Source organism: Schistocerca gregaria, chromosome 3 (genome assembly GCF_023897955.1).
Source record: "Schistocerca gregaria isolate iqSchGreg1 chromosome 3, iqSchGreg1.2, whole genome shotgun sequence".
NCBI lineage: Eukaryota > Metazoa > Arthropoda > Insecta > Orthoptera > Acrididae > Schistocerca > Schistocerca gregaria.
Genome location: NC_064922.1, coordinates 59,663,747 through 59,952,104, shown reverse-complemented (window position 1 = coordinate 59,952,104; position 288,358 = coordinate 59,663,747). Strand labels below are relative to the sequence as shown.

The window sequence follows — 288,358 nt, the reverse complement described above, 5'->3', positions numbered from 1 at the left end:
GAAGGGAGCGGATGTTATTGAACAAGATACGGTGCTGTCGCGCCATGATGGGAATTTAGACGAGGGTGTCAAGACGGGAGAAGGTGAAGTGAGCCTGGTTATGGGAGTAGGTGGCATAGGTATTGAGATGGAACACGGAGCATGCGGTGAGGGATATCTGCTGGAGGGTGTGGGGGTGCTGAAAAGGATGGACGTTTTGGAGGACAATGGTGACAAAGCGGATGATGTCCTCGGCGGTGGGGGGGGGGGACGAAGTGAGTTACCAGGGGGGGTAGGGTCATCCAGAGGGCGGACAGGGACGGCGAGTTCAGGAGTGGAAGGGGCTGGTCTAGCCTTGCATTTCTGGGAGTATGTGGGGTGAGGGAGGTTACAGGTGTTGCAGGATGGAGGGGACTGAAGGTTGCGGCACTGCCGGAGGAAGTGAGCTTGTTTGCAGTGCGGGCAGACAGGGGCCTTGCGGCACTCAGATGTTGGGTGTGCATTATAGTGCAGGCACCTCTGGCATCGGATGGACTGGGGAGGGGAGCGGGAAGGGTCGACCTTGTAGCGGCGGTTGAAGAGGAGGGCACCCTCCTTAAGGAGAAGGTCGATCGAAGGAGCGTGCTCAGAAAAAACCCGCATAAGGTGGGTGGGGCCGGCAGGGTTGTGGATCCAGCGAACGGAACGAAAATCGAGGTAGGGATGCGCCTTAAGCTCTGCCAACACCTCCTCCTCCGTGATCGTCAGACTAAGCCGAGTGATCACGGCGGTGAGGGTTGGCGGGCGACGCGGGGGTTGGGGTTGACGGGAGGAGGAAGAGGAAGGAGCAGGGGCGAGAGAGGCATTGGGGCCGAAGCGTGTAATGGGGATGAAGGATAGGATGTCGGTGTGGAGGGTGGGGCTAGAGGAGGCGATAAGGACGGAGTCCCTACGAGGGGTGAGAAGGGAGATAGGGGCGCCAGGAAAGTGTTGGCGGAGGAGCAAGGTGAGGTTGCGGGCCTCCAGGAGAGAGGGATATGGATGGGAAAGGAGGTATCTGTAGGAGGGGGTGGTAGAGGAAGCGGTAGAAGGGGCGGGCGGGGAGACATCCATGACATCTTTGGGGGGAGGAGGGGGAAGGGGCTGTGATTTCTTGGGAGTGGAGTAGGCAGTGGTGCCACTTGGACGTTTTACAGGAAGGGAAGAGGGGCGGGGTACAGGAGCAACCAGGAGATGGTGGGAGGAGGCAGGTCCCGGCAGTGGTGCTGGGGCCGGTTCTGCAGATGATGCAGGTGCGGGCGCAGGTGCTGGTGCCCGTGCTGGTGCTGGTGAAGGCGCGGCATGGGTGGTGGCTCTCCGAGCCACAACCCTGGCGGGGGCTGCATGAGCGGATGAAGTGGCGTGGGGGAGTGGAGGGAAGGGGTCAGGTGAGGTGGCTGGGGGAGAAGGAGCGACAAAGGGAGCTGGGGAGGGAAGGGTGAGGAGGTTTGGGATGTAGGGGCGGGGGTTTCTTGAGCACACCAAGTAATGGTGGTGGCAGCTGCTGAGTGGGAGGTGTAAGTTATGGCTGTGATAGTGGCGGTGGTTGTAGGGGTGGTCATGGTGAAATGAAACAACTGAACGGGAGGAGGGAAAAAGAAACACTAAACGAAGACGAAGATGAAGACGAACACTATACTACACTGCACAAGTCCAGAAAGACGAAGACGGCGGCGGCGGCTGCTGCTGCGACGGCGGGGAGCGGGGTCCGGGGCCCCGCCCTGCTGCTGCGGCGGCGGGGGCGAACGGGCTCGGTGGCGGGCTGGCGGAGGCGGCGGCGATGACGACGAACGTGGCAGACTGCGTCAGCCGGCGACGAGAACGGCGAGCAGGAAGGGCTGCACCGGCGACAGGAGTCGCGCTGCGGGGGCGGCGGCTGCTGCTGCTGCTGCTGCTGCTGCTGCTGACACTGGTGCCTGCGCTGCCGGAACTGCGACGGGAACCGCTACTGGAACTGGAACTGGAACTGGAACTGCTGCTGCTGCTGCTGCTTCTGCTAAACCTATCGCTTCGACGATTGCGGAAATCAATCCTCGAAGGGCGCAACTCTCTCGAGTTCCGCCGAAGAAAGTATGCTGTACCGCTTTGCAAATGCTTTATCTGCGCCATTCGCCTTAACCACATCTGAGAGTAATTCTTAATAAAACACCTGTCGCTAATTGTTCGTCATCACAGATACTGTTTGCTATACGGCCATGACGCGCAACTGATTTCCAAAATTCGTCTTCCTCCTGTGAGGAGGGAACTTCCGACCCCTGGCTTGCTAGACCAGTGCTCTACCACCTAGCGGTACTCTTGCGTACTTCGGCCTCACTGTCGTCCGCATCATTAGACTTCAGCTGACAACACACTTCATATTACCAGCTTATATTTGCAGCTATGGTGACCCATTACTGCTTGGCTACACATCTGACACGTGACCGATGTGTTCTCCAAACAACAACACTTGCATTTCAGAACATGTCTTTCACACATGTCTACAAAATCACCTTCACTTTCAACAAAGTTTCCTTGCGACTGACAGAGACGTAGGCAAAGTTTAATGTTGCTATTTCCATTACATCACGTTAACCAGAAAAACGGTAATTTACATCTGCAGCGGAACAAAATTCCGTTCCGCCCAGCGTGAGGCACGAACCCACGACACTGATGTTAAGAGCCTCATCCTCTACCGACTTTTTTTGTTTTTGTTTTGTTTTTTTAATTTGTATAGTCGTTTGTTTCCTATCCATCCTCTTTGCTCGTTTCTGCTGTCTGTTTTGCGCTTTTGTTTCATTCAAAATGCACCAAATTTAATATGTCGTAGAAATAACTGCTCCTGGGAAGGACATAGTCTTGATCTCATACGTGGCTTTATTCATAATCTCAATGAGACAAATGGAAGTCTTTGCAGTGAGTATATCCTTGATTGTAGTACAGGAAAATCTAATTGTTATAACAGATATGCATGTTATCCACGTCCTACGGCATCTCAAGGACGATGTGAAGAAAATTTTGAAATGTTGACTGATACCGGTGCCCATATTTGTTGGTTGTGCGCCAGTGTTGGTGTGAGAGATATACTTGAAAATTTAAGACATTAGGGGCACTGCCGGACAGAATATAGTGGATAAAATGTCCCATGAGCCATAGGTAGCTGTTATGTTTGGCTGCAGGGAAGAGTCGGTAATCCGGGCGCAGAATGTCGTGGATCTGAATCGCATGAGGCGGAGTCCGGTTGAGCACAGCGAGTTTTTTGCCCGTCCAATTCCAGATGTGCCCTTGATCCTTGCAGACAAACAGATGTGCAATAGTCTCAACCATGTGGCACAAGTCGCAGTAGGGACTGGGTGCAAGATTAATCCTGTGCCGCTTTTCTTTCGTCGGAATTGTTTCAGCGACCACGTCATACCATTTGGAGCGAACATCTGTCGCAAGCGTTGGATTATGGATGTTAGCCCAAACGAGGGACCAATTGCAAGCCGGATACTTCTTTTCCAAGGGGCCAGGCAGTGACGGCCGAAGTAAGTGGCGGTACAGTTTTACTGTCGGCTTCTTGAAAAGCTCGTCGTCGAGATAGCTAATTTCAAGGTAATACAGTGCTATATGCTGAAAACGCGGGCCGACGTGGCCAATGTCCACAGGCGGAGATAAGTTTCGAGGGCGGGACAGTTGATAGAGCCGCTTCGTGACGGTGTCCTCGCTGGCGGTGAGTATCTGCCATGAGCGTTTCAGATACAGAGCCAGGGCATGAACGCCGGGGTTTTTCAGCCCAAGGCCTCCCATATCGCATGGCAGTGCTGTCGTGGTGAAGGAAACCTTAAAAATATTGAGCTTCCAGACGTACCAGGCGGCCGCCGCTAGGAGTGATCTTGCTACTATGGGTGGCATAGGTAGGACGGCGGCAACAAGTTGTAATTTGGAGAGGGCATAAGAGTTGACGAAAAAGGCTCGCTGCAGACGATCGAGGTGTCGCATGTTCTGGTCGCGCAGGAGTGCTTTTATCGCCTGAATTTGGGGTATCCAATTCTTGTGAGACATGTCCAGAGGCCGGGCAGTGACGTAGAGACCAAGGTGTTTTCTAGTCTGTACACAGGGCAGCCAAGCGTCGCCTGTGATAGGTCGTTCTTGACCAAGCGTTAAGGCGGCGGATTTATTGACGTTTAACATGGCACCACTATCTCTTTGGAATTCCTCAAGAATGCGTTTCACTGCGGTGACATCGCGGACGTCGTTAAGAAGCACGCTGACATCGTCTGCGTAAGCTTGGACCACAGACTTGATACCATAAAAATGGAATCCAGGGAGGCTATGATGTAGATGGCGCAACAAGGGTTCCATGAGGATCGCATAGAGCGTCGTTGAAAGAGGACAGCCTTGCTTGATACCCCGTGAGAGCTGGACGTACTCCGTCAATGTATTATTGATCAGGAAGCGTGTACGGGTACCACTGATACAGTTGTTGATGAGGTGGATAAAATTAAGACTAAAGCATATTGATTCCATCACGCCGCTGAGATAGTGATAGTCAGCTCGATCGTAAGCCTTATCGAAGTCAAGAAATGCTATGGCCATAGGAGTGCGGGTGGCCCAGGTGAGGGAGACGAGGTCCCGATAGAGCGGCAAAATGGTGGACAGCGACCGACCACGGATCGCACTCATTTGGTATGGTCCCAGAAGACAGGGTAACAGCTGTCGTAATCGGGCATTGAGGGCGCGCGTCAGAAGCTTAAAGTCGGCATTGAGCAGAGTAATGGGCCGCAGATCTTTGGTGGTGGTCGGCGTCGGCGTCTTAGGTATTAAAACAGTTAACCCCTCTGTGAAGGCTGGGGGTAGAGCAATCCCATGTAGTACTTCATTGTACATCTCCGTGAGTTTGTCCCCTAATATAGGCCAATATTTGACGTAAAACTCGACAGAGAGCCCGTCCGTGCCCGGAGATTTATTTCGTGGCGCAGCAAGCAGGGCATCCTTCAGTTCTTCTTTGGTAAAGGGAGCAAGCAAGTCCCGATTGAGGTCGTCGGTAATGCGATACGGCGGGGGTCCAGAATGATACCATTCTCGCACTTTCTCATGAGGTACACCAGCACGGGTGTAAAGTGCAGCAAAGTGGTTGGTAACATGGTTTTTGATGTCTCGCTGTAGGGTATAACAAGCACCGTCTGCATCCTGCAACTTATGAATAAGTTTCCTGCGCGCTGCATGTAACAGTTGGACGATATGATGGACAGACGTGTGCTGTTGCGGCAAGTTTGTGAAGTCACGTGCTCGAATCTGGTGGCCGATGGCGGTGCAACCCGTCAAGGATGTAATCTTGGCTTGGAGTCTGCGTACGTGCGTGATGTTATTAGGCACCTGATGATAATCCCGGTACAATTCCCGCAGGGCACAGAAATAGATTTCAGTGATTTCCTTCTCACCACGCGCACGAAGCCGGGCGTGGTGCTTGATGCAAGTAATGAGTTTCCCCTTTGCATGAAGCGTCCACCAATCAATCCACGTGGGGTACGTGGGCCTGCTTGATGTTACGGAGTGCCAAGCTGACAGGATCTCACGCTCTAAAGTGGCGTCTTGTAAGAGGCGACAGTTGCGTTGACATCGTCCGAAGCCTCTATAAACTTTCTGCGGTGAGTGATTAAAGACGATGTGGTAAGCGATATGGTCACTGAAATTAACGGGCCAATATTCGCAAGTTCCCACGTCGGCTAAAAGACCGCGTTGCACATATATGCGATCTAACCTGCTGGAAGACGTCTGCGTAAAGTGAGTAAAGGCAACTTCATCTGGGTGTAAGGTCGCCCACGTGTCGACTAACTGCAATTCTGTAACTAGTGTTAGCAGTTCTTGGCTGAAGTTAAAGTTCGGCGTTTGATCGGTGCGGCGCAAAATGCAGTTAAAGTCACCACCCATAATAATACGCAGACGCAAGTCGGTGATTAGATTCGGTATCTCTCCCGTGTAAAACTCCCTCTTCGCCGCTCGCGCGTTGGAACCGGAAGGGGCGTACACATTAAGAAGGAGTACATCATGGAACTGTGCGGCAATGCCTCGTCCGGTAGGTAACATGGACAAACAAGAACATTCAATGCCTTCCCGATACAGAATGATCGTACCTGCCTCCGTTCCTACATTGACAATGGCGTCATAACCGGGGACGTCGGCTAGGAGCGGAGTCAGTGCTTCCTGTACGAACGGCCCGTAAATATTGTCGAAGGCTGTGGATTTTTGCTTGAGAGACAATGCGGTTAACATTCATGGTAGAAATCTTATAGGATTGTCGTGAACGGAGCGATGTGGGACGACTGGTCATCTGCAGATGAAAACAGGTACGATTTTTATCCCTTCAACAGTCGTCCGCTTCGGAGGTCGAATAAGTGTAGACGTCGCCGTCCGTGGACGCTGCATTGCGCCGAGACGTAAGCAGCGTATCTCCAGTTGCCATCGGTTCTTCACGCTCGGTATTGCCAGTCATATCTTCAATATCATCCTCCCAATTATCGACAGACACAGCCGTCGTCGCGCCTGCTGCAGCAGTTCCGGAACCGCATTGCGGGCCGTCACCCTGCACATCTGCAACTTAGGCCGTCCGCGATGGAGCACAAATATGTGCCCTCCCCGTGTCAAGGTTGGAGACATCATCGTCAATATTCATGGGTGAGGCCAACGACGGAAGAGAGTCTTCGGTCCCCGAAGTGTCATCGCAGATCATGCGGCCCGCGTGTTTGGCCTTTTCACGCAAGGGAGGTGCCGATTGGGCTGCCGCAGGACGAGCGATCCGATTTTTCTTGTGCTTTTTCGGGGAGGACCTACTGACAGAGGCTTCCGCATTCTCTAAAGGAAGAGGAAGAGTCTCTGTCTCTTGCTGGCTGTCAGTGGCGGTAGTGGCCGCCTCCACAACGTCAACCCTGGCTTCCTCACGTGAGGCATCACGGGGCACCGCGGCTAGCAAGCCAGCGACCGGCAAGGCTTCCTGAGTGGTACAGATTTCCATAGGTACATCTCCGCCATTCGTAACATCGGCCACACTAAGTCCGACTTCCGCAGCCGACGCAGTGGGTGTATTTGCACGGACCGCCGCTACATAAGTAGTCGGTAATATTGTCAGTTGCGGGGGAGGGCCCAGTTCACCCGCAGGCAGCTGCGTTACATGTCGTTGGATGCACTGTGCCCGGACGTGTCCCGTGGAATTACAGCCTGAACATGTACGAGGCTGTCCCTCATACATGATTATCGCCCTATATCCACAAATCGTTAGGTAGGATGGAATATGCCATTGCAATTCGATCTTAATTTGCCGCACACCGTTCAAAACAGGGTACTTATGGAACGGAGCCCACTTTTCGGCAATTTTACTGATAATTTTGCCGTAGGACTTAATAGAAGCATTAATTTGTTCAGCCGTGATTTCAAAAGGCAACTCGAAAATCATGACGGTGCGAATACCAAGACCAGCGTGGACAACAGTCACCTCACCAACATTCCCGTCACTGTGTCGAAATTTATAGGTACCGCCACATGAATCGATGCTTTTGTCGCACAATTTTGGGTCACGCAATTTGATATAAACTGTGCTACTGACAATAGACAAATGGATACCAATGCTATCGGTGGGAGGCAATTTTACGTCTTCATCGCGAAATCGTTCGACTTCGTAATATTTCGGTCGAGAAAAACTTCCATCAAACATAAACCTCATATTATCTTTCCGCTCTGGGTGATCCATGTTAGGTTCTATTCGTTAACAACAAGATGTTATGCGCGCCGCAACGGCCTTCGACTCACCACGTGCCGCACCGCAGGACCGCAGCTGAGCACGTAAACAACGCTCCAGGCACGTCCGACCTGCACGACGGCCGCGCCTCGACACTAAATTTAAACTTTTCACTCGAGGGAAGACTTGAACCAAGGACCTCTCGTTCCGCAGCTGCTCACGCTAACCACGGGACCACAGCGATCTTCGCCGACTGAGCTTGCAGGCTGCCTCGGTGAATACCTGCCGGGTAGCACGTCACACAGTACTCGTTTGGGTTGGGTGGTCCCATACAGAATCTCTCCATGCTGCCTAATGTTGTCCTAACGTCACACTCGTCACGTACTTCACTTTTATTTCATAATCATTTCTGAGAGGTAAATGAATTGCATGACAACATGCAGAGCTAGTGGCGTCAAAATTAACACACATACTTGAAGTGACTCAAAGGCCGAACGAGTTACTCTCCGACGTTGTTTTAAATGTGCAAGTGCCAGTCAAAACTCGCGGTGACGGCACTCTGCCGACCATTTTGCTAGTTAAGACAGGTTTTGTTGTGTGTGTTTCAAGCTCAAGATCATCTCCAAGCAGAAAATGGTCAACAACAACATTCAGACGGTTTCGTACTGCTCAATTGCGACATTAAACGGTATGTATCTTTTCAGAACTGGAAAAACACAAGCGTGACAGCATTCGAACCTGTAATCTTCAGATCCGAAGTCCGACGCCTGATCCATTAGGCCACACGGTCACTGACGACCAACTATAACTTGTATACGACTCATCTCGAAACGCTCACACCCCTGAGGAATTGGGTTTTAGTTCAACACTGCTGCTGCCCCTTGCTCTTTCCCACCCATTCGTTACACTCAACCTCTTACGAGACCGACCAAATATAGACTGGGAAACAAGACCACACACTTTGTGCATTCGGAATCGAAGGCAGGCCGTCCCTCGCCGCATTTGCTACGATGGCCATTTGCTACTTCTGCAGAAGCGGCGACGACGACGACGACGACCGCGAAAGGCTCTGGGATATGTGAGAAATACATCTACAAAATGTAATTCAGACTGCCTCGTCCCACCTTATGCTGTACCGCTTTGGCAAATGCTTTATCTGTGCCATTCGCCTTAATCACATCTGAGAGTAATTCTTAATAAAACGCAAGTCGCTAATTGTTCGTCATCACAGATACTGTTTGCTACACGGCCACTAAGCGCAACTGATTTCCAAAATTCGTCTTCCTCCTGTGAGGAGGGAACTTACGACCCCTGGTTTACTAGACCAGTGCTCTGCCACTGAGCTAAAAAGGCGCGGTAAAGCGGTAAGTATCGTACTTCGTCGTTATGGTCGTCTGCATCATCAGACTTCAGCTGACAACACTTCATATTACCGACTAATATTTGCAGCTATGGCGTCCCATTACTGCTTGGCTACACATCTGACACGTAACCGATGTGCTCTCCAAACAACAACACTTGCATTTCAGAACATGTCTTTCATACATGTCTACAAAATCACATTCACCTTCAAATACAGTTTCCTTGCGACTGACGGAGACGTAGGCAAAGTTTAAACTTGCTATTTCCATTACATCACGTTAATCTGAAAAACGGTAATTTACATCTGCAGCGGAACAAAACTCCGTGCCGCCCAGCGTGGGTCCCAAACCAACGACTCTGGGTTAAGAGTCCCACATTCTCCCGACTGAGCTAGCCGGCTGCCTCGGTGAATGCCTGCCGGGTAGCACGTCACACAGTACTCGTTTGGGTTGGGTGGTCCCAAACGGAATCTCTCCATGTTGCCTAATGTTTTCTTAACGTCACACTCGTCACGTAATTCACTTTTATTTCATAATCATTTCTGAGAGATAAAGGATTTGCATGACAACATGCAGAGCTAGTGGCGTCAAAATTAACACACATACTTGATGTGACTCAAAAGCTGAACGAGTTACTTTCCGACGTTGTTTTAGATGTGCAAGTGCCAGTCAAAACTCGCGGTGGCAGCACTCTGCCGACCATTTCACTAGTTAACACCGGTCTTGTCATGTGTGTTTCAAGCTCAAGAGGATCTCTAAGCAGAAAATGGTCAACAGCAACATTCAGACGGTTTCGTACTGCACAATTGCTACATTAAAACGATATTTTTTTTCAGAACTGGAAAAACACGACCGTGACAGGATTCGAACCTGCAATATTCGGATCTGAAGTCCTACGCCTTATACACACACACACACACACACACACACACACACACACACATATATATATATATATATATATATATATATATATATATATATATATATATATATATAAAGCTAGTGTATGGAAGTCTGAAAATTCCAGCGCCGGCCAGGTTTGAACACTGGCCCGGCTGGGGCGAATAGCCCCAGCCGAGGCGCTGGAACGTTCCAGACTCCTTACCACTTTTTTTTCATTTTTTTCATTAGTTAACCCTTTTATGAAATGGAACTAAAAAAAAGAACCAAGTGCCACCGCCACTTTTCATCCTAAAAAAAAAAGAAGATAAATCTGTTCCACTTCAGGCGTTGGCTCCTGACTGAACCTACCCCAGAGAGCTGTCTATCTACCAGGGTAAATATAGGAAATCAAGGTTAGGGCTGTCCTTACAAACAAAACAAAATCTTATTTTTTCTGAATTTTATTTTTTTATTGTTGCTATGTTATTTTTTTTGTTTTTGTTTAGTTTTGTTGTGTCATTGATCAGAGGCCTTCTGCGCCCCGCTGGTAATATGTTGAGTCACGTCTTCTCGAAATTTATGTGTTCTGTTCAATTTCTCAGAAATGTTCATTGGTTCAAGCAGGAAACGTTCCTCTCTCTTGAATTAATACATTCCAGCTGCGAGGCGGGTCGTGGAAAGCACTCCCAAGGAAGTTCGAGAAAAATTGTTTGTATTTTGGGTGACGGACAACGACATAATGACTGTCATTGAAGTATGTCCAAAAATCGAGTACAGAGTCTACAGTTTGTCCAAATAGGTAGTGAATGGCATGTCCGCGAATCCAATTCACAGCATTGGTCTTTGTCCGAGGAAAATATTCACGATCCGGAAATAATAATGAAAGGGGAGTAATCCGATCCGGAATGTCCCGCGTTAGAAAAACGACAATAAGACGAATGAATTGCCAAACCTCCGCCGCCGGTCCGCAAACAAACCGATGTTCATCATTGTCTGGGACTCCGCACGTGGAACAGAGAGGTGATTGGGCGAGGTAGATACGATGAAGGCGTGATTGATTGATTTTCTTACCATTGACAGTTAGGTACCAGACAGATTGAACATTCATGTCAAGGTAATGGGCGAAAACCGCGCGCCATACATGACGCCAGTCTATCTGGGGGAACTTTTGTTCAATCGGGTTAGGTGGACGACCTAATTGGAGGACATTGTATACTGCCTTTGTCTTGAGTAAAAGCTGTCTTGGTAAGGTGAGGTGTAGATAACTGAGTTCAAGAAACAAGTATCGTATATAATAGAAATGGACCAGAACGTCCTAGATCATCACTGGGGCTGACAGTGAGACCGGCGTATATGCCGTCAGGAGGAGACCAGTGAGGCTCATTGGGCATCGTGTCCATACCGTCATCTGGGAGCTCACAAATAGGGCGCAAGCTCTATCCAGCACGTGAAACACATCTATCCCACCTCATTCATGGGGAAGAGTAAGGGTTCCATAGTTCACTTTGAACAACAGCCCAGAGCTGACGAAAGATGCCATCGCTGCCAACATGCGACGTGCCATAGTAAGCGGGAAAGGTAGAACTGGTACTACATGGGGCACTCGGGATGCGATATATATATTGACATATCGAGCTCCTTGGAGAATATCTAGGGATCGAAGACGATGATCCATAAGACCTGCTCTGATCATTAAAAGGAGGCGTCTGCAGTTGATGGTGGCTGAACGCCTGAGATCAGATGAAAAGTCTATTCCCAAACAGCGAATGGTATCAACGGTGGTGAGAGGTGTAACACACTCCACAGGGAGTCCCGTGCCAATGAACATAACTTGTGACTTACGTACCTTTAAAGAGCTACCTGACGCCTCACCATAAGTCGCTACCCACGTCAAAACAGCTCTAACCTCGTCGGCATTACGCAAACAGATGACTACATCGTCAGCATAGGCCGTGCAACAGAATCGGTATCGATCTATGGACAACCCTAACAAACGTTGTCTGAGCCCACATAGCAAGGATTCCAAGGAAAAGGCGTACAAAATCGCTGATAGAGGGCAACCTTGACGTACGGATCGACCTATTTTTATCGGAGGAGTGAGTCTGCCATTGTACATAATCCTGGAAGAAGCATCCCGCAGAAGGCGCATCACTACCGTGATAACGGCGACTGGGAAACCCATATGGTGGAGAGCGGCCGTAAGGAACGAATGGTCAACCCTATCAAAAGCTTGACTAAAGTCCAAAGACGCAAGTGCCCGAGAGAGGCATTGTGCCTGGGTAACGGCGATCATATCCCTGTAGCGGCATAAAGCCGTGCGGATATTATTATCCCCTCCCAGAGATGCTTGGTCTGGCGACACAACATATCGGGCAACGGTTTTAAGTCGTGCCGCCAAAAGGCGAGTGAAGATTTTCATATCACTGTTACGGAGGGTGAGGGGCCGATAATCACTGATATTGTAGCCACCATGCGGTTTATGTACAGGAATAATAATTCCTTCCATGAAAGAGTCTGGCACAGGTACTTCTGGAGACTTCAGTTCCCGACATATGGAGGTGAAGGTGGACTCTAACAAATCACGGAAGGTGCGATAAAATTCGAGGGGAAGACCGTAGGGTCCTGGGGAGCGATTGATGGTTCCTGCTCGGATCGCATCGCGGACTTCATCATCAGTCACCTCTGACACCAAGTCAATCGCCGCATCTCCTGGGAGACCACCGAAGTTGAGCTGTGAGACTTCCTCGATCAACTCTGGGGAATGTGGAATTGCGGCGTAGAGCTGCTGGTAGTGGGCGTGAAGCACATTCCCTATTGCAGATTGGGTTACGTAGCGACGCCCATCTTGGTCTGTTAGGATGGGAAAAAATTTTCGGCGACGATGTTGGCGCTCTTGGATGATATGGTACATAGATGGATGTTCATGAGGCATGCGATCAGCAGTACGAGATCGTACTATCGCTCCTTCCAAGTGCCTTCGCATGAGATTGGAGATTTGGGACTTAGCATGGTTTATCCTTGTATGGCGCTCAGGGGAGGCTGGCATCGTGGAGCATTCTCGTAGGATCCTGTAGTAAAAGTGCGTAGTGCTCTTCCTCCAGGCAACAACATCTTTGCCATATCGGATCAAAGTTTTTCGAAGAGCAGGTTTTGCACACTGGATCCACCAGGATATGGTAGACGGATACGTGGGACGGCGTCTATTACATGTGATCGAAGTGTCTTCTATTAGAAGTCGACAGTCAGGTGAATTAAGAAGTGCCGTGTTCAGTTTCCATAAACCACGTCCGTGCCATACTGCCTGTCTTGTGAGAACAACGTCACTGAAGTAAGCCTCATGATCTGAGAAAGCAACAGGCCAGATTTCAGCCTGTCGTGTGTGTTGAATTAGGGATCGCGAGATGTAGATGCGATCCAGTCGGCTAGAGGAGTGATCAGTGTAGTACGTAAAGCCCAAACGATCACCGTGAACATGTCTCCACGTGTCGACAAATTGTAGCCGCGTCACGACTGTTTCCAGAGCTGCGCATGGTGAGTGACGCGGCAATTGATCCTGAGGTCGCTGGGTGCAGTTGAAGTCCCATAAAAAGGGGTGCAACTTCATCTGCGAAGAAGGCATTGCGTTCAAGACGGTAGCTGGAGCCCGACGGCGCATAAATGTTGAGGATGCGTACACCAAAGAGAGTAAGGGCCATACCTCTGCCGTTGGGGAGGTATAGGACATCTTCGGCAGGAAGACCTTCTCGTAAGATGATGGCAACACCACTACCGGTGTCCGAAGCGGGAGAAAGATGCGCCGTGAAGCCATGTGGTGGTGAAAAATCGGCGACATGCACTTCCTGAAAAAGCGCAATATCAATGTCCACATCATAAATCATATCGCGGAGCAGCGCTAGTTTGTGGGGCGCACGAATGGTCGCGAGGTTAATCGTTGCGACACTATAATGCTGGTGTAGGAGTCCCACAGGCACAGGTGGGGCTGCCTCTTCAGGGGCGAGAGGTCGTCGATCTTGCCGGTCCGCTGAAGAGGTTGCTATTGTGGAGAGTTTGCAGGCGCGGGCGCAACCAATGGGGGCGCCCCATCATCAGCACTGTCCACCCCATTCCCTTCGATCTCCACGTCGTCTGCCCAGGAGACTGATACTGCGGTAGGGTACCGACTGTTTTCATCATCCATGTGGAGAGGAGACGTAGTTTTCGGCTCAGCATATAGACTTTCTTCAACGTCGACCTGTGGGGGCGACTTCGCCAGTAAGGAGAGGTGATCGTTGCCAGTGGTCGCCTGTGGCGGGCCGTTCGCATCGACTTTTGGACAACATAGAGCGGTTTGTCGTCCATCTTCGGTTCTGCATCTCTGGCACCCATCCGTAGAATGGATTCATCAGGGGGTGTACGGCTACGTTTCTTTCTCTTTCGTGTCGACCCTTGTTTTCGAACAGGTCGTTCCGAGTCTGATTGCGGGTGGCCTTCGTCTGACTCCGGATCAGTCTGAAGGAAAGCAGAAGTAGGTACCACTCCCGGAGCAACGTCCATTTCAGCAGCATTTTCAGTCACAGTGCTGCGATGATGTGGAAGGTCGGGATCTGGCGTCTGTGGCACCTCAGAAGGAATCTCAGTAGCGGTTGCATCTGCCTGATCAGACGACGTCAACAGAGCAGGAAGACCCTGTGCAGAGGTGCTACCTCCCTGGGCAACCTTGTCATATGTGGGGACGCTTCCTCGCCGACCAGCGTTCGGATCAGGTGGCGTCGCATCCAGGCAGATCTGACGTGGCCTTCTTGTCCACAACCCGCACATGTTCGGGGTTGGCCGTCGTACTTGACAATGGCTCGCACACCGCCAATTGTCAGGTATGATGGTATATGTTTTTTCAGTTCAATTTTTACCTGACGCACACCATTAAGGACATGGTAGGTCGTGAAAGTTTGCCATTTTTCCTCTACGTAACCGATGACGTTACCGTATGGTTGTAACTCAGAGACAACTACGTCCTTCGGCACTTCAAAAGGTAGTTCAAACACCCTAATCGTGCGTTGACCGTACTCTGCGAGTTTAAGTGTTACTGGTCCGACGTGACCATCAGAGTATTTGAACTTAAGTCCATTGGTATGGCGGCGAATAACATCTTCACAACCTTCGGTGTTTGTCATTTTAATATGAACGACACTACTCGTGATCGAAAAATGGATTCCGATAATGTGGTTAGGATCTAAACGAACACGAGAGTGACAGAATTAGAACCTGTAATCTTCAGATCCTAAGTCCGACGCCTTATCCATTAGGTCACACGGTCACTGACGACCAAGTATAACTTGCATACGACTCATCTCGAAACGCTCACACCCCTGATGTTTTGTGTTTTCGTTCTACACAGGCGCTGCCCCATGCTCTTTCCCACCTATTCGTTACATTCAACCTCTTACGAGACCGACCTAATATAGACTGGGAAACAAGACCACACACTTTGTGCATTCGACGACGACGACGACGACGCTCTGAGATATGTGAGAAATACATCTATAAAATGTAATTCAGACTGCCTCGTCCCGCCTTATGGTGTACCGCTTTGGCAAATGCTTTATCTGCGCCATTCGCCCTAATCACATCTGAGAGTAATTCTTAATAAAACGCCTGTCGCTAATTGTCCGTCATCACAGAAACTGTTTGCTATACAGCACGACGGGCAACTGATTTCCAAAATTCGTCTTCCTCCTGTGAGGATGGAACTTTCGACCCCTGGTTTACTAGACCAGTGCTCTACCACTGAGCTAAACAGGCGCGGCCTAGCGGCACTTTTGCGTACTTCGTTCTTACGGTCGTCTGCATTATCAGACTTCAGCTGACAACACTTCGTATTACAGACTAATATTTACAGCTATGGCGACCCATTACAGCTTGGCTACACATCTGACACGTAACCGATGTTCTCTCCAAAGAACACCACTTGCATTTCGGAACATGTCATTCACACATGTCTACAAAAGCACCTTCACCTTCAATTACAGTTTCCTTGAGACTGACGGAGACGTAGGCAAAGTTAAAAGTTGCTATTTCCATTACATCAACTTTAATCAGAAACACAGCAATTTACATCTGCAGCGGAACAAAATTCCGCTCCGCTCAGCGTGGGGCTGGAACCGACGCCCCTGAGATTAAGCGTCTCATGCTCTACCGACTAAGTCAGGGGCGCTACCTCGGTTATACTTGCCGGGTACCACGTCACACAGTACTCGTTTGGGTTGGGTGGTCCCATACAGAATCTCTCTATGCTGCCTAGTGTTTTCCTAACGTCACACTCGTCACGTACTTCACTTTTATTTCATAATCATTTCTGAGAGGTAAATGAATTGCATGACAACATGCAGAGCTAGTGTCGTCAAAATTAACACACATACTTGATGTGACTCAAAAGCCGAACGGGTTACTTTCCGACATTGTTTTAGATGTGCAAGTGCCAGTCAAAACTCGCGGTGACGGTACTCTGCCGACCATTTCGGTAGTTAATACCGGTCTTGTTGTGTGTGTTTCATGCTCAAGAGCATCTCCAAGCAGAAAATGGTCAACAGCAACATTCAGACGGTTTCGTACTGCTCAATTGCTACATTAAAACGGTATGTTTCTTTTTCAGATCTGGAAGAAACACGACCGTGACAGGATTCGAACCTGCAATCTTCGGATCTGAAGTCCGACGCCTTATTCGTTAGGCCACACGGTCACTGACGACCAAGTCTAACTTATATGCGACTTATCTCGAAAGGCTCACACCCCTGAGGAATTGTGTTTTCGTGCTACACAGCCGCTGCCCCTTGCTCTTTCCCACCCATTCGTTACATTAAACCTCTTAGCACGTTACACAGTACTCGTTTGGGTCGTGTGGTCCCATACAGAATCTCTCCATGCTGCCTAATGTTTTCCTAACGTCACACTCGTCACGTACTTCACTTTTATTTCATAATCATTTCTGAGAGGTAAAGGAATTGAATGACAACCTGCAGAGATAAAGACCGACCAAATATAGACTGGGAAACGACAACACACACTTTGTGCATTCGGAATCGAAGGCAGGGCGTCCCTCGGCGCATTTGCTACGATGGCCATTTCCTTCTTCTGCAGTAGCGGCGGCGACGACAACGACGACGACCACGAATCGCTCTGAGATATGTGAATAATACATCTATAAAATGTAATTGAGACTGCCTCGGCCCACCTTATGCTGTACCGCTTTGGCAAATAATTTGTCTGCGCCATTTGCCTTAATCACATCTGAGAGTAATTCTTAATAAAACGCTTGTCGCTAATTGTTCGTCATCACAGAAACTTTTTGCTATACGGCACGACGCGCAACTGATTTCCAAAATTCGTCTTGCTCCTGTGAGGATGGATCTCACGACCCCTGCTTAACTAGACCAGTGTTCTACCACTGAGCTAAAGAGTCGCGGCCTAGCGGTACTTTTACGTACTTCGTCCTTACGGACGTTCGGTTCATCAGACTTCAGCTGACAACACTTCATATTACCGACTAATATTTGCAGCTATGGCGACCCATTACTGCTTGGCTACACATCTGACACGTAACCGATGTTTTCTCCAAACAACACCACTTGCATTTCAGAACATTTCTTTCACACAAGTCTACAAAATCACCTTCACCTTCATACAGTTTCCTTGCGACTGACGGAGACGTAGGCAAAGTTTAAAGTTGCTATTTCCATTACATCACGTTAATCAGAAGAACGGTAATTTACATCTGCAGCGGAACAAAATTCCGTTCCGCCCAGCGTTGGGCTCGGACCCGCGACCCTGAGATTAAGAGTCTCATGCTCTACCGACTTTTTTTTTCTTTTTAAATCGGGCCTCCTTTCTCCCCTACAGCCCGTCCTTCCGCTCGCCATTTGTGCCTTCTTCGGCTAGCTTCTGTGCTATGTTTGGTCCAAATGAGATAGGTGAGTGACGAAGTAAATGTATACAAGTAAATAAAATCCCTTCTTTTGGGGTTATGGAAAGGAAATAGTTCCGCTACATTCTTCCATCATTGAGTGGGAGCGAGTTTTATATTAGAGCCAGGCTTACTTCAGCCTGATGGCTTCTCATGGGTGTGTCAGCAACCTATTAGTGCTGCGACACGAGGGCGAAGGGTAAACGAAATAGCCACCTTGTTGTCGTAAAATGAATGAGAAGCTTAATAGATAATTAGATAATTTCATAAAGGAAAAAAAGGAATCTTGAGGTTGAACTACATGTCGTTTGATCGTTCTTCAGCTCTGTCGGTGAGACAATATTCGGTTCAAGAAATTTGCGTAGTTGTCTTTGTATTTGATTTGTCGTTCGAGCTTTTGATGTTCTGTCATCAGGTACATCCAATAATCTGCTTCACTTTTCGTCATAGCCGTTGAGATGTAACGGACTGTCAGTCCTTTGAGCCTGTTGGCTGACCTTCTTTTAGTGTTAGGATATGGCACGTCATCAGGCAGAAGGACGTGTGTCGGTGAAATTGTGTTAGGTGACGTACATAGCACATGTGCTAGTTTTTGCCTGAAGAGATTCCACACGTCTTTCACATCTTCACAGACGAAGCGATGTTCTGCAGTGTCGACGACATTGCAGCTGGAACAGTTTGGTGTGTGTGCCAGACGTATCACGTGTAGTTTGGAGTTGGTTGGGATTTTTCTATTGACTGCGAGGTACCACGTCGATCGCACATTGGATGGTAGATGGGGGTCAGATATGTTGTCCAATATGTTTTTCCAATTATAATGTCGAAACTTGTTTTCTATTCGATTGCGCAATTTTCCTTCCAGCAAGGTGTTGTAAACCTCCTTAACCCGATATATGTCCTTCTCCGGTATTCTATGGCGTACATAGCTGTATTCCACCAGAAAATGTTTATAGTGGTACAGCTCGTGGGAGATGTGATGCACATCGATTGGTGGATCTCTGCTGACTGGAGTGATTTCACGTAAGAGGTGAGCCACTATGGTCCGCGGTGATCGTTGCCACTGTTTATAAGTTTTGCTAACGTATAGCGCTTGCGCTTTGAGGTAGATGTCTGTCAGTTGTAGCCCTCCATTGCGTGTCGGTAGCGTCAAGGTATCATATGAAACCTTAAATATCTGACCTCTGCTGAAAAAATAACCAAGCGCTGCTTGCATTTGGTGTGCAATGGTTTTTGGCAGAGGCAGCACTTGAGCAACATAGTTGACTTTGGAAGTGATGTATGTATTGGCCAGTTGCACTTTTTGTATTACATTTAAATTACGCAAGCTGTGTTGTTTTATGCTTGCCCGTAATGTGGCAAGTAATTTTCGATAATTGAGAGCGGCCGTGCGGCGAATATTACTCGTATATTCTATTCCAAGGCATTTGATTTTTTCCACAGTGTTGATACTTCCAGCGGCTCTGATCTCTATACCCCGACCAAGATTCATAATACCAGATTTATTGCGGTTGAGTTTAGCTCCTGACGCCATTTCGTAGGTCGCCACAACTTCAAGTACTGTTTCCACCTCGCTTTCGTCAGTCACAAGTACCCCTACATCGTCCGCGTAGGCTTGACATATGATCTTGTGTCCGTGTATATGTAATCCACGGAGTTGCCGAGTCAGAGATACTAAGAGAGGTTCAAGCGCAATTGCGAAAAGCGTCATGGACATTGGGCAACCTTGTGTTCCCGAACTCTGAATATTGATCGGGTGACTGAGTTGTCCGTTGACACTGATTCTTGACGTGCTATTCGTCAGTTTGTTTTTCACGGAGGCTATAATTTTCTGGGGGAAGTGCATGGATGTCATACACCGGAGCAGGTACGAATGATTAACTTTATCAAAAGCTTTTTCAAAGTCAAGCGACATCAGAGCACAGCGAATGTTGCAGGCTTGCGATATCGCTATACTGTCTCTGTAGTCGCATAAGGTCTGAAATATCGTTCTGTCCTTTCCCACACTTGTCTGGTAGGCTCCTGTCACTGTACGAATAACAGAATTCAACCTTTGCATCATGATACGGGCGAAGATTTTATAATCACTACTGAGAAGTGTTATGGGTCGAAGATTCTCCACGGTTTTGCCTCCTGGTGTTTTGGGGACTAAGACCACTGTACCTTCACAGAATTCCTTCGGAAGGTCAGTGTCCGCATTTAGTATTTCATTGCATACGAGTGTCAATTTAGCAATTATTTGTTCGCGAAAAGTTTGATAAAATTCAGCGGGTAGCCCATTTGGTCCAGGTGATTTGATCTTTGGGCTCTTCGAGATGGCATCTTCGACGTTTTCGTCAGTTATTCTCGCTGCGAGCACATCAGCTTCTTCAGGAGTGAGTCGCTCTGTCGTCCTAGCAGTGAGAGCTTGCTGCGCTGTTTCATCTGTCTGTGTATTGGCCAGCAATTCACTAAAGTGTCGATGGATCTCGTCTCGTATTGCAGCTTGATCTTTCAAGAGTCTCCCGTCTGAAGTTTTGAGTTCCGTCGGAATTTTCCGTTATTGTCTTTTGTTCTCTTGGAGAATGTGGTACATCGATGTTGTTTCTTCTCGTGTACCGTTCTGCAAACGCGTTCGTATTGTACAGCCTTCGAGATTGTGTCCCTGCAGGTTGAGCAATTTTGCTTTTATTCTGTTGATTTGCCCATAATTTGTTATGACTGTAGCATCACGAACGCACAAGTCTCTCAGACAGCTGAAGTAAAAGTCTACTGTCCGCTTCTGCCAAGCGACTTTTTCACGGGAGTAAGTTTTCATTGTCTTTAATATTGTGGGCTTCGCGCAGTTTAGCCACCAATTCAGCGCCGTGCCGTACAAGTGGAACTTCCTTTCACATTCTGCCCAAGTGGTGTGGAAGGCGGCGTGACATCTAGGATCCGAAAGGTGAGTAACGTTTATCTTCCACTGACCTCTCGCCCTGTAAGTGCCTTGTTTCTCTAAATTTACCGTACATATGCACGCGATATGATCAGAGAAAATCGTGGGCCATAGCTCGGACTGTAAAACGTGTCTCCTTAAATTGGATGTTGCGTAAATCCTGTCGATACGACTGGCAGAATGGCTGGTGATATAGGTGAAACCTAGCCTATCACCGTGTTTTAGTTCCCACGTATCAAACAGTTGGAAGTCTCTGACGATGTCCTCCAGCTCCAGAGATTTGTTAAAATTTGGCGTCTGATCTTTCGGACTCAGCACGCAATTAAAGTCACCCGCAAATATTATTTGTTCAAATCGCACCGCGAAAAGGGGGGCGATGTCCGCCTTGAAAAATTCGGCCCTGCGGCGCTTGTTTCCTGTTCCTGACGGGGCATATATGTTGATAAACCTGGTGTTGTTTATCGTGACACCAAGACCTCTACTGTTAGGCAGTTGCGCCACGTCTGTAAGTAGGATCCCCTCTTTAGTCATAATCGCTGTGCCGAGGCTATTGTCATTGCCAGGATTGATGACGGCGTTGTAGCCAGTGATGTCGTCCAAACGGGTAGCCGTTACTTCTTGCAGCATTAAGATGTCAATATCACCGGCGTACAGAAAATCTTGGAGATTTCTCAGATTGATGGTGCTGCTAATTTTATTTATATTCAAGGTTGCAATTCTGTACGCCTGTAAAGATATCATGTCGACGATACCATGTCAGGTGGGGTACTGTTTGCCAAGGGAAGTGGATGATTGCTCCACTTAGAAGAAGTCGGCATCATCATCTGCCGCACGAGCATCTTTGATGGTGGTTTGTTGTCGGGTGGACACATCCTGTCGACGGTCGGGTGCCGTCCGTCTTGAACGTTGTGCTATGTCAGCCATCTCTGCATCATGGCTTTGCTCCTCCATGTCATCCGCCCAGACTCGCGTGTACGTAACTTCCCGCGTGTACGTGTTGGGTACAGGTGGAAGGTCCTTCAGACTAGCTGTACCGTCTTCAATGTGGATTCCACGGTCGGGGTCAGTGTCCTCATTTCGAGTCTTCTTTTTTGTTGTTCGATCTTCCAGAGGAGTTGCCTGTGCCGTCTCCGCCAGTACTTGGCCTATTTGTTTCGCCTTTTCACGCAGAATTGGCGCGACTTCTGCTGCTCCCTGACGGGCTATTCGACGTTTCTTCCGTTTCTTTGGTGTAACAGTTGTAGGCTGCTGGTCATTATCCTCCGACGTGGCAACCGTATCTTCTTTGTGTTGCCCGACGTCTTCGAGTGATTTGCACATGCCTTCTTCTGCCGTCTTAGCCTGGTCTTGTTCTCCACGTCTGTTAGTTTCCACGTCTTGTGAGTGTGCTGGACCTGTAGCTTCTGTGCTGCTAGTATCAATGGCTACGCTACCATCGGGAACGTCAGCATAAGCAACTACCGCCGTGTCGAAACACATGTCACTGCGTAGTGCGGCGGCGTACGTCACGGGTAGAGTGGCCATTTGACTAGGCGGGTCTCGCTCCCCAGTCGGCAGTTGCGTCACACGCCGTTGAACACACTGCGCGCGGACGTGTAGAACCACAGCCCGAGCAGGTTCTCGGCTGGCCATCGTAAATGATGATCGCTCTATATCCACCAATCCAGAGATACGACGGGATATATTTCAGCATGTCAATCTTAACTTGACTGACTCCATTTAATACTGGATACTTGTGCAAGCTAGACCATTAATCGGCGACATTGCTGATAATGGCGCCATAGTCTTTCAGTTTGTTGTTAATCTCCTCGGGCGTTATTTAAAAGGGGAGCTCAAAGATTCGAACCGTTCGTATTCCCATTCCGGCACGCGATACCGTGACCTGTCCTATGTGTCCGTCTGAATCTTTGAATTTTGCCACCCTACCACATGCTTCTACTATTTGGTCAGAAATGGATAACTTAAGGAACACAGTCGGACTGACAATCGACAGGTGTATTCCAATCATTTCATCCACTTTGCTCTGAAAAGTTTCTTCGATAAATGCCTCAACTTCCTAAGATTTCGGTCGGACGTAGTTCGGATCGAAATCAACTTCAAAGTATCGTGTCGCGTTGTCTGATCCATTATGTCAATCTAAAAATGTGATCGTGAACTATGACTAACGCAGAAAGTTCGCACTCATCACACAGCGCCGGCCGCTCGCAGCGACGATGTAATCACCGCAACAGCCGCACCGCACGTCCGCACAGCACGGCCGCTGGCGGCGGAATCATTTTTAGATGTGCAAGTGCCAGTCAAAACTCGCGGTGACGGCACTCTGAAGACCATTTCGCTAGTTAACACCGGTCTTGTTGTGTGTGTATCAACCTCAAGAGCATCTCCAAGCAGAAAATGGTCAACAGCAACATTCAGACGGTTTCGTACTGCTCAATTGCTACATTAAAACGGTATGTTTCTTTTCAGAACTGAAAAAACACGAGCGTGACAGGATTCGAACCTGCAATCTTCGGATATGAAGTCGGACGCCTTATCCATTACGCCACTTTCACTGACTACCAACTTTATCTTGTATACGACTCATCTCGAAACGCTCACACCCCTGAGGAATTGTGTTTTCGTTCTACACAGCCGCTTGTACCTTGCTCTTTCCCACCCATTCGTTACATTCAACCTCTTACGAGACCGACCAAATATAGACTAGGAAACAAGACCACACACTTTGTGCATTCGGAATCGAAGGCAGAGCGTCCCTCGCCGCATTTGCTACGATGGCCATTTGCTACTTCTGCAGAAGCGGCGGCGGCGACGACGACGACGACGACGAGGGCGACGACGACGACGACCGGGAGAGGCTCTGAGATATGTGAGAAATACATCTATAAAATGTAATTGTGTCTGCCTCGTCTCACCTTATGCTGTACCGCTTTGGCAAATGCTACATCTGCGCCATTCGCCTTTATCACATCTGGGAGTAATTCTTAATAAAACTCCTGTCGCTAATTGTTCGTCATCACAGAAACTGTTTGCTATACGGCCACGACGCGCAAATGATTTCCAAAATTCGTCATTCTCCTCTGAGGATGGAACTCACGACCCCTGCTTTACTTGACCAGTGCTCTACCACTGAGCTAAAGATGCGCGGCCTACCGGTACTTTTGCGTACTTCGCCCTTACGGTCGTCTGGATCATCAGACTTCAGCTGACAACATTTCATATTACCGACTAATATTTGCAGCAATGGCGACCCATTACTGCTTGGCTACACATCTGACTCGTAACCGATGTTCTCTCCAAACACCACCATTTGCATTTCAGCACATGCCTTTCACACATGTCTTCAAAATCACCTTGTCCTTCAAATACAGTTTCCTTGCGACTGACGGAGACGTAGGCAAAGTTTAATGTTTCTATTTCCATTACATCACGTTAATCAGAAAAACGGTAATTTAAATCTGCTGCAGAACAAAATTCCGTTCCGCCCAGTGTGGTGCTCGAACCCACGTCCCTTAGAAGAAGAAACTCATGCTCCACCGACTGAGCTAGGCGGGCTGCCTCGGTGACTAGCTGCCGGATAGCACGTCACACAGTACTCGTTTGGGTTGGGTCGTCCCATACAGAATCTCTCCAAGCTGCCTATTGTTTTCCTAACGTCACACTCGTCACGTACTTCACTTTTATTTCATAATCATTTCTGAGACGTAAAGGAATTGCATGACAACCTGCAGAGCTAGTGGCGTCAAAATTAACACACATACTTCATGTGACTCAAAAGCCGAAAGAGTTACTTTCCGACGTTATTTTAGATGTGCAAGTGCCAGTCAAAACTCGCAATGACGGCACTCTGCCGACCATTTCGCCAGTTAACACCGGTCTTGTTATGTGTGTTTCAAGCTCAAGAGCATCTCAAGCAGAAAATGGTCAACAGCAACATTCAGACGGTTTCGTACTGCTCAATTGCTACATTAAAACGGTATGTTTCTTTTTCAGAACTGGAAAAACACAAGCGTGACAGCATTCGAACCTGTAATCTTCAGAGCCGAAGTCCGACGCCTTATCCATTAGGCCAAACGCTCACTGACGACCAAGTATAACATATATGCGACTTATCTCGAAACGCTCACACCCCTGAGGAATTGTGTTTTCGTTCTACATAGCCACTGCCCCTTGCTCTTTCGCACCCATTCGTTACATTCAACCTCTTACGAGCCCGACCAAATACAGACTGGGAAACAAGACCACACACTTTGTGCATTGGGAATCGAAGACAGTTTTAGACATTACTCTCATGGAGGAAATCCCGCATGGTGACTGTTGTATTAAAACCAGATGCAATTTCTGTGTTTCATCAACACTCTGAATGTCCAAAGATTACAGGACGCCTCCAGATGTGCTTGAGAAACTACTATTGGTTTTCCAGGGAACGATCAGATCGTAGACAGTTTGAGACATTACTCCCATGGAGAAAAGTCCGCATGGTGCCTGTTGTAGTCAATCCCGATGCAATTTCTGTGTTTCATCAACACTCTGAAGGTCCACAGATTACAGAATGATTCCAGATGTGCTTGGGAAACTACTTCTGGTCTTCCAGGGAACGATCAAAACGTAGACAGTTTGAGACATTACTCCCATGGGGAAAAGTCCGCATGGTGCTTGTTGTATTCAATCCCGATGCAATTTCTGTGTTTCGTCAATACTCTGAAGGTCCACAAATTACAGAATGCCTCCAGATGTGCTTCGGCAACTACTACTGGTCTTCCAGGGAGCGATCAAAGCGTAGACAGTTTGAGACATTACTCCCATGGAGAAAAGTCCGCATGGTGCCTGTTGTATTCAATCCCGAAGCAATTTCTTTGTTTCTTCAACACTCTGAATGTCCACATACACTCCTCGATATTGAAATAAGAATACCGTGAATTCATTGTCCCAGGAAGGGGAAACTTTATTGACACATTCCTGGGGTCAGATACATCACATGATCACACTGGCAGAACCACAGGCACATAGACACAGGCAAGAGAGCATGCACAATGTCGGCACTAGTACAGAGTGTATCCACCTTTCGCAGCAATGCAGGTTGCTATTCTCCCATGGAGACGATCGTAGAGATGCTGGATGTAGTCCTGTGGAACGGCTTGCCATGCCATTTCCACCTGGCGCCTCAGTTGGACCAGCGTTCGTGCTGGACGTGCAGACCGCGTGAGACGACGCTTCATCCAGTCCCAAACATGCTCAATGGGGGACAGATCCGGAGATCTTGCTGGCCAGGGTAGTTAACTTACACCTTCTAGAGCACGTTGGGTGGCACGGGATACATGCGGACGTGCATTGTCCTGTTGGAACAGCAAGTTCCCTTACCGGTCTAGGAATTGTAGAACGATGGGTTCGATGACGGTTTGGATGTACCGTGCACTATTCAGTGTCCCCTCGACGATCACCAGAGGTGTACGGCCAGTGTAGGAGATCGCTCCCACTCCATGATGCCGGGTGTGGGCTCTGTGTGCCTCGGTCGTATGCAGTCCTGATTGTGGCGCTCACCTGCACGGCGCCAAACACGCATACGACCATCATTGGCACCAAGGCAGAAGCGACTCTCATCGCTGAATACGACACGTCTCCATTCGTCCCTCCATTCACGCCTGTCGCGACACCACTGGAGGCGGGCTGCACGATGTTGGGGCGTGAGTGGAAGACGGCCTAACTGTGTGCGGGACCGTAGCCCAGCTTCATGGAGACGGTTGCGAATGGTCCTCGCCGATACCCCAGGAGCAGCAGTGTCCCTAATTTGCTGGGAAGTGGCGGTGAGGTCCCCTACGGCACTGCGTAGGATCCAACAGTCTTGGCGTGCATCCGTGCGTCGCTGCGGTCCGGTCCCAGGTCGACGGACACGTGCACATTCCGCAAACCACTGGCGACAACATCGATGTACTGTGGAGACCTCACGCCCCGCGTGTTGAGCAATTCGGCGGTATGTCCACCCGGCCTCGCGCATGCCCACTATACGCCCTCGCTCAAAGTCCGTCAACTGCACATACGGTTCACGTCCACGCTGTCGCGGCATGCTACCAGTGTTAAAGACTGCGATGGAGCTCCGTATGTCACGGCAAACTGGCTGACACTGACGGAGGCGGTGGACAAATGCTGCGCAGCTAGCGCCATTCGACGGCCAACAAAGCGATTCCTGGTGTGTCTGCTGTCCCGTTCGTGTGATCATTGCTTGTACAGCCCTCTCGCAGTGTCCGGAGCAAGTATAGTGGGTCTGACACACCGGTGTTAATGTGTTCTTTTTTCCATTTCCAGGAGTGTATTACAGAATGCATCCAGATGTGCTTCGAAAACTACTACTGGTCTTCCAGGTATCGATCAAAGCGTAGACAGTTTGAGACATTACTCCCATGGACAAAAGTCTGCATGGTGCCTGTTGTATTCAATACCGATGCAATTTCTGTGTTTCGTCAACAGTCTGAATGTCGACAGATTACAGAATGCCTCCAGATGGGTTTCGAAAACTACACTGGTCGTCCAGGAATCGATCAAAGCGGAGACAGTTTGAAAAAATTACTCCCATGGAGAAAATTCCGAATGGTTCCTGTTGTATTCAATCCCGATGGAATTTCTGTGTTTCATCAACACTCTGAATCTCCACAGATTACAGAATGCCTCCAGATGTGCTTGAGAAACTACTTCTGGTCTTCCAGGGAGCGATCAAAGCGTAGACAGTTTGAGACATTACTCCCATGGAGAAAATTCCGCATGGTGCCTGTTGTATTCAAACCCGATGCATTTTCTGTGTTTCATCAACACTCTGAATGTCCACAGATTACAGAATGCCTCCAGATGTGCTTGGGAACCTACTATTGATCTTCCAGGGAACGAACAATGCGTAGACAGTTTGAGACACTACTCCCATGGGGAAAATGTAAGTAGGCTGTTTAGGTTTTTTTATTGGTAACGCCGCCGCCACGTAGCGTTCTGTATAAAAATCACTGGCTGTGCAATGTGCAGTCTGTGGCTGGTTTGCATTGTTGTCTGCCATTGTAGTGTTTGGATGCGGCAGCTGGATGCTAACAGCGTGTAGCGTTGCGCAGTTGGAGGTGAGCCACCAGCAGTGGTGGACGTGGGGAGAGAGATGGGGGAGTTTTGAAATTTGTAAGAATTGGTGTCATGAACTGATATATATATATATATTATGTCTATAAAAGTAAATACATTGTTTGTTCTCTATTAAAATCTTTCATTTGCTAACTGTGCCTATCAGTAGTTAGTGACTTCCGTAATTTGAATCTTTTTGTTAGCAGGCAGTAGTGGCGCTCGCTGTATTGCAGTAGTTCGAGTAACGAAGATTTTTGTGAGGTAAGTGATTTGTGAAACATATAGGTTAATGTTAGTCAGGGCCATTCTCTTGTAGGGGTTATTGAATGTCAGATTGCGTTGCGCTAAAAACTATTGTGTGTCAGTTTAAGCACATTCGTGTATAAATTTTTCAAAGGGGACATTTCATACGGCGACCCTGCCAGGAAAACCTCACTGGAATCTTCTGATTTTTTTCTTGTAGTTTGTGTAATTAGTGTAGCTTTTGTTTATTTGCTAGCGCGTAATCATAGAGAGAATATCCTTTGTAGTTGTAGTCTTTCATTTTTGTACAGTAAAACAGTTGTGGCATTCATGTAGATTTGCACAAAGTATTTCGCAGCTGCGCTTTCAATTAACTAGATATTATTTGCTATGTCAATGTGTTCTCTTATTTTTGCTCATCAAATTGTGTTTTTCTGTGTTGTAGTGTGAAATATTGTGACAATAATGGCGTGTGAAAAAAGTAATACTAGGCTACAAAGTAAACTGAGAAATGACAGTGAAGACGAAAGCAGTGTGTTAGCGCCACTGTGTAATGAATTAACTAATGTTCAAAGTATTAATTTGGTAATTGTGCATAGGGAAATGGAGCGGGCTGTAAATAATGGTGTAGGCAGTGAAACAGTTAGTGAACAGGGAAGCATTATCGATCGATCGGTCGGCAACAGCTCGCGTCAGGAATCCGAAATGACAGGACAGAATCTTGCAAATACTGTACATTCAGGTTTTGCATCCTCATCGTTTTCTTAAATAAGTCAAGACACATTTTCTGCTTGTCAAAATGTGAATGTTGCCGGTGCAAATGCACTACCGAAAAGCATAGAGGGACAGATTCCAGACATTAATACATTATTATTGGAATTAATGCAACAAATGAAACAAAACCAGAGACAAACATAGCAACAGTTAGACACAATGGAACAAAATCTTCAAAAGTTAGACACAATGGAACAAAAGCTTCAAAAGTTAGACTCAGTGGAACATACGCTTGACCAACACGTGAAGATTTAACTACTGAGTAGCATAAAATCGAATAGAAATGTCAAAAAGTCTGTAATGACGTAAAAACAGAAATTTGTGAGCATTTCCAACCTATTTTTTCGCGGCATAAAAATATATCACAGAATCAAGAATCCGCCATAAAAGAACTGCAAACTATTGTTCATGAAAATAATGAGACGTTGCAAGCTAAAATTTACTCAGTTGCATCTACCAATTCGGTTACGCAACTTGCAATAACTCAGAAAAACTTAAAGGACACAGTAGATACGATTTCAAAACAAATGGACGCTATGAAATGTGGTTCAGAAAAACACAATGAGGAAATAAGTACACTATCGGAGAAAGTAACCGAACTTTCGGATCAGTTCATTAACATATCTGCAAAGGTAGATGATGATCTGAATAATACAGAAGAGTGCGAACAAATTAGGAAATTAAAACAAAATCAGAATGAAATTAATACGCAACACCAAAGAGAAATCCGGGAAGTACACGATCAGCTGACACAGGTAATACAAGAATTACGTATTTCAAAGGACACTCGCGCTCCAACACGGGAAGAGGGACTTAGAAATACGCAAAAACCACAAAATAATAACACAGGCCATTTCGGAATTTATGAAAGAAATTGGCAAGGTGCACCGAATTTTGAGATGGAACCGTCGACACCGTAACAATGACCGATATGCTACCCGCCGACACGATGATTTTGACTATAAGCTGTTCATTACTGCACGTGAATTCAAAACCTTTAAGAATTCTGTCAACGACATTCATCCACAAGCATGGCTCCATCAATTCTCCCATTGTTTTTCTCCTAACTGGTCATTAGAGCACAGATTAGAATTTATGTGTGGCTACTTAGAGAATGAACGAGCTGTAAGAATGCGATCGGTCATTCACGTTTGTCACAATGAAGGAGAATTTTATCATGCCTTCCTTTCAGCATATTGGTCTCAAGCTACACAAGACCGAGTAAAACATAGCATCATTATGATGAAACATTTCGAACAATCTGAATTTTCCAGTCTTGTGAAATATTTTGAAGACATGTTACATAAGAACCAGTATCTTTCAAACCCATACAGCCCCTCAGAACTCATCCGCATTTGCTTAATCAAATTGATAATTGCCTGAACATTTACTACATATTATTTTGGCAGGACGTAGCAAAGAGGACATTGAAGCTTTTCAGGGACTGTTACAAGAATTGGGAATTGACACTGACAATCGCGGAACGCGAAAATAGGAACACAACAATTACAAGTCACATCCGTCACAAATCCGAGATAAAAGAAATAATAACTGGACACGACAAGGCTATTCTCACAATACAAATCGTGACCAAAATAGACACCACCCGTATGGCAACCGTAATCCAATCGTAATCCAATTGATACAAATCCTGTATGTAATCCTTGATATGTTCCTTCTCGTACTACATCTCGTCATCATTGAATTATAGTTAGTAGGGTAATTCCAAATCCAATTATGAATAAGTTAATATTAAATAGGTGGAATCATTTTGCTAGTCCTGATACTAGGACTATTGCTCCAATTGCTCCTGTTAATGGTCAAGGTCTATAGTCTACTAAGTGGAATGGGTGGTTTGAGTGAGTTGTTAACATAGGTTTAATATACTTCTCTAGAATATAGAGTTCTTAGAATTGAGAAAACATAGGCTTGAATTATTGCTACTGCTGATTCTAGAATTAATAGAAGTATTTGTCCAATAATTAGTAATGAGATTAAGTTTATTGCTATAGATGGTCCTGTGTTTCCTAATAAGGTTAATAATAAGTGTCCTGCAATTATATTTGCTGCCAACCGTACTGCTAATGTACCTGGTCGAATAACAATACTAATTGTTTCAATTAGTACTATAAATGATATTAATGCAGGCGGTGTACCTTGTGGTACAAGGTGTGTAAATATATGATTAGTATGGTTAATTCATCCAAATAATATAAATCTTAGCCATATAGGTAGGGCAATTGCAAATGTTAATGCTAAATGTCTTGTTCTAGTAAAAATATAAGGGAATAATCCTATGAAATTGTTAAATAATATTATAATAAAAATTGAGATGAAAATGAATGTTGTTCCATTAAATGATTTTGGTCCAAGAAGTGTTTTAAATTCATTATGTAAGGTTAAATTTAGTTTATTTCAGAATATGTTAATTCGTGATGGTGTAAGTCAAAATAGTGATGGGATTAATAATAGTCCTAGAAATGTTCTAGTTCAATTTAATGATAAATTAAAGATGTTAGTTGATGGGTCAAATGTTGAGAATAGATTTGTTATCATTTTCAATTTAAGTTTTTTATTTCAATTGTTCCTTTTTCTGCTCTTTTAATAAGGTTAGGTTTAAATGAGAAGAAGTTTATTTGATTAAACAAGATTAATGTAGCTGAAAATATAATGAATAGTGAGAATCATATAAGAGGGGATATTTGAGGGATTTGGATATAATTTCCCCATCAGAAGTAGTCGTTAATTTACTATTATTTGGTTTAAGAGACCATTACTTACTTTCAGTCATCTGATGAATTTCAAGGTGTACTAATTTTTTTTAGTTACTTTAGATTGACACTCTAATGTTATTTATTTTAACTAACTCCTTAAATTATCTTAGATAATCACTTAATAAATAAATTTACTGAAGTTCTTTCAATTACAATTGGTATAAATCTGTGGTTTGCTCCACAGATTTCTGAGCATTGTCCAAAGAATAATCCAGGTCGATTTATTGTGAATGTTCCTTGATTTAACCGACCTGGCGTTGCATCAATTTTACCCCTAATGCAGGAACTGCTCATGAGTGTAGAACATCTGATGCTCTTGTTAATACTCGTACTTCTGTATTTATTGGTAGGATTGTTCGGTTATCTACATCTAGTAGTCGGAATCCATCATTTTCTAGGTCTTGTTCTGGTGTTATATAAGTGTCAAATTCTACGTCTATGAAGTCTGAATATTCATATCTTCAATATCATTGTCGTCCAATGGTTTTAATTGTAATTATTGCATCTACTGAATCATCAAGTAAATATAATAGTCGTAATGATGGAAGGGCAATAAAAATTAATGTAATTGCTGGTAAAGCTGTTCAGATTGTTTCAATTAAATGTCCATGAAGTATATTACGGTTAGTATAGGCAATAAATAATATATAACTTAGGGCATAACCTACAATTACTGTAATTAATAATAATACGACCATAGTATGATCATGAAAGAATGATAATTGCTCCATTAATGGTGAAGCTCCATCTTGAAGAGATAAATTTGATCATGTTGCCATTAATAAATATTTTCTAATAAAAGGTCAAACCTTTATTTGTAGAGCTTAAATCTACTGCACTAATCTGCCATATTAGAATCTAGAGATTAATGGTAATTCTGAGTAACTATGTTCTGCAGGAGGGTTATTTTGTAGTCATTCTGTTGATCTTCTTATGTTTGCTCTAAATATAATTGCTCGGTTTGTAATCATTCTTTCTCATATAATTACAATGAATATAATGATTCCTACAATAGAAATTGTAGACCCAATTCTTGATACTACGTTTCATGATGTATATGCGTCTGGGTAGTCACAGTATCGTCGAGGTATTCCTGCTAATCCTAGGAAGTGTTGAGGAAAGAATGTTAAATTTACTCCAATGAATATAATTGTAAATTGGATTTTTAATCATGTATTATTTATAGTTAATCCTGTAAATAGTGGATATCATTGAATGACACCTCCTATAATTGCAAATACTGCTCCTATAGATAATACATAATGAAAGTGGGCTACTACATAATATGTATCATGTAATACAATATCAAGTGATGAATTTGCTAATACTAATCCTGTTAATCCACCAATTGTAAATAGGAAAATAAATCCTAGAGCTCATAATAATGGTGGATTGAACTTGAATTTAGTTCCATATAATGTAGCTAATCATCTAAATACCTTAATTCCTGTAGGTACAGCAATAATTATTGTTGCTGATGTAAAATATGCTCGTGTGTCAACATCCATTCCTACTGTAAATATATGATGTGCTCATACAATAAATCCTATTAGTCCAATTGATAGTATAGCATAAATTATACCTAATGTTCCAAATGATTCAATTTTTCCTCTTTCTTGACATACAATATGTGAAATAATTCCGAACCCCGGTAGAATTAAAATATAAACTTCTGGGTGTCCAAAGAATCAAAATAGATGTTGATATAGAATTGGGTCACCCCCTCCTGCAGGGTCAAAGAATGATATATTTAAATTTCGATCTGTTAATAATATAGTAATAGCTCCTGCTAAAACTGGAAGTGAAAGAAGGAGAAGTAATGCTGTAATAGCTACAGATCATACAAATAAAGGTGTTTGATCTAAAGTTATACTTTCTGATCGTATATTAATTGCTGTTGTAATGAAATTCACTGCACCAAGAATAGATGATACACCTGCTAAGTGCAGTGAAAAAATAGCTAAATCTACAGATGCACCCCCGTGTGCAATAGCTCCTGCTAGAGGAGGGTAAACTGTTCATCCTGTACCAGCACCATTATCTACTATAGAAGATGTAAGAAGAAGGGTTAGTGAAGGTGGTAGTAATCAAAAACTTATAATATTTATTCGTGGAAATGCTATATCTGGTGCACCAATTATTAGTGGAACAAGTCAATTACCAAATCCACCAATTATAATAGGTATTACTATAAAGAAAATTATTACGAATGCGTGAGCTGTAATAATAACATTATAAATCTGGTCATCCCCAATTAGAGATCCGGGTTGGCCAAGTTCAGCACGAATAAGTATTCTTATTGATGTTCCTACTATTCCTGCTCATGCTCCAAATATGATGTATAAAGTACCAATGTCCTTATGGTTTGTTGAGAATAATCATTTTTGCGGTAAGATGGCTGAATTTTAGGTGGTAGACTGTAAATCTACTTATGAGATGTTTTCTCTCTTATCATATTTAGGTCTTATATTCAATTATGATTCTAGACTGCAATTCTAGAGGTGTAAAATTTTACTAAGGCCTAAAAGATTATTCTTTTAATTATAACTTTGAAGGTTATTAGTTTGATTAACTTAAGTCCTTAGTATAATGAAATTAAGGTTGATGTTGAAATCAATCCTATTGTTGAAATTATTACTGTTATAGGAAGAATGATTCTTGATTTTTGGGACTTTATCTTTATAGATCACGAATTTTCTGTGTATGATATAATTAGAGCTGAGAATCTAATACGTATATAGTAGTAGAGTGTAATTGTAGTTAATACAACTATAATAGTTATAATAGTTGTTATATTGTTTTCTATTAATGATTGTATTACAATTCATTTTGGTAAGAATCCAAGGAATGGTGGTAGTCCACCTAAAGATAATAAAGATAAGAATATTATGAATTTAATTTCGGTTTTTATATTTCTGGCTGAATAAATTTGATTTATGAAAAATAAATTTATTTGCTTAAATAATAAAACTATAATTAATCTTAATAGTGAGTAAATAATGAAGTATAGTTCTCAGATGTTTTCTCTGACTGTTAATGATCTAATTATTCAACCTAGATGTCTGATTGATGAATATGCTAAAAGTTGTCGTAAGGATGTTTGATTTAAACCTCCTATTGCCCCAATAATAATTCTTAAGATAATAATTGTTCAAATAAAAGTTCTTAATTGAATACAATAAGATAAGACCATTATTGGGGCGATTTTTTGTCATGTTATTAATGTTAAACAATTATTTCATCTTGATGCTCCTATAACTTCTGGAAATCAGAAATGGAAAGGTGCAGCTCCAATCTTTAATAATAGTCTAGATCTAATTATTATTGATGGGATAAATTCTGTTTCCCATCCCATGGGATATTTTATTTGAATCAGCAAAATTGAAAATAATAATATTGTCGATGCTATTGCTTGGACAATAAAATATTTAATTGATGATTCATTTATTATTATATTTTTATTTCTTGTTAGGAGCGGAATAAATGAAAGTAAGTTGATCTCAAGTCCTATTCCAACCCCAAATCAGGAATTTGATGAAATGGACAGGATCGTTCCTATCATTAATGTTGATAGGAAGAGAAGTTTTGTAGAGTTGTTGGTCATTAAAAAGGAGAGGATTGATACCTCTATAAATGGGGTATGAACCCATTAGCTTGTTTAGCTTACCTTTTTACATTAAGGTGTATGATGCACGTTAGTTTTTGATACTAAAGGAGGTAGTTTAATTCTATCTTATGTAATTTTTATGAAGGTAATTTTATTTACTTTATTTACCCTATCAAGGTAACCCTTTAATCAGGCACTTCATTTATTTAATATATAAATCGAAAGTTTTTTTTTGAAATTCTTTTATGTATTATTTTGTTTAATTAGGATTAATTTATCCTTCTGATTTTATTTTTTTTATATATATATATAATAAATAATTGATATTAATATATTACATTTAATTGAAATTAAAGTATTATAAGTTCATCTTACCATTATCAATTTATTATTTTAATGCAATTATTTACCTAGGATTATAGCTACTTATGTTTTTAGCTTAAAATAGGTTATTATAATATAATATATATAATAATATGTAATTTAATATTTAATATTATTATAATTGGATATAATAAATAAAATTATTAATTTAAATATAAAATATTATAATTAATATAAATAATAATATTAATTATAATAATATAATTATGTAAATTATCTATAATTAGATTATTTAACTAATATATATGAAAGTTAACTTAATATAAAAAAAGAATTCATATTAATAACATATTATATTAAATTACATAATTGTATAAAATATATTTATTATATTATTTAATCTTTCTTTATTTATTAGTGAAAAGAAAGATTAAATAAGAAAGTATATAATACATTTATTGCTATACATGTTCCATATTAATCTTTAATTATATATAATAGAGAAGTTGTTGTGGTCATACATAGGGGCGTTTCGTTTTTTTTGTTAATGTTTGTGGTTTTTTTCTTTTTTTTTCTTTAAATATTTGAATCTTTTATTTTTTCCTGAATTAATAGATTTAAAATTTTCTTATTTTTTATTTTTAAAAGTTTTATTCTTGCTTGTTTATTCACTTTTTCTTTGTATTATATGTAAGTTTTGTTAGACTAAATGTTCTTTTTGCAGTAATTTGATTTAATTATCAAGTGATTTTGGATTTAGCAATTGATTTAGTATCGGCATAATTCGTGCCAGCAGCCGCGGTTATACGATTGATACAAGTGAATATTATTGGTTAAACAGTTGTTTATATTATTAGGGTTGAAATATAAATTTGTAAGGTGAAATGTTAAAATTTATTTGTGGCCCTTTTTATGAATCTGTGAAATTTAAATAATAAACTAGGATTAGATACCCTATTATTTTAAATGTTAATTATATTTACCATGGTACTATTAGTTAAGGTCTTTAAACCCAAAGAATTTGGCGGTATCTCATTCCATTTGTTTGTATATCTCCGTTATCAGAGAATCTTTTTAGAGTTATAATTCTCAAGATTTATAATTATAAAATATTTCAGGTCAAGGTGCAGCTTATAGTTAAGAGGAGGTGGGTTACAATAGATTTTTGTTTATAACGGATTTGATAGTGAAATACTGTTAAAGAAGGTGGATTTGATAGTAATTTAATTTATTTAATTTAACTGATATTGGCTCTGAGATGTGTACACATCGCCCGTCGCTCTCATTATTGATTATTCTATTTTATTTTAAAGTAGCTTCAATTTAGATGAGATAAGTCGTAACATAGTAGATGTACTGGAAAGTGTATCTAGGAAGAGTTTCAAGATATAACTTATTAGTAAAGTGTTTCATTTACACTGAAAATTTTTCTGTGCAAATCAGGATATCTTGATTATTTATTTTATTATATTTATTTTTTGTTTATTTAATTATTTAATATAAATAATTTTATTGTATTTTTGTTTAGTATATTTTATAGAATTGATTTTTTAAATTATAGTTTATTGGTAATGTAAGTGTTTTATGATATATTATTTTAAATTTTTTTAATTAGATTTTATTTATTGTACCTTTTGTATCAGGGTTTATCAAAATTTTAGTATTTATTTTACTTGTCTCGATTTGGGTTGATTTATAAATAATTTATAGTTAATGTATCATAATTATTATTAAATTATTTATAGAAATGAGATGTTAATCGTTTCCCAAGATATCTAGTTTCTTAAGAAAAAATTTAATTTTTTAAAGTTATTTGTTTTTATTTAACTTTTTAAGTAAAAATATTAACTTATTTATTCTTTAAGGGATAAGCTTTGAAGTTAATTACCTATAATTTATTTTATAGAAATATAATAGTAAGCTTTAAACCAGCTATCTTTAAGATTACGTTTTAGTTCATTATTTTTTATTTTGATTTTATAAATATTTTAGGTTTTTTATTAAGATTATTAATTTAATTTTAAAATTTTTGTAATAATGATAGAATTAGTATATTTATTTGTATGAAATTTTTACCTTGTGAACTTATTATAAGGAACTAGGCAAAATTGATTTCCGCCTGTTTATCAAAAACATGTCCTCTTGTTTATATTTTGAGGTCTGGCCTGCTCACTGAGCGTATTTTTAAAGAGCCGCGGTATTTTGACCGTGCAAAGGTAGCATAATCATTAGTCTCTTAATTAGTGGCTGGAATGAATAGCTTGACGAGAAATCAACTGTCTCTTAATAAATTTTTGAATTTAACTTTTGAGTCAAAAGGCTTAAATTCTTCTTTAGGACGAGAAGACCCTATAGAGCTTGACATTTTACTTTTATATAGTTTTTTGTTTGTCTTTCTATATTTAATGATGATGTTTTGTTGGGGTGACATGAAGAATAGATAAACTCTTCATTATTATATCATTTATTTATGTTTGTTATTTTGATCCATAATTTATGATCATAAGATTAAGTTACCTTAGGGATAACAGCGTAATTGTTTTTGAGAGCTCATATCGACAAAGCAGATTGCGACCTCGATGTTGGATTAAGAAAAATTTTGGGTGTTGGAGCCCAATGATTAGGTCTGTTCGACCTTTAAATTCTTACATGATCTGAGTTCAGACCGGCGTGAGCCAGGTCGGTTTCTATCCTAAGATTGTTAATCCATATTAGTACGAAAGGACCATATGGTTAAAATATATTTTGTTATATTGATTAATATTAATTTATTTACTATTTTGACAGATTAATGTGTTGAATTTAGAATTCATTTATGTAGATTTTTTCTACAAATAGTATTGATACTTTATGATTTATTTATATTTATTTTGAATTTTCTTTTATTGGTTATTTGTGTTTTAATTAGTGTTGCCTTTTTAACTTTATTAGAGCGTAAGGTTTTAGGTTATATTCAGATTCGAAAGGGTCCAAATAAGGTAGGTTTTGTTGGAATTCCTCAGCCATTTAGAGACGCTATTAAGTTAATTTGTAAGGAGCAGCCAATTCCTATTATATCTAATTACCTACTTTATTATTTTTCCCCTGTTTTTAATTTAATGATTTCTTTAGCCGTTTGAGTAATTTTTCCTTATTTAACTTATATGTGTTCTTTTTCTTATGGATTTTTATTTTTTTTATGTTGTACTAGATTAGGTGTTTATACTGTTATAATTGCTGGTTGATCTTCTAATTCAAATTATTCATTATTAGGTTCTCTTCGTTCTGTTGCTCAAACAATTTCTTATGAAGTTAGTTTAGCTTTAATTTTATTGTCTTTAATTATTTTAATTGGTAGTTTTAATATGTTTGATTTTATAAACTATCAGCTTTATTGTTGATTTATTATTATTTCTTTTCCTTTAGCTTTAGCTTGTTTTGCTTCTTGCTTAGCTGAAACTAATCGTACTCCTTTTGATTTTGCTGAAGGGGAATCTGAGTTAGTTTCAGGATTTAATATTGAGTATGGTGCGGGTGGTTTTACTATAGTAGAATTGTCTTCATAAGAATGTTATTGGCTTAAATTTTTTTGGGCGGTGATTTTTATTCTTTTATATTTTTTATTAAGCTTGCTATTATATCTTTTGGTTTTATTTGGGTTCGTGGAACATTACCACGGTTCCGTTATGATAAATTAATGTACTTAGCTTGAAAAAGTTTTTTACCTTTATCTTTGAATTTTTTTATTTTCTTTGTTGGTTTAAAGATTTTATTTATCTCATTTGTTTAGTGAAATTTTTTGAGAAAAGTTAATAGAAGAGTTAAACTTCTAATTTTATGTTTTCAAAACATATGCTTTTCCTAAGCTAATTAACTTTATTCCTTAATTAATTTATCTCATGCGTTTGCGACATGGACATTAATTAAGAAATATGTGAAGTAAATAATTGTTAAGATTTGACCTGTTATAATATAAGGTTCTTCAACAGGTCGTTTACCAATTCACATTAGTAAGCATACAACAACTACTATAATTCAGAATAAAATTTGATTAATAGGGTAAAATTGAATGCCTCGGAATGGTGTTTTATAATAAAATGGTAAAATTATTATGATTCTAATTGATAAAAATAATGCAATAACACCTCCTAACTTATTAGGGATAGATCGTAGAATTGCATATGCAAATAGGAAATATCATTCTGGTTGAATGTGAACTGGTGTTACTAATGGGTTGGCAGGTACAAAGTTATCTGGATCTCCTAATAGGTAAGGATTAATTAAACATAGTATAATTAATAATGATGTTATTATTACAAATGTAATAGAATCCTTAAAGGTAAAGTATGGATGGAATGGAATTTTTTCAATATCTCCATTTAGTCCAAGAGGATTATTAGATCCTGTTTGGTGAAGAAAAAATAAATGAATTGCTGCTATAGCAGCAATAATAAATGGTAATACAAAATGGAATGTGAAGAATCGATTTAATGTTGCATTATCAACAGCAAATCCTCCTCATACTCAATGGACTAAATCTGTTCCTAAGTATGGGATTGCTGATAATAAATTAGTAATTACTGTTGTACCTCAAAAAGATATTTGGCCTCAGGGTAAGACATATCCTATAAATGCAGTTGCTATAACTAAAAATAAAATCACTGTACCAATTATTCAGGTATGTATATATATATATAAGATCCATAGTAAATTCCCCGTCCTACATGTAAGTAAATACAAATAAAAAATATAGATGCTCCATTTGCGTGTAAGGTTCAGATAATTCAACCATTATTTACGTCGCGGCAGATGTGTACTACACTACTGAATGCTATTTCAATATTTGATGTATAATGTATAGCTAAAAATAGTCCAGTTACGATTTGAATTACCAAACATAACCCTAATAGGGATCCAAAATTTCATCAAAATGAAATATTTGTTGGGGCAGGTAAGTCAACTTAAGAGTTATTAATAATTTTAATTAAAGGATGTCTTAATCGTAAGGGTTTATTCATTAGTAATTATCTTATTTTACGAATAGGTCCCTGATTAATATTGGTGATTTTAACAACTGCTAGTAGTGCTAAAAATAAATAAATTATTATTATTATTGTAATAATGAATGTTGGTCTATTATATAATTTTTCTAAAGATATTGTTATTTCTTGATAATTGATTGAATTATCAATATTTATAGTTTCGGTGTTTTTGAAAAAGTCTATAAATATAGATATATCTAGAATAATTAATATTAATATGATAAATACTCACATTATTAATGTAATAATTATAGTGATTGATTTAGGCTGAAATATTTCGTTTGATGCAATTCTTGTAATGTAAATAAATAATACTAGTATACCACCAAGAAATGTTAAAAATAAAATATATGATAATCAATATCTTTCTATTATTGTTCCTGTTATTAATCCAACTAGGAAGGTTTGAAGGATAATAAAAAGCATTATTGATATTGGGTGTCTTAATTTAATAAAATTAATATTTATTACATTTGATAATGATATAATTATTATTTTGATCATTTCAGGGGTTAGTTTATTTAAAATACCGGTTTTGGGGACCGATGATGGAAGCTTTTCCACCTCTGAAGTTTTAAAAGTGGGGGCTGGACTTATTTCCGGTTTACAAGACCGGCGTTTTTTTTAAACTATTAAAACTAATGTTTATATTCTCTATTTTTACTTCTTTATTGATTTATTTTGCTGGTGTTTATGTTTTTTCTTCTAAACGTAAACATTTATTAATGGTTCTTTTGAGATTAGAATATATTGTTCTTTCTTTATTTATGTTAGTTATTGTTTTTCTTATTGAGTTTGATTATGATTATTTTTTTCCTGTTATTTTTTTAGTTTTTTCTGTTTGTGAGGGTGCTTTAGGTCTTTCTATTTTAGTTTCAATAATTCGTTCTCATGGTAATGATTTTTTTAATTCTTTTGGTTTATCTTTATGTTAAAGTATTTATTTATAACTATTTTTTTGATCCCTCTTTGTTTATTAAATAATTGTTGATGGTTGGTTCATTCTTTAATGTTTCTGTCGGGTTTTGTTTTTATAATTTGTGTTTATTCATATGCTGATTTGAATATAATTAGATATTATGTTGGTATTGATTATTTTTCTTTTAGTTTAATTTTACTTAGTTTTTGGATTTGTTCTTTAATAATCACTGCTAGAGGTTCAGTTTATTTAAGTTCATATCATTCTAATTTTTTTGTTTTTATGGTTTTGATTTTAATAATTATGCTTTATTGTTCATTTGCTAGATTAAGTCTTCTTTCTTTTTATATTTTTTTTGAGGCTAGATTAGTTCCTACTTTACTTTTAATTTTGGGTTGGGGTTATCAACCTGAGCGTTTGCAGGCTGGTGTTTATTTAATTTTTTATACTTTGGTTGCTAGATTACCTTTATTATTAGTTTTATTTAAGGTTTATGATTTTTCTAATACTTTATATTTTCCTTTATTGGTTGATTTTGGTTCTTATTATTTTATGTTTTATGTATTTATAATTTTGGCTTTTTTAGTTAAGATACCTATGTTTTTGGTTCATTTATGACTTCCTAAGGCTCATGTAGAGGCCCCTATTTCAGGTAGAATAATTCTTGCTGGTGTTTTATTAAAGTTAGGTGGTTATGGTATTTTTCGTGTTATAAAGGTTATTTCTTATTTGGGTTAAAAGTTTAATTATTTTTGATTGTCTTTAGGTTTATCTGGGGGTGTTATTGTAAGATTTATTTGTTTTCGTCAGGTTGATTTAAAGTCTTTAATTGCATATTCTTCTGTTGCTCATATAAGAATGGTTATTGGTGGATTGATGACTATGAATTGATGAGGTTGTGTAGGTTCCCTTTCTCTAATGGTTGGTCATGGTTTATGTTCTTCTGGTTTATTTTGTTTATCTAATATTATTTATGAACGTTTAGGTAGACGAAGATTATTAATTAACAAGGGTATAATTAATTTGATGCCAAGAATGGCTTTATGATGATTTCTTTTAAAATCATCAAATATGGCTGCTCCTCCTTCTTTAAATTTGGTAGGTGAAATTAGATTATTAAATAGAATTATATCTTGATCTTCTTTTAGATTCTTTGCTTTGATTTTTTTATCTTTTTTTAGAGCTGTTTATACTTTGTATATATATTCTTATTCTCAGCATGGGAATTATTATTCTGGTGTTTATACTTGTTCTCTTGGTTATTTTCGTGAATATCATCTTTTACTTTTACATTGATTGCCTTTAAATATTCTCTGTTTAAAGGGTGAATATTTCTTTGTTTAGTTTGCTTAAGTATTTTAATTAAAAATATTGTTTTGTGGAATCAATGATATGAAGTTTTTCATCTTAGGCCGTGAATTTATTTTCTATTTGTTCTTTGAGTTTTTTTTCTTTGTTTATTTCGAGAACTATAATTTTTATTTTAGGTATTTATTATTTAATAATTGATTATAGAGTTTTTGTTGAGTGAGAGCTTTTCAATTTAAATGGTTCTATAGTTGTTATAACTTTAATTTTGGATTGAATATCTCTTATTTTTATATCTTTTGTTATATATATTTCTTCTTTGGTTATTTATTATAGAGAGGATTATATATCTGGTGAAAAGAATATAAATCGTTTTATTATTATTGTTTTAATATTTATTCTTTCTATAGGTTTTTTAATTATTAGTCCTAATTTAATTAGAATTTTATTAGGTTGAGATGGTTTAGGTTTAGTTTCTTATTGTTTAGCTATTTATTATCAAAATGTAAAATCTTATAGTGCTGGTATATTAACTGCACTTTCTAATCGTATTGGTGATGTTGCTATTTTAATTTCTATTGCATGAATGTTAAATTTTGGTGGTTGAAATTATATTTATTATTATGATTTTATTTCTAATTCTTTTGAAATAAAGCTCATTACTATATTAATTGTTTTAGCAGCTATAACTAAGAGAGCTCAGATTCCTTTCTCTTCATGACTTCCTGCTGCTATAGCAGCTCCTACTCCTGTTTCTGCTTTAGTTCATTCTTCTACTCTTGTTACTGCTGGTGTTTATTTATTAATTCGTTTTAGACCAATATTGGATACTTATAATTGTGGTTGATTTTTACTTTTAATTGGTTGTATAACTATATTTATGGCTGGATTGGGCGCTAATTTTGAGTTTGATTTAAAGAAGATTATTGCTCTTTCTACTTTAAGACAACTTGGTTTAATAATAAGAATTTTGGCTATAGGTTATCCAAAGCTTGCATTTTTTCATTTATTGGCTCATGCTTTATTTAAGGCATTATTATTTATATGTGCAGGTTCAATAATTCATAATTTGAAGGATTCTCAGGATATTCGTTTTATAGGATCAATTGTTAATTTCATACCTTTAACTTCAGTTTGTTTTAATGTTTCTAGTTTATCTTTGTGTGGAATACCTTTTTTAGCGGGATTTTATTCAAAGGATTTAATTCTTGAGATGGTTTGTTTAAGATGAATTAATTGTTTAATTTTTTTTCTTTATTTTTTTTCTACTGGTTTAACTGCTTCTTATTCTTTTCGTTTGTTTTATTATTCAATATCTGGTGATAATAATTTTTATTCTAGATTTTCTTTTGATGATAAGGGTTATTATATTTCATTTGGAATAATTGGTCTATTGTTTGTTGCTGTTTTTGGTGGTAGTCTTTTATCTTGATTAATTTTTCCTATTCCTCATGTGATTGCTTTACCTTATTATTTAAAGTTTTTAACTATTACAGTTGTTATTTTAGGTGCTTATTTAGGTTATCTTATTTCTAATTTTGATTTTTCTCATAATTTATTTTCTTTAAGTATACTTTCTTTTGTTAGATTTGCTGGTTCTATATGATTTATACCTTTTCTTTCAACTAAGTTTATTAGATATATTCCTTTAAAAATAGGTTATTATTCATCTAAGTCATTTGATTATGGTTGAGGTGAATTACTTGGTGGTCAAGGTTTATATAGATTATTTATTTATTTAATTGGTTATATTCAAGGTTGATATGATTCTAATTTCAAGATTTATCTTTTAACTTTTATTTTTTGAATATTTATTTTGGTAATATTGTTTTTCGTTTACTTAAATAGCTTATAATTAGAGCGTGACACTGAAGATGTTAAGGAAGTATTTTTACTTTTAAGTATTTATAAATATAGATATATTATTTTTATAGTGAAAATGTAATGTTTTATTTAAACTATATAAATTTTAGAAATGTTAACGGAGTTTAACCGCTAATATAAAAAGTTAGCAGCTTTCATATTGGCTTTACATTTCCTTAATTGGAACTATTATAGTTCAATTATATTATTAACAGTAATACGCCTCTTTTTGGCTTCAATTAATAAGAATAAGGGTAGTACATACCAATCTTCCAGGTCGAAACTGACTGCAATATTTCGCTTCTTATTCTATTTAAGGTTGATTGATAATATCAATACTTTTTGAATGCAACCCAAATGTTATATTTAACTACAACCCTTTATTCTGCTCATTGTAATGCTCCTTGGTTTCATTCATGGTATAGTCCTCCTAATAGAACTAGAATAAAAAATATTGTTGATACTGTTCAGATTATAATGTCTGAAGTTTTAAAAATAATTACAATTGATAGAATTAGTGCAATTTCTACATCAAAAATTAAAAAGATGAATCTGTGAAATTTAAATAATTATTGATTATTCTATTTTATTTTAAAGTAGCTTCAATTTAGATGAGATAAGTCGTAACATAGTAGATGTACTGGAAAGTGTATCTAGGAAGAGTTTCAAGATATAACTTATTAGTAAAGTGTTTCATTTACACTGAAAATTTTTCTGTGCAAATCAGGATATCTTGATTATTTATTTTATTATATTTATTTTTTGTTTATTTAATTATTTAATATAAATAATTTTATTGTATTTTTGTCTTAGTATATTTTATAGAATTGATTTTTTAAATTATAGTTTATTGGTAATGTAAGTGTTTTATGAAATATTATTTTAAATTTTTTTAAGTAGATTTTATTTATTGTACCTTTTGTATCAGGGTTTATCAAAATTTTAGTATTTATTTTACTTGTCTCGATTTGGGTTGATTTATAAATAATTTATAGTTAATGTATCATAATTATTATTAAATTATTTATAGAAATGAGATGTTAATCGTTTCCCAAGATATCTATTTTCTTAAGAAAAAATTCAATTTTTTAAAGTTATTTGTTTTTATTTAATTTTTTAAGTAAAAATATTAACTTATTTATTCTTTAAGGGATAAGCTTTGAAGTTAATTACCTATAATTTATTTTATAAAAATATAATAGTAAGCTTTAAACCAGCTATCTTTAAGATTACGTTTTAGTTCATTATTTTTTATTTTGTTTTTATAAATATTTTAGGTTTTTTATTAAGATTATTAATTTAATTTTAAAATTTTTGTAATAATGATAGAATTAGTATATTTATTTGTATGAAATTTTTACCTTGTGAACTTATTATAAGGAACTAGGCAAAATTGATTTCCGCCTGTTTATCAAAAACATGTCCTCTTGTTTATATTTTGAGGTCTGGCCTGCTCACTGAGCGTATTTTTAAAGAGCCGCGGTATTTTGACCGTGCAAAGGTAGCATAATCATTAGTCTCTTAATTAGTGGCTGGAATGAATGGCTTGACGAGAAATCAACTGTCTCTTAATAAATTTTTGAATTTAACTTTTGAGTCAAAAGGCTTAAATTCTTCTTTAGGACGAGAAGACCCTATAGAGCTTGACATTTTACTTTTATATAGTTTTTTGTTTGTCTTTCTATATTTAATGATGATGTTTTGTTGGGGTGACATGAAGAATAGATAAACTCTTCATTATTATATCATTTATTTATGTTTGTTATTTTGATCCATAATTTATGATCATAAGATTAAGTTACCTTAGGGATAACAGCGTAATTGTTTTTGAGAGCTCATATCGACAAAGCAGATTGCGACCTCGATGTTGGATTAAGAAAAATTTTGGGTGCAGGAGCCCAATGATTAGGTCTGTTCGACCTTTAAATTCTTACATGATCTGAGTTCAGACCGGCGTGAGCCAGGTCGGTTTCTATCCTAAGATTGTTAATCCATATTAGTACGAAAGGACCATATGGTTAAAATATTTTTTGTTATATTGATTAATATTAATTTATTTACTATTTTGACAGATTAATGTGTTGAATTTAGAATTCATTTATGCTGATTTTTTCTACAAATAGTATTGATACTTTATGATTTATTTATATTTATTTTGAATTTTCTTTTATTGGTTATTTGTGTTTTAATTAGTGTTGCCTTTTTAACTTTATTAGAGCGTAAGGTTTTAGGTTATATTCAGATTCGGAAGGGTCCAAATAAGGTAGGTTTTGTTGGAATTCCTCAGCCATTTAGAGATGCTATTAAGTTAATTTGTAAGGAGCAGCCAATTCCTATTATATCTAATTACCTACTTTATTATTTTTCCCCTGTTTTTAATTTAATGATTTCTTTAGCCGTTTGAGTAATTTTTCCTTATTTAACTTATATGTGTTCTTTTTCTTATGGATTTTTATTTTTTTTATGTTGTACTAGATTAGGTGTTTATACTGTTATAATTGCTGGTTGATCTTCTAATTCAAATTATTCATTATTAGGTTCTCTTCGTTCTGTTGCTCAAACAATTTCTTATGAAGTTAGTTTAGCTTTAATTTTATTGTCTTTAATTATTTTAATTGGTAGTTTTAATATGTTTGATTTTATAAACTATCAGCTTTATTGTTGATCTATTATTATTTCTTTTCCTTTAGCTTTAGCTTGTTTTGCTTCTTGCTTAGCTGAAACTAATCGTACTCCTTTTGATTTTGCTGAAGGGGAATCTGAGTTAGTTTCAGGATTTAATATTGAGTATGGTGCGGGTGGTTTTACTTTAATTTTTTTAGCTGAATATACTAGAATTGTCTTCATAAGAATGTTATTGGCTTTAATTTTTTTGGGCGGTGATTTTTATTCTTTTATATTTTTTATTAAGCTTGCTATTATATCTTTTGGTTTTATTTGGGTTCGTGGAACATTACCACGGTTCCGTTATGATAAATTAATGTACTTAGCTTGAAAAAGTTTTTTACCTTTATCTTTGAATTTTTTTATTTTCTTTGTTGGTTTAAAGATTTTATTTATCTCATTTGTTTAGTGAAATTTTTTGAGAAAAGTTAATAGAAGAGTTAAACTTCTAATTTTATGTTTTCAAAACATATGCTTTTCCTAAGCTAATTAACTTTATTCCTTAATTAATTTATCTCATGCGTTTGCGACATGGACATTAATTAAGAAATATGTGAAGTAAATAATTGTTAAGATTTGACCTGTTATAATATAAGGTTCTTCAACAGGTCGTTTACCAATTCACGTTAGTAAGCATACAACAACTACTATAATTCAGAATAAAATTTGATTAATAGGGTAAAATTGAATGCCTCGGAATGGTGTTTTATTATAAAATGGTAAAATTATTAAGATTCTAATTGATAAAAATAATGCAATAACACCTCCTAACTTATTAGGGATAGATCGTAGAATTGCATATGCAAATAGGAAATATCATTCTGGTTGAATGTGAACTGGTGTTATTAATGGGTTGGCAGGTACAAAGTTATCTGGATCTCCTAATAGGTAAGGATTAATTAAACATAGTATAATTAATAATGATGTTATTATTACAAATGTAATAGAATCCTTAAAGGTAAAGTATGGATGGAATGGAATTTTTTCAATATCTCCATTTAGTCCAAGAGGATTATTAGATCCTGTTTGGTGAAGAAAAAATAAATGAATTGCTGCTATAGCAGCAATAATAAATGGTAATACAAAATGGAATGTGAAGAATCGATTTAATGTTGCATTATCAACAGCGAATCCTCCTCATACTCATTGGACTAAATCTGTTCCTAAGTACGGGATTGCTGATAATAAATTAGTAATTACTGTTGTACCTCAAAAAGATATTTGGCCTCAGGGTAAGACATATCCTATAAATGCAGTTGCTATAACTAAAAATAAAATCACTGTACCAATTATTCAGGTATGTATATATATATAAGATCCATAGTAAATTCCCCGTCCTACATGTAAGTAAATACAAATAAAAAATATAGATGCTCCATTTGCGTGTAATGTTCGGATAATTCAACCATTATTTACGTCTCGGCAGATGTGTACTACACTACTGAATGCTATTTCAATATTTGATGTATAATGTATAGCTAAAAATAGTCCAGATACGATTTGAATTACCAAACATAACCCTAATTGGGATCCAAAATTTCATCAAAATGAAATATTTGTTGGGGCAGGTAAGTCAATTAAAGAGTTATTAATAATTTTAATTAAAGGATGTCTTAATCGTAAGGGTTTATTCATTAGTAATTATCTTATTTTACGAATAGGTCCCTGATTAATATTGGTGATTTTAACAACTGCTAGTAGTGCTAAAAATAAATAAATTATTATTATTATTGTAATAATGAATGTTGGTCTATTATATAATTTTTCTAAAGATATTGTTATTTCTTGATAATTGATTGAATTATCAATATTTATAGTTTCGGTGTTTTTGAAAAAGTCTATAAATATAGATATATCTAGAATAATTAATATTAATATGATAAATACTCACATTATTAATGTAATAATTATAGTGATTGATTTAGGCTGAAATATTTCGTTTGATGCAATTCTTGTAATGTAAATAAATAATACTAGTATACCACCAAGAAATGTTAAAAATAAAATATATGATAATCAATATCTTTCTATTATTGTTCCTGTTATTAATCCAACTAGGAAGGTTTGAAGGATAATAAAAAGCATTATTGATATTGGGTGTCTTAATTTAATAAAATTAATATTTATTACATTTGATAATGATATAATTATTATTTTGATCATTTCAGGGGTTAGTTTATTTAAAATACCGGTTTTGGGGACCGATGATGGAAGCTTTTCCACCTCTGAATTTTTAAAAGTGGGGGCTGGACTTATTTCCGGTTTACAAGACCGGCGTTTTTTTTAAACTATTAAAACTAATGTTTATATTCTCTATTTTTGCTTCTTTATTGATTTAATTTGCTGGTGTTTATGTTTTTTCTTCTAAACGTAAACATTTATTAATGGTTCTTTTGAGATTAGAATATATTGTTCTTTCTTTATTTATGTTAGTTATTGTTTTTCTTATTGAGTTTGATTATGATTATTTTTTTCCTGTTATTTTTTTAGTTTTTTCTGTTTGTGAGGGTGCTTTAGGTCTTTCTATTTTAGTTTCAATAATTCGTTCTCATGGTAATGATTTTTTTAATTCTTTTGGTTTATCTTTATGTTAAAGTATTTATTTATAACTATTTTTTTGATCCCTCTTTGTTTATTAAATAATTGTTGATGGTTGGTTCATTCCTTAATGTTTCTGTCGGGTTTTGTTTTTATAATTTGTGTTTATTCATATGCTGATTTGAATATAATTAGATATTATTTTGGTATTGATTATTTTTCTTTTAGTTTAATTTTACTTAGTTTTTGGATTTGTTCTTTAATAATCACTGCTAGAGGTTCAGTTTATTTAAGTTCATATCATTCTAATTTTTTTGTTTCTATGGTTTTGATTTTAATAATTATGCTTTATTGTTCATTTGCTAGATTAAGTCTTCTTTCTTTTTATATTTCTTTTGAGGCTAGATTAGTTCCTACTTTACTTTTAATTTTGGGTTGGGGTTATCAACCTGAGCGTTTGCAGGCTGGTGTTTATTTAATTTTTTATACTTTGGTTGCTAGATTACATTTATTATTAGTTTTATTTAAGGTTTATGATTTTTCTAATACTTTATATTTTCCTTTATTGGTTGATTTTGGTTCTTATTATTTTATGTTTTATGTATTTATAATTTTGGCTTTTTTAGTTAAGATACCTTTTTTTTTTGGTTCATTTATGACTTCCTAAGGCTCATGTAGAGGCCCCTATTTCAGGTAGAATAATTCTTGCTGGTGTTTTATTAAAGTTAGGTGGTTATGGTATTTTTCGTGTTATAAAGGTTATTTCTTATTTGGGTTTAAAGTTTAATTATTTTTGATTGTCTTTAGGTTTATCTGGGGGTGTTATTGTAAGATTTATTTGTTTTCGTCAGGTTGATTTAAAGTCTTTAATTGCATATTCTTCTGTTGCTCATATAAGAATGGTTATTGGTGGATTGATGACTATGAATTGATGAGGTTGTGTAGGTTCTCTTTCTCTAATGGTTGGTCATGGTTTATGTTCTTCTGGTTTATTTTGTTTATCTAATATTATTTATGAACGTTTAGGTAGACGAAGATTATTAATTAACAAGGGTATAATTAATTTGATGCCAAGAATGGCTTTATGATGATTTCTTTTAAGATCATCAAATATGGCTGCTCCTCCTTCTTTAAATTTGGTAGGTGAAATTAGATTATTAAATAGAATTATATCTTGATCTTCTTTTAGATTCTTTGCTTTGATTTTTTTATCTTTTTTTAGAGCTGTTTATACTTTGTATATATATTCTAATTCTCAGCATGGGAATTATTATTCTGGTGTTTATACTTGTTCTCTTGGTTATTTTCGTGAATATCATCTTTTACTTTTACATTGATTGCCTTTAAATATTCTCTGTTTAAAGGGTGAATATTGCTTTGTTTAGTTTGCTTAAGTATTTTAATTAAAAATATTGTTTTGTGGAATCAATGATATGAAGTTTTTCATCTTAGGCCGTGAATTTATTTTCTATTTGTTCTTTGAGTTTTTTTTCCTTGTTTATTTCGAGAACTATAATTTTTATTTTAGGTATTTATTATTTAATAATTGATTATAGAGTTTTTGTTGAGTGAGAGCTTTTCAATTTAAATGGTTCTATAGTTGTTATAACTTTAATTTTGTATTGAATATCTCTTATTTTTATATCTTTTGTTATATATATTTCTTCTTTGGTTATTTATTATAGAAAGGATTATATATCAGATGAAAAGAATATAAATCGTTTTATTATTATTGTTTTAATATTTATTCTTTCTATAGGTTTTTTAATTATTAGTCCTACTTTAATTAGAATTTTATTAGGTTGAGATGGTTTAGGTTTAGTTTCTTATTGTTTAGTTATTTATTATCAAAATGTAAAATCTTATAGTGCTGGTATATTAACTGCACTTTCTAATCGTATTGGTGATGTTGCTATTTTAATTTCTATTGCATGAATGTTAAATTTTGGTGGTTGAAATTATATTTATTATTATGATTTTATTTCTAATTCTTTTGAAATAAAGCTCATTACTATATTAATTGTTTTAGCAGCTATAACTAAGAGAGCTCAGATTCCTTTCTCTTCATGACTTCCTGCTGCTATAGCAGCTCCTACTCCTGTTTCTGCTTTAGTTCATTCTTCTACTCTTGTTACTGCTGGTGTTTATTTATTAATTCGTTTTAGACCAATATTGGATACTTATAATTGTGGTTGATTTTTACTTTTAATTGGTTGTATAACTATATTTATGGCTGGATTGGGCGCTAATTTTGAGTTTGATTTAAAGAAGATAATTGCTCTTTCTACTTTAAGACAACTTGGTTTAATAATAAGAATTTTGGCTATAGGTTATCCAAAGCTTGCATTTTTTCATTTATTGGCTCATGCTTTATTTAAGGCATTATTATTTATATGTGCAGGTTCAATAATTCATAATTTGAAGGATTCTCAGGATATTCGTTTTATAGGATCAATTGTTAATTTCATACCTTTAACTTCAGTTTGTTTTAATGTTTCTAGTTTATCTTTGTGTGGAATACCTTTTTTAGCGGGATTTTATTCAAAGGATTTAATTCTTGAGATGGTTTGTTTAAGATGAATTAATTGTTTAATTTTTTTTCTTTATTTTTTTTCTACTGGTTTAACTGCTTCTTATTCTTTTCGTTTGTTTTATTATTCAATATCTGGTGATAATAATTTTTATTCTAGATTTTCTTTTGATGATAAGGGTTATTATATTTCATTTGGAATAATTGGTCTATTGTTTGTTGCTGTTTTTGGTGGTAGTCTTTTATCTTGATTAATTTTTCCTATTCCTCATGTGATTGCTTTACCTTATTATTTAAAGTTTTTAACTATTACAGTTGTTATTTTAGGTGCTTATTTAGGTTATCTTATTTCTAATTTTGATTTTTCTCATAATTTATTTTCTTTAAGTATACTTTCTTTTGTTAGATTTGCTGGTTCTATATGATTTATACCTTTTCTTTCAACTAAGTTTATTAGATATATTCCTTTAAAAATAGGTTATTATTCATCTAAGTCATTTGATTATGGTTGAGGTGAATTACTTGGTGGTCAAGGTTTATATAGATTATTTATTTATTTAATTGGTTATATTCAAGGTTGATATGATTCTAATTTCAAGATTTATCTTTTAACTTTTATTTTTTGAATATTTATTTTGGTAATATTGTTTTTCGTTTACTTAAATAGCTTATAATTAGAGCGTGACACTGAAGATGTTAAGGAAGTATTTTTACTTTTAAGTATTTATAAATATAGATATATTATTTTTACAGTGAAAATGTAATGTTTTATTTAAACTATATAAATTTTAGAAATGTTAACGGAGTTTAACCGCTAATATAAAAAGTTAGCAGCTTTCATATTGGCTTTACATTTCCTTAATTGGAACTATTATAGTTCAATTATATTATTAACAGTAATACGCCTCTTTTTGGCTTCAATTAATAAGAATAAGGGTAGTACATACCAATCTTCCAGGTCGAAACTGACTGCAATATTTCGCTTCTTATTCTATTTAAGGTTGATTGATAATATCAATACTTTTTGAATGCAACCCAAATGTTATATTTAACTACAACCCTTTATTCTGCTCATTGTAATGCTCCTTGGTTTCATTCATGGTATAGTCCTCCTAATAGAACTAGAATAAAAAATATTGTTGATACTGTTCAGATTATAATGTCTGAAGTTTTAAAAATAATTACAATTGGTAGAATTAGTGCAATTTCTACATCAAAAATTAAAAAGATTACTGCGATTAGGAAGAATCGTATTGAGAATGGTATTCGTGCTGATCTTTTTGGATCAAACCCACATTCAAATGGTGATCTTTTTTCTCGATCATTAATTAATTTTTTTGATAGTGTTGTTGCCAGGATTATAACAATTATTGGAATAATAAATCTAATGAAAACTCTTGTTGATAGAATTAGAATTGTTTTTCCTGATTTATATCAAGCTTTCTGATTGGAAGTCAAATGTACTATTTATACTAGAAAAACAATTATCTACCTCATCAATAAATAGAGATATATAAGAATAATCATACTACGTCTACGAAGTGTCAGTATCATGCTGCTGCTTCAAATCCAAAGTGATGTCTTGGTGAAAATTGATTTATTGAGTGTCGAAGTAGACATGTTGATAAAAAGATTGTTCCAATAATTACGTGTAAACCATGGAATCCTGTTGCAACAAAGAATGTTGATCCATAAACTGCATCTGCAATGGTAAAAGGTGCTTCTCAATATTCATATGCTTGAAGTATTGTAAAGTATAGTCCTAATAACACTGTGAAGAATAATCCTTGTAGTGCTTGAGTATGATTAGATTCCATTAAACTATGATGTGCTCATGTTACTGTTACTCCTGATGCTAAAAGAATAGCTGTATTAAGTAATGGAATTTGTATAGGGTTAAAGGGTTGAATTCCTATTGGAGGTCATAGTATTCCTAGTTCAATTGTTGGTGCTAATCTTCTTCTAAAGAATGCTCAAAAAAAAGAAACGAAAAATAATACCTCTGATGCAATAAATAAAATTATTCCTCATCGTAATCCAATTGATACAAATCCTGTATGTAATCCTTGATATGTTCCTTCTCGTACTACATCTCGTCATCATTGAATTATAGTTAGTAGGGTAATTCCAAATCCAATTATGAATAAGTTAATATTAAATAGGTGGAATCATTTTGCTAGTCCTGATACTAGGACTATTGCTCCAATTGCTCCTGTTAATGGTCAAGGTCTATAGTCTACTAAGTGGAATGGCTGGTTTGAGTGAGTTGTTAACATAGGTTTAATATACTTCTCTAGAATATAGAGTTCTTAGAATTGAGAAAACATAGGTTTGAATTATTGCTACTGCTGATTCTAGAATTAATAGAAGTATTTGTCCAATAATTAGTAATGAGATTAAGTTTATTGCTATAGATGGTCCTGTGTTTCCTAATAAGGTTAATAATAAGTGTCCTGCAATTATATTTGCTGCCAACCGTACTGCTAATGTACCTGGTCGAATAACATTACTAATTGTTTCAATTAGTACTATAAATGATATTAATGCAGGCGGTGTACCTTGTGGTACAAGGTGTGTAAATATATGATTAGTATGGTTAATTCATCCAAATAATATAAATCTTAGCCATATAGGTAGGGCAATTGCAAATGTTAATGCTAAATGTCTTGTTCTAGTAAAAATATAAGGGAATAATCCTATGAAATTGTTAAATAATATTATAACAAAAATTGAGATGAAAATGAATGTTGTTCCATTAAATGATTTTGGTCCAAGAAGTGTTTTAAATTCATTATGTAAGGTTAAATTTAGTTTATTTCAGATAATGTTAATTCGTGATGGTGTAAGTCAAAATAGTGATGGGATTAATAATAGTCCTAGAAATGTTCTAGTTCAATTTAATGATAAATTAAAGATGTTAGTTGATGGGTCAAATGTTGAGAATAGATTTGTTATCATTTTCAGTTTAAGTTTTTTATTTCAATTGTTACTTTTTCTGCTCTTTTAATAAGGTTAGGTTTAAATGAGAAGAAGTTTATTTGATTAAACAAGATTAATGTAGCTGAAAATATAATGAATAGTGAGAATCATATAAGAGGGGATATTTGAGGGATTTGGATATAATTTCCCCATCAGAAGTAGTCGTTAATTTACTATTATTTGGTTTAAGAGACCATTACTTACATTCAGTCATCTGATGAATTTCAAGGTGTACTAATTTTTTTTAGTTACTTTAGATTGACACTCTAATGTTATTTATTTTAACTAACTCCTTAAATTATCTTAGATAATCACTTAATAAATAAATTTACTGAAGTTCTTTCAATTACAATTGGTATAAATCTGTGGTTTGCTCCACAGATTTCTGAGCATTGTCCAAAGAATAATCCAGGTCGATTTATTGTGAATGTTCCTTGATTTAACCGACCTGGCGTTGCATCAATTTTACCCCTAATGCAGGAACTGCTCATGAGTGTAGAACATCTGATGCTCTTGTTAATACTCGTACTTCTGTATTTATTGGTAGGATTGTTCGGTTATCTACATCTAGTAGTCGGAATCCATCATTTTCTAGGTCTTGTTCTGGTGTTATATAAGTGTCAAATTCTACGTCTATGAAGTCTGAATATTCATATCTTCAATATCATTGTCGTCCAATGGTTTTAATTGTAATTATTGCATCTACTGAATCATCAAGTAAATATAATAGTCGTAATGATGGAAGGGCAATAAAAATTAATGTAATTGCTGGTAAAGCTGTTCAGATTGTTTCAATTAAATGTCCATGAAGTATATTACGGTTAGTATAGGCAATAAATAATATATAACTTAGGGCATAACCTACAATTACTGTAATTAATAATAATACGACCATAGTATGATCATGAAAGAATGATAATTGCTCCATTAATGGTGAAGCTCCATCTTGAAGAGATAAATTTGATCATGTTGCCATTAATAAATATTTTCTAATAAAAGGTCAAACCTTTATTTGTAGAGCTTAAATCTACTGCACTAATCTGCCATATTAGAATCTAGAGATTAATGGTAATTCTGAGTAACTATGTTCTGCAGGAGGGTTATTTTGTAGTCATTCTGTTGATCTTCTTATGTTTGCTCTAAATATAATTGCTCGGTTTGTAATCATTCTTTCTCATATAATTACAATGAATATAATGATTCCTACAATAGAAATTGTAGACCCAATTCTTGATACTACGTTTCATGATGTATATGCGTCTGGGTAGTCACAGTATCGTCGAGGTATTCCTGCTAATCCTAGGAAGTGTTGAGGAAAGAATGTTAAATTTACTCCAATGAATATAATTGTAAATTGGATTTTTAATCATGTATTATTTATAGTTAATCCTGTAAATAGTGGATATCATTGAATGACACCTCCTATAATTGCAAATACTGCTCCTATAGATAATACATAATGAAAGTGGGCTACTACATAATATGTATCATGTAATACAATATCAAGTGATGAATTTGCTAATACTAATCCTGTTAATCCACCAATTGTAAATAGGAAAATAAATCCTAGAGCTCATAATAATGGTGGATTGAACTTGAATTTAGTTCCATATAATGTAGCTAATCATCTAAATACCTTAATTCCTGTAGGTACAGCAATAATTATTGTTGCTGATGTAAAATATGCTCGTGTGTCAACATCCATTCCTACTGTAAATATATGATGTGCTCATACAATAAATCCTATTAGTCCAATTGATAGTATAGCATAAATTATACCTAATGTTCCAAATGATTCAATTTTTCCTCTTTCTTGACATACAATATGTGAAATAATTCCGAACCCCGGTAGAATTAAAATATAAACTTCTGGGTGTCCAAAGAATCAAAATAGATGTTGATATAGAATTGGGTCACCCCCTCCTGCAGGGTCAAAGAATGATATATTTAAATTTCGATCTGTTAATAATATAGTAATAGCTCCTGCTAAAACTGGAAGTGAAAGAAGGAGAAGTAATGCTGTAATAGCTACAGATCATACAAATAAAGGTGTTTGATCTAAAGTTATACTTTCTGATCGTATATTAATTGCTGTTGTAATGAAATTCACTGCACCAAGAATAGATGATACACCTGCTAAGTGCAGTGAAAAAATAGCTAGATCTACAGATGCACCCCCGTGTGCAATAGCTCCTGCTAGAGGAGGGTAAACTGTTCATCCTGTACCAGCACCATTATCTACTATAGAAGATGTAAGAAGAAGGGTTAGTGAAGGTGGTAGTAATCAAAAACTTATAATATTTATTCGTGGAAATGCTATATCTGGTGCACCAATTATTAGTGGAACAAGTCAATTACCAAATCCACCAATTATAATAGGTATTACTATAAAGAAAATTATTACGAATGCGTGAGCTGTAATAATAACATTATAAATCTGGTCATCCCCAATTAGAGATCCGGGTTGGCCAAGTTCAGCACGAATAAGTATTCTTATTGATGTTCCTACTATTCCTGCTCATGCTCCAAATATGAAGTATAAAGTACCAATGTCCTTATGGTTTGTTGAGAATAATCATTTTTGCGGTAAGATGGCTGAATTTTAGGTGGTAGACTGTAAATCTACTTATGAGATGTTTTCTCTCTTATCATATTTAGGTCTTATATTCAATTATGATTCTAGACTGCAATTCTAGAGGTGTAAAATTTTACTAAGGCCTAAAAGATAATTCTTTTAATTATAACTTTGAAGGTTATTAGTTTGATTAACTTAAGTCCTTAGTATAATGAAATTAAGGTTGATGTTGAAATCAATCCTATTGTTGAAATTATTACTGTTATAGGAAGAATGATTCTTGATTTTTGGGACTTTATCTTTATAGATCACGAATTTTCTGTGTATGATATAATTAGAGCTGAGAATCTAATACGTATATAGTAGTAGAGTGTAATTGTAGTTAATACAACTATAATAGTTATAATAGTTGTTATATTGTTTTCTATTAATGATTGTATTACAATTCATTTTGGTAAGAATCCAAGGAATGGTGGTAGTCCACCTAAAGATAATAAAGATAAGAATATTATGAATTTAATTTCGGTTTTTATATTTCTGGCTGAATAAATTTGATTTATGAAAAATAAATTTATTTGCTTAAATAATAAAACTATAATTAATCTTAATAGTGAGTAAATAATGAAGTATAGTTCTCAGATGTTTTCTCTGACTGTTAATGATCTAATTATTCAACCTAGATGTCTGATTGATGAATATGCTAAAAGTTGTCGTAAGGATGTTTGATTTAAACCTCCTATTGCCCCAATAATAATTCTTAAGATAATAATTGTTCAAATAAAAGTTCTTAATTGAATACAATAAGATAAGACCATTATTGGGGCGATTTTTTGTCATGTTATTAATGTTAAACAATTATTTCATCTTGATGCTCCTATAACTTCTGGAAATCAGAAATGGAAAGGTGCAGCTCCAATCTTTAATAATAGTCTAGATCTAATTATTATTGATGGGATAAATTCTGTTTCCCATCCCATGGGATATTTTATTTGAATCAGCAAAATAGAAAATAATAATATTGTCGATGCTATTGCTTGGACAATAAAATATTTAATTGATGATTCATTTATTATTATATTTTTATTTCTTGTTAGGAGCGGAATAAATGACAGTAAGTTGATCTCAAGTCCTATTCAAACCCCAAATCAGGAATTTGATGAAATGGACAGGATCGTTCCTATCATTAATGTTGATAGGAAGAGAAGTTTTGTAGAGTTGTTGGTCATTAAAAAGGAGAGGATTGATACCTCTATAAATGGGGTATGAACCCATTAGCTTCTTTAGCTTACCTTTTTACATTAAGGTGTATGATGCACGTTAGTTTTTGATACTAAAGGAGGTAGTTTAATTCTATCTTATGTAATTTTAATGAAGGTAATTTTATTTACTTTATTTACCCTATCAAGGTAACCCTTTAATCAGGCACTTCATTTATTTAATATATAAATCGAAAGTTTTTTTTTGAAATTCTTTTATGTATTATTTTGTTTAATTAGGATTAATTTATCCTGCTCATTTTATTTTTTTTATATATATATATAATAAATAATTTATATTAATATATTACATTTAATTGAAATTAAAGTATTATAAGTTCATCTTACCATTATCAATTGATTATTTTAATGCAATTATTTACCTAGGATTATAGCTACTTATGTTTTTAGATTAAAATAGGTTATTATAATATAATATATATAATAATATGTAATTTAATATTTAATATTATTATAATTGGATATAATAAATAAAATTATTAATTTAAATATAAAATATTATAATTAATATAAATAATAATATTAATTATAATAATATATTTATGTAAATTATCTATAATTAGATTATTTAACTAATATATATGAAAGTTAACTTAATATAAAAAAAGAATTCATATTAATAACATATTATATTAAATTACATAATTGTATAAAATATATTTATTATATTATTTAATCTTGCTTTATTTATTAGTGAAAAGAAAGATTAAATAAGAAAGAAATAATACATTTATTGCTATACATGTTCCATATTAATCTTTAATTATATATAATAGAGAAGTTGTTGTGGTCATACATAGGGGCGTTTCGTTTTTTTGTTAATGTTGTGGTTTTTTTCTTTTTTTTTCTTTAAATATTTGAATCTTTTATTTTTTCCTGAATTAATAGATTTAAAATTTTCTTATTTTTTATTTTTAAAAGTTTTATTCTTGCTTGTTTATTCACTTTTTCTTTGTATTATATGTAAGTTTTGTTAGACTAAATGTTCTTTTTGCAGTAATTTGATTTAATTATCAAGTGATTTTGGATTTAGCAATTGATTTAGTATCGGCATAATTCGTGCCAGCAGCCGCGGTTATACGATTGATACAAGTGAATATTATTGGTTAAAACAGTTGTTTATATTATTAGGGTTGAAATATAAATTTGTAAGGTGAAATGTTAAAATTTATTTGTGGCCCTTTTTATGAATCTGTGAAATTTAAATAATAAACTAGGATTAGATACCCTATTATTTTAAATGTTAATTATATTTACCAGGGTACTATTAGTTAAGGTCTTTAAACCCAAAGAATTTGGTGGTATCTCATTCCATTCAGAGGAACCTACCCCATGATTGATAATACACGATTTACTCTACTTAATTTATTTGTTTGTATATCTCCGTTATCAGAGAATCTTTTTAGAGTTATAATTCTCAAGATTTATAATTATAAAATATTTCAGGTCAAGGTGCAGCTTATAGTTAAGAGGAGGTGGGTTACAATAGATTTTTGTTTATAACGGATTTGATAGTGAAATACTGTTAATGAAGGTGGATTTGATAGTAATTTAATTTATTTAATTTAACTGATATTGGCTCTGAGATGTGTACACATCGCCCGTCGCTCTCATTATTGATTATTCTATTTTATTTTAAAGTAGCTTCAATTTAGATGAGATAAGTCGTAACATAGTAGATGTACTGGAAAGTGTATCTAGGAAGAGTTTCAAGATATAACTTATTAGTAAAGTGTTTCATTTACACTGAAAATTTTTCTGTGCAAATCAGGATCTCTTGATTATTTATTTTATTATATTTATTTTTTGTTTATTTAATTATTTAATATAAATAATTTTATTGTATTTTTGTCTTAGTATATTTTATAGAATTGATTTTTTAAATTATAGTTTATTGGTAATGTAAGTGTTTTATGAAATATTATTTTAAATTTTTTAAGTAGATTTTATTTATTGTACCTTTTGTATCAGGGTTTATCAAAATTTTAGTATTTATTTTACTTGTCTCGATTTGGGTTGATTTATAAATAATTTATAGTTAATGTATCATAATTATTATTAAATTATTTATAGAAATGAGATGTTAATCGTTTCCCAAGATATCTAGTTTCTTAAGAAAAAATTTAATTTTTTAAAGTTATTTGTTTTTATTTAATTTTTTAAGTAAAAATATTAACTTATTTATTCTTTAAGGGATAAGCTTTGAAGTTAATAACCTATAATTTATTTTATAGAAATATAATAGTAAGCTTTAAACCAGCTATCTTTAAGATTATGTTTTAGTTCATTATTTTTTATTTTGATTTTATAAATATTTTAGGTTTTTTATTAAGATTATTAATTTAATTTTAAAATTTTTGTAATAATGATAGAATTAGTATATTTATTTGTATGAAATTTTTACCTTGTGAACTTATTATAAGGAACTAGGCAAAATTGATTTCCGCCTGTTTATCAAAAACATGTCCTCTTGTTTATATTTTGAGGTCTGGCCTGCTCACTGAGCGTATTTTTAAAGAGCCGCGGTATTTTGACCGTGCAAAGGTAGCATAATCATTAGTCTCTTAATTAGTGGCTGGAATGAATGGCTTGACGAGAAATCGACTGTCTCTTAATAAATTTTTGAATTTAACTTTTGAGTCAAAAGGCTTAAATTCTTCTTTAGGACGAGAAGACCCTATAGAGCTTGACATTTTACTTTTATATAGTTTTTTGTTTGTCTTTCTATATTTAATGATGATGTTTTGTTGGGGTGACATGAAGAATAGATAAACTCTTCATTATTATATCATTTATTTATGTTTGTTATTTTGATCCATAATTTATGATCATAAGATTAAGTTACCTTAGGGATAACAGCGTAATTGTTTTTGAGAGCTCATATCGACAAAGCAGATTGCGACCTCGATGTTGGATTAAGAAAAATTTTGGGTGTTGGAGCCCAATGATTAGGTCTGTTCGACCTTTAAATTCTTACATGATCTGAGTTCAGACCGGCGTGAGCCAGGTCGGTTTCTATCCTAAGATTGTTAATCCATATTAGTACGAAAGGACCATATGGTTAAAATATTTTTTGTTATATTGATTAATATTAATTTATTTACTATTTTGACAGATTAATGTGTTGAATTTAGAATTCATTTATGTAGATTTTTTCTACAAATACTATTGATACTTTATGATTTATTTATATTTATTTTGAATTTTCTTTTATTGGTTATTTGTGTTTTAATTAGTGTTGCCTTTTTAACTTTATTAGAGCGTAAGGTTTTAGGTTATATTCAGATTCGAAAGGGTCCAAATAAGGTAGGTTTTGTTGGAATTCCTCAGCCATTTAGAGACGCTATTAAGTTAATTTGTAAGGAGCAGCCAATTCCTATTATATCTAATTACCTACTTTATTATTTTTCCCCTGTTTTTAATTTAATGATTTCTTTAGCTGTTTGAGTAATTTTTCCTTATTTAACTTATATGTGTTCTTTTTCTTATGGATTTTTATTTTTTTTATGTTGTACTAGATTAGGTGTTTATACTGTTATAATTGCTGGTTGATCTTCTAATTCAAATTATTCATTATTAGGTTCTCTTCGTTCTGTTGCTCAAACAATTTCTTATGAAGTTAGTTTAGCTTTAATTTTATTGTCTTTAATTATTTTAATTGGTAGTTTTAATATGTTTGATTTTATAAACTATCAGCTTTATTGTTGATTTATTATTATTTCTTTTCCTTTAGCTTTAGCTTGTTTTGCTTCTTGCTTAGCTGAAACTAATCGTACTCCTTTTGATTTTGCTGAAGGGGAATCTGAGTTAGTTTCAGGATTTAATATTGAGTATGGTGCGGGTGGTTTTACTATAGTAGAATTGTCTTCATAAGAATGTTATTGGCTTTAATTTTTTTGGGCGGTGATTTTTATTCTTTTATATTTTTTATTAAGCTTGCTATTATATCTGTTGGTTTTATTTGGGTTCGTGGAACATTACCACGCTTCCGTTATGATAAATTAATGTACTTAGCTTGAAAAAGTTTTTTACCTTTATCTTTGAATTTTTTTATTTTCTTTGTTGGTTTAAAGATTTTATTTATCTCATTTGTTTAGTGAAATTTTTTGAGAAAAGTTAATAGAAGAGTTAAACTTCTAATTTTATGTTTTCAAAACATATGCTTTTCCTAAGCTAATTAACTTTATTCCTTAATTAATTTATCTCATGTGTTTGCGACATGGACATTAATTAAGAAATATGTGAAGTAAATAATTGTTAAGATTTGACCTGTTATAATATAAGGTTCTTCAACAGGTCGTTTACCAATTCACATTAGTAAGCATACAACAACTACTATAATTCAGAATAAAATTTGATTAATAGGGTAAAATTGAATGCCTCAGAATGGTGTTTTATAATAAAATGGTAAAATTATTATGATTCTAATTGATAAAAATAATGCAATAACACCTCCTAACTTATTAGGGATAGATCGTAGAATTGCATATGCAAATAGGAAATATCATTCTGGTTGAATGTGAACTGGTGTTACTAATGGGTTGGCAGGTACAAAGTTATCTGGATCTCCTAATAGGTAAGGATTAATTAAACATAGTATAATTAATAATGATGTTATTATTACAAATGTAATAGAATCCTTAAAGGTAAAGTATGGATGGAATGGAATTTTTTCAATATCTCCATTTAGTCCAAGAGGATTATTAGATCCTGTTTGGTGAAGAAAAAATAAATGAATTGCTGCTATAGCAGCAATAATAAATGGTAATACAAAATGGAATGTGAAGAATCGATTTAATGTTGCATTATCAACAGCAAATCCTCCTCATACTCATTGGACTAAATCTGTTCCTAAGTATGGGATTGCTGATAATAAATTAGTAATTACTGTTGCACCTCAAAAAGATATTTGGCCTCAGGGTAAGACATATCCTATAAATGCAGTTGCTATAACTAAAAATAAAATCACTGTACCAATTATTCAGGTATGTATATATATATATATAAGATCCATAGTAAATTCCCCGTCCTACATGTAAGTAAATACAAATAAAAAATATAGATGCTCCATTTGCGTGTAAGGTTCAGATAATTCAACCATTATTTACGTCGCGGCAGATGTGTACTACACTACTGAATGCTATTTCAATATTTGATGTATAATGTATAGCTAAAAATAGTCCAGTTACGATTTGAATTACCAAACATAACCCTAATAGGGATCCAAAATTTCATCAAAATGAAATATTTGTTGGGGCAGGTAAGTCAATTAAAGAGTTATTAATAATTTTAATTAAAGGATGTCTTAATCGTAAGGGTTTATTCATTAGTAATTATCTTATTTTACGAATAGGTCCCTGATTAATATTGGTGATTTTAACAACTGCTAGTAGTGCTAAAAATAAATAAATTATTATTATTATTGTAATAATGAATGTTGGTCTATTATATAATTTTTCTAAAGATATTGTTATTTCTTGATAATTGATTGAATTATCAATATTTATAGTTTCGGTGTTTTTGAAAAAGTCTATAAATATAGATATATCTAGAATAATTAATATTAATATGATAAATACTCACATTAGTAATGTAATAATTATAGTGATTGATTTAGGCTGAAATATTTCGTTTGATGCAATTCTTGTAATGTAAATAAATAATACTAGTATACCACCAAGAAATGTTAAAAATAAAATATATGATAATCAATATCTTTCTATTATTGTTCCTGTTATTAATCCAACTAGGAAGGTTTGAAGGATAATAAAAAGCATTATTGATATTGGGTGTCTTAATTTAATAAAATTAATATTTATTACATTTGATAATGATATAATTATTATTTTGATCATTTCAGGGGTTAGTTTATTTAAAATACCGGTTTTGGGGACCGATGATGGAAGCTTTTCCACCTCTGAAGTTTTAAAAGTGGGGGCTGGACTTATTTCCGGTTTACAAGACCGGCGTTTTTTTTAAACTATTAAAACTAATGTTTATATTCTCAATTTTTGCTTCTTTATTGATTTATTTTGCTGGTGTTTATGTTTTTTCTTCTAAACGTAAACATTTATTAATGGTTCTTTTGAGATTAGAATATATTGTTCTTTCTTTATTTATGTTAGTTATTGTTTTTCTTATTGAGTTTGATTATGATTATTTTTTTCCTGTTATTTTTTTAGTTTTTTCTGTTTGTGAGGGTGCTTTAGGTCTTTCTATTTTAGTTTCAATAATTCGTTCTCATGGTAATGATTTTTTTAATTCTTTTGGTTTATCTTTATGTTAAAGTATTTATTTATAACTATTTTTTTGATCCCTCTTTGTTTATTAAATAATTGTTGATGGTTGGTTCATTCTTTAATGTTTCTGTCGGGTTTTGTTTTTATAATTTGTGTTTATTCATATGCTGATTTGAATATAATTAGATATTATGTTGGTATTGATTATTTTTCTTTTAGTTTAATTTTACTTAGTTTTTGGATTTGTTCTTTAATAATCACTACTAGAGGTTCAGTTTATTTAAGTTCATATCATTCTAATTTTTTTGTTTTTATGGTTTTGATTTTAATAATTATGCTTTATTGTTCATTTGCTAGATTAAGTATTCTTTCTTTTTATATTTTTTTTGAGGCTAGATTAGTTCCTACTTTACTTTTAATTTTGGGTTGGGGTTATCAACCTGAGCGTTTGCAGGCTGGTGTTTATTTAATTTTTTATACTTTGGTTGCTAGATTACCTTTATTATTAGTTTTATTTAAGGTTTATGATTTTTCTAATACTTTATATTTTCCTTTATTGGTTGATTTTGGTTCTTATTATTTTATGTTTTATGTATTTATAATTTTGGCTTTTTTAGTTAAGATACCTATGTTTTTGGTTCATTTATGACTTCCTAAGGCTCATGTAGAGGCCCCTATTTCAGGTAGAATAATTCTTGCTGGTGTTTTATTAAAGTTAGGTGGTTATGGTATTTTTCGTGTTATAAAGGTTATTTCTTATTTGGGTTTAAAGTTTAATTATTTTTGATTGTCTTTAGGTTTATCTGGGGGTGTTATTGTAAGATTTATTTGTTTTCGTCAGGTTGATTTAAAGTCTTTAATTGCATATTCTTCTGTTGCTCATATAAGAATGGTTATTGGTGGATTGATGACTATGAATTGATGAGGTTGTGTAGGTTCCCTTTCTCTAATGGTTGGTCATGGTTTATGTTCTTCTGGTTTATTTTGTTTATCTAATATTATTTATGAACGTTTAGGTAGACGAAGATTATTAATTAACAAGGGTATAATTAATTTGATGCCAAGAATGGCTTTATGATGATTTCTTTTAAAATCATCAAATATGGCTGCTCCTCCTTCTTTAAATTTGGTAGGTGAAATTAGATTATTAAATAGAATTATATCTTGATCTTCTTTTAGATTCTTTGCTTTAATTTTTTTATCTTTTTTTAGAGCTGTTTATACTTTGTATATATATTCTTATTCTCAGCATGGGAATTATTATTCTGGTGTTTATACTTGTTCTCTTGGTTATTTTCGTGAATATCATCTTTTACTTTTACATTGATTGCCTTTAAATATTCTCTGTTTAAAGGGTGAATATTTCTTTGTTTAGTTTGCTTAAGTATTTTAATTAAAAATATTGTTTTGTGGAATCAATGATATGAAGTTTTTCATCTTAGGCCGTGAATTTATTTTCTATTTGTTCTTTGAGTTTTTTTTCTTTGTTTATTTCGAGAACTATAATTTTTATTTTAGGTATTTATTATTTAATAATTGATTATAGAGTTTTTGTTGAGTGAGAGCTTTTCAATTTAAATGGTTCTATAGTTGTTATAACTTTAATTTTGGATTGAATATCTCTTATTTTTATATCTTTTGTTATATATATTTCTTCTTTGGTTATTTATTATAGAGAGGATTATATATCTGGTGAAAAGAATATAAATCGTTTTATTATTATTGTTTTAATATTTATTCTTTCTATAGGTTTTTTAATTATTAGTCCTAATTTAATTAGAATTTTATTAGGTTGAGATGGTTTAGGTTTAGTTTCTTATTGTTTAGCTATTTATTATCAAAATGTAAAATCTTATAGTGCTGGTATATTAACTGCACTTTCTAATCGTATTGGTGATGTTGCTATTTTAATTTCTATTGCATGAATGTTAAATTTTGGTGGTTGAAATTATATTTATTATTATGATTTTATTTCTAATTCTTTTGAAATAAAGCTCATTACTATATTAATTGTTTTAGCAGCTATAACTAAGAGAGCTCAGATTCCTTTCTCTTCATGACTTCCTGCTGCTATAGCAGCTCCTACTCCTGTTTCTGCTTTAGTTCATTCTTCTACTCTTGTTACTGCTGGTGTTTATTTATTAATTCGTTTTAGACCAATATTGGATACTTATAATTGTGGTTGATTTTTACTTTTAATTGGTTGTATAACTATATTTATGGCTGGATTGGGCGCTAATTTTGAGTTTGATTTAAAGAAGATTATTGCTCTTTCTACTTTAAGACAACTTGGTTTAATAATAAGAATTTTGGCTATAGGTTATCCAAAGCTTGCATTTTTTCATTTATTGGCTCATGCTTTATTTAAGGCATTATTATTTATATGTGCAGGTTCAATAATTCTTAATTTGAAGGATTCTCAGGATATTCGTTTTATAGGATCAATTGTTAATTTCATACCTTTAACTTCAGTTTGTTTTAATGTTTCTAGTTTATCTTTGTGTGGAATACCTTTTTTAGCGGGATTTTATTCAAAGGATTTAATTCTTGAGATGGTTTGTTTAAGATGAATTAATTGTTTAATTTTTTTTCTTTATTTTTTTTCTACTGGTTTAACTGCTTCTTATTCTTTTCGTTTGTTTTATTATTCAATATCTGGTGATAATAATTTTTATTCTAGATTTTCTTTTGATGATAAGGGTTATTATATTTCATTTGGAATAATTGGTCTATTGTTTGTTGCTGTTTTTGGTGGTAGTCTTTTATCTTGATTAATTTTTCCTATTCCTCATGTGATTGCTTTACCTTATTATTTAAAGTTTTTAACTATTACAGTTGTTATTTTAGGTGCTTATTTAGGTTATCTTATTTCTAATTTTGATTTTTCTCATAATTTATTTTCTTTAAGTATACTTTCTTTTGTTAGATTTGCTGGTTCTATATGATTTATACCTTTTCTTTCAACTAAGTTTATTAGATATATTCCTTTAAAAATAGGTTATTATTCATCTAAGTCATTTGATTATGGTTGAGGTGAATTACTTGGTGGTCAAGGTTTATATAGATTATTTATTTATTTAATTGGTTATATTCAAGGTTGATATGATTCTAATTTCAAGATTTATCTTTTAACTTTTATTTTTTGAATATTTATTTTGGTAATATTGTTTTTCGTTTACTTAAATAGCTTATAATTAGAGCGTGACACTGAAGATGTTAAGGAAGTATTTTTACTTTTAAGTATTTATAAATATAGATATATTATTTTTACAGTGAAAATGTAATGTTTTATTTAAACTATATAAATTTTAGAAATGTTAACGGAGTTTAACCGCTAATATAAAAAGTTAGCAGCTTTCATATTGGCTTTACATTTCCTTAATTGGAACTATTATAGTTCAATTATATTATTAACAGTAATACGCCTCTTTTTGGCTTCAATTAATAAGAATAAGGGTAGTACATACCAATCTTCCAGGTCGAAACTGACTGCAATATTTCGCTTCTTATTCTATTTAAGGTTGATTGATAATATCAATACTTTTTGAATGCAACCCAAATGTTATATTTAACTACAACCCTTTATTCTGCTCATTGTAATGCTCCTTGGTTTCATTCATGGTATAGTCCTCCTAATAGAACTAGAATAAAAAATATTGTTGATACTGTTCAGATTATAATGTCTGAAGTTTTAAAAATAATTACAATTGGTAGAATTAGTGCAATTTCTACATCAAAAATTAAAAAGATTACTGCGATTAGGAAGAATCGTATTGAGAATGGTATTCGTGCTGATCTTTTTGGATCAAACCCACATTCAAATGGTGATCTTTTTTCTCGATCATTAATTAATTTTTTTGATAGTGTTGTTGCCAGGATTATAACAATTATTGGAATAATAAATCTAATGAAAACTCTTGTTGATAGAATTAGAATTGTTTTTCTTGATTTATATCAAGCTTTCTGATTGGAAGTCAAATGTACTATTTATACTAGAAAAACAATTATCTACCTCATCAATAAATAGAGATAAATAAGAATAATCATACTACGTCTACGAAGTGTCAGTATCATGCTGCTGCTTCAAATCCAAAGTGATGTCTTGGTGAAAATTGATTTATTGAGTGTCGAAGTAGACATGTTGATAAAAAGATTGTTCCAATAATTACGTGTAAACCATGGAATCCTGTTGCAACAAAGAATGTTGATCCATAAACTGCATCTGCAATGGTAAAAGGTGCTTCTCAATATTCATATGCTTGAAGTATTGTAAAGTATAGTCCTAATAACACTGTGAAGAATAATCCTTGTAGTGCTTGAGTATGATTAGATTCCATTAAACTATGATGTGCTCATGTTACTGTTACTCCTGATGCTAAAAGAATAGCTGTATTAAGTAATGGAATTTGTATAGGGTTAAAGGGTTGAATTCCTATTGGAGGTCATAGTATTCCTAGTTCAATTGTTGGTGCTAATCTTCTTCTAAAGAATGCTCAAAAAAAAAGAAACGAAAAATAATACCTCTGATGCCATAAATAAAATTATTCCTCATCGTAATCCAATTGATACAAATCCTGTATGTAATCCTTGATATGTTCCTTCTCGTACTACATCTCGTCATCATTGAATTATAGTTAGTAGGGTAATTCCAAATCCAATTATGAATAAGTTAATATTAAATAGGTGGAATCATTTTGCTAGTCCTGATACTAGGACTATTGCTCCAATTGCTCCTGTTAATGGTCAAGGTCTATAGTCTACTAAGTGGAATGGGTGGTTTGAGTGAGTTGTTAACATAGGTTTAATATACTTCTCTAGAATATAGAGTTCTTAGAATTGAGAAAACATAGGCTTGAATTATTGCTACTGCTGATTCTAGAATTAATAGAAGTATTTGTCCAATAATTAGTAATGAGATTAAGTTTATTGCTATAGATGGTCCTGTGTTTCCTAATAAGGTTAATAATAAGTGTCCTGCAATTATATTTGCTGCCAACCGTACTGCTAATGTACCTGGTCGAATAACATTACTAATTGTTTCAATTAGTACTATAAATGATATTAATGCAGGCGGTGTACCTTGTGGTACAAGGTGTGTAAATATATGATTAGTATGGTTAATTCATCCAAATAATATAAATCTTAGCCATATAGGTAGGGCAATTGCAAATGTTAATGCTAAATGTCTTGTTCTAGTAAAAATATAAGGGAATAATCCTATGAAATTGTTAAATAATATTATAATAAAAATTGAGATGAAAATGAATGTTGTTCCATTAAATGATTTTGGTCCAAGAAGTGTTTTAAATTCATTATGTAAGGTTAAATTTAGTTTATTTCAGATAATGTTAATTCGTGATGGTGTAAGTCAAAATAGTGATGGGATTAATAATAGTCCTAGAAATGTTCTAGTTCAATTTAATGATAAATTAAAGATGTTAGTTGATGGGTCAAATGTTGAGAATAGATTTGTTATCATTTTCAATTTAAGTTTTTTATTTCAATTGTTCCTTTTTCTGCTCTTTTAATAAGGTTAGGTTTAAATGAGAAGAAGTTTATTTGATTAAACAAGATTAATGTAGCTGAAAATATAATGAATAGTGAGAATCATATAAGAGGGGATATTTGAGGGATTTGGATATAATTTCCCCATCAGAAGTAGTCGTTAATTTACTATTATTTGGTTTAAGAGACCATTACTTACTTTCACTCATCTGATGAATTTCAAGGTGTACTAATTTTTTTTAGTTACTTTAGATTGACACTCTAATGTTATTTATTTTAACTAACTCTTTAAATTATCTTAGATAATCACTTAATAAATAAATTTACTGAAGTTCTTTCAATTACAATTGGTATAAATCTGTGGTTTGCTCCACAGATTTCTGAGCATTGTCCAAAGAATAATCCAGGTCGATTTATTGTGAATGTTCCTTGATTTAACCGACCTGGCGTTGCATCAATTTTAACCCCTAATGCAGGAACTGCTCATGAGTGTAGAACATCTGATGCTCTTGTTAATACTCGTACTTCTGTATTTATTGGTAGGATTGTTCGGTTATCTACATCTAGTAGTCGGAATCCATCATTTTCTAGGTCTTGTTCTGGTGTTATATAAGTGTCAAATTCTACGTCTATGAAGTCTGAATATTCATATCTTCAATATCATTGTCGTCCAATGGTTTTAATTGTAAGTATTGCATCTACTGAATCATCAAGTAAATATAATAGTCGTAATGATGGAAGGGCAATAAAAATTAATGTAATTGCTGGTAAAGCTGTTCAGATTGTTTCAATTAAATGTCCATGAAGTATATTACGGTTAGTATAGGCAATAAATAATATATAACTTAGGGCATAACCTACAATTACTGTAATTAATAATAATACGACCATAGTATGATCATGAAAGAATGATAATTGCTCCATTAATGGTGAAGCTCCATCTTGAAGAGATAAATTTGATCATGTTGCCATTAATAAATATTTTCTAATAAAAGGTCAAACCTTTATTTGTAGAGCTTAAATCTACTGCACTAATCTGCCATATTAGAATCTAGAGATTAATGGTAATTCTGAGTAACTATGTTCTGCAGGAGGGTTATTTTGTAGTCATTCTGTTGATCTTCTTATGTTAGCTCTAAATATAATTGCTCGGTTTGTAATCATTCTTTCTCATATAATTACAATGAATATAATGATTCCTACAATAGAAATTCTAGACCCAATTCTTGATACTACGTTTCATGATGTATATGCGTCTGGGTAGTCAGAGTATCGTCGAGGTATTCCTGCTAATCCTAGGAAGTGTTGAGGAAAGAATGTTAAATTTACTCCAATGAATATAATTGTAAATTGGATTTTTAATCATGTATTATTTATAGTTAATCCTGTAAATAGTGGATATCATTGAATGACACCTCCTATAATTGCAAATACTGCTCCTATAGATAATACATAATGAAAGTGGGCTACTACATAATATGTATCATGTAATACAATATCAAGTGATGAATTTGCTAATACTAATCCTGTTAATCCACCAATTGTAAATAGGAAAATAAATCCTAGAGCTCATAATAATGGTGGATTGAACTTGAATTTAGTTCCATATAATGTAGCTAATCATCTAAATACCTTAATTCCTGTAGGTACAGCAATAATTATTGTTGCTGATGTAAAATATGCTCGTGTGTCAACATCCATTCCTACTGTAAATATATGATGTGCTCATACAATAAATCCTATTAGTCCAATTGATAGTATAGCATAAATTATACCTAATGTTCCAAATGATTCAATTTTTCCTCTTTCTTGACATACAATATGTGAAATAATTCCGAACCCCGGTAGAATTAAAATATAAACTTCTGGGTGTCCAAAGAATCAAAATAGATGTTGATATAGAATTGGGTCACCCCCTAATGCAGGGTCAAAGAATGATGTATTTAAATTTCGATCTGTTAATAATATAGTAATAGCTCCTGCTAAAACTGGAAGTGAAAGAAGGAGAAGTAATGCTGTAATAGCTACAGATCATACAAATAAAGGTGTTTGATCTAAAGTTATACTTTCTGATCGTATATTAATTGCTGTTGTAATGAAATTCACTGCACCAAGAATAGATGATACACCTGCTAAGTGCAGTGAAAAAATAGCTAGATCTACAGATGCACCCCCGTGTGCAATAGCTCCTGCTAGAGGAGGGTAAACTGTTCATCCTGTACCAGCACCATTATCTACTATAGAAGATGTAAGAAGAAGGGTTAGTGAAGGTGGTAGTAATCAAAAACTTATATTATTTATTCGTGGAAATGCTATATCTGGTGCACCAATTATTAGTGGAACAAGTCAATTACCAAATCCACCAATTATAATAGGTATTACTATAAAGAAAATTATTACGAATGCGTGAGCTGTAATAATAACATTATAAATCTGGTCATCCCCAATTAGAGATCCGGGTTGGCCAAGTTCAGCACGAATAAGTATTCTTATTGATGTTCCTACTATTCCTGCTCATGCTCCAAATATGAAGTATAAAGTACCAATGTCCTTATGGTTTGTTGAGAATAATCATTTTTGCGGTAAGATGGCTGAATTTTAGTTGGTAGACTGTAAATCTACTTATGAGATGTTTTCTCTCTTATCATATTTAGGTCTTATATTCAATTATGATTCTAGACTGCAATTCTAGAGGTGTAAAATTTTACTAAGGCCTAAAAGATTATTCTTTTAATTATAACTTTGAAGGTTATTAGTTTGATTAACTTAAGTCCTTAGTATAATGAAATTAAGGTTGATGTTGAAATCAATCCTATTGTTGAAATTATTACTGTTATAGGAAGAATGATTCTTGATTTTTGGGACTTTATCTTTATAGATCACGAATTTTCTGTGTATGATATAATTAGAGCTGAGAATCTAATACGTATATAGTAGTAGAGTGTAATTGTAGTTAATACAACTATAATAGTTATAATAGTTGTTATATTGTTTTCTATTAATGATTGTATTACAATTCATTTTGGTAAGAATCCAAGGAATGGTGGTAGTCCACCTAAAGATAATAAAGATAAGAATATTATGAATTTAATTTCGGTTTTTATATTTCTGGCTGAATAAATTTGATTTATGAAAAATAAATTTATTTGCTTAAATAATAAAACTATAATTAATCTTAATAGTGAGTAAATAATGAAGTAATGTTCTCAGATGTTTTCTCTGACTGTTAATGATCTAATTATTCAACCTAGATGTCTGATTGATGAATATGCTAAAAGTTGTCGTAAGGATGTTTGATTTAAACCTCCTATTGCCCCAATAATAATTCTTAAGATAATAATTGTTCAAATAAAAGTTCTTAATTGAATACAATAAGATAAGACCATTATTGGGGCGATTTTTTGTCATGTTATTAATGTTAAACAATTATTTCATCTTGATGCTCCTATAACTTCTGGAAATCAGAAATGGAAAGGTGCAGCTCCAATCTTTAATAATAGTCTAGATCTAATTATTATTGATGGGATAAATTCTGTTTCCCATCCCATGGGATATTTTATTTGAATCAGCAAAATTGAAAATAATAATATCGTCGATGCTATTGCTTGGACAATAAAATATTTAATTGATGATTCATTTATTATTATATTTTTATTTCTTGTTAGGAGCGGAATAAATGAAAGTAAGTTGATCTCAAGTCCTATTCAAACCCCAAATCAGGAATTTGATGAAATGGACAGGATCGTTCCTATCATTAATGTTGATAGGAAGAGAAGTTTTGTAGAGTTGTTGGTCATTAAAAAGGAGAGGATTGATACCTCTATAAATGGGGTATGAACCCATTAGCTTGTTTAGCTTACCTTTTTACATTAAGGTGTATGATGCACGTTAGTTTTTGATACTAAAGGAGGTAGTTTAATTCTATCTTATGTAATTTTAATGAAGGTAATTTTATTTACTTTATTTACCCTATCAAGGTAACCCTTTAATCAGGCACTTCATTTATTTAATATAAAAATCGAAAGTTTTTTTTTGAAATTCTTTTATGTATTATTTTGTTTAATTAGGATTAATTTATCCTGCTCATTTTATTTTTTTTATATATATATATATAATAAATAATTTATATTAATATATTACATTTAATTGAAATTAAAGTATTATAAGTTCATCTTACCATTATCAATTGATTATTTTAATGCAATTATTTACCTAGGATTATAGCTACTTATGTTTTTAGCTTAAAATAGGTTATTATAATATAATATATATAATAATATGTAATTTAATATTTAATATTATTATAATTGGATATAATAAATAAAATTATTAATTTAAATATAAAATATTATAATTAATATAAATAATTATATTAATTATAATAATATAATTATGTAAATTATCTATAATTAGATTATTTAACTAATATATATGAAAGTTAACTTAATATAAAAAAAAGAATTCATATTAATAACATATTATATTAAATTACATAATTGTATAAAATATATTTATTATATTATTTAATCTTTCTTTATTTATTAGTGAAAAGAAAGATTAAATAAGAAAGAATATAATACATTTATTGCTATACATGTTCCATATTAATCTTTAATTATATATAATATAGAAGTTGTTGTGGTCATACATAGGGGCGTTTCTTTTTTTTTTGTTAATGTTTGTGGTTTTTTTTTCTTTAAATATTTGAATCTTTTATTTTTTCCTGAATTAATAGATTTAAAATTTTCTTATTTTTTATTTTTAAAAGTTTTATTCTTGCTTGTTTATTCACTTTTTCTTTGTATTATATGTAAGTTTTGTTAGACTAAATGTTCTTTTTGCAGTAATTTGATTTAATTATCAAGTGATTTTGGATTTAGCAATTGAGTTAGTATCGGCATAATTCGTGCCAGCAGCCGCGGTTATACGATTGATACAAGTGAATATTATTGGTTAAAACAGTTGTTTATATTATTAGGGTTGAAATATAAATTTGTAAGGTGAAATGTTAAAATTTATTTGTGGCCCTTTTTATGAATCTGTGAAATTTAAATAATAAACTAGGATTAGATACCCTATTATTTTAAATGTTAATTATATTTACCAGGGTACTATTAGTTAAGGTCTTTAAACCCAAAGAATTTGGCGGTATCTCATTCCATTCAGAGGAACCTACCCCATGATTGATAATACACGATTTACTCTACTTAATTTATTTGTTTGTATATCTCCGTTATCAGAGAATCTTTTTAGAGTTATAATTCTCAAGATTTATAATTATAAAATATTTCAGGTCAAGGTGCAGCTTATAGTTAAGAGGAGGTGGGTTACAATAGATTTTTGTTTATAACGGATTTGATAGTGAAATACTGTTAATGAAGGTGGATTTGATAGTAATTTAATTTATTTAATTTAACTGATATTGGCTCTGAGATGTGTACACATCGCCCGTCGCTCTCATTATTGATTATTCTATTTTATTTTAAAGTAGCTTCAATTTAGATGAGATAAGTCGTAACATAGTAGATGTACTGGAAAGTGTATCTAGGAAGAGTTTCAAGATATAACTTATTAGTAAAGTGTTTCATTTACACGGAAATTTTTCTGTGCAAATCAGGATCTCTTGATTATTTATTTTATTATATTTATTTTTTGTTTATTTAATTATTTAATATAAATAATTTTATTTTTTTTTTTGTCTTAGTATATTTTATAGAATTGATTTTTTAAATTATACTTTATTGGTAATGTAAGTGTTTTATGAAATATTATTTTAAATTTTTTTAAGTAGATTTTATTTATTGTACCTTTTGTATCAGAGTTTATCAAAATTTTAGTATTTATTTTACTTGTCTCGATTTGGGTTGATTTATAAATAATTTATAGTTAATGTATCATAATTATTATTAAATTATTTATAGAAATGAGATGTTAATCGTTTCCCAAGATATCTAGTTTCTTAAGAAAAAATTTAATTTTTTAAAGTTATTTGTTTTTATTTAATTTTTTAAGTAAAAATTTTACTTATTTATTCTTTAAGGGATAAGCTTTGAAGTTAATAACCTATAATTTATTTTATAGAAATATAATAGTAAGCTTTAAACCAGCTATCTTTAAGATTACGTTTTAGTTCATTATTTTTTATTTTGATTTTATAAATATTTTAGGTTTTTTATTAAGATTATTAATTTAATTTTAAAATTTTTGTAATAATGATAGAATTAGTATATTTATTTGTATGAAATTTTTACCTTGTGAACTTATTATAAGGAACTAGGCAAAATTGATTTCCGCCTGTTTATCAAAAACATGTCCTCTTGTTTATATTTTGAGGTCTGGCCTGCTCACTGAGCGTATTTTTAAAGAGCCGCGGTATTTTGACCGTGCAAAGGTAGCATAATCATTAGTCTCTTAATTAGTGGCTGGAATGAATGGCTTGACGAGAAATCAACTGTCTCTTAATAAATTTTTGAATTTAACTTTTGAGTCAAAAGGCTTAAATTCTTCTTTAGGACGAGAAGACCCTATAGAGCTTGACATTTTACTTTTATATAGTTTTTTGTTTGTCTTTCTATATTTAATGATGATGTTTTGTTGGGGTGACATGAAGAATAGATAAACTCTTCATTATTATATCATTTATTTATGTTTGTTATTTTGATCCATAATTTATGATCATAAGATTAAGTTACCTTAGGGATAACAGCGTAATTGTTTTTGAGAGCTCATATCGACAAAGCAGATTGCGACCTCGATGTTGGATTAAGAAAAATTTTGGGTGCAGGAGCCCAATGATTAGGTCTGTTCGACCTTTAAATTCTTACATGATCTGAGTTCAGACCGGCGTGAGCCAGGTCAGTTTCTATCCTAAGATTGTTAACCCATATTAGTACGAAAGGACCATATGGTTAAAATATTTTTTGTTATATTGATTAATATTAATTTATTTACTATTTTGACAGATTAATGTGTTGAATTTAGAATTCATTTATGTAGATTTTTTCTACAAATAGTATTGATACTTTATGATTTATTTATATTTATTTTGAATTTTCTTTTATTGGTTATTTGTGTTTTAATTAGTGTTGCCTTTTTAACTTTATTAGAGCGTAAGGTTTTAGGTTATATTCAGATTCGAAAGGGTCCAAATAAGGTAGGTTTTGTTGGAATTCCTCAGCCATTTAGAGATGCTATTAAGTTAATTTGTAAGGAGCAGCCAATTCCTATTATATCTAATTACCTACTTTATTATTTTTCCCCTGTTTTTAATTTAATGATTTCTTTAGCCGTTTGAGTAATTTTTCCTTATTTAACTTATATGTGTTCTTTTTCTTATGGATTTTTATTTTTTTTATGTTGTACTAGATTAGGTGTTTATACTGTTATAATTGCTGGTTGATCTTCTAATTCAAATTATTCATTATTAGGTTCTCTTCGTTCTGTTGCTCAAACAATTTCTTATGAAGTTAGTTTAGCTTTAATTTTATTGTCTTTAATTATTTTAATTGGTAGTTTTAATATGTTTGATTTTATAAACTATCAGCTTTATTGTTGATTTATTATTATTTCTTTTCCTTTAGCTTTAGCTTGTTTTGCTTCTTGCTTAGCTGAAACTAATCGTACTCCTTTTGATTTTGCTGAAGGGGAATCTGAGTTAGTTTCAGAATTTAATATTGAGTATGGTGCGGGTGGTTTTACTTTAATTTTTTTAGCTGAATATACTAGAATTGTCTTCATAAGAATGTTATTGGCTTTAATTTTTTTGGGCGGTGATTTTTATTCTTTTATATTTTTTATTAAGCTTGCTATTATATCTTTTGGTTTTATTTGGGTTCGTGGAACATTACCACGGTTCCGTTATGATAAATTAATGTACTTAGCTTGAAAAAGTTTTTTACCTTTATCTTTGAATTTTTTTATTTTCTTTGTTGGTTTAAAGATTTTATTTATCTCATTTGTTTAGTGACATTTTTTGAGAAAAGTTAATAGAAGAGTTAAACTTCTAATTTTATGTTTTCAAAACATATGCTTTTCCTAAGCTAATTAACTTTATTCCTTAATTAATTTATCTCATGCGTTTGCGACATGGACATTAATTAAGAAATATGTGAAGTAAATAATTGTTAAGATTTGACCTGTTATAATATAAGGTTCTTCAACAGGTCGTTTACCAATTCACGTTAGTAAGCATACAACAACTACTATAATTCAGAATAAAATTTGATTAATAGGGTAAAATTGAATGCCTCGGAATGGTGTTTTATTATAAAATGGTAAAATTATTAAGATTCTAATTGATAAAAATAATGCAATAACACCTCCTAACTTATTAGGGATAGATCGTAGAATTGCATATGCAAATAGGAAATATCATTCTGGTTGAATGTGAACTGGTGTTACTAATGGGTTGGCAGGTACAAAGTTATCTGGATCTCCTAATAGGTAAGGATTAATTAAACATAGTATAATTAATAATAATGTTATTATTACAAATGTAATAGAATCCTTAAAGGTAAAGTATGGATGGAATGGAATTTTTTCAATATCTCCATTTAGTCCAAGAGGATTATTAGATCCTGTTTGGTGAAGAAAAAATAAATGAATTGCTGCTATAGCAGCAATAATAAATGGTAATACAAAATGGAATGTGAAGAATCGATTTAATGTTGCATTATCAACAGCGAATCCTCCTCATACTCATTGGACTAAATCTGTTCCTAAGTATGGGATTGCTGATAATAAATTAGTAATTACTGTTGCACCTCAAAAAGATATTTGGCCTCAGGGTAAGACATATCCTATAAATGCAGTTGCTATAACTAAAAATAAAATCACTGTACCAAGTATTCAGGTATGTATATATATATAAGATCCATAGTAAATTCCCCATCCTACATGTAAGTAAATACAAATAAAAAATATAGATGCTCCATTTGTGTTTAAGGTTCGGATAATTCAACCATTATTTACGTCTCGGCAGATGTGTACTACACTACTGAATGCTATTTCAATATTTGATGTATAATGTATAGCTAAAAATAGTCCAGTTACGATTTGAATTACCAAACATAACCCTAATAGGGATCCAAAATTTCATCAAAATGAAATATTTGTTGGGGCAGGTAAGTCAATTAAAGAGTTATTAATAATTTTAATTAATGGATGTCTTAATCGTAAGGGTTTATTCATTAGTAATTATCTTATTTTACGAATAGGTCCCTGATTAATATTGGTGATTTTAACAACTGCTAGTAGTGCTAAAAATAAATAAATTATTATTATTATTGTAATAATGAATGTTGGTCTATTATATAATTTTTCTAAAGATATTGTTATTTCTTGATAATTGATTGAATTATCAATATTTATAGTTTTGGTGTTTTTGAAAAAGTCTATAAATATAGATATATCTAGAATAATTAATATTAATATGATAAATACTCACATTATTAATGTAATAATTATAGTGATTGATTTAGGCTGAAATATTTCGTTTGATGCAATTCTTGTAATGTAAATAAATAATACTAGTATACCACCAAGAAATGTTAAAAATAAAATATATGATAATCAATATCTTTCTATTATTGTTCCTGTTATTAATCCAACTATGAAGGTTTGAAGGATAATAAAAAGCATTATTGATATTGGGTGTCTTAATTTAATAAAATTAATATTTATTACATTTGATAATGATATAATTATTATTTTGATCATTTCAGGGGTTAGTTTATTTAAAATACCGGTTTTGGGGACCGATGATGGAAGCTTTTCCACCTCTGAAGTTTTAAAAGTGGGGGCTGGACTTATTTCCGGTTTACAAGACCGGCGTTTTTTTTAAACTATTAAAACTAATGTTTATATTCTCAATTTTTGCTTCTTTATTGATTTATTTTGCTGGTGTTTATGTTTTTTCTTCTAAACGTAAACATTTATTAATGGTTCTTTTGAGATTAGAATATATTGTTCTTTCTTTATTTATGTTAGTTATTGTTTTTCTTATTGAGTTTGATTATGATTATTTTTTTCCTGTTATTTTTTTAGTTTTTTTCTGTTTGTGAGGGTGCTTTAGGTCTTTCTATTTTAGTTTCAATAATTCGTTCTCATGGTAATGATTTTTTTAATTCTTTGGGTTTATCTTTATGTTAAAGTATTTATTTATAACTATTTTTTGATCCCTCTTTGTTTATTAAATAATTGTTGATGGTTGGTTCATTCTTTAATGTTTCTGTCGGGTTTTGTTTTTATAATTTGTGTTTATTCATATGCTGATTTGAATATAATTAGATATTATTTTGGTATTGATTATTTTTCTTTTAGTTTAATTTTACTTAGTTTTTGGATTTGTTCTTTAATAATCACTGCTAGAGGTTCAGTTTATTTAAGTTCATATCATTCTAATTTTTTTGTTTTTATGGTTTTGATTTTAATAATTATGCTTTATTGTTCATTTGCTAGATTAAGTCTTCTTTCTTTTTATATTTTTTTTGAGGCTAGATTAGTTCCTACTTTACTTTTAATTTTGGGTTGGGGTTATCAACCTGAGCGTTTGCAGGCTGGTGTTTATTTAATTTTTTATACTTTGGTTGCTAGATTACCTTTATTATTAGTTTTATTTAAGGTTTATGATTTTTCTAATACTTTATATTTTCCTTTATTGGTTGATTTTGGTTCTTATTATTTTATGTTTTATGTATTTATAATTTTGGCTTTTTTAGTTAAGATACCTATGTTTTTGGTTCATTTATGACTTCCTAAGGCTCATGTAGAGGCCCCTATTTCAGGTAGAATAATTCTTGCTGGTGTTTTATTAAAGTTAGGTGGTTATGGTATTTTTCGTGTTATAAAGATTATTTCTTATTTGGGTTTAAAGTTTAATTATTTTTGATTGTCTTTAGGATTATCTGGGGGTGTTATTGTAAGATTTATTTGTTTTCGTCAGGTTGATTTAAAGTCTTTAATTGCATATTCTTCTGTTGCTCATATAAGAATGTTTATTGGTGGATTGATGACTATGAATTGATGAGGTTGTGTAGGTTCTCTTTCTCTAATGGTTGGTCATGGTTTATGTTCTTCTGGTTTATTTTGTTTATCTAATATTATTTATGAACGTTTAGGTAGACGAAGATTATTAATTAACAAGGGTATAATTAATTTGATGCCAAGAATGGCTTTATGATGATTTCTTTTAAGATCATCAAATATGGCTGCTCCTCCTTCTTTAAATTTGGTAGGTGAAATTAGATTATTAAATAGAATTATATCTTGATCTTCTTTTAGATTCTTTGCTTTGATTTTTTTATCTTTTTTTAGAGCTGTTTATACTTTGTATATATATTCTTATTCTCAGCATGGGAATTATTATTCTGGTGTTTATACTTGTTCTCTTGGTTATTTTCGTGAATATCATCTTTTACTTTTACATTGATTGCCTTTAAATATTCTCTGTTTAAAGGGTGAATATTTCTTTGTTTAGTTTGCTTAAGTATTTTAATTAAAAATATTGTTTTGTGGAATCAATGATATGAAGTTTTTCATCTTAGGCCGTGAATTTATTTTCTATTTGTTCTTTGAGTTTTTTTTCTTTGTTTATTTCGAGAACTATAATTTTTATTTTAGGTATTTATTATTTAATAATTGATTATAGAGTTTTTGTTGAGTGAGAGCTTTTCAATTTAAATGGTTCTATAGTTGTTATAGCTTTAATTTTGGATTGAATATCTCTTATTTTTATATCTTTTGTTATATATATTTCTTCTTTGGTTATTTATTATAGAGAGGATTATATAGCAGATGAAAAGAATATAAATCGTTTTATTATTATTGTTTTAATATTTATTCTTTCTATAGGTTTTTTAATTATTAGTCCTACTTTAATTAGAATTTTATTAGGTTGAGATGGTTTAGGTTTAGTTTCTTATTGTTTAGTTATTTATTATCAAAATGTAAAATCTTATAGTGCTGGTATATTAACTGCACTTTCTAATCGTATTGGTGATGTTGCTATTTTAATTTCTATTGCATGAATGTTAAATTTTGGTGGTTGAAATTATATTTATTATTATGATTTTATTTCTAATTCTTTTGAAATAAAGCTCATTACTATATTAATTGTTTTAGCAGCTATAACTAAGAGAGCTCAGATTCCTTTCTCTTCATGACTTCCTGCTGCTATAGCAGCTCCTACTCCTGTTTCTGCTTTAGTTCATTCTTCTACTCTTGTTACTCCTGGTGTTTATTTATTAATTCGTTTTAGACCAATATTGGATACTTATAATTGTGGTTGATTTTCACTTTTAATTGGTTGTATAACTATATTTATGGCTGGATTGGGCGCTAATTTTGAGTTTGATTTAAAGAAGATAATTGCTCTTTCTACTTTAAGACAACTTGGTTTAATAATAAGAATTTTGGCTATAGGTTATCCAAAGCTTGCATTTTTTCATTTATTGGCTCATGCTTTATTTAAGGCATTATTATTTATATGTGCAGGTTCAATAATTCATAATTTGAAGGATTCTCAGGATATTCGTTTTATAGGATCAATTGTTAATTTCATACCTTTAACTTCAGTTTGTTTTAATGTTTCTAGTTTATCTTTGTGTGGAATACCTTTTTTAGCGGGATTTTATTCAAAGGATTTAATTCTTGAGATGGTTTGTTTAAGATGAATTAATTGTTTAATTTTTTTCTTTATTTTTTTTCTACTGGTTTAACTGCTTCTTATTCTTTTCGTTTGTTTTATTATTCAATATCTGGTGATAATAATTTTTATTCTAGATTTTCTTTTGATGATAAGGGTTATTATATTTCATTTGGAATAATTGGTCTATTGTTTGTTGCTGTTTTTGGTGGTAGTCTTTTATCTTGATTAATTTTTCCTATTCCTCATGTGATTGCTTTACCTTATTATTTAAAGTTTTTAACTATTACAGTTGTTATTTTAGGTGCTTATTTAGGTTATCTTATTTCTAATTTTGATTTTTCTCATAATTTATTTTCTTTAAGTATACTTTCTTTTGTTAGATTTGCTGGTTCTATATGATTTATACCTTTTCTTTCAACTAAGTTTATTAGATATATTCCTTTAAAAATAGGTTATTATTCATCTAAGTCATTTGATTATGGTTGAGGTGAATTACTTGGTGGTCAAGGTTTATATAGATTATTTATTTATTTATTTGGTTATATTCAAGGTTGATATGATTCTAATTTCAAGATTTATCTTTTAACTTTTATGTTTTGAATATTTATTTTGGTAATATTGTTTTTCGTTTACTTAAATAGCTTATAATTAGAGCGTGACACTGAAGATGTTAAGGAAGTATTTTTATTTTTAAGTATTTATAAATATAGATATATTATTTTTACAGTGAAAATGTAATGTTTTATTTAAACTATATAAATTTTAGAAATGTTAACGGAGTTTAACCGCTAATATAAAAAGTTAGCAGCTTTCATATTGGCTTTACATTTCCTTAATTGGAACTATTATAGTTCAATTATATTATTAACAGTAATACGCCTCTTTTTGGCTTCAATTAATAAGAATAAGGGTAGTACATACCAATCTTCCAGGTCGAAACTGACTGCAATATTTCGCTTCTTATTCTATTTAAGGTTGATTGATAATATCAATACTTTTTGAATGCAACCCAAATGTTATATTTAAATACAACCCTTTATTCTGCTCATTGTAATGCTCCTTGGTTTCATTCATGGTATAGTCCTCCTAATAGAACTAGAATAAAAATTATTGTTGATACTGTTCAGATTATAATGTCTGAAGTTTTAAAAATAATTACAATTGGTAGAATTAGTGCAATTTCTACATCAAAAATTAAAAAGATTACTGCGATTAGGAAGAATCGTATTGAGAATGGTATTCGTGCTGATCTTTTTGGATCAAACCCACATTCAAATGGTGATCTTTTTTCTCGATCATTAATTAATTTTTTTGATAGTGTTGTTGCCAGGATTATAACAATTATTGGAATAATAAATCTAATGAAAACTCTTGTTGATAGAATTAGAATTGTTTTTCTTGATTTATATCAAGCTTTCTGATTGGAAGTCAAATGTACTATTTATACTAGAAAAACAATTATCTACCTCATCAATAAATAGAGATATATAAGAATAATCATACTACGTCTACGAAGTGTCAGTATCATGCTGCTGCTTCAAATCCAAAGTGATGTCTTGGTGAAAATTGATTTATTGAGTGTCGAAGTAGACATGTTGATAAAAAGATTGTTCCAATAATTACGTGTAAACCATGGAATCCTGTTGCAACAAAGAATGTTGATCCATAAACTGCATCTGCAATGGTGAAAGGTGCTTCTCAATATTCATATGCTTGAAGTATTGTAAAGTATAGTCCTAATAACACTGTGAAGAATAATCCTTGTAATGCTTGAGTATGATTAGATTCCATTAAACTATGATGTGCTCATGTTACTGTTACTCCTGATGCTAAAAGAATAGCTGTATTAAGTAATGGAATTTGTATAGGGTTAAAGGGTTGAATTCCTATTGGAGGTCATAGTATTCCTAGTTCAATTGTTGGTGCTAATCTTCTTCTAAAGAATGCTCAAAAAAAAGAAACGAAAAATAATACCTCTGATGCAATAAATAAAATTATTCCTCATCGTAATCCAATGGATACAAATCCTGTATGTAATCCTTGATATGTTCCTTCTCGTACTACATCTCGTCATCATTGAATTATAGTTAGTAGGGTAATTCCAAATCCAATTATGAATAAGTTAATATTAAATAGGTGGAATCATTTTGCTAGTCCTGATACTAGGACTATTGCTCCAATTGCTCCTGTTAATGGTCAAGGTCTATAGTCTACTAAGTGGAATGGGTGGTTTGAGTGAGTTGTTAACATAGGTTTAATATACTTCTCTAGAATATAGAGTTCTTAGAATTGAGAAAACATAGGCTTGAATTATTGCTACTGCTGATTCTAGAATTAATAGAAGTATTTGTCCAATAATTAGTAATGAGATTAAGTTTATTGCTATAGATGGTCCTGTGTTTCCTAATAAGGTTAATAATAAGTGTCCTGCAATTATATTTGCTGCCAACCGTACTGCTAATGTACCTGGTCGAATAACATTACTAATTGTTTCAATTAGTACTATAAATGATATTAATGCAGGCGGTGTACCTTGTGGTACAAGGTGTGTAAATATATGATTAGTATGGTTAATTCATCCAAATAATATAAATCTTAGCCATATAGGTAGGGCAATTGCAAATGTTAATGCTAAATGTCTTGTTCTAGTAAAAATATAAGGGAATAATCCTATGAAATTGTTAAATAATATTATAATAAAAATTGAGATGAAAATGAATGTTGTTCCATTAAATGATTTTGGTCCAAGAAGTGTTTTAAATTCATTATGTAAGGTTAAAATTAGTTTATTTCAGATAATGTTAATTCGTGATGGTGTAAGTCAAAATAGTGATGGGATTAATAATAGTCCTAGAAATGTTCTAGTTCAATTTAATGATAAATTAAAGATGTTAGTTGATGGGTCAAATGTTGAGAATAGATTTGTTATCATTTTCAATTTAAGTTTTTTATTTCAATTGTTCCTTTTTCTGCTCTTTTAATAAGGTTAGGTTTAAATGAGAAGAAGTTTATTTGATTAAACAAGATTAATGTAGCTGAAAATATAATGAATAGTGAGAATCATATAAGAGGGGATATTTGAGGGATTTGGATATAATTTCCCCATCAGAAGTAGTCGTTAATTTACTATTATTTGGTTTAAGAGACCATTACTTACTTTCAGTCATCTGATAAATTTCAAGGTGTACTAATTTTTTTTAGTTACTTTAGATTGACACTCTAATGTTATTTATTTTAACTAACTCCTTAAATTATCTTAGATAATCACTTAATAAATAAATTTACTGAAGTTCTTTCAATTACAATTGGTATAAATCTGTGGTTTGCTCCACAGATTTCTGAGCATTGTCCAAAGAATAATCCAGGTCGATTTATTGTGAATGTTCCTTGATTTAACCGACCTGGCGTTGCATCAATTTTAACCCCTAATGCAGGAACTGCTCATGAGTGAAGAACATCTGATGCTCTTGTTAATACTCGTACTTCTGTATTTATTGGTAGGATTGTTCGGTTATCTACATCTAGTAGTCGGAATCCATCATTTTCTAGGTCTTGTTCTGGTGTTATATAAGTGTCAAATTCTACGTCTATGAAGTCTGAATATTCATATCTTCAATATCATTGTCGTCCAATGGTTTTAATTGTAATTATTGCATCTACTGAATCATCAAGTAAATATAATAGTCGTAATGATGGAAGGGCAATAAAAATTAATGTAATTGCTGGTAAAGCTGTTCAGATTGTTTCAATTAAATGTCCATGAAGTATATTACGTTTAGTATAGGCAATAAATAAGATATAACTTAGGGCATAACCTACAATTACTGTAATTAATAATAATACGACCATAGTATGAACATGAAAGAATGATAATTGCTCCATTAATGGTGAAGCTCCATCTTGAAGAGATAAATTTGATCATGTTGCCATTAATAAATATTTTCTAATAAAAGGTCAAACTTTTATTTGTAGAGCTTAAATCTACTGCACTAATCTGCCATATTAGAATCTAGAGATTAATGGTAATTCTGAGTAACTATGTTCTGCAGGAGGGTTATTTTGTAGTCATTCTGTTGATCTTCTTATGTTTGCTCTAAATATAATTGCTCGGTTTGTAATCATTCTTTCTCATATAATTACAATGAATATAATGATTCCTACAATAGAAGTTGTAGACCTAATTCTTGATACTACGTTTCATGATGTATATGCGTCTGGGTAGTCAGAGTATCGTCGAGGTATTCCTGCTAATCCTAGGAAGTGTTGAGGAAAGAATGTTAAATTTACTCCAATGAATATAATTGTAAATTGGATTTTTAATCATGTATTATTTATAGTTAATCCTATAAATAGTGGATATCATTGAATGACACCTCCTATAATTGCAAATACTGCTCCTATAGATAATACATAATGAAAGTGGGCTACTACATAATATGTATCATGTAATACAATATCAAGTGATGAATTTGCTAATACTAATCCTGTTAATCCACCAATTGTAAATAGGAAAATAAATCCTAGAGCTCATAATAATGGTGGATTGAACTTGAATTTAGTTCCATATAATGTAGCTAATCATCTAAATACCTTAATTACTGTAGGTACAGCAATAATTATTGTTGCTGATGTAAAATATGCTCGTGTGTCAACATCCATTCCTACTGTAAATATATGATGTGCTCATACAATAAATCCTATTAGTCCAATTGATAGTATAGCATAAATTATACCTAATGTTCCAAATGATTCAATTTTTCCTCTTTCTTGACATACAATGTGTGAAATAATTCCGAACCCCGGTAGAATTAAAATATAAACTTCTGGGTGTCCAAAGAATCAAAATAGATGTTGATATAGAATTGGGTCACCCCCTCCTGCAGGGTCAAAGAATGATGTATTTAAATTTCGATCTGTTAATAATATAGTAATAGCTCCTGCTAAAACTGGAAGTGAAAGAAGGAGAAGTAATGCTGTAATAGATCATACAAATAAAGGTGTTTGATCTAAAGTTATACTTTCTGATCGTATATTAATTGCTGTTGTAATGAAATTCACTGCACCAAGAATAGATGATACACCTACTAAGTGCAGTGAAAAAATAGCTAGATCTACAGATGCACCCCCGTGTGCAATAGCTCCTGCTAGAGGAGGGTAAACTGTTCATCCTGTACCAGCACCATTATCTACTATAGAAGATGTAAGAAGAAGGGTTAGTGAAGGTGGTAGTAATCAAAAACTTATATTATTTATTCGTGGAAATGCTATATCTGGTGCACCAATTATTAGTGGAACAAGTCAATTACCAAATCCACCAATTATAATAGGTATTACTATAAAGAAAATTATTACGAATGCGTGAGCTGTAATAATAACATTATAAATCTGGTCATCCCCAATTAGAGATCCAGGTTGGCCAAGTTCAGCACGAATAAGTATTCTTATTGATGTTCCTACTATTCCTGCTCATGCTCCAAATATGAAGTATAAAATACCAATGTCCTTATGGTTTGTTGAGAATAATCATTTTTGCGGTAAGATGGCTGAATTTTAGGTGGTAGACTGTAAATCTACTTATGAGATGTTTTCTCTCTTATCATATTTAGGTCTTATATTCAATTATGATTCTAGACTGCAATTCTTGATGCTCCTATAACTTCTGGAAATCAGAAATGGAAAGGTGCAGCTCCAATCTTTAATAATAGTCTAGATCTAATTATTATTGATGGGATAAATTCTGTTTCCCATCCCATGGGATGTTTTATTTGAATCAGCAAAATTGAAAATAATAATATTGTCGATGCTATTGCTTGGACAATAAAATATTTAATTGATGATTCATTTATTATTATATTTTTATTTCTTGTTAGGAGCGGAATAAATGAAAGTAAGTTGATCTCAAGTCCTATTCAAACCCCAAATCAGGAATTTGATGAAATGGACAGGATCGTTCCTATCATTAATGTTGATAGGAAGAGAAGTTTTGTAGAGTTGTTGGTCATTAAAAAGGAGAGGATTGATACCTCTATAAATGGGGTATGAACCCATTAGCTTGTTTAGCTTACCTTTTTACATTAAGGTGTATGATGCACGTTAGTTTTTGATACTAAAGGAGGTAGTTTAGTTCTATCTTATGTAATTTTAATGAAGGTAATTTTATTTACTTTATTTACCCTATCAAGGTAACCCTTTAATCAGGCACTTCATTTATTTAATATATAAATCGAAAATTTTTTTTTGAAATTCTTTTATGTATTATTTTGTTTAATTAGGATTAATTTATCCTGCTCATTTTATTTTTTTTATATATATATATAATAAATAATTTATATTAATATATTACATTTAATTGAAATTAAAGTATTATAAGTTCATCTTACCATTATCAATTGATTATTTTAATGCAATTATTTACCTAGGATTATAGCTACTTATGTTTTTAACTTAAAATAGGTTATTATAATATAATATATATAATACTATGTAATTTAATATTTAATATTATTATAATTGGATATAATAAATAAAATTATTAATTTAAATATAAAATATTATAATTAATATAAATAATTATATTAATTATAATAATATAATTATGTAAATTATCTATAATTAGATTATTTAACTAATATATATGAAAGTTAACTTAATATAAAAAAAAAGAATTCATATTAATAACATATTATATTAAATTACATAATTGTATAAAATATATTTATTATATTATTTAATCTTTCTTTATTTATTAGTGAAAAGAAAGATTAAATAAGAAAGAATATAATACATTTATTGCTATACATGTTCCATATTAATCTTTAATTATATATAATATAGAAGTTGTTGTGGTCATACATAGGGGGGGTTCTTTTTTTTTTTTGTTAATGTTTGTGGTTTTTTTCTTTTCTTTTCTTTAAATATTTGAATCTTTTATTTTTTCCTGAATTAATAGATTTAAAATTTTCTTATTTTTTATTTTTAAAAGTTTTATTCTTGCTTGTTTATTCACTTTTTCTTTGTATTATATGTAAGTTTTGTTAGACTAAATGTTCTTTTTGCAGTAATTTGATTTAATTATCAAGTGATTTTGGATTTAGCAATTGATTTAGTATCGGCATAATTCGTGCCAGCAGCCGCGGTTATACGATTGATACAAGTGAATATTATTGGTTAAAACAGTTGTTTATATTATTAGGGTTGAAATATAAATTTGTAAGGTGAAATGTTAAAATTTATTTGTGGCCCTTTTTATGAATCTGTGAAATTTAAATAATAAACTAGGATTAGATACCCTATTATTTTAAATGTTAATTATATTTACCAGGGTACTATTAGTTAAGGTCTTTAAACCCAAAGAATTTGGCGGTATCTCATTCCATTCAGAGGAACCTACCCCATGATTGATAATACACGATTTACTCTACTTAATTTATTTGTTTGTATATCTCCGTTATCAGAGAATCTTTTTAGAGTTATAATTCTCAAGATTTATAATTATAAAATATTTCAGGTCAAGGTGCAGCTTATAGTTAAGAGGAGGTGGGTTACAATAGATTTTTGTTTATAACGGATTTGATAGTGAAATACTGTTAATGAAGGTGGATTTGATAGTAATTTAATTTATTTAATTTAACTGATATTGGCTCTGAGATGTGTACACATCGCCCGTCGCTCTCATTATTGATTATTCTATTTTATTTTAAAGTAGCTTCAATTTAGATGAGATAAGTCGTAACATAGTAGATGTACTGGAAAGTGTATCTAGGAAGAGTTTCAAGATATAACTTATTAGTAAAGTGTTTCATTTACACTGAAAATTTTTCTGTGCAAATCAGGATATCTTGATTATTTATTTTATTATATTTATTTTTTGTTTATTTAATTATTTAATATAAATAATTTTATTGTATTTTTGTCTTAGTATATTTTATAGAATTGATTTTTTAAATTATAGTTTATTGGTAATGTAAGTGTTTTATGAAATATTATTTTAAATTTTTTTAAGTAGATTTTATTTATTGTACCTTTTGTATCAGGGTTTATCAAAATTTTAGTATTTATTTTACTTGTCTCGATTTGGGTTGATTTATAAATAATTTATAGTTTATGTATCATAATTATTATTAAATTATTTATAGAAATGAGATGTTAATCGTTTCCCAAGATATCTAGTTTCTTAAGAAAAAATTTAATTTTTTAAAGTTATTTGTTTTTATTTAATTTTTTAAGTAAAAATATTAACTTATTTATTCTTTAAGGGATAAGCTTTGAAGTTAATTACCTATAATTTATTTTATAGAAATATAATAGTAAGCTTTAAACCAGCTATCTTTAAGATTACGTTTTAGTTCATTATTTTTTATTTTGATTTTATAAATATTTTAGGTTTTTTATTAAGATTATTAATTTAATTTTAAAATTTTTGTAATAATGATAGAATTAGTATATTTATTTGTATGAAATTTTTACCTTGTGAACTTATTATAAGGAACTAGGCAAAATTGATTTCCGCCTGTTTATCAAAAACATGTCCTCTTGTTTATATTTTGAGGTCTGGCCTGCTCACTGAGCGTATTTTTAAAGAGCCGCGGTATTTTGACCGTGCAAAGGTAGCATAATCATTAGTCTCTTAATTAGTGGCTGGAATGAATGGCTTGACGAGAAATCAACTGTCTCTTAATAAATTTTTGAATTTAACTTTTGAGTCAAAAGGCTTAAATTCTTCTTTAGGACGAGAAGACCCTATAGAGCTTGACATTTTACTTTTATATAGTTTTTTGTTTGTCTTTCTATATTTAATGATGATGTTTTGTTGGGGTGACATGAAGAATAGATAAATTCTTCATTATTATATCATTTATTTATGTTTGTTATTTTGATCCATAATTTATGATCATAAGATTAAGTTACCTTAGGGATAACAGCGTAATTGTTTTTGAGAGCTCATATCGACAAAGCAGATTGCGACCTCGATGTTGGATTAAGAAAAATTTTGGGTGCAGGAGCCCAATGATTAGGTCTGTTCGACCTTTAAATTCTTACATGATCTGAGTTCAGACCGGCGTGAGCCAGGTCGGTTTCTATCCTAAGATTGTTAATCCATATTAGTACGAAAGGACCATATGGTTAAAATATTTTTTGTTATATTGATTAATATTAATTTATTTACTATTTTGACAGATTAATGTGTTGAATTTAGAATTCATTTATGCAGATTTTTTCTACAAATAGTATTGATACTTTATGATTTATTTATATTTATTTTGAATTTTCTTTTATTGGTTATTTGTGTTTTAATTAGTGTTGCCTTTTTAACTTTATTAGAGCGTAAGGTTTTAGGTTATATTCAGATTCGGAAGGGTCCAAATAAGGTAGGTTTTGTTGGAATTCCTCAGCCATTTAGAGATGCTATTAAGTTAATTTGTAAGGAGCAGCCAATTCCTATTATATCTAATTACCTACTTTATTATTTTTCCCCTGTTTTTAATTTAATGATTTCTTTAGCCGTTTGAGTAATTTTCCTTATTTAACTTATATGTGTTCTTTTTCTTATGGATTTTTATTTTTTTTATGTTGTACTAGATTAGGTGTTTATACTGTTATAATTGCTGGTTGATCTTCTAATTGAAATTATTCATTATTAGGTTCTCTTCGTTCTGTTGCTCAAACAATTTCTTATGAAGTTAGTTTAGCTTTAATTTTATTGTCTTTAATTATTTTAATTGGTAGTTTTAATATGTTTGATTTTATAAACTATCAGCTTTATTGTTGATTTATTATTATTTCTTTTCCTTTAGCTTTAGCTTGTTTTGCTTCTTGCTTAGCTGAAACTAATCGTACTCCTTTTGATTTTGCTGAAGGGGAATCTGAGTTAGTTTCAGGATTTAATATTGAGTATGGTGCGGGTGGTTTTACTTTAATTTTTTTAGCTGAATATACTAGAATTGTCTTCATAAGAATGTTATTGGCTTTAATTTTTTTGGGCGGTGATTTTTATTCTTTTATATTTTTTATTAAGCTTGCTATTATATCTTTTGGTTTTATTTGGGTTCGTGGAACATTACCACGGTTCCGTTATGATAAATTAATGTACTTAGCTTGAAAAAGTTTTTTACCTTTATCTTTGAATTTTTTTATTTTCTTTGTTGGTTTAAAGATTTTATTTATCTCATTTGTTTAGTGACATTTTTTGAGAAAAGTTAATAGAAGAGTTAAACTTCTAATTTTATGTTTTCAAAACATATGCTTTTCCTAAGCTAATTAACTTTATTCCTTAATTAATTTATCTCATGTGTTTGCAACATGGACATTAATTAAGAAATATGTGAAGTAAATAGTTGTTAAGATTTGACCTGTTATAATATAAGGTTCTTCAACAGGTCGTTTACCAATTCACATTAGTAAGCATACAACAACTACTATAATTCAGAATAAAATTTGATTAATAGGGTAAAATTGAATGCCTCGGAATGGTGTTTTATAATAAAATGGTAAAATTATTATGATTCTAATTGATAAAAATAATGCAATAACACCTCCTAACTTATTAGGGATAGATCGTAGAATTGCATATGCAAATAGGAAATATCATTCTGGTTGAATGTGAACTGGTGTTACTAATGGGTTGGCAGGTACAAAGTTATCTGGATCTCCTAATAGGTAAGGATTAATTAAACATAGTATAATTAATAATGATGTTATTATTACAAATGTAATAGAATCCTTAAAGGTAAAGTATGGATGGAATGGAATTTTTTCAATATCTCCATTTAGTCCAAGAGGATTATTAGATCCTGTTTGGTGAAGAAAAAATAAATGAATTGCTGCTATAGCAGCAATAATAAATGGTAATACAAAATGGAATGTGAAGAATCGATTTAATGTTGCATTATCAACAGCAAATCCTCCTCATACTCATTGGACTAAATCTGTTCCTAAGTATGGGATTGCTGATAATAAATTAGTAATTACTGTTGCACCTCAAAAAGATATTTGGCCTCAGGGTAAGACATATCCTATAAATGCAGTTGCTATAACTAAAAATAAAATCACTGTACCAATTATTCAGGTATGTATATATATATAAGATCCATAGTAAATTCCCCGTCCTACATGTAAGTAAATACAAATAAAAAATATAGATGCTCCATTTGCGTGTAAGGTTCGGATAATTCAACCATTATTTACGTCGCGGCAGATGTGTACTACACTACTGAATGCTATTTCAATATTTGATGTATAATGTATAGCTAAAAATAGTCCAGTTACGATTTGAATTACCAAACATAACCCTAATAGGGATCCAAAATTTCATCAAAATGAAATATTTGTTGGGGCAGGTAAGTCAATTAAAGAGTTATTAATAATTTTAATTAAAGGATGTCTTAATCGTAAGGGTTTATTCATTAGTAATTATCTTATTTTACGAATAGGTCCCTGATTAATATTGGTGATTTTAACAACTGCTAGTAGTGCTAAAAATAAATAAATTATTATTATTATTGTAATAATGAATGTTGGTCTATTATATAATTTTTCTAAAGATATTGTTATTTCTTGATAATTGATTGAATTATCAATATTTATAGTTTCGGTGTTTTTGAAAAAGTCTATAAATATAGATATATCTAGAATAATTAATATTAATATGATAAATACTCACATTATTAATGTAATAATTATAGTGATTGATTTAGGCTGAAATATTTCGTTTGATGCAATTCTTGTAATGTAAATAAATAATACTAGTATACCACCAAGAAATGTTAAAAATAAAATATATGATAATCAATATCTTTCTATTATTGTTCCTGTTATTAATCCAACTAGGAAGGTTTGAAGGATAATAAAAAGCATTATTGATATTGGGTGTCTTAATTTAATAAAATTAATATTTATTACATTTGATAATGATATAATTATTATTTTGATCATTTCAGGGGTTAGTTTATTTAAAATACCGGTTTTGGGGACCGATGATGGAAGCTTTTCCACCTCTGAAGTTTTAAAAGTGGGGGCTGGACTTATTTCCGGTTTACAAGACCGGCGTTTTTTTAAACTATTAAAACTAATGTTTATATTCTCTATTTTTACTTCTTTATTGATTTATTTTGCTGGTGTTTATGTTTTTTCTTCTAAACGTAAACATTTATTAATGGTTCTTTTGAGATTAGAATATATTGTTCTTTCTTTATTTATGTTAGTTATTGTTTTTCTTATTGAGTTTGATTATGATTATTTTTTTCCTGTTATTTTTTTAGTTTTTTCTGTTTGTGAGGGTGCTTTAGGTCTTTCTATTTTAGTTTCAATAATTCGTTCTCATGGTAATGATTTTTTTAATTCTTTTGGTTTATCTTTATGTTAAAGTATTTATTTATAACTATTTTTTTGATCCCTCTTTGTTTATTAAATAATTGTTGATGGTTGGTTCATTCTTTAATGTTTCTGTCGGGTTTTGTTTTTATAATTTGTGTTTATTCATATGCTGATTTTAATATAATTAGATATTATTTTGGTATTGATTATTTTTCTTTTAGTTTAATTTTACTTAGTTTTTGGATTTGTTCTTTAATAATCACTGCTAGCGGTTCAGTTTATTTAAGTTCATATCATTCTAATTTTTTTGGTTTTATGGTTTTGATTTTAATAATTATGCTTTATTGTTCATTTGCTAGATTAAGTCTTCTTTCTTTTTATATTTTTTTGAGGCTAGATTAGTTCCTACTTTACTTTTAATTTTGGGTTGGGGTTATCAACCTGAGCGTTTGCAGGCTGGTGTTTATTTAATTTTTTATACTTTGCTTGCTAGATTACCTTTATTATTAGTTTTATTTAAGGTTTATGATTTTTCTAATACTTTATATTTTCCTTTATTGGTTGATTTTGGTTCTTATTATTTTATGTTTTATGTATTTATAATTTTGGCTTTTTTAGTTAAGATACCTATGTTTTTGGTTCATTTATGACTTCCTAAGGCTCATGTAGAGGCCCCTATTTCAGGTAGAATAATTCTTGCTGGTGTTTTATTAAAGTTAGGTGGTTATGGTATTTTTCGTGTTATAAAGGTTATTTCTTATTTGGGTTTAAAGTTTAATTATTTTTGATTGTCTTTAGGTTTATCTGGGGGTGTTATTGTAAGATTTATTTGTTTTCGTCAGGTTGATTTAAAGTCTTTAATTGCATATTCTTCTGTTGCTCATATAAGAATGGTTATTGGTGGATTGATGACTATGAATTGATGAGGTTGTGTAGGTTCTCTTTCTCTAATGGTTGGTCATGGTTTATGTTCTTCTGGTTTATTTTGTTTATCTAATATTATTTATGAACGTTTAGGTAGACGAAGATTATTAATTAACAAGGGTATAATTAATTTGATGCCAAGAATGGCTTTATGATGATTTCTTTTAAGATCATCAAATATGGCTGCTCCTCCTTCTTTAAATTTGGTAGGTGAAATTAGATTATTAAATAGAATTATATCTTGATCTTCTTTTAGATTCTTTGCTTTGATTTTTTTATCTTTTTTTAGAGCTGTTTATACTTTGTATATATATTCTTATTCTCAGCATGGGAATTATTATTCTGGTGTTTATACTTGTTCTCTTGGTTATTTTCGTGAATATCATCTTTTACTTTTACATTGATTGCCTTTAAATATTCTCTGTTTAAAGGGTGAATATTTCTTTGTTTAGTTTGCTTAAGTATTTTAATTAAAAATATTGTTTTGTGGAATCAATGATATGAAGTTTTCCATCTTAGGCCGTGAATTTATTTTCTATTTGTTCTTTGAGTTTTTTTCTTTGTTTATTTCGAGAACTATAATTTTTATTTTAGGTATTTATTATTTAATAATTGATTATAGAGTTTTTGTTGAGTGAGAGCTTTTCAATTTAAATGGTTCTATAGTTGTTATAACTTTAATTTTGGATTGAATATCTCTTATTTTTATATCTTTTGTTATATATATTTCTTCTTTGGTTATTTATTATAGAGAGGATTATATATCTGGTGAAAAGAATATAAATCGTTTTATTATTATTGTTTTAATATTTATTCTTTCTATAGGTTTTTTAATTATTAGTCCTAATTTAATTAGAAATTTATTAGGTTGAGATGGTTTAGGTTTAGTTTCTTATTGTTTAGCTATTTATTATCAAAATGTAAAATCTTATAGTGCTGGTATATTAACAGCACTTTCTAATCGTATTGGTGATGTTGCTATTTTAATTTCTATTGCATGAATGTTAAATTTTGGTGGTTGAAATTATATTTATTATTATGATTTTATTTCTAATTCTTTTGAAATAAAGCTCATTACTATATTAATTGTTTTAGCAGCTATAACTAAGAGAGCTCAGATTCCTTTCTCTTCATGACTTCCTGCTGCTATAGCAGCTCCTACTCCTGTTTCTGCTTTAGTTCATTCTTCTACTCTTGTTACTGCTGGTGTTTATTTATTAATTCGTTTTAGACCAATATTGGATACTTATAATTGTGGTTGATTTTTACTTTTAATTGGTTGTATAACTATATTTATGGCTGGATTGGGCGCTAATTTTGAGTTTGATGTAAAGAAGATTATTGCTCTTTCTACTTTAAGATAACTTGGTTTAATAATAAGAATTTTGGCTATAGGTTATCCAAAGCTTGCATTTTTTCATTTATTGGCTCATGCTTTATTTAAGGCATTATTATTTATATGTGCAGGTAAAATAATTCATAATTTGAAGGATTCTCAGGATATTCGTTTTATAGGATCAATTGTTAATTTCATACCTTTAACTTCAGTTTGTTTTAATGTTTCTAGTTTATCTTTGTGTGGAATACCTTTTTTAGCGGGATTTTATTCAAAGGATTTAATTCTTGAGATGGTTTGTTTAAGATGAATTAATTGTTTAATTTTTTTTCTTTATTTTTTTTCTACTGGTTTAACTGCTTCTTATTCTTTTCGTTTGTTTTATTATTCAATATCTGGTGATAATAATTTTTATTCTAGATTTTCTTTTGATGATAAGGGTTATTATATTTCATTTGGAATAATTGGTCTATTGTTTGTTGCTGTTTTTGGTGGTAGTCTTTTATCTTGATTAATTTTTCCTATTCCTCATGTGATTGCTTTACCTTATTATTTAAAGTTTTTAACTATTACAGTTGTTATTTTAGGTGCTTATTTAGGTTATCTTATTTCTAATTTTGATTTTTCTCATAATTTATTTTCTTTAAGTATACTTTCTTTTGTTAGATTTGCTGGTTCTATATGATTTATACCTTTTCTTTCAACTAAGTTTATTAGATATATTCCTTTAAAAATAGGTTATTATTCATCTAAGTCATTTGATTATGGTTGAGGTGAATTACTTGGTGGTCAAGGTTTATATAGATTATTTATTTATTTAATTGGTTATAATCAAGGTTGATATGATTCTAATTTCAAGATTTATCTTTTAACTTTTATTTTTTGAATATTTATTTTGGTAATATTGTTTTTCGTTTACTTAAATAGCTTATAATTAGAGCGTGACACTGAAGATGTTAAGGAAGTATTTTTACTTTTAAGTATTTATAAATATAGATATATTATTTTTACAGTGAAAATGTAATGTTTTATTTAAACTATATAAATTTTAGAAATGTTAACGGAGTTTAACCGCTAATATAAAAAGTTAGCAGCTTTCATATTGGCTTTACATTTCCTTAATTGGAACTATTATAGTTCAATTATATTATTAACAGTAATACGCCTCTTTTTGGCTTCAATTAATAAGAATAAGGGTAGTACATACCAATCTTCCAGGTCGAAACTGACTGCAATATTTCGCTTCTTATTCTATTTAAGGTTGATTGATAATATCAAAACTTTTTGAATGCAACCCAAATGTTATATTTAACTACAACCCTTTATTCTGCTCATTGTAATGCTCCTTGGTTTCATTCATGGTATAGTCCTCCTAATAGAACTAGAATAAAAAATATTGTTGATACTGTTCAGATTATAATGTCTGAAGTTTTAAAAATAATTACAATTGGTAGAATTAGTGCAATTTCTACATCAAAAATTAAAAAGATTACTGCGATTAGGAAGAATCGTATTGAGAATGGTATTCGTGCTGATCTTTTTGGATCAAACCCACATTCAAATGGTGATCTTTTTTCTCGATCATTAATTAATTTTTTTGATAGTGTTGTTGCCAGGATTATAACAATTATTGGAATAATAAATCTAATGAAAACTCTTGTTGATAGAATTAGAATTGTTTTTCTTGATTTATATCAAGCTTTCTGATTGGAAGTCAAATGTACTATTTATACTAGAAAAACAATTATCTACCTCATCAATAAATAGAGATAAATAAGAATAATCATACTACGTCTACGAAGTGTCAGTATCATGCTGCTGCTTCAAATCCAAAGTGATGTCTTGGTGAAAATTGATTTATTGAGTGTCGAAGTAGACATGTTGATAAAAAGATTGTTCCAATAATTACGTGTAAACCATGGAATCCTGTTGCAACAAAGAATGTTGATCCATAAACTGCATCTGCAATGGTAAAAGGTGCTTCTCAATATTCATATGCTTGAAGTATTGTAAAGTATAGTCCTAATAACACTGTGAAGAATAATCCTTGTAGTGCTTGAGTATGATTAGATTCCATTAAACTATGATGTGCTCATGTTACTGTTACTCCTGATGCTAAAAGAATAGCTGTATTAAGTAATGGAATTTGTATAGGGTTAAAGGGTTGAATTCCTATTGGAGGTCATAGTATTCCTAGTTCAATTGTTGGTGCTAATCTTCTTCTAAAGAATGCTCAAAAAAAAGAAACGAAAAATAATACCTCTGATGCAATAAATAAAATTATTCCTCATCGTAATCCAATTGATACAAATCCTGTATGTAATCCTTGATATGTTCCTTCTCGTACTACATCTCGTCATCATTGAATTATAGTTAGTAGGGTAATTCCAAATCCAATTATGAATAAGTTAATATTAAATAGGTAGAATCATTTTGCTAGTCCTGATACTAGGACTATTGCTCCAATTGCTCCTGTTAATGGTCAAGGTCTATAGTCTACTAAGTGGAATGGGTGGTTTGAGTGAGTTGTTAACATAGGTTTAATATACTTCTCTAGAATATAGAGTTCTTAGAATTGAGAAAACATAGGCTTGAATTATTGCTACTGCTGATTCTAGAATTAATAGAAGTATTTGTCCAATAATTAGTAATGAGATTAAGTTTATTGCTATAGATGGTCCTGTGTTTCCTAATAAGGTTAATAATAAGTGTCCTGCAATTATATTTGCTGCCAACCGTACTGCTAATGTACCTGGTCGAATAACATTACTAATTGTTTCAATTAGTACTATAAATGATATTAATGCAGGCGGTGTACCTTGTGGTACAAGGTGTGTAAATATATGATTAGTATGGTTAATTCATCCAAATAATATAAATCTTAGCCATATAGGTAGGGCAATTGCAAATGTTAATGCTAAATGTCTTGTTCTAGTAAAAATATAAGGGAATAATCCTATGAAATTGTTAAATAATATTATAATAAAAATTGAGATGAAAATGAATGTTGTTCCATTAAATGATTTTGGTCCAAGAAGTGTTTTAAATTCATTATGTAAGGTTAAATTTAGTTTATTTCAGATAATGTTAATTCGTGATGGTGTAAGTCAAAATAGTGATGGGATTAATAATAGTCCTAGAAATGTTCTAGTTCAATTTAATGATAAATTAAAGATGTTAGTTGATGGGTCAAATGTTGAGAATAGATTTGTTATCATTTTCAATTTAAGTTTTTTATTTCAATTGTTCCTTTTTCTGCTCTTTTAATAAGGTTAGGTTTAAATGAGAAGAAGTTTATTTGATTAAACAAGATTAATGTAGCTGAAAATATAATGAATAGTGAGAATCATATAAGAGGGGATATTTGAGGGATGTGGATATAATTTCCCCATCAGAAGTAGTCGTTAATTTACTATTATTTGGTTTAAGAGACCATTACTTACTTTCAGTCATCTGATGAATTTCAAGGTGTACTAATTTTTTTTAGTTACTTTAGATTGACACTCTAATGTTATTTATTTTAACTAACTCCTTAAATTATCTTAGATAACCACTTAATAAATAAATTTACTGAAGTTCTTTCAATTACAAATGGTATAAATCTGTGGTTTGCTCCACAGATTTCTGAGCATTGTCCAAAGAATAATCCAGGTCGATTTATTGTGAATGTTCCTTGATTTAACCGACCTGGCGTTGCATCAATTTTAACCCCTAATGCAGGAACTGCTCATGAGTGTAGAACATCTGATGCTCTTGTTAATACTCGTACTTCTGTATTTATTGGTAGGATTGTTCGGTTATCTACATCTAGTAGTCGGAATCCATCATTTTCTAGGTCTTGTTCTGGTGTTATATAAGTGTCAAATTCTACGTCTATGAAGTCTGAATATTCATATCTTCAATATCATTGTCGTCCAATGGTTTTAATTGTAATTATTGCATCTACTGAATCATCAAGTAAATATAATAGTCGTAATGATGGAAGGGCAATAAAAATTAATGTAATTGCTGGTAAAGCTGTTCAGATTGTTTCAATTAAATGTCCATGAAGTATATTACGGTTAGTATAGGCAATAAATAATATATAACTTAGGGCATAACCTACAATTACTGTAATTAATAATAATACGACCATAGTATGATCATGAAAGAATGATAATTGCTCCATTAATGGTGAAGCTCCATCTTGAAGAGATAAATTTGATCATGTTGCCATTAATAAATATTTTCTAATAAAAGGTCAAACCTTTATTTGTAGAGCTTAAATCTACTGCACTAATCTGCCATATTAGAATCTAGAGATTAATGGTAATTCTGAGTAACTATGTTCTGCAGGAGGGTTATTTTGTAGTCATTCTGTTGATCTTCTTATGTTAGCTCTAAATATAATTGCTCGGTTTGTAATCATTCTTTCTCATATAATTACAATGAATATAATGATTCCTACAATAGAAATTGTAGACCCAATTCTTGATACTACGTTTCATGATGTATATGCGTCTGGGTAGTCAGAGTATCGTCGAGGTATTCCTGCTAATCCTAGGAAGTGTTGAGGAAAGAATGTTAAATTTACTCCAATGAATATAATTGTAAATTGGATTTTTAATCATGTATTATTTATAGTTAATCCTGTAAATAGTGGATATCATTGAATGACACCTCCTATAATTGCAAATACTGCTCCTATAGATAATACATAATGAAAGTGGGCTACTACATAATATGTATCATGTAATACAATATCAAGTGATGAATTTGCTAATACTAATCCTGTTAATCCACCAATTGTAAATAGGAAAATAAATCCTAGAGCTCATAATAATGGTGGATTGAACTTGAATTTAGTTCCATATAATGTAGCTAATCATCTAAATACCTTAATTCCTGTAGGTACAGCAATAATTATTGTTGCTGATGTAAAATATGCTCGTGTGTCAACATCCATTCCTACTGTAAATATATGATGTGCTCATACAATAAACCCTATTAGTCCAATTGATAGTATAGCATAAATTATACCTAATGTTCCAAATGATTCAATTTTTCCTCTTTCTTGACATACAATATGTGAAATAATTCCGAACCCCGGTACAATTAAAATATAAACTTCTGGGTGTCCAAAGGATCAAAATAGATGTTGATATAGAATTGGGTCACCCCCTCCTGCAGGGTCAAAGAATGATGTATTTAAATTTCGATCTGTTAATAATATAGTAATAGCTCCTGCTAAAACTGGAAGTGAAAGAAGGAGAAGTAATGCTGTAATAGCTACAGATCATACAAATAAAGGTGTTTGATCTAAAGTTATACTTTCTGATCGTATATTAATTGCTGTTGTAATGAAATTCACTGCACCAAGAATAGATGATACACCTGCTAAGTGCAGTGAAAAAATAGCTAGATCTACAGATGCACCCCCGTGTGCAATAGCTCCTGCTAGAGGAGGGTAAACTGTTCATCCTGTACCAGCACCATTATCTATTATAGAAGATGTAAGAAGAAGGGTTAGTGAAGGTGGTAGTAATCAAAAACTTATATTATTTATTCGTGGAAATGCTATATCTGGTGCACCAATTATTAGTGGAACAAGTCAATTACCAAATCCACCAATTATAATAGGTATTACTATAAAGAAAATTATTACGAATGCGTGAGCTGTAATAATAACATTATAAATCTGGTCATCCCCAATTAGAGATCCGGGTTGGCCAAGTTCAGCACGAATAAGTATTCTTATTGATGTTCCTACTATTCCTGCTCATGCTCCAAATATGAAGTATAAAGTACCAATGTCCTTATGGTTTGTTGAGAATAATCATTTTTGCGGTAAGATGGCTGAATTTTAGGTGGTAGACTGTAAATCTACTTATGAGATGTTTTCTCTCTTATCATATTTAGGTCTTATATTCAATTATGATTCTAGACTGCAATTCTAGAGGTGTAAAATTTTACTAAGGCCTGAAAGATTATTCTTTTAATTATAACTTTGAAGGTTATAAGTTTGATTAACTTAAGTCCATAGTATAATGAAATTAAGGTTGATGTTGAAATCAATCCTATTGTTGAAATTATTACTGTTATAGGAAGAATGATTCTTGATTTTTGGGACTTTATCTTTATAGATCACGAATTTTCTGTGTATGATATAATTAGAGCTGAGAATCTAATACGTATATAGTAGTAGAGTGTAATTGTAGTTAATACAACTATAATAGTTATAATAGTTGTTATATTGTTTTCTATTAATGATTGTATTGCAATTCATTTTGATAAGAATCCAAGGAATGGTGGTAGTCCACCTAAAGATAATAAAGATAAGAATATTATGAATTTAATTTCGGTTTTTATATTTCTGGCTGAATAAATTTGATTTATGAAAAATAAATTTATTTGCTTAAATAATAAAACTATAATTAATCTTAATAGTGAGTAAATAATGAAGTATAGTTCTCAGATGTTTTCTCTGACTGTTAATGATCTAATTATTCAACCTAGATGTCTGATTGATGAATATGCTAAAAGTTGTCGTAAGGATGTTTGATTTAAACCTCCTATTGCCCCAATAATAATTCTTAAGATAATAATTGTTCAAATAAAAGTTCTTAATTGAATACAATAAGATAAGACCATTATTGGGGCGATTTTTTGTCATGTTATTAATGTTAAACAATTATTTCATCTTGGTGCTCCTATAACTTCTGGAAATCAGAAATGGAAAGGTGCAGCTCCAATCTTTAATAATAGCCTAGATCTAATTATTATTGATGGGATAAATTCTGTTTCCCATCCCATGGGATATTTTATTTGAATCAGCAAAATTGAAAATAATAATATTGTCGATGCTATTGCTTGGACAATAAAATATTTAATTGATGATTCATTTATTATTATATTTTTATTTCTTGTTAGGAGCGGAATAAATGAAAGTAAGTTGATCTCAAGTCCTATTCAAACCCCAAATCAGGAATTTGATGAAATGGTCAGGATCGTTCCTATCATTAATGTTGATAGGAAGAGAAGTTTTGTAGAGTTGTTGGTCATTAAAAAGGAGAGGATTGATACCTCTATAAATGGGGTATGAACCCATTAGCTTCTTTAGCTTACCTTTTTACATTAAGGTGTATGATGCACATTAGTTTTTGATACTAAAGGAGGTAGTTTAATTCTATCTTATGTAATTTTAATGAAGGTAATTTTATTTACTTTATTTACCCTATCAAGGTAACCCTTTAATCAGGCACTTAATTTATTTAATATATAAATCGAAAGTTTTTTTTTGAAATTCTTTTATGTATTATTTTGTTTAATTAGGATTAATTTATCCTGCTCATTTTATTTTTTTATATATATATATATATAACAAATAATTTATATTAATATATTACATTTAATTGAAATTAAAGTATTATAAGTTCATCTTACCATTATCAATTGATTATTTTAATGCAATTATTTACCTAGGATTATAGCTACTTATGTTTTTAGCTTACAATAGGTTATTATAATATAATATATATAATAATATGTAATTTAATATTTAATATTATTATAATTGGATATAATAAATAAAATTATTAATTTAAATATAAAATATTATAATTAATATAAATAATAATATTAATTATAATAATATAATTATGTAAATTATCTATAATTAGATTATTTAACTAATATATATGAAAGTTAACTTAATATAAAAAAAGAATTCATATTAATAACATATAATATTAAATTACATAATTGTATAAAATATATTTATTATATTATTTAATCTTTCTTTATTTATTAGTGAAAAGAAAGATTAAATAAGAAAGAATATAATACATTTATTGCTATACATGTTCCATAATAATCTTTAATTATATGTAATAGAGAAGTTGTTGTGGTCATACATACGGGCGTTTCTTTTTTTTTTGTTAATGTTTGTGGTTTTTTTCTTTTTTTTTCTTTAAATATTTGAATCTTTTATTTTTTCCTGAATTAATAGATTTAAAATTTTCTTATTTTTTATTTTTAAAAGTTTTATTCTTGCTTGTTTATTCACTTTTTCTTTGTATTATATGTAAGTTTTGTTAGACTAAATGTTCTTTTTGCAGTAATTTGATTTAATTATCAAGTGATTTAGGATTTAGCAATTGATTTAGTATCGGCATAATTCGTGCCAGCAGCCGCGGTTATACGATTGATACAAGTGAATATTATTGGTTAAAACAGTTGTTTATATTATTAGGGTTGAAATATAAATTTGTAAGGTGAAATGTTAAAATTTATTTGTGGCCCTTTTTATGTATCTGTGAAATTTAAATAATAAACTAGGATTAGATACCCTATTATTTTAAATGTTAATTATATTTACCAGGGTACTATTAGTTAAGGTCTTTAAACCCAAAGAATTTGGCGGTATCTCATTCCATTCAGAGGAACCTACCCCATGATTGATAATACACGATTTACTCTACTTAATTTATTTGTTTGTATATCTCCGTTATCAGAGAATCTTTTTAGAGTTATAATTCTCAAGATTTATAATTATAAAATATTTCAGGTCAAGGTGCAGCTTATAGTTAAGAGGAGGTGGATTACAATAGATTTTTGTTTATAACGGATTTGATAGTGAAATACTGTTAATGAAGGTGGATTTGATAGTAATTTAATTTATTTAATTTAACTGATATTGGCTCTGAGATGTGTACACATCGCCCGTCGCTCTCATTATTGATTATTCTATTTTATTTTAAAGTAGCTTCAATTTAGATGAGATAAGTCGTAACATAGTAGATGTACTGGAAAGTGTATCTAGGAAGAGTTTCAAGATATAACTTATTAGTAAAGTGTTTCATTTACACTGAAAATTTTTCTGTGCAAATCAGGATCTCTTGACTATTTATTTTATTATATTTATTTTTTGTTTATTTAATTATTTAATATAAATAATTTTATTGTATTTTTGTCTTAGTATATTTTATAGAATTGATTTTTTAAATTATAGTTTATTGGTAATGTAAGTGTTTTATGAAATATTATTTTAAATTTTTTTAAGTAGATTTTATTTATTGTACCTTTTGTATCAGGGTTTATCAAAATTTTAGTATTTATTTTACTTGTCTCGATTTGGGTTGATTTATAAATAATTTATAGTTAATGTATCATAATTATTATTAAATTATTTATAGAAATGAGATGTTAATCGTTTCCCAAGATATCTAGTTTCTTAAGAAAAAATTTAATTTTTTAAAGTTATTTGTTTTTATTTAATTTTTTAAGTAAAAATATTAACTTATTTATTCTTTAAGGGATAAGCTTTGAAGATAATAACCTATAATTTATTTTATAGAAATATAATAGTAAGCTTTAAACCAGCTATCTTTAAGATTACGTTTTAGTTCATTATTTTTTATTTTGATTTTATAAATATTTTAGGTTTTTTATTAAGATTATTAATTTAATTTTAAAATTTTTGTAATAATGATAGAATTAGTATATTTATTTGTATGAAATTTTTACCTTGTGAACTTATTATAAGGAACTAGGCAAAATTGATTTCCACCTGTTTATCAAAAACATGTCCTCTTGTTTATATTTTGAGGTCTGGCCTGCTCACTGAGCGTATTTTTAAATAGCCGCGGTATTTTGACCGTGCAAAGGTAGCATAATCATTAGTCTCTTAATTAGTGGCTGGAATGAATGGCTTGACGAGAAATCAACTGTCTCTTAATAAATTTTTGAATTTAACTTTTGAGTCAAAAGGCTTAAATTCTTCTTTAGGACGAGAAGACCCTATAGAGCTTGACATTTTACTTTTATATAGTTTTTTGTTTGTCTTTCTATATTTAATGATGATGTTTTGTTGGGGTGACATGAAGAATAGATAAACTCTTCATTATTATATCATTTATTTATGTTTGTTATTTTGATCCATAATTTATGATCATAAGATTAAGTTACCTTAGGGATAAGAGCGTAATTGTTTTTGAGAGCTCATATCGACAAAGCAGATTGCGACCTCGATGTTGGATTAAGAAAAATTTTGGGTGCAGGAGCCCAATGATTAGGTCTGACGACCTTTAAATTCTTACATGATCTGAGTTCAGACCATATGGTTAAAATATTTTTTGTTATATTGATTAATATTAATTTATTTACTATTTTGACAGATTAATGTGTTGAATTTAGAATTCATTTATGTAGATTTTTTCTACAAATAGTATTGATACTTTATGATTTATTTATATTTATTTTGAATTTTCTTTTATTGGTTATTTGTGTTTTAATTAGTGTTGCCTTTTTAACTTTATTAGAGCGTAAGGTTTTAGGTTATATTCAGATTCGAAAGGGTCCAAATAAGGTAGGTTTTGTTGGAATTCCTCAGCCATTTAGAGACGCTATTAAGTTAATTTGTAAGGAGCAGCCAATTCCTATTATATCTAATTACCTACTTTATTATTTTTCCCCTGTTTTTAATTTAATGATTTCTTTAGCCGTTTGAGTAATTTTTCCTTATTTAACTTATAAGTGTTCTTTTTCTTATGGATTTTTATTTTTTTATGTTGTACTAGATTAGGTGTTTATACTGTTATAATTGCCGGTTGATCTTCTAATTCAAATTATTCATTATTAGGTTCTCTTCGTTCTGTTGCTCAAACAATTTCTTATGAAGTTAGTTTAGCTTTAATTTTATTGTCTTTAATTATTTTAATTGGTAGTTTTAATATGTTTGATTTTATAAACTATCAGCTTTATTGTTGATTTATTATTATTTCTTTTCCTTTAGCTTTAGCTTGTTTTGCTTCTTGCTTAGCTGAAACTAATCGTACTCCTTTTGATTTTGCTGAAGGGGAATCTGAGTTAGTTTCAGGATTTAATATTGAGTATGGTGCGGGTGGTTTTACTTTAATTTTTTTAGCTGAATATACTAGAATTGTCTTCATAAGAATGTTATTGGCTTTAATTTTTTTGGGCGGTGATTTTTATTCTTTTATATTTTTTATTAAGCTTGCTATTATATCTTTTGGTTTTATTTGGGTTCGTGGAACATTACCACGGTTCCGTTATGATAAATTAATGTACTTAGCTTGAAAAAGTTTTTTACCTTTACCTTTGAATTTTTTTATTTTCTTTGTTGGTTTAAAGATTTTATTTATCTCATTTGTTTAGTGAAATTTTTTGAGAAAAGTTAATAGAAGAGTTAAACTTCTAATTTTATGTTTTCAAAACATATGCTTTTCCTAAGCTAATTAACTTTATTCCTTAATTAATTTATCTCATGCGTTTGCGACATGGACATTAATTAAGAAATATGTGAAGTAAATAATTGTTAAGATTTGACCTGTTATAATATAAGGTTCTTCAACAGGTCGTTTACCAATTCACGTTAGTAAGCATACAACAACTACTATAATTCAGAATAAAATTTGATTAATAGGGTAAAATTGAATGCCTCGGAATGGTGTTTTATTATAAAATGGTAAAATTATTAAGATTCTAATTGATAAAAATAATGCAATAACACCTCCTAACTTATTAGGGATAGATCGTAGAATTGCATATGCAAATAGGAAATATCATTCTGGTTGAATGTGAACTGGTGTTACTAATGGGTTGGCAGGTACAAAGTTATCTGGATCTCCTAATAGGTAAGGATTAATTAAACATAGTATAATTAATAATGATGTTATTATTACAAATGTAATAGAATCCTTAAAGGTAAAGTATGGATGGAATGGAGTTTTTTCAATATCTCCATTTAGTCCAAGAGGATTATTAGATCCTGTTTGGTGAAGAAAAAATAAATGAATTGCTGCTATAGCAGCAATAATAAATGGTAATACAAAATGGAATGTGAAGAATCGATTTAATGTTGCATTATCAACAGCGAATCCTCCTCATACTCATTGGACTAAATCTGTTCCTAAGTATGGGATTGCTGATAATAAATTAGTAATTACTGTTGTACCTCAAAAAGATATTTGGCCTCAGGGTAAGACATATCCTATAAATGCAGTTGCTATAACTAAAAATAAAATCACTGTACCAATTATTCAGGTATGTATATATATATAAGATCCATAGTAAATTCCCCGTCCTACATGTAAGTAAATACAAATAAAAAATATAGATGCTCCATTTGCGTGTAAGGTTCGGATAATTCAACCATTATTTACGTCTCGGCAGATGTGTACTACACTACTGAATGCTATTTCAATATTTGATGTATAATGTATAGCTAAAAATAGTCCAGTTACGATTTGAATTACCAAACATAACCCTAATAGGGATCCAAAATTTCATCAAAATGAAATATTTGTTGGGGCAGGTAAGTCAATTAAAGAGTTATTAATAATTTTAATTAAAGGATGTCTTAATCGTAAGGGTTTATTCATTAGTAATTATCTTATTTTACGAATAGGTCCCTGATTAATATTGGTGATTTTAACAACTGCTAGTAGTGCTAAAAATAAATAAATTATTATTATTATTGTAATAATGAATGTTGGTCTATTATATAATTTTTCTAAAGATATTGTTATTTCTTGATAATTGATTGAATTATCAATATTTATAGTTTCGGTGTTTTTGAAAAAGTCTATAAATATAGATATATCTGGAATAATTAATATTAATATGATAAATACTCACATTATTAATGTAATAATTATAGTGATTGATTTAGGCTGAAACATTTCGTTTGATGCAATTCTTGTAATGTAAATAAATAATACTAGTATACCACCAAGAAATGTTAAAAATAAAATATATGATAATCAATATCTTTCTATTATTGTTCCTGTTATTAATCCAACTAGGAAGGTTTGAAGGATAATAAAAAGCATTATTGATATTGGGTGTCTTAATTTAGTAAAATTAATATTTATTACATTTGATAATGATATAATTATTATTTTGATCATTTCAGGTGTTAGTTTATTTAAAATACCGGTTTTGGGGACCGATGATGGAAGCTTTTCCACCTCTGAAGTTTTAAAAGTGGGGGCTGGACTTATTTCCGGTTTACAAGACCGGCGTTTTTTTTAAACTATTAAAACTAATGTTTATATTCTCTATTTTTACTTCTTTATTGATTCATTTTGCTGGTGTTTATGTTTTTTCTTCTAAACGTAAACATTTATTAATGGTTCTTTTGAGATTAGAATATATTGTTCTTTCTTTATTTATGTTAGTTATTGTTTTTCTTATTGAGTTTGATTATGATTATTTTTTTCCTGTTATTTTTTTAGTTTTTTCTGTTTGTGAGGGTGCTTTAGGTCTTTCTATTTTAGTTTCAATAATTCGTTCTCATGGTAATGATTTTTTTAATTCTTTTGGTTTATCTTTATGTTAAAGTATTTATTTATAACTATTTTTTTGATCCCTCTTTGTTTATTAAATAATTGTTGATGGTTGGTTCATTCTTTAATGTTTCTGTCGGGTTTTGTTTTTATAATTTGTGTTTATTCATATGCTGATTTGAATATAATTAGATATTATTTTGGTATTGATTATTTTTCTTTTAGTTTAATTTTACTTAGTTTTTGGATTTGTTCTTTAATAATCACTGCTAGAGGTTCAGTGTATTTAAGTTCATATCATTCTAATTTTTTTGTTTTTATGGTTTTGATTTTAATAATTATGCTTTATTGTTCATTTGCTAGATTAAGTCTTCTTTCTTTTTATATTTTTTTTGAGGCTAGATTAGTTCCTACTTTACTTTTAATTTTGGGTTGGGGTTATCAACCTGAGCGTTTGCAGGCTGGTGTTTATTTAATTTTTTATACTTTGGTTGCTAGATTACCTTTATTATTAGTTTTATTTAAGGTTTATGATTTTTCTAATACTTTATATTTTCCTTTATTGGTTGATTTTGGTTCTTATTATTTTATGTTTTATGTATTTATAATTTTGGCTTTTTTAGTTAAGATACCTATGTTTTTGGTTCATTTATGACTTCCTAAGGCTCATGTAGAGGCCCCTATTTCAGGTAGAATAATTCTTGCTGGTGTTTTATTAAAGTTAGGTGGTTATGGTATTTTTCGTGTTATAAAGGTTATTTCTTATTTGGGTTTAAAGTTTAATTATTTTTGATTGTCTTTAGGTTTATCTGGGGGTGTTATTGTAAGATTTATTTGTTTTCGTCACGTTGATTTAAAGTCTTTAATTGCATATTCTTCTGTTGCTCATATAAGAATGGTTATTGGTGGATTGATGACTATGAATTGATGAGGTTGTGTAGGTTCCCTTTCTCTAATGGTTGGTCATGGTTTATGTTCTTCTGGTTTATTTTGTTTATCTAATATTATTTATGAACGTTTAGGTAGACGAAGATTATTAATTAACAAGGGTATAATTAATTTGATGCCAAGAATGGCTTTATGATGATTTCTTTTAAGATCATCAAATATGGCTGCTCCTCCTTCTTTAAATTTGGTAGGTGAAATTAGATTATTAAATAGAATTATATCTTGATCTTCTTTTAGATTCTTTGCTTTGATTTTTTTATCTTTTTTTAGAGCTGTTTATACTTTGTATATATATTCTTATTCTCAGCATGGGAATTATTATTCTGGTGTTTATACTTGTTCTCTTGGTTATTTTCGTGAATATCATCTTTTACTTTTACATTGATTGCCTTTAAATATTCTCTGTTTAAAGGGTGAATATTTCTTTGTTTAGTTTGCTTAAGTATTTTAATTAAAAATATTGTTTTGTGGAATCAATGATATGAAGTTTTCCATCTTAGGCCGTGAATTTATTTTCTATTTGTTCTTTGAGTTCTTTTTCTTTGTTTATTTCGAGAACTATAATTTTTATTTTAGGTATTTATTATTTAATAATTGATTATAGAGTTTTTGTTGAGTGAGAGCTTTTCAATTTAAATGGTTCTATAGTTGTTATAACTTTAATTTTGGATTGAATACCTCTTATTTTTATATCTTTTGTTATATATATTTCTTCTTTGGTTATTTATTATAGAGAGGATTATATATCTGGTGAAAAGAATATAAATCGTTTTATTATTATTGTTTTAATATTTATTCTTTCTATAGGTTTTTTAATTATTAGTCCTAATTTAATTAGAATTTTATTAGGTTGAGATGGTTTAGGTTTAGTTTCTTATTGTTTAGTTATTTATTATCAAAATGTAAAATCTTATAGTGCTGGTATATTAACTGCACTTTCTAATCGTATTGGTGATGTTGCTATTTTAATTTCTATTGCATGAATGTTAAATTTTGGTGGTTGAAATTATATTTATTATTATGATTTTATTTCTAATTCTTTTGAAATAAAGCTCATTACTATATTAATTGTTTTAGCAGCTATAACTAAGAGAGCTCAGATTCCTTTCTCTTCATGACTTCCTGCTGCTATAGCAGCTCCTACTCCTGTTTCTGCTTTAGTTCATTCTTCTACTCTTGTTACTGCTGGTGTTTATTTATTAATTCGTTTTAGACCAATATTGGATACTTATAATTGTGGTTGATTTTTACTTTTAATTGGTTGTATAACTATATTTATGGCTGGATTGGGCGCTAATTTTGAGTTTGATTTAAAGAAGATTATTGCTCTTTCTACTTTAAGACAACTTGGTTTAAGAATTTTGGCTATAGGTTATCCAAAGCTTGCATTTTTTTCATTTATTGGCTCATGCTTTATTTAAGGCATTATTATTTATATGTGCAGGTTCAATAATTCATAATTTGAAGGATTCTCAGGATATTCGTTTTATAGGATCAATAGTTAATTTCATACCTTTAACTTCAGTTTGTTTTAATGTTTCTAGTTTATCTTTGTGTGGAATACCTTTTTTAGCGGGATTTTATTCAAAGGATTTAATTCTTGAGATGGTTTGTTTAAGATGAATTAATTGTTTAATTTTTTTTCTTTATTTTTTTTCTACTGGTTTAACTGCTTCTTATTCTTTTCGTTTGTTTTATTATTCAATATCTGGTGATAATAATTTTTATTCTAGATTTTCTTTTGATGATAAGGCTTATTATATTTCATTTGGAATAATTGGTCTATTGTTTGTTGCTGTTTTTGGTGGTAGTCTTTTATCTTGATTAATTTTTCCTATTCCTCATGTGATTGCTTTAGCTTATTATTTAAAGTTTTTAACTATTACAGTTGTTATTTTAGGTGCTTATTTAGGTTATCTTATTTCTAATTTTGATTTTTCTCATAATTTATTTTCTTTAAGTATACTTTCTTTTGTTAGATTTGCTGGTTCTATATGATTATACCTTTTCTTTCAACTAAGTTTATTAGATATATTCCTTTAAAAATAGGTTATTATTCATCTAAGTCATTTGATTATGGTTGAGGTGAATTACTTGGTGGTCAAGGTTTATATAGATTATTTATTTATTTAATTGGTTATATTCAAGGTTGATATGATTCTAATTTCAAGATTTATCTTTTAACTTTTATTTTTTGAATATTTATTTTGGTAATATTGTTTTTCGTTTACTTAAATAGCTTATAATTAGAGCGTGACACTGAAGATGTTAAGGAAGTATTTTTACTTTTAAGTATTTATAAATATAGATATATTATTTTTACAGTGAAAATGTAATGTTTTATTTAAACTATATAAATTTTAGAAATGTTAACGGAGTTTAACCGCTAATATAAAAAGTTTGCAGCTTTCATATTGGCTTTACATTTCCTTAATTGGAACTATTATAGTTCAATTATATTATTAACAGTAATACGCCTCTTTTTGGCTTCAATTAATAAGAATAAGGGTAGTACATACCAATCTTCCAGGTCGAAACTGACTGCAATATTTCGCTTCTTATTCTATTTAAGGTTGATTGATAATATCAATACTTTTTGAATGCAACCCAAATGTTATATTTAACTACAACCCTTTATTCTGCTCATTGTAATGCTCCTTGGTTTCATTCATGGTATAGTCCTCCTAATAGAACTAGAATAAAAAATATTGTTGATACTGTTCAGATTATAATGTCTGAAGTTTTAAAAATAATTACAATTGGTAGAATTAGTGCAATTTCTACATCAAAAATTAAAAAGATTACTGCGATTAGGAAGAATCGTATTGAGAATGGTATTCGTGCTGATCTTTTTGGATCAAACCCACATTCAAATGGTGATCTTTTTTCTCGATCATTAATTAATTTTTTTGATAGTGTTAATGCCAGGATTATAACAATTATTGGAATAATAAATCTAATGAAAACTCTTGTTGATAGAATTAGAATTGTTTTTCTTGATTTATATCAAGCTTTCTGATTGGAAGTCAAATGTACTATTTATACTAGAAAAACAATTATCTACCTCATCAATAAATAGAGATATATAAGAATAATCATACTACGTCTACGAAGTGTCAGTATCATGCTGCTGCTTCAAATCCAAAGTGATGTCTTGGTGAAAATTGATTTATTGAGTGTCGAAGTAGACATGTTGATAAAAAGATTGTTCCAATAATTACGTGTAAACCATGGAATCCTGTTGCAACAAAGAATGTTGATCCATAAACTGCATCTGCAATGGTAAAAGGTGCTTCTCAATATTCATATGCTTGAAGTATTGTAAAGTATAGTCCTAATAACACTGTGAAGAATAATCCTTGTAGTGCTTGAGTATGATTAGATTCCATTAAACTATGATGTGCTCATGTTACTGTTACTCCTGATGCTAAAAGAATAGCTGTATTAAGTAATGGAATTTGTATAGGGTTAAAGGGTTGAATTCCTATTGGAGGTCATAGTATTCCTAGTTCAATTGTTGGTGCTAATCTTCTTCTAAAGAATGCTCAAAAAAAGAAACGAAAAATAATACCTCTGATGCAATAAATAAAATTATTCCTCATCGTAATCCAATTGATACAAATCCTGTATGTAATCCTTGATATGTTCCTTCTCGTACTACATCTCGTCATCATTGAATTATAGTTAGTAGGGTAATTCCAAATCCAATTATGAATAAGTTAATATTAAATAGGTGGAATCATTTTGCTAGTCCTGATACTAGGACTATTGCTCCAATTGCTCCTGTTAATGGTCAAGGTCTATAGTCTACTAAGTGGAATGGGTGGTTTGAGTGAGTTGTTAACATAGGTTTAATATACTTCTCTAGAATATAGAGTTCTTAGAATTGAGAAAACATAGGCTTGAATTATTGCTACTGCTGATTCTAGAATTAATAGAAGTATTTGTCCAATAATTAGTAATGAGATTAAGTTTATTGCTATAGATGGTCCTGTGTTTCCTAATAAGGTTAATAATAAGTGTCCTGCAATTATATTTGCTGCCAACCGTACTGCTAATGTACCTGGTCGAATAACATTACTAATTGTTTCAATTAGTACTATAAATGATATTAATGCAGGCGGTGTACCTTGTGGTACAAGGTGTGTAAATATATGATTAGTATGGTTAATTCATCCAAATAATATAAATCTTAGCCATATAGGTAGGGCAATTGCAAATGTTAATGCTAAATGTCTTGTTCTAGTAAAAATATAAGGGAATAATCCTATGAAATTGTTAAATAATATTATAATAAAAATTGAGATGAAAATGAATGTTGTTCCATTAAATGATTTTGGACCAAGAAGTGTTTTAAATTCATTATGTAAGGTTAAATTTAGTTTATTTCAGATAATGTTAATTCGTGATGGTGTAAGTCAAAATAGTGATGGGATTAATAATAGTCCTAGAAATGTTCTAGTTCAATTTAATGATAAATTAAAGATGTTAGTTGATGGGTCAAATGTTGAGAATAGATTTGTTATCATTTTCAATTTAAGTTTTTTATTTCATTTGTTCCTTTTTCTGCTCTTTTAATAAGGTTAGGTTTAAATGAGAAGAAGTTTATTTGATTAAACAAGATTAATGTAGCTGAAAATATAATGAATAGTGAGAATCATATAAGAGGGGATATTTGAGGGATTTGGATATAATTTCCCCATCAGAAGTAGTCGTTAATTTACTATTATTTGGTTTAAGAGACCATTACTTACTTTCAGTCATCTGATGAATTTCAAGGTGTACTAATTTTTTTTAGTTACTTTAGATTGACACTCTAATGTTATTTATTTTAACTAACTCCTTAAATTATCTTAGATAATCACTTAATAAATAAATTTACTGAAGTTCTTTCAATTACAATTGGTATAAATCTGTGGTTTGCTCCACAGATTTCTGAGCATTGTCCAAAGAATAATCCAGGTCGATTTATTGTGAATGTTCCTTGATTTAACCGACCTGGCGTTGCATCAATTTTAACCCCTAATGCAGGAACTGCTCATGAGTGTAGAACATCTGATGCTCTTGTTAATACTCGTACTTCTGTATTTATTGGTAGGATTGTTCGGTTATCTACATCTAGTAGTCGGAATCCATCATTTTCTAGGTCTTGTTCTGGTGTTATATAAGTGTCAAATTCTACGTCTATGAAGTCTGAATATTCATATCTTCAATATCATTGTCGTCCAATGGTTTTAATTGTAATTATTGCATCTACTGAATCATCAAGTAAATATAATAGTCGTAATGATGGAAGGGCAATAAAAATTAATGTAATTGCTGGTAAAGCTGTTCAGATTGTTTCAATTAAATGTCCATGAAGTATATTACGGTTAGTATAGGCAATAAATAATATATAACTTAGGGCATAACCTACAATTACTGTAATTAATAATAATACGACCATAGTATGATCATGAAAGAATGATAATTGCTCCAATAATGGTGAAGCTCCATCTTGAAGAGATAAATTTGATCATGTTGCCATTAATAAATATTTTCTAATAAAAGGTCAAACCTTTATTTGTAGAGCTTAAATCTACTGCACTAATCTGCCATATTAGAATCTAGAGATTAATGGTAATTCTGAGTAACAATGTTCTGCAGGAGGGTTATTTTGTAGTCATTCTGTTGATCATCTTATGTTAGCTCTAAATATAATTGCTCGGTTTGTAATCATTCTTTCTCATATAATTACAATGAATATAATGATTCCTACAATAGAAATTGTAGACCCAATTCTTGATACTACGTTTCATGATGTATATGCGTCTGGGTAGTCAGAGTATCGTCGAGGTATTCCTGCTAATCCTAGGAAGTGTTGAGGAAAGAATGTTAAATTTACTCCAATGAATATAATTGTAAATTGGATTTTTAATCATGTATTATTTATAGTTAATCCTGTAAATAGTGGATATCATTGAATGACACCTCCTATAATTGCAAATACTGCTCCTATAGATAATACATAATATTAGATAAACAAAATAAACCAGAAGAACATAAACCATGACCAACCATTAGAGAAAGAGAACCTACACAACCTCATCAATTCATAGTCATCAATCCACCAATAACCATTCTTATATGAGCAACAGAAGAATATGCAATTAAAGACTTTAAATCAACCTGACGAAAACAAATAAATCTTACAATAACACCCCCAGATAAACCTAAAGACAATCAAAAATAATTAAACTTTAAACCCAAATAAGAAATAACCTTTATAACACGAAAAATACCATAACCACCTAACTTTAATAAAACACCAGCAAGAATTATTCTACCTGAAATAGGGGCCTCTACATGAGCCTTAGGAAGTCATAAATGAACCAAAAACATAGGTATCTTAACTAAAAAAGCCAAAATTATAAATACATAAAACATAAAATAATAAGAACCAAAATCAACCAAGAAAGGAAAATATAAAGTATTAGAAAAATCATAAACCTTAAATAAAACTAATAATAAAGGTAATCTAGCAACCAAAGTATAAAAAATTAAATAAACACCAGCCTGCAAACGCTCAGGTTGATAACCCCAACCCAAAATTAAAAGCAAAGTAGGAACTAATCTAGCCTCAAAAAAAATATAAAAAGAAAGAAGACTTAATCTAGCAAATGAACAATAAAGCATAATTATTAAAATCAAAACCATAAAAACAAAAAAATTAGAATGATATGAACTTAAATAAACTGAACCTCTAGCAGTGATTATTAAAGAACAAATCCAAAAACTAAGTAAAATTAAACTAAAAGAAAAATAATCAACACCAAAATAATATCTAATTATATTCAAATCAGCATATGAATAAACACAAATTATAAAAACAAAACCCGACAGAAACATTAAAGAATGAACCAACCATCAACAATTATTTAATAAACAAAGAGGGATCAAAAAAATAGTTATAAATAAATACTTTAACATAAAGATAAACCAAAAGAATTAAAAAAATCATTACCATGAGAACGAATTATTGAAACTAAAATAGAAAGGCCTAAAGCACCCTCACAAACAGAAAAAACTAAAAAAATAACAGGAAAAAAATAATCATAATCAAACTCAATAAGAAAAACAATAACTAACATAAATAAAGAAAGAACAATATATTCTAATCTCAAAAGAACCATTAATAAATGTTTACGTTTAGAAGAAAAAACATAAACACCAGCAAAATAAATCAATAAAGAAGTAAAAATAGAGAATATAAACATTAGTTTTAATAGTTTAAAAAAAACGCCGGTCTTGTAAACCGGAAATAAGTCCAGCCCCCACTTTTAAAACTTCAGAGGTGGAAAAGCTTCCATCATCGGTCCCCAAAACCGGTATTTTAAATAAACTAACCCCTGAAATGATCAAAATAATAATTATATCATTATCAAATGTAATAAATATTAATTTTATTAAATTAAGACACCCAATATCAATAATGCTTTTTATTATCCTTCAAACCTTCCTAATTGGATTAATAACAGGAACAATAATAGAAAGATATTGATTATCATAAATTTTATTTTTAACATTTCTTGGTGGTATACTAGTATTATTTATTTACATTACAAGAATTGCATCAAACGAAATATTTCAGCCTAAATCAATCACTATAATTATTACATTAATAATGTGAGTATTTATCGTATTAATATTAATTATTCTAGATATATCTATATTTATAGACTTTTTCAAAAACACCGAAACTAAAAATATTGATAATTCAATCAATTATCAAGAAATAACAATATCTTTAGAAAAATTATATAATAGACCAACATTCATTATTACAATAATAATAATAATTTATTTATTTTTAGCACTACTAGCAGTTGTTAAAATCACCAATATTAATCAGGGACCTATTCGTAAAATAAGATAATTACTAATGAATAAACCCTTACGATTAAGACATCCTTTAATTAAAATTATTAATAACTCTTTAATTGACTTACCTGCCCCAACAAATATTTCATTTTGATGAAATTTTGGATCCCTATTAGGGTTATGTTTGGTAATTCAAATCGTAACTGGACTATTTTTAGCTATACATTATACATCAAATATTGAAATAGCATTCAGTAGTGTAGTACACATCTGCCGAGACGTAAATAATGGTTGAATTATCCGAACCTTACACGCAAATGGAGCATCTATATTTTTTATTTGTATTTACTTACATGTAGGACGGGGAATTTACTATGGATCTTATATATATATACATACCTGAATAATTGGTACAGTGATTTTATTTTTAGTTATAGCAACTGCATTTATAGGATATGTCTTACCCTGAGGCCAAATATCTTTTTGAGGTACAACAGTAATTACTAATTTATTATCAGCAATCCCATACTTAGGAACAGATTTAGTCCAATGAGTATGAGGAGGATTCGCTGTTGATAATGCAACATTAAATCGATTCTTCACATTCCATTTTGTATTACCATTTATTATTGCTGCTATAGCAGCAATTCATTTATTTTTTCTTCACCAAACAGGATCTAATAATCCTCTTGGACTAAATGGAGATATTGAAAAAATTCCATTCCATCCATACTTTACCTTTAAGGATTCTATTACATTTGTAATAATAACATCATTATTAATTATACTATGTTTAATTAATCCTTACCAATTAGGAGATCCAGATAACTTTGTACCTGCCAACCCATTAGTAACACCAGTTCACATTCAACCAGAATGATATTTCCTATTTGCATATGCAATTCTACGATCTATCCCTAATAAGTTAGGAGGTGTTATTGCATTATTTTTATCAATTACAATCTTAATAATTTTACCATTTTATAATAAAACACCATTCCGAGGCATTCAATTTTACCCTATTAATCAAATTTTATTCTGAATTATTGTAGTTGTTGTATGCTTACTAACGTGAATTGGTAAACGACCTGTTGAAGAACCTTATATTATAACAGGTCAAATCTTAACAATTATTTACTTCACATATTTCTTAATTAATGTCCATGTCGCAAACGCATGAGATAAATTAATTAAGGAATAAAGTTAATTAGCTTAGGAAAAGCATATGTTTTGAAAACATAAAATTAGAAGTTTAACTCTTCTATTAACTTTTCTCAAAAAATGTCACTAAACAAATGAGATAAATAAAATCTTTAAACCAACAAAGAAAATAAAAAAATTCAAAGATAAAGGTAAAAAACTTTTTCAAGCTAAGTACATTAATTTATCATAACGGAACCGTGGTAATGTTCCACGAACCCAAATAAAACCAAAAGATATAATAGCAAGCTTAATAAAAAATATAAAAGAATAAAAATCACCGCCCAAAAAAATTAAAGCCAATAACATTCTTATGAAGACAATTCTAGTATATTCAGCTAAAAAAATTAAAGTAAAACCACCCGCACCATACTCAATATTAAATCCTGAAACTAACTCAGATTCCCCTTCAGCAAAATCAAAAGGAGTACGATTAGTTTCAGCTAAGCAAGAAGCAAAACAAGCTAAAGCTAAAGGAAAAGAAATAATAATAAATCAACAATAAAGCTGATAGTTTATAAAATCAAACATATTAAAACTACAAATTAAAATAATTAAAGACAATAAAATTAAAGCTAAACTAACTTCATAAGAAATTGTTTGAGCAACAGAACGAAGAGAACCTAATAATGAATAATTTGAATTAGAAGATCAACCAGCAATTATAACAGTATAAACACCTAATCTAGTACAACATAAAAAAAATAAAAATCCATAAGAAAAAGAACACATATAAGTTAAATAAGGAAAAATTACTCAAACGGCTAAAGAAATCATTAAATTAAAAACAGGGGAAAAATAATAAAGTAGGTAATTAGATATAATAGGAATTGGCTGCTCCTTATAAATTAACTTAATAGCATCTCTAAATGGCTGAGGAATTCCAACAAAACCTACCTTATTTGGACCCTTTCGAATCTGAATATAACCTAAAACCTTACGCTCTAATAAAGTTAAAAAGGCAACACTAATTAAAACACAAATAACCAATAAAAGAAAATTCAAAATAAATATAAATAAATCATAAAGTATCAATACTATTTGTAGAAAAAATCTACATAAATGAATTCTAAATTCAACACATTAATCTGTCAAAATAGTAAATAAATTAATATTAATCAATATAACAAAAAATATTTTAACCATATGGTCCTTTCGTACTAATATGGGTTAACAATCTTAGGATAGAAACCGACCTGGCTCACGCCGGTCTGAACTCAGATCATGTAAGAATTTAAAGGTCGAACAGACCTAATCATTGGGCTCCTGCACCCAAAATTTTTCTTAATCCAACATCGAGGTCGCAATCTGCTTTGTCGATATGAGCTCTCAAAAACAATTACGCTGTTATCCCTAAGGTAACTTAATCTTATGATCATAAATTATGGATCAAAATAACAAACATAAATAAATGATATAATAATGAAGAGTTTATCTATTCTTCATGTCACCCCAACAAAACATCATCATTAAATATAGAAAGACAAACAAAAAACTATATAAAAGTAAAATGTCAAGCTCTATAGGGTCTTCTCGTCCTAAAGAAGAATTTAAGCCTTTTGACTCAAAAGTTAAATTCAAAAATTTATTAAGAGACAGTTGATTTCTCGTCAAGCCATTCATTCCAGCCACTAATTAAGAGACTAATGATTATGCTACCTTTGCACGGTCAAAATACCGCGGCTCTTTAAAAATACGCTCAGTGAGCAGGCCAGACCTCAAAATATAAACAAGAGGACATGTTTTTGATAAACAGGCGGAAATCAATTTTGCCTAGTTCCTTATAATAAGTTCACAAGGTAAAAATTTCATACAAATAAATATACTAATTCTATCATTATTACAAAAATTTTAAAATTAAATTAATAATCTTAATAAAAAACCTAAAATATTTATAAAATCAAAATAAAAAATAATGAACTAAAACGTAATCTTAAAGATAGCTGGTTTAAAGCTTACTATTATATTTCTATAAAATAAATTATAGGTTATTAACTTCAAAGCTTATCCCTTAAAGAATAAATAAGTTAATATTTTTACTTAAAAAATTAAATAAAAACAAATAACTTTAAAAAATTAAATTTTTTCTTAAGAAACTAGATATCTTGGGAAACGATTAACATCTCATTTCTATAAATAATTTAATAATAATTATGATACATTAACTATAAATTATTTATAAATCACCCAAATCGAGACAAGTAAAATAAATACTAAAATTTTGATAAACTCTGATACAAAAGGTACAATAAATAAAATCTACTTAAAAAAATTTAAAATAATTTTTCATAAAACACTTACATTACCAATAAACTATAATTTAAAAAATCAATTCTATAAAATATACTAAGACAAAAATACAATAAAATTATTTATGTTAAATGATTAAATAAACAAAAAATAAATATAATAAAATAAATAATCAAGATATCCTGATTTGCACAGAAAAATTTTCAGTGTAAATGAAACACTTTACTAATAAGTTATATCTTGAAACTCTTCCTAGATACACTTTCCAGTACATCTACTATGTTACGACTTATCTCATCTAAATTGAAGCTACTTTAAAATAAAATAGAATAATCAATAATGAGAGCGACGGGCGATGTGTACACATCTCAGAGCCAATATCAGTTAAATTAAATAAATTAAATTACTATCAAATCCACCTTCATTAACAGTATTTCACTATCAAATCCGTTATAAACAAAAGTCTATTGTAACCCACCTCCTCTTAACTATAAGCTGCACCTTGACCTGAAATATTTTATAATTATAAATCTTGAGAATTATAACTCTAAAAAGATTCTCTGATAACGGAGATATACAAACAAATAAATTAAGTAGAGTAAATCGTGTATTATCAATCATGGGGTAGGTTCCTCTGAATGGAATGAGATACCGCCAAATTCTTTGGGTTTAAAGACCTTAACTAATAGTACCCTGGTAAATATAATTAACATTTAAAATAATAGGGTATCTAATCCTAGTTTATTATTTAAATTTCACAGATTCATAAAAAGGGCCACAAATAAATTTTAACATTTCACCTTACAAATTTATATTTCAACCCTAATAATATAAACAACTGTTTTAACCAATAATATTCACTAGTATCAATCGTATAACCGCTGCTGCTGGCACGAATTATGCCGATACTAAATCAATTGCTAAATCCAAAATCACTTGATAATTAAATCAAATTACTGCAAAATGAACATTTAGTCTAACAAAACTTACATATAATACAAAGAAAAAGTGAATAAACAAGCAAGAATAAAACTTTTAAAAATAAAAAATAAGAAAATTTTAAATCTATTAATTCAGGAAAAAATAAAAGATTCAAATATTTAAAGAAAAAAAAAGAAAAAAACCACAAACATTAACAAAAAAAAAAGAAACGCCCCTATGTATGACCACAACAACTTCTCTATTATATATAATTAAAGATTAATATGGAACATGTATAGCAATAAATGTATTATATTCTTTCTTATTTAATCTTTCTTTTCACTAATAAATAAAGAAAGATTAAATAATATAATAAATATATTTTATACAATTATGTAATTTAATATAATATGTTATTAATATGAATTCTTTTTTTTATATTAAGTTAACTTTCATATATATTAGTTAAATAATCTAATTATAGATAATTTACATAATTATATTATTATAATTAATATAATTATTTATATTAATTATAATATTTTATATTTAAATTAATAATTTTATTTATTATTTTAAGCTAAAAATATAAGTAGCTATAATCCTAGGTAAATAATTGCATTACAATAATCAATTGATAATGGTAAGATGAACTTATAATACTTTAATTTCAATTAAATGTAATATATTAATATAAATTATTTAATATATATATATATATATATATAAAAATAAAATGAGCAGGATAAATTAATCCTAATTAAACAAAATAATACATAAAAGAATTTCAAAAAAAACTTTCGATTTATATATTAAATAAATGAAGTGCCTGATTAAAGGGTTACCTTGATAGGGTAAATAAAGTAAATAAAATTACCTTCATTAAAATTACATAAGATAGAATTAAACTACCTCCTTTAGTATCAAAAACTAACGTGCATCATACACCTTAATGTAAAAAGGTAAGCTAAAGAAGCTAATGGGTTCATACCCCATTTATAGAGGTATCAATCCTCTCCTTATTAATGACCAACAACTCTACAAAACTTCTCTTCCTATCAACATTAATGATAGGAACGATCCTGTCCATTTCATCAAATTCCTGATTTGGGGTTTGAATAGGACTTGAGATCAACTTACTTTCATTTATTCTGCTCCTAACAAGAAATAAAAATATAATAATAAATGAATCATCAATTAAATATTTTATTGTCCAAGCAATAGCATCGACAATAATATTATTTTCAATTTTGCTGATTCAAATAAAATATCCCATGGGATGGGAAACAGAATTTATCCCATCAATAATAATTAGATCTAGACTATTATTAAAGATTGGAGCTGCACCTTTCCATTTCTGATTTCCAGAAGTTATAGGAGCATCAAGATGAAATAATTGTTTAACATTAATAACATGACAAAAAATCGCCCCAATAATGGTCTTATCTTATTGTATTCAATTAAGAACTTTTATTTGAACAATTATTATCTTAAGAATTATTATTGGGGCAATAGGAGGTTTAAATCAAACATCCTTACGACAACTTTTAGCATATTCATCAATCAGACATCTAGGTTGAATAATTAGATCAATAACAGTCAGAGAAAACATCTGAGAACTATACTTCATTATTTACTCACTATTAAGATTAATTATAGTTTTATTATTTAAGCAAATAAATTTATTTTTCATAAATCAAATTTATTCAGCCAGAAATATAAAAACCGAAATTAAATTCATAATATTCTTATCTTTATTATCTTTAGGTGGACTACCTCCATTCCTTGGATTCTTACCAAAATGAATTGTAATACAATCATTAATAGAAAACAATATAACAACTATTATAACTATTATAGTTGTATTAACTACAATTACACTCTACTACTATATACGTATTAGATTCTCAGCTCTAATTATATCATACACAGAAAATTCGTGATCTATAAAGATAAAGTCCCAAAAATCAAGAATCATTCTTCCTATAACAGTAATAATTTCAACAATAGGATTGATTTCAACATCAACCTTAATTTCATTATACTATGGACTTAAGTTAATCAAACTAATAACCTTCAAAGTTATAATTAAAAGAATAATCTTTCAGGCCTTAGTAAAATTTTACACCTCTAGAATTGCAGTCTAGAATCATAATTGAATATAAGACCTAAATATGATAAGAGAGAAAACATCTCATAAGTAGATTTACAGTCTACCACCTAAAATTCAGCCATCTTACCGCAAAAATGATTATTCTCAACAAACCATAAGGACATTGGTACTTTATACTTCATATTTGGAGCATGAGCAGGAATAGTAGGAACATCAATAAGAATACTTATTCGTGCTGAACTTGGCCAACCCGGATCTCTAATTGGGGATGACCAGATTTATAATGTTATTATTACAGCTCACGCATTCGTAATAATTTTCTTTATAGTAATACCTATTATAATTGGTGGATTTGGTAATTGACTTGTTCCACTAATAATTGGTGCACCAGATATAGCATTTCCACGAATAAATAATATAAGTTTTTGATTACTACCACCTTCACTAACCCTTCTTCTTACATCTTCTATAGTAGATAATGGTGCTGGTACAGGATGAACAGTTTACCCTCCTCTAGCAGGAGCTATTGCACACGGGGGTGCATCTGTAGATCTAGCTATTTTTTCACTGCACTTAGCAGGTGTATCATCTATTCTTGGTGCTGTGAATTTCATTACAACAGCAATTAATATACGATCAGAAAGTATAACTTTAGATCAAACACCTTTATTTGTATGATCTGTAGCTATTACAGCATTACTTCTCCTTCTTTCACTTCCAGTTTTAGCAGGAGCTATTACTATATTATTAACAGATCGAAATTTAAATACATCATTCTTTGACCCTGCAGGAGGGGGTGACCCAATTCTATATCAACATCTATTTTGATTCTTTGGACACCCAGAAGTTTATATTTTAATTCTACCGGGGTTCGGAATTATTTCACATATTGTATGTCAAGAAAGAGGAAAAATTGAATCATTTGGAACATTAGGTATAATTTATGCTATACTATCAATTGGACTAATAGGATTTATTGTATGAGCACATCATATATTTACAGTAGGAATGGATGTTGACACACGAGCATATTTTACATCAGCAACAATAATTATTGCTGTACCTACAGGAATTAAGGTATTTAGATGATTAGCTACATTATATGGAACTAAATTCAAGTTCAATCCACCATTATTATGAGCTCTAGGATTTATTTTCCTATTTACAATTGGTGGATTAACAGGATTAGTATTAGCAAATTCATCACTTGATATTGTATTACATGATACATATTATGTAGTAGCCCACTTTCATTATGTATTATCTATAGGAGCAGTATTTGCAATTATAGGAGGTGTCATTCAATGATATCCACTATTTACAGGATTAACTATAAATAATACATGATTAAAAATCCAATTTACAATTATATTCATTGGAGTAAATTTAACATTCTTTCCTCAACACTTCCTAGGATTAGCAGGAATACCTCGACGATACTCTGACTACCCAGACGCATATACATCATGAAACGTAGTATCAAGAATTGGGTCTACAATTTCTATTGTAGGAATCATTATATTCATTGTAATTATATGAGAAAGAATGATTACAAACCGAGCAATTATATTTAGAGCTAACATAAGAAGATCAACAGAATGACTACAAAATGACCCTCCTGCAGAACATAGTTACTCAGAATTACCATTAATCTCTAGATTCTAATATGGCAGATTAGTGCAGTAGATTTAAGCTCTACAAATAAAGGTTTGACCTTTTATTAGAAAATATTTATTAATGGCAACATGATCAAATTTATCTCTTCAAGATGGAGCTTCACCATTAATGGAGCAATTATCATTCTTTCATGATCATACTATGGTCGTATTATTATTAATTACAGTAATTGTAGGTTATGCCCTAAGTTATATATTATTTATTGCCTATACTAACCGTAATATACTTCATGGACATTTAATTGAAACAATCTGAACAGCTTTACCAGCAATTACATTAATTTTTATTGCCCTTCCATCATTACGACTATTATATTTACTTGATGATTCAGTAGATGCAATAATTACAATTAAAACCATTGGCCGACAATGATATTGAAGATATGAATATTCAGACTTCATAGACGTAGAATTTGACACTTATATAACACCAGAACAAGACCTAGAAAATGATGGATTCCGACTACTAGATGTAGATAACCGAAAAATCCTACCAATAAATACAGAAGTACGAGTATTAACAAGAGCATCAGATGTTCTACACTCATGAGCAGTTCCTGCATTAGGGGTTAAAATTGATGCAACGCCAGGTCGGTTAAATCAAGGAACATTCACAATAAATCGACCTGGATTATTCTTTGGACAATGCTCAGAAATCTGTGGAGCAAACCACAGATTTATACCAATTGTAATTGAAAGAACTTCAGTAAATTTATTTATTAAGTGATTATCTAAGATAATTTAAGGAGTTAGTTAAAATAAATAACATTAGAGTGTCAATCTAAAGTAACTAAAAAAAATTAGTACACCTTGAAATTCATCAGATGACTGAAAGTAAGTAATGGTCTCTTAAACCAAATAATAGTAAATTAACGACTACTTCTGATGGGGAAATTATATCCAAATCCCTCAAATATCCCCTCTTATATGATTCTCACTATTCATTATATTTTCAGCTACATTAATCTTGTTTAATCAAATAAACTTCTTCTCATTTAAACCTAACCTTATTAAAAGAGCAGAAAAAGGAACAATTGAAATAAAAAACTTAAATTGAAAATGATAACAAATCTATTCTCAACATTTGACCCATCAACTAACATCTTTAATTTATCATTAAATTGAACTAGAACATTTCTAGGACTATTATTAATCCCATCACTATTTTGACTTACACCATCACGAATTAACATTATCTGAAATAAACTAAATTTAACCTTACATAATGAATTTAAAACACTTCTTGGACCAAAATCATTTAATGGAACAACATTCATTTTCATCTCAATTTTTATTATAATATTATTTAACAATTTCATAGGATTATTCCCTTATATTTTTACTAGAACAAGACATTTAGCATTAACATTTGCAATTGCCCTACCTATATGGCTAAGATTTATATTATTTGGATGAATTAACCATACTAATCATATATTTATTATATTATTTAATCTTTCTTTATTTATTAGTGAAAAGAAAGATTAAATAAGAAAGAATATAATACATTTATTGCTATACATGTTCCATATTAATCTTTAATTATATATAATAGAGAAGTTGTTGTGGTCATACATAGGGGCGTTTCTTTTTTTTTTGTTAATGTTTGTGGTTTTTTTCTTTTTTTTTCTTTAAATATTTGAATCTTTTATTTTTTCCTGATTTAATAGATTTAAAATTTTCTTATTTTTTATTTTTAAAAGTGTTATTCTTGCTTGTTTATTCACTTTTTCTTTGTATTATATGTAAGTTTTGTTAGACTAAATGTTCTTTTTGCAGTAATTTGATTTAATTATCAAGTGATTTTGGATTTAGCAATTTAGTATCGGCATAATTCGTGCCAGCAGCCGCGGTTATACGATTGATACAAGTGAATATTATTGGTTAAAACAGTTGTTTATATTATTAGGGTTGAAATATAAATTTGTAAGGTGAAATGTTAAAATTTATTTGTGGCCCTTTTTATGAATCTGTGAAATTTAAATAATAAACTAGGATTAGATACCCTATTATTTTAAATGTTAATTATATTTACCAGGGTACTATTAGTTAAGGTCTTTAAACCCAAAGAATTTGGCAGTATCTCATTCCATTCAGAGGAACCTACCCCATGATTGATAATACACGATTTACTCTACTTAATTTATTTGTTTGTATATCTCCGTTATCAGAGAATCTTTTTAGAGTTATAATTCTCAAGATTTATAATTATAAAATATTTCAGGTCAAGGTGCAGCTTATAGTTAAGAGGAGGTGGGTTACAATAGACTTTTGTTTATAACGGATTTGATAGTGAAATACTGTTAATGAAGGTGGATTTGATAGTAATTTAATTTATTTAATTTAACTGATATTGGCTCTGAGATGTGTACACATCGCCCGTCGCTCTCATTATTGATTATTCTATTTTATTTTAAAGTAGCTTCAATTTAGATGAGATAAGTCGTAACATAGTAGATGTACTGGAAAGTGTATCTAGGAAGAGTTTCAAGATATAACTTATTAGTAAAGTATTTCATTTACACTGAAAATTTTTCTGTGCAAATCAGGATATCTTGATTATTTATTTTATTATATTTATTTTTTGTTTATTTAATTAATTAATATAAATAATTTTATTGTATTTTTGTCTTAGTATATTTTATAGAATTGATTTTTTAAATTATAGTTTATTGGTAATGTAAGTGTTTTATGAAATATTATTTTAAATTTTTTTAAGTAGATTTTATTTATTGTACCTTTTGTATCAGGGTTTATCAAAATTTTAGTATTTATTTTACTTGTCTCGATTTGGGTTGATTTATAAATAATTTATAGTTAATGTATCATAATTATTATTAAATTATTTATAGAAATGAGATGTTAATCGTTTCCCAAGATATCTAGTTTCTTAAGAAAAAATTTAATTTTTTCAAGTTATTTGTTTTTATTTAATTTTTTAAGTAAAAATATTAACTTATTTATTCTTTAAGGGATAAGCTTTGAAGTTAATAACCTATAATTTATTTTATAGAAATATAATAGTAAGCTTTAAACCAGCTATCTTTAAGATTACGTTTTAGTTCATTATTTTTTATTTTGATTTTATAAATATTTTAGGTTTTTTATTAAGATTATTAATTTAATTTTAAAATTTTTGTAATAATGATAGAATTAGTATATTTATTTGTATGAAATTTTTACCTTGTGAACTTATTATAAGGAACTAGGCAAAATTGATTTCCGCCTGTTTATCAAAAACATGTCCTCTTGTTTATATTTTGAGGTCTGGCCTGCTCACTGAGCGTATTTTTAAAGAGCCGCGGTATTTTGACCGTGCAAAGGTAGCATAATCATTAGTCTCTTAATTAGTGGCTGGAATGAATGGCTTGACGAGAAATCAACTGTCTCTTAATAAATTTTTGAATTTAACTTTTGAGTCAAAAGGCTTAAATTCTTCTTTAGGACGAGAAGACCCTATAGAGCTTGACATTTTACTTTTATATAGTTTTTTGTTTGTCTTTCTATATTTAATGATGATGTTTTGTTGGGGTGACATGAAGAATAGATAAACTCTTCATTATTATATCATTTATTTATGTTTGTTATTTTGATCCATAATTTATGATCATAAGATTAAGTTACCTTAGGGATAAGAGCGTAATTGTTTTTGAGAGCTCATATCGACAAAGCAGATTGCGACCTCGATGTTGGATTAAGAAAAATTTTGGGTGCAGGAGCCCAATGATTAGGTCTGTTCGACCTTTAAATTCTTACATGATCTGAGTTCAGACCGGCGTGAGCCAGGTCGGTTTCTATCCTAAGAGTGTTAATCCATATTAGTACGAAAGGACCATATGGTTAAAATATTTTTTGTTATATTGATTAATATTAATTTATTTACTATTTTGACAGATTAATGTGTTGAATTTAGAATTCATTTATGTAGATTTTTTCTACAAATAGTATTGATACTTTATGATTTATTTATATTTATTTTGAATTTTCTTTTATTGGTTATTTGTGTTTTAATTAGTGTTGCCTTTTTAACTTTATTAGAGCGTAAGGTTTTAGGTTATATTCAGATTCGAAAGGGTCCAAATAAGGTAGGTTTTGTTGGAATTCCTCAGCCATTTAGAGATGCTATTAAGTTAATTTGTAAGGAGCAGCCAATTCTTATTATATCTAATTACCTACTTTATTATTTTTCCCCTGTTTTTAATTTAATGATTTCTTTAGCCGTTTGAGTAATTTTTCCTTATTTAACTTATATGTGTTCTTTTTCTTATGGATTTTTATTTTTTTTATGTTGTACTAGATTAGGTGTTTATACTGTTATAATTGCTGGTTGATCTTCTAATTCAAATTATTCATTATTAGGTTCTCTTCGTTCTGTTGCTCAAACAATTTCTTATGAAGTTAGTTTAGCTTTAATTTTATTGTCTTTAATTATTTTAATTGGTAGTTTTAATATGTTTGATTTTATAAACTATCAGCTTTATTGTTGATTTATTATTATTTCTTTTCCTTTAGCTTTAGCTTGTTTTGCTTCTTGCTTAGCTGAAACTAATCGTACTCCTTTTCATTTTGCTGAAGGGGAATCTGAGTTAGTTTCAGGATTTAATATTGAGTATGGTGCAGGTGGTTTTACTTTAATTTTTTTAGCTGAATATACTAGAATTGTCTTCATAAGAATGTTATTGGCTTTAATTTTTTTGGGCGGTGATTTTTATTCTTTTATATTTTTTATTAAGCTTGCTATTATATCTTTTGGTTTTATTTGGGTTCGTGGAACATTACCACGGTTCCGTTATGATAAATTAATGTACTTAGCTTGAAAAAGTTTTTTACCTTTATCTTTGAATTTTTTTATTTTCTTTGTTGGTTTAAAGATTTTATTTATCTCATTTGTTTAGTGAAATTTTTTGAGAAAAGTTAATAGAAGAGTTAAACTTCTTATTTTATGTTTTCAAAACATATGCTTTTCCTAAGCTAATTAACTTTATTCCTTAATTAATTTATCTTATGCGTTTGCGGCATGGACATTAATTAAGAAATATGTGAAGTAAATAATTGTTAAGATTTGACCTGTTATAATATAAGGTTCTTCAACAGGTCGTTTACCAATTCACGTTAGTAAGCATACAACAACTACTATAATTCAGAATAAAATTTGATTAATAGGGTAAAATTGAATGCCTCGGAATGGTGTTTTATTATAAAATGGTAAAATTATTAAGATTCTAATTGATAAAAATAATGCAATAACACCTCCTAACTTATTAGGGATAGATCGTAGAATTGCATATGCAAATAGGAAATATCATTCTGGTTGAATGTGAACTGGTGTTACTAATGGGTTGGCAGGTACAAAGTTATCTGGATCTCCTAATAGGTAAGGATTAATTAATCATAGTATAATTAATAATGATGTTATTATTACAAATGTAATAGAATCCTTAAAGGTAAAGTATGGATGGAATGGAATTTTTTCAATATCTCCATTTAGTCCAAGAGGATTATTAGATCCTGTTTGGTGAAGAAAAAATAAATGAATTGCTGCTATAGCAGCAATAATAAATGGTAATACAAAATGGAATGTGAAGAATCGATTTAATGTTGCATTATCAACAGCGAATCCTCCTCATACTCATTGGACTAAATCTGTTCCTAAGTATGGGATTGCTGATAATAAATTAGTAATTACTGTTGCACCTCAAAAAGATATTTGGCCTCAGAGTAAGACATATCCTATAAATGCAGTTGCTATAACTAAAAATAAAATCACTGTACCAATTATTCAGGTATGTATATATATATAAGATCCATAGTAAATTCCCCGTCCTACATGTAAGTAAATACAAATAAAAAATATAGATGCTCCATTTGCGTGTAAGGTTCGGATAATTCAACCATTATTTACGTCTCGGCAGATGTGTACTACACTACTGAATGCTATTTCAATATTTGATGTATAATGTATAGCTAAAAATAGTCCAGTTACGATTTGAATTACCAAACATAACCCTAATAGGGATCCAAAATTTCATCAAAATGAAATATTTGTTGGGGCAGGTAAGTCAATTAAAGAGTTATTAATAATTTTAATTAAAGGATGTCTTAATCGTAAGGGTTTATTCATTAGTAATTATCTTATTTTACGAATAGGTCCCTGATTAATTTTGGTGATTTTAACAACTGCTAGTAGTGCTAAAAATAAATAAATTATTATTATTATTGTAATAATGAATGTTGGTCTATTATATAATTTTTCTAAAGATATTGTTATTTCTTGATAATTGATTGAATTATCAATATTTATAGTTTCGGTGTTTTTGAAAAAGTCTATAAATATAGATATATCTAGAATAATTAATATTAATATGATAAATACTCACATTATTAATGTAATAATTATAGTGATTGATTTAGGCTGAAATATTTTGTTTGATGCAATTCTTGTAATGTAAATAAATAATACTAGTATACCACCAAGAAATGTTAAAAATAAAATATATGATAATCAATATCTTTCTATTATTGTTCCTGTTATTAATCCAACTAGGAAGGTTTGAAGGATAATAAAAAGCATTATTGATATTGGGTGTCTTAATTTAGTAAAATTAATATTTATTACATTTGATAATGATATAATTATTATTTTGATCATTTCAGGGGTTAGTTTATTTAAAATACCGGTTTTGGGGACCGATGATGGAAGCTTTTCCACCTCTGAAGTTTTAAAAGTGGGGGCTGGACTTATTTCCGGTTTACAAGACCGGCGTTTTTTTTAAACTATTAAAACTAATGTTTATATTCTCTATTTTTACTTCTTTATTGATTTATTTTGCTGGTGTTTATGTTTTTTCTTCTAAACCTAAACATTTATTAATGGTTCTTTTGAGATTAGAATATATTGTTCTTTCTTTATTTATGTTAGTTATTGTTTTTCTTATTGAGTTTGATTATGATTATTTTTTTCCTGTTATTTTTTTAGTTTTTTCTGTTTGTGAGGGTGCTTTAGGTCTTTCTATTTTAGTTTCAATAATTCGTTCTCATGGTAATGATTTTTTTAATTCTTTTGGTTTATCTTTATGTTAAAGTATTTATTTATAACTATTTTTTTGATCCCTCTTTGTTTATTAAATAATTGTTGATGGTTGGTTCATTCTTTAATGTTTCTGTCGGGTTTTGTTTATATAATTTGTGTTTATTCATATGCTGATTTGAATATAATTAGATATTATTTTGGTATTGATTATTTTTCTTTTAGTTTAATTTTACTTAGTTTTTGGATTTGTTCTTTAATAATCACTGCTAGAGGTTCAGTTTATTTAAGTTCATATCATTCTAATTTTTTTGTTTTTATGGTTTTGATTATAATAATTATGCTTTATTGTTCATTTGCTAGATTAAGTCTTCTTTCTTTTTATATTTTTTTTTTGAGGCTAGATTAGTTCCTACTTTACTTTTAATTTTGGGTTGGGGTTATCAACCTGAGCGTTTGCAGGCTGGTGTTTATTTAATTTTTTATACTTTGGTTGCTAGATTACCTTTATTATTAGTTTTATTTAAGGTTTATGATTTTTCTAATACTTTATATTTTCCTTTATTGGTTGATTTTGGTTCTTATTATATTATGTTTTATGTATTTATAATTTTGGCTTTTTTAGTTAAGATACCTATGTTTTTGGTTCATTTATGACTTCCTAAGGCTCATGTAGAGGCCCCTATTTCAGGTAGAATAATTCTTGCTGGTGTTTTATTAAAGTTAGGTGGTTATGGTATTTTTCGTGTTATAAAGGTTATTTCTTATTTGGGTTTAAAGTTTAATTATTTTTGATTGTCTTTAGGTTTATCTGGGGGTGTTATTGTAGGATTTATTTGTTTTCGTCAGGTTGATTTAAAGTCTTTAATTGCATATTCTTCTGTTGCTCATATAAGAATGGTTATTGGTGGATTGATGACTATGAATTGATGAGGTTGTGTAGGTTCTCTTTCTCTAATGGTTGGTCATGGTTTATGTTCTTCTGGTTTATTTTGTTTATCTAATATTATTTATGAACGTTTAGGTAGACGAAGATTATTAATTAACAAGGGTATAATTAATTTGATGCCAAGAATGGCTTTATGATGATTTCTTTTAAGATCATCAAATATGGCTGCTCCTCCTTCTTTAAATTTGGTAGGTGAAATTAGATTATTAAATAGAATTATATCTTGATCTTCTTTTAGATTCTTTGCTTTGATTTTTTTATCTTTTTTTAGAGCTGTTTATACTTTGTATATATATTCTTATTCTCAGCATGGGAATTATTATTCTGGTGTTTATACTTGTTCTCTTGGTTATTTTCGTGAATATCATCTTTCACTTTTACATTGATTGCCTTTAAATATTCTCTGTTTAAAGGGTGAATATTTCTTTGTTTAGTTTGCTTAAGTATTTTAATTAAAAATATTGTTTTGTGGAATCAATGATATGAAGTTTTTCATCTTAGGCCGTGAATTTATTTTCTATTTGTTCTTTGAGTTTTTTTTCTTTGTTTATTTCGAGAACTATAATTTTTATTTTAGGTATTTATTATTTAATAATTGATTATAGAGTTTTTGTTGAGTGAGAGCTTTTCAATTTAAATGGTTCTATAGTTGTTATAACTTTAATTTTGGATTGAATATCTCTTATTTTTATATCTTTTGTTATATATATTTCTTCTTTGGTTATTTATTATAGAGAGGATTATATATCTGGTGAAAAGAATATAAATCGTTTTATTATTATTGTTTTAATATTTATTCTTTCTATAGGTTTTTTAATTATTAGTCCTAATTTAATTGGAATTTTATTAGGTTGAGATGGTTTAGGTTTAGTTTCTTATTGTTTAGTTATTTATTATCAAAATGTAAAATCTTATAGTGCTGGTATATTAACTGCACTTTCTAATCGTATTGGTGATGTTGCTATTTTAATTTCTATTGCATGAATGTTAAATTTTGGTGGTTGAAATTATATTTATTATTATGATTTTATTTCTAATTCTTTTGAAATAAAGCTCATTACTATATTAATTGTTTTAGCAGCTATAACTAAGAGAGCTCAGATTCCTTTCTCTTCATGACTTCCTGCTGCTATAGCAGCTCCTACTCCTGTTTCTGCTATAGTTCATTCTTCTACTCTTGTTACTGCTGGTGTTTATTTATTAATTCGTTTTAGACCAATATTGGATACTTATAATTGTGGTTGATTTTTACTTTTAATTGGTTGTATAACTATATTTATGGCTGGATTGGGCGCTAATTTTGAGTTTGATTTAAAGAGGATTATTGCTCTTTCTACTTTAAGACAACTTGGTTTAATAATAAGAATTTTGGCTATAGGTTATCCAAAGCTTGCATTTTTTCATTTATTGGCTCATGCTTTATTTAAGGCATTATTATTTATATGTGCAGGTTCAATAATTCATAATTTGAAGGATTCTCAGGATATTCGTTTTATAGGATCAATTGTTAATTTCATACCTTTAACTTCAGTTTGTTTTAATGTTTCTAGTTTATCTTTGTGTGGAATACCTTTTTTAGCGGGATTTTATTCAAAGGATTTAATTCTTGAGATGGTTTGTTTAAGATGAATTAATTGTTTAATTTTTTTTCTTTATTTTTTTTCTACTGGTTTAACTGCTTCTTATTCTTTTCGTTTGTTTTATTATTCAATATCTGGTGATAATAATTTTTATTCTAGATTTTCTTTTGATGATAAGGGTTATTATATTTCATTTGGAATAATTGGTCTATTGTTTGTTGCTGTTTTTGGTGGTAGTCTTTTATCTTGATTAATTTTTCCTATTCCTCATGTGATTGCTTTACCTTATTATTTAAAGTTTTTAACTATTACAGTTGTTATTTTAGGTGCTTATTTAGGTTATCTTATTTCTAATTTTGATTTTTCTCATAATTTATTATCTTTAAGTATACTTTCTTTTGTTAGATTTGCTGGTTCTATATGATTTATACCTTTTCTTTCAACTAAGTTTATTAGATATATTCCTTTAAAAATAGGTTATTATTCATCTAAGTCATTTGATTATGGTTGAGGTGAATTACTTGGTGGTCAAGGTTTATATAGATTATTTATTTATTTAATTGGTTATATTCAAGGTTGATATGATTCTAATTTCAAGATTTATCTTTTAACTTTTATTTTTTGAATATTTATTTTGGTATATATTGTTTTTCGTTTACTTAAATAGCTTATAATTAGAGCGTGACACTGAAGATGTTAAGGAAGTATTTTTACTTTTAAGTATTTATAAATATAGATATATTATTTTTACAGTGAAAATGTAATGTTTTATTTAAACTATATAAATTTTAGAAATGTTAACAGAGTTTAACCGCTAATATAAAAAGTTAGCAGCTTTCATATTGGCTTTACATTTCCTTAATTGGAACTATTATAGTTCAATTATATTATTAACAGTAATACGCCTCTTTTTGGCTTAAATTAATAAGAATAAGGGTAGTACATACCAATCTTCCAGGTCGAAACTGACTGCAATATTTCGCTTCTTATTCTATTTAAGGTTGATTGATAATATCAATACTTTTTGAATGCAACCCAAATGTTATATTTAACTACAACCCTTTATTCTGCTCATTGTAATGCTCCTTGGTTTCATTCATGGTATAGTCCTCCTAATAGAACTAGAATAAAAAATATTGTTGATACTGTTCAGATTATAATGTCTGAAGTTTTAAAAATAATTACAATTGGTAGAATTAGTGCAATTTCTACATCAAAAATTAAAAAGATTACTGCGATTAGGAAGAATCGTATTGAGAATGGTATTCGTGCTGATCTTTTTGGATCAAACCCACATTCAAATGGTGATCTTTTTTCTCGATCATTAATTAATTTTTTTGATAGTGTTGTTGCCAGGATTATAACAATTATTGGAATAATAAATCTAATGAAAACTCTTGTTGATAGAATTAGAATTGTTTTTCTTGATTTATATCAAGCTTTCTGATTGGAAGTCAAATGTACTATTTATACTAGAAAAACAATTATCTACCTCATCAATAAATAGAGATATATAAGAATAATCATACTACGTCTACGAAGTGTCAGTATCATGCTGCTGCTTCAAATCCAAAGTGATGTCTTGGTGAAAATTGATTTATTGAGTGTCGAAGTAGACATGTTGATAAAAAGATTGTTCCAATAATTACGTGTAAACCATGGAATCCTGTTGCAACAAAGAATGTTGATCCATAAACTGCATCTGCAATGGTAAAAGGTGCTTCTCAATATTCATATGCTTGAAGTATTGTAAAGTATAGTCCTAATAACACTGTGAAGAATAATCCTTGTAGTGCTTGAGTATGATTAGATTCCATTAAACTATGATGTGCTCATGTTACTGTTACTCCTGATGCTAAAAGAATAGCTGTATTAAGTAATGGAATTTGTATAGGGTTAAAGGGTTGAATTCCTATTGGAGGTCATAGTATTCCTAGTTCAATTGTTGGTGCTAATCTTCTTCTAAAGAATGCTCAAAAAAAAGAAACGAAAATTATACCTCTGATGCAATAAATAAAATTATTCCTCATCGTAATCCAATTGATACAAATCCTGTATGTAATCCTTGATATGTTCCTTCTCGTACTACATCTCGTCATCATTGAATTATAGTTAGTAGGGTAATTCCAAATCCAATTATGAATAAGTTAATATTAAATAGGTGGAATCATTTTGCTAGTCCTGATACTAGGACTATTGCTCCAATTGCTCCTGTTAATGGTCAAGGTCTATAGTCTACTAAGTGGAATGGGTGGTTTGAGTGAGTTGTTAACATAGGTTTAATATACTTCTCTAGAATATAGAGTTCTTAGAATTGAGAAAACATAGGCTTGAATTATTGCTACTGCTGATTCTAGAATTAATAGAAGTATTTGTCCAATAATTAGTAATGAGATTAAGTTTATTGCTATAGATGGTCCTGTGTTTCCTAATAAGGTTAATAATAAGTGTCCTGCAATTATATTTGCTGCCAACCGTACTGCTAATGTACCTGGTCGAATAACATTACTAATTGTTTCAATTAGTACTATAAATGATATTAATGCAGGCGGTGTACCTTGTGGTACAAGGTGTGTAAATATATGATTAGTATGGTTAATTCATCCAAATAATATAAATCTTAGCCATATAGGTAGGGCAATTGCAAATGTTAATGCTAAATGTCTTGTTCTAGTAAAAATATAAGGGAATAAGCCTATGAAATTGTTAAATAATATTATAATAAAAATTGAGATGAAAATGAATGTTGTTCCATTAAATGATTTTGGTCCAAGAAGTGTTTTAAATTCATTATGTAAGGTTAAATTTAGTTTATTTCAGATAATGTTAATTCGTGATGGTGTAAGTCAAAATAGTGATGGGATTAATAATAGTCCTAGAAATGTTCTAGTTCAATTTAATGATAAATTAAAGATGTTAGTTGATGGGTCAAATGTTGAGAAAAGATTTGTTATCATTTTCAATTTAAGTTTTTTATTTCAGTTGTTCCTTTTTCTGCTCTTTTAATAAGGTTAGGTTTAAATGAGAAGAAGTTTATTTGATTAAACAAGATTAATGTAGCTGAAAATATAATGAATAGTGAGAATCATATAAGAGGGGATATTTGAGGGATTTGGATTTAATTTCCCCATCAGAAGTAGTCGTTAATTTACTATTATTTGGTTTAAGAGACCATTACTTACTTTCAGTCATCTGATGAATTTCAAGGTGTACTAATTTTTTTTAGTTACTTTAGATTGACACTCTAATGTTATTTATTTTAACTAACTCCTTAAATTATCTTAGATAATCACTTAATAAATAAATTTACTGAAGTTCTTTCAATTACAATTGGTATAAATCTGTGGTTTGCTCCACAGATTTCTGAGCATTGTCCAAAGAATAATCCAGGTCGATTTATTGTGAATGTTCCTTGATTTAACCGACCTGGCGTTGCATCAATTTTAACCCCTAATGCAGGAACTGCTCATGAGTGTAGAACATCTGATGCTCTTGTTAATACTCGTACTTCTGTATTTATTGGTAGGATTGTTCGGTTATCTACATCTAGTAGTCGGAATCCATCATTTTCTAGGTCTTGTTCTGGTGTTATATAAGTGTCAAATTCTACGTCTATGAAGTCTGAATATTCATATCTTCAATATCATTGTCGTCCAATGGTTTTAATTGTAATTATTGCATCTACTGAATCATCAAGTAATTATAATAGTCGTAATGATGGAAGGGCAATAAAAATTAATGTAATTGCTGGTAAAGCTGTTCAGATTGTTTCAATTAAATGTCCATGAAGTATATTACGGTTAGTATAGGCAATAAATAATATATAACTTAGGGCATAACCTACAATTACTGTAATTAATAATAATACGACCATAGTATGATCATGAAAGAATGATAATTGCTCCATTAATGGTGAAGCTCCATCTTGAAGAGATAAATTTGATCATGTTGCCATTAATAAATATTTTCTAATAAAAGATCAAACCTTTATTTGTAGAGCTTAAATCTACTGCACTAATCTGCCATATTAGAATCTAGAGATTAATGGTAATTCTGAGTAACTATGTTCTGCAGGAGGGTTATTTTGTAGTCATTCTGTTGATCTTCTTATGTTAGCTCTAAATATAATTGCTCGGTTTGTAATCATTCTTTCTCATATAATTACAATGAATATAATGATTCCTACAATAGAAATTGTAGACCCAATTCTTGATACTACGTTTCATGATGTATATGCGTCTGGGTAGTCAGAGTATCGTCGAGGTATTCCTGCTAATCCTAGGAAGTGTTGAGGAAAGAATGTTAAATTTACTCCAATGAATATAATTGTAAATTGGATTTTTAATCATGTATTATTTATAGTTAATCCTGTAAATAGTGGATATCATTGAATGACACCTCCTATAATTGCAAATACTGCTCCTATAGATAATACATAATGAAAGTGGGCTACTACATAATATGTATCATGTAATACAATATCAAGTGATGAATTTGCTAATACTAATCCTGTTAATCCACCAATTGTAAATAGGAAAATAAATCCTAGAGCTCATAATAATGGTGGATTGAACTTGAATTTAGTTCCATATAATGTAGCTAATCATCTAAATACCTTAATTCCTGTAGGTACAGCAATAATTATTGTTGCTGATGTAAAATATGCTCGTGTGTCAACATCCATTCCTACTGTAAATATATGATGTGCTCATACAATAAATCCTATTAGTCCAATTGATAGTATAGCATAAATTATACCTAATGTTCCAAATGATTCAATTTTTCCTCTTTCTTGACATACAATATGTGAAATAATTCCGAACCCCGGTAGAATTAAAATATAAACTTCTGGGTGTCCAAAGAATCAAAATAGATGTTGATATAGAATTGGGTCACCCCCTCCTGCAGGGTCAAAGAATGATGTATTTAAATTTCGATCTGTTAATAATATAGTAATAGCTCCTGCTAAAACTGGAAGTGAAAGAAGGAGAAGTAATGCTGTAATAGCTACAGATCATACAAATAAAGGTGTTTGATCTAAAGTTATACTTTCTGATCGTATATTAATTGCTGTTGTAATGAAATTCACTGCACCAAGAATAGATGATACACCTGCTAAGTGCAGTGAAAAAATAGCTAGATCTACAGATGCACCCCCGTGTGCAATAGCTCCTGCTAGAGGAGGGTAAACTGTTCATCCTGTACCAGCACCATTATCTACTATAGAAGATGTAAGAAGAAGGGTTAGTGAAGGTGGTAGTAATCAAAAACTTATATTATTTATTCGTGGAAATGCTATATCTGGTGCACCAATTATTAGTGGAACAAGTCAATTACCAAATCCACCAATTATAATAGGTATTACTATAAAGAAAATTATTACGAATGCGTGAGCTGTAATAGTAACATTATAAATCTGGTCATCCCCAATTAGAGATCCGGGTTGGCCAAGTTCAGCACGAATAAGTATTCTTATTGATGTTCCTACTATTCCTGCTCATGCTCCAAATATGAAGTATAATGTACCAATGTCCTTATGGTTTGTTGAGAATAATCATTTTTGCGGTAAGATGGCTGAATTTTAGGTGGTAGACTGTAAATCTACTTATGAGATGTTTTCTCTCTTATCATATTTAGGTCTTATATTCAATTATGATTCTAGACTGCAATTCTAGAGGTGTAAAATTTTACTAAGGCCTGAAAGATTATTCTTTTAATTATAACTTTGAAGGTTATTAGTTTGATTAACTTAAGTCCATAGTATAATGAAATTAAGGTTGATGTTGAAATCAATCCTATTGTTGAAATTATTACTGTTATAGGAAGAATGATTCTTGATTTTTGGGACTTTATCTTTATAGATCACGAATTTTCTGTGTATGATATAATTAGAGCTGAGAATCTAATACGTATATAGTAGTAGAGTGTAATTGTAGTTAATACAACTATAATAGTTATAATAGTTGTTATATTGTTTTCTATTAATGATTGTATTACAATTCATTTTGGTAAGAATCCAAGGAATGGAGGTAGTCCACCTAAAGATAATAAAGATAAGAATATTATGAATTTAATTTCGGTTTTTATATTTCTGGCTGAATAAATTTGATTTATGAAAAATAAATTTATTTGCTTAAATAATAAAACTATAATTAATCTTAATAGTGAGTAAATAATGAAGTATAGTTCTCAGATGTTTTCTCTGACTGTTAATGATCTAATTATTCAACCTAGATGTCTGATTGATGAATATGCTAAAAGTTGTCGTAAGGATGTTTGATTTAAACCTCCTATTGCCCCAATAATAATTCTTAAGATAATAATTGTTCAAATAAAAGTTCTTAATTGAATACAATAAGATAAGACCATTATTGGGGCAATTTTTTGTCATGTTATTAATGTTAAACAATTATTTCATCTTGATGGTCCTATAACTTCTGGAAATCAGAAATGGAAAGGTGCAGCTCCAATCTTTAATAATAGTCTAGATCTAATTATTATTGATGGGATAAATTCTGTTTCCCATCCCATGGGATATTTTATTTGAATCAGCAAAATTGAAAATAATATTATTGTCGATGCTATTGCTTGGACAATAAAATATTTAATTGATGATTCATTTATTATTATATTTTTATTTCTTGTTAGGAGCGGAATAAATGAAAGTAAGTTGATCTCAAGTCCTATTCAAACCCCAAATCAGGAATTTGATGAAATGGACAGGATCGTTCCTATCATTAATGTTGTTAGGAAGAGAAGTTTTGTAGAGTTGTTGGTCATTAAAAAGGAGAGGATTGATACCTCTATAAATGGGGTATGAACCCATTAGCTTGTTTAGCTTACCTTTTTACATTAAGGTGTATGATGCACGTTAGTTTTTGATACTAAAGGTGGTAGTTTAATTCCATCTTATGTAATTTTAATGAAGGTAATTTTATTTACTTTATTTACCCTATCAAGGTAACCCTTTAATCAGGCACTTCATTTATTTAATATATAAATCGAAAGTTTTTTTTGAAATTCTTTTATGTATTATTTTGTTTAATTAGGATTAATTTATCCTGCTCATTTTATTTTTATATATATATATATATATAATAAATAATTTATATTAATATATTACATTTAATTGAAATTAAAGTATTATAAGTTCATCTTACCATTATCAATTGATTATTTTAATGCAATTATTTACCTAGGATTATAGCTACTTATGTTTTTAGCTTAAAATAGGTTATTATAATATAATATATATAATAATATGTAATTTAATATTTAATATTATTATTATTGGATATAATTAATAAAATTATTAATTTAAATATAAAATATTATAATTAATATAATTATTTATATCCAATAGGAATTCAACCCTTTAACCCTATACAAATTCCATTACTTAATACAGCTATTCTTTTAGCATCAGGAGTAACAGTAACATGAGCACATCATAGTTTAATGGAATCTAATCATACTCAAGCACTACAAGGATTATTCTTCACAGTGTTATTAGGACTATACTTTACAATACTTCAAGCATATGAATATTGAGAAGCACCTTTTACCATTGCAGATGCAGTTTATGGATCAACATTCTTTGTTGCAACAGGATTCCATGGTTTACACGTAATTATTGGAACAATCTTTTTATCAACATGTCTACTTCGACACTCAATAAATCAATTTTCACCAAGACATCACTTTGGATTTGAAGCAGCAGCATGATACTGACACTTCGTAGACGTAGTATGATTATTCTTATATATCTCTATTTATTGATGAGGTAGATAATTGTTTTTCTAGTATAAATAGTACATTTGACTTCCAATCAGAAAGCTTGATATAAATCAGGAAAAACAATTCTAATTCTATCAACAAGAGTTTTCATTATATTTATTATTCCAATAATTGTTATAATCCTGGCAACAACACTATCAAAAAAATTAATTAATGATCGAGAAAAAAGATCACCATTTGAATGTGGGTTTGATCCAAAAAGATCAGCACGAATACCATTCTCAATACGATTCTTCCTAATCGCAGTAATCTTTTTAATTTTTGATGTAGAAATTGCACTAATTCTACCAATTGTAATTATTTTTAAAACTTCAGACATTATAATCTGAACAGTATCAACAATATTTTTTATTCTAGTTCTATTAGGAGGACTATACCATGAATGAAACCAAGGAGCATTACAATGAGCAGAATAAAGGGTTGTAGTTAAATATAACATTTGGGTTGCATTCAAAAAGTATTGATATTATCAATCAACCTTAAATAGAATAAGAAGCGAAATATTGCAGTCAGTTTCGACCTGGAAGATTGGTATGTACTACCCTTATTCTTATTAATTGAAGCCAAAAAGAGGCGTATTACTGTTAATAATATAATTGAACTATAATAGTTCCAATTAAGGAAATGTAAAGCCAATATGAAAGCTGCTAACTTTTTATATTAGCGGTTAAACTCCGTTAACATTTCTAAAATTTATATAGTTTAAATATAACATTACATTTTCACTGTAAAAACAATATATCTATATTTATAAATACTTAAAAGTAAAAATACTTCCTTAACATCTTCAGTGTCACGCTCTAATTATAAGCTATTTAAGTAAACGAAATACAATATTACCGAAATAAATATTCAAAAAATAAAAGTTAAAAGATAAATCTTGAAATTAGAATCATATCAACCTTGAATATAACCAATTAAATGAATAAATAATCTATATAAACCTTGACCACCAAGTAATTCACCTCAACCATAATCAAATGACTTAGATGAATAATAACCTATTTTTAAAGGAATATATCTAATAAACTTAGTTGAAAGAAAAGGTATAAATCATATAGAACCAGCAAATCTAACAAAAGAAAGTATACTTAAAGAAAATAAATTATGAGAAAAATCAAAATTAGAAATAAGATAACCTAAATAAGCACCTAAAATAACAACTGTAATAGTTAAAAACTTTAAATAATAAGGTAAAGCAATCACATGAGGAATAGGAAAAATTAATCAAGATAAAAGACTACCACCAAAAACAGCAACAACCAATAGACCAATTATTCCAAATGAAATATAATAACCCTTATCATCAAAAGAAAATCTAGAATAAAAATTATTATCACCAGATATTGAATAATAAAACAAACGAAAAGAATAAGAAGCAGTTAAACCAGTAGAAAAAAAATAAAGAAAAAAAATTAAACAATTAATTCATCTTAAACAAACCATCTCAAGAATTAAATCCTTTGAATAAAATCCCGCTAAAAAAGGTATTCCACACAAAGATAAACTAGAAACATTAAAACAAACTGAAGTTAAAGGTATGAAATTAACTTTTGATCCTATAAAACGAATATCCTGAGAATCCTTCAAATTATGAATTATTGAACCTGCACATATAAATAATAATGCCTTAAATAAAGCATGAGCCAATAAATGAAAAAATAAAAGCTTTGGATAACCTATAGCCAAAATTCTTATTATTAAACCAAGTTGTCTTAAAGTAGAAAGAGCAATAATCTTCTTTAAATCAAACTCAAAATTAGCGCCCAATCCAGCCATAAATATAGTTATACAACCAATTAAAAGTAAAAATCAACCACAATTATAAGTATCCAATATTGGTCTAAAACGAATTAATAAATAAACACCAGCAGTAACAAGAGTAGAAGAATGAACTAAAGCAGAAACAGGAGTAGGAGCTGCTATAGCAGCAGGAAGTCATGAAGAGAAAGGAATCTGAGCTCTCTTAGTTATAGCTGCTAAAACAATTAATATAGTAATGAGCTTTATTTCAAAAGAATTAGAAATAAAATCATAATAATAAATATAATTTCAACCACCAAAATTTAACATTCATGCAATAGAAATTAAAATAGCAACATCACCAATACGATTAGAAAGTGCAGTTAATATACCAGCACTATAAGATTTTACATTTTGATAATAAATAACTAAACAATAAGAAACTAAACCTAAACCATCTCAACCTAATAAAATTCTAATTAAATTAGGACTAATAATTAAAAAACCTATAGAAAGAATAAATATTAAAACAATAATAATAAAACGATTTATATTCTTTTCACCTGATATATAATCCTCTCTATAATAAATAACCAAAGAAGAAATATATATAACAACTAAATTGAAAAGTTCTCACTCAACAAAAACTCTATAATCAATTATTAAATAATAAATACCTAAAATAAAAATTATAGTTCTCGAAATAAACAAAGAAAAAAAACTCAAAGAACAAATAGAAAATAAATTCACGGCCTAAGATGAAAAACTTCATATCATTGATTCCACAAAACAATATTTTTAATTAAAATACTTAAGCAAACTAAACAAAGAAATATTCACCCTTTAAACAGAGAATATTTAAAGGCAATCAATGTAAAAGTAAAAGATGATATTCACGAAAATAAACAAGAGAACAAGTATAAACACCAGAATAATAATTCCCATGCTGAGAATAAGAATATATATACAAAGTATAAACAGCTCTAAAAAAAGATAAAAAAATCAAAGCAAAGAATCTAAAAGAAGATCAAGATATAATTCTATTTAATAATCTAATTTCACCTACCAAATTTAAAGAAGGAGGAGCAGCCATATTTGATGATCTTAAAAGAAATCATCATAAAGCCATTCTTGGCATCAAATTAATTATACCCTTGTTAATTAATAATCTTCGTCTACCTAAACGTTCATAAATAATATTAGATAAACAAAATAAACCAGAAGAACATAAACCATGACCAACCATTAGAGAAAGAGAACCTACACAACCTCATCAATTCATAGTCATCAAGCCACCAATAACCATTCTTATATGAGCAACAGAAGAATATGCAATTAAAGACTTTAAATCAACCTGACGAAAACAAATAAATCTTACAATAACACCCCCAGATAAACCTAAAGACAATCAAAAATAATTAAACTTTAAACCCAAATAAGAAATAACCTTTATAACACGAAAAATACCATAACCACCTAACTTTAATAAAACACCAGCAAGAATTATTCTACCTGAAATAGGGGCCTCTACATGAGCCTTAGGAAGTCATAAATGAACCAAAAACATAGGTATCTTAACTAAAAAAGCCAAAATTATAAATACATAAAACATAAAATAATAAGAACCAAAATCAACCAATAAAGGAAAATATAAAGTATTAGAAAAACCATAAACCTTAAATAAAACTAATAATAAAGGTAATCTAGCAACCAAAGTATAAAAAATTAAATAAACACCAGCCTGCAAACGCTCAGGTTGATAACCCCAACCCAAAATTAAAAGTAAAGTAGGAACTAATCTAGCCTCAAAAAAAATATAAAAAGAAAGAAGACTTAATCTAGCAAATCAACAATAAAGCATAATTATTAAAATCAAAACCATAAAAACAAAAAAATTAGAATGATATGAACTTAAATAAACTGAACCTCTAGCAGTGATTATTAAAGAACAAATCCAAAAACTAAGTAAAATTAAACTAAAAGAAAAATAATCAATACCAAAATAATATCTAATTATATTCAAATCAGCATATGAATAAACACAAATTATAAAAACAAAACCCGACAGAAACATTAAAGAATGAACCAACCATCAACAATTATTTAATAAACAAAGAGGGATCAAAAAAATAGTTATAAATAAATACTTTAACATAAAGATAAACCAAAAGAATTAAAAAAATCATTACCATGAGAACGAATTATTGAAACTAAAATAGAAAGACCTAAAGCACCCTCACAAACAGAAAAAACTAAAAAAATAACAGGAAAAAAATAATCATAATCAAACTCAATAAGAAAAACAATAACTAACATAAATAAAGAAAGAACAATATATTCTAATCTCAAAAGAACCATTAATAAATGTTTACGTTTAGAAGAAAAAACATAAACACCAGCAAAATAAATCAATAAAGAAGTAAAAATAGAGAATATAAACATTAGTTTTAATAGTTTAAAAAAAACGCCGGTCTTGTAAACCGGAAATAAGTCCAGCCCCCACTTTTAAAACTTCAGAGGTGGAAAAGCTTCCATCATCGGTCCCCAAAACCGGTATTTTAAATAAACTAACCCCTGAAATGATCAAAATAATAATTATATCATTATCAAATGTAATAAATATTAATTTTATTAAATTAAGACACCCAATATCAATAATGCTTTTTATTATCCTTCAAACCTTCCTAGTTGGATTAATAACAGGAACAATAATAGAAAGATATTGATTATCATATATTTTATTTTTAACATTTCTTGGTGGTATACTAGTATTATTTATTTACATTACAAGAATTGCATCAAACGAAATATTTCAGCCTAAATCAATCACTATAATTATTACATTAATAATGTGAGTATTTATCATATTAATATTAATTATTCTAGATATATCTATATTTATAGACTTTTTCAAAAACACTGAAACTATAAATATTGATAATTCAATCAATTATCAAGAAATAACAATATCTTTAGAAAAATTATATAATAGACCAACATTCATTATTACAATAATAATAATAATTTATTTATTTTTAGCACTACTAGCAGTTGTTAAAATCACCAATATTAATCAGGTACCTATTCGTAAAATAAGATAATTACTAATGAATAAACCCTTACGATTAAGACATCCTTTAATTAAAATTATTAATAACTCTTTAATTGACTTACCTGCCCCCACAAATATTTCATTTTGATGAAATTTTGGATCCCTATTAGGGTTATGTTTGGTAATTCAAATCGTAACTGGACTATTTTTAGCTATACATTATACATCAAATATTGAAATAGCATTCAGTAGTGTAGTACACATCTGCCGAGCCGTAAATAATGGTTGAATTATCCGAACCTTACACGCAAATGGAGCATCTATATTTTTTATTTGTATTTACTTACATGTAGGATGGGGAATTTACTATGGATCTTATATATATATACATACCTGAATAATTGGTACAGTGATTTTATTTTTAGTTATAGCAACTGCATTTATAGGATATGTCTTACCCTGAGGCCAAATATCTTTTTGAGGTGCAACAGTAATTACTAATTTATTATCAGCAATCCCATACTTAGGAACAGATTTAGTCCAATGAGTATGAGGAGGATTCGCTGTTGATAATGCAACATTAAATCGATTCTTCACATTCCATTTTGTATTACCATTTATTATTGCTGCTATAGCAGCAATTCATTTATTTTTTCTTCACCAAACAGGATCTAATAATCCTCTTGGACTAAATGGAGATATTGAAAAAACTCCATTCCATCCATACTTTACCTTTAAGGATTCTATTACAATTGTAATAATAACATCATTATTAATTATACTATGTTTAATTAATCCTTACCTATTAGGAGATCCAGATAACTTTGTACCTGCCAACCCATTAGTAACACCAGTTCACATTCAACCAGAATGATATTTCCTATTTGCATATGCAATTCTACGATCTATCCCTAATAAGTTAGGAGGTGTTATTGCATTATTTTTATCAATTAGAATCTTAATAATTTTACCATTTTATAATAAAACACCATTCCGAGGCATTCAATTTTACCCTATTAATCAAATTTTATTCTGAATTATAGTAGTTGTTGTATGCTTACTAACGTGAATTGGTAAACGACCTGTTGAAGAACCTTATATTATAACAGGTCAAATCTTAACAATTATTTACTTCACATATTTCTTAATTAATGTCCATGTCGCAAACGCATGAGATAAATTAATTAAGGAATAAAGTTAATTAGCTTAGGAAAAGCATATGTTTTGAAAACATAAAATTAGAAGTTTAACTCTTCTATTAACTTTTCTCAAAAAATTTCACTAAACAAATGAGATAAATAAAATCTTTAAACCAACAAAGAAAATAAAAAAATTCAAAGGTAAAGGTAAAAAACTTTTTCAAGCTAAGTACATTAATTTATCATAACGGAACCGTGGTAATGTTCCACGAACCCAAATAAAACCAAAAGATATAATAGCAAGCTTAATAAAAAATATAAAAGAATAAAAATCACCGCCCAAAAAAATTAAAGCCAATAACATTCTTATGAAGACAATTCTAGTATATTCAGCTAAAAAAATTAAAGTAAAACCACCCGCACCATACTCAATATTAAATCCTGAAACTAACTCAGATTCCCCTTCAGCAAAATCAAAAGGAGTACGATTAGTTTCAGCTAAGCAAGAAGCAAAACAAGCTAAAGCTAAAGGAAAAGAAATAATAATAAATCAACAATAAAGCTGATAGTTTATTAAATCAAACATATTAAAACTACCAATTAAAATAATTAAAGACAATAAAATTAAAGCTAAACTAACTTCATAAGAAATTGTTTGAGCAACAGAACGAAGAGAACCTAATAATGAATAATTTGAATTAGAAGATCAACCAGCAATTATAACAGTATAAACACCTAATCTAGTACAACATAAAAAAAATAAAAATCCATAAGAAAAAGAACACATATAAGTTAAATAAGGAAAAATTACTCAAACGGCTAAAGAAATCATTAAATTAAAAACAGGGGAAAAAAATAAAGTAGGTAATTAGATATAATAGGAATTGGCTGCTCCTTACAAATTAACTGAATAGCATCTATAAATGGCTGAGGAATTCCAACAAAACCTACCTTATTTGGACCCTTTCGAATCTGAATATAACCTAAAACCTTACGCTCTAATAAAGTTAAAAAGGCAACACTAATTAAAACACAAATAACCAATAAAAGAAAATTCAAAATAAATATAAATAAATCATAAAGTATCAATACTATTTGTAGAAAAAATCTACATAAATGAATTCTAAATTCAACACATTAATCTGTCAAAATAGTAAATAAATTAATATTAATCAATATAACAAAAAATATTTTAACCATATGGTCCTTTCGTACTAATATGGATTAACACTCTTAGGATAGAAACCGACCTGGCTCACGCCGGTCTGAACTCAGATCATGTAAGAATTTAAAGGTCGAACAGACCTAATCATTGGGCTCCTGCACCCAAAATTTTTCTTAATCCAACATCGAGGTCGCAATCTGCTTTGTCGATATGAGCTCTCAACAACAATTACGCTGTTATCCCTAAGGTAACTTAATCTTATGATCATAAATTATGGATCAAAATAACAAACATAAATAAATGATATAATAATGAAGAGTTTATCTATTCTTCATGTCACCCCAACAAAACATCATCATTAAATATAGAAAGACAAACAAAAAACTATATAAAAGTAAAATGTCAAGCTCTATAGGGTCTTCTCGTCCTAAAGAAGAATTTAAGCCTTTTGACTCAAAAGTTAAATTCAAAAATTTATTAAGAGACAGTTGATTTCTCGTCAAGCCATTCATTCCAGCCACTAATTAAGAGACTAATGATTATGCTACCTTTGCACGGTCAAAATACCGCGGCTCTTTAAAAATACGCTCAGTGAGCAGGCCAGACCTCAAAATATAAACAAGAGGACATGTTTTTGATAAACAGGCGGAAATCAATTTTGCCTAGTTCCTTATAATAAGTTCACAAGGTAAAAATTTCATACAAATAAATATACTAATTCTATCATTATTACAAAAATTTTAAAATTAAATTAATAATCTTAATAAAAAACCTAAAATATTTATAAAATCAAAATAAAAAATAATGAACTAAAACGTAATCTTAAAGATAGCTGGTTTAAAGCTTACTATTATATTTCTATAAAATAAATTATAGGTTATTAACTTCAAAGCTTATCCCTTAAAGAATAAATAAGTTAATATTTTTACTTAAAAAATTAAATAAAGACAAATAACTTTAAAAAATTAAATTTTTTCTTAAGAAACTAGATATCTTGGGAAACGATTAACATCTCATTTCTATAAATAATTTAATAATAATTATGATACATTAACTATAAATTATTTATAAATCAACCCAAATCGAGACAAGTAAAATAAATACTAAAATTTTGATAAACCCTGATACAAAAGGTACAATAAATAAAATCTACTTAAAAAAATTTAAAATAATATTTCATAAAACACTTACATTACCAATAAACTATAATTTAAAAAATCAATTCTATAAAATGTACTAAGACAAAAATATAATAAAATTATTTATATTAAATAATTAAATAAACAAAAAATAAATAACTAAAATAAATAATCAAGATATCCTGATTTGCACAGAAAAATTTTCAGTGTAAATGAAACACTTTACTAATAAGTTATATCTTGAAACTCTTCCTAGATACACTTTCCAGTACATCTACTATGTTACGACTTATCTCATCTAAATTGAAGCTACTTTAAAATAAAATAGAATAATCAATAATGAGAGCGACGGGCGATGTGTACACATCTCAGAGCCAATATCAGTTAAATTAAATAAATTAAATTACTATCAAATCCAATATCATTAACAGTATTTCACTATCAAATCCGTTATAAACAAAAATCTATTGTAACCCACCTCCTCTTAACTATAAGCTGCACCTTGACCTGAAATATTTTATAATTATAAATCTTGAGAATTATAACTCTAAAAAGATTCTCTGATAACGGAGATATACAAACAAATAAATTAAGTAGAGTAAATCGTGTATTATCAATCATGGGGTAGATCTGTCTCGCGTGTGTGAGATACCGCCAAATTCTTTGGGTTTAAAGACCTTAACTAATAGTACCCTGGTAAATATAATTAACATTTAAAATAATAGAGTATCTAATCCTAGTTTATTATTTAAATTTCACAGATTCATAAAAAGGGCCACAAATAAATTTTAACATTTCACCTTACAAATTTATATTTCAACCCTAATAATATAAACAACTGTTTTAACCAATAATATTCACTAGTATCAATCGTATAACCGCGGCTGCTGGCACGAATTATGCCGATACTAAATCAATTGCTAAATCCAAAATCACTTGATAATTAAATCAAATTACTGCAAAAAGAACAATTAGTCTAACAAAACTTACATATAATACAAAGAAAAAGTGAATAAACAAGCAAGAATAAAACTTTTAAAAATAAAAAATAAGAAAATTTTAAATCTATTAATTCAGGAAAAAATAAAAGATTCAAATATTTAAAGAAAAAAAAAGAAAAAAACCACAAACATTAACAAAAAAAAAAGAAACGCCCCTATGTATGACCACAACAACTTCTCCATTATATATAATTAAAGATTAATATGGAACATGTATAGCAATAAATGTATTATATTCTTTCTTATTTAATCTTTCTTTTCACTAATAAATAAAGAAAGATTAAATAATATAATAAATATATTTTATACAATTATGTAATTTAATATAATATGTTATTAATATGAATTCTTTTTTTTATATTAAGTTAACTTTCATATATATTAGTTAAATAATCTAATTATAGATAATTTACATAATTATATTATTATAATTAATATAATTATTTATATTAATTATAATATTTTATATTTAAATTAATAATTTTATTTATTATATCCAATTATAATAATATTAAATATTAAATTACATATTATTATATATATTATATTATAATAACCTATTTTAAGCTAAAAATATAAGTAGCTATAATCCTAGGTAAATAATTGCATTACAATAATCAATTGATAATGGTAAGATGAACTTATAATACTTTAATTTCAATTAAATGTAATATATTAATATAAATTATTTAATATATATATATATATATATAAAAATAAAATGAGCAGGATAAATTAATCCTAATTAAACAAAATAATACATAAAAGAATTTCAAAAAAAAACTTTCGATTTATATATTAAATAAATGAAGTGCCTGATTAAAGGGTTACCTTGATAGGGTAAATAAAGTAAATAAAATTACCTTCATTAAAATTACATAAGATAGAATTAAACTACCTCCTTTAGTATCAAAAACTAACGTGCATCATACACCATAATGTAAAAAGGTAAGCTAAACAAGCTAATGGGTTCATACCCCATTTATAGAGGTATCAATCCTCTCCTTTTTAATGACCAACAACTCTACAAAACTTCTCTTCCTATCAACATTAATGATAGGAACGATCCTGTCCATTTCATCAAATTCCTGATTTGGGGTTTGAATAGGACTTGAGATCAACTTACTTTCATTTATTCCGCTCCTAACAAGAAATAAAAATATAATAATAAATGAATCATCAATTAAATATTTTATTGTCCAAGCAATAGCATCGACAATATTATTATTTTCAATTTTGCTGATTCAAATAAAATATCTCATGGGATGGGAAACAGAATTTATCCCATCAATAATAATTAGATCTAGACTATTATTAAAGATTGGAGCTGCACCTTTCCATTTCTGATTTCCAGAAGTTATAGGAGCATCAAGATGAAATAATTGTTTAACATTAATAACATGACAAAAAATCGCCCCAATAATGGTCTTATCTTATTGTATTCAATTAAGAACTTTTATTTGAACAATTATTATCTTAAGAATTATTATTGGGGCAATAGGAGGTTTAAATCAAACATCCTTACGACAACTTTTAGCATATTCATCAATCAGACATCTAGGTTGAATAATTAGATCATTAACAGTCAGAGAAAACATCTGAGAACTATACTTCATTATTTACTCACTATTAAGATTAATTATAGTTTTATTATTTAAGCAAATAAATTTATTTTTCATAAATCAAATTTATTCAGCCAGAAATATAAAAACCGAAATTAAATTCATAATATTCTTATCTTTATTATCTTTAGGTGGACTACCACCATTCCTTGGATTCTTACCAAAATGAATTGTAATACAATCATTAATAGAAAACAATATAACAACTATTATAACTATTATAGTTGTATTTACTACAATTACACTCTACTACTATATACGTATTAGATTCTCAGCTCTAATTATATCATACACAGAAAATTCGTGATCTATAAAGATAAAGTCCCAAAAATCAAGAATCATTCTTCCTATAACAGTAATAATTTCAACAATAGGATTGATTTCAACATCAACCTTAATTTCATTATACTAAGGACTTAAGTTAATCAAACTAATAACCTTCAAAGTTATAATTAAAAGAATAATCTTTTAGGCCTTAGTAAAATTTTACACCTCTAGAATTGCAGTCTAGAATCATAATTGAATATAAGACCTAAATATGATAAGAGAGAAAACATCTCATAAGTAGATTTACAGTCTACCACCTAAAATTCAGCCATCTTACCGCAAAAATGATTATTCTCAACAAACCATAAGGACATTGGTACTTTATACTTCATATTTGGAGCATGAGCAGGAATAGTAGGAACATCAATAAGAATACTTATTCGTGCTGAACTTGGCCAACCCGGATCTCTAATTGGGGATGACCAGATTTATAATGTTATTATTACAGCTCACGCATTCGTAATAATTTTCTTTATAGTAATACCTATTATAATTGGTGGATTTGGTAATTGACTTGTTCCACTAATAATTGGTGCACCAGATATAGCATTTCCACGAATAAATAATATAAGTTTTTGATTACTACCACCTTCACTAACCCTTCTTCTTACATCTTCTATAGTAGATAATGGTGCTGGTACAGGATGAACAGTTTACCCTCCTCTAGCAGGAGCTATTGCACACGGGGGTGCATCTGTAGATCTAGCTATTTTTTCACTGCACTTAGCAGGTGTATCATCTATTCTTGGTGCAGTGAATTTCATTACAACAGCAATTAATATACGATCAGAAAGTATAACTTTAGATCAAACACCTTTATTTGTATGATCTGTAGCTATTACAGCATTACTTCTCCTTCTTTCACTTCCAGTTTTAGCAGGAGCTATTACTATATTATTAACAGATCGAAATTTAAATACATCATTCTTTGACCTCGACGATACTCTGACTACCCAGACGCATATATATCATGAAACGTAGTATCAAGAATTGGGTCTACAATTTCTATTGTAGGAATCATTATATTCATTGTAATTATATGAGAAAGAATGATTACAAACCGAGCAATTATATTTAGAGCTAACATAAGAAGATCAACAGAATGACTACAAAATAACCCTCCTGCAGAACATAGTTACTCAGAATTACCATTAATCTCTAGATTCTAATATGGCAGATTAGTGCAGTAGATTTAAGCTCTACAAATAAAGGTTTGACCTTTTATTAGAAAATATTTATTAATGGCAACATGATCAAATTTATCTCTTCAAGATGGAGCTTCACCATTAATGGAGCAATTATCATTCTTTCATGATCATACTATGGTCGTATTATTATTAATTACAGTAATTGTAGGTTATGCCCTAAGTTATATATTATTTATTGCCTATACTAACCGTAATATACTTCATGGACATTTAATTGAAACAATCTGAACAGCTTTACCAGCAATTACATTAATTTTTATTGCCCTTCCATCATTACGACTATTATATTTACTTGATGATTCAGTAGATGCAATAATTACAATTAAAACCATTGGACGACAATGATATTGAAGATATGAATATTCAGACTTCATAGACGTAGAATTTGACACTTATATAACACCAGAACAAGACCTAGAAAATGATGGATTCCGACTACTAGATGTAGATAACCGAACAATCCTACCAATAAATACAGAAGTACGAGTATTAACAAGAGCATCAGATGTTCTACACTCATGAGCAGTTCCTGCATTAGGGGTTAAAATTGATGCAACGCCAGGTCGGTTAAATCAAGGAACATTCACAATAAATCGACCTGGATTATTCTTTGGACAATGCTCAGAAATCTGTGGAGCAAACCACAGATTTATACCAATTGTAATTGAAAGAACTTCAGTAAATTTATTTATTAAGTGATTATCTAAGATAATTTAAGGAGTTAGTTAAAATAAATAACATTAGAGTGTCAATCTAAAGTAACTAAAAAAAATTAGTACACCTTGAAATTCATCAGATGACTGAAAGTAAGTAATGGTCTCTTAAACCAAATAATAGTAAATTAACGACTACTTCTGATGGGGAAATTATATCCAAATCCCTCAAATATCCCCTCTTATATGATTCTCACTATTCATTATATTTTCAGCTACATTAATCTTGTTTAATCAAATAAACTTCTTCTCATTTAAACCTAACCTTATTAAAAGAGCAGAAAAAGGAACAATTGAAATAAAAAACTTAAATTGAAAATGATAACAAATCTATTCTCAACATTTGACCCATCAACTAACATCTTTAATTTATCATTAAATTGAACTAGAACATTTCTAGGACTATTATTAATCCCATCACTATTTTGACTTACACCATCACGAATTAACATTATCTGAAATAAACTAAATTTAACCTTACATAATGAATTTAAAACACTTCTTGGACCAAAATCATTTAATGGAACAACATTCATTTTCATCTCAATTTTTATTATAATATTATTTAACAATTTCATAGGATTATTCCCTTATATTTTTACTAGAACAAGACATTTAGCATTAACATTTGCAATTGCCCTACCTATATGGCTAAGATTTATATTATTTGGATGAATTAACCATACTAATCATATATTTACACACCTTGTACCACAAGGTACACCGCCTGCATTAATATCATTTATAGTACTAATTGAAACAATTAGTAATGTTATTCGACCAGGTACATTAGCAGTACGGTTGGCAGCAAATATAATTGCAGGACACTTATTATTAACCTTATTAGGAAACACAGGACCATCTATAGCAATAAACTTAATCTCATTACTAATTATTGGACAAATACTTCTATTAATTCTAGAATCAGCAGTAGCAATAATTGAAGCCTATGTTTTCTCAATTCTAAGAACTCTATATTCTAGAGAAGTATATTAAACCTATGTTAACAACTCACTCAAACCACCCATTCCACTTAGTAGACTATAGACCTTGACCATTAACAGGAGCAATTGGAGCAATAGTCCTAGTATCAGGACTAGCAAAATGATTCCACCTATTTAATATTAACTTATTCATAATTGGATTTGGAATTACCCTACTAACTATAATTCAATGATGACGAGATGTAGTACGAGAAGGAACATATCAAGGATTACATACAGGATTTGTATCAATTGGATTACGATGAGGAATAATTTTATTTATTGCATCAGAGGTATTATTTTTCGTTTCTTTTTTTTGAGCATTCTTTAGAAGAAGATTAGCACCAACAATTGAACTAGGAATACTATGACCTCCAATAGGAATTCAACCCTTTAACCCTATACAAATTCCATTACTTAATACAGCTATTCTTTTAGCATCAGGAGTAACAGTAACATGAGCACATCATAGTTTAATGGAATCTAATCATACTCAAGCACTACAAGGATTATTCTTCACAGTGTTATTAGGACTATACTTTACAATACTTCAAGCATATGAATATTGAGAAGCACCTTTTACCATTGCAGATGCAGTTTATGGATCAACATTCTTTGTTGCAACAGGATTCCATGGTTTACACGTAATTATTGGAACAATCTTTTTATCAACATGTCTACTTCGACACTCAATAAATCAATTTTCACCAAGACATCACTTTGGATTTGAAGCAGCAGCATGATACTGACACTTCGTAGACGTAGTATGATTATTCTTATATATCTCTATTTATTGATGAGGTAGATAATTGTTTTTCTAGTATAAATAGTACATTTGACTTCCAATCAGAAAGCTTGATATAAATCAAGAAAAACAATTCTAATTCTATCAACAAGAGTTTTCATTAGATTTATTATTCCAATAATTGTTATAATCCTGGCAACAACACTATCAAAAAAATTAATTAATGATCGAGAAAAAAGATCACCATTTGAATGTGGGTTTGATCCAAAAAGATCAGCACGAATACCATTCTCAATACGATTCTTCCTAATCGCAGTAATCTTTTTAATTTTTGATGTAGAAATTGCACTAATTCTACCAATTGTAATTATTTTTAAAACTTCAGACATTATAATCTGAACAGTATCAACAATATTTTTTATTCTAGTTCTATTAGGAGGACTATACCATGAATGAAACCAAGGAGCAATACAATGAGCAGAATAAAGGGTTGTAGTTAAATATAACATTTGGGTTGCATTCAAAAAGTATTGATATTATCAATCAACCTTAAATAGAATAAGAAGCGAAATATTGCAGTCAGTTTCGACCTGGAAGATTGGTATGTACTACCCTTATTCTTATTAATTGAAGCCAAAAAGAGGCGTATTACTGTTAATAATATAATTGAACTATAATAGTTCCAATTAAGGAAATGTAAAGCCAATATGAAAGCTGCTAACTTTTTATATTAGCGGTTAAACTCCGTTAACATTTTTAGAATTTATATAGTTTAAATAAAACATTACATTTTCACTGTAAAAATAATATATCTATATTTATAAATACTTAAAAATAAAAATACTTCCTTAACATCTTCAGTGTCACGCTCTAATTATAAGCTATTTAAGTAAACGAAAAACAATATATACCAAAATAAATATTCAAAAAATAAAAGTTAAAAGATAAATCTTGAAATTAGAATCATATCAACCTTGAATATAACCAATTAAATAAATAAATAATCTATATAAACCTTGACCACCAAGTAATTCACCTCAACCATAATCAAATGACTTAGATGAATAATAACCTATTTTTAAAGGAATATATCTAATAAACTTAGTTGAAAGAAAAGGTATAAATCATATAGAACCAGCAAATCTAACAAAAGAAAGTATACTTAAAGAAAATAAATTATGAGAAAAATCAAAATTAGAAATAAGATAACCTAAATAAGCACCTAAAATAACAACTGTAATAGTTAAAAACTTTAAATAATAAGGTAAAGCAATCACATGAGGAATAGGAAAAATTAATCAAGATAAAAGACTACCACCAAAAACAGCAACAAACAATAGACCAATTATTCCAAATGAAATATAATAACCCTTATCATCAAAAGAAAATCTAGAATAAAAATTATTATCACCAGATATTGAATAATAAAACAAACGAAAAGAATAAGAAGCAGTTAAACCAGTAGAAAAAAAATAAAGAAAAAAAATTAAACAATTAATTCATCTTAAACAAACCATCTCAAGAATTAAATCCTTTGAATAAAATCCCGCTAAAAAAGGTATTCCACACAAAGATAAACTAGAAACATTAAAACAAACTGAAGTTAAAGGTATGAAATGAACAATTGATCCTATAAAACGAATATCCTGAGAATCCTTCAAATTATGAATTATTGAACCTGCACATATAAATAATAATGCCTTAAATAAAGCATGAGCCAATAAATGAAAAAATGCAAGCTTTGGATAACCTATAGCCAAAATTCTTATTATTAAACCAAGTTGTCTTAAAGTAGAAAGAGCAATAATCTTCTTTAAATCAAACTCAAAATTAGCGCCCAATCCAGCCATAAATATAGTTATACAACCAATTAAAAGTAAAAATCAACCACAATTATAAGTATCCAATATTGGTCTAAAACGAATTAATAAATAAACACCAGCAGTAACAAGAGCAGAAGAATGAACTAAAGCAGAAACAGGAGTAGGAGCTGCTATAGCAGCAGGAAGTCATGAAGAGAAAGGAATCTGAGCTCTCTTAGTTATAGCTGCTAAAACAATTAATATAGTAATGAGCTTTATTTCAAAAGAATTAGAAATAAAATCATAATAATAAATATAATTTCAACCACCAAAATTTAACATTCATGCAATAGAAATTAAAATAGCAACATCACCAATACGATTAGAAAGTGCAGTTAATATACCAGCACTATAAGATTTTACATTTTGATAATAAATAACTAAACAATAAGAAACTAAACCTAAACCATCTCAACCTAATAAAATTCTAATTAAATTAGGACTAATAATTAAAAAACCTATAGAAAGAATAAATATTAAAACAATAATAATAAAACGATTTATATTCTTTTCACCAGATATATAATCCTCTCTATAATAAATAACCAAAGAAGAAATATATATAACAAAAGATATAAAAATAAGAGATATTCAATCCAAAATTAAAGTTATAACAACTATAGAACCATTTAAATTGAAAAGCTCTCACTCAACAAAAACTCTATAATCAATTATTAAATAATAAATACCTAAAATAAAAATAATAGTTCTCGAAATAAACAAAGAAAAAAAACTCAAAGAACAAATAGAAAATAAATTCACGGCCTAAGATGAAAAACTTCATATCATTGATTCCACAAAACAATATTTTTAATTAAAATACTTAAGCAAACTAAACAAAGAAATATTCACCCTTTAAACAGAGAATATTTAAAGGCAATCAATGTAAAAGTAAAAGATGATATTCGCGAAAATAACCAAGAGAACAAGTATAAACACCAGAATAATAATTCCCATGCTGAGAATAAGAATATATATACAAAGTATAAACAGCTCTAAAAAAAGATAAAAAAATCAAAGCAAAGAATCTAAAAGAAGATCAAGATATAATTCTATTTAATAATCTAATTTCACCTACCAAATTTAAAGAAGGAGGAGCAGCCATATTTGATGATCTTAAAAGAAATCATCATAAAGCCATTCTTGGCATCAAATTAATTATACCCTTGTTAATTAATAATCTTCGTCTACCTAAACGTTCATAAATAATATTAGATAAACAAAATAAACCAGAAGAACATAAACCATGACCAACCATTAGAGAAAGAGAACCTACACAACCTCATCAATTCATAGTCATCAATCCACCAATAACCATTCTTATATGAGCAACAGAAGAATATGCAATTAAAGACTTTAAATCAACCTGACGAAAACAAATAAATCTTACAATAACACCCCCAGATAAACCTAAAGACAATCAAAAATAATTAAACTTTAAACCCAAATAAGAAATAACCTTTATAACACGAAAAATACCATAACCACCTAACTTTAATAAAACACCAGCAAGAATTATTCTACCTGAAATAGGGGCCTCTACATGAGCCTTAGGAAGTCATAAATGAACCAAAAACATAGGTATCTTAACTAAAAAAGCCAAAATTGTAAATACATAAAACATAAAATAATAAGAACCAAAATCAACCAATAAAGGAAAATATAAAGTATTAGAAAAATCATAAACCTTAAATAAAACTAATAATAAAGGTAATCTAGCAACCAAAGTATAAAAAATTAAATAAACACCAGCCTGCAAACGCTCAGGTTGATAACCCCAACCCAAAATTAAAAGTAAAGTAGGAACTAATCTAGCCTCAAAAAAAATATAAAAAGAAAGAAGACTTTATCTAGCAAATGAACAATAAAGCATAATTATTAAAATCAAAACCATAAAAACAAAAAAATTAGAATGATATGAACTTAGATAAACTGAACCTCTAGCAGTGAGTATTAAAGAACAAATCCAAAAACTAAGTAAAATTAAACTAAAAGAAAAATAATCAATACCAAAATAATATCTAATTATATTCAAATCAGCATATGAATAAACACAAATTATAAAAACAAAACCCGACAGAAACATTAAAGAATGAACCAACCATCAACAATTATTTAATAAACAAAGAGGGATCAAAAAAATAGTTATAAATAAATACTTTAACATAAAGATAAACCAAAAGAATTAAAAAAATCATTACCATGAGAACGAATTATTGAAACTAAAATAGAAAGACCTAAAGCACCCTCACAAACAGAAAAAACTAAAAAAATAACAGGAAAAAAATAATCATAATCAAACTCAATAAGAAAAACAATAACTAACATAAATAAAGAAAGAACAATATATTCTAATCTCAAAAGAACCATTAATAAATGTTTACGTTTAGAAGAAAAAACATAAACACCAGCAAAATAAATCAATAAAGAAGTAAAAATAGAGAATATAAACATTAGTTTTAATAGTTTAAAAAAACGCCGGTCTTGTAAACCGGAAATAAGTCCAGCCCCCACTTTTAAAACTTCAGAGGTGGAAAAGCTTCCAACATCGGTCCCCAAAACCGGTATTTTAAATAAACTAACCCCTGAAATGATCAAAATAATAATTATATCATTATCAAATGTAATAAATATTAATTTTATTAAATTAAGACACCCAATATCAATAATGCTTTTTATTATCCTTCAAACCTTCCTAGTTGGATTAATAACAGGAACAATAATAGAAAGATATTGATTATCATATATTTTATTTTTAACATTTCTTGGTGGTATACTAGTATTATTTATTTACATTACAAGAATTGCATCAAACGAAATATTTCAGCCTAAATCAATCACTATAATTATTACATTAATAATGTGAGTATTTATCATATTAATATTAATTATTCTAGATATATCTATATTTATAGACTTTTTCAAAAACACCGAAACTATAAATATTGATAATTCAATCAATTATCAAGAAATAACAATATCTTTAGAAAAATTATATAATAGACCAACATTCATTATTACAATAATAATAATAATTTATTTATTTTTAGCACTACTAGCAGTTGTTAAAATCACCAATATTAATCAGGGACCTATTCGTAAAATAAGATAATTACTAATGAATAAACCCTTACGATTAAGACATCCTTTAATTAAAATTATTAATAACTCTTTAATTGACTTACCTGCCCCAACAAATATTTCATTTTGATGAAATTTTGGATCCCTATTAGGGTTATGTTTGGTAATTCAAATCGTAACTGGACTATTTTTAGCTATACATTATACATCAAATATTGAAATAGCATTCAGTAGTATAGTACACATATGCCGAGACGTAAATAATGGTTGAATTATCCGAACCTTACACGCAAATGGAGCATCTATATTTTTTATTTGTATTTACTTACATGTAGGACGGGGAATTTACTATGGATCTTATATATATATACATACCTGAATAATTGGTACAGTGATTTTATTTTTAGTTATAGCAACTGCATTTATAGGATATGTCTTACCCTGAGGCCAAATATCTTTTTGAGGTGCAACAGTAATTACTAATTTATTATCAGCAATCCCATACTTAGGAACAGATTTAGTCCAATGAGTATGAGGAGGATTCGCTGTTGATAATGCAACATTAAATCGATTCTTCACATTCCATTTTGTATTACCATTTATTATTGCTGCTATAGCAGCAATTCATTTATTTTTTCTTCACCAAACAGGATCTAATAATCCTCTTGGACTAAATGGAGATATTGAAAAAATTCCATTCCATCCATACTTTACCTTTAAGGATTCTATTACATTTGTAATAATAACATCATTATTAATTATACTATGTTTAATTAATCCTTACCTATTAGGAGATCCAGATAACTTTGTACCTGCCAACCCATTAGTAACACCAGTTCACATTCAACCAGAATGATATTTCCTATTTGCATATGCAATTCTACGATCTATCCCTAATAAGTTAGGAGGTGTTATTGCATTATTTTTATCAATTAGAATCTTAATAATTTTACCATTTTATAATAAAACACCATTCCGAGGCATTCAATTTTACCCTATTAATCAAATTTTATTCTGAATTATAGTAGTTGTTGTATGCTTACTAACGTGAATTGGTAAACGACCTGTTGAAGAACCTTATATTATAACAGGTCAAATCTTAACAATTATTTACTTCACATATTTCTTAATTAATGTCCATGTCGCAAACGCATGAGATAAATTAATTAAGGAATAAAGTTAATTAGCTTAGGAAAAGCATATGTTTTGAAAACATAAAATTAGAAGTTTAACTCTTCTATTATCTTTTCTCAAAAAATTTCACTAAACAAATGAGATAAATAAAATCTTTAAACCAACAAAGAAAATAAAAAAATTCAAAGATAAAGGTAAAAAACTTTTTCAAGCTAAGTACATTAATTTATCATAACGGAACCGTGGTAATGTTCCACGAACCCAAATAAAACCAAAAGATATAATAGCAAGCTTAATAAAAAATATAAAAGAATAAAAATCACCGCCCAAAAAAATTAAAGCCAATAACATTCTTATGAAGACAATTCTAGTATATTCAGCTAAAAAAATTAAAGTAAAACCACCCGCACCATACTCAATATTAAATCCTGAAACTAACTCAGATTCCCCTTCAGCAAAATGAAAAGGAGTACGATTAGTTTCAGCTAAGCAAGAAGCAAAACAAGCTAAAGCTAAAGGAAAAGAAATAATAATAAATCAACAATAAAGCTGATAGTTTATAAAATCAAACATATTAAAACTACCAATTAAAATAATTAAAGACAATAAAATTAAAGCTAAACTAACTTCATAAGAAATTGTTTGAGCAACAGAACGAAGAGAACCTAATAATGAATAATTTGAATTAGAAGATCAACCAGCAATTATAACAGTATAAACACCTAATCTAGTACAACATAAAAAAAATAAAAATCCATAAGAAAAAGAACACATATAAGTTAAATAAGGAAAAATTACTCAAACGGCTAAAGAAATCATTAAATTAAAAACAGGGGAAAAATAATAAAGTAGGTAATTAGATATAATAAGAATTGGCTGCTCCTTACAAATTAACTTAATAGCATCTCTAAATGGCTGAGGAATTCCAACAAAACCTACCTTATTTGGACCCTTTCGAATCTGAATATAACCTAAAACCTTACGCTCTAATAAAGTTAAAAAGGCAACACTAATTAAAACACAAATAACCAATAAAAGAAAATTCAAAATAAATATAAATAAATCATAAAGTATCAATACTATTTGTAGAAAAAATCTACATAAATGAATTCTAAATTCAACACATTAATCTGTCAAAATAGTAAATAAATTAATATTAATCAATATAACAAAAAATATTTTAACCATATGGTCCTTTCGTACTAATATGGATTAACACTCTTAGGATAGAAACCGACCTGGCTCACGCCGGTCTGAACTCAGATCATGTAAGAATTTAAAGGTCGAACAGACCTAATCATTGGGCTCCTGCACCCAAAATTTTTCTTAATCCAACATCGAGGTCGCAATCTGCTTTGTCGATATGAGCTCTCAAAAACAATTACGCTGTTATCCCTAAGGTAACTTAATCTTATGATCATAAATTATGGATCAAAATAACAAACATAAATAAATGATATAATATACAAACAAATAAATTAAGTAGAGTAAATCGTGTATTATCAATCATGGGGTAGGTTCCTCTGAATGGAATGAGATACCGCCAAATTATTTGGGTTTAAAGACCTTAACTAATAGTACCCTGGTAAATATAATTAACATTTAAAATAATAGGGTATCTAATCCTAGTTTATTATTTAAATTTCACAGATTCATAAAAAGGGCCACAAATAAATTTTAACATTTCACCTTACAAATTTATATTTCAACCCTAATAATATAAACAACTGTTTTAACCAATAATATTCACTTGTATCAATCGTATAACCGCGGCTGCTGGCACGAATTATGCCGATACTAAATCAATTGCTAAATCCTAAATCCCTTGATAATTATATCAAATTACTGCAAAAAGAACATTTAGTCTAACAAAACTTACATATAATACAAAGAAAAAGTGAATAAACAAGCAAGAATAAAACTTTTAAAAATAAAAAATAAGAAAATTTTAAATCTATTAATTCAGGAAAAAATAAAAGATTCAAATATTTAAAGAAAAAAAAAGAAAAAAACCACAAACATTAACAAAAAAAAATAGAAACGCCCCTATGTATGACCACAACAACTTCTCTATTATATGTAATTAAAGATTAATATGGAACATGTATAGCAATAAATGTATTATATTCTTTCTTATTTAATCTTTCTTTTCACTAATAAATAAAGAAAGATTAAATAATATAATAAATATATTTTATACAATTATGTAATTTAATATAATATGTTATTAATATGAATTCTTTTTTTTATATTAAGTTAACTTTCATATATATTAGTTAAATAATCTAATTATAGATAATTTACATAATTATATTATTATAATTAATATAATTATTTATATTAATTATAATATTTTATATTTAAATTAATAATTTTATTTATTATATACAATTATAATAATATTAAATATTAAATTACATATTGTTATATATATTAAATTATAATAACCTATTTTAAGCTAAAAACATAAGTAGCTATAATCCTAGGTAAATAATTGCATTAAAATAATCAATTGATAATGGTAAGATGAACTTATAATACTTTAATTTCAATTAAATGTAATATATTAATATAAATTATTTATTATATATATATATATAAAAAATAAAATGAGCAGGATAAATTAATCCTAATAAAAAAAAATAATACATAAAAGAATTTCAAAAAAAAACTTTCGATTTATATATTAAATAAATGAAGTGCCTGATATAATAATGAAGAGTTTATCTATTCTTCATGTCACCCCAACAAAACATCATCATTAAATATAGAAAGACAAACAAAAAACTATATAAAAGTAAAATGTCAAGTACTATAGGGTCTTCTCGTCCTAAAGAAGAATTTAAGCCTTTTGACTCAAATGTTAAATTCAAAAATTTATTAAGAGACAGTTGATTTCTCGTCAAGCCATTCATTCCAGCTACTAATTAAGAGACTAATGATTATGCTACCTTTGCACGGTCAAAATACCGCGGCTCTTTAAAAATATGCTCAGTGAGCAGGCCAGACCTCAAAATATAAACAAGAGGACATGTTTTTGATAAACAGGCGGAAATCAATTTTGCCTAGTTCCTTATAATAAGTTCACAAGGTAAAAATTTCATACAAATAAATATACTAATTCTATCATTATTACAAAAATTTTAAAATTAAATTAATAATCTTAATAAAAAACCTAAAATATTTATAAAATCAAAATAAAAAATAATGTACTAAAACGTAATCTTAAAGATAGCTGGTTTAAAGCTTACTATTATATTACTATAAAATTAATTATAGGTTATTAACTTCAAAGCTTATCCCTTAAAGAATAAATAAGTTAATATTTTTACTTAAAAAATTAAATAAAAACAAATAACTTTAAAAAATTAAATTTTTTCTTAAGAAACTAGATATCTTGGGAAACGATTAACATCTCATTTCTATAAATAATTTAATAATAATTATGATACATTATCTATAAATTATTTATAAATCAACCCAAATCGAGACAAGTAAAATAAATACTAAAATTTTGATAAACCCTGATACAAAAGGTACAATAAATAAAATCTACTTAAAAAAATTTAAAAAAATATTTCATAAAACACTTACATTACCAATAAACTATAATTTAAAAAATCAATTCTATAAAATATACTAAGACAAAAATACAATAAAATTATTTATATTAAATAATTAAATAAACAAAAAATAAATATAATAAAATAAATAATCAAGATATCCTGATTTGCACAGAAAAATTTTCAGTGTAAATGAAACACTTTACTAATAAGTTATATCTTGAAACTCTTCCTAGATACACTTTCCAGTACATCTACTATGTTACGACTTATCTCATCTAAATTGAAGCTACTTTAAAATAAAATAGAATAATCAATAATGAGAGTGACGGGCGATGTGTACACATCTCAGAGCCAATATCAGTTAAATTAAATAAATTAAATTACTATCAAATCCACCTTCATTAACAGTATTTCACTATCAAATCCGTTATAAACAAAAATCTATTGTAACCCACCTCCTCTTAACTATAAGCTGCACCTTGACCTGAAATATTTTATAATTATAAATCTTGAGAATTATAACTCTAAAAAGAATATAATTAACATTTAAAATAATAGGGTATCTAATCCTAGTTTATTATTTAAATTTCACAGATTCATAAAAAGGGCCACAAATAAATTTTAACATTTCACCTTACAAATTTATATTTCAACCCTAATAATATAAACAACTGTTTTAACCAATAATATTCACTTGTATCAATCGTATAACCGCGGCTGCTGGCACGAATTATGCCGATACTTAATCAATTGCTAAATCCAAAATCACTTGATAATGAAACCAAATTACTGCAAAAAGAACATTTAGTCTAACAAAACTTACATATAATACAAAGAAAAAGTGAATAAACAAGCAAGAATAAAACTTTTAAAAATAAAAAATAAGAAAATTTTTAATCTATTAATTCAGGAAAAAATAAAAGATTCAAATATTTAAAGAAAAAAAAAGAAAAAATCACAAACATTAACAAAAAAAAAGAAACGCCCCTATGTATGACCACAACAACTTCTCTATTATATATAATTAAAGATTAATACAGTTATAATAGTTGTTATATTGTTTTCTATTAATGATTGTATTACAATTCATTTTGGTAAGAATCCAAGGAATGGTGGTAGTCCACCTAAAGATAATAAAGATAAGAATATTATGAATTTAATTTCGGTTTTTATATTTCTGGCTGAATAAATTTGATTTATGAAAAATAAATTTATTTGCTTAAGTAACAAAACTATAATTAATCTTAATAGTGAGTAAATAATGAAGTATAGTTCTCAGATGTTTTCTCTGACTGTTAATGATCTAATTATTCAACCTAGATGTCTGATTGATGAATATGCTAAAAGTTGTCGTAAGGATGTTTGATTTAAACCTCCTATTGCCCCAATAATAATTCTTAAGATAATAATTGTTCAAATAAAAGTTCTTAATTGAATACAATAAGATAAGACCATTATTGGGGCGATTTTTTGTCATGTTATTAATGTTAAACAATTATTTCATCTTGATGCTCCTATAACTTCTGGAAATCAGAAATGGAAAGGTGCAGCTCCAATCTTTAATAATAGTCTAGATCTAATTATTATTGATGGGATAAATTCTGTTTCCCATCCCATGGGATATTTTATTTGAATCAGCAAAATTGAAAATAATAATATTGTCGATGCTATTGCTTGGACAATAAAATATTTAATTGATGATTCATTTATTATTATATTTTTATTTTTGTTAGGAGCGGAATAAATGAAAGTAAGTTGATCTCAAGTCTTATTCAAACCCCAAATCAGGAATTTGATGAAATGGACAGGATCGTTCCTATCATTAATGTTGATAGGAAGAGAAGTTTTGTAGAGTTGTTGGTCATTAAAAAGGAGAGGATTGATACCTCTATAAATGGGGTATGAACCCATTAGCTTGTTTAGCTTACCTTTTTACATTAAGGTGTATGATGCACGTTAGTTTTTGATACTAAAGGAGGTAGTTTAATTCTATCTTATGTAATTTTAATGAAGGTAATTTTATTTACTTTTTACCCTATCAAGGTAACCCTTTAATCAGGCACTTCATTTATTTAATATATAAATCGAAAGTTTTTTTTGAAATTCTTTTATGTATTATTTTGTATAATTAGGATTAATTTATCCTGCTCATTTTATTTTTTTATATATATATATATATATATATATAATAAATAATTTATATTAAAATATTACATTTAAATGAAATTAAAGTATTATAAGTTCATCTTACCATTATCAATTGATTATTTTAATGCAATTATTTACCTAGGATTATAGCTACTTATGTTTTTAGCTTAAAATAGGTTATTATAATATAATATATATAATAATATGTAATTTAATATTTAATATTATTATAATTGTATATAATAAATAAAATTATTAATTTAAATATAAAATATTATAATTAATATAAATAATTATATTAATTATAATAATATAATTATGTAAATTATCTATAATTAGATTATTTAACTAATATATATGAAAGTTAACTTAATATAAAAAAAGAATTCATATTAATAACATATTATATTAAATTACATAATTGTATAAAATATACTTATTATATTATTTAATCTTTCTTTATTTATTAGTGAAAAGAAAGATTAAATAAGAAAGAATATAATACATTTATTGCTATACATGTTCCATATTAATCTTTAATTATATATAATAGAGAAGTTGTTGTGGTCATACATAGGGGCGTTTCTTTTTTTTTTGTTAATGTTTGTGGTTTTTTTCTTTTTTTTTCTTTAAATATTAGAATATTTTATTTTTTTCCTGAATTAATAGATTTAAAATTTTCTTATTTTTTAATTTTAAAAGTTTTATTCTTGCTTGTTTATTCACTTTTTCTTTGTATTATATGTAAGTTTTGTTAGACTAAATGTTCTTTTTGCAGTAATTTGATTTAATTATCAAGTGATTTTGGATTTAGCAATTGATTTAGTATCGGCATAATTCGTGCCAGCAGCCGCGGTTATACGATTGATACAAGTGAATATTATTGGTTAAAACAGTTGTTTATATTATTAGGGTTGAAATATAAATTTGTAAGGTGAAATGTTAAAATTTATTTGTGGCCCTTATTATGAATCTGTGAAATTTAAATAATAAACTAGGATTAGATACCCTATTATTTTAAATGTTAATTATATTCTTTTTAGAGTTATAATTCTTAAGATTTATAATTATAAAATATTTCAGGTCAAGGTGCAGCTTATATTTAAGAGGAGGTGGGTTACAATAGATTTTTGTTTATAACGGATTTGATAGTGAAATACTGTTAATGAAGGTGGATTTGATAGTAATTTAATTTATTTAATTTAACTGATATTGGCTCTGAGATGTGTACACATCGCCCGTCGCTCTCATTATTGATTATTCTATTTTATTTTAAAGTAGCTTCAATTTAGATGAGATAAGTCGTAACATAGTAGATGTACTGGAAAGTGTATCTAGGAAGAGTTTCAAGATATAACTTATTAGTAAAGTGTTTCATTTACACTGAAAATTTTTCTGTGCAAATCAGGATATCTTGATTATTTATTTTATTATATTTATTTTTTGTTTATTTAATTATTTAATATAAATAATTTTATTGTATTTTTGTCTTAGTATATTTTATAGAATTGATTTTTTAAATTATAGTTTATTGGTAATGTAAGTGTTTTATGAAATATTTTTTTAAATTTTTTTAAGTAGATTTTATTTATTGTACCTTTTGTATCAGGGTTTATCAAAATTTTAGTATTTATTTTACTTGTCTCGATTTGGGTTGATTTATAAATAATTAATAGATAATGTATCATAATTATTATTAAATTATTTATAGAAATGAGATGTTAATCGTTTCCCAATTAAGAAAAAATTTAATTTTTTAAAGTTATTTGTTTTTATTTAATTTTTTAAGTAAAAATATTAACTTATTTATTCTTTAAGGGATAAGCTTTGAAGTTAATAACCTATAATTTATTTTATAGTAATATAATAGTAAGCTTTAAACCAGCTATCTTTAAGATTACGTTTTAGTTCATTATTTTTTATTTTGATTTTATAAATATTTTAGGTTTTTTATTAAGATTATTAACTTAATTTTAAAATTTTTGTAATAATGATAGAATTAGTATATTTATTTGTATGAAATTTTTACCTTGTGAACTTATTATAAGGAACTAGGCAAAATTGATTTCCGGCTGTTTATCAAAAACGTGTCCTCTTGTTTATATTTTGAGGTCTGGCCTGCTCACTGAGCGTATTTTTAAAGAGCCGCGGTATTTTTACCATGCAAAGGTAGAATAATCATTAGTCTCTTAATTAGTGGCTGGAATGAATGGCTTGACAAGAAATCAACTGTCTCTTAATAAATTTTTGAATTTAACTTTTGAGTCAAAAGGCTTAAATTCTTCTTTAGGACGAGAAGACCCTATAGAGCTTGACATTTTACTTTTGTATAGTTTTTTGTTTGTCTTTCTATATTTAATGATGATGTTTTGTTGGGGTGACATGAAGAATAGATAAACTCTTCATTATTATATCATTTATTTATGTTTGTTATTTTGATCCATAATTTATGATCATAAGATTAAGTTACCTTAGGGATAACAGCGTAATTGTTTTTGAGAGCTCATATCGACAAAGCAGATTGCGACCTCGATGTTGGATTAAGAAAAATTTTGGGTGCAGGAGCCCAATGATTAGGTCTGTTCGACCTTTAAATTCTTACATGATCTGAGTTCAGACCGGCGTGAGCCAGGTCGGTTTCTATCCTAAGATTGTTAATCCATATTAGTACGAAAGGACCATATGGTTAAAATATTTTTTGTTATATTGATTAATATTAATTTATTTACTATTTTGACAGATTAATGTGTTGAATTTAGAATTCATTTATGTAGATTTTTTCTACAAATAGTATTGATACTTTATGATTTATTTATATTTATTTTGAATTTTCTTTTATTGGTTATTTGTGTTTTAATTAGTGTTGCCTTTTTAACTTTATTAGAGCGTAAGGTTTTAGGTTATATTCAGATTCGAAAGGGTCCAAATAAGGTAGGTTTTGTTGGAATTCCTCAGCCATTTAGAGATGCTATTAAGTTAATTTGTAAGGAGCAGCCAATTCCTATTATATCTAATTACCTACTTTATTATTTTTCCCCTGTTTTTAATTTAATGATTTCTTTAGTCGTTTGAGTAATTTTTCCTTATTTAACTTATATGTGTTCTTTTTCTTATGGATTTTTATTTTTTTTATGTTGTACTAGATTAGGTGTTTATACTGTTATAATTGCTGGTTGTTCTTCTAATTCAAATTATTCATTATTAGGTTCTCTTCGTTCTGTTGCTCAAACAATTTCTTATGAAGTTAGTTTAGCTTTAATTTTATTGTCTTTAATTATTTTAATTGGTAGTTTTAATATGTTTGATTTTATAAACTATCAGCTTTATTGTTGATTTATTATTATTTCTTTTCCTTTAGCTTTAGCTTGTTTTGCTTCTTGCTTAGCTGAAACTAATCGTACTCCTTTTGATTTTGCTGAAGGGGAATCTGAGTTAGTTTCAGGATTTAATATTGAGTATGGTGCGGGTGGTTTTACTTTAATTTTTTTAGCTGAATATACTAGAATTGTCTTCATAAGAATGTTATTGGCTTTAATTTTTTTGGGCGGTGATTTTTATTCTTTTATATTTTTTATTAAGCTTGCTATTATATCTTTTGGTTTTATTTGGGTTCGTGGAACATTACCACGGTTCCGTTATGATAAATTAATGTACTTAGCTTGAAAAAGTTTTTTACCTTTATCTTTGAATTTTTTTATTTTCTTTGTTGGTTTAAAGATTTTATTTATCTCATTTGTTTAGTGAAATTTTTTGAGAAAAGTTAATAGAAGAGTTAAACTTCTAATTTTATGTTTTCAAAACATATGCTTTTCCTAAGCTAATTAACTTTATTCCTTAATTAATTTATCTCATGCGTTTGCGACATGGACATTAATTAAGAAATATGTGAAGTAAATAATTGTTAAGATTTGACCTGTTATAATATAAGGTTCTTCAACAGGTCGTTTACCAATTCACGTTAGTAAGCATACAACAACTACTATAATTCAGAATAAAATTTGATTAATAGGGTAAAATTGAATGCCTCGGAATGGTGTTTTATTATAAAATGGTAAAATTATTAAGATTCTAATTGATAAAAATAATGCAATAACACCTCCTAACTTATTAGGGATAGATCGTAGAATTGCATATGCAAATAGGAAATATCATTCTGGTTGAATGTGAACTGGTGTTACTAATGGGTTGGCAGGTACAAAGTTATCTGGATCTCCTAATAGGTAAGGATTAATTAAACATAGTATAATTAATAATGATGTTATTATTACAAATGTAATAGAATCCTTAAAGGTAAAGTATGGATGGAATGGAATTTTTTCAATATCTCCATTTAGTCCAAGAGGATTATTAGATCCTGTTTGGTGAAGAAAAAATAAATGAATTGCTGCTATAGCAGCAATAATAAATGGTAATACAAAATGGAATGTGAAGAATCGATTTAATGTTGCATTATCAACAGCGAATCCTCCTCATACTCATTGGACTAAATCTGTTCCTAAGTATGGGATTGCTGATAATAAATTAGTAATTACTGTTGCACCTCAAAAAGATATTTGGCCTCAGGGTAAGACATATCCTATAAATGCAGTTGCTATAACTAAAAATAAAATCACTGTACCAATTATTCAGGTATGTATATATATATAAGATCCATAGTAAATTCCCCGACCTACATGTAAGTAAATACAAATAAAAAATATAGGTGCTCCATATGCGTGTAAGGTTCGGATAATTCAACCATTATTTACGTCTCGGCAGATGTGTACTACACTACTGAATGCTATTTCAATATTTGATGTATAATGTATAGCTAAAAATAGTCCAGTTACGATTTGAATTACCAAACATAACCCTAATAGGGATCCAAAATTTCATCAAAATGAAATATTTGTTGGGGCAGGTAAGTCAATTAAAGAGTTATTAATAATTTTAATTAAAGGATGTCTTAATCGTAAGGGTTTATTCATTAGTAATTATCTTATTTTACGAATAGGTCCCTGATTAATATTGGTGATTTTAACAACTGCTAGTAGTGCTAAAAATAAATAAATTATTATTATTATTGTAATAATGAATGTTGGTCTATTATATAATTTTTCTAAAGATATTGTTATTTCTTGATAATTGATTGAATTATCAATATTTATAGTTTCGGTGTTTTTGAAAAAGTCTATAAATATATATATATCTAGAATAATTAATATTAATATGATAAATACTCACATTATTAATATAATAATTATAGTGATTGATTTAGGCTGAAATATTTCGTTTGATGCAATTCTTGTAATGTAAATAAATAATACTAGTATACCACCAAGAAATGTTAAAAATAAAATATATGATAATCAATATCTTTCTATTATTGTTCCTGTTATTAATCCAACTAGGAAGGTTTGAAGGATAATAAAAAGCATTATTGATATTGGGTGTCTTAATTTAATAAAATTAATATTTATTACATTTGATAATGATATAATTATTATTTTGATCATTTCAGGGGTTAGTTTATTTAAAATACCGGTTTTGGGGACCGATGATGGAAGCTTTTCCACCTCTGAAGTTTTAAAAGTGGGGGCTGGACTTATTTCCGGTTTACAAGACCGGCGTTTTTTTTAAACTATTAAAACTAATGTTTATATTCTCTATTTTTACTTCTTTATTGATTTATTTTGCTGGTGTTTATGTTTTTTCTTCTAAACGTAAACATTTATTAATGGTTCTTTTGAGATTAGAATATATTGTTCTTTCTTTATTTATGTTAGTTATTGTTTTTCTTATTGAGTTTGATTATGATTATTTTTTTCCTGTTATTTTTTTAGTTTTTTCTGTTTGTGAGGGTGCTCTTATTTTTATATCTTTTGTTATATATATTTCTTCTTTGGTTATTTATTATAGAGAGGATTATATATCTGGTGAAAAGAATATAAATCGTTTTATTATTATTGTTTTAATATTTATTCTTTCTATAGGTTTTTTAATTATTAGTCCTAATTTAATTAGAATTTTATTAGGTTGAGATGGTTTAGGTTTAGTTTCTTATTGTTTAGTTATTTATTATCAAAATGTAAAATCTTATAGTGCTGGTATATTAACTGCACTTTCTAATCGTATTGGTGATGTTGCTATTTTAATTTCTATTGCATGAATGTTAAATTTTGGTGGTTGAAATTATATTTATTATTATGATTTTATTTCTAATTCTTTTGAAATAAAGCTCATTACTATATTAATTGTTTTAGCAGCTATAACTAAGAGAGCTCAGATTCCTTTCTCTTCATGACTTCCTGCTGCTATAGCAGCTCCTACTCCTGTTTCTGCTTTAGTTCATTCTTCTACTCTTGTTACTGCTGGTGTTTATTTATTAATTCGTTTTAGACCAATATTGGATACTTATAATTGTGGTTGATTTTTACTTTTAATTGGTTGTATAACTATATTTATGGCTGGATTGGGCGCTAATTTTGAGTTTGATTTAAAGAAGATTATTGCTCTTTCTACTTTAAGACAACTTGGTTTAATAATAAGAATTTTGGCTATAGGTTATCCAAAGCTTGCATTTTTTCATTTATTGGCTCATGCTTTATTTAAGGCATTATTATTTATATGTGCAGGTTCAATAATTCATAATTTGAAGGATTCTCAGGATATTCGTTTTATAGGATCAATAGTTAATTTCATACCTTTAACTTCAGTTTGTTTTAATGTTTCTAGTTTATCTTTGTGTGGAATACCTTTTTTAGCGGGATTTTATTCAAAGGATTTAATTCTTGAGATGGTTTGTTTAAGATTAATTAATTGTTTAATTTTTTTTCTTTATTTTTTTTCTACTGGTTTAACTGCTTCTTATTCTTTTCGTTTGTTTTATTATTCAATATCTGGTGATAATAATTTTTATTCTAGATTTTCTTTTGATGATAAGGGTTATTATATTTCATTTGGAATAATTGGTCTATTGTTTGTTGCTGTTTTTGGTGGTAGTCTTTTATCTTGATTAATTTTTCCTATTCCTCATGTGATTGCTTTACCTTATTATTTAAAGTTTTTAACTATTACAGTTGTTATTTTAGGTGCTTATTTAGGTTATCTTATTTCTAATTTTGATTTTTCTCATAATTTATTTTCTTTAAGTATACTTTCTTTTGTTAGATTTGCTGGTTCTATATGATTTATACCTTTTCTTTCAACTAAGTTTATTAGATATATTCCTTTAAAAATAGGTTATTATTCATCTAAGTCATTTGATTATGGTTGAGGTGAATTACTTGGTGGTCAAGGTTTATATAGATTATTTATTTATTTAATTGGTTATATTCAAGGTTGATATGATTCTAATTTCAAGATTTATCATTTAACTTTTATTTTTTGAATATTTATTTTGGTATATATTGTTTTTCGTTTACTTAAATAGCTTATAATTAGAGCGTGACACTGAAGATGTTAAGGAAGTATTTTTACTTTTAAGTATTTATAAATATAGATATATTATTTTTACAGTGAAAATGTAATGTTTTATTTAAACTATATAAATTTTAGAAATGTTAACGGAGTTTAACCGCTAATATAAAAAGTTAGCAGCTTTCATATTGGCTTTACATTTCCTTAATTGGAACTATTATAGTTCAATTATATTATTAACAGTAATACGCCTCTCTTTGGCTTCAATTAATAAGAATAAGGGTAGTACATACCAATCTTCCAGGTCGAAACTGACTGCAATATTTCGCTTCTTATTCTATTTAAGGTTGATTGATAATATCAATACTTTTTGAATGCAACCCAAATGTTATATTTAACTACAACCCTTTATTCTGCTCATTGTAATGCTCCTTGGTTTCATTCATGGTATAGTCCTCCTAATAGAACTAGAATAAAAAATATTGTTGATACTGTTCAGATTATAATGTCTGAAGTTTTAAAAATAATTACAATTGGTAGAATTAGTGCAATTTCTACATCAAAAATTAAAAAGATTACTGCGATTAGGAAGAATCGTATTGAGAATGGTATTCGTGCTGATCTTTTTGGATCAAACCCACATTCAAATGGTGATCTTTTTTCTCGATCATTAATTAATTTTTTTGATAGTGTTGTTGCCAGGATTATAACAATTATTGGAATAATAAATCTAATGAAAACTCTTGTTGATAGAATTAGAATTGTTTTTCTTGATTTATATCAAGCTTTCTGATTGGAAGTCAAATGTACTATTTATACTAGAAAAACAATTATCTACCTCATCAATAAATAGAGATATATAAGAATAATCATACTACGTCTACGAAGTGTCAGTATCATGCTGCTGCTTCAAATCCAAAGTGATGTCTTGGTGAAAATTGATTTATTGAGTGTCGAAGTAGACATGTTGATAAAAAGATTGTTCCAATAATTACGTGTAAACCATGGAATCCTGTTGCAACAAAGAATGTTGATCCATAAACTGCATCTGCAATGGTAAAAGGTGCTTCTCAATATTCATATGCTTGAAGTATTGTAAAGTATAGTCCTAATAACACTGTGAAGAATAATCCTTGTAGTGCTTGAGTAGGATTAGATTCCATTAAACTATGATGTGCTCATGTTACTGTTACTCCTGATGCTAAAAGAATAGCTGTATTAAGTAATGGAATTTGTATAGGGTTAAAGGGTTGAATTCCTATTGGAGGTCATAGTATTCCTAGTTCAATTGTTGGTGCTAATCTTCTTCTAAAGAATGCTCAAAAAAAAAGAAACGAAAAATAATACCTCTGATGCAATAAATAAAATTATTCCTCATCGTAATCCAATTGATACAAATCCTGTATGTAATCCTTGATATGTTCCTTCTCGTACTACATCTCGTCATCATTGAATTATAGTTAGTAGGGTAATTCCAAATCCAATTATGAATAAGTTAATATTAAATAGGTGGAATCATTTTGCTAGTCCTGATACTAGGACTATTGCTCCAATTGCTCCTGTTAATGGTCAAGGTCTGTAGTCTACTAAGTGGAATGGGTGGTTTGAGTGAGTTGTTAACATAGGTTTAATATACTTCTCTAGAATATAGAGTTCTTAGAATTGAGAAAACATAGGCTTGAATTATTGCTACTGCTGATTCTAGAATTAATAGAAGTATTTGTCCAATAATTAGTAATGAGATTAAGTTTATTGCTATAGATGGTCCTGTGTTTCCTAATAAGGTTAATAATAAGTGTCCTGCAATTATATTTGCTGCCAACCGTACTGCTAATGTACCTGGTCGAATAACATTACTAATTGTTTCAATTAGTACTATAAATGATATTAATGCAGGCGGTGTACCTTGTGGTACAAGGTGTGTAAATATATGATTAGTATGGTTAATTCATCCAAATAATATAAATCTTAGCCATATAGGTAGGGCAATTGCAAATGTTAATGCTAAATGTCTTGTTCTAGTAAAAATATAAGGGAATAATCCTATGAAATTGTTAAATAATATTATAATAAAAATTGAGATGAAAATGAATGTTGTTCCATTAAATGATTTTGGTCCAAGAAGTGTTTTAAATTCATTATGTAAGGTTAAATTTAGTTTATTTCAGATAATGTTAATTCGTGATGGTGTAAGTCAAAATAGTGATGGGATTAATAATAGTCCTAGAAATGTTCTAGTTCAATTTAATGATAAATTAAAGATGTTAGTTGATGGGTCAAATGTTGAGAATAGATTTGTTATCATTTTCAATTTAAGTTTTTTATTTCAATTGTTCCTTTTTCTGCTCTTTTAATAAGGTTAGGTTTAAATGAGAAGAAGTTTATTTGATTAAACAAGATTAATGTAGCTGAAAATATAATGAATAGTGAGAATCATATAAGAGGGGATATTTGAGGGATTTGGATATAATTTCCCCATCAGAAGTAGTCGTTAATTTACTATTATTTGGTTTAAGAGACCATTACTTACTTTCAGTCATCTGATGAATTTCAAGGTGTACTAATTTTTTTTAGTTACTTTAGATTGACACTCTAATGTTATTTATTTTAACTAACTCCTTAAATTATCTTAGATAATCACTTAATAAATAAATTTACTGAAGTTCTTTCAATTACAATTGGTATAAATCTGTGGTTTGCTCCACAGATTTCTGAGCATTGTCCAAAGAATAATCCAGGTCGATTTATTGTGAATGTTCCTTGATTTAACCGACCTGGCGTTGCATCAATTTTAACCCCTAATGCAGGAACTGCTCATGAGTGTAGAACATCTGATGCTCTTGTTAATACTCGTACTTCTGTATTTATTGGTAGGATTTTTCGGTTATCTACATCTAGTAGTCGGAATCCATCATTTTCTAGGTCTTGTTCTGGTGTTATATAAGTGTCAAATTCTACGTCTATGAAGTCTGAATATTCATATCTTCAATATCATTGTCGTCCAATGGTTTTAATTGTAATTATTGCATCTACTGAATCATCAAGTAAATATAATAGTCGTAATGATGGAAGGGCAATAAAAATTAATGTAATTGCTGGTAAAGCTGTTCAGATTGTTTCAATTAAATGTCCATGAAGTATATTACGGTTAGTATAGGCAATAAATAATATATAACTTAGGGCATAACCTACAATTACTGTAATTAATAATAATACGACCATAGTATGATCATGAAAGAATGATAATTGCTCCATTAATGGTGAAGCTCCATCTTGAAGAGATAAATTTGATCATGTTGCCATTAATAAATATTTTCTAATAAAAGGTCAAACCTTTATTTGTAGAGCTTAAATCTACTGCACTAATCTGCCATATTAGAATCTAGAGATTAATGGTAATTCTGAGTAATTATGTTCTGCAGGAGGGTTATTTTGTAGTCATTCTGTTGATCTTCTTATGTTAGCTCTAAATATAATTGCTCGGTTTGTAATCATTCTTTCTCATATAATTACAATGAATATAATGATTCCTACAATAGAAATTGTAGACCCAATTCTTGATACTACGTTTCATGATGTATATGCGTCTGGGTAGTCAGAGTATCGTCGAGGTATTCCTGCTAATCCTAGGAAGTGTTGAGGAAAGAATGTTAAATTTACTCCAATGAATATAATTGTAAATTGGATTTTTAATCATGTATTATTTATAGTTAATCCTGTAAATAGTGGATATCATTGAATGACACCTCCTATAATTGCAAATACTGCTCCTATAGATAATACATAATGAAAGTGGGCTACTACATAATATGTATCATGTAATACAATATCAAGTGATGAATTTGCTAATACTAATCCTGTTAATCCACCAATTGTAAATAGGAAAATAAATCCTAGAGCTCATAATAATGGTGGATTGAACTTGAATTTAGTTCCATATAATGTAGCTAATCATCTAAATACCTTAATTCCTGTAGGTACAGCAATAATTATTGTTGCTGATGTAAAATATGCTCGTGTGTCAACATCCATTCCTACTGTAAATATATGATGTGCTCATACAATAAATCCTATTAGTCCAATTGATAGTATAGCATAAATTATACCTAATGTTCCAAATGATTCAATTTTTCCTCTTTCTTGACATACAATATGTGAAATAATTCCGAACCCCGGTAGAATTAAAATATAAACTTCTGGGTGTCCAAAGAATCAAAATAGATGTTGATATAGAATTGGGTCACCCCCTTAAAATAGGTTATTATAATATAATATATATAATAATATGTAATTTAATATTTAATATTATTATAATTGGATATAATAAATAAAATTATTAATTTAAATATAAAATATTATAATTAATATAAATAATTATTTTAATTATAATAATATAATTATGTAAATTATCTATAATTAGATTATTTAACTAATATATATGAAAGTTAACTTAATATAAAAAAAAGAATTCATATTAATAACATATTATATTAAATTACATAATTGTATAAAATATATTTATTATATTATTTAATCTTTCATTATTTATTAGTGAAAAGAAAGATTAAATAAGGAAGAATATAATACATTATTGCTATACATGTTCCATATTAATCTTTAATTATATATAATAGAGAAGTTGTTGTGGTCATACATAGGGGCGTTTCTTTTTTTTTTTGTTAATGTTTGTGGTTTTTTTCTTTTTTTTTCTTTAAATATTTGAATCTTTTATTTTTTCCTGAATTAATAGATTTAAAATTTTCTTATTTTTTATTTTTAAAAGTTTTATTCTTGCTTGTTATTCACTTTTTCTTTGTATTATATGTAAGTTTTGTTAGACTAAATGTTCTTTTTGCAGTAATTTGATTTAATTATCAAGTGATTTTGGATTTAGCAATTGATTTAGTATCGGCATAATTCGTGCCAGCAGCCGCGGTTATACGATTGATACAAGTGAATATTATTGGTTAAAACAGTTGTTTATATTATTAGGGTTGAAATATAAATTTGTAAGGTGAAATGTTAAAATTTATTTGTGGCCCTTTTTATGAATCTGTGAAATTTAAATAATAAACTAGGATTAGATACCCTATTATTTTAAATGTTAATTATATTTACCAGGGTACTATTAGTTAAGGTCTTTAAACCCAAAGAATTTGGCGGTATCTCATTCCATTCAGAGGAACCTACCCCATGATTGATAATACACGATTTACTCTACTTAATTTATTTGTTTGTATATCTCCGTTATCAGAGAATCTTTTTAGAGTTATAATTCTCAAGATTTATAATTATAAAATATTTCAGGTCAAGGTGCAGCTTATAGTTAAGAGGAGGTGGGTTACAATAGATTTTTGTTTATAACTGATTTGATAGTGAAATACTGTTAATGAAGGTGGATTTGATAGTAATTTAATTTATTTAATTTAACTGATATTGGCTCTGAGATGTGTACACATCGCCCGTCGCTCTCATTATTGATTATTCTATTTTATTTTATTTATTTTATTATATTTTATTATATTTATTTTTTGTTTATTTAATTATTTAATATAAATAATTTTATTGTATTTTTGTCTTAGTATATTTTATAGAATTGATTTTTTAAATTATAGTTTATTGGTAATGTAAGTGTTTTATGAAATATTATTTTAAATTTTTTTAAGTAGATTTTATTTATTGTACCTTTTGTATCAGGGTTTATCAAAATTTTAGTATTTATTTTACTTGTCTCGATTTGGGTTGATTTATAAATAATTTATAGTTAATGTATCATAGTTATTATTAAATTATTTATAGAAATGAGATGTTAATCGTTTCCCAATTAAGAAAAAATTTAATTTTTTAAAGTTATTTGTCTTTATTTAATTTTTTAAGTAAAAATATTAACTTATTTATTCTTTAAGGGATAAGCTTTGAAGTTAATAACCTATAATTTATTTTATAGAAATATAATAGTAAGCTTTAAACCAGCTATCTTTAAGATTACGTTTTAGTTCATTATTTTTTATTTTGATTTTATAAATATTTTAGGTTTTTTATTAAGATTATTAATTTAATTTTAAAATTTTTGTAATAATGATAGAATTAGTATATTTATTTGTATGAAATTTTTACCTTGTGAACTTATTATATGGAACTAGGCAAAATTGATTTCCGCCTGTTTATCAAAAACATGTCCTCTTGTTTATATTTTGAGGTCTGGCCTGCTCACTGAGCGTATTTTTAAAGAGCCGCGGTATTTTGACCGTGCAAAGGTAGCATAATCATTAGTCTCTTAATTAGTGGCTGGAATGAATGGCTTGACGAGAAATCAACTGTCTCTTAATAAATTTTTGAATTTAACTTTTGAGTCAAAAGGCTTAAATTCTTCTTTAGGACGAGAAGACCCTATAGAGCTTGACATTTTACTTTTCTATAGTTTTTTGTTTGTCTTTCTATATTTAATGATGATGTTTTGTTGAGGTGACATGAAGAATAGATAAACTCTTCATTATTATATCATTTATTTATGTTTGTTATTTTGATCCATAATTTATGATCATAAGATTAAGTTACCTTAGGGATAACAGCGTAATTGTTTTTGAGAGCTCATATCGACAAAGCAGATTGCGACCTCGTTGTTGGATTAAGAAAAATTTTGGGTGCAGGAGCCCAATGATTAGGTCTGTTCGACCTTTAAATTCTTACATGATCTGAGTTCAGACCGGCGTGAGCCAGGTCGGTTTCTATCCTAAGATTGTTAATCCATATTAGTACGAAAGGACCATATGGTTAAAATATTTTTTGTTATATTGATTAATATTAATTTATTTACTATTTTGACAGATTAATGTGTTGAATTTAGAATTCATTTATGTAGATTTTTTCTACAAATAGTATTGATACTTTATGATTTATTTATATTTATTTTGAATTTTCTTTTATTGGTTATTTGTGTTTTAATTAGTGTTGCCTTTTTAACTTTATTAGAGCGTAAGGTTTTAGGTTATATTCAGATTCGAAAGGGTCCAAATAAGGTAGGTTTTGTTGGAATTCCTCAGCCATTTAGAGATGCTATTAAGTTAATTTGTAAGGAGCAGCCAATTCCTATTATATCTAATTACCTACTTTATTATTTTTCCCCTGTTTTTAATTTAATGATTTCTTTAGCCGTTTGAGTAATTTTTCCTTATTTAACTTATATGTGTTCTTTTTCTTATGGATTTTTATTTTTTTTATGTTGTACTAGATTAGGTGTTTATACTGTTATAATTGCTGGTTGATCTTCTAATTGAAATTATTCATTATTAGGTTCTCGTCGTTCTGTTGCTCAAACAATTTCTTATGAAGTTAGTTTAGCTTTAATTTTATTGTCTTTAATTATTTTAATTGGTAGTTTTAATATGTTTGATTTTATAAACTATCAGCTTTATTGTTGATTTATTATTATTTCTTTTCCTTTAGCTTTAGCTTGTTTTGCTTCTTGCTTAGCTGAAACTAATCGTACTCCTTTTGATTTTGCTGAAGGGGAATCTGAGTTAGTTTCAGGATTTAATATTGAGTATGGTGCGGGTGGTTTTACTTTAATTTTTTTAGCTGAATATACTAGAATTGTCTTCATAAGAATGTTATTGGCTTTAATTTTTTTGGGCGGTGATTTTTATTCTTTTATATTTTTTATTAAGCTTGCTATTATATCTTTTGGTTTTATTTGGGTTCGTGGAACATTACCACGGTTCCGTTATGATAAATTAATGTACTTAGCTTGAAAAAGTTTTTTACCTTTATCTTTGAATTTTTTTATTTTCTTTGTTGGTTTAAAGATTTTATTTATCTCATTTGTTTAGTGAAATTTTTTGAGAAAAGTTAATAGAAGAGTTAAACTTCTAATTTTATGTTTTCAAAACATATGCTTTTCCTAAGCTAATTAACTTTATTCCTTAATTAATTTATCTCATGTGTTTGCGACATGGACATTAATTAAGAAATATGTGAAGTAAATAATTGTTAAGATTTGACCTGTTATAATATAAGGTTCTTCAACAGGTCGTTTACCAATTCACGTTAGTAAGCATACAACAACTACTATAATTCAGAATAAAATTTGATTAATAGGGTAAAATTGAATGTCTCGGAATGGTGTTTTATTATAAAATGGTAAAATTATTAAGATTCTAATTGATAAAAATAATGCAATAACACCTCCTAACTTATTAGGGATAGATCGTAGAATTGCATATGCAAATAGGAAATATCATTCTGGTTGAATGTGAACTGGTGTTACTAATGGGTTGGCAGGTACAAAGTTATCTGGATCTCCTAATAGGTAAGGATTAATTAAACATAGTATAATTAATAATGATGTTATTATTACAAATGTAATAGAATCCTTAAAGGTAAAGTATGGATGGAATGGAATTTTTTCAATATCTCCATTTAGTCCAAGAGGATTATTAGATCCTGTTTGGTGAAGAAAAAATAAATGAATTGCTGCTATAGCAGCAATAATAAATGGTAATACAAAATGGAATGTGAAGAATCGATTTAATGTTGCATTATCAACAGCGAATCCTCCTCATACTCATTGGACTAAATCTGTTCCTAAGTATGGGATTGCTGATAATAAATTAGTAATTACTGTTGCACCTCAAAAAGATATTTGGCCTCATGGTAAGACATATCCTATAAATGCAGTTGCTATAACTAAAAATAAAATCACTGTACCAATTATTCAGGTATGTATATATATATAAGATCCATAGTAAATTCCCCGTCCTACATGTAAGTAAATACAAATAAAAAATATAGGTGCTCCATATGCGTGTAAGGTTCGGATAATTCAACCATTATTTACGTCTCGGCAGATGTGTACTACACTACTGAATGCTATTTCAATATTTGATGTATAATGTATAGCTAAAAATAGTCCAGTTACGATTTGAATTACCAAACATAACCCTAATAGGGATCCAAAATTTCATCAAAATGCAATATTTGTTGGGGCAGGTAAGTCAATTAAAGAGTTATTAATAATTTTAATTAAAGGATGTCTTAATCGTAAGGGTTTATTCATTAGTAATTATCTTATTTTACGAATAGGTCCCTGATTAATATTGGTGATTTTAACAACTGCTAGTAGTGCTAAAAATAAATAAATTATTATTATTATTGTAATAATGAATGTTGGTCTATTATATAATTTTTCTAAAGATATTGTTATTTCTTGATAATTGATTGAATTATCAATATGTATAGTTTCGGTGTTTTTGAAAAGGTCTATAAATATATATATATCTAGAATAATTAATATTAATATGATAAATACTCACATTATTAATGTAATAATTATAGTGATTGATTTAGGCTGAAATATTTCGTTTGATGCAATTCTTGTAATGTAAATAAATAATACTAGTATACCACCAAGAAATGTTAAAAATAAAATATATGATAATCAATATCTTTCTATTATTGTTCCTGTTATTAATCCAACTAGGAAGGTTTGAAGGATAATAAAAAGCATTATTGATATTGGGTGTCTTAATTTAATAAAATTAATATTTATTACATTTGATAATGATATAATTATTATTTTGATCATTTCAGGGGTTAGTTTATTTAAAATACCGGTTTTGGGGACCGACGATGGAAGCTTTTCCACCTCTGAAGTTTTAAAAGTGGGGGCTGGACTTATTTCCGGTTTACAAGACCGGCGTTTTTTTTAAACTATTAAAACTAATGTTTATATTCTCTATTTTTACTTCTTTATTGATTTATTTTGCTGGTGTTTATGTTTTTTCTTCTAAACATAAACATTTATTAATGGTTCTATTGAGATTAGAATATATTGTTCTTTCTTTATTTATGTTAGTTATTGTTTTTCTTATTGAGTTTGATTATGATTATTTTTTTCCTGTTATTTTTTTAGTTTTTTCTGTTTGTGAGGGTGCTCTTATTTTTATATCTTTTGTTATATATATTTCTTCTTTGGTTATTTATTATAGAGAGGATTATATATCTGGTGAAAAGAATATAAATCGTTTTATTATTATTGTTTTAATATTTATTCTTTCTATAGGTTTTTTAATTATTAGTCCTAATTTAATTAGAATTTTATTAGGTTGAGATGGTTTAGGTTTAGTTTCTTATTGTTTAGTTATTTATTATCAAAATGTAAAATCTTATAGTGCTGGTATATTAACTGCACTTTCTAATCGTATTGGTGATGTTGCTATTTTAATTTCTATTGCATGAATGTTAAATTTTGGTGGTTGAAATTATATTTATTATTATGATTTTATTTCTAATTCTTTTGAAATAAAGCTCATTACTATATTAATTGTTTTAGCAGCTATAACTAAGAGAGCTCAGATTCCTTTCTCTTCATGACTTCCTGCTGCTATAGCAGCTCCTACTCCTGTTTCTGCTTTAGTTCATTCTTCTACTCTTGTTACTGCTGGTGTTTATTTATTAATTCGTTTTAGACCAATATTGGATACTTATAATTGTGGTTGATTTTTACTTTTAATTGGTTGTATAACTATATTTATGGCTGGATTGGGCGCTAATTTTGAGTTTGATTTAAAGAAGATTATTGCTCTTTCTACTTTAAGACAACTTGGTTTAATAATAAGAATTTTGGCTATAGGTTATCCAAAGCTTGCATTTTTTCATTTATTGGCTCATGCTTTATTTAAGGCATTATTATTTATATGTGCAGGTTCAATAATTCATAATTTGAAGGATTCTCAGGATATTCGTTTTATAGGATCAATAGTTAATTTCATACCTTTAACTTCAGTTTGTTTTAATGTTTCTAGTTTATCTTTGTGTGGAATACCTTTTTTAGCGGGATTTTATTCAAAGGATTTAATTCTTGAGATGGTTTGTTTAAGATGAATTTATTGTTTAATTTTTTTTCTTTATTTTTTTTCTACTGGTTTAACTGCTTCTTATTCTTTTCGTTTGTTTTATTATTCAATATCTGGTGATAATAATTTTTATTCTAGATTTTCTTTTGATGATAAGGGTTATTATATTTAATTTGGAATAATTGGTCTATTGTTTGTTGCTGTTTTTGGTGGTAGTCTTTTATCTTGATTAATTTTTCCTATTCCTCATGTGATTGCTTTACCTTATTATTTAAAGTTTTTAACTATTACAGTTGTTATTTTAGGTGCTTATTTAGGTTATCTTATTTCTAATTTTGATTTTTCTCATAATTTATTTTCTTTAAGTATACTTTCTTTTGTTAGATTTGCTGGTTCTATATGATTTATACCTTTTCTTTCAACTAAGTTTATTAGATATATTCCTTTAAAAATAGGTTATTATTCATCTAAGTCATTTGATTATGGTTGAGGTGAATTACTTGGTGGTCAAGGTTTATATAGATTATTTATTTATTTAATTGGTTATATTCAAGGTTGATATGATTCTAATTTCAAGATTTATCTTTTAACTTTTATTTTTTGAATATTTATTTTGGTATATATTGTTTTTCGTTTACTTAAATAGCTTATAATTAGAGCGTGACACTGAAGATGTTAAGGAAGTATTTTTACTTTTAAGTATTTATAAATATAGATATATTATTTTTACAGTGAAAATGTAATGTTTTATTTAAACTATATAAATTTTAGAAATGTTAACGGAGTTTAACCGCTAATATAAAAAGTTAGCAGCTTTCATATTGGCTTTACATTTCCTTAATTGGAACTATTATAGTTCAATTATATTATTAACAGTAATACGCCTCTCTTTGGCTTCAATTAATAAGAATAAGGGTAGTACATACCAATCTTCCAGGTCGAAACTGACTGCAATATTTCGCTTCTTATTCTATTTAAGGTTGATTGATAATATCAATACTTTTTGAATGCAACCCAAATGTTATATTTAACTACAACCCTTTATTCTGCACATTGTAATGCTCCTTGGTTTCATTCATGGTATAGTCCTCCTAATAGAACTAGAATAAAAAATATTGTTGATACTGTTCAGATTATAATGTCTGAAGTTTTAAAAATAATTACAATTGGTAGAATTAGTGCAATTTCTACATCAAAAATTAAAAAGATTACTGCGATTAGGAAGAATCGTATTGAGAATGGTATTCGTGCTGATCTTTTTGGATCAAACCCACATTCAAATGGTGATCTTTTTTCTCGATCATTAATTAATTTTTTTGATAGTGTTGTTGCCAGGATTATAACAATTATTGGAATAATAAATCTAATGAAAACTCTTGTTGATAGAATTAGAATTGTTTTTCTTGATTTATATCAAGCTTTCTGATTGGAAGTCAAATGTACTATTTATACTAGAAAAACAATTATCTACCTCATCAATAAATAGAGATATATAAGAATAATCATACTACGTCTACGAAGTGTCAGTATCATGCTGCTGCTTCAAATCCAAAGTGATGTCTTGGTGAAAATTGATTTATTGAGTGTCGAAGTAGACATGTTGATAAAAAGATTGTTCCAATAATTACGTGTAAACCATGGAATCCTGTTGCAACAAAGAATGTTGATCCATAAACTGCATCTGCAATGGTAAAAGGTGCTTCTCAATATTCATATGCTTGAAGTATTGTAAAGTATAGTCCTAATAACACTGTGAAGAATAATCCTTGTAGTGCTTGAGTATGATTAGATTCCATTAAACTATGATGTGCTCATGTTACTGTTACTCCTGATGCTAAAAGAATAGCTGTATTAAGTAATGGAATTTGTATAGGGTTAAAGGGTTGAATTCCTATTGGAGGTCATAGTATTCCTAGTTCAATTGTTGGTGCTAATCTTCTTCTAAAGAATGCTCAAAAAAAAGAAACGAAAAATAATACCTCTGATGCAATAAATAAAATTATTCCTCATTGTAATCCAATTGATACAAATCCTGTATGTAATCCTTGATATGTTCCTTCTCGTACTACATCTCGTCATCATTGAATTATAGTTAGTAGGGTAATTCCAAATCCAATTATGAATAAGTTAATATTAAATAGGTGGAATCATTTTGCTAGTCCTGATACTAGGACTATTGCTCCAATTGCTCCTGTTAATGGTCAAGGTCTGTAGTCTACTAAGTGGAATGGGTGGTTTGAGTGAGTTGTTAACATAGGTTTAATATACTTCTCTAGAATATAGAGTTCTTAGAATTGAGAAAACATAGGCTTGAATTATTGCTACTGCTGATTCTAGAATTAATAGAAGTATTTGTCCAATAATTAGTAATGAGATTAAGTTTATTGCTATAGATGGTCCTGTGTTTCCTAATAAGGTTAATAATAAGTGTCCTGCAATTATATTTGCTGCCAACCGTACTGCTAATGTACCTGGTCGAATAACATTACTAATTGTTTCAATTAGTACTATAAATGATATTAATGCAGGCGGTGTACCTTGTGGTACAAGGTGTGTAAATATATGATTAGTATGGTTAATTCATCCAAATAATATAAATCTTAGCCATATAGGTAGGGCAATTGCAAATGTTAATGCTAAATGTCTTGTTCTAGTAAAAATATAAGGGAATAATCCTATGAAATTGTTAAATAATATTATAATAAAAATTGAGATGAAAATGAATGTTGTTCCATTAAATGATTTTGGTCCAAGAAGTGTTTTAAATTCATTATGTAAGGTTAAATTTAGTTTATTTCAGATAATGTTAATTCGTGATGGTGTAAGTCAAAATAGTGATGGGATTAATAATAGTCCTAGAAATGTTCTAGTTCAATTTAATGATAAATTAAAGATGTTAGTTGATGGGTCAAATGTTGAGAATAGATTTGTTATCATTTTCAATTTAAGTTTTTTATTTCAATTGTTCCTTTTTCTGCTCTTTTAATAAGGTTAGGTTTAAATGTCAAGAAGTTTATTTGATTAAACAAGATTAATGTAGCTGAAAATATAATGAATAGTGAGAATCATATAAGAGGGGATATTTGAGGGATTTGGATATAATTTCCCCATCAGAAGTAGTCGTTAATTTACTATTATTTGGTTTAAGAGACCATTACTTACTTTCAGTCATCTGATGAATTTCAAGGTGTACTAATTCTTTTTAGTTACTTTAGATTGACACTCTAATGTTATTTATTTTAACTAACTCCTTAAATTATCTTAGATAATCACTTAATAAATAAATTTACTGAAGTTCTTTCAATTACAATTGGTATAAATCTGTGGTTTGCTCCACAGACTTCTGAGCATTGTCCAAAGAATAATCCAGGTCGATTTATTGTGAATGTTCCTTGATTTAACCGACCTGGCGTTGCATCAATTTTAACCCCTAATGCAGGAACTGCTCATGAGTGTAGAACATCTGATGCTCTTGTTAATACTCGTACTTCTGTATTTATTGGTAGGATTGTTCGGTTATCTACATCTAGTAGTCGGAATCCATCATTTTCTAGGTCTTGTTCTGGTGTTATATAAGTGTCAAATTCTACGTCTATGAAGTCTGAATATTCATATCTTCAATATCATTGTCGTCCAATGGTTTTAATTGTAATTATTGCATCTACTGAATCATCAAGTAAATATAATAGTCGTAATGATGGAAGGGCAATAAAAATTAATGTAATTGCTGGTAAAGCTGTTCAGATTGTTTCAATTAAATGTCCATGAAGTATATTACGGTTAGTATAGGCAATAAATAATATATAACTTAGGGCATAACCTACAATTACTGTAATTAATAATAATACGACCATAGTATGATCATGAAAGAATGATAATTGCTCCATTAATGGTGAAGCTCCATCTTGAAGAGATAAATTTGATCATGTTGCCATTAATAAATATTTTCTAATAAAAGGTCAAACCTTTATTTGTAGAGCTTAAATCTACTGCACTAATCTGCCATATTAGAATCTAGAGATTAATGGTAATTCTGAGTAATTATGTTCTGCAGGAGGGTTATTTTGTAGTCATTCTGTTGATCTTCTTATGTTAGCTCTAAATATAATTGCTCGGTTTGTAATCATTCTTTCTCATATAATTACAATGAATATAATGATTCCTACAATAGAAATTGTAGACCCAATTCTTGATACTACGTTTCATGATGTATATGCGTCTGGGTAGTCACAGTATCGTCGAGGTATTCCTGCTAATCCTAGGAAGTGTTGAGGAAAGAATGTTAAATTTACTCCAATGAATATAATTGTAAATTGGATTTTTAATCATGTATTATTTATAGTTAATCCTGTAAATAGTGGATATCATTGAATGACACCTCCTATAATTGCAAATACTGCTCCTATAGATAATACATAATGAAAGTGGGCTACTACATAATATGTATCATGTAATACAATATCAAGTGATGAATTTGCTAATACTAATCCTGTTAATCCACCAATTGTAAATAGAAAAATAAATCCTAGAGCTCATAATAATGGTGGATTGAACTTGAATTTAGTTCCATATAATGTAGCTAATCATCTAAATACCTTAATTCCTGTAGGTACAGCAATAATTATTGTTGCTGATGTAAAATATGCTCGTGTGTCAACATCCATTCCTACTGTAAATATATGATGTGCTCATACAATAAATCCTATTAGTCCAATTGATAGTATAGCATAAATTATACCTAATGTTCCAAATGATTCAATTTTTCCTCTTTCTTGACATACAATATGTGAAATAATTCCGAACCACGGTAGAATTAAAATATAAACTTCTGGGTGTCCAAAGAATCAAAATAGATGTTGATATAGAATTGGGTCACCCCCTTAAAATAGGTTATTATAATATAATATATATAATAATATGTAATTTAATATTTAATATTATTATAATTGGATATAATAAATAAAATTATTAATTTAAATATAAAATATTATAATTAATATAAATAATTATTTTAATTATAATAATATAATTATGTAAATTATCTATAATTAGATTATTTAACTAATATATATGAAAGTTAACTTAATATAAAAAAAAGAATTCATATTAATAACATATTATATTAAATTATAGTTAAGAGGAGGTGGGTTACAATAGATTTTTGTTTATAACTGATTTGATAGTGAAATACTGTTAATGAAGGTGGATTTGATAGTAATTTAATTTATTTAATTTAACTGATATTGGCTCTGAGATGTGTACACATCGCCCGTCGCTCTCATTATTGATTATTCTATTTTATTTTAAAGTAGCTTCAATTTAGATGAGATAAGTCGTAACATAGTAGATGTACTGGAAAGTGTATCTAGGAAGAGTTTCAAGATATAACTTTTAGTAAAGTGTTTCATTTACACTGAAAATTTTTCTGTGCAAATCAGGATATCTTGATTATTTATTTTATTATATTTATTTTTTGTTTATTTAATTATTTAATATAAATAATTTTATTGTATTTTTGTCTTAGTATATTTTATAGAATTGATTTTTTAAATTATAGTTTATTGGTAAAGTAAGTGTTTTATGAAATATTATTTTAAATTTTTTTAAGTAGATTTTATTTATTGTACCTTTTGTATCAGGGTTTATCAAAATTTTAGTATTTATTTTACTTGTCTCGATTTGGGTTGATTTATAAATAATTTATAGTTAATGTATCATAGTTATTATTAAATTTTTTATAGAAATGAGATGTTAATCGTTTCCCAATTAAGAAAAAATTTAATTTTTTAAAGTTATTTGTTTTTATTTAATTTTTTAAGTAAAAATATTAACTTATTTATTCTTTAAGGGATAAGCTTTGAAGTTAATAACCTATAATTTATTTTATAGAAATATAATAGTAAGCTTTAAACCAGCTATCTTTAAGATTACGTTTTAGTTCATTATTTTTTATTTTGATTTTATAAATATTTTAGGTTTTTTATTAAGATTATTAATTTAATTTTAAAATTTTTGTAATAATGATAGAATTAGTATATTTATTTGTATGAAATTTTTACCTTGTGAACTTATTATAAGGAACTAGGCAAAATTGATTTCCGGCTGTTTATCAAAAACATGTCCTCTTGTTTATATTTTGAGGTCTGGCCTGCTCACTGAGCGTATTTTTAAAGAGCCGCGGTATTTTGGCCGTGCAAAGGTAGCATAATCATTAGTCTCTTAATTAGTGGCTGGAATGAATGGCTTGACGAGAAATCAACTGTCTCTTAATAAATTTTTGAATTTAACTTTTGAGTCAAAAGGCTTAAATTCTTCTTTAGGACGAGAAGACCCTATAGAGCTTGACATTTTACTTTTATATAGTTTTTTGTTTGTCTTTCTATATTTAATGATGATGTTTTGTTGAGGTGGTATGAAGAATAGATAAACTCTTCATTATTATATCATTTATTTATGTTTGTTATTTTGATCCATAATTTATGATCATAAGATTAAGTTACCTTAGGGATAACAGCGTAATTGTTTTTGAGAGCTCATATCGACAAAGCAGATTGCGACCTCGATGTTGGATTAAGAAAAATTTTGTGTGCAGGAGCCCAATGATTAGGTCTGTTCGACCTTTAAATTCTTACATGATCTGAGTTCAGACCGGCGTGAGCCAGGTCGGTTTCTATCCTAAGATTGTTAATCCATATTAGTACGAAAGGACCATATGGTTAAAATATTTTTTGTTATATTGATTAATATTAATTTATTTACTATTTTGACAGATTAATGTGTTGAATTTAGAATTCATTTATGTAGATTTTTTCTACAAATAGTATTGATACTTTATGATTTATTTATATTTATTTTGAATTTTCTTTTATTGGTTATTTGTGTTTTAATTAGTGTTGCCTTTTTAACTTTATTAGAGCGTAAGGTTTTAGGTTATATCCAGATTCGAAAGGGTCCAAATAAGGTAGGATTTGTTGGAATTCCTCAGCCATTTAGAGATGCTATTAAGTTAATTTGTAAGGAGCAGCCAATTCCTATTATATCTAATTACCTACTTTATTATTTTTCCCCTGTTTTTAATTTAATGATTTCTTTAGCCGTTTGAGTAATTTTTCCTTATTTAACTTATATGTGTTCTTTTTCTTATGGATTTTTATTTTTTTTATGTTGTACTAGATTAGGTGTTTATACTGTTATAATTGCTGGTTGATCTTCTAATTGAAATTATTCATTATTAGGTTCTCGTCGTTCTGTTGCTCAAACAATTTCTTATGAAGTTAGTTTAGCTTTAATTTTATTGTCTTTAATTATTTTAATTGGTAGTTTTAATATGTTTGATTTTATAAACTATCAGCTTTATTGTTGATTTATTATTATTTCTTTTCCTTTAGCTTTAGCTTGTTTTGCTTCTTGCTTAGCTGAAACTAATCGTACTCCTTTTGATTTTGCTGAAGGGGAATCTGAGTTAGTTTCAGGATTTAATATTGAGTATGGTGCGGGTGGTTTTACTTTAATTTTTTTAGCTGAATATACTAGAATTGTCTTCATAAGAATGTTATTGGCTTTAATTTTTTTGGGCGGTGATTTTTATTCTTTTATATTTTTTATTAAGCTTGCTATTATATCTTTTGGTTTTATTTGGGTTCGTGGAACATTACCACGGTTCCGTTATGATAAATTAATGTACTTAGCTTGAAAAAGTTTTTTACCTTTATCTTTGAATTTTTTTATTTTCTTTGTTGGTTTAAAGATTTTATTTATCTCATTTGTTTAGTGACATTTTTTGAGAAAAGTTAATAGAAGAGTTAAACTTCTAATTTTATGTTTTCAAAACATATGCTTTTCCTAAGCTAATTAACTTTATTCCTTAATTAATTTATCTCATGCGTTTGCGACATGGACATTAATTAAGAAATATGTGAAGTAAATAATTGTTAAGATTTGACCTGTTATAATATAAGGTTCTTCAACAAGTCGTTTACCAATTCACGTTAGTAAGCATACAACAACTACTATAATTCAGAATAAAATTTGATTAATAGGGTAAAATTGAATGCCTCGGAATGGTGTTTTATTATAAAATGGTAAAATTATTAAGATTCTAATTGATAAAAATAATGCAATAACACCTCCTAACTTATTAGGGATAGATCGTAGAATTGCATATGCAAATAGGAAATATCATTCTGGTTGAATGTGAACTGGTGTTACTAATGGGTTGGCAGGTACAAAGTTATCTGGATCTCCTAATAGGTAAGGATTAATTAAACATAGTATAATTAATAATGATGTTATTATTACAAATGTAATAGAATCCTTAAAGGTAAAGTATGGATGGAATGGAATTTTTTCAATATCTCCATTTAGTCCAAGAGGATTATTAGATCCTGTTTGGTGAAGAAAAAATAAATGAATTGCTGCTATAGCAGCAATAATAAATGGTAATACAAAATGGAATGTGAAGAATCGATTTAATGTTGCATTATCAACAGCGAATCCTCCTCATACTCATTGGACTAAATCTGTTCCTAAGTATGGGATTGCTGATAATAAATTAGTAATTACTGTTGCACCTCAAAAAGATATTTGGCCTCAGGGTAAGACATATCCTATAAATGCAGTTGCTATAACTAAAAATAAAATCACTGTACCAATTATTCAGGTATGTATATATATATATAAGATCCATAGTAAATTCCCCGTCCTACATGTAAGTAAATACAAATAAAAAATATAGGTGCTCCATATGCGTGTAAGGTTCGGATAATTCAACCATTATTTACGTCTCGGCAGATGTGTACTACACTACTGAATGCTATTTCAATATTTGATGTATAATGTATAGCTAAAAATAGTCCAGTTACGATTTGAATTACCAAACATAACCCTAATAGGGATCCAAAATTTCATCAAAATGAAATATTTGTTGGGGCAGGTAAGTCAATTAAAGAGTTATTAATAATTTTAATTAAAGGATGTCTTAATCGTAAGGGTTTATTCATTAGTAATTATCTTATTTTACGAATAGGTCCCTGATTAATATTGGTGATTTTAACAACTGCTAGTAGTGCTAAAAATAAATAAATTATTATTATTATTGTAATAATGAATGTTGGTCTATTATATAATTTTTCTAAAGATATTGTTATTTCTTGATAATTGATTGAATTATCAATATTTATAGTTTCGGTGTTTTTGAAAAAGTCTATAAATATATATATATCTAGAATAATTAATATTAATATGATAAATACTCACATTATTAATGTAATAATTATAGTGATTGATTTAGGCTGAAATATTTCGTTTGATGCAATTCTTGTAATGTAAATAAATAATACTAGTATACCACCAAGAAATGTTAAAAATAAAATATATGATAATCAATATCTTTCTATTATTGTTCCTGTTATTAATCCAACTAGGAAGGTTTGAAGGATAATAAAAAGCATTATTGATATTGGGTGTCTTAATTTAATAAAATTAATATTTATTACATTTGATAATGATATAATTATTATTTTGATCATTTCAGGGGTTAGTTTATTTAAAATACCGGTTTTGGGGACCGACGATGGAAGCTTTTCCACCTCTGAAGTTTTAAAAGTGGGGGCTGGACTTATTTCCGGTTTACAAGACCGGCGTTTTTTTTAAACTATTAAAACTAATGTTTATATTCTCTATTTTTACTTCTTTATTGATTTATTTTGCTGGTGTTTATGTTTTTTCTTCTAAACATAAATATTTATTAATGGTTCTATTGAGATTAGAATATATTGTTCTTTCTTTATTTATGTTAGTTATTGTTTTTCTTATTGAGTTTGATTATGATTATTTTTTTCCTGTTATTTTTTTAGTTTTTTCTGTTTGTGAGGGTGCTCTTATTTTTATATCTTTTGTTATATATATTTCTTCTTTGGTTATTTATTATAGAGAGGATTATATATCTGGTGAAAAGAATATAAATCGTTTTATTATTATTGTTTTAATATTTATTCTTTCTATAGGTTTTTTAATTATTAGTCCTAATTTAATTAGAATTGTATTAGGTTGAGATGGTTTAGGTTTAGTTTCTTATTGTTTAGTTATTTATTATCAAAATGTAAAATCTTATAGTGCTGGTATATTAACTGCACTTTCTAATCGTATTGGTGATGTTGCTATTTTAATTTCTATTGCATGAATGTTAAATTTTGGTGGTTGAAATTATATTTATTATTATGATTTTATTTCTAATTCTTTTGAAATAAAGCTCATTACTATATTAATTGTTTTAGCAGCTATAACTAAGAGAGCTCAGATTCCTTTCTCTTCATGACTTCCTGCTGCTATAGCAGCTCCTACTCCTGTTTCTGCTTTAGTTCATTCTTCTACTCTTGTTACTGCTGGTGTTTATTTATTAATTCGTTTTAGACCAATATTGGATACTTATAATTGTGGTTGATTTTTACTTTTAATTGGTTGTATAACTATATTTATGGCTGGATTGGGCGCTAATTTTGAGTTTGATTTAAAGAAGATTATTGCTCTTTCTACTTTAAGACAACTTGGTTTAATAATAAGAATTTTGGCTATAGGTTATCCAAAGCTTGCATTTTTTCATTTATTGGCTCATGCTTTATTTAAGGCATTATTATTTATATGTGCAGGTTCAATAATTCATAATTTGAAGGATTCTCAGGATATTCGTTTTATAGGATCAATAGTTAATTTCATACCTTTAACTTCAGTTTGTTTTAATGTTTCTAGTTTATCTTTGTGTGGAATACCTTTTTTAGCGGGATTTTATTCAAAGGATTTAATTCTTGAGATGGTTTGTTTAAGATTAATTAATTGTTTAATTTTTTTTCTTTATTTTTTTTCTACTGGTTTAACTGCTTCTTATTCTTTTCGTTTGTTTTATTATTCAATATCTGGTGATAATAATTTTTATTCTAGATTTTCTTTTGATGATAAGGGTTATTATATTTCATTTGGAATAATTGGTCTATTGTTTGTTGCTGTTTTTGGTGGTAGTCTTTTATCTTGATTAATTTTTCCTATTCCTCATGTGATTGCTTTACCTTATTATTTAAAGTTTTTAACTATTACAGTTGTTATTTTAGGTGCTTATTTAGGTTATCTTATTTCTAATTTTGATTTTTCTCATAATTTATTTTCTTTAAGTATACTTTCTTTTGTTAGATTTGCTGGTTCTATATGATTTATACCTTTTCTTTCAACTAAGTTTATTAGATATATTCCTTTAAAAATAGGTTATTATTCATCTAAGTCATTTGATTATGGTTGAGGTGAATTACTTGGTGGTCAAGGTTTATATAGATTATTTATTTATTTAATTGGTTATATTCAAGGTTGATATGATTCTAATTTCAAGATTTATCTTTTAACTTTTATTTTTTGAATATTTATTTTGGTATATATTGTTTTTCGTTTACTTAAATAGCTTATAATTAGAGCGTGACACTGAAGATGTTAAGGAAGTATTTTTACTTTTAAGTATTTATAAATATAGATATATTATTTTTACAGTGAAAATGTAATGTTTTATTTAAACTATATAAATTTTAGAAATGTTAACGGAGTTTAACCGCTAATATAAAAAGTTAGCAGCTTTCATATTGGCTTTACATTTCCTTAATTGGAACTATTATAGTTCAATTATATTATTAACAGTAATACGCCTCTCTTTGGCTTCAATTAATAAGAATAAGGGTAGTACATACCAATCTTCCAGGTCGAAACTGACTGCAATATTTCGCTTCTTATTCTATTTAAGGTTGATTGATAATATCAATACTTTTTGAATGCAACCCAAATGTTATATTTAACTACAACCCTTTATTCTGCTCATTGTAATGCTCCTTGGTTTCATTCATGGTATAGTCCTCCTAATAGAACTAGAATAAAAAATATTGTTGATACTGTTCAGATTATAATGTCTGAAGTTTTAAAAATAATTACAATTGGTAGAATTAGTGCAATTTCTACATCAAAAATTAAAAAGATTACTGCGATTAGGAAGAATCGTATTGAGAATGGTATTCGTGCTGATCTTTTTGGATCAAACCCACATTCAAATGGTGATCTTTTTTCTCGATCATTAATTAATTTTTTTGATAGTGTTGTTGCCAGGATTATAACAATTATTGGAATAATAAATCTAATGAAAACTCTTGTTGATAGAATTAGAATTGTTTTTCTTGATTTATATCAAGCTTTCTGATTGGAAGTCAAATGTACTATTTATACTAGAAAAACAATTATCTACCTCATCAATAAATAGAGATATATAAGAATAATCATACTACGTCTACGAAGTGTCAGTATCATGCTGCTGCTTCAAATCCAAAGTGATGTCTTGGTGAAAATTGATTTATTGAGTGTCGAAGTAGACATGTTGATAAAAAGATTGTTCCAATAATTACGTGTAAACCATGGAATCCTGTTGCAACAAAGAATGTTGATCCATAAACTGCATCTGCAATGGTAAAAGGTGCTTCTCAATATTCATATGCTTGAAGTATTGTAAAGTATAGTCCTAATAACACTGTGAAGAATAATCCTTGTAGTGCTTGAGTATGATTAGATTCCATTAAACTATGATGTGCTCATGTTACTGTTACTCCTGATGCTAAAAGAATAGCTGTATTAAGTAATGGAATTTGTATAGGGTTAAAGGGTTGAATTCCTATTGGAGGTCATAGTATTCCTAGTTCAATTGTTGGTGCTAATCTTCTTCTAAAGAATGCTCAAAAAAAAGAAACGAAAAATAATACCTCTGATGCAATAAATAAAATTATTCCTCATCGTAATCCAATTGATACAAATCCTGTATGTAATCCTTGATATGTTCCTTCTCGTACTACATCTCGTCATCATTGAATTATAGTTAGTAGGGTAATTCCAAATCCAATTATGAATAAGTTAATATTAAATAGGTGGAATCATTTTGCTAGTCCTGATACTAGGACTATTGCTCCAATTGCTCCTGTTAATGGTCAAGGTCTGTAGTCTACTAAGTGGAATGGGTGGTTTGAGTGAGTTGTTAACATAGGTTTAATATACTTCTCTAGAATATAGAGTTCTTAGAATTGAGAAAACATAGGCTTGAATTATTGCTACTGCTGATTCTAGAATTAATAGAAGTATTTGTCCAATAATTAGTAATGAGATTAAGTTTATTGCTATAGATGGTCCTGTGTTTCCTAATAAGGTTAATAATAAGTGTCCTGCAATTATATTTGCTGCCAACCGTACTGCTAATGTACCTGGTCGAATAACATTACTAATTGTTTCAATTAGTACTATAAATGATATTAATGCAGGCGGTGTACCTTGTGGTACAAGGTGTGTAAATATATGATTAGTATGGTTAATTCATCCAAATAATATAAATCTTAGCCATATAGGTAGGGCAATTGCAAATGTTAATGCTAAATGTCTTGTTCTAGTAAAAATATAAGGGAATAATCCTATGAAATTGTTAAATAATATTATAATAAAAATTGAGATGAAAATGAATGTTGTTCCATTAAATGATTTTGGTCCAAGAAGTGTTTTAAATTCATTATGTAAGGTTAAATTTAGTTTATTTCAGATAATGTTAATTCGTGATGGTGTAAGTCAAAATAGTGATGGGATTAATAATAGTCCTAGAAATGTTCTAGTTCAATTTAATGATAAATTAAAGATGTTAGTTGATGGGTCAAATGTTGAGAATAGATTTGTTATCATTTTCAATTTAAGTTTTTTATTTCAATTGTTCCTTTTTCTGCTCTTTTAATAAGGTTAGGTTTAAATGACAAGAAGTTTATTTGATTAAACAAGATTAATGTAGCTGAAAATATAATGAATAGTGAGAATCATATAAGAGGGGATATTTGAGGGATTTGGATATAATTTCCCCATCAGAAGTAGTCGTTAATTTACTATTATTTGGTTTAAGAGACCATTACTTACTTTCAGTCATCTGATGAATTTCAAGGTGTACTAATTCTTTTTAGTTACTTTAGATTGACACTCTAATGTTATTTATTTTAACTAACTCCTTAAATTATCTTAGATAATCACTTAATAAATAAATTTACTGAAGTTCTTTCAATTACAATTGGTATAAATCTGTGGTTTGCTCCACAGATTTCTGAGCATTGTCCAAAGAATAATCCAGGTCGATTTATTGTGAATGTTCCTTGATTTAACCGACCTGGCGTTGCATCAATTTTAACCCCTAATGCAGGAACTGCTCATGAGTGTAGAACATCTGATGCTCTTGTTAATACTCGTACTTCTGTATTTATTGGTAGGATTGTTCGGTTATCTACATCTAGTAGTCGGAATCCATCATTTTCTAGGTCTTGTTCAGGTGTTATATAAGTGTCAAATTCTACGTCTATGAAGTCTGAATATTCATATCTTCAATATCATTGTCGTCCAATGGTTTTAATTGTAATTATTGCATCTACTGAATCATCAAGTAAATATAATAGTCGTAATGATGGAAGGGCAATAAAAATTAATGTAATTGCTGGTAAAGCTGTTCAGATTGTTTCAATTAAATGTCCATGAAGTATATTACGGTTAGTATAGGCAATAAATAATATATAACTTAGGGCATAACCTACAATTACTGTAATTAATAATAATACGACCATAGTATGATCATGAAAGAATGATAATTGCTCCATTAATGGTGAAGCTCCATCTTGAAGAGATAAATTTGATCATGTTGCCATTAATAAATATTTTCTAATAAAAGGTCAAACCTTTATTTGTAGAGCTTAAATCTACTGCACTAATCTGCCATATTAGAATCTAGAGATTAATGGTAATTCTGAGTAATTATGTTCTGCAGGAGGGTTATTTTGTAGTCATTCTGTTGATCTTCTTATGTTAGCTCTAAATATAATTGCTCGGTTTGTAATCATTCTTTCTCATATAATTACAATGAATATAATGATTCCTACAATAGAAATTGTAGACCCAATTCTTGATACTACGTTTCATGATGTATATGCGTCTGGGTAGTCAGAGTATCGTCGAGGTATTCCTGCTAATCCTAGGAAGTGTTGAGGAAAGAATGTTAAATTTACTCCAATGAATATAATTGTAAATTGGATTTTTAATCATGTATTATTTATAGTTAATCCTGTAAATAGTGGATATCATTGAATGACACCTCCTATAATTGCAAATACTGCTCCTATAGATAATACATAATGAAAGTGGGCTACTACATAATATGTATCATGTAATACAATATCAAGTGATGAATTTGCTAATACTAATCCTGTTAATCCACCAATTGTAAATAGGAAAATAAATCCTAGAGCTCATAATAATGGTGGATTGAACTTGAATTTAGTTCCATATAATGTAGCTAATCATCTAAATACCTTAATTCCTGTAGGTACAGCAATAATTATTGTTGCTGATGTAAAATATGCTCGTGTGTCAACATCCATTCCTACTGTAAATATATGATGTGCTCATACAATAAATCCTATTAGTCCAATTGATAGTATAGCATAAATTATACCTAATGTTCCAAATGATTCAATTTTTCCTCTTTCTTGACATACAATATGTGAAATAATTCCGAACCCCGGTAGAATTAAAATATAAACTTCTGGGTGTCCAAAGAATCAAAATAGATGTTGATATAGAATTGGGTCACCCCCTTAAAATAGGTTATTATAATATAATATATATAATAATATGTAATTTAATATTTAATATTATTGTAATTGGATATAATAAATAAAATTATTAATTTAAATATAAAATATTATAATTAATATAAATAATTATTTTAATTATAATAATATAATTATGTAAATTATCTATAATTAGATTATTTAACTAATATATATGAAAGTTAACTTAATATAGAAAAAAGAATTCATATTAATAACATATTATATTAAATTACATAATTGTATAAAATATATTTATTATATTATTTAATCTTTCTTTATTTATTAGTGAAAAGAAAGATTAAATAAGGAAGAATATAATACATTATTGCTATACATGTTCCATACTAATCTTTAATTATATATAATAGAGAAGTTGTTGTGGTCATACATAGGGGCGTTTCTTTTTTTTTTTGTTAATGTTTGTGGTTTTTTTCTTTTTTTTTTCTTTAAATATTTGAATCTTTTATTTTTTCCTGAATTAATAGATTTAAAATTTTCTTATTTTTTATTTTTAAAAGTTTTATTCTTGCTTGTTATTCACTTTTTCTTTGTATTATATGTAAGTTTTGTTAGACTAAATGTTCTTTTTGCAGTAATTTGATTTAATTATCAAGTGATTTTGGATTTAGCAATTGATTTAGTATCGGCATAATTCGTGCCAGCAGCCGCGGTTATACGATTGATACAAGTGAATATTATTGGTTAAAACAGTTGTTTATATTATTAGGGTTGAAATATAAATTTGTAAGGTGAAATGTTAAAATTTATTTGTGGCCCTTTTTATAAATCTGTGAAATTTAAATAATAAACTAGGATTAGATACCCTATTATTTTAAATGTTAATTATATTTACCAGGGTACTATTAGTTAAGGTCTTTAAACCCAAAGAATTTGGCGGTATCTCATTCCATTCAGAGGAACCTACCCCATGATTGATAATACACGATTTACTCTACTTAATTTATTTGTTTGTATATCTCCGTTATCAGAGAATCTTTTTAGAGTTATAATTCTCAAGATTTATAATATTAAAATATTTCAGGTCAAGGTGCAGCTTATAGTTAAGAGGAGGTGGGTTACAATAGATTTTTGTTTATAACTGATTTGATAGTGAAATACTGTTAATGAAGGTGGATTTGATAGTAATTTAATTTATTTAATTTAACTGATATTGGCTCTGAGATGTGTACACATCGCCCGTCGCTCTCATTATTGATTATTCTATTTTATTTTAAAGTAGCTTCAATTTAGATGAGAAAAGTCGTAACATAGTAGATGTACTGGAAAGTGTATCTAGGAAGAGTTTCAAGATATAACTTTTAGTAAAGTGTTTCATTTACACTGAAAATTTTTCTGTGCAAATCAGGATATCTTGATTATTTATTTTATTATATTTATTTTTTGTTTATTTAATTATTTAATATAAATAATTTTATTGTATTTTTGTCTTAATATATTTTATAGAATTGATTTTTTAAATTATAGTTTATTGGTAATGTAAGTGTTTTATGAAATATTATTTTAAATTTTTTTAAGTAGATTTTATTTATTGTACCTTTTGTATCAGGGTTTATCAAAATTTTAGTATTTATTTTACTTGTCTCGATTTGGGTTGATTTATAAATAATTTATAGTTAATGTATCATAGTTATTATTTAATTATTTATAGAAATGAGATGTTAATCGTTTCCCAATTAAGAAAAAATTTAATTTTTTAAAGTTATTTGTTTTTATTTAATTTTTTAAGTAAAAATATTAACTTATTTATTCTTTAAGGGATAAGCTTTGAAGTTAATAACCTATAATTTATTTTATAGAAATATAATAGTAAGCTTTAAACCAGCTATCTTTAAGATTACGTTTTAGTTCATTATTTTTTATTTTGATTTTATAAATATTTTAGGTTTTTTATTAAGATTATTAATTTAATTTTAAAATTTTTGTAATAATGATAGAATTAGTATATTTATTTGTATGAAATTTTTACCTTGTGAACTTATTATAAGGAACTAGGCAAAATTGATTTCCGGCTGTTTATCAAAAACATGTCCTCTTGTTTATATTTTGAGGTCTGGCCTGCTCACTGAGCGTATTTTTAAAGAGCCGCGGTATTTTGACCGTGCAAAGGTAGCATAATCATTAGTCTCTTAATTAGTGGCTGGAATGAATGGCTTGACGAGAAATCAACTGTCTCTTAATAAATTTTTGAATTTAACTTTTGAGTCAAAAGGCTTAAATTCTTCTTTAGGACGAGAAGACCCTATAGAGCTTGACATTTTACTTTTATATAGTTTTTTGTTTGTCTTTCTATATTTAATGATGATGTTTTGTTGAGGTGACATGAAGAATAGATAAACTCTTCATTATTATATCATTTATTTATGTTTGTTATTTTGATCCATAATTTATGATCATAAGATTAAGTTACCTTAGGGATAACAGCGTAATTGTTTTTGAGAGCTCATATCGACAAAGCAGATTGCGACCTCGATGTTGGATTAAGAAAAATTTTGTGTGCAGGAGCCCAATGATTAGGTCTGTTCGACCTTTAAATTCTTACATGATCTGAGTTCAGACCGGCGTGAGCCAGGTCGGTTTCTATCCTAAGATTGTTAATCCATATTAGTACGAAAGGACCATATGGTTAAAATATTTTTTGTTATATTGATTAATATTAATTTATTTACTATTTTGACAGATTAATGTGTTGAATTTAGAATTCATTTATGTAGATTTTTTCTACAAATAGTATTGATACTTTATGATTTATTTATATTTATTTTGAATTTTCTTTTATTGGTTATTTGTGTTTTAATTAGTGTTGCCTTTTTAACTTTATTAGAGCGTAAGGTTTTAGGTTATATCCAGATTCGAAAGGGTCCAAATAAGGTAGGTTTTGTTGGAATTCCTCAGCCATTTAGAGATGCTATTAAGTTAATTTGTAAGGAGCAGCCAATTCCTATTATATCTAATTACCTACTTTATTATTTTTCCCCTGTTTTTAATTTAATGATTTCTTTAGCCGTTTGAGTAATTTTTCCTTATTTAACTTATATGTGTTCTTTTTCTTATGGATTTTTATTTTTTTTATGTTGTACTAGATTAGGTGTTTATACTGTTATAATTGCTGGTTGATCTTCTAATTGAAATTATTCATTATTAGGTTCTCGTCGTTCTGTTGCTCAAACAATTTCTTATGAAGTTAGTTTAGCTTTAATTTTATTGTCTTTAATTATTGTAATTGGTAGTTTTAATATGTTTGATTTTATAAAGTATCAGCTTTATTGTTGATTTATTATTATTTCTTTTCCTTTAGCTTTAGCTTGTTTTGCTTCTTGCTTAGCTGAAACTAATCGTACTCCTTTTGATTTTGCTGAAGGGGAATCTGAGTTAGTTTCAGGATTTAATATTGAGTATGGTGCGGGTGGTTTTACTTTAATTTTTTTAGCTGAATATACTAGAATTGTCTTCATAAGAATGTTATTGGCTTTAATTTTTTTTGGGCGGTGATTTTTATTCTTTTATATTTTTTATTAAGCTTGCTATTATATCTTTTGGTTTTATTTGGGTTCGTGGAACATTACCACGGTTCCGTTATGATAAATTAATGTACTTAGCTTGAAAAAGTTTTTTACCTTTATCTTTGAATTTTTTTATTTTCTTTGTTGGTTTAAAGATTTTATTTATCTCATTTGTTTAGTGAAATTTTTTGAGAAAAGTTAATAGAAGAGTTAAACTTCTAATTTTATGTTTTCAAAACATATGCTTTTCCTAAGCTAATTAACTTTATTCCTTAATTAATTTATCTCATGCGTTTGCGACATGGACATTAATTAAGAAATATGTGAAGTAAATAATTGTTAAGATTTGACCTGTTATAATATAAGGTTCTTCAACAGGTCGTTTACCAATTCACGTTAGTAAGCATACAACAACTACTATAATTCAGAATAAAATTTGATTAATAGGGTAAAATTGAATGCCTCGGAATGGTGTTTTATTATAAAATGGTAAAATTATTAAGATTCTAATTGATAAAAATAATGCAATAACACCTCCTAACTTATTAGGGATAGATCGTAGAATTGCATATGCAAATAGGAAATATCATTCTGGTTGAATGTGAACTGGTGTTACTAATGGGTTGGCAGGTACAAAGTTATCTGGATCTCCTAATAGGTAAGGATTAATTAAACATAGTATAATTAATAATGATGTTATTATTACAAATGTAATAGAATCCTTAAAGGTAAAGTATGGATGGAATGGAATTTTTTCAATATCTCCATTTAGTCCAAGAGGATTATTAGATCCTGTTTGGTGAAGAAAAAATAAATGAATTGCTGCTATAGCAGCAATAATAAATGGTAATACAAAATGGAATGTGAAGAATCGATTTAATGTTGCATTATCAACAGCGAATCCTCCTCATACTCATTGGACTAAATCTGTTCCTAAGTATGGGATTGCTGATAATAAATTAGTAATTACTGTTGCACCTCAAAAAGATATTTGGCCTCAGGGTAAGACATATCCTATAAATGCAGTTGCTATAACTAAAAATAAAATCACTGTACCAATTATATATATATAAGATCCATAGTAAATTCCCCGTTCTACATGTAAGTAAATACAAATAAAAAATATAGATGCTCCATTTGCGTGTAAGGTTCGGATAATTCAACCATTATTTACGTCTCGGCAGATGTGTACTACACTACTGAATGCTATTTCAATGTTTGATGTATAATGTATAGCTAAAAATAGTCCAGTTACGATTTGAATTACCAAACATAACCCTAATAGGGATCCAAAATTTCATCAAAATGAAATATTTGTTGGGCAGGTAAGTCAATTAAAGAGTTATTAATAATTTTAATTAAAGGATGTCTTAATCGTAAGGGTTTATCCATTAGTAACTTTCTTATTTTACGAATAGGTCCCTGATTAATATTGGTGATTTTAACAACTGCTAGTAGTGCTAAAAATAAATAAATTATTATTATTATTGTAATAATGAATGTTGGTCTATTATATAACTTTTCTAAAGATATTGTTATTTCTTGATAATTGATTGAATTATCAATATTTATAGTTTCGGTGTTTTTGAAAAAGTCTATAAATATAGATATATCTAGAATAATTAATATTAATATGATAAATACTCACATTATTAATGTAATAATTATAGTGATTGATTTAGGCTGAAATATTTCGTTTGATGCAATTCTTGTAATGTAAATAAATAATACTAGTATACCACCAAGAAATGTTAAAAATAAAATATATGATAATCAATATCTTTCTATTATTGTTCCTGTTATTAATCCAACTAGGAAGGTTTGAAGGATAATAAAAAGCATTATTGATATTGGGTGTCTTAATTTAATAAAATTAATATTTATTACATTTGATAATGATATAATTATTATTTTGATCATTTCAGGGGTTAGTTTATTTAAAATACCGGTTTTGGGGACCGATGATGGAAGCTTTTCCACCTCTGAAGTTTTAAAAGTGGGGGCTGGACTTATTTCCGGTTTACAAGACCGGCGTTTTTTTTAAACTATTAAAACTAATGTTTATATTCTCTATTTTTACTTCTTTATTGATTTATTTTGCTGGTGTTTATGTTATTTCTTCTAAACGTAAACATTTATTAATGGTTCTTTTGAGATTAGAATATATTGTTCTTTCTTTATTTATGTTAGTTATTGTTTTTCTTATTGAGTTTGATTATGATTATTTTTTCCTGTTATTTTTTTAGTTTTTTCTGTTTGTGAGGGTGCTTTAGGTCTTTCTATTTTAGTTTCAATAATTCGTTCTCATGGTAATGATTTTTTTAATTCTTTTGTTTTATCTTTATGTTAAAGTATTTATTTATAACTATTTTTTTGATCCCTCTTTGTTTATTAAATAATTGTTGATGGTTGGTTCATTCTTTAATGTTTCTGTCGGGTTTTGTTTTTATAATTTGTGTTTATTCATATGCTGATTTGAATATAATTAGATATTATTTTGGTATTGATTATTTTTCTTTTAGTTTAATTTTACTTAGTTTTTGGATTTGTTCTTTAATAATCACTGCTAGAGGTTCAGTTTATTTAAGTTCATATCATTCTAATTTTTTTGTTTTTATGGTTTTGATTTTAATAATTATGCTTTATTGTTCATTTGCTAGATTAAGTCTTCCTTCTTTTTATATTTTTTTTGAGGCTAGATTAGTTCCTACTTTACTTTTAATTTTGGGTTGGGGTTATCAACCTGAGCGTTTGCAGGCTGGTGTTTATTTAATTTTTTATACTTTGGTTGCTAGATTACCTTTATTATTAGTTTTATTTAAGGTTTATGATTTTTCTAATACTTTATATTTTCCTTTATTGGTTGATTTTGGTTCTTATTATTTTATGTTTTATGTATTTATAATTTTGGCTTTTTTAGTTAAGATACCTATGTTTTTGGTTCATTTATGACTTCCTAAGGCTCATGTAGAGGCCCCTATTTCAGGTAGAATAATTCTTGCTGGTGTTTTATTAAAGTTAGGTGGTTATGGTATTTTTCGTGTTATAAAGGTTATTTCTTATTTGGGTTTAAAGTTTAATTATTTTTGATTGTCTTTAGGTTTATCTGGGGGTGTTATTGTAAGATTTATTTGTTTTCGTCAGGTTGATTTAAAGTCTTTAATTGCATATTCTTCTGTTGCTCATATAAGAATGGTTATTGGTGGATTGATGACTATGAATTGATGAGGTTGTGTAGGTTCTCTTTCTCTAATGGTTGGTCATGGTTTATGTTCTTCTGGTTTATTTTGTTTATCTAATATTATTTATGAACGTTTAGGTAGACGAAGATTATTAATTAACAAGGGTATAATTAATTTGATGCCAAGAATGATTTCTTTTAAGATCATCAAATATGGCTGCTCCTCCTTCTTTAAATTTGGTAGGTGAAATTAGATTATTAAATAGAATTATATCTTGATCTTCTTTTAGATTCTTTGCTTTGATTTTTTTATCTTTTTTTAGAGCTGTTTATACTTTGTATATATTCTTATTCTCAGCATGGGAATTATTATTCTGGTGTTTATACTTGTTCTCTTGGTTATTTTCGTGAATATCATCTTTTACTTTTACATTGATTGCCTTTAAATATTCTCTGTTTAAGGGGTGAATATTTCTTTGTTTAGTTTGCTTAAGTATTTTAATTAAAAATATTGTTTTGTGGAATCAATGATATGAAGTTTTTCATCTTTTATATCTTTTGTTATATATATTTCTTCTTTGGTTATTTATTATAGAGAGGATTATATATCTGGTGAAAAGAATATAAATCGTTTTATTATTATTGTTTTAATATTTATTCTTTCTATAGGTTTTTTAATTATTAGTCCTAATTTAATTAGAATTTTATTAGGTTGAGATGGTTTAGGTTTAGTTTCTTATTGTTTAGTTATTTATTATCAAAATGTAAAATCTTATAGTGCTGGTATATTAACTGCACTTTCTAATCGTATTGGTGATGTTGCTATTTTAATTTCTATTGCATGAATGTTAAATTTTGGTGGTTGAAATTATATTTATTATTATGATTTTATTTCTAATTCTTTTGAAATAAAGCTCATTACTATATTAATTGTTTTAGCAGCTATAACTAAGAGAGCTCAGATTCCTTTCTCTTCATGACTTCCTGCTGCTATAGCAGCTCCTACTCCTGTTTCTGCTTTAGTTCATTCTTCTACTCTTGTTACTGCTGGTGTTTATTTATTAATTCGTTTTAGACCAATATTGGATACTTATAATTGTGGTTGATTTTTACTTTTAATTGGTTGTATAACTATATTTATGGCTGGATTGGGCGCTAATTTTGAGTTTGATTTAAAGAAGATTATTGCTCTTTCTACTTTAAGACAACTTGGTTTAATAATAAGAATTTTGGCTATAGGTTATCCAAAGCTTGCATTTTTTCATTTATTGGCTCATGCTTTATTTAAGGCATTATTATTTATATGTGCAGGTTCAATAATTCATAATTTGAAGGATTCTCAGGATATTCGTTTTATAGGATCAATTGTTAATTTCATACCTTTAACTTCAGTTTGTTTTAATGTTTCTAGTTTATCTTTGTGTGGAATACCTTTTTTAGCGGGATTTTATTCAAAGGATTTAATTCTTGAGATGGTTTGTTTAAGATGAATTAATTGTTTAATTTTTTTTCTTTATTTTTTTTCTACTGGTTTAACTGCTTCTTATTCTTTTCGTTTGTTTTATTATTCAATATCTGGTGATAATAATTTTTATTCTAGATTTTCTTTTGATGATAAGGGTTATTATATTTCATTTGGAATAATTGGTCTATTGTTTGTTGCTGTTTTTGGTGGTAGTCTTTTATCTTGATTAATTTTTCCTATTCCTCATGTGATTGCTTTACCTTATTATTTAAAGTTTTTAACTATTACAGTTGTTATTTTAGGTGCTTATTTAGGTTATCTTATTTCTAATTTTGATTTTTCTCATAATTTATTTTCTTTAAGTATACTTTCTTTTGTTAGATTTGCTGGTTCTATATGATTTATACCTTTTCTTTCAACTAAGTTTATTAGATATATTCCTTTAAAAATAGGTTATTATTCATCTAAGTCATTTGATTATGGTTGAGGCGAATTACTTGGTGGTCAAGGATTATATAGATTATTTATTTATTTAATTGGTTATATTCAAGGTTGATATGATTCTAATTTCAAGATTTATCTTTTAACTTTTATTTTTTGAATATTTATTTTGGTAATATTGTTTTTCGTTTACTTAAATAGCTTATAATTAGAGCGTGACACTGAAGATGTTAAGGAAGTATTTTTACTTTTAAGTATTTATAAATATAGATATATTATTTTTACAGTGAAAATGTAATGTTTTATTTAAACTATATAAATTTTAGAAATGTTAACGGAGTTTAACCGCTAATATAAAAAGTTAGCAGCTTTCATATTGGCTTTACATTTCCTTAATTGGAACTATTATAGTTCAATTATATTATTAACAGTAATACGCCTCTTTTTGGCTTCAATTAATAAGAATAAGGGTAGTACATACCAATCTTCCAGGTCGAAACTGACTGCAATATTTCGCTTCTTATTCTATTTAAGGTTGATTGATAATATCAATACTTTTTGAATGCAACCCAAATGTTATATTTAACTACAACCCTTTATTCTGCTCATTGTAATGCTCCTTGGTTTCATTCATGGTATAGTCCTCCTAATAGAACTAGAATAAAAAATATTGTTGTTACTGTTCAGATTATAATGTCTGAAGTTTTAAAAATAATTACAATTGGTAGAATTAGTGCAATTTCTACATCAAAAATTAAAAAGATTACTGCGATTAGGAAGAATCGTATTGAGAATGGTATTCGTGCTGATCTTTTTGGATCAAACCCACATTCAAATGGTGATCTTTTTTCTCGATCATTAATTAATTTTTTTTGATAGTGTTGTTGCCAGGATTATAACAATTATTGGAATAATAAATCTAATGAAAACTCTTGTTGGTAGAATTAGAATTGTTTTTCTTGATTTATATCAAGCTTTCTGATTGGAAGTCAAATGTACTATTTATACTAGAAAAACAATTATCTACCTCATCAATAAATAGAGATATATAAGAATAATCATACTACGTCTACGAAGTGTCAGTATCATGCTGCTGCTTCAAATCCAAAGTGATGTCTTGGTGAAAATTGATTTATTGAGTGTCGAAGTAGACATGTTGATAAAAAGATTGTTCCAATAATTACGTGTAAACCATGGAATCCTGTTGCAACAGAGAATGTTGATCCATAAACTGCATCTGCAATGGTAAAAGGTGCTTCTCAATATTCATATGCTTGAAGTATTGTAAAGTATAGTCCTAATAACACTGTGAAGAATAATCCTTGTAGTGCTTGAGTATGATTAGATTCCATTAAACTATGATGTGCTCATGTTACTGTTACTCCTGATGCTAAAAGAATAGCTGTATTAAGTAATGGAATTTGTATAGGGTTAAAGGGTTGAATTCCTATTGGAGGTCATAGTATTCCTAGTTCAATTGTTGGTGCTAATCTTCTTCTAAAGAATGCTCAAAAAAAAGAAACGAAAAATAATACCTCTGATGCAATAAATAAAATTATTCCTCATCGTAATCCAATTGATACAAATCCTGTATGTAATCCTTGATATGTTCCTTCTCGTACTACATCTCGTCATCATTGAATTATAGTTAGTAGGGTAATTCCAAATCCAATTATGAATAAGTTAATATTAAATAGGTGGAATCATTTTGCTAGTCCTGATACTAGGACTATTGCTCCAATTGCTCCTGTTAATGGTCAAGGTCTATAGTCTACTAAGTGGAATGGGTGGTTTGAGTGAGTTGTTAACATAGGTTTAATATACTTCTCTAGAATATAGAGTTCTTAGAATTGAGAAAACATAGGCTTGAATTATTGCTACTGCTGATTCTAGAATTAATAGAAGTATTTGTCCAATAATTAGTAATGAGATTAAGTTTATTGCTATAGATGGTCCTGTGTTTCCTAATAAGGTTAATAATAAGTGTCCTGCAATTATATTTGCTGCCAACCGTACTGCTAATGTACCTGGTCGAATAACAATACTAATTGTTTCAATTAGTACTATAAATGATATTAATGCAGGCGGTGTACCTTGTGGTACAAGGTGTGTAAATATATGATTAGTATGGTTAATTCATCCAAATAATATAAATCTTAGCCATATAGGTAGGGCAATTGCAAATGTTAATGCTAAATGTCTTGTTCTAGTAAAAATATAAGGGAATAATCCTATGAAATTGTTAAATAATATTATAATAAAAATTGAGATGAAAATGAATGTTGTTCCATTAAATGATTTTGGTCCAAGAAGTGTTTTAAATTCATTATGTAAGGTTAAATTTAGTTTATTTCAGATAATGTTAATTCGTGATGGTGTAAGTCAAAATAGTGATGGGATTAATAATAGTCCTAGAAATGTTCTAGTTCAATTTAATGATAAATTAAAGATGTTAGTTGATGGGTCAAATGTTGAGAATAGATTTGTTATCATTTTCAATTTAAGTTTTTTATTTCAATTGCTCCTTTTTCTGCTCTTTTAATAAGGTTAGGTTTAAATGAGAAGAAGTTTATTTGATTAAACAAGATTAATGTAGCTGAAAATATAATGAATAGTGAGAATCATATAAGAGGGGATATTTGAGGGATTTGGATATAATTTCCCCATCAGAAGTAGTCGTTAATTTACTATTATTTGGTTTAAGAGACCATTACTTACTTTCAGTCATCTGATGAATTTCAAGGTGTACTAATTTTTTTTAGTTACTTTAGATTGACACTCTAATGTTATTTATTTTAACTAACTCCTTAAATTATCTTAGATAATCACTTAATAAATAAATTTACTGAAGTTCTTTCAATTACAATTGGTATAAATCTGTGGTTTGCTCCACAGATTTCTGAGCATTGTCCAAAGAATAATCCAGGTCGATTTATTGTGAATGTTCCTTGATTTAACCGACCTGGCGTTGCATCAATTTTAACCCCTAATGCAGGAACTGCTCATGAGTGTAGAACATCTGATGCTCTTGTTAATACTCGTACTTCTGTATTTATTGGTAGGATTGTTTGGTTATCTACATCTAGTAGTCGGAATCCATCATTTTCTAGGTCTTGTTCTGGTGTTATATAAGTGTCAAATTCTACGTCTATGAAGTCTGAATATTCATATCTTCAATATCATTGTCGTCCAATGGTTTTAATTGTAATTATTGCATCTACTGAATCATCAAGTAAATATAATAGTCGTAATGATGGAAGGGCAATAAAAATTAATGTAATTGCTGGTAAAGCTGTTCAGATTGTTTCAATTAAATGTCCATGAAGTATATTACGGTTAGTATAGGCAATAAATAATATATAACTTAGGGCATAACCTACAATTACTGTAATTAATAATAATACGACCATAGTATGATCATGAAAGAATGATAATTGCTCCATTAATGGTGAAGCTCCATCTTGAAGAGATAAATTTGATCATGTTGCCATTAATAAATATTTTCTAATAAAAGGTCAAACCTTTATTTGTAGAGCTTAAATCTACTGCACTAATCTGCCATATTAGAATCTAGAGATTAATGGTAATTCTGAGTAACTATGTTCTGCAGGAGGGTTATTTTGTAGTCATTCTGTTGATCTTCTTATGTTAGCTCTAAATATAATTGCTCGGTTTGTAATCATTCTTTCTCATATAATTACAATGAATATAATGATTCCTACAATAGAAATTGTAGACCCAATTCTTGATACTACGTTTCATGATGTATATGCGTCTGGGTAGTCAGAGTATCGTCGAGGTATTCCTGCTAATCCTAGGAAGTGTTGAGGAAAGAATGTTAAATTTACTCCAATGAATATAATTGTAAATTGGATTTTTAATCATGTATTATTTATAGTTAATCCTGTAAATAGTGGATATCATTGAATGACACCTCCTATAATTGCAAATACTGCTCCTATAGATAATACATAATGAAAGTGGGCTACTACATAATATGTATCATGTAATACAATATCAAGTGATGAATTTGCTAATACTAATCCTGTTAATCCACCAATTGTAAATAGGAAAATAAATCCTAGAGCTCATAATAATGGTGGATTGAACTTGAATTTAGTTCCATATAATGTAGCTAATCATCTAAATACCTTAATTCCTGTAGGTACAGCAATAATTATTGTTGCTGATGTAAAATATGCTCGTGTGTCAACATCCATTCCTACTGTAAATATATGATGTGCTCATACAATAAATCCTATTAGTCCAATTGATAGTATAGCATAAATTATACCTAATGTTCCAAATGATTCAATTTTTCCTCTTTCTTGACATACAATATGTGAAATAATTCCGAACCCCGGTAGAATTAAAATATAAACTTCTGGGTGTCCAAAGAATCAAAATAGATGTTGAATAGCTAGAGGGTCAAAGAATGATGTATTTAAATTTCGATCTGTTAATAATATAGTAATAGCTCCTGCTAAAACTGGAAGTGAAAGAAGGAGAAGTAATGCTGTAATAGCTACAGATCATACAAATAAAGGTGTTTGATCTAAAGTTATACTTTCTGATCGTATATTAATTGCTGTTGTAATGAAATTCACTGCACCAAGAATAGATGATACACCTGCTAAGTGCAGTGAAAAAATAGCTAGATCTACAGATGCACCCCCGTGTGCAATAGCTCCTGCTAGAGGAGGGTAAACTGTTCATCCTGTACCAGCACCATTATCTACTATAGAAGATGTAAGAAGAAGGGTTAGTGAAGGTGGTAGTAATCAAAAACTTATATTATTTATTCGTGGAAATGCTATATCTGGTGCACCAATTATTAGTGGAACAAGTCAATTACCAAATCCACCAATTATAATAGGTATTACTATAAAGAAAATTATTACGAATGCGTGAGCTGTAATAATAACATTATAAATCTGGTCATCCCCAATTAGAGATCCGGGTTGGCCAAGTTCAGCACGAATAAGTATTCTTATTGATGTTCCTACTATTCCTGCTCATGCTCCAAATATGAAGTATAAAGTACCAATGTCCTTATGGTTTGTTGAGAATAATCATTTTTGCGGTAAGATGGCTGAATTTTAGGTGGTAGACTGTAAATCTACTTATGAGATGTTTTCTCCCTTATCATATTTAGGTCTTATATTCAATTATGATTCTAGACTGCAATTCTAGAGGTGTAAAATTTTACTAAGGCCTAAAAGATTATTCTTTTAATTATAACTTTGAAGGTTATTAGTTTGATTAACTTAAGTCCTTAGAATAATGAAATTAAGGTTGATGTTGAAATCAATCCAATGTTGAAATTATTACTGTTATAGGAAGAATGATTCTTGATTTTTGGGACTTTATCTTTATAGATCACGAATTTTCTGTGTATGATATAATTAGAGCTGAGAATCTAATACGTATATAGTAGTAGAGTGTAATTGTAGTTAATACAACTATAATAGTTATAATAGTTGTTATATTGTTTTCTATTAATGATTGTATTACAATTCATTTTGGTAAGAATCCAAGGAATGGTGGTAGTCCACCTAAAGATAATAAAGATAAGAATATTATGAATTTAATTTCGGTTTTTATATTTCTGGCTGAATAAATTTGATTTATGAAAAATAAATTTATTTGCTTAAATAATAAAACTATAATTAATCTTAATAGTGAGTAAATAATGAAGTATAGTTCTCAGATGTTTTCTCTGACTGTTAATGATCTAATTATTCAACCTAGATGTCTGATTGATGAATATGCTAAAAGTTGTCGTAAGGATGTTTGATTTAAATCTCCTATTGCCCCAATAATAATTCTTAAGATAATAATTGTTCAAATAAAAGTTCTTAATTGAATACAATAAGATAAGACCATTATTGGGGCAATTTTTTGTCATGTTATTAATGTTAAACAATTATTTCATCTTGATGCTCCTATAACTTCTGGAAATCAGAAATGGAAAGGTGCAGCTCCAATCTTTAATAATAGTCTAGATCTAATTATTATTGATGGGATAAATTCTGTTTCCCATCCCATGGGATATTTTATTTGAATCAGCAAAATTGAAAATAATAATATTGTCGATGCTATTGCTTGGACAATAAAATATTTAATTGATGATTCATTTATTATTATATTTTTATTTCTTGTTAGGAGCGGAATAAATGAAAGTAAGTTGATCTCAAGTCCTATTCAAACCCCAAATCAGGAATTTGATGAAATGGACAGGATCGTTCCTATCATTAATGTTGATAGGAAGAGAAGTTTTGTAGAGTTGTTGGTCATTAAAAAGGAGAGGATTGATACCTCTATAAATGGGGTATGAACCCATTAGCTAGTTTAGCTTACCTTTTTACATTAAGGTGTATGATGCACGTTAGTTTTTGATACTAAAGGAGGTAGTTTAATTCTATCTTATGTAATTTTAATGAAGGTAATTTTATTTACTTTATTTACCCTATCAAGGTAACCCTTTAATCAGGCACTTCATTTATTTAATATATAAATCGAAAGTTTTTTTTTGAAATTCTTTTATGTATTATTTTGTTTAATTAGGATTAATTTATCCTGCTCATTTTATTTATATATATATATATATAATAAATAATTTATATTAATATATTACATTTAATTGAAATTAAAGTATTATAAGTTCATCTCACCATTATCAATTGATTACTTTAATGCAATTATTTACCTAGGATTATAGCTACTTATGTTTTTAGCTTAAAATAGGTTATTATAATATAATATATATAATAATATGTAATTTAATATTTAATATTATTATAATTGGATATAATAAATAAAATTATTTATTTAAATATAAAATATTATAATTAATATAAATAATTATATTAATTATAATAATATAATTATGTAAATTATCTATAATTAGATTATTTAACTAATATATATGAAAGTTAACTTAATACAAAAAAAAGAATTCATATTAATAACATATTATATTAAATTACATAATTGTATAAAATATATTTATTATATTATTTAATCTTTCTTTATTTATTAGTGAAAAGAAAGATTAAATAAGAAAGAATATAATACATTTATTGCTATACATGTTCCATATTAATCTTTAATTATATATAATAGAGAAGTTGTTGTGGTCATACATAGGGGCGTTTCTTTTTTTTTTGTTAATGTTTGTGGTTTTTTCTTTTTTTTTTCTTTAAATATTTGAATCTTTTATTTTTTCCTGAATTAATAGATTTAAAATTTTCTTATTTTTTATTTTTAAAAGTTTTATTCTTGCTTGTTTATTCACTTTTTCTTTGTATTATATGTAAGTTTTGTTAGACTAAATGTTCTTTTTGCAGTAATTTGATTTAATTATCAAGTGATTTTGGATTTAGCAATTGATTTAGTATCGGCATAATTCGTGCCAGCAGCCGCGGTTATACGATTGATACAAGTGAATATTATTGGTTAAAACAGTTGTTTATATTATTAGGGTTGAAATATAAATTTGTAAGGTGAAATGTTAAAATTTATTTGTGGCCCTTTTTATGAATCTGTGAAATTTAAATAATAAACTAGGATTAGATACCCTATTATTTTAAATGTTAATTATATTTACCAGGGTACTATTAGTTAAGGTCTTTAAACCCAAAGAATTTGGCGGTATCTCATTCCATTCAGAGGAACCTACCCCATGATTGATAATACACGATTTACTCTACTTAATTTATTTGTTTGTATATCTCCGTTGTCAGAGAATCTTTTTAGAGTTATAATTCTCAAGATTTATAATTATAAAATATTTCAGGTCAAGGTGCAGCTTATAGGTAAGAGGAGGTGGGTTACAATAGATTTTTGTTTATAACTGATTTGATAGTGAAATACTGTTAATGAAGGTGGATTTGATAGTAATTTAATTTATTTAATTTAACTGATATTGGCTCTGAGATGTGTACACATCGCCCGTCGCTCTCATTATTGATTATTCTATTTTATTTTAAAGTAGCTTCAATTTAGATGAGATAAGTCGTAACATAGTAGATGTACTGGAAAGTGTATCTAGGAAGAGTTTCAAGATATAACTTATTAGTAAAGTGTTTCATTTACACTGAAAATTTTTCTGTGCAAATCAGAATATCTTGATTATTTATTTTATTATATTTATTTTTTGTTTATTTAATTATTTAATATAAATAATTTTATTGTATTTTTGTCTTAGTATATTTTATAGAATTGATTTTTTAAATTATAGTTTATTGGTAATGTAAGTGTTTTATGAAATATTGTTTTAAATTTTTTTAAGTAGATTTTATTTATTGTACCTTTTGTATCAGGGTTTATCAAAATTTTAGTATTTATTTTACTTGTCTCGATTTGGGTTGATTTATAAATAATTTATAGTTAATGTATCATAATTATTATTAAATTATTTATAGAAATGAGATGTTAATCGTTTCCCAAGATATCTAGTTTCTTAAGAAAAAATTTAATTTTTTAAAGTTATTTGTTTTTATTTAATTCTTTAAGTAAAAATATTAACTTATTTATTCTTTAAGTGATAAGCTTTGAAGTTAATAACCTATAATTTATTTTATAGAAATATAATAGTAAGCTTTAAACCAGCTATCTTTAAGATTACGTTTTAATTCATTATTTTTTATTTTGATTTTATAAATATTTTAGGTTTTTTATTAAGATTATTAATTTAATTTTAAAATTTTTGTAATAATGATAGAATTAGTATATTTATTTGTATGAAATTTTTACCTTGTGAACTTATTATAAGGAACTAGGCAAAATTGATTTCCGCCTGTTTATCAAAAACATGTCCTCTTGCTTATATTTTGAGGTCTGGCCTGCTCACTGAGCGTATTTTTAAAGAGCCGCGGTATTTTGACCGTGCAAAGGTAGCATAATCATTAGTCTCTTAATTAGTGGCTGGAATGAATGGCTTGACGAGAAATCAACTGACTCTTAATAAATTTTTGAATTTAACTTTTGAGTCAAAAGGCTTAAATTCTTCTTTAGGACGAGAAGACCCTATAGAGCTTGACATTTTACTTTTATATAGTTTTTTGTTTGTCTTTCTATATTTAATGATGATGTTTTGTTGGGGTGACATGAAGAATAGATAAACTCTTCATTATTATATCATTTATTTATGTTTGTTATTTTGATCCATAATTTATGATCATAAGATTAAGTTACCTTAGGGATAACAGCGTAATTGTTTTTGAGAGCTCATATCGACAAAGCAGATTGCGACCTCGATGTTGGATTAAGAAAACTTTTGGGTGCAGGAGCCCAATGATTAGGTCTGTTCGACCTTTAAATTCTTACATGATCTGAGTTCAGACCGGCGTGAGCCAGGTCGGTTTCTATCCTAAGATTGTTAATCCATATTAGTACGAAAGGACCATATGGTTAAAATATTTTTTGTTATATTGATTAATATTAATTTATTTACTATTTTGACAGATTAATGTGTTGAATTTAGAATTCATTTATGTAGATTTTTTCTACAAATAGTATTGATACTTTATGATTTATTTATATTTATTTTGAATTTTCTTTTATTGGTTATTTGTGTTTTAATTAGTGTTGCCTTTTTAACTTTATTAGAGCGTAAGGTTTTAGGTTATATTCAGATTCGAAAGGGTCCAGATAAGGTAGGTTTTGTTGGAATTCCTCAGCCATTTAGAGATGCTATTAAGTTAATTTGTAAGGAGCAGCCAATTCCTATTATATCTAATTACCTACTTTATTATTTTTCCCCTGTTTTTAATTTAATGATTTCTTTAGCCGTTTGAGTAATTTTTCCTTATTTAACTTATATGTGTTCTTTTTCTTATGGATTTTTATTTTTTTTATGTTGTACTAGATTAGGTGTTTATACTGTTATAATTGCTGGTTGATCTTCTAATTCAAATTATTCATTATTAGGTTCTCTTCGTTCTGTTGCTCAAACAATTTCTTATGAAGTTAGTTTAGCTTTAATTTTATTGTCTTTAATTATTTTAATTTGTAGTTTTAATATGTTTGATTTTATAAACTATCAGCTTTATTGTTGATTTATTATTATTTCTTTTCCTTTAGCTTTAGCTTGTTTTGCTTCTTGCTTAGCTGAAACTAATCGTACTCCTTTTGATTTTGCTGAAGGGGAATCTGAGTTAGTTTCAGGATTTAATATTGAGTATGGTGCGAGTGGTTTTACTTTAATTTTTTTAGCTGAATATACTAGAATTGTCTTCATAAGAATGTTATTGGCTTTAATTTTTTGGGCGGTGATTTTTATTCTTTTATATTTTTTATTAAGCTTGCTATTATATCTTTTGGTTTTATTTGGGTTCGTGGAACATTACCACGGTTCCATTATGATAAATTAATGTACTTAGCTTGAAAAAGTTTTTTACCTTTATCTTTGAATTTTTTTATTTTCTTTGTTGGTTTAAAGATTTTATTTATCTCATTTGTTTAGTGAAATTTTTTGAGAAAAGTTAATAGAAGAGTTAAACTTCTAATTTTATGTTTTCAAAACATATGCTTTTCCTAAGCTAATTAACTTTATTCCTTAATTAATTTATCTCATGCGTTTGCGACATGGACATTAATTAAGAAATATGTGAAGTAAATAATTGTTAAGATTTGTCCTGTTATAATATAAGGTTCTTCAACAGGTCGTTTACCAATTCACGTTAGTAAGCATACAACAACTACTATAATTCAGAATAAAATTTGATTAATAGGGTAAAATTGAATGCCTCGGAATGGTTTTTTATTATAAAATGGTAAAATTATTAAGATTCTAATTGATAAAAATAATGCAATAACACCTCCTACCTTATTAGGAATAGATCGTAGAATTGCATATGCAAATAGGAAATATCATTCTGGTTGAATGTGAACTGGTGTTACTAATGGGTTGGCAGGTACAAAGTTATCTGGATCTCCTAATAGGTAAGGATTAATTAAACATAGTATAATTAATAATGATGTTATTATTACAAATGTAATAGAATCCTTAAAGGTAAAGTATGGATGGAATGGAATTTTTTCAATATCTCCATTTAGTCCAAGAGGATTATTAGATCCTGTTTGGTGAAGAAAAAATAAATGAATTGCTGCTATAGCAGCAATAATAAATGGTAATACAAAATGGAATGTGAAGAATCGATTTAATGTTGCATTATCAACAGCGAATCCTCCTCATACTCATTGGACTAAATCTGTTCCTAAGTATGGGATTGCTGATAATAAATTAGTAATTACTGTTGCACCTCAAAAAGATATTTGGCCTCAGGGTAAGACATATCCTATAAATGCAGTTGCTATAACTAAAAATAAAATCACTGTACCAATTATTCAGGTATGTATATATATATAAGATCCATAGTAAATTCCCCGTCCTACATGTAAGTAAATACAAATAAAAAATATAGATGCTCCATTTGCGTGTAAGGTTCGGATAATTCAACCATTATTTACGTCTCGGCAGATGTGTACTACACTACTGAATGCTATTTCAATATTTGATGTATAATGTATAGCTAAAAATAGTCCAGTTACGATTTGAATTACCAAACATAACCCTAATAGGGATCCAAAATTTCATCAAAATGAAATATTTGTTGGGGCAGGTAAGTCAATTAAAGAGTTATTAATAATTTTAATTAAAGGATGTCTTAATCGTAAGGGTTTATTCATTAGTAATTATCTTATTTTACGAATAGGTCCCTGATTAATATTGGTGATTTTAACAACTGCTAGTAGTGCTAAAAATAAATAAATTATTATTATTATTGTAATAATGAATGTTGGTCTATTATATAACTTTTCTAAAGATATTGTTATTTCTTGATAATTGATTGAATTATCAATATTTATAGTTTCGGTGTTTTTGAAAAAGTCTATAAATATATATATATCTAGAATAATTAATATTAATATGATAAATACTCAAATTATTAATGTAATAATTATAGTGATTGATTTAGGCTGAAATATTTCGTTTGATGCAATTCTTGTAATGTAAATAAATAATACTAGTATACCACCAAGAAATGTTAAAAATAAAATCTATGATAATCAATATCTTTCTATTATTGTTCCTGTTATTAATCCAACTAGGAAGGTTTGAAGGATAATAAAAAGCATTATTGATATTGGGTGTCTTAATTTAATAAAATTAATATTTATTACATTTGATAATGATATAATTATTATTTTGATCATTTCAGGGGTTAGTTTATTTAAAATACCGGTTTTGGGGACCGATGATGGAAGCTTTTCCACCTCTGAAGTTTTAAAAGTGGGGACTGGACTTATTTCCGGTTTACAAGACCGGCGTTTTTTTTAAACTATTAAAACTAATGTTTATATTCTCTATTTTTACTTCTTTATTGATTTATTTTGCTGGTGTTTATGTTTTTTCTTCTAAACGTAAACATTTATTAATGGTTCTTTTGAGATTAGAATATATTGTTCTTTCTTTATTTATGTTAGTTATTGTTTTTCTTATTGAGTTTGATTATGATTTTTTTTTCCTGTTATTTTTTTAGTTTTTTCTGTTTGTGAGGGTGCTTTAGGTCTTTCTATTTTAGTTTCAATAATTCGTTCTCATGGTAATGATTTTTTTAATTCTTTTGGTTTATCTTTATGTTAAAGTATTTATTTATAACTATTTTTTTGATCCCTCTTTGTTTATTAAATAATTGTTGATGGTTGGTTCATTCTTTAATGTTTCTGTCGGGTTTTGTTTTTATAATTTGTGTTTATTCATATGCTGATTTGAATATAATTAGATATTATTTTGGTATTGATTATTTTTCTTTTAGTTTAATTTTACTTAGTTTTTGGATTTGTTCTTTAATAATCACTGCTAGAGGTTCAGTTTATTTAAGTTCATATCATTCTAATTTTTTTGTTTTTATGGTTTTGATTTTAATAATTATGCTTTATTGTTCATTTGCTAGATTAAGTCTTCTTTCTTTTTATATTTTTTTTGAGGCTAGATTAGTTCCTACTTTACTTTTAATTTTGGGTTGGGGTTATCAACCTGAGCGTTTGCAGGCTGGTGTTTATTTAATTTTTTATACTTTGGTTGCTAGATTACCTTTATTATTAGTTTTATTTAAGGTTTATGATTTTTCTAATACTTTATATTTTCCTTTATTGATTGATTTTGGTTCTTATTATTTTATGTTTTATGTATTTATAATTTTGGCTTTTTTAGTTAAGATACCTATGTTTTTGGTTCATTTATGACTTCCTAAGGCTCATGTAGAGGCCCCTATTTCAGGTAGAATAATTCTTGCTGGTGTTTTATTAAAGTTAGGTGGTTATGGTATTTTTCGTGTTATAAAGGTTATTTCTTATTTGGGTTTAAAGTTTAATTATTTTTGATTGTCTTTAGGTTTATCTGGGGGTGTTATTGTAAGATTTATTTGTTTTCGTCAGGTTGATTTAAAGTCTTTAATTGCATATTCTTCTGTTGCTCATATAAGAATGGTTATTGGTGGATTGATGACTATGAATTGATGAGGTTGTGTAGGTTCTCTTTCTCTAATGGTTGGTCATGGTTTATGTTCTTCTGGTTTATTTTGTTTATCTAATATTATTTATGAACGTTTAGGTAGACGAAGATTATTAATTAACAAGGGTATAATTAATTTGATGCCAAGAATGATTTCTTTTAAGATCATCAAATATGGCTGCTCCTCCTTCTTTAAATTTGGTAGGTGAAATTAGATTATTAAATAGAATTATATCTTGATCTTCTTTTAGATTCTTTGCTTTGATTTTTTTATCTTTTTTTAGAGCTGTTTATACTTTGTATATATATTCTTATTCTCAGCATGGGAATTATTATTCTGGTGTTTATACTTGTTCTCTTGGTTATTTTCGTGAATATCATCTTTTACTTTTACATTGATTGCCTTTAAATATTCTCTGTTTAAAGGGTGAATATTTCTTTGTTTAGTTTGCTTAAGTATTTTAATTAAAAATATTGTTTTGTGGAATCAATGATATGAAGTTTTTCATCTTAGGCCGTGAATTTATTTTCTATTTGTTCTTTGAGTTTTTTTTCTTTGTTTATTTCGAGAACTATAATTTTTATTTTAGGTATTTATTATTTAATAATTGATTATAGAGTTTTTGTTGAGTGAGAGCTTTTCAATTTAAATGGTTCTATAGTTGTTATAACTTTAATTTTGGATTGAATATCTCTTATTTTTATATCTTTTGTTATATATATTTCTTCTTTGGTTATTTATTATAGAGAGGATTATATATCTGGTGAAAAGAATATAAATCGTTTTATTATTATTGTTTTAATATTTATTCTTTCTATAGGTTTTTTAATTATTAGTCCTAATTTAATTAGAATTTTATTAGGTTGAGATGGTTTAGGTTTAGTTTCTTATTGTTTAGTTATTTATTATCAAAATGTAAAATCTTATAGTGCTGGTATATTAACTGCACTTTCTAATCGTATTGGTGATGCTGCTATTTTAATTTCTATTGCATGAATGTTAAATTTTGGTGGTTGAAATTATATTTATTATTATGATTTTATTTCTAATTCTTTTGAAATGAAGCTCATTACTATATTAATTGTTTTAGCAGCTATAACTAAGAGAGCTCAGATTCCTTTCTCTTCATGACTTCCTGCTGCTATAGCAGCTCCTACTCCTGTTTCTGCTTTAGTTCATTCTTCTACTCTTGTTACTGCTGGTGTTTATTTATTAATTCGTTTTAGACCAATATTGGATACTTATAATTGTGGTTGATTTTTACTTTTAATTGGTTTTATAACTATATTTATGGCTGGATTGGGCGCTAATTTTGAGTTTGATTTAAAGAAGATTATTGCTCTTTCTACTTTAAGACAACTTGGTTTAATAATAAGAATTTTGGCTATAGGTTAGCCAAAGCTTGCATTTTTTCATTTATTGGCTCACGCTTTATTTAAGGCATTATTATTTAGATGTGCAGGTTCAATAATTCATAATTTGAAGGATTCTCAGGATATTCGTTTTATAGGATCAATTGTTAATTTCATACCTTTAACTTCAGTTTGTTTTAATGTTTCTAGTTTATCTTTGTGAGGAATACCTTTTTTAGCGGGATTTTATTCAAAGGATTTAATTCTTAAGATGGTTTGTTTAAGATGAATTAATTGTTTAATTTTTTTTCTTTATTTTTTTTCTACTGGTTTAACTGCTTCTTTTTCTTTTCGTTTGTTTTATTATTCAATATCTGGTGATAATAATTTTTATTCTAGATTTTCTTTTGATGATAAGGGTTATTATATTTCATTTGGAATAATTGGTCTATTGTTTGTTGCTGTTTTTGGTGGTAGTCTTTTAACTTGATTAATTTTTCCTATTCCTCATGTGATTGCTTTACCTTATTATTTAAAGTTTTTAACTATTACAGTTGTTATTTTAGGTGCTTATTTAGGTTATCTTATTTCTAATTTTGATTTTTCTCATAATTTATTTTCTTTAAGTATACTTTCTTTTGTTAGATATGCTGGTTCTATATGATTTATACCTTTTCTTTCAACTAAGTTTATTAGATATATTCCTTTAAAAATAGGTTATTATTCATCTAAGTCATTTGATTATGGTTGAGGTGAATTACTTGGTGGTCAAGGTTTATATAGATTATTTATTTATTTAATTGGTTATATTCAAGGTTGATATGATTCTAATTTCAAGATTTATCTTTTAACTTTTATTTTTTGAATATTTATTTTGGTATATTGTTTTTCGTTTACTTAAATAGCTTATAAATAGAGCGTGACACTGAAGATGTTAAGGAAGTATTTTTACTTTTAAGTATTTATAAATATAGATATATTATTTTTACAGTGAAAATGTAATGTTTTATTTATACTATATAAATTTTAGAAATGTTAACGGAGTTTAACCGCTAATATAAAAAGTTAGCAGCTTTCATATTGGCTTTACATTTCCTTAATTGGAACTATTATAGTTCAATTATATTATTAACAGTAATACGCCTCTTTTTGGCTTCAATTAATAAGAATAAGGGTAGTACATACCAATCTTCCAGGTCGAAACTGACTGCAACATTTCGCTTCTTATTCTATTTAAGGTTGATTGATAATATCAATACTTTTTGAATGCAACCCAAATGTTATATTTAACTACAACCCTTTATTCTGCTCATTGTAATGCTCCTTGGTTTCATTCATGGTATAGTCCTCCTAATAGAACTAGAATAAAAAATATTGTTGATACTGTTCAGATTATAATGTCTGAAGTTTTAAAAATAATTACAATTGGTAGAATTAGTGCAATTTCTACATCAAAAATTAAAAAGATTACTGCGATTAGGAAGAATCGTATTGAGAATGGTATTCGTGCTGATCTTTTTGGATCAAACCCACATTCAAATGGTGATCTTTTTTCTCGATCATTAATTAATTTTTTTGATAGTGTTGTTGCCAGGATTATAACAATTATTGGAATAATAAATCTAATGAAAACTCTTGTTGATAGAATTAGAATTGTTTTTCTTGATTTATATCAAGCTTTCTGATTGGAAGTCAAATGTACTATTTATACTAGAAAAACAATTATCTACCTCATCAATAAATAGAGATATATAAGAATAATCATACTACGTCTACGAAGTGTCAGTATCATGCTGCTGCTTCAAATCCAAAGTGATGTCTTGGTGAAAATTGATTTATTGAGTGTCGAAGTAGACATGTTGATAAAAAGATTGTTCCAATAATTACGTGTAAACCATGGAATCCTGTTGCAACAAAGAATGTTGATCCATAAACTGCATCTGCAATGGTAAAAGGTGCTTCTCAATATTCATATGCTTGAAGTATTATAAAGTATAGTCCTAATAACACTGTGAAGAATAATCCTTGTAGTGCTTGAGTATGATTAGATTCCATTAAACTATGATGTGCTCATGTTACTGTTACTCCTGATGCTAAAAGAATAGCTGTATTAAGTAATGGAATTTGTATAGGGTTAAAGGGTTGAATTCCTATTGGAGGTCATAGTATTCCTAGTTCAATTGTTGGTGCTAATCTTCTTCTAAAGAATGCTCAAAAAAAAGAAACGAAAAATAATACCTCTGATGCAATAAATAAAATTATTCCTCATCGTAATCCAATTGATACAAATCCTGTATGTAATCCTTGATATGTTCCTTCTCGTACTACATCTCGTCATCATTGAATTATAGTTAGTAGGGTAATTCCAAATCCAATTATGAATAAGTTAATATTAAATAGGTGGAATCATTTTGCTAGTCCTGATACTAGGACTATTGCTCCAATTGCTCCTGTTAATGGTCAAGGTCTATAGTCTACTAAGTGGAATGGGTGGTTTGAGTGAGTTGTTAACATAGGTTTAATATACTTCTCTAGAATATAGAGTTATTAGAATTGAGAAAACCTAGGCTTGAATTATTGCTACTGCTGATAATTATATTATTATAATTAATATAATTTTTATATTAATTATAATATTTTATATTTAAATTAAAAATTTTATTTATTATATCCAATTATAATAATATTAAATATTAAATTACATATTATTATATATTATATTATAATAACCTATTTTAAGCTAAAAACATAAGTAGCTATAATCCTAGGTAAATAATTGCATTAAAATAATCAATTGATAATGGTAAGATGAACTTATAATACTTTAATTTCATTTAATTCTACCGGGGTTCGGAATTATTTCACATATTGTATGTCAAGAAAGAGGAAAAATTGAATCATTTGGAACATTAGGTATAATTTATGCTATACTATCAATTGGACTAATAGGATTTATTGTATGAGCACATCATATATTTACAGTAGGAATGGATGTTGACACACGAGCATATTTTACATCAGCAACAATAATTAATGCTGTACCTACAGGAATTAAGGTATTTAGATGATTAGCTACATTATATGGAACTAAATTCAAGTTCAATCCACCATTATTATGAGCTCTAGGATTTATTTTCCTATTTACAATTGGTGGATTAACAGGATTAGTATTAGCAAATTCATCACTTAATATTGTATTACATGATACATATTATGTAGTAGCCCACTTTCATTATGTATTATCTATAGGAGCAGTAATTCTATCTTATGTAATTTTAATGAAGGTAATTTTATTTACTTTATTTACCCTATCAAGGTATCTTTTTGAGGTGCAACAGTAATTACTAATTTATTATCAGCAATCCCATACTTAGGAACAGATTTAGTCCAATGAGTATGAGGAGGATTCGCTGTTGATAATGCAACATTAAATCGATTCTTCACATTCCATTTTGTATTACCATTTATTATTGCTGCTATAGCAGCAATTCATTTATTTTTTCTTCACCAAACAGGATCTAATAATCCTCTTGGACTAAATGGAGATATTGAAAAAATTCCATTCCATCCATACTTTACCTTTAAGGATTCTATTACATTTGTAATAATAACATCATTATTAATTATACTATGTTTAATTAATCCTTACCTATTAGGAGATCCAGATAACTTTGTACCTGCCAACCCATTAGTAACACCAGTTCACATTCAACCAGAATGATATTTCCTATTTGCATATGCAATTCTACGATCTATCCCTAATAAGTTAGGAGGTGTTATTGCATTATTTTTATCAATTAGAATCTTAATAATTTTACCATTTTATAATAAAACACCATTCCGAGGCATTCAATTTTACCCTATTAATCAAATTTTATTCTGAATTATAGTAGTTGTTGTATGCTTACTAACGTGAATTGGTAAACGACCTGTTGAAGAACCTTATATTATAACAGGTCAAATCTTAACAATTATTTACTTCACATATTTCTTAATTAATGTCCATGTCGCAAACGCATGAGATAAATTAATTAAGGAATAAAGTTAATTAGCTTAGGAAAAGCATATGTTTTGAAAACATAAAATTAGAAGTTTAACTCTTCTATTAACTTTTCTCAAAAAATGTCACTAAACAAATAAGATAAATAAAATCTTTAAACCAACAAAGAAAATAAAAAAATTCAAAGATAAAGGTAAAAAACTTTTTCAAGCTAAGTACATTAATTTATCATAACGGAACCGTGGTAATGTTCCACGAAGCCAAATAAAACCAAAAGATATAATAGCAAGCTTAATAAAAAATATAAAAGAATAAAAATCACCGCCCAAAAAAATTAAAGCCAATAACATTCTTATGAAGACAATTCTAGTATATTCAGCTAAAAAAATTAAAGTAAAACCACCCGCACCATACTCAATATTAAATCCTGAAACTAACTCAGATTCCCCTTCAGCAAAATCAAAAGGAGTACGATTAGTTTCAGCTAAGCAAGAAGCAAAACAAGCTAAAGCTAAAGGAAAAGAAATAATAATAAATCAACAATAAAGCTGATAGTTTATAAAATCAAACATATTAAAACTACCAATTAAAATAATTAAAGACAATAAAATTAAAGCTAAACTAACTTCATAAGAAATTGTTTGAGCAACAGAACGAAGAGAACCTAATAATGAATAATTTGAATTAGAAGATCAACCAGCAATTATAACAGTATAAACACCTAATCTAGTACAACATAAAAAAAATAAAAATCCATAAGAAAAAGAACACATATAAGTTAAATAAGGAAAAATTACTCAAACGGCTAAAGAAATCATTAAATTAAAAACAGGGGAAAAATAATAAAGTAGGTAATTAGATATAATAGGAATTGGCTGCTCCTTACAAATTAACTTAATAGCATCTCTAAATGGCTGAGGAATTCCAACAAAACCTACCTTATCTGGACCCTTTCGAATCTGAATATAACCTAAAACCTTACGCTCTAATAAAGTTAAAAAGGCAACACTAATTAAAACACAAATAACCAATAAAAGAAAATTCAAAATAAATATAAATAAATCATAAAGTATCAATACTATTTGTAGAAAAAATCTACATAAATGAATTCTAAATTCAACACATTAATCTGTCAAAATAGTAAATAAATTAATATTAATCAATATAACAAAAAATATTTTAACCATATGGTCCTTTCGTACTAATATGGATTAACAATCTTAGGATAGAAACCGACCTGGCTCACGCCGGTCTGAACTCAGATCATGTAAGAATTTAAAGGTCGAACAGACCTAATCATTGGGCTCCTGCACCCAAAATTTTTCTTAATCCAACATCGAGGTCGCAATCTGCTTTGTCGATATGAGCTCTCAAAAACAATTACGCTGTTATCCCTAAGGTAACTTAATCTTATGATCATAAATTATGGATCAAAATAACAAACATAAATAAATGATATAATAATGAAGAGTTTATCTATTCTTCATGTCACCCCAACAAAACATCATCATTAAATATAGAAAGACAAACAAAAAACTATATAAAAGTAAAATGTCAAGCTCTATAGGGTCTTCTCGTCCTAAAGAAGAATTTAAGCCTTTTGACTCAAAAGTTAAATTCAAAAATTTATTAAGAGACAGTTGATTTCTCGTCAAGCCATTCATTCCAGCCACTAATTAAGAGACTAATGATTATGCTACCTTTGCACGGTCAAATTACCGCGGCTCTTTAAAAATACGCTCAGTGAGCAGGCCAGACCTCAAAACATGAGGACGTGTTTTTGATAAACAGGCGGAAATCAATTTTGCCTAGTTCCTTATAATAAGTTCACAAGGTAAAAATTTCATACAAATAAATATACTAATTCTATCATTATTACAAAAATTTTAAAATTAAATTAATAATCTTAATAAAAAACCTAAAATATTTATAAAATCAAAATAAAAAATAATGAACTAAAACGTAATCTTAAAGATAGCTGGTTTAAAGCTTACTATTATATTTCTATAAAATAAATTATAGGTTATTAACTTCAAAGCTTATCCCTTAAAGAATAAATAAGTTAATATTTTTACTTAAAAAATTAAATAAAAACAAATGACTTTAAAAAATTAAATTTTTTCTTAAGAAACTAGATATCATGGGAAACGATTAACATCTCATTTCTATAAATAATTTAATAATAATTATGATACATTAACTGTAAATTATTTATAAATCAACCCAAATCGAGACAAGTAAAATAAATACTAAATAAAAGATTCAAATATTTAAAGAAAAAAAAAGAAAAAAACCACAAACATTAACAAAAAAAAAAAGAAACGCCCCTATGTATGACCACAACAACTTCTCTATTATAAATAATTAAAGATTAATATGGAACATGTATAGCAATTAATGTATTATATTCTTTCTTATTTAATCTTTCTTTTCACTAATAAATAAATAAAGATTAAATAATATAATAAATATATTTTATATAATTATATAATTTAATATAATATGTTATTAATATGAATTCTTTTTTTACATTAAGTTAACTTACATATATATTAGTTAAATAATCTAATTATAGATAATTTACATAATTATATTATTATAATTAAAATAATTATTTATATTAATTATAATATTTTATATTTAAATTAATAATTTTATTTATTATATCCAATTATAATAATATTAAATATTAAATTACATATTATTATATATATTATATTATAATAACCTATTTTAAGCTAAAAACATAAGTAGCTATAATCTTAGGTAAATAATTGCATTAAAATAATCAATTGATAATGGTAAGTTGAACTTATAATACTTTAATTTCAATTAAATGTAATATATAAATATAAATTATTTATTATATATATATTTAAAGGAAATAAAATGAGCAGGATAAATTAATCCTAATTAAACAAAATAATACATAAAAGAATTTCAAAAAAAACTTTCGATTTATATATTAAATAAATGAAGTGCCTGATTAAAGGGTTACCTTGATAGGGTAAATAAAGTAAATAAAATTACCTTCATTAAAATTACATAAGATAGAATTAAACTACCTCCTTTAGTATCAAAAACTAACGTGCATCATACACCTTAATGTAAAAAGGTAAGCAAAACAAGCTAATGGGTTCATACCCCATTTATAGAGGTATCAATCCTCTCCTTTTTAATGACCAACAACTCTACAAAACTTGTCTTCCTATCAACATTAATGATAGGAACGATCCTGTCCATTTCATCAAATTCCTGATTTGGGGTTTGAATAGGACTTGAGATCAACTTACTTTCATTTATTCCACTCCTAACAAGAAATAAATATATAATAATAAATGAATCATCAATTAAATATTTTATTGTCCAAGCAATAGCATCGACAATATTATTATTTTCAATTTTGCTGATTCAAATAAAATATCCCATGGGATGGGAAACAGAATTTATCCCATCAATAATAATTAGATCTAGACTATTATTAAAGATTGGAGCTGCACCTTTCCATTTCTGATTTCCAGAAGTTATAGGAGCATCAAGATGAAATAGTTGTTTAACATTAATAACATGACAAAAAATCGCCCCAATAATGGTCTTATCTTATTGTATTTAATTAAGAACTTTTATTTGAACAATTATTATCTTAAGAATTATTATTGGGGCAATAGGAGGTTTCAATCAAACATCCTTACGACAACTTTTAGCATAATCATCAATCAGACATCTAGGTTGAATAATTAGATCATTAACAGTCAGAGAAAACATCTGAGAACTATACTTCATTATTTACTCACTATTAAGATTAATTATAGTTTTATTATTTAAGCAAATAAATTTATTTTTCATAAATCAAATTTATTCAGCCAGAAATATAAAATCCGAAATTAAATTCATAATATTCTTATCTTTATTATCTTTAGGTGGACTACCACCATTCCTTGGATTCTTACCAAAATGAATTGTAATACAATCATTAATAGAAAACAATATAACAACTATTATAACTATTATAGTTGTATTAACTACAATTACACTCTACTACTATATACGTATTAGATTCTCAGCTCTAATTATATCATACACAGAAAATTCGTGATCTATAAAGATAAAGTCCCAAAAATCAAGAATCATTCTTCCTATAACAGTAATAATTTCAACAATAGGATTGATTTCAACATCAACCTTAATTTCATTATACTAAGGACTTAAGTTAATCAAACTAATAACCTTCAAAGTTATAATTAAAAGAATAATCTTTCAGGCCTTAGTAAAATTTTACACCTCTAGAATTGCAGTCTAGAATCATAATTGAATATAAGACCTAAATATGATAAGAGAGAAAACATCTCATAAGTAGATTTACAGTCTACCACCTAAAATTCAGCCATCTTACCGCAAAAATGATTATTCTCAACAAACCATAAGGACATTGGTACTTTATACTTCATATTTGGAGCATGAGCAGGAATAGTAGGAACATCAATAAGAATACTTATTCGTGCTGAACTTGGCCAACCCAGATCTCTAATTGGGGATGACCAGATTTATAATGTTATTATTACAGCTCACGCATTCGTAATAATTTACTTTATAGTAATACCTATTATAATTGGTGGATTTGGTAATTGACTTGTTCCACTAATAATTGGTGCACCAGATATAGCATTTCCACGAATAAATAATATAAGTTTTTGATTACTACCACCTTCACTAACCCTTCTTCTTACATCTTCTATAGTAGATAATGGTGCTGGTACAGGATGAACAGTTTACCCTCCTCTAGCAGGAGCTATTGCACACGGGGGTGCATCTGTAGATCTAGCTATTTTTTCACTGCACTTAGCAGGTGTATCATCTATTCTTGGTGCAGTGAATTTCATTACAACAGCAATTAATATACGATCAGAAAGTATAACTTTAGATCAAACACCTTTATTTGTATGATCTGTAGCTATTACAGCATTACTTCTCCTTCTTTCACTTCCAGTTTTAGCAGGAGCTATTACTATATTATTAACAGATCGAAATTTAAATACATCATTCTTTGACCCTGCAGGAGGGGGTGACCCAATTCTATATCAACATCTATTTTGATTCTTTGGACACCCAGAAGTTTATATTTTAATTCTACCGGGGTTTGGAATTATTTCACATATTGTATGTCAAGAAAGAGGAAAAATTGAATCATTTGGAACATTAGGTATAATTTATGCTATACTATCAATTGGACTAATAGGATTTATTGTATGAGCACATCATATATTTACAGTAGGAATGGATGTTGACACACGAGCATATTTTACATCAGCAACAATAATTATTGCTGTACCTACAGGAATTAAGGTATTTAGATGATTAGCTACATTATATGGAACTAAATTCAAGTTCAATCCACCATTATTATGAGCTCTAGGATTTATTTTCCTATTTACAATTGGTGGATTAACAGGATTAGTATTAGCAAATTCATCACTTGATATTGTATTACATGATACATATTATGTAGTAGCCCACTTTCATTATGTATTATCTATAGGAGCAGTATTTGCAATTATAGGAGGTGTCATTCAATGATATCCACTATTTACAGGATTAACTATAAATAATACATGATTAAAATCCAATTTACAATTATATTCATTGGAGTAAATTTAACATTCTTTCCTCAACACTTCCTAGGATTAGCAGGAATACCTCGACGATACTCTGACTACCCAGACGCATATACATCATGAAACGTAGTATCAAGAATTGGGTCTACAATTTCTATTGTAGGAATCATTATATTCATTGTAATTATATGTGAAAGAATGATTACAAACCGAGCAATTATATTTAGAGCTAACATAAGAAGATCAACAGAATGACTACAAAATAACCCTCCTGCAGAACATAGTTACTCAGAATTACCATTAATCTCTAGATTCTAATATGGCAGATTAGTGCAGTAGATTTAAGCTCTACAAATAAAGGTTTGACCTTTTATTAGAAAATATTTATTAATGGCAACATGATCAAATTTATCTCTTCAAGATGGAGCTTCACCATTAATGGAGCAATTATCATTCTTTCATGATCATACTATGGTCGTATTATTATTAATTACAGTAATTGTAGGTTATGCCCTAAGTTATATATTATTTATTGCCTATACTAACCGTAATATACTTCATGGACATTTAATTGAAACAATCTGAACAGCTTTACCAGCAATTACATTAATTTTTATTGCCCTTCCATCATTACGACTATTATATTTACTTGATGATTCAGTAGATGCAATAATTACAATTAAAACCATTGGACGACAATGATATTGAAGATATGAATATTCAGACTTCATAGACGTAGAATTTGACACTTATATAACACCAGAACAAGACCTAGAAAATGATGGATTCCGACTACTAGATGTAGATAACCGAACAATCCTACCAATAAATACAGAAGTACGAGTATTAACAAGAGCATCAGATGTTCTACACTCATGAGCAGTTCCTGCATTAGGGGTTAAAATTGATGCAACGCCAGGTCGGTTAAATCAAGGAACATTCACAATAAATCGACCTGGATTATTCTTTGGACAATGCTCAGAAATCTGTGGAGCAAACCACAGATTTATACCAATTGTAATTGAAAGAACTTCAGTAAATTTATTTATTAAGTGATTATCTAAGATAATTTAAGGAGTTAGTTAAAATAAATAACATTAGAGTGTCAATCTAAAGTAACTAAAAAAAATTAGTACACCTTGAAATTCATCAGATGACTGAAAGTAAGTAATGGTCTCCTAAACCAAATAATAGTAAATTAACGACTACTTCTGATGGGGAAATTATATCCAAATCCCTCAAATATCCCCTCTTATATGATTCTCACTATTCATTATATTTTCAGCTACATTAATCTTGTTTAATCAAATAAACTTCTTCTCATTTAAACCTAACCTTATTAAAAGAGCAGAAAAAGGAACAATTGAAATAAAAAACTTAAATTGAAAATGATAACAAATCTATTCTCAACATTTGACCCATCAACTAACATCTTTAATTTATCATTAAATTGAACTAGAACATTTCTAGGACTATTATTAATCCCATCACTATTTTGACTTACACCATCACGAATTAACATTATCTGAAATAAACTAAATTTAACCTTACATAATGAATTTAAAACACTTCTTGGACCAAAATCATTTAATGGAACAACATTCATTTTCATCTCAATTTTTATTATAATATTATTTAACAATTTCATAGGATTATTCCCTTATATTTTTACTAGAACAAGACATTTAGCATTAACATTTGCAATTGCCCTACCTATATGGCTAAGATTTATATTATTTGGATGAATTAACCATACTAATCATATATTTACACACCTTGTACCACAAGGTACACCGCCTGCATTAATATCATTTATAGTACTAATTGAAACAATTAGTAATGTTATTCGACCAGGTACATTAGCAGTACGGTTGGCAGCAAATATAATTGCAGGACACTTATTATTAACCTTATTAGGAAACACAGGACCATCTATAGCAATAAACTTAATCTCATTACTAATTATTGGACAAATACTTCTATTAATTCTAGAATCAGCAGTAGCAATAATTCAAGCCTATGTTTTCTCAATTCTAAGAACTCTATATTCTAGAGAAGTATATTAAACCTATGTTAACAACTCACTCAAACCACCCATTCCACTTAGTAGACTATAGACCTTGACCATTAACAGGAGCAATTGGAGCAATAGTCCTAGTATCAGGACTAGCAAAATGATTCCACCTATTTAATATTAACTTATTCATAATTGGATTTGGAATTACCCTACTAACTATAATTCAATGATGACGAGATGTAGTACGAGAAGGAACATATCAAGGATTACATACAGGATTTGTATCAATTGGATTACGATGAGGAATAATTTTATTTATTGCATCAGAGGTATTATTTTTCGTTTCTTTTTTTTGAGCATTCTTTAGAAGAAGATTAGCACCAACAATTGAACTAGGAATACTATGACCTCCAATAGGAATTCAACCCTTTAACCCTATACAAATTCCATTACTTAATACAGCTATTCTTTTAGCATCAGGAGTAACAGTAACATGAGCACATCATAGTTTAATGGAATCTAATCATACTCAAGCACTACAAGGATTATTCTTCACAGTGTTATTAGGACTATACTTTACAATACTTCAAGCATATGAATATTGAGAAGCACCTTTTACCATTGCAGATGCAGTTTATGGATCAACATTCTTTGTTGCAACAGGATTCCATGGTTTACACGTAATTATTGGAACAATCTTTTTATCAACATGTCTACTTCGACACTCAATAAATCAATTTTCACCAAGACATCACTTTGGATTTGAAGCAGCAGCATGATACTGACACTTCGTAGACGTAGTATGATTATTCTTATATATCTCTATTTATTGATGAGGTAGATAATTGTTTTTCTAGTATAAATAGTACATTTGACTTCCAATCAGAAAGCTTGATATAAATCAAGAAAAACAATTCTAATTCTATCAACAAGAGTTTTCATTAGATTTATTATTCCAATAATTGTTATAATCCTGGCAACAACACTATCAAAAAAGTTAATTAATGATCGAGAAAAAAGATCACCATTTGAATGTGGGTTTGATCCAAAAAGATCAGCACGAATACCATTCTCAATACGATTCTTCCTAATCGCAGTAATCTTTTTAATTTTTGATGTAGAAATTGCACTAATTCTACCAATTGTAATTATTTTTAAAACTTCAGACATTATAATCTGAACAGTATCAACAATATTTTTTATTCTAGTTCTATTAGGAGGACTATACCATGAATGAAACCAAGGAGCATTACAATGAGCAGAATAAAGGGTTGTAGTTAAATATAACATTTGGGTTGCATTCAAAAAGTATTGATATTATCAATCAACCTTAAATAGAATAAGAAGCGAAATATTGCAGTCAGTTTCGACCTGGAAGATTGGTATGTACTACCTTTATTCTTATTAATTGAAGCCAAAAAGAGGCGTACTACTGTTAACAATATAATTGAACTATAATAGTTCCAATTAAGGAAATGTAAAGCCAATATGAAAGCTGCTAACTTTTTATATTAGCGGTTAAACTCCGTTAACATTTCTAAAATTTATATAGTTTAAATAAAACATTACATTTTCACTCTAAAAATAATATATCTATATTTATAAATACTTAAAAGTAAAAATACTTCTTTAACATCTTCAGTGTCACGCTCTAATTATAAGCTATTTAAGTAAACGAAAAACAATATTACCAAAATAAATATTCAAAAAATAAAAGTTAAAAGATAAATCTTGAAATTAGAATCATATCAACCTTGAATATAACCAATTAAATAAATAAATAATCTATATAAACCTTGACCACCAAGTAATTCACCTCAACCATAATCAAATGACTTAGATGAATAATAACCTATTTTTAAAGGAATATATCTAATAAACTTAGTTGAAAGAAAAGGTATAAATCATATAGAACCAGCAAATCTAACAAAAGAAAGTATACTTAAAGAAAATAAATTATGAGAAAAATCAAAATTAGAAATAAGATAACCTAAATAAGCACCTAAAATAACAACTGTAATAGTTAAAAACTTTAAATAATAAGGTAAAGCAATCACATGAGGAATAGGAAAAATTAATCAAGATAAAAGACTACCACCAAAAACAGCAACAAACAATAGACCAATTATTCCAAATGAAATATAATAACCCTTATCATCAAAAGAAAATCTAGAATAAAAATTATTATCACCAGATATTGAATAATAAAACAAACGAAAAGAATAAGAAGCAGTTAAACCAGTAGAAAAAAAATAAAGAAAAAAAATTAAACAATTAATTCATCTTAAACAAACCATCTCAAGAATTAAATCCTTTGAATAAAATCCTGCTAAAAAAGGTATTCCACACAAAGATAAACTAGAAACATTAAAACAAACTGAAGTTAAAGGTATGAAATTAACAATTGATCCTATAAAACGAATATCCTGAGAATCCTTCAAATTATGAATTATTGAACCTGCACATATAAATAATAATGCCTTAAATAAAGCATGAGCCAATAAATGAAAAAATGCAAGCTTTGGATAACCTATAGCCAAAATTCTTATTATTAAACCAAGTTGTCTTAAAGTAGAAAGAGCAATAATCTTCTTTAAATCAAACTCAAAATTAGCGCCCAATCCAGCCATAAATATAGTTATACAACCAATTAAAAGTAAAAATCAACCACAATTATAAGTATCCAATATTGGTCTAAAACGAATTAATAAATAAACACCAGCAGTAACAAGAGTAGAAGAATGAACTAAAGCAGAAACAGGAGTAGGAGCTGCTATAGCAGCAGGAAGTCATGAAGAGAAAGGAATCTGAGCTCTCTTAGTTATAGCTGCTAAAACAATTAATATAGTAATGAGCTTTATTTCAAAAGAATTAGAAATAAAATCATAATAATAAATATAATTTCAACCACCAAAATTTAACATTCATGCAATAGAAATTAAAATAGCAACATCACCAATACGATTAGAAAGTGCAGTTAATATACCAACACTATAAGATTTTACATTTTGATAATAAATAACTAAACAATAAGAAACTAAACCTAAACCATCTCAACCTAATAAAATTCTAATTAAATTAGGACTAATAATTAAAAAACCTATAGAAAGAATAAATATTAAAACAATAATAACAAAACGATTTATATTCTTTTCACCAGATATATAATCCTCTCTATAATAAATAACCAAAGAAGAAATATATATAACAAAAGATATAAAAATAAGAGGTATTCAATCCAAAATTAAAGTTATAACAACTATAGAACCATTTAAATTGAAAAGCTCTCACTCAACAAAAACTCTATAATCAATTATTAAATAATAAATACCTAAAATAAAAATTATAGTTCTCGAAATAAACAAAGAAAAAAAACTCAAAGAACAAATAGAAAATAAATTCACGGCCTAAGATGAAAAACTTCATATCATTGATTCCACAAAACAATATTTTTAATTACAATACTTAAGCAAACTAAACAAAGAAATATTCACCCTTTAAACAGAGAATATTTAAAGGCAATCAATGTAAAAGTAAAAGATGATATTCACGAAAATAACCAAGAGAACAAGTATAAACACCAGAATAATAATTCCCATGCTGAGAATAAGAATATATATACAAAGTATAAACAGCTCTAAAAAAAGATAAAAAAATCAAAGCAAAGAATCTAAAAGAAGATCAAGATATAATTCTATTTAATAATCTAATTTCACCTACCAAATTTAAAGAAGGAGGAGCAGCCATATTTGATGATCTTAAAAGAAATCATTCTTGGCATCAAATTAATTATACCCTTGTTAATTAATAATCTTCGTCTACCTAAACGTTCATAAATAATATTAGATAAACAAAATAAACCAGAAGAACATAAACCATGACCAACCATTAGAGAAAGAGAACCTACACAACCTCATCAATTCATAGTCATCAAGCCACCAATAACCATTCTTATATGAGCAACAGAAGAATATGCAATTAAAGACTTTAAATCAACCTGACGAAAACAAATAAATCTTACAATAACACCCCCAGATAAACCTAAAGACAATCAAAAATAATTAAACTTTAAACCCAAATAAGAAATAACCTTTATAACACGAAAAATACCATAACCACCTAACTTTAATAAAACACCAGCAAGAATTATTCTACCTGAAATAGGGGCCTCTACATGAGCCTTAGGAAGTCATAAATGAACCAAAAACATAGGTATCTTAACTAAAAAAGCCAAAATTATAAATACATAAAACATAAAATAATAAGAACCAAAATCAACCAATAAAGGAAAATATAAAGTATTAGAAAAACCATAAACCTTAAATAAAACTAATAATAAAGGTAATCTAGCAACCAAAGTATAAAAAATTAAATAAACACCAGCCTGCAAACGCTCAGGTTGATAACCCCAACCCAAAATTAAAAGTAAAGTAGGAACTAATCTAGCCTCAAAAAAAATATAAAAAGAAAGAAGACTTAATCTAGCAAATCAACAATAAAGCATAATTATTAAAATCAAAACCATAAAAACAAAAAAATTAGAATGATATGAACTTAAATAAACTGAACCTCTAGCAGTGATTATTAAAGAACAAATCCAAAAACTAAGTAAAATTAAACTAAAAGAAAAATAATCAATACCAAAATAATATCTAATTATATTCAAATCAGCATATGAATAAACACAAATTATAAAAACAAAACCCGACAGAAACATTAAAGAATGAACCAACCATCAACAATTATTTAATAAACAAAGAGGGATAAAAAAATAGTTATAAATAAATACTTTACCATAAAGATAAACCAAAAGAATTAAAAAAATCATTACCATGAGAACGAATTATTGAAACTAAAATAGAAAGACCTAAAGCACCCTCACAAACAGAAAAAACTAAAAAAATAACAGGAAAAAAATAATCATAATCAAACTCAATAAGAAAAACAATAACTAACATAAATAAAGAAAGAACAATATATTCTAATCTCAAAAGAACCATTAATAAATGTTTACGTTTAGAAGGAAAAACATAAACACCAGCAAAATAAATCAATAAAGAAGTAAAAATAGAGAATATAAACATTAGTTTTAATAGTTTAAAAAAAACGCCGGTCTTGTAAACCGGAAATAAGTCCAGCCCCCACTTTTAAAACTTCAGAGGTGGAAAAGCTTCCATCATCGGTCCCCAAAACCGGTATTTTAAATAAACTAACCCCTGAAATGATCAAAATAATAATTATATCATTATCAAATGTAATAAATATTAATTTTATTAAATTAAGACACCCAATATCAATAATGCTTTTTATTATCCTTCAAACCTTCCTAGTTGGATTAATAACAGGAACAATAATAGAAAGATATTGATTATCATATATTTTATTTTTAACATTTCTTGGTGGTATACTAGTATTATTTATTTGCATTACAAGAATTGCATCAAACGAAATATTTCAGCCTAAATCAATCACTATAATTATTACATTAATAATTTGAGTATTTATCATATTAATATTAATTATTCTAGATATATATATATATTTATAGACTTTTTCAAAAACACCGAAACTATAAATATTGATAATTCAATCAATTATCAAGAAATAACAATATCTTTAGAAAAGTTATATAATAGACCAACATTCATTATTACAATAATAATAATAATTTATTTATTTTTAGCACTACTAGCAGTTGTTAAAATCACCAATATTAATCAGGGACCTATTCGTAAAATAAGATAATTACTAATGAATAAACCCTTACGATTAAGACATCCTTTAATTAAAATTATTAATAACTCTTTAATTGACTTACCTGCCCCAACAAATATTTATTTTTGATGAAATTTTGGATCCCTATTAGGGTTATGTTTGGTAATTCAAATCGTAACTGGACTATTTTTAGCTATACATTATACATCAAATATTGAAATAGCATTCAGTAGTGTAGTACACATCTGCCGAGACGTAAATAATGGTTGAATTATCCGAACCTTACACGCAAATGGAGCATCTATATTTTTTATTTGTATTTACTTACATGTAGGACGGGGAATTTACTATGGATCTTATATATATATATACATACCTGAATAATTGGTACAGTGATTTTATTTTTTGTTATAGCAACTGCATTTATAGGATATGTCTTACCCTGAGGCCAAATATCTTTTTGAGGTGCAACAGTAATTACTAATTTATTATCAGCAATCCCATACTTAGGAACAGATTTAGTCCAATGAGTATGAGGAGGATTCGCTGTTGATAATGCAACATTAAATCGATTCTTCACATTCCATTTTGTATTACCATTTATTATTGCTGCTTTAGCAGCAATTCATTTATTTTTTCTTCACCAAACAGGATCTAATAATCCTCTTGGACTAAATGGAGATATTGAAAAAATTCCATTCCATCCATACTTTACCTTTAAGGATTCTATTACATTTGTAATAATAACATCATTATTAATTATACTATGTTTACTTAATCCTTACCTATTAGGAGATCCAGATAACTTTGTACCTGCCAACCCATTAGTAACACCAGTTCACATTCAACCACAATGATATTTCCTATTTGCATATGCCATTCTACGATCTATCCCTAATAAGTTAGGAGGTGTTATTGCATTATTTTATAATAAAACACCATTCCGAGGCATTCAATTTTACCCTATTAATCAAATTTTATTCTGAATTATAGTAGTTGTTGTATGCTTACTAACGTGAATTGGTAAACGACCTGTTGAAGAACCTTATATTATAACAGGTCAAATCTTAACAATTATTTACTTCACATATTTCTTAATTAATGTCCATGTCGCAAACGCATGAGATAAATTAATTAAGGAATAAAGTTAATTAGCTTAGGAAAAGCATATGTTTTGAAAACATAAAATAAGAAGTTTAACTCTTCTATTAACTTTTCTCAAAAAATTTCACTAAACAAATGAGATAAATAAAATCTTTAAACCAACAAAGAAAATAAAAAAATTCAAAGATAAAGGTAAAAAACTTTTTCAAGCTAAGTACATTAATTTATCATAACGGAACCGTGGTAATGTTCCACGAACCCAAATAAAACGAAAAGATATAATAGCAAGCTAATAAAAAATATAAAAGAATAAAAATCACCGCCCAAAAAAATTAAAGCCAATAACATTTTTATGAAGACAATTCTAGTATATTCAGCTAAAAAAATTAAAGTAAAACCACCCGCACCATACTCAATATTAAATCCTGAAACTAACTCAGATTCCCCTTCAGCAAAATCAAAAGGAGTACGATTAGTTTCAGCTAAGCAAGAAGCAAAACAAGCTAAAGCTAAAGGAAAAGAAATAATAATAAATCAACAATAAAGCTGATAGTTTATAAAATCAACATATTAAAACTACCAATTAAAATAATTAAAGACAATAAAATTAAAGCTAAACTAACTACATAAAAAAATTAACTAACTACTTAAAAAAATTTAAAATAATATTTCATAAAACAATTACATTACCAATAAACTATAATTTAAAAAATCAATTCTATAAAATATACTAAGACAAAAATACAATAAAATTATTTATATTAAATAATTAAATAAACAAAAAATAAATATAATAAAATAAATAATCAAGATATCCTGATTTGCACAGAAAAATTTTCAGTGTAAATGAAACACTTTACTAATAAGTTATATCTTGATACTCTTCCTAGATACACCTTCCAGTACATCTACTATGTTACGACTTATCTCATCTAAATTGAAGTTACTTTAAAATAAAATAGAATAATCAATAATGAGAGCGACGGGCGATGTGTACACATCTCAGAGCCAATATCAGTTAAATTAAATAAATTAAATTACTATCAAATCCACCTTCATTAACAGTATTTCACTATCAAATCCGTTATAAACAAAAATCTATTGTAACCCACCTCCTCTTAACTATAAGCTGCACCTTGACCTGAAATATTTTATAATTATAAATCTTGAGAATTATAACTCTAAAAAGATTCTCTGATAACGGAGATATACAAACAAATAAATTAAGTAGAGTAAATCGTGTATTATCAATCATGGGGTAGGTTCCTCTGAATGGAATGAGATACCGCCAAATTCTTTGGGTTTAAAGACCTTAACTAATAGTACCCTGGTAAATATAATTAACATTTAAAATAATAGGGTATCTAATCCTAGTTTATTATTTAAATTTCACAGATTCATAAAAAGGGCCACAAATAAATTTTAACATTTCACCTTACAAATTTATATTTCAACCCTAATAATATAAACAACTGTTTTAACCAATAATATTCACTTGTATCAATCGTATAACCGCGGCTGCTGGCACGAATTATGCCGATACTAAATCAATTGCTAAATCCAAAATCACTTGATAATTAAATCAAATTACTGCAAAAAGAACATTTAGTCTAACAAAACTTACATATAATACAAAGAAAAAGTGAATAAACAAGCAAGAATAAAACTTTTAAAAATAAAAAATAAGAAAATTTTAAATCTATTAATTCAGGAAAAAATAAAAGATTCAAATATTTAAAGAAAAAAAAAGAAAAAAACCACAAACATTAACAAAAAAAAAGAAACGCCCCTATGTATGACCACAACAACTTCTCTATTATATATAATTAAAGATTAATATGGAACATGTATAGCAATAAATGTATTATATTCTTTCTTATTTAATCTTTCTTTTCACTAATAAATAAAGAAAGATTAAATAATATAATAAATATATTTTATACAATTATGTAATTTAATATAATATGTTATTAATATGAATTCTTTTTTTTATATTAAGTTAACTTTCATATATATTAGTTAAATAATCTAATTATAGATAATTTACATAATTATATTATTATAATTAATATAATTATTTATATTAATTATAATATTTTATATTTAAATTAATAATTTTATTTATTATATCCAATTATAATAATATTAAATATTAAATTACATATTATTATATATATTATATTATAATAACCTATTTTAAGCTAAAAATATAAGTAGCTATAATCCTAGTTAAATAATTGCATTACAATAATCAATTGATAATGGTAAGATGAACTTATAATACTTTAATTTCAATTAAAAGTAATATATTAATATAAATTATTTATTATATATATATATATATAAAATAAAATGAGCAGGATAAATTAATCCTAATTAAACAAAATAATACATAAAAGAAATTCAAAAAAAAAACTTTCGATTTATATATTAAATAAATGAAGTGCCTGATTAAAGGGTTACCTTGATAGGGTAAATAAAGTAAATAAAATTACCTTCATTAAAATTACATAAGATAGAATTAAACTACCTCCTTTAGTATCAAAAACTAATGTGCATCATACACCTTAATGTAAAAAGGTAAGCTAAACAAGCTAATGGGTTCATACCCCATTTATAGAGGTATCAATCCTCTCCTTTTTAATGACCAACAACTCTACAAAACTTCTCTTCCTATCAACATTAATGATAGGAACGATCCTGTCCATTTCATCAAATTCCTGATTTGGGGTTTGAATAGGACTTGAGATCAACTAACTTTCATTTATTCCGCTCCTAACAAGAAATAAAAATATAATAATAAATGAATCATCAATTAAATATTTTATTGTCCAAGCAATAGCATCGACAATATTATTATTTTCAATTTTGCTGATTCAAATAAAATATCCCATGGGATGGGAAACAGAATTTATCCCATCAATAATAATTGGATCTAGACTATTATTAAAGATTGGAGCTGCACCTTTCCATTTCTGATTTCCAGAAGTTATAGGAGCATCAAGATGAAATAATTGTTTAACATTAATAACATGACAAAAAATCGCCCCAATAATGGTCTTATCTTATTGTATTCAATTAAGAACTTTTATTTGAACAATTATTATCTTAAGAATTATTATTGGGGCAATAGGAGGTTTAAATCAAACATCCTTACGACAACTTTTAGCATATTCATCAATCAGACATCTAGGTTGAATAATTAGATCATTAACAGTCAGAGAAAACATCTGAGAACTATACTTCATTATTTACTCACAATTAAGATTAATTATAGTTTTATTATTTAAGCAAATAGATTTATTTTTCATAAATCAAATTTATTCAGCCAGAAATATAAAAACCGAAATTAAATTCATAATATTCTTGTCTTTATTATCTTTAGGTGGACTACCACCATTCCTTGGATTCTTACCAAAATGAATTGTAATACAATCATTAATAGAAAACAATATAACAACTATTATAACTATTATAGTTGTATTAACTACAATTACACTCTACTACTATATACGTATTAGATTCTCAGCTCTAATTATATCATACACAGAAAATTCGTGATCTATAAAGATAAAGTCCCAAAAATCAAGAATCATTCTTCCTATAACAGTAATAATTTCAACAATAGGATTGATTTCAACATCAACCTTAATTTCATTATACTAAGGACTTAAGTTAATCAAACTAATAACTTTCAAAGTTATAATTAAAAGAATAATCTTTTAGGCCTTAGTAAAATTTTACACCTCTAGAATTGCAGTCTCGAATCATAATTGAATATAAGACCTAAATATGATAAGAGAGAAAATTTCTCATAAGTAGATTTACAGTCTACCACCTAAAATTCAGCCATCTTACCGCAAATATGATTATTCTCAACAAACCATAAGGACATTGGTACTTTATACTTCATATTTGGAGCATGATCAGGAATAGTAGGAACATCAATAAGAAGACTTATTCGTGCTGAACTTGGCCAACCCGGATCTCTAATTGGGGATGACCAGATTTATAATGTTATTATTACAGCTCACACATTTGTAATAATTTTCTTTATAGTAATACCTATTATAATTGGTGGATTTGGTAATTGACTTGTTCCACTAATAATTGGTGCACCAGATATAGCATTTCCACGAATAAATAATATAAGTTTTTGATTACTACCACCTTCACTAACCCTTCTTCTTACATCTTCTATAGTAGATAATGGTGCTGGTACAGGATGAACAGTTTACCCTCCTCTAGCAGGAGCTATTGCACACGGGGGTGCATCTGTAGATCTAGCTATTTTTTCACTGCACTTAGCAGGTGTATCATCTATTCTTGGTGCAGTGAATTTTATTACAACAGCAATTAATATACGATCAGAAAGTATAACTTTAGATCAAACACCTTTATTTGTATGATCTGTAGCTATTACAGCATTACTTCTCCTTCTTTCACTTCCAGTTTTAGCAGGAGCTATTACTATATTATTAACAGATCGAAATTTAAATACATCATTCTTTGACCCTGCAGGAGGGGGTGACCCAATTCTATATCAACATCTATTTTGATTCTTTGGACACCCAGAAGTTTATATTTTAATTCTACCGGGGTTCGGAATTATTTCACATATTGTATGTCAAGAAAGAGGAAAAATTGAATCATTTGGAACATTAGGTATAATTTATGCTATACTATCAATTGGACTAATAGGATTTATTGTATGAGCACATCATATATTTACAGTAGGAATGGATGTTGACACACGAGCATATTTTACATCAGCAACAATAATTATTGCTGTACCTACAGGAATTAAGGTATTTAGATGATTAGCTACATTATATGGAACTAAATTCAAGTTCAATCCACCATTATTATGAGCTCTAGGATTTATTTTCCTATTTACAATTGGTGGATTAACAGGATTAGTATTAGCAAATTCATCACTTGATATTGTATTACATGATACATATTATGTAGTAGCCCACTTTCATTATGTATTATCTATAGGAGCAGTATTTGCAATTATAGGAGGTGTCATTCAATGATATCCACTATTTACAGGATTAACTATAAATAATACATGATTAAAAATCCAATTTACAATTATATTCATTGGAGTAAATTTAACATTCTTTCCTCAACACTTCCTAGGATTAGCAGGAATACCTCGACGATACTCTGACTACCCAGACGCATATACATCATTAAACGTAGTATCAAGAATTGGGTCTACAATTTCTATTGTAGGAATCATTATATTCATTGTAATTATATGAGAAAGAATGATTACAAACCGAGCAATTATATTTAGAGCTAACATAAGAAGATCAACAGAATGACTACAAAATAACCCTCCTGCAGAACATAATTACTCAGAATTACCATTAATCTCTAGATTCTAATATGGCAGATTAGTGCAGTAGATTTAAGCTCTACAAATAAAGGTTTGACCTTTTATTAGAAAATATTTATTAATGGCAACATGATCAAATTTATCTCTTCAAGATGGAGCTTCACCATTAATGGAGCAATTATCATTCTTTCATGATCATACTATGGTCGTATTATTATTAATTACAGTAATTGTAGGTTATGCCCTAAGTTATATATTATTTATTGCCTATACTAACCGTAATATACTTCATGGACATTTAATTGAAACAATCTGAACAGCTTTACCAGCAATTACATTAATTTTTATTGCCCTTCCATCATTACGACTATTATATTTACTTGATGATTCAGTAGATGCAATAATTACAATTAAAACCATTGGACGACAATGATATTGAAGATATGAATATTCAGACTTCATAGACGTAGAATTTGACACTTATATAACACCAGAACAAGACCTAGAAAATGATGGATTCCGACTACTAGATGTAGATAACCGAACAATCCTACCAATAAATACAGAAGTACGAGTATTAACAAGAGCATCAGATGTTCTACACTCATGAGCAGTTCCTGCATTAGGGGTTAAAATTAATGCAACGCCAGGTCGGTTAAATCAAGGAACATTCACAATAAATCGACCTGGATTATTCTTTGGACAATGCTCAGAAATCTGTGGAGCAAACCACAGATTTATACCAATTGTAATTGAAAGAACTTCAGTAAATTTATTTATTAAGTGATTATCTAAGATAATTTAAGGAGTTAGTTAAAATAAATAACATTAGAGTGTCAATCTAAAGTAACTAAAAAAAATTAGTACACCTTGAAATTCATCAGATGACTGAAAGTAAGTAATGGTCTCTTAAACCAAATAATAGTAAATTAACGACTACTTCTGATGGGGAAATTATATCCAAATCCCTCAAATATCCCCTCTTATATGATTCTCACTATTCATTATATTTTCAGCTACATTAATCTTGTTTAATCAAATAAACGTCTTCTCATTTAAACCTAACCTTATTAAAAGAGCAGAAAAAGGAACAATTGAAATAAAAAACTTAAATTGAAAATGATAACAAATCTATTCTCAACATTTGACCCATCAACTAACATCTTTAATTTATCATTAAATTGAACTAGAACATTTCTAGGACTATTATTAATCCCATCACTATTTTGACTTACACCATCACGAATTAACATTATCTGAAATAAACTAAATTTAACCTTACATAATGAATTTAAAACACCTCTTGGACCAAAATCATTTAATGGAACAACATTCATTTTCATCTCAATTTTTATTATAATATTATTTAACAATTTCATAGGATTATTCCCTTATATTTTTACTAGAACAAGACATTTAGCATTAACATTTGCAATTGCCCTACCTATATGGCTAAGATTTATATTATTTGGATGAATTAACCATACTAATCATATATTTACACACCTTGTACCACAAGGTACACCGCCTGCATTAATATCATTTATAGTACTAATTGAAACAATTAGTAATGTTATTCGACCAGGTACATTAGCAGTACGGTTGGCAGCAAATATAATTGCAGGACACTTATTATTAACCTTATTAGGAAACACAGGACCATCTATAGCAATAAACTTAATCTCATTACTAATTATTGGACAAATACTTCTATTAATTCTAGAATCAGCAGTAGCAATAATTCAAGCCTATGTTTTCTCAATTCTAAGAACTCTATATTCTAGAGAAGTATATTAAACCTATGTTAACAACTCACTCAAACCACCCATTCCACTTAGTAGACTATAGACCTTGACCATTAACAGGAGCAATTGGAGCAATAGTCCTAGTATCAGGACTAGCAAAATGATTCCACCTATTTAATATTAACTTATTCATAATTGGATTTGGAATTACCCTACTAACTATAATTCAATGATGACGAGATGTAGTACGAGAAGGAACATATCAAGGATTACATACAGGATTTGTATCAATTGGATTACGATGAGGAATAATTTTATTTATTGCATCAGAGGTATTATTTTTCGTTTCTTTTTTTTGAGCATTCTTTAGAAGAAGATTAGCACCAACAATTGAACTAGGAATACTATGACCTCCAATAGGAATTCAACCCTTTAACCCTATACAAATTCCATTACTTAATACAGCTATTCTTTTAGCATCAGGAGTAACAGTAACTTGAGCACATCATAGTTTAATGGAATCTAATCATACTCAAGCACTACAAGGATTATTCTTCACAGTGTTATTAGGACTATACTTTACAATACTTCAAGCATATGAATATTGAGAAGCACCTTTTACCATTGCAGATGCAGTTTATGGATCAACATTCTTTGTTGCAACAGGATTCCATGGTTTACACGTAATTATTGGAACAATCTTTTTATCAACATGTCTACTTCGACACTCAATAAATCAATTTTCACCAAGACATCACTTTGGATTTGAAGCAGCAGCATGATACTGACACTTCGTAGACGTTGTATGATTATTCTTATATATCTCTATTTACTGATGAGGTAGATAATTGTTTTTCTAGTATAAATAGTACATTTGACTTCCAATCAGAAAGCTTGATATAAATCAAGAAAAACAATTCTAATTCTATCAACAAGAGTTTTCATTAGATTTATTATTCCAATAATTGTTATAATCCTGGCAACAACACTATCAAAAAAATTAATTAATGATCGAGAAAAAAGATCACCATTTGAATGTGGGTTTGATCCAAAAAGATCAGCACGAATACCATTCTCAATACGATTCTTCCTAATCGCAGTAATCTTTTTAATTTTTGATGTAGAAATTGCACTAATTCTACCAATTGTAATTATTTTTAAAACTTCAGACATTATAATCTGAACAGTATCAACAATATTTTTTATTCTAGTTCTATTAGGAGGACTATACCATGAATGAAACCAAGGAGCATTACAATGAGCAGAATAAAGGGTTGTAGTTAAATATAACATTTGGGTTGCATTCAAAAAGTATTGATATTATCAATCAACCTTAAATAGAATAAGAAGCGAAATATTGCAGTCAGTTTCGACCTGGAAGATTGGTATGTACTACCCTTATTCTTATTAATTGAAGCCAAAAAGAGGCGTATTACTGTTAATAATATAATTGAACTATAATAGTTCCAATTAAGGAAATGTAAAGCCAATATGAAAGCTGCTAACTTTTTATATTAGCGGTTAAACTCCGTTAACATTTCTAAAATTTATATAGTTTAAATAAAACATTACATTTTCACTCTAAAAATAATATATCTATATTTATAAATACTTAAAAGTAAAAATACTTCCTTAACATCTTCAGTGTCACGCTCTAATTATAAGCTATTTAAGTAAACGAAAAACAATATTACCAAAATAAATATTCAAAAAATAAAAGTTAAAAGATAAATCTTGAAATTAGAATCATATCAACCTTGAATATAACCAATTAAATAAATAAATAATCTATATAATCCTTGACCACCAAGTAATTCGCCTCAACCATAATCAAATGACTTAGATGAATAATAACCTATTTTTAAAGGAATATATCTAATAAACTTAGTTGAAAGAAAAGGTATAAATCATATAGAACCAGCAAATCTAACAAAAGAAAGTATACTTAAAGAAAATAAATTATGAGAAAAATCAAAATTAGAAATAAGATAACCTAAATAAGCACCTAAAATAACAACTGTAATAGTTAAAAACTTTAAATAATAAGGTAAAGCAATCACATGAGGAATAGGAAAAATTAATCAAGATAAAAGACTACCACCAAAAACAGCAACAAACAATAGACCAATTATTCCAAATGAAATATAATAACCCTTATCATCAAAAGAAAATCTAGAATAAAAATTATTATCACCAGATATTGAATAATAAAACAAACGAAAAGAATAAGAAGCAGTTAAACCAGTAGAAAAAAAATAAAGAAAAAAAATTAAACAATTAATTCCTCTTAAACAAACCATCTCAAGAATTAAATCCTTTGAATAAAATCCCGCTAAAAAAGGTATTCCACACAAAGATAAACTAGAAACATTAAAACAAACTGAAGTTAAAGGTATGAAATTAACAATTGATCCTATAAAACGAATATCCTGAGAATCCTTCAAATCATGAATTATTGAACCTGCACATATAAATAATAATGCCTTAAATAAAGCATGAGCCAATAAATGAAAAAATGCAAGCTTTGGATAACCTATAGCCAAAATTCTTATTATTAAACCAAGTTGTCTTAAAGTAGAAAGAGCAATTATCTTCTTTAAATCAAACTCAAAATTAGCGCCCAATCCAGCCATAAATATAGTTATACAACCAATTAAAAGTAAAAATCAACCACAATTATAAGTATCCAATATTGGTCTAAAACGAATTAATAAATAAACACCAGCAGTAACAAGAGTAGAAGAATGAACTAAAGCAGAAACAGGAGTAGGAGCTGCTATAGCAGCAGGAAGTCATGAAGAGAAAGGAATCTGAGCTCTCTTAGTTATAGCTGCTAAAACAATTATTATAGTAATGAGCTTTATTTCAAAAGAATTAGAAATAAAATCATAATAATAAATATAATTTCAACCACCAAAATTTAACATTCATGCAATAGAAATTAAAATAGCAACATCACCAATACGATTAGAAAGTGCAGTTAATATACCAGCACTATAAGATTTTACATTTTGATAATAAATAACTAAACAATAAGAAACTAAACCTAAACCATCTCAACCTAATAAAATTCTAATTAAATTAGGACTAATAATTAAAAAACCTATAGAAAGAATAAATATTAAAACAATAATAATAAAACGATTTATATTCTATTCACCAGATATATAATCCTCTCTATAATAAATAACCAAAGAAGAAATATATATAACAAAAGATATAAAAATAAGAGATATTCAATCCAAAATTAAAGTTATAACAACTGTAGAACCATTTAAATTGAAAAGCTCTCACTCAACAAAAACTCTATAATCAATTATTAAATAATAAATACCTAAAATAAAAATTATAGTTCTCGAAATAAACAAAGAAAAAAAACTCAAAGAACAAATAGAAAATAAATTCACAGCCTAAGATGAAAAACTTCATATCATTGATTCCACAAAACAATATTTTTAATTAAAATACTTAAGCAAACTAAACAAAGAAATATTCACCCTTTAAACAGAGAATATTTAAAGGCAATCAATGTAAAAGTAAAAGATGATATTCACGAAAATAACCAAGAGAACAAGTATAAACACCAGAATAATAATTCCCATGCTGAGAATAAGAATATATATACAAAGTATAAACAGCTCTAAAAAAAGATAAAAAAATCAAAGCAAGGAATCTAAAAGAAGATCAAGATATAATTCTATTTAATAATCTAATTTCACCTACCAAATTTAAAGAAGGAGGAGCAGCCATATTTGATGATCTTAAAAGAAATCATCATAAAGCCAATCCTGGCATCAAATTAATTATACACTTGTTAATTAATAATCTTCGTCTACCTAAACGTTCATAAATAATATTAGATAAACAAAATAAACCAGAAGAACATAAACCATGACCAACCATTAGAGAAAGAGAACCTACACAACCTCATCAATTCATAGTCATCAATCCACCAATAACCATTCTTATATGAGCAACAGAAGAATATGCAATTAAAGACTTTAAATCAACCTGACGAAAACAAATAAATCTTACAATAACACCCCCAGATAAACCTAAAGACAATCAAAAATAATTAAACTTTAAACCCAAATAAGAAATAACCTTTATAACACGAAAAATACCATAACCACCTAACTTTAATAAAACACCAGCAAGAATTATTCTACCTGAAATAGGGGCCTCTACATGAGCCTTAGGAAGTCATAAATGAACCAAAAACATAGGTATCTTAACTAAAAAAGCCAAAATTATAAATACATAAAACATAAAATAATAAGAACCAAAATCAACCAATAAAGGAAAATATAAAGTATTAGAAAAATCATAAACCTTAAATAAAACTAATAATAAAGGTAATCTAGCAACCAAAGTATAAAAAATTAAATAAACACCAGCCTGCAAACGCTCAGGTTGATAACCCCAACCCAAAATTAAAAGTAAAGTAGGAACTAATCTAGCCTCAAAAAAAATATAAAAAGAAAGAAGACTTAATCTAGCAAATGAACAATAAAGCATAATTATTAAAATCAAAACCATAGAAACAAAAAAATTAGAATGATATGAACTTAAATAAACTGAACCTCTAGCAGTGATTATTAAAGAACAAATCCAAAAACTAAGTAAAATTAAACTAAAAGAAAAATAATCAATACCAAAATAATATCTAATTATATTCAAATCAGCATATGAATAAACACAAATTATAAAAACAAAACCCGACAGAAACATTAAAGAATGAACCAACCATCAACAATTATTTAATAAACAAAGAGGGATCAAAAAAATAGTTATAAATAAATACTTTAACATAAAGATAAACGAAAAGAATTAAAAAAATCATTACCATGAGAACGAATTATTGAAACTAAAATAGAAAGACCTAAAGCACCCTCACAAACAGAAAAAACTAAAAAAATAACAGGAAAAAAATAATCATAATCAAACTCAATAAGAAAAACAATAACTAACATAAATAAAGAAAGAACAATATATTCTAATCTCAAAAGAACCATTAATAAATGTTTACGTTTAGAAGAAAAAACATAAACACCAGCAAAATAAATCAATAAAGAAGTAAAAATAGAGAATATAAACATTAGTTTTAATAGTTTAAAAAAAACGCCGGTCTTGTAAACCGGAAATAAGTCCAGCCCCCACTTTTAAAACTTCAGAGGTGGAAAAGCTTCCATCATCGGTCCCCAAAACCGGTATTTTAAATAAACTAACCCCTGAAATGATCAAAATAATAATTATATCATTATCAAATGTAATAAATATTAATTTTATTAAATTAAGACACTCAATATCAATAACGCTTTTTATTATCCTTCAAACCTTCCTAGTTGGATTAATAACAGGAACAATAATAGAAAGATATTGATTATCATATATTTTATTTTTAACATTTCTTGGTGGTATACTAGTATTATTTATTTACATTACAAGAATTGCATCAAACGAAATATTTCAGCCTAAATCAATCACTATAATTATTACATTAATAATGTGAGTATTTATCATATTAATATTAATTATTCTAGATATATCTATATTTATAGACTTTTTCAAAAACACCGAAACTATAAATATTGATAATTCAATCAATTATCAAGAAATAACAATATCTTTAGAAAAATTATATAATAGACCAACATTCATTATTACAATAATAATAATAATTTATTTATTTTTAGCACTACTAGCAGTTGTTAAAATCACCAATATTAATCAGGGACCTATTCGTAAAATAAGATAATTACTAATGAATAAACCCTTACGATTAAGACATCCTTTAATTAAAATTATTAATAACTCTTTAATTGACTTACCTGCCCCAACAAATATTTCATTTTGATGAAATTTTGGATCCCTATTAGGGTTATGTTTGGTAATTCAAATCGTAACTGGACTATTTTTAGCTATACATTATACATCAAATATTGAAATAGCATTCAGTAGTGTAGTACACATCTGCCGGGGCGTAAATAATGGTTGAATTATCCGAACCTTACACACAAATGGAGCATCTATATTTTTTATTTGTATTTACTTACATGTAGGACGGGGAATTTACTATGGATCTTATATATATATATACATACCTGAATAATTGGTACAGTGATTTTATTTTTAGTTATAGCAACTGCATTTATAGGATATGTCTTACCCTGAGGCCAAATACCTTTTTGAGGTACAACAGTAATTACTAATTTATTATCAGCAATCCCATACTTAGGAACAGATTTAGTCCAATGAGTATGAGGAGGATTCGCTGTTGATAATGCAACATTAAATCGATTCTTCACATTCCATTTTGTATTACCATTTATTATTGCTGCTATAGCAGCAATTCATTTATTTTTTCTTCACCAAACAGGATCTAATAATCCTCTTGGACTAAATGGAGATATTGAAAAAATTCCATTCCATCCATACTTTACCTTTAAGGATTCTATTACATTTGTAATAATAACATCATTATTAATTATACTATGTTTAATTAATCCTTACCTATTAGGAGATCCAGATAACTTTGTACCTGCCAACCCATTAGTAACACCAGTTCACATTCAACTAGAATGATATTTCCTATTTGCATATGCAATTCTACGATCTATCCCTAATAAGTTAGGAGGTGTTATTGCATTATTTTTATCAATTAGAATCTTAATAATTTTACCATTTTATAATAAAACACCATTCCGAGGCATTCAATTTTACCCTATTAATCAAATTTTATTCTGAATTATAGTAGTTGTTGTATGCTTACTAACGTGAATTGGTAAACGACCTGTTGAAGAACCTTATATTATAACAGGTCAAATCTTAACAATTATTTACTTCACATATTTCTTAATTAATGTCCATGTCGCAAACGCATGAGATAAATTAATTAAGGAATAAAGTTAATTAGCTTAGGAAAAGCATATGTTTTGAAAACATAAAATTAGAAGTTTAACTCTTCTATTAACTTTTCTCAAAAAATTTCACTAAACAAATGAGATAAATAAAATCTTTAAACCAACAAAGAAAATAAAAAAATTCAAAGATAAAGGTAAAAAACTTTTTCAAGCTAAGTACATTAATTTATCATAACGGAACCGTGGTAATGTTCCACGAACCCAAATAAAACCAAAAGATATAATAGCAAGCTTAATAAAAAATATAAAAGAATAAAAATCACCGCCCAAAAAAATTAAAGCCAATAACATTCTTATGAAGACAATTCTAGTATATTCAGCTAAAAAAATTAAAGTAAAACCACCCGCACCATACTCAATATTAAATCCTGAAACTAACTCAGATTCCCCTTCAGCAAAATCAAAAGGAGTACGATTAGTTTCAGCTAAGCAAGAAGCAAAACAAGCTAAAGCTAAAGGAAAAGAAATAATAATAAATCAACAATAAAGCTGATAGTTTATAAAATCAAACATATTAAAACTACCAATTAAAATAATTAAAGACAATAAAATTAAAGCTAAACTAACTTCACAAGAAATTGTTTGAGCAACAGAACGAAGAGAACCTAATAATGAATAATTTGAATTAGAAGATCAACCAGCAATTATAACAGTATAAACACCTAATCTAGTACAACATAAAAAAAATAAAAATCCATAAGAAAAAGAACACATATAAGTTAAATAAGGAAAAATTACTCAAACGGCTAAAGAAATCATTAAATTAAAAACAGGGGAAAAATAATAAAGTAGGTAATTAGATATAATAGGAATTGGCTGCTCCTTACAAATTAACTTAATAGCATCTCTAAATGGCTGAGGAATTCCAACAAAACCTACCTTATTTGGACCCTTTCGAATCTGCATATAACCTAAAACCTTACGCTCTAATAAAGTTAAAAAGGCAACACTAATTAAAACACAAATAACCAATAAAAGAAAATTCAAAATAAATATAAATAAATCATAAAGTATCAATACTATTTGTAGAAAAAATCTACATAAATGAATTCTAAATTCAACACATTAATCTGTCAAAATAGTAAATAAATTAATATTAATCAATATAACAAAAAATATTTTAACCATATGGTCCTTTCGTACTAATATGGATTAACAATCTTAGGATAGAAACCGACCTGGCTCACGCCGGTCTGAACTCAGATCATGTAAGAATTTAAAGGTCGAACAGACCTAATCATTGGGCTCCTGCACCCAAAATTTTTCTTAATCCAACATCGAGGTCGCAATCTGCTTTGTCGATATGAGCTCTCAAAAAAAATTACGCTGTTATCCCTAAGGTAACTTAATCTTATGATCATAAATTATGGATCAAAATAACAAACATAAATAAATGATATAATAATGAAGAGTTTATCTATTCTTCATGTCACCCCAACAAAACATCATCATTAAATATAGAAAGACAAACAAAAAACTATATAAAAGTAAAATGTCAAGCTCTATAGGGTCTTCTCGTCCTAAAGAAGAATTTAAGCCTTTTGACTCAAAAGTTAAATTCAAAAATTTATTAAGAGACAGTTGATTTCTCGTCAAGCCATTCATTCCAGCCACTAATTAAGAGACTAATGATTATGCTACCTTTGCACGGTCAAAATACCGCGGCTCTTTAAAAATACGCTCAGTGAGCAGGCCAGACCTCAAAATATAAACAAGAGGACATGTTTTTGATAAACAGGCGGAAATCAATTTTGCCTAGTTCCTTAGAATAAGTTCACAAGGTAAAAATTTCATACAAATAAATATACTAATTCTATCATTATTACAAAAATTTTAAAATTAAATTAATAATCTTAATAAAAAACCTAAAATATTTATAAAATCAAAATAAAAAATAATGAACTAAAACGTAATCTTAAAGATAGCTGGTTTAAAGCTTACTATTATATTTCTATAAAATAAATTATAGGTTATTAACTTCAAAGCTTATCCCTTAAAGAATAAATAAGTTAATATTTTTACTTAACAAATTAAATAAAAACAAATAACTTTAAAAAATTAAATTTTTTCTTAAGAAACTAGATATCTTGGGAAACGATTAACATCTCATTTCTATAAATAATTTAATAATAATTATGATACATTAACTATAAATTATTTATAAATCAACCCAAATCGAGACAAGTAAAATAAATACTAAAATTTTGATAAACCCTGATACAAAAGGTACAATAAATAAAATCTACTTAAAAAAATTTAAAATAATATTTCATAAAACACTTACATTACCAATAAACTATAATTTAAAAAATCAATTCTATAAAATATACTAAGACAAAAATACAATAAAATTATTTATATTAAATAATTAAATAAACAAAAAATAAATATAATAAAATAAATAATCAAGATATTCTGATTTGCACAGAAAAATTTTCAGTGTAAATGAAACACTTTACTAATAAGTTATATCTTGAAACTCTTCCTAGATACACTTTCCAGTACATCTACTATGTTACGACTTATCTCATCTAAATTGAAGCTACTTTAAAATAAAATAGAATAATCAATAATGAGAGCGACGGGCGATGTGTACACATCTCAGAGCCAATATCAGTTAAATTAAATAAATTAAATTACTATCAAATCCACCTTCATTAACAGTATTTCACTATCAAATCCGTTATAAACAAAAATCTATTGTAACCCACCTCCTCTTAACTATAAGCTGCACCTTGACCTGAAATATTTTATAATTATAAATCTTGAGAATTATAACTCTAAAAAGATTCTCTGATAACGGAGATATACAAGCAAATAAATTAAGTAGAGTAAATCGTGTATTATCAATCATGGGGTAGGTTCCTCTGAATGGAATGAGATACCGCCAAATTCTTTGGGTTTAAAGACCTTAACTAATAGTACCCTGGTAAATATAATTAACATTTAAAATAATAGGGTATCTAATCCTAGTTTATTATTTAAATTTCACAGATTCATAAAAAGGGCCACAAATAAATTTTAACATTTCACCTTACAAATTTATATTTCAACCCTAATAATATAAACAACTGTTTTAACCAATAATATTCACTTGTATCAATCGTATAACCGCGGCTGCTGGCACGAATTATGCCGATACTAAATCAATTGCTAAATCCAAAATCACTTGATAATTAAATCAAATTACTGCAAAATGCACATGTAGTCTAACAAAACTTACATATAATACAAAGAAAAAGTGAATAAACAAGCAAGAATAAAACTTTTAAAAATAAAAAATAAGAAAATTTTAAATCTATTAATTCAGGAAAAAATAAAAGATTCAAATATTTAAAGAAAAAAAAAGAAAAAAACCACAAACATTAACAAAAAAAAAAGAAACGCCCCTATGTATGACCACAACAACTTCTCTATTATATATAATTAAAGATTAATATGGAACATGTATAGCAATAAATGTATTATATTCTTTCTTATTTAATTTAATATAAGGGAATAATCCTATGAAATTGTTAAATAATATTATAATAAAAATTGAGATGAAAATGAATGTTGTTCCATTAAATGATTTTGGTCCAAGAAGTGTTTTAAATTCATTATGTAAGGTTAAATTTAGTTTATTTCAGATAATGTTAATTCGTGATGGTGTAAGTCAAAATAGTGATTGGATTAATAATAGTCCTAGAAATGTTCTAGTTCAATTTAATGATAAATTAAAGATGTTAGTTGATGGGTCAAATGTTGAGAATAGATTTGTTATCATTTTCAATTTAAGTTTTTTATTTCAATTGTTCCTTTTTCTGCTCTTTTAATAAGGTTAGGTTTAAATGAGAAGAAGTTTATTTGATTAAACAAGATTAATGTAGCTGAAAATATAATGAATAGTGAGAATCATATAAGAGGGGATATTTGAGGGATTTGGATATAATTTCCCCATCAGAAGTAGTCGTTAATTTACTATTATTTGGTTTAGGAGACCATTACTTACTTTCAGTCATCTGATGAATTTCAAGGTGTACTAATTTTTTTTAGTTACTTTAGATTGACACTCTAATGTTATTTATTTTAACTAACTCCTTAAATTATGTTAGATAATCACTTAATAAATAAATTTACTGAAGTTCTTTCAATTACAATTGGTATAAATCTGTGGTTTGCTCCACAGATTTCTGAGCATTGTCCACAGAATAATCCAGGTCGATTTATTGTGAATGTTCCTTGATTTAACCGACCTGGCGTTGCATCAATTTTAACCCCTAATGCAGGAACTGCTCATGAGTGTAGAACATCTGATGCTCTTGTTAATACTCGTACTTCTGTATTTATTGGTAGGATTGTTCGGTTATCTACATCTAGTAGTCGGAATCCATCATTTTCTAGGTCTTGTTCTGGTGTTATATAAGTGTCAAATTCTACGTCTATGAAGTCTGAATATTCATATCTTCAATATCATTGTCGTCCAATGGTTTTAATTGTAATTATTGCATCTACTGAATCATCAAGTAAATATAATAGTCGTAATGATGGAAGGGCAATAAAAATTAATGTAATTGCTGGTAAAGCTGTTCAGATTGTTTCAATTAAATGTCCATGAAGTATATTACGGTTAGTATTGGCAATAAATAATATATAACTTAGGGCATAACCTACAATTACTGTAATTAATAATAATACGACCATAGTATGATCATGAAAGAATGATAATTGCTCCATTAATGGTGAAGCTCCATCTTGAAGAGATAAATTTGATCATGTTGCCATTAATAAATATTTTCTAATAAAAGGTCAAACCTTTATTTGTAGAGCTTCAATCTACTGCACTAATCTGCCATATTAGAATCTAGAGATTAATGGTAATTCTGAGTAACTATGTTCTGCAGGAGGGTTATTTTGTAGTCATTCTGTTGATCTTCTTATGTTAGCTCTAAATATAATTGCTCGGTTTGTAATCATTCTTTCTCATATAATTACAATGAATATAATGATTCCTACAATAGAAATTGTAGACCCAATTCTTGATACTACGTTTCATGATGTATATGCGTCTGGGTAGTCAGAGTATCGTCGAGGTATTCCTGCTAATCCTAGGAAGTGTTGAGGAAAGAATGTTAAATTTACTCCAATGAATATAATTGTAAATTGGATTTTTAATCATGTATTAATTATAGTTAATCCTGTAAATAGTGGATATCATTGAATGACACCTCCTATAATTGCAAATACTGCTCCTATAGATAATACATAATGAAAGTGGGCTACTACATAATATGTATCATGTAATACAATATCAAGTGATGAATTTGCTAATACTAATCCTGTTAATCCACCAATTGTAAATAGGAAAATAAATCCTAGAGCTCATAATAATGGTGGATTGAACTTGAATTTAGTTCCATATAATGTAGCTAATCATCTAAATACCTTAATTCCTGTAGGTACAGCAATAATTATTGTTGCTGATGTAAAATATGCTCGTGTGTCAACATCCATTCCTACTGTAAATATATGATGTGCTCATACAATAAATCCTATTAGTCCAATTGATAGTATAGCATAAATTATACCTAATGTTCCAAATGATTCAATTTTTCCTCTTTCTTGACATACAATATGTGAAATAATTCCGAACCCCGGTAGAATTAAAATATAAACTTCAGGGTGTCCAAAGAATCAAAATAGATGTTGATATAGAATTGGGTCACCCCCTCCTGCAGGGTCAAAGAATGATGTATTTAAATTTCGATCTGTTAATAATATAGTAATAGCTCCTGCTAAAACTGGAAGTGAAAGAAGGAGAAGTAATGCTGTAATAGCTACAGATCATACAAATAAAGGTGTTTGATCTAAAGTTATACTTTCTGATCGTATATTAATTGCTGTTGTAATGAAATTCACTGCACCAAGAATAGATGATACACCTGCTAAGTGTAGTGAAAAAATAGCTAGATCTACAGATGCACCCCCGTGTGCAATAGCTCCTGCTAGAGGAGGGTAAACTGTTCATCCTGTACCAGCACCATTATCTACTATAGAAGATGTAAGAAGAAGGGTTAGTGAAGGTGGTAGTAATCAAAAACTTATATTATTTATTCGTGGAAATGCTATATCTGGTGCACCAATTATTAGTGGAACAAGTCAATTACCAAATCCACCAATTATAATAGGTATTACTATAAAGAAAATTATTACGAATGCGTGAGCTGTAATAATAACATTATAAATCTGGTCATCCCCAATTAGAGATCCGGGTTGGCCAAGTTCAGCACGAATAAGTATTCTTATTGATGTTCCTACTATTCTTGCTCATGCTCCAAATATGAAGTATAAAGTACCAATGTCCTTATGGTTTGTTGAGAATAATCATTTTTGCGGTAAGATGGCTGAATTTTAGGTGGTAGACTGTAAATCTACTTATGAGATGTTTTCTCTCTTATCATATTTAGGTCTTATATTCAATTATGATTCTAGACTGCAATTCTAGAGGTGTAAAATTTTACTAAGGCCTAAAAGATTATTCTTTTAATTATAACTTTGAAGGTTATTAGTTTGATTAACTTAAGTCCTTAGTATAATGAAATTAAGGTTGATGTTGAAATCAATCCTATTGTTGAAATTATTACTGTTATAGGAAGAATGATTCTTGATTTTTGGGACTTTATCTTTATAGATCACGAATTTTCTGTGTATGATATAATTAGAGCTGAGAATCTAATACGTATATAGTAGTAGAGTGTAATTGTAGTTAATACAACTATATTAGTTATAATAGTTGTTATATTGTTTTCTATTAATGATTGTATTACAATTCATTTTGGTAAGAATCCAAGGAATGGTGGTAGTCCACCTAAAGATAATAAAGATAAGAATATTATGAATTTAATTTCGGTTTTTATATTTCTGGCTGAATAAATTTGATTTATGAAAAATAAATCTATTTGCTTAAATAATAAAACTATAATTAATCTTAATAGTGAGTAAATAATGAAGTATAGTTCTCAGATGTTTTCTCTGACTGTTAATGATCTAATTATTCAACCTAGATGTCTGATTGATGAATATGCTAAAAGTTGTCGTAAGGATGTTTGATTTAAACCTCCTATTGCCCCAATAATAATTCTTAAGATAATAATTGTTCAAATAAAAGTTCTTAATTGAATACAATAAGATAAGACCATTATTGGGGCGATTTTTTGTCATGTTATTAATGTTAAACAATTATTTCATCTTGATGCTCCTATAACTTCTGGAAATCAGAAATGGAAAGGTGCAGCTCCAATCTTTAATAATAGTCTAGATCTAATTATTATTGATGGGATAAATTCTGTTTCCCATCCCATGGGATATTTTATTTGAATCAGCAAAATTGAAAATAATAATATTGTCGATGCTATTGCTTGGACAATAAAATATTTAATTGATGATTCATTTATTATTATATTTTTATTTCTTGTTAGGAGCGGAATAAATGAAAGTAAGTTGATCTCAAGTCCTATTCAAACCCCAAATCAGGAATTTGATGAAATGGACAGGATCGTTCCTATCATTAATGTTGATAGGGAGAGAAGTTTTGTAGAGTTGTTGGTCATTAAAAAGGAGAGGATTGATACCTCTATAAATGGGGTATGAACCCATTAGCTTGTTTAGCTTACCTTTTTACATTAAGGTGTATGATGCACGTTAGTTTTTGATACTAAAGGAGGTAGTTTAATTCTATCTTATGTAATTTTAATGAAGGTAATTTTATTTACTTTATTTACCCTATCAAGGTAACCCTTTAATCAGGCACTTCATTTATTTAATATATAAATCGAAAGTTTTTTTTTAAATTCTTTTATGTATTATTTTGTTTAATTAGGATTAATTTATCCTGCTCATTTTATTTTTTTATATAAATATATATATATAAATAATTTATATTAATATATTACATTTAATTGAAATTAAAGTATTATAAGTTCATCTTACCATTATCAATTGATTATTTTAATGCAATTATTTACCTAGGATTATAGCTACTTTTGTTTTTAGCTTAAAATAGGTTATTATAATATAATATATATAATAATATATAATTTAATATTTAATATTATTATAATTGGATATAATAAATAAAATTATTACTTTAAATATAAAATATTATAATTAATATAAATAATTATATTAATTATAATAATATAATTATGTAAAGTATCTACAATTAGATTATTTAACTAATATATATGAAAGTTAACTTAATATAAAAAAAAGAATTCATATTAATAACATATTATGTTAAATTACATAATTGTATAAAATATATTTATTATATTATTTAATCTTTCTTTATTTATTAGTGAAAAGAAAGATTAAATAAGAAAGAATATAATACATTTATTGCTATACATGTTCCATATTAATCTTTAATTATATATAATATAGAAGTTGTTGTGGTCATACATAGGGGCGTTTCTTTTTTTTTTGTTAATGTTTGTGGTTTTTTTCTTTTTTTTCTTTAAATATTTGAATCTTTTATTTTTTCCTGAATTAATAGATTTAAAATTTTCTTATTTTTTATTTTTAAAAGTTTTATTCTTGCTTGTTTATTCACTTTTTCTTTGTATTATATGTAAGTTTTGTTAGACTAAATGTTCTTTTTGCAGTAATTTGATTTAATTATCAAGTGATTTTGGATTTAGCAATTGATTTAGTATCGGCATAATTCGTGCCAGCAGCCGCGGTTATACGATTGATACAAGTGAATATTATTGGTTAAAACAGTTTTTTATATTATTAGGGTTGAAATATAAATTTGTAAGGTGAAATGTTAAAATTTATTTGTGGCCCTTTTTATGAATCTGTGAAATTTAAATAATAAACTAGGATTAGATACCCTATTATTTTAAATGTTAATTATATTTACCAGGGTACTATTAGTTAAGGTCTTTAAACCCAAAGAATTTGGCGGTATCTCATTCCATTCAGAGGAACCTACCCCATGATTGATAATACACGATTTACTCTACTTAATTTATTTGTTTGTATATCTCCGTTATCAGAGAATCTTTTTAGAGTTATAATTCTCAAGATTTATAATTATAAAATATTTCAGGTCAAGGTGCAGCTTATAGTTAAGAGGAGGTGGGTTACAATAGATTTTTGTTTATAACGGATTTGATAGTGAAATTCTGTTAATGAAGGTGGATTTGATAGTAATTTAATTTATTTAATTTAACTGATATTGGCTCTGAGATGTGTACACATCACCCGTCGCTCTCATTATTGATTATTCTATTTTATTTTAAAGTAGCTTCAATTTAGATGAGATAAGTCGTAACATAGTAGATGTACTGGAAAGTGTATCTAGGAAGAGTTTCAAGATATAACTTATTAGTAAAGTGTTTCATTTACACTGAAAATTTTTCTGTGCAAATCAGGATATCTTGATTATTTATTTTATTATATTTATTTTTTGTTTATTTAATTATTTAATATAAATAATTTTATTGTATTTTTGTCTTAGTATATTTTATAGAATTGATTTTTTAAATTATAGTTAATTGGTAATGTAAGTGTTTTATGAAATATTATTTTAAATTTTTTTAAGTAGATTTTATTTATTGTACCTTTTGTATCAGGGTTTATCAAAATTTTAGTATTTATTTTACTTGTCTCGATTTGGGTTGATTTATAAATAATTTATAGTTAATGTATCATAATTATTATTAAATTATTTATAGAAATGAGATGTTAATCGTTTCCCAAGATATCTAGTTTCTTAAGAAAAAATTTAATTTTTTAAAGTTATTTGTTTTTATTTAATTTTTTAAGTAAAAATATTAACTTATTTATTCTTTAAGGGATAAGCTTTGAAGTTAATAACCTATAATTTATTTTATAGAAATATAATAGTAAGCTTTAAACCAGCTATCTTTAAGATTACGTTTTAGTTCATTATTTTTTATTTTGATTTTATAAATATTTTAGGTTTTTTATTAAGATTATTAATTTAATTTTAAAATTTTTGTAATAATGATAGAATTAGTATATTTATTTGTATGAAATTTTTACCTTGTGAACTTATTATAAGGAACTAGGCAAAATTGATTTCCGCCTGTTTATCAAAAACATGTCCTCTTGTTTATATTTTGAGGTCTGGCCTGCTCACTGAGCGTATTTTTAAAGAGCCGCGGTATTTTGACCGTGCAAAGGTAGCATAATCATTAGTCTCTTAATTAGTGGCTGGAATGAATGGCTTGACGAGAAATCAACTGTCTCTTAATAAATTTTTGAATTTAACTTTTGAGTCAAAAGGCTTAAATTCTTCTTTAGGACGAGAAGACCCTATAGAGCTTGACATTTTACTTTTATATAGTTTTTGTTTGTCTTTCTATATTTAATGATGATGTTTTGTTGGGGTGACATGAAGAATAGATAAACTCTTCATTATTATATCATTTATTTATGTTTGTTACTTTGATCCATAATTTATGATCATAAGATTAATTTACCTTAGGGATAACAGCGTAATTGTTTTTGAGAGCTCATATCGACAAAGCAGATTGCGACCTCGATGTTGGATTAAGAAAAATTTTGGGTGCAGGAGCCCAATGATTAGGTCTGTTCGACCTTTAAATTCTTACATGATCTGAGTTCAGACCGGCGTGAGCCAGGTCGGTTTCTATCCTAAGATTGTTAATCCATATTAGTACGAAAGGACCATATGGTTAAAATATTTTTTGTTATATTGATTAATATTAATTTATTTACTATTTTGACAGATTAATGTGTTGAATTTAGAATTCATTTATGTAGATTTTTTCTACAAATAGTATTGATACTTTATGATTTATTTATATTTATTTTGAATTTTCTTTTATTGGTTATTTGTGTTTTCATTAGTGTTGCCTTTTTAACTTTATTAGAGCGTAAGGTTTTAGGTTATATTCAGATTCGAAAGGGTCCGAATAAGGTAGGTTTTGTTGGAATTCCTCAGCCATTTAGAGATGCTATTAAGTTAATTTGTAAGGAGCAGCCAATTCCTATTATATCTAATTACCTACTTTATTATTTTTCCCCTGTTTTTAATTTAATGATTTCTTTAGCCGTTTGAGTAATTTTTCCTTATTTAACTTATATGTGCTCTTTTTCTTATGGATTTTTATTTTTTTTATGTTGTACTAGATTAGGTGTTTATACTGTTATAATTGCTGGTTGATCTTCTAATTCAAATTATTCATTATTAGGTTCTCTTCGTTCTGTTGCTCAAACAATTTCTTATGAAGTTAGTTTAGCTTTAATTTTATTGTCTTTAATTATTTTAATTGGTAGTTTTAATATGTTTGATTTTATAAACTATCAGCTTTATTGTTGATTTATTATTATTTCTTTTCCTTTAGCTTTAGCTTGTTTTGCTTCTTGCTTAGCTGAAACTAATCGTACTCCTTTTGATTTTGCTGAAGGGGAATCTGAGTTAGTTTCAGGATTTAATATTGAGTATGGTGCGGGTGGTTTTACTTTAATTTTTTTAGCTGAATATACTAGAATTGTCTTCATAAGAATGTTATTGGCTTTAATTTTTTTGGGCGGTGATTTTTATTCTTTTATATTTTTTATTAAGCTTGCTATTATATCTTTTGGTTTTATTTGGGTTCGTGGAACATTACCACGGTTCCGTTATGATAAATTAATGTACTTAGCTTGAAAAAGTTTTTTACCTTTATCTTTGAATTTTTTTATTTTCTTTGTTGGTTTAAAGATTTTATTTATCTCATTTGTTTAGTGAAATTTTTTGAGAAAAGTTAATAGAAGAGTTAAACTTCTAATTTTATGTTTTCAAAACATATGCTTTTCCTAAGCTAATTAACTTTATTCCTTAATTAATTTATCGCATGCGTTTGCGACATGGACATTAATTAAGAAATATGTGAAGTAAATAATTGTTAAGATTTGACCTGTTATAATATAAGGTTCTTCAACAGGTCGTTTACCAATTCACGTTAGTAAGCATACAACAACTACTATAATTCAGAATAAAATTTGATTAATAGGGTAAAATTGAATGCCTCGGAATGGTGTTTTATTATAAAATGGTAAAATTATTAAGATTCTAATTGATAAAAATAATGCAATAACACCTCCTAACTTATTAGGGATAGATCGTAGAATTGCATATGCAAATAGGAAATATCATTCTGGTTGAATGTGAACTGGTGTTACTAATGGGTTGGCAGGTACAAAGTTATCTGGATCTCCTAATAGGTAAGGATTAATTAAACATAGTATAATTAATAATGATGTTATTATTACAAATGTAATAGAATCCTTAAAGGTAAAGTATGGATGGAATGGAATTTTTTCAATATCTCCATTTAGTCCAAGAGGATTATTAGATCCTGTTTGGTGAAGAAAAAATAAATGAATTGCTGCTATAGCAGCAATAATAAATGGTAATACAAAATGGAATGTGAAGAATCGATTTAATGTTGCATTATCAACAGCGAATCCTCCTCATACTCATTGGACTAAATCTGTTCCTGAGTATGGGATTGCTGATAATAAATTAGTAATTACTGTTGCACCTCAAAAAGATATTTGGCCTCAGGGTAAGACATATCCTATAAATGCAGTTGCTATAACTAAAAATAAAATCACTGTACCAATTATTCAGGTATGTATATATATATATATAAGATCCATAGTAAATTCCCCGTCCTACATGTAAGTAAATACAAATAAAAAATATAGATGCTCCATTTGCGTGTAAGTTTCGGATAATTCAACCATTATTTACGTCTCGGCAGATGTGTACTACACTACTGAATGCTATTTCAATATTTGATGTATAATGTATAGCTAAAAATAGTCCAGTTACGATTTGAATTACCAAACATAACCCTAATAGGGATCCAAAATTTCATCAAAATGAAATATTTGTTGGGGCAGGTAAGTCAATTAAAGAGTTATTAATAATTTTAATTAAAGGATGTCTTAATCGTAAGGGTTTATTCATTAGTAATTATCTTATTTTACGAATAGGTCCCTGATTAATATTGGTGACTTTAACAACTGCTAGTAGTGCTAAAAATAAATAAATTATTATTATTATTGTAATAATGAATGTTGGTCTATTATATAATTTTTCTAAAGATATTGTTATTTCTTGATAATTTATTGAATTATCAATATTTATAGTTTCGGTGTTTTTGAAAAAGTCTATAAATATAGATATATCTAGAATAATTAATATTAATATGATAAATACTCACATTATTAATGTAATAATTATAGTGATTGATTTAGGCTGAAATATTTCGTTTGATGCAATTCTTGTAATGTAAATAAATAATACTAGTATACCACCAAGAAATGTTAAAAATAAAATATATGATAATCAATATCTTTCTATTATTGTTCCTGTTATTAATCCAACTAGGAAGGTTTGAAGGATAATAAAAAGCATTATTGATATTGGGTGTCTTAATTTAATAAAATTAATATTTATTACATTTGATAATGATATAATTATTATTTTGATCATTTCAGGGGTTAGTTTATTTAAAATACCGGTTTTGGGGACCGATGATGGAAGCTTTTCCACCTCTGAAGTTTTAAAAGTGGGGGCTGGACTTATTTCCGGTTTACAAGACCGGCGTTTTTTTTAAACTGTTAAAACTAATGTTTATATTCTCTATTTTTACTTCTTTATTGATTTATTTTGCTGGTGTTTATGTTTTTTCTTCTAAACGTAAACATTTATTAATGTTTCTTTTGAGATTAGAATATATTGTTCTTTCTTTATTTATGTTAGTTATTGTTTTTCTTATTGAGTTTGATTATGATTATTTTTTTCCTGTTATTTTTTTAGTTTTTTCTGTTTGTGAGGGTGCTTTAGGTCTTTCTACTTTAGTTTCAATAATTCGTTCTCATGGTAATGATTTTTTTAATTCTTTTGGTTTATCTTTATGTTAAAGTATTTATTTATAACTATTTTTTTGATCCCTCTTTGTTTATTAATAATTGTTGATGGTTGGTTCATTCTTTAATGTTTCTGTCGGGTTTTGTTTTTATAATTTGTGTTTATTCATATGCTGATTTGAATATAATTAGATATTATTTTGGTATTGATTATTTTTCTTTTAGTTTAATTTTACTTAGTTTTTGGATTTGTTCTTTAATAATCACTGCTAGAGGTTCAGTTTATTTAAGTTCATATCATTCTAATTTTTTTGTTTTTATGGTTTTGATTTTAATAATTATGCTTTATTGTTCATTTGCTAGATTAAGTCTTCTTTCTTTTTATATTTTTTTTGAGGCTAGATTAGTTCCTACTTTACTTTTAATTTTGGGTTGGGGTTATCAACCTGAGCGTTTGCAGGCTGGTGTTTATTTAATTTTTTATACTTTGGTTGCTAGTTTACCTTTATTATTAGTTTTATTTAAGGTTTATGATTTTTCTGTTACTTTATATTTTCCTTTCTTGGTTGATTTTGGTTCTTATTATTTTATGTATTTATAATTTTGGCTTTTTTAGTTAAGATACCTATGTTTTTGGTTCATTTATGACTTCCTAAGGCTCATGTAGAGGCCCCTATTTCAGGTAGAATAATTCTTGCTGGTGTTTTATTAAAGTTAGGTGGTTATGGTATTTTTCGTGTTATAAAGGTTATTTCTTATTTGGGTTTAAAGTTTAATTATTTTTGATTGTCTTTAGGTTTATCTGGGGGTGTTATTGTAAGATTTATTTGTTTTCGTCAGGTTGATTTAAAGTCTTTAATTGCATATTCTTCTGTTGCTCATATAAGAATGGTTATTGGTGGATTGATGACTATGAATTGATGAGGTTGTGTAGGTTCTCTTTCTCTAATGGTTGGTCATGGTTTATGTTCTTCTGGTTTATTTTGTTTATCTAATATTATTTATGAACGTTTAGGTAGACGAAGATAATTAATTAACAAGGGTATAATTAATTTGATGCCAAGAATGGCTTTATGATGATTTCTTTTAAGATCATCAAATATGGCTGCTCCTCCTTCTTTAAATTTGGTAGGTGAAATTAGATTATTAAATAGAATTATATCTTGATCTTCTTTTAGATTCTTTGCTTTGATTTTTTTATCTTTTTTTAGAGCTGTTTATACTTTGTATATATATTCTTATTCTCAGCATGGGAATTATTATTCTGGTGTTTATACTTGTTGTCTTGGTTATTTTCGTGAATATCATCTTTTACTTTTACATTGATTGCCTTTAAATATTCTCTGTTTAAAGGGTGAATATTTCTTTGTTTAGTTTGCTTAAGTATTTTAATTAAAAATATTGTTTTGTGGAATCAATGATATGAAGTTTTTCATCTTAGGCCGTGAATTTATTTTCTATTTGTTCTTTGAGTTTTTTTTCTTTGTTTATTTCGAGAACTATATTTTTATTTTAGGTATTTATTATTTAATAATTGATTATAGAGTTTTTGTTGAGTGAGAGCTTTTCAATTTAAATGGTTCTATAGTTGTTATAACTTTAATTTTGGATTGAATATCTCTTATTTTTATATCTTTTGTTATATATATTTCTTCTTTGGTTATTTATTATAGAGAGGATTATATATCTGGTGAAAAGAATATAAATCGTTTTATTATTATTGTTTTAATATTTATTCTTTCTATAGGTTTTTTAATTATTAGTCCTAATTTAATTAGAATTTTATTAGGTTGAGATGGTTTAGGTTTAGTTTCTTATTGTTTAGTTATTTATTATCAAAATGTAAAATCTTATAGTGCTGGTATATTAACTGCACTTTCTAATCGTATTGGTGATGTTGCTATTTTAATTTCTATTGCATGAATGTTAAATTTTGGTGGTTGAAATTATATTTATTATTATGATTTTATTTCTAATTCTTTTGAAATAAAGCTCATTACTATATTAATTGTTTTAGCAGCTATAACTAAGAGAGCTCAGATTCCTTTCTCTTCATGACTTCCTGCTGCTATAGCAGCTCCTACTCCTGTTTCTGCTTTAGTTCATTCTTCTACTCTTGTTACTGCTGGTGTTTATTTATTAATTCGTTTTAGACCAATATTGGATACTTATAATTGTGGTTGATTTTTACTTTTAATTGGTTGTATAACTATATTTATGGCTGGATTGGGCGCTAATTTTGAGTTTGATTTAAAGAAGATTATTGCTCTTTCTACTTTAAGACAACTTGGTTTAATAACAAGAATTTTGGCTATAGGTTATTCAAAGCTTGCATTTTTTCATTTATTGGCTCATGCTTTATTTAAGGCATTATTATTTATATGTGCAGGTTCAATAATTCATAATTTGAAGGATTCTCAGGATATTCGTTTTATAGGATCAATTGTTAATTTCATACCTTTAACTTCAGTTTGTTTTAATGTTTCTAGTTTATCTTTGTGTGGAATACCTTTTTTAGCGGGATTTTATTCAAAGGATTTAATTCTTGAGATGGTTTGTTTAAGATGAATTAATTGTTTAATTTTTTTTCTTTATTTTTTTTCTACTGGTTTAACTGCTTCTTATTCTTTTCGTTTGTTTTATTATTCAATATCTGGTGATAATAATTTTTATTCTAGATTTTCTTTTGATGATAAGGGTTATTATATTTCATTTGGAATAATTGGTCTATTGTTTGTTGCTGTTTTTGGTGGTAGTCTTTTATCTTGATTAATTTTTCCTATTCCTCATGTGATTGCTTTACCTTATTATTTAAAGTTTTTAACTATTACAGTTGTTATTTTAGGTGCTTATTTAGGTTATCTTATTTCTAATTTTGATTTTTCTCATAATTTATTTTCTTTAAGTATACTTTCTTTTGTTAGATTTGCTGGTTCTATATGATTTATACCTTTTCTTTCAACTAAGTTTATTAGATATATTCCTTTAAAAATAGGTTATTATTCATCTAAGTCATTTGATTATGGTTGAGACGAATTACTTGGTGGTCAAGGTTTATATAGATTATTTATTTATTTAATTGGTTATATTCAAGGTTGATATGATTCTAATTTCAAGATTTATCTTTTAACTTTTATTTTTTGAATATTTATTTTGGTAATATTGTTTTTCGTTTACTTAAATAGCTTATAATTAGAGCGTGACACTGAAGATGTTAAGGAAGTATTTTTACTTTTAAGTATTTATAAATATAGATATATTATTTTTACAGTGAAAATGTAATGTTTTATTTAAACTATATAAATTTTAGAAATGTTAACGGAGTTTAACCGCTAATATAAAAAGTTAGCAGCTTTCATATTGGCTTTACATTTCCTTAATTGGAACTATTATAGTTCAATTATATTATTAACAGTAATACGCCTCTGTTTGGCTTCAATTAATAAGAATAAGGGTAGTACATACCAATCTTCCAGGTCGAAACTGACTGCAATATTTCGCTTCTTATTCTATTTAAGGTTGATTGATAATATCAATACTTTTTGAATGCAACCCAAATGTTATATTTAACTACAACCCTTTATTCTGCTCATTGTAATGCTCCTTGGTTTCATTCATGGTATAGTCCTCCTAATAGAACTAGAATAAAAAATATTGTTGATACTGTTCAGATTATAATGTCTGAAGTTTTAAAAATAATTACAATTGGTAGAATTAGTGCAATTTCTACATCAAAAATTAAAAAGATTACTGCGATTAGGAAGAATCGTATTGAGAATGGTATTCGTGCTGATCTTTTTGGATCAAACCCACATTCAAATGGTGATCTTTTTTCTCGATCATTAATTAATTATTTTGATAGTGTTGTTGCCAGGATTATAACAATTATTGGAATAATAAATCTAATGAAAACTCTTGTTGATAGAATTAGAATTGTTTTTCTTGATTTATGTCAAGCTTTCTGATTGGAAGTCAAATGTACTATTTATACTAGAAAAACAATTATCTACCTCATCAATAAATAGAGATATATAAGAATAATCATACTACGTCTATGAAGTGTCAGTATCATGCTGCTGCTTCAAATCCAAAGTGATGTCTTGGTGAAAATTGATTTATTGAGTGTCGAAGTAGACATGTTGATAAAAAGATTGTTCCAATAATTACGTGTAAACCATGGAATCCTGTTGCAACAAAGAATGTTGATCCATAAACTGCATCTGCAATGGTAAAAGGTGCTTCTCAATATTCATATGCTTGAAGTATTGTAAAGTATAGTCCTAATAACACTGTGAAGAATAATCCTTGTAGTGCTTGAGTATGATTAGATTCCATTAAACTATGATGTGCTCATGTTACTGTTACTCCTGATGCTAAAAGAATAGCTGTATTAAGTAATGGAATTTGTATAGGGTTAAAGGGTTGAATTCCTATTGGAGGTCATAGTATTCCTAGTTCAATTGTTGGTGCTAATCTTCTTCTAAAGAATGCTCAAAAAAAAGAAACGAAAAATAATACCTCTGATGCAATAAATAAAATTATTCCTCATCGTAATCCAATTGATACAAATCCTGTATGTAATCCTTGATATGTTCCTTCTCGTACTACATCTCGTCATCATTGAATTATAGTTAGTAGGGTAATTCCAAATCCAATTATGAATAAGTTAATATTAAATAGGTGGAATCATTTTGCTAGTCCTGATACTAGGACTATTGCTCCAATTGCTCCTGTTAATGGTCAAGGTCTATAGTCTACTAAGTGGAATGGGTGGTTTGAGTGAGTTGTTAACATAGGTTTAATATACTTCTCTAGAATATAGAGTTCTTAGAATTGAGAAAACATAGGCTTGAATTATTGCTACTGCTGATTCTAGAATTAATAGAAGTATTTGTCCAATAATTAGTAATGAGATTAAGTTTATTGCTATAGATGGTCCTGTGTTTCCTAATAAGGTTAATAATAAGTGTCCTGCAATTATATTTGCTGCCAACCGTACTGCTAATGTACCTGGTCGAATAACATTACTAATTGTTTCAATTAGTACTATAAATGATATTAATGCAGGCGGTGTACCTTGTGGTACAAGGTGTGTAAATATATGATTAGTATGGTTAATTCATCCAAATAATATAAATCTTAGCCATATAGGTAGGGCAATTGCAAATGTTAATGCTAAATGTCTTGTTCTAGTAAAAATATAAGGGAATAATCCTATGAAATTGTTAAATAATATTATAATAAAAATTGAGATGAAAATGAATGTTGTTCCATTAAATGATTTTGGTCCAAGAAGTGTTTTAAATTCATTATGTAAGGTTAAATTTAGTTTATTTCAGATAATGTTAATTCGTGATGGTGTAAGTCAAAATAGTGATGGGATTAATAATAGTCCTAGAAATGTTCTAGTTCAATTTAATGATAAATTAAAGATGTTAGTTGATGGGTCAAATGTTGAGAATAGATTTGTTATCATTTTCAATTTAAGTTTTTTATTTCAATTGTTCCTTTTTCTGCTCTTTTAATAAGGTTAGGTTTAAATGAGAAGAAGTTTATTTGATTAAACAAGATTAATGTAGCTGAAAATATAATGAATAGTGAGAATCATATAAGAGGGGATATTTGAGGGATTTGGATATAATTTCCCCATCAGAAGTAGTCGTTAATTTACTATTATTTGGTTTAAGAGACCATTACTTACTTTCAGTCATCTGATGAATTTCAAGGTGTACTAATTTTTTTTAGTTACTTTAGATTGACACTCTAATGTTATTTATTTTAACTAACTCCTTAAATTATCTTAGATAATCACTCAATAAATAAATTTACTGAAGTTCTTTCAATTACAATTGGTATAAATCTGTGGTTTGCTCCACAGATTTCTGAGCATTGTCCAAAGAATAATCCAGGTCGATTTATTGTGAATGTTCCTTGATTTAACCGACCTGGCGTTGCATCAATTTTAACCCCTAATGCAGGAACTGCTCATGAGTGTAGAACATCTGATGCTCTTGTTAATACTCGTACTTCTGTATTTATTGGTAGGATTGTTCGGTTATCTACATCTAGTAGTCGGAATCCATCATTTTCTAGGTCTTGTTCTGGTGTTATATAAGTGTCAAATTCTACGTCTATGAAGTCTGAATATTCATATCTTCAATATCATTGTCGTCCAATGGTTTTAATTGTAATTATTGCATCTACTGAATCATCAAGTAAATATAATAGTCGTAATGATGGAAGGGCAATAAAAATTAATGTAATTGCTGGTAAAGCTGTTCAGATTGTTTCAATTAAATGTCCATGAAGTATATTACGGTTAGTATAGGCAATAAATAATATATAACTTAGGGCATAACCTACAATTACTGTAATTAATAATAATACGACCATAGTATGATCATGAAAGAATGATAATTGCTCCATTAATGGTGAAGCTCCATCTTGAAGAGATAAATTTGATCATGTTGCCATTAATAAATATTTTCTAATAAAAGGTCAAACCTTTATTTGTAGAGCTTAAATCTACTGCACTAATCTGCCATATTAGAATCTAGAGATTAATGGTAATTCTGAGTAACTATGTTCTGCAGGAGGGTTATTTTGTAGTCATTCTGTTGATCTTCTTATGTTAGCTCTAAATATAATTGCTCGGTTTGTAATCATTCTTTCTCATATAATTACAATGAATATAATGATTCCTACAATAGAAATTGTAGACCCAATTCTTGATACTACGTTTCATGATGTATATGCGTCTGGGTAGTCAGAGTATCGTCGAGGTATTCCTGCTAATCCTAGGAAGTGTTGAGGAAAGAATGTTAAATTTACTCCAATGAATATAATTGTAAATTGGATTTTTAATCATGTATTATTTATAGTTAATCCTGTAAATAGTGGATATCATTGAATGACACCTCCTATAATTGCAAATACTGCTCCTATAGATAATACATAATGAAAGTGGGCTACTACATAATATGTATCATGTAATACAATATCAAGTGATGAATTTGCTAATACTAATCCTGTTAATCCACCAATTGTAAATAGGAAAATAAATCCTAGAGCTCATAATAATGGTGGATTGAACTTGAATTTAGTTCCATATAATGTAGCTAATCATCTAAATACCTTAATTCCTGTAGGTACAGCAATAATTATTGTTGCTGATGTAAAATATGCTCGTGTGTCAACATCCATTCCTACTGTAAATATATGATGTGCTCATACAATAAATCCTATTAGTCCAATTGATAGTATAGCATAAATTATACCTAATGTTCCAAATGATTCAATTTTTCCTCTTTCTTGACATACAATATGTGAAATAATTCCGAACCCCGGTAGAATTAAAATATAAACTTCTGGGTGTCCAAAGAATCAAAATAGATGTTGAATAGCTAGAGGGTCAAAGAATGATGTATTTAAATTTCGATCTGTTAATAATATAGTAATAGCTCCTGCTAAAACTGGAAGTGAAAGAAGGAGAAGTAATGCTGTAATAGCTACAGATCATACAAATAAAGGTATTTGATGTAAAGTTATACTTTCTGATCGTATATTAATTGCTGTTGTAATGAAATTCACTGCACCAAGAATAGATGATACACCTGCTAAGTGCAGTGAAAAAATAGCTAGATCTACAGATGCACCCCCGTGTGCAATAGCTCCTGCTAGAGGAGGGTAAACTGTTCATCCTGTACCAGCACCATTATCTACTATAGAAGATGTAAGAAGAAGGGTTAGTGAAGGTGGTAGTAATCAAAAACTTATATTATTTATTCGTGGAAATGCTATATCTGGTGCACCAATTATTAGTGGAACAAGTCAATTACCAAATCCACCAATTATAATAGGTATTACTATAAAGAAAATTATTACGAATGCGTGAGCTGTAATAATAACATTATAAATCTGGTCATCCCCAATTAGAGATCCGGGTTGGCCAAGTTCAGCACGAATAAGTATTCTTATTGATGTTCCTACTATTCCTGCTCATGCTCCAAATATGAAGTATAAAGTACCAATGTCCTTATGGTTTGTTGAGAATAATCATTTTTGCGGTAAGATGGCTGAATTTTAGGTGGTAGACTGTAAATCTACTTATGAGATGTTTTCTCTCTTATCATATTTAGGTCTTATATTCAATTATGATTCTAGACTGCAATTCTAGAGGTGTAAAATTTTACTAAGGCCTAAAAGATTATTCTTTTAATTATAACTTTGAAGGTTATTAGTTTGATTAACTTAAGTCCTTAGTATAATGAAATTAAGGTTGATGTTGAAATCAATCCTATTGTTGAAATTATTACTGTTATAGGAAGAATGATTCTTGATTTTTGGGACTTTATCTTTATAGATCACGAATTTTCTGTGTATGATATAATTAGAGCTGAGAATCTAATACGTATATAGTAGTAGAGTGTAATTGTAGTTAATACAACTATAATAGTTATAATAGCTGTTATATTGTTTTCTACTAATGATTGTATTACAATTCATTTTGGTAAGAATCCAAGGAATGGTGGTAGTCCACCTAAAGATAATAAAGATAAGAATATTATGAATTTAATTTCGGTTTTTATATTTCTGGCTGAATAAATTTGATTTATGAAAAATAAATTTATTTGCTTAAATAATAAAACTATAATTAATCTTAATAGTGAGTAAATAATGAAGTATAGTTCTCAGATGTTTTCTCTGACTGTTAATGATCTAATTATTCAACCTAGATGTCTGATTGATGAATATGCTAAAAGTTGTCGTAAGGATGTTTGATTTAAACCTCCTATTGCCCCAATAATAATTCTTAAGATAATAATTGTTCAAATAAAAGTTCTTAATTGAATACAATAAGATAAGACCATTATTGGGGCGATTTTTTGTCATGTTATTAATGTTAAACAATTATTTCATCTTGATGCTCCTATAACTTCTGGAAATCAGAAATGGAAAGGTGCAGCTCCAATCTTTAATAATAGTCTAGATCTAATTATTATTGATGGGATAAATTCTGTTTCCCATCCCATGGGATATTTTATTTGAATCAGCAAAATTGAAAATAATAATATTGTCGATGCTATTGCTTGGAGAATAAAATATTTAATTGATGATTCATTTATTATTATATTTTTATTTCTTGTTAGGAGCGGAATAAATGAAAGTAAGTTGATCTCAAGTCCTATTCAAACCCCAAATCAGGAATTTGATGAAATGGACAGGATCGTTCCTATCATTAATGTTGATAGGAAGAGAAGTTTTGTAGAGTTGTTGGTCATTAAAAAGGAGAGGATTGATACCTCTATAAATGGGGTATGAACCCATTAGCTTGTTTAGCTTACCTTTTTACATTAAGGTGTATGATGCACGTTAGTTTTTGATACTAAAGGAGGTAGTTTAATTCTATCTTATGTAATTTTAATGAAGGTAATTTTATTTACTTTATTTACCCTATCAAGGTAACCCTTTAATCAGGCACTTCATTTATTTAATATATAAATCGAAAGTTTTTTTTTGAAATTCTTTTATGTATTATTTTGTTTAATTAGGATTAATTTGTCCTGCTCATTTTATTTATATATATATATATATATATAATAAATAATTTATATTAATATATTACATTTAATTGAAATTAAAGTATTATAAGTTCATCTTACCATTATCAATTGATTATTTTAATGCAATTATTTACCTAGGATTATAGCTACTTATGTTTTTAGCTTAAAATAGGTTATTATAGTATAATATATATAATAATATGTAATTTAATATTTAATATTATTATAATTGGATATAATAAATAAAATTATTAATTTAAATATAAATTATTATAATTAATATAATTATTTATATCCAATAGGAATTCAACCCTTTAACCCTATACAAATTCCATTACTTAATACAGCTATTCTTTTAGCATCAGGAGTAACAGTAACATGAGCACATCATAGTTTAATGGAATCTAATCATACTCAAGCACTACAAGGATTATTCTTCACAGTGTTATTAGGACTATACTTTACAATACTTCAAGCATATGAATATTGAGAAGCACCTTTTACCATTGCAGATGCAGTTTACGGATCAACATTCTTTGTTGCAACAGGATTCCATGGTTTACACGTAATTATTGGAACAATCTTTTTATCAACATGTCTACTTCGACACTCAATAAATCAATTTTCACCAAGACATCACTTTGGATTTGAAGCAGCAGCATGATACTGACACTTCGTAGACGTAGTATGATTATTCTTATATATCTCTATTTATTGATGAGGTAGATAATTGTTTTTCTAGTATAAATAGTACATTTGACTTCCAATCAGAAAGCTTGATATAAATCAAGAAAAACAATTCTAATTCTATGAACAAGAGTTTTCATTAGATTTATTATTCCAATAATTGTTATAATCCTGGCAACAACACTATCAAAAAAATTAATTAATGATCGAGAAAAAAGATCACCATTTGAATGTGGGTTTGATCCAAAAAGATCAGCACGAATACCATTCTCAATACGATTCTTCCTAATCGCAGTAATCTTTTTAATTTTTGATGTAGAAATTGCACTAATTCTACCAATTGTAATTATTTTTAAAACTTCAGACATTATAATCTGAACAGTATCAACAATATTTTTTATTCTAGTTCTATTAGGAGGACTATACCATGAATGAAACCAAGGAGCATTACAATGAGCAGAATAAAGGGTTGTAGTTAAATATAACATTTGGGTTGCATTCAAAAAGTATTGATATTATCAATCAACTTTAAATAGAATAAGAAGCGAAATATTGCAGTCAGTTTCGACCTGGAAGATTGGTATGTACTACCCTTATTCTTATTAATTGAAGCCAAAAAGAGGCGTATTACTGTTAATAATATAATTGAACTATAATAGTTCCAATTAAGGAAATGTAAAGCCAATATGAAAGCTGCTAACTTTTTATATTAGCGGTTAAACTCCGTTAACATTTCTAAAATTTATATAGTTTAAATAAAACATTACATTTTCACTGTAAAAATAATATATCTATATTTATAAATACTTAAAAGTAAAAATACTTCCTTAACATCTTCAGTGTCACGCTCTAATTATAAGCTATTTAAGTAAACGAAAAACAATATTACCAAAATAAATATTCAAAAAATAAAAGTTAAAAGATAAATCTTGAAATTAGAATCATATCAACCTTGAATATAACCAATTAAATAAATAAATAATCTATATAAACCTTGACCACCAAGTAATTCACCTCAACCATAATCAAATGACTTAGATGAATAATAACCTATTTTTAAAGGAATATATCTAATAAACTTAGTTGAAAGAAAAGGTATAAATCATATAGAACCAGCAAATCTAACAAAAGAAAGTATACTTAAAGAAAATAAATTATGAGAAAAATCAAAATTAGAAATAAGATAACCTAAATAAGCACCTAAAATAACAACTGTAATAGTTAAAAACTTTAAATAATAAGGTAAAGCAATCACATGAGGAATAGGAAAAATTAATCAAGATAAAAGACTACCACCAAAAACAGCAACAAACAATAGACCAATTATTCCAAATGAAATATAATAACCCTTATCATCAAAAGAAAATCTAGAATAAAAATTATTATCAACAGATATTGAATAATAAAACAAACGAAAAGAATAAGAAGCAGTTAAACCAGTAGAAAAAAAATAAAGAAAAAAAGTTAAACAATTAATTCATCTTAAACAAACCATCTCAAGAATTAAATCCTTTGAATAAAATCCCGCTAAAAAAGGTATTCCACACAAAGATAAACTAGAAACATTAAAACAAACTGAAGTTAAAGGTATGAAATTAACAATTGATCCTATGAAACGAATATCCTGAGAATCCTTCAAATTATGAATTATTGAACCTGCACATATAAATAATAATGCCTTAAATAAAGCATGAGCCAATAAATGAAAAAATGCAAGCTTTGGATAACCTATAGCCAAAATTCTTATTATTAAACCAAGTTGTCTTAAAGTAGAAAGAGCAATAATCTTCTTTAAATCAAAGTCAAAATTAGCGCCCAATCCAGCCATAAATATAGATATACAACCAATTAA

General features: G+C 28.9%; 5 protein-coding genes, 8 long non-coding RNA genes and 4 pseudogenes across 13 annotated transcripts; 11 read left to right on the top strand and 6 right to left on the bottom strand.

The window, feature by feature from the left end:
• The first annotated feature begins 42,890 nt into the window (after window positions 1-42,890).
• LOC126355106 (NADH-ubiquinone oxidoreductase chain 5-like) lies at window positions 42,891-44,684 on the top strand. The gene has a single exon (XM_050005300.1). It carries the CDS (start codon window positions 43,726-43,728, stop codon window positions 44,074-44,076), a length of 351 nt encoding a protein of 116 aa, XP_049861257.1. The 5' UTR covers window positions 42,891-43,725; the 3' UTR covers window positions 44,077-44,684.
• A 22,277-nt stretch (window positions 44,685-66,961) lies between these two features.
• LOC126355098 (NADH-ubiquinone oxidoreductase chain 5-like) lies at window positions 66,962-84,099 on the top strand (annotated as a pseudogene).
• On the top strand, window positions 67,309-68,688 carry LOC126355105 (NADH-ubiquinone oxidoreductase chain 5-like). The gene has a single exon (XM_050005299.1). It carries the CDS (start codon window positions 67,730-67,732, stop codon window positions 68,078-68,080), a length of 351 nt encoding a protein of 116 aa, XP_049861256.1. The 5' UTR covers window positions 67,309-67,729; the 3' UTR covers window positions 68,081-68,688.
• Window positions 84,100-86,907: 2,808 nt separating the features above from the next.
• On the bottom strand, window positions 86,908-104,125 carry LOC126355115 (uncharacterized). The gene is made up of 2 exons (XR_007565446.1): window positions 102,697-104,125; window positions 86,908-87,838 (listed from the first exon to the last, which is right to left on the bottom strand). It is a non-coding gene; the product is annotated as an uncharacterized LOC126355115 (long non-coding RNA).
• Window positions 104,126-107,114: 2,989 nt separating this feature from the next.
• Window positions 107,115-273,102, bottom strand: LOC126355112 (uncharacterized). The gene is made up of 2 exons (XR_007565444.1): window positions 272,851-273,102; window positions 107,115-108,178 (listed from the first exon to the last, which is right to left on the bottom strand). It is a non-coding gene; the product is annotated as an uncharacterized LOC126355112 (long non-coding RNA).
• LOC126355120 (uncharacterized) lies at window positions 122,634-132,369 on the top strand. The gene is made up of 2 exons (XR_007565451.1): window positions 122,634-123,514; window positions 131,600-132,369. It is a non-coding gene; the product is annotated as an uncharacterized LOC126355120 (long non-coding RNA).
• On the top strand, window positions 137,269-138,648 carry LOC126355097 (NADH-ubiquinone oxidoreductase chain 5-like; annotated as a pseudogene).
• Window positions 146,689-258,293, bottom strand: LOC126355104 (NADH-ubiquinone oxidoreductase chain 5-like). The gene is made up of 2 exons (XM_050005297.1): window positions 257,899-258,293; window positions 146,689-147,447 (listed from the first exon to the last, which is right to left on the bottom strand). Exons 1-2 carry the CDS (start codon window positions 258,068-258,070, stop codon window positions 147,269-147,271), a joined length of 351 nt encoding a protein of 116 aa, XP_049861254.1. The 5' UTR covers window positions 258,071-258,293; the 3' UTR covers window positions 146,689-147,268.
• Window positions 151,049-166,771, bottom strand: LOC126355113 (uncharacterized). The gene is made up of 2 exons (XR_007565445.1): window positions 166,335-166,771; window positions 151,049-151,367 (listed from the first exon to the last, which is right to left on the bottom strand). It is a non-coding gene; the product is annotated as an uncharacterized LOC126355113 (long non-coding RNA).
• On the top strand, window positions 152,935-170,288 carry LOC126355109 (uncharacterized). The gene is made up of 2 exons (XR_007565441.1): window positions 152,935-153,815; window positions 170,034-170,288. It is a non-coding gene; the product is annotated as an uncharacterized LOC126355109 (long non-coding RNA).
• On the bottom strand, window positions 161,635-163,295 carry LOC126355100 (NADH-ubiquinone oxidoreductase chain 5-like; annotated as a pseudogene).
• On the bottom strand, window positions 174,445-186,072 carry LOC126355111 (uncharacterized). Its single transcript, XR_007565443.1, has 2 exons — window positions 185,984-186,072; window positions 174,445-174,497 (listed from the first exon to the last, which is right to left on the bottom strand). It is a non-coding gene; the product is annotated as an uncharacterized LOC126355111 (long non-coding RNA).
• LOC126355108 (uncharacterized) lies at window positions 174,496-186,682 on the top strand. Its single transcript, XR_007565440.1, has 2 exons — window positions 174,496-174,579; window positions 186,066-186,682. It is a non-coding gene; the product is annotated as an uncharacterized LOC126355108 (long non-coding RNA).
• LOC126355102 (NADH-ubiquinone oxidoreductase chain 5-like) lies at window positions 178,334-179,496 on the top strand. The gene has a single exon (XM_050005294.1). It carries the CDS (start codon window positions 178,911-178,913, stop codon window positions 179,460-179,462), a length of 552 nt encoding a protein of 183 aa, XP_049861251.1. The 5' UTR covers window positions 178,334-178,910; the 3' UTR covers window positions 179,463-179,496.
• LOC126355099 (NADH-ubiquinone oxidoreductase chain 5-like) lies at window positions 200,664-202,123 on the top strand. The gene has a single exon (XM_050005293.1). The coding sequence runs from the start codon at window positions 201,194-201,196 to the stop codon at window positions 201,743-201,745; it is 552 nt and encodes a 183-aa protein (XP_049861250.1). The 5' UTR covers window positions 200,664-201,193; the 3' UTR covers window positions 201,746-202,123.
• Window positions 247,361-262,344, top strand: LOC126355118 (uncharacterized). The gene is made up of 2 exons (XR_007565449.1): window positions 247,361-248,150; window positions 262,075-262,344. It is a non-coding gene; the product is annotated as an uncharacterized LOC126355118 (long non-coding RNA).
• A 4,743-nt stretch (window positions 273,103-277,845) lies between the features above and the next one.
• Window positions 277,846-279,098, top strand: LOC126355101 (NADH-ubiquinone oxidoreductase chain 5-like; annotated as a pseudogene).
• The last annotated feature ends 9,260 nt before the right edge of the window (window positions 279,099-288,358 follow it).

Bases quoted from the DNA above. Each gene is read 5' to 3' on its own strand.
- LOC126355106 (XM_050005300.1), top strand. From the start codon at position 43,726: ATGGCTGGATTGGGCGCTAATTTTGAGTTTGATTTAAAGAAGATTATT.
- LOC126355105 (XM_050005299.1), top strand. From the start codon at position 67,730: ATGGCTGGATTGGGCGCTAATTTTGAGTTTGATTTAAAGAAGATTATT.
- LOC126355102 (XM_050005294.1), top strand. From the start codon at position 178,911: ATGGCTGGATTGGGCGCTAATTTTGAGTTTGATTTAAAGAAGATTATT.
- LOC126355104 (XM_050005297.1), bottom strand. From the start codon at position 258,070: ATGGCTGGATTGGGCGCTAATTTTGAGTTTGATTTAAAGAAGATAATT. The intron at 147,448-257,898 runs GTTCAATAATTC...TTATATGTGCAG, and splicing joins ATTATTATTTATATGTGCAG to GTTCAATAATTCATAATTTG.
- LOC126355099 (XM_050005293.1), top strand. From the start codon at position 201,194: ATGGCTGGATTGGGCGCTAATTTTGAGTTTGATTTAAAGAAGATTATT.